The sequence below is a fragment of the Rhineura floridana genome, chromosome 13 (assembly GCF_030035675.1).
Source record: "Rhineura floridana isolate rRhiFlo1 chromosome 13, rRhiFlo1.hap2, whole genome shotgun sequence".
In the NCBI taxonomy this organism is placed as follows: Eukaryota; Metazoa; Chordata; class Lepidosauria; order Squamata; family Rhineuridae; genus Rhineura; species Rhineura floridana.
Window position 1 is genome coordinate 27,596,342 of NC_084492.1, and position 288,358 is coordinate 27,884,699.

Sequence of the window (288,358 nt, forward strand, 5' to 3'; positions counted from 1 at the left end):
TCCTTTCTTAATGGTTCTTTGACTTTACTTGTACCAGACAACACTTCAAATGGAGAACTCCTTCTAACAGAGATCTGTCCTCCGTTCAACAGAACACATGTCCACCCTGTTCAAGGCTACTAATGGTGTTGACAAAACACACATGCAAATCCAGGAGAGGGGGTCCAGTTATTAGAATTGCCTTTAGACAATACCCTGTTTGGGCCAATTCGGTCAGTTGTTTCTTACTGCCAGGAATCAGTGAGGCTAGAATAGGGTACCTTTAGGAAGACAGGATTGTCCATCTAGCTCTGTATTGTCTACACTAACTGGCAGCGGTTCTCCAAGATTTGAGAGAGGAGTCTCTTTCAGCCCTACATGGAGATGCCGGAGACTGAACCTGGGACCGTCTTCGTGAAAAGCAGATGCTCTACCACTGAGCTGTGGCCCTTCTCCAAAGACTAAAGTGTTTGCGGCTTTTTCACTTAGAAAAAAGGGAAAGAGGATATGACAGAGCAGGGATGAGGAACCTTCTGTGACTCTCCACTTGTTGTTGGACTCCAAATTCCATCAGTCCAAACCAGCATGACCGATACTCAGAGAAGACATGAGTTGGAGTCCCACAATATCTAGAGGATCTTTGCTCCTCTATGTCCCATGAGCTACCAGAATAGCAGCTTGAAGGTTTTTCCCTGCAGCGAAGTATTCTCAGGTTCTGGACTGGTGCTATTTACCCAGGCTGGTGACTGGGTCCTCCTAGACCCATTCTATTTGGTTTGAGACTTCGCATGAGCACCAGTAGTACAGTGTGTTCCTTTGCTCTGACTTCTGGGTGCATCCCTTTGGCTCCATCCTGGCTCCCCTCTGACAACCAACTAAGGTTCATGGCTAATACTACCAATGGTGACTGATGCCAATTGGGAATGATAGGGCAGAAGGCAAGGAGTCCAGAGCCAAGGACAGGCAGAGCCAACTCAATTGATCAGTTTCAGTTTCCCTCAGTTTCTCATTTGTCCTGTCTTAAATTCAATTCTCCACATTTCCACACATCTGCATTTTTTTTAAAGGCTTCATGAAATTAATCAGCATTTTAGCGCTAATTTCTCCTAATATACACGTTTTGGTATGCAATTTTGCCTAATATGCACTTTTTTTGCAAAGCATATTATTTCCCCTAATATAATGCATTTTTGTATGTTTTTACACCAACATATCCATTACCCTAGTAAATGCATTTTTGTACACATTATTTGGTTAAGGAACTGCATTGCAAAATCCGGAAAAGTGCAAATTTCAAAGGACACCTGTGTTTCAGTATGCATTGTTTCAGGAAGTGCGGATGAAGTAAGTTTGCTTTTAAATGCAAACTGAACTAAATTTCTCTCCTCCTGCACACCTCATTTCCCTGTTCTGATCCCAGACAGAACCCTGGTGTCTTTAATATGTGTGCAGAATAGAAAATCTCAACCGCTACAGTTTCATACCTCTAACTTAAATATTGTTTCATGCCCCCTCTAGTGTTTAAAACAGGATGTGCTAGTAGATCTAGTTTCCTTTGGTAAAAGAGGGCTTGAGACCAGCATCAGTCCCTGGAATAATGTAACTTCTGGGACACTGCATGTTTTTATGACAGTGACCATTTTTTAACCCACAATGCCCTGGAACTTCCGTTTGGGAAAGCTAAGATGGAGCCATAAACACAGCTACTGCCGATCTAGAGCTAGGGATGGAAAGATCTGTCGATTTCGGTTCTCTCCGTTTCTCATTTTTCCAAGCTTAAATTCAGTTCTCCACATTTCTGCAGCAATTTGCGATTTGTTTTTTTTTAAAAAATCCTCATGAAAGTTTTCCAGCATCTTAGCGCAAATTTCTCCTAATAAACACATTTTGTAGGCGGTATTGACTAATGTAGACTTCTTTTCAAGCAATTTCTTGATATATAATGCATTTTTTGTGTTATTTTCACTCATATATTAATCTTTATGCACACATTCCCCTACTGTATACATTTTGGAAAACATTGGTTGGCTGGCAAACTGCATTGCGAAATTCAAATAAGTGTGAATTTCGAAAGCTGGCTTTGTTTCAGTTTTCATGTTGTTTTAGAAACTGTGAATTTGATAGATTCATCTTGAAATGCAAACTGAATTGAATTTCTCCCCCATCCCTACCTGGAGCAGAGGAGTCCAGCTGATGTCATGTAGGAAGCTGCCTTATACTGAGTCAGACCATTGGTCCATCTACCTCAGTACTGTCTACACTGACTGGTAGCAGCTCTCCAGGATTTCAGGCAGGGTTTTCTCCCAGCCTTACCTGGAGATGACAGGGATTGAACCTGGGACCTTCTGCAGGCAAGGCTGATCCTCTGCCACTGAGCTACAGCCCTTCCCCTAGTTTAAGCCACAAAGCCCAGCGGGTGATCTTGGGCCATTCACACTCTCTCAGCCTAACCTACCTCACAGGGTTATTGTGAGGATAAAGTGGAGAGAGGGAGAAGCACATACACCACCTTGAGCTCCTTGGAGGAAATGGGGGGGCAATATAAATGCATATTTATGCATTTAATATCATATTAAATTATAATACAATATTAATGCTGTCCTGGGCTCCTACTGGGAGGGAGGGCAGGAAAATAAATAAATAAATGAAATAATAATAAAAGTTTTAAATGAGGAGGAGGATCTCCTTCAGCGCTGTCCTTCCCTGACCTGCTTGCCAAAAGCTCTTCCAGCCTGGGGGGGGGGAGGCAGGGCTTATAGCACCATGTAGGTCAGGAAGGTATCACAGGGCCTCTCTTCCCAAACTCCCATATGACCTTTCAGGGGTTGGCGCCCAGTCTCCCAGAGACTAAAGGTGTCTTTCTAATAATTGTTTATTTACAAGCAGAATCAATGAATCATAGAACAGTAGAATTGGAAGGGGCCTCTAAGGCCATCGAGTCCAACCCCCTGCTCAGTGCAGGAATCCAAGTCAAAGCAAATCCAATAGGTGGCTATCCGGCTGCCTCTTGAATGCCTCCAGTTTTGGAGGGCCCACCACCTCCCTAGGTCATTGCTTCCATTGTCGGACCATCCTAACAGTTAGGAAGTTTTTCCTGATGTTCAACAGAAATCTGGCTTCTTCCTATAACTTGAGCCCATTATTCTGTGTCCAGCACTCTGGGATGATCGAGAAGCGATCCTGAACATAAGAGGAAGCAAGAAGGTACTTAATCCAACGCAGAAGATCCTCTCCAGAGAGCAAGGTTGGGTACGCCTAAAGGGTGCGTGCACCTCTAATTCTGGCTAACTCCAACTAAAAAAAAACCAAAACAACTTTCCACTTGTTCTCTCTCTGACTCTTCCAAACAGCTGTGCTTGGGCTGCTCCAGACAAAGTTTATTAAGCATTCATCCTGATTTTCTTGCACAAAGCTTACACAGTATTAGACTTTCCTGGTCTTTATTGAGCATTCATTATAATTTGTTTACAGTGCAGCTATATAACACTGAGCATTCATCATAAGAACTTAAGAACATAAGAAGAGGCCAGTGGCCCACCTAATACAACATCCTGTTCTCTCAGTGGCTAGCCAAATGCCAACGAGAAGCCCGCAAACAGGACCTGAGTGCAACAGCACTCTCCCTTCCTATAGTTTCCAGCAACTGGTATTCAGAATCATGCTGCCTCCAACCATCCTGATTTGTATGCAAGGTGTTTATAGAGCTTTCAATTCATCATTTGACCAACCCACATTTGGTGCATTTCCTGTCACTTTTCTAACCACAAAAAAGTCAGGGGTTTTTTTCCCGAGTGGATGCGTTGTGCGAGGGCAACAGAATGCTTGAATCCACTTGAATTGCAGAAACCTACATTTCTGGTATGTGCTTTAATCCCGCTCACAGTCCAGAGGCACCCTTTTTACCCATGCATTCATTTGTCTACTCTCTTCAGGTGGAGAGGTATCACATTCTCCAAGATCAATTTGGTATCTCATTTGAAAAACAGGGAGAGATTTCCAGCTACCAGAAGACTTTCTCTGACCCAATAGATCCCATTAATGAAACATTAACAGACAATTATGGACCTAATGAATCTGACCAGCAAAGGAATAGCTGGACAACAGCCATAACAATATATTTACTTGCATAGGTCAAACCAGTGACTCCAGTCTTCTCCACATGCTTCTCTTCATGAGCCCTGTTATTTGCCGGATTCTCAAATACATGTTATAATTTTCCTGGGCCTTTTTGTTATGAAATCACAACTCTTTTGAAAAAAAGGGGGTAGGAAAGTAAATTAAAGATAAACTTTATGCAGAAAAACTTCAAATATTAGAAATGCATATTCTTCAGCATCAGTTTATGGAACAGCGCAAGAAATAAAAGGCAATCTGGTCAGATATGAGCCAAAATTGCAAATTCCAGCTAGAGTAAATCGATGTAGTTGATTCTATGTCTTGGAATGGTTTGCATCAGATTAATCTTTGCATCTAAAATCAAATTCCAGGTTAAGGCAGATGATATCACCCTCTGTCATTATTTTTTCCTGATGCCTCAACTCAGCCAGCAATTCCAGTGCAGGATGGTCCATCAGGGCAAATGGGACAGTCTCAATCTGCCAGCACCCCACCAGTCTCAATCAGCCCCCATCTGCCTGCGTACTTTCTTACATCCAGTCCAGGAGGTGGCACTGGCCTCCTCCTTATTCATTCATTCATTCAATTTATTTCCCACCCTTTCTCCCAGAAGGAGCCCAGGGTGACAAACAAAAACACTAAGAGTACTTTAAAACATCTTAAAAACAAATGAATTTAAAACCTATTAAAACAAACCATCTTTAAAAACATCTTTTGTACAAAAAAAAAACCAGCTTTAAAAACATCTTAAAAAGCAGTTCCAACACAGACACAGATTGGGATAAGGTCTCTACTTAAAAGGTTTGTTAAAACAGGAAGGACTTCAATAGGCAATGAAAAGATAGCAGAGATGGCACCTGCCTAATATTTAAGGAGACAGAATTCCAAAGTGTTGGTGCCACAACACTAAAGTTCCACTGCATATGTTGTGCGGAACGGATTTCTTGATAAGATGGCATCTGCAGGAGGCCCTCCTCTGCAGAGTGCAATGATCAACTGGATATATACGTGTTGTCCTTGTAGAATAGAGCAGGAAGGAGGAAAAGGACAAAACTAGAATTAATTGGCTGTGCCCTTCATTGGCTCTGGCTCCACCTACTATTGGTCTCCCTGCCTTCTGCCCTACAAGTCCCAATGGCCACCAACCACCACTGAGCAATTCCCTAGAAATTCTCTTGAGTGGGTAGTCTCTCCCTGATACCTTCTCAGTTCTTCTCTTAGAGAACACATAACTGTCTGGATTCTGTTTTGTTTCTGTGAGGTTCATCAGCAAATATTTCTAGCATGCAGTTATTAGGAAGTGATGTTCCTTCAACCCAAACACATGAATAAAGAATGAGAAGGAAAGCTATACAGCTTTGGAGACTGATCTTGAAACAGTAGAGCTGAAGGAGAGGGTGTGCTTATTTTGTTACCTGAAAAGAGAACTTTCTGGGTTCTTTCTTGCTGGTTGATTACCATCCACAGCCGCCAGCAGGTCTTGGCATGAATTCCACGCCCAGAGCTTAAACAACCAGCAGGCACTAATTCTCTTCCAGCTAGAGGGATAAACAGATATTCTTTCATGCCAGGAAATAAAAATGATGAAGAATTAATGGAGGGCTAAGTATAGCACAGTGGGAAGGATAGCCTGGCTGGGAGTCCAGAGTCATAGAACCATAGAATAGTAGAGTTGGAAGGGGCCTATAAGGCCATCAAATCCAACCCCCTGCTCAGTGCAGGAATCCAAATCAAAGCATTCCCGACAGATGGCTGTCCAGCTGCCTCTTGAATGCCTCCAGTGTCGGACAGCCCACTACCTCTCTAGGTAATTGGTTCCATTGTTGTATGGCTTGTCTCCTGGGTGTAAAGGGCCAGCTAAAGATCACCCCCACACTGAGTGGCTCAGGGGTTACATGCCCTGCCACCTATGCAGCCGTGGGCAAGCTGCATAGTCCCAAGGAGCCCAGTTGCCCTCAGCTGGCAGTTGCGGACAAGAAAGGGGCTGGCTTGTGCAGCTGTGGCAAGCTGAGCAGGCCCTAGCCAGCTGGGGAGGACTAGCCTCAGAGGGAGGCAATGGTAAATCCCCTCTGAATACCGGGATCGACTTGAAGGCAGTCCATTTCCATTTCAAAGTACTCATTACATGCTATGGTTGTTACTCTTATTATTTATTTATTTATTTGTTTGTTTGTTTATTTATTTATTAAATTTATTAGTCGCCCATCTGGCTGGATGTCCAGCCACTCTGGGCGACGTACAAGATAAAAACAATACATTAAAACGTTAACATTTAAAACCATAACAATAAAAACCTAACCCACCCCAAAAGCCTGCCTGAAGAGCCAGGTCTTCAAGGCCCAGCGGAAGCTCATCATAGCAGGGGCATGGTGGAGATCATTTGGGAGAGAGTTCCACAGGGTGGGGGCCACTATTGAAAAAGCCCTCTCTCTAGTCCTCACCAGTCTAGCTGTTTTAACCGGTGGGATCAAGAGAAGGTCTTCTGAGGCTGATCTTGTTGAGCGGCACCCCTGACGATGCTGGAGGCGCTCCTTCAGATAGACTGGGCTAAAACCGTATAGGGTTTTAAAGGTCAAAACCAACACCTTGAATTGGGTCCGATAAACAACCGGTAGCCAGTGCAACTCCTTCAGCACTGGAGTGATGTGATCTTGCCGGCGGCTGCCTTTAATCAGACGAGCCGCCGCATTCTGTACCAGTTGCAGCTTCCGGACCATTTTCAAGGGTAACCCCACGTAGAGTGCATTACAGTAATCTAGGCGAGAGGTGACCAGGGCATGTACTACCGGTGGGAGCAGATGGTTGGGAAGGTAGGGGCGCAGCCTCCATATCAGATGGAGTTGATACAGCGCCGCCCGGCTCACAGCCGAGACTTGAGCTTCCATGGTCAGCTGGGAGTCAAGAATGACCCCCAGGCTGCGGACCTGGTCTTTCAGGGGCAATCATACCCCATTGAGCACCAGGTCCACATCCCCCAGCCTTCCCTTGTCTCCCACAAACAGTACCTCGGTTTTGTCAGGGTTCAGCTTCAGTTTATTCCTTCCCATCCAGCCACTCACCGACTCCAGGCACTTGGACAGAGTTTCTACAGCCAACCTCGGTGCAGATTTAAATGAGAGATAGAGCTGCGTGTCATCCGCATACTGATGACATTGCAGCCCAAATCTCCTGATGATTGCCCCCAGCGGCTTTATATAGATGTTGAACAGCATCGGGGAGAGGATGGAACCCTGTGGCACCCCACAAGTGAGAGGCCAAGGATCCGAAACCTCATCCTCCAATGCCACTCTTTGGTACCTACCAGAGAGGAAGGAATGGAACCACTGCAATACAGTGCCCCCCATACCTAACCTCTCCAGGCGGTCCAAGAGGATAACGTGGTCAACGGTATCGAAAGCCGCTGAGAGATCAAGGAGGACAAGGAAGGTGCATTCGCCCCATCCCACGCCCTCCTCATATCATCTACCAAGGCGACCAGGGCTGTTTCAGTCCCATGTCCAGGCCTGAAGCCCGATTGAAATGGATCCAGATAATCCGCTTCCTCCAAGTGCGCTTGCAACTGTTTTGCCACCACCCGCTCAATCGCCTTGCCTAAGAATGGCAAATTTGAGACTGGGCGAAAGTTGTTCAGATCTTGGGAATCCATGTATTTATTTATTGCATTTATATCCCACCTTTTTCTCCAAGGAGCTCAAGGTGATGTACATGGTTCTTCCCCTCTTCGTTTAATCCCCACAACAACCCTGTGAGGTAGGTTAGGCTGAGAGGCAGTGATTGGCCCAAGGTCAGCCAGTGAGCTTCATGGTTGGGGGTGATTTGAACCCTTGTCTCCCAGGTCCTAGGCCAATATCCTAACCACTGCACCACAGCCTCACAGGCTACAATCAGAAGCAGAAGAGTAAAGAGAACACTAAAGTCTTTCCTGCCTGGCATTGGTCCACTCAAACCAACTTTTGCCAGGCCCCGCCTCCAAGAGGTCTTCTGTATCTTTAAAAGTTGTGCAGGGGGAAGGGAGAATTCCACCTTGTGGTTTTTCCCATTACAATGTTGCTAGAACACCTGCACTTGGCTAACTTTCTCTTATCCTAAAGATACGGGATCAGTCTCAGGCCATGAACCTGGCAACCCTAGTCTCCTAACAACTCTCAGCACCCTTAACAAGCTACAGTTCACAGGATTCTTTGGGGAAGCCACACCTGTTTAAAATGGCATCATAGTGCTTTAATTGTATAGTGCAGATGGACCCTTGGCCTGATCCAGCAGGGATCTTCATATGTTCTTATGTTAACAGATGTGTAGATCCACTCTGCAAATTTGCAGACTCCTTTGTAGGATTCTTTTATTAACTATATGAGATGGAACTCTGGGCAGGCTTTCCTGTCCGGAAAGCAAAGGGTTGCCCCTCTTCTTTCCTGTGTACTACAGGATCCTGCAAAGAGCTGGAAATTCAGAAGAATGTTTTGTTTGTTAATAAAAATACCTTTATGCCACAATTTCATAAAATATATCAAAGCAGTTTACAACAATGAGATAGATAGATAGATAGATAGATAGATAGATAGATAGATAGATAGATAGATAGATAGATAGATAGATAGATAGATAGATAGATAGATAGATAGATAGATAGATAGATAGATAGATATTAAAACATAAAACAATTAAAACAGATCCCCAGCTAACTATTACAGAAAGTGTTTATCTAAATTGCCTACATAAGTCTAGTGGCAAAAAAACATTTTCCGCAAATGTTTAAAGGTCAATATAGACGATGTCTGCTTATCTCTATTGGAAGAGCATTCCACAGGGCTGGGCCAACAATGTTAAAGGCTCAGTTTTGTTCAATGTCAAATGCGCCTCACCAACTTTGGGGGAAAAGGAGTGACACTCTTACAGATGACCTCACTGATTGAGCTAGGATATATGGGTTTAGATTGTTCCTAAGGTATCCTAGACCTAAGTTGGTTCAGAGATTTGCAGATTAATGTTTCCATAGGCCTAACATCCCTACAACGCACCAAAGAGCATCACTGAATCATCATGCTTAATTTCCACATCCCTGGTTCCTGACAAATTTTTCTGAATCGATTGGAACTCCCACATTTTGGAAGTGGAACAACAAATTATGCAAAAGACATGCAAATTTGGCTAAATTGCACACTTTATTCTGACTGACAAGAAGCGAATCTTTTTGGCACCAGGGTACACAGTGTGCCGATTAGCAAATGAGTGTGAAATTAGTGTGATTAGTCATTCGTCGCTTTCTTCATATTGATTTGGGAAATTACACACTTTGTCTTTTTCACTTTGGTCATTAATGTGGAGGATATTTATTTAAAATGTCTGCAAGACAATTAGCAACAAGAAAAAGAAGGGAGGGAAGGCTGCTGTGGAAGGGAGGAAGTGTTAGTTTTGTGAATGTGTCTTGCAGCAGAATGCCTGCTAGAAAGAGGAGGCAAAACCTCATAGCAAAAGGGCATTGTAATTGAGTGCTATAATAGGAAGTGAGACAAGCGTAATTGAACAAAAATGTTCACATGAAGTTAGTAGCTGTTAGCAGTGACTTGCTGCTTGTAAACAAGATTCTCCCGTGTGTGAATAGTGTCATTAAATAGGGTGGTTTTTTGAGGGTATATTCTACAACATGTCATTGACATGATACTAGTGCATTAATGGCTAATTTATCCTGAACCATCCACACACATTGTTCTGCTTTATTAGTTGTTTTGCCATGCCAGCTGTGAATGTAATTTGTTTTAAACCTTTTAATAATGTATTTTATATTATTGTGACCTGCCCTGGGACCTACTGGTAAAGGGTGTGCATAATGATAATGATAATGATGATGATGATGATGATGATAATAGCATCTTCCTCAGTGGCACTGCATTATTGCTGTCCAGAGGGGCATTTTTGCACTGTAGCACAACAGAAGTGGGACAACCCCCACCCCCCCCAGGAAAGTTTGTGGTATAAAAAGTTTCAGGATTTCAGCAGTCTTTCCTTGCTCTTCCTGGAAATGCCAAGGATTGAACCTGGGACCTTGTGCATTCAAAGTATTTGCTCTGCCACTGAGCTATGGTCCTTCACAAACATTCATAAGCAACCTTTTTCAGGGCAAGCAAACTAATGGGATATACTGAGGAGTTTATTGTGTATAAGTGTGTGTCAGTGCTTTTAAAAAATGCATACTAAATGATAGTAATGCAATCTGGTAGACATTGAGGTTTATTGAAAAAGCACAAGATTTTCTAACTTTTTCCTACTGCGCTTTCAGATAATTATTTCTATAGAAATTACATATCCAAATGACCAAGGCAGAAATAATGGAACACTCCAGATTTAAACAATCAAAAATGAGGATCTATTTGCATTGGCGTTTCCTTGCTATGCTTCCATTTTTCATCGCATAACAAGCGTATTCCTAACCACCCAAGTGAAAACTCTCATTTGGTAATATTTCCAGAATACATAATTGACCCTTGCAGATTTCAGGCTCCAGAGTAACAAGATTGGGGGAAATGCTGGAATTATATGTTTACCCAACTCACTAGAATAAAATAAAAGACTAACCCTTACTTAGTGTCGTGCGATATCCAGCTGGCTTCCTCCTGCTGTTGAGCCAACTTGATTGGGCAAATGACAAAGTTCTTTTGGCAGACATCTTTCCCGTGTGCAGTAGTTTTGATACATGCCAGTGTAATTAGTCTAAAGGTTTATTTTGATTGCAGATGCATGATGCTCAGCCACGAGGGTTCCCCCAGGTCAAGACCTTCAGTGTTCGCCATTCCCCTTAAGGGTTGCTTAGGAAGGATGTTTTCATAGACAATATAGCACAGCTAAGAATAATTAGTTGTTTGTTTAAGAATGTACCTATAGCCAACAGATATTGCTGTCAAACTTTAAAAAGCAGGGAATTTGGACAGCTACAGTGAATGCACCAGGGGAGCAGGAGACCTGACCTCGTCTCTGAGACATTGTACTGCCCTACAAATTTGCAAAAATGCAAACCCAAGTTTGGTTGCTCTTTCACAGTCCAATTCATTTCCTGTGTAGCTTGAAAGAATTGGTAACGTGCCTCTGAGCATATGGTGAGGGTAGGTTAGGTTTTATCATTTGTATGCTTATTGAGTTCAGTGGGATTTATTCCTATGCAATCATGCTTAGGATAGGTGAAACTGATCTGGGGAAGGGAAGGGAGGAGAAGGGAGGGGGAGGGAGGGGAGGAGATTGGGTGGGTGGGCACTGGGCAGAAGGACAGCCCCTTTCCTTTCCAAAACTGTTAAGCCATTTTTTGTCAGTACTGAGCAAGATGGACTAATGATTTGATTTGGTATGAGGTATTTTCCTGTTATGGCTGTGTACCAGATTTGGCCAAATCCCTAACTGAATCAGGCTGATTCAGTGTGAATAAGAGCTTTGATCAAGTTGGGTTGAGACAGACCTGTATGAGGCTGCTCGGAGCAATCCGGGGATATCTGGGCAGCATGTCGAGCAGGAGAGACAGGTGACCCCTGCAAAGATGTGCGGGGCTGTTTGCAACAGGTCTTTCAAACAGCCCTGCACTGAATTTTATTGGTGCACATATCTTCCCTGCAGAGGAACACACATGCACTGTCACACTGAGTAGGACTGGACGCCCAGTCAATCCCTCTTCCCAGGGATCTTTGGGAATTGTAGCTCTGTGGAGGGAGTAGGGGTCTCCTAACAACTTTCAGCACCCTTTACAAAGTACAGTTCCCAAGATGCTTTAGGGATAGCCATGACTCTTAAAATGGTACAATACTGCTTTAAATGTAAGGTGCAGCTGTGGCCTAACAAGGCTACTCCTCCAGACTATAAAAATGTAATTTTCAGACGCTAAAGGCATTAGTTGCTTCACATCAAGAGCAGAGCGATGAATAGGGCTGTGATAAAATTACCAAAAGCTAGCAACATCCACATAATTAGTGGATGACAGAAGCACTCAAGAAGGGAACAGTGCAAGACTGTGTGGGGTGTGGCCTGGGGAAAGGGTCCTGAGGGTCAAATAAAAAGTCCTGGAAGGCTTCATGTGGCCCCTGGGCCTGTTTCCCCACTCCTAGTTTAGTTTTCTGTGTGAACTGACCTAACAAATGTAGAAATCGCATCTTGTGAATAGCTCCATTGCTGCTTAAGATTGGCACAAACTAACGTTTATGTATAAATAACACCAATACTGGGATTGTGATATAGATATTCCTGGATGATTACATATAATTTATAAAATATATATATAATTTTCTCTATGGAGGAATCCATAGAAGAAGCCAGGCTTTTTAATGTAGCTGTGATGGCGCAACAACAGGATGTCCCATTCCCACCCTCCGCAAACAAAACAAGGACATGGAGATGGAAGAAGCCTATCTGGACATCGTGGGAAGACACTGCTACCAAGGAATCTGTTACAGCCTTCTTTGAAGGATATGGACTGTTATACAATAATGGGACTCTACTGTATATTTGTTCTCTCTCTCTCTCTCTACATATATATATTTGTTTTCTCTGATTTGAGATTTCAGCCTGTTTTATGGTATTTTGTGGTATTATTTATTGATACTGTTGTAGTTTTTATTATTATTATTATGTTCTGAATTGTTTTTATCATATTATTTTGTTCTTGCTATGGAAGCCACTCTGAGGTCACCTGGTGATGAAAAGCGGCATACAAATATACTAAATAAATAATTACTGCTGTATTTGAAAAAGTTAACATAACTTGATTTTCACATGAGTCTAAGAGGGTTTTCAGAATAAATGATGCTATGAGGGTTTTGATTCACAAGTGACACTAGCACCTTTTGATCTGGAATGTGCCACTCACTATCATTAATTCAAGAAAACACAAGAGAGATAATTGACTCACCAATCTGGTTTCACAGAGAAATTGCAGAATGTAGAGTAGATGATTTGAAGGAGAGGCAAATTTCCAATGGCAAAGCGGCTGCAAGGCTCTGGCCACCATCCAGCCCAATGTGAAGTGCCCTTAAGATCTGTTGCTTTCAGTGGGCTTTACATGCACCAGTGCACAATTTATTTGCTTTAAATCTATGGCTTATTTTCAATATATAATTTAAACATTTACAATTAAAAAAAAAGAAAATCATGTAATGTGCAGATTTTATTTATTTACACACACACACAAAATGACCGTTATAAACTACATATTCATGAAATATATAGTTTATTTGCAACAACAGCAACACACACAAAAAAACCCTCCGGAAAGAAAGGTTGTGTACTGTCCTGACATCTTGTGGATGTAGCAGATATAGCAATAATGTGAAGAACAGCATCAAAAAGTTAAGAGCAGACCAGAACAAATCCTTCTGGAGTTTTCAACTACAGAACTTCTCTGAAATGAGTTCCTTCCAACATACATATTCTAAATGCAAGACAACTTTCTCAGTATACAGAAATAATTTCCAGAAAAGAAATGATAGTTTGTCCCATGTGACTTGTTCCAGACTAGCTCAATACATTTTGGTACTTGAAAATCAAATGCCCCCTTCTCTAGAGGGTTGCCCACATGTTTGACTGGCTCTTGCTCTTATGCCTAGCAGCAGCCAGTATAAGCAGCACTGAGCTAGATGTACCAATGGTGTGACTTGGTATTAGGCACCTTCCTATGTTCCTAATTGTACAAGCAGTGACAAGAGCAAGGAGGCCTTTCCCACTAATCTCACCCTCACATTCTGGGCCAATTCCTAGAATTGCTACTTTAGCTGCAAAAGTTCACAGTTTCTCTCCCATATTTCCAGTCAACACATATTGGTGAATATGTTTTAATTCCAACAATTATTTAAATATGATTACACCCATCATGAGGCTAAACATTCTCTGTGTATTCCTGTGCATGTTTACTCAGATGTGAGCCTCACTGTGTTAACTGAGGTGCTCAGTGTTTAGGATTGCAGCCTAAAGCTGTTTTTTTTTTTTAAGTGTGGTATTGTGGTTAAACTGTTGGACTAGGAGCTGGGCAACCAGGGTTTGAATCCCACCTCAGCCATGAAGTTCACTGAGCGACCGTGAGCCAGTCACTGCCTCTCAGCTTCACCTACCTCACTGGGTTGTTGCAGGGATTAAATGAGGGGCAGAACCATGTATACCACCTTGAACTCCTTGGAGAAAAGGTGGGATATAAATTCAATAAACAAATAAAATTTGATTTATTTCTTATGTTTATATATTTATATCTTCCTCCAAGGACCTCAAGGCAGCATTAGCAAAAGGTTAGGCTGAGAGACTATGACAAGGACAGCCTGTATATTCCCATGGCTGAGTGGGAATTTGAATCTCTTCAGTTCTTGTAGGCCACTGTAAGCACACTAGCCAACAATAAACACACCTTACACCAGAAGGCAGCAGAGAGGCTATTGCATATGTTTGTTGCAATCCTAAACCCCACTGAGCTCCATGCGACTGACTTGAGTAAATAAAGCACTTTTAGGGCTGCACTGTAAATGTCGACAGCATTAAGTAAGGGAAAGGGCAGAGAGCTCAGAATGGGAGTTAGGCCACTTGCGAGAACAGGTGCTTCAGATACACAGCTCTTCCTGTTTTCATTTCAGAAACCTTGAAAACTAGGAAGAATGTTGAAACTGAGTGTTTGCTTCCAGTTTACTTTTTAATGAATGAAACTGCACTTCTACGCATGCTTACCTGGGAGTTAAGACCCACTGAAAACAGTGAGATCTACTGCCAGGTAATCGTGCATAGCATAGCGCTGCAAATAACCTTTTAGTGTTTCGATTCCAAAAGCCAAAAAACTTCAACCAAATTCGTAGCTTGCCGAGAACAAATATAGGACTGTTCTATGCTCTCCGCTGCCTGCAGGGGACAGTCGCGGGCGCCCAGCTTGCAGCGATTGGCCCTCGCCGGCTTCCGTAGCGGGGCCTGTATACAAGACGTGCGGACTTTGACCCGCGGAGAACCCTGAGCTGAGCTGCAAAGAACCGAGGGCTGTTATGGAGTCGTCTTCGTCGTCAGGCGGCAGCGCCATCCAGATCCCGAGCCGTCTGCCGCTGCTGCTGACCCCCGAGGCGGTGCTACTGCCGGGCTCCACCATGCGCACCAACGTGGACTCGCCGCGGAACCTGCAGCTCGTTCGGAGTCGGCTGCTGAAGGGCACGTCGCTCAAGAGTACCATCATCGGCGTCATCCCGGACACTCGGGACCCGGCCAGCGACCTCGACGCGCTGCCCCCGCTCCACAGGTCGGAGCCCCGCCCCCCGCTGTCAAGGCAACCGTGCAGTCCTCCTTTCCCCGCTCCCGTCACCATGTCTACTTCACCCTCCTATCGTGGCGCCCCTTTCGGTGTTGTCCTGGGAGGTGCCCTTCCTGAGCCATGGCGCCCCGCCTCTCTGTCGTCATGGGAACGGTTTCTTTTCCCCCCCCCCCCGTCGCCGCTGAACAACGCCGGCCCTTCGTTGGCATGACAACTGGTCCCACTTCTTTCCCTTACCCGTCTCTTACAGCGTGGCGCCCCTCCTCTTCGTTGCCATAGTTACTTCCCCTCGTGTTGTTGTTTCCCCCTACACACAAACACACCAGTTGTCATGGTAGCTGCCCACCCATCTAGCTCAGTACTGTCTACACTGACTGGCAGCGGTTTTCCAGGATTTCGGGCAGGGTTCTCTCTCAGCCCTACCTGGAGATGTCGTGGATTGAACTTGGGGCCTTCTGCATGCAAAGCAGGTGGTTGACCACTGAGCTACCACACTTCCCCATGGCCTTGTCCCTTTATTCCTGTGGCAACAGTTGCTCCCATTGCACTCTGTACCAATTATTATTTAACTTTTTTACTTACCATTTAACCTATTCTTATTATTCAGTTTCTTACCTGCCATTCACCAGGAGGCCCTAGGTCAGGTTCAGCAATTTAAAAATACAGTATTAAAGATAGTTCAAAACAAATTACACTCACAAGAATAGGATTAGGCCTAGTCCTCGCAGTCACAAAAGGCAACTTTCTCTTCTGTCACGACCCGCAATAGTCATAAGAACATAAGAAGAGCCTGCTGAATCAGCCAAAAAGCCCATCTAGTCCAGCATCCTGTTCTCACAGTGGCCAGCCAGTTCAGCTTCGTCAGGTGTCCATGAGTTCTAGTGTTTTGAGAGAGGGAGAAAAGCTTTTCTCTAACCACTTTCTCAATGTCATGCATAAATGTACAGTATACACTTCTATCATTTCACCTCTGACTTGCCTTTTCTCTAAACTAAAAAACCACAAATGCTGCAACTTTTCCTCATAGGAGAGTCTTTCCATCCCCTTGATCATTTTGGTTGCTCTTTTCTGAACCTTTTCCAGATCTACAATATCCGTTTTGAAGTGAGGCAACCAGAATTTACATGGTATTCCAAATGCACCACCATTGATTTATGTAACGACATTATGATATTGGCGGTTTTATTTTCAATACCTTTCCTAATGATCCCTAGCATGGAATTTACCCTTTTGTCTGTGATAATAATAACCTCCACAGTCTAATTACTTGTTACTCATTTTTTATTATTGCAAATAAGGCTGCTTTATTTTCATTTATTAATTTATTAAATTTCTATCCTGTTCCTCCCAAAGAAACTCAGGGCAGCAAACACCAAAGTGGTAAAATAATGCAGAAAAAAAAAACATTTAAAACATTGAAAGACAGTTATAAAGACATTAAGAACATCAAAAAACATGCAAATATCACTATCTTATTAGTGCCTTTAGAGGTCATGCTGTCATTCTAGGTCTCTATCTTACTAGTAAAACAAACATTTAAATTTTGCTGGCCAGCCAGCCATTTTCATCAAATACACATTCAACAGTGCTTCTTGCAGGACTTTATACAAGGCACCATCAAGCACAAAATGGGTAAGATCTTCAACTCTTCCTATCTACAAAGGCATAACTTTTATTACTATTGTTGAAAGTAACTTTTATGGGGAGTGATTAGTTGTTTAAAATGTTTGATTGCAACTTTATATAACCTTACTTTTGGGGAATGAAACAAAATGAAATAACATGGGAGATGTCTGGGGATGCTAATTACTCATGTTGCTTATCCTGGGAGTTCAAGAGATGCTTGAGCAGATTGTATTGATTTTTTTCTGATCTCGTCATTCTTCCTGTTGTGTCATGGCAAATAAGACCTGTCATCTTAATGCTTTCAGGATAGGCACGGCAGCGCTGGCAGTTCAGGTGGTTGGCAGCAACTGGCCGAAGCCGCATTATACTTTGCTGATAACAGGCCTCTGCAGATTCCAGATATTGCAGCTGGTGAAGGAGAAACCATATCCCGTTGCTGATGTTGAACAGTTGGATCGTCTGGAACAATTTACCAACAAGTCTACATCTGAAGAGGAACTGGGAGAGCTGTCGGAGCAGTTCTATAAATACGCAGTTCAGGTTAGGTGCCTTTTTCTGGGCCTTCACATCTGATCTAAAGTTTCTGTTGAGGAAATGGCCCTGGGTATCGAGTATAAAGGAAGGGCTCATAGCTCTCTGGTAGAACACATGCTTTGGGTGCCTGGTATCTCCAGTTAACAGCATCTCAGCCTCAGGTAGCAAGGAAAGACCACAGCACGAGATCCAGGAGACCTGCTGCCAGCCACAGTAGACAGGGTCAGGCTAGATGAACCAATGGTGTGATGCTGTAAAAGAAAGCGTCAACATATGCCTCCAGGGCAGGTTCAAGGTTTTTGTGTTGGTATCCTGGGGCCAGGACAGCTTAAGAACCACTTGAATCTTATATTCCAGCTCGATCCCTGAGATCATGCAGAGAAGCGCTGTTAGTTGTCCCCTGTGCTACAGAGGCCGGACCAGCCTTCACTAGAAATTGGGCATTTATGTCACCAGTCCTGTACTGTGGAACACTCTTGCAGAAGAGATTCAGCAGGCATTGCTGCTAACAAGTCGCTTTTGACTTTCAGGCATCTCCTAAAGACCTTTTTATGCTGACAGACCTTTGCAGCTGTTTTAAGTTCTATTTTTGATTAGCCAGTTACCTGAATTACATCTGTATTTTTATTTTTAACTTTTAAATTGTGTTTTATGTTTTAACATTGTACATGGCCCTGATATTATATGATATGGCAGTAAAGAAATACTTTTATAAATATATGTGTGGGAGTTTGAAAGGCTTGCCTACCTGACAAACTGCAATAGAGGATTGGGTCTCTTTATTTTACTGATCATTCTGAATTCAGCAAGGGAGCACATAAGGTAACTTCTTCCATTCGCTGTTTTAAGGATGTGGTTCATATCTGCATGCTAAAATAGCTACAGGGCTTGCTGCAAGCTACTGCTAGCCCCGAGTAAAATATGTGCATGTTTTGCAAAGAGAATGAACTCTGAGAATAATTGCATCAGAAAGACAGTCAAGTTGTGCAGCAGAAAAACCCCTACAGATCTTGAAACAGCAGTGATGACAGAGTCCTTGATGCCGATCATCCTTCCTTGTTCAGGTATATTCCTGAAGGAGCTTGCCAGAAGACAAATTGTTTTTAAACAGCTGCAATTGAGAAAAATGACTAAAAGAGTTTCAAATGGATTCCTTTTTTAGCAACCTAATGGTATCGGTTTCTAGGGCTTAAGTGATCCAAAATGATATCGATTCTGAAAAGTCACTATGCATTTTTTTTCCATGACAAAGCTGGTTGAGATGCTGGATATGTCGATCCCTGCAGTAGCTAAACTGAGACGCCTGTTAGACAATCTGCCTAGGGAAGATTTACCGGATATATTAACCTCGATCATCCGCACCAGCAACCAGGAGAAGCTTCAGGTACAGCATGCTGCCTTCGTTCAAGCTGAACAAAGAAAAGAGTGTCTTCTGTTCCAGCCAGCTATGCCTTATATCCAAATTCCACATCTGTCAAAATGGTGAAGTAACAGTATGTTGGCACAGAAGTAAATGCCTTGAGCCTTTTGCCATAAATAAAACATATATTAAACTGTCATAATGTGTAGTTTGGGGGATAAAGGTGTGTACACCTACATCCTGAAAATCATGATGTTCTTGTCATATATTTTGACATGGAGCTTCCGTTCTAATCTTACAACTTCTGCACACACACACACAAATACAAACTCACTATCTTAAAAGTGAAACAGCTGTGTACATTAAGCGTAGTGTATTCACGTTGGGGTCATGGGTTCAAATGTTGTTTGAAGTCTGGCCACTATACCTCTAGGCAGAGGTTGGAAAAGTTACTTTTTTAAACTACAACTCCCATCAGCCCCAGCCAGCATGGCCACTGGATTGGGCTGATGGGAGTTGTAGTTCAAAAAAAGTAACTTTTCCAAGCTCTGCCTCTAGGAATGGTAAATGGGCAAAGTGTATGCAGAAGGCCCCAGGTTCAATCTCCAGTTAAAGCAGGAGTGGAGAAACTGTGGCCCTCCAGATGTTGTTGGACTCTACTCCCATCAGCCCCAGCCAGCATGGCCAGAGGTCAGGGATGATAGAAGTTATAGTCTGGGAACATCTGGAAGCCCACAGCTTTTCCACCTCGATCTAGGTGAACACAAAGTGGCTAAAAGCAAATAGAGGTACAAATAAGATGATAGCAGACAGCATAAAAAAATAAAAATAAAATCAGCAGACAGGGCAGATGATCAGTTCAGCAGCCCCTTATTATGACGCAGCTCCAGTTTGTTTTCCTTGCTCCTTTATCCAAGAAAACATCCATTGAAGCATTCAAATTTCTTTCCTGCAGCTAACTGTATGTACATTTTTCTCCCATTCAGTGGTGCAGTCACATTTCAAGTACAGCCTATGTGGTTTGTGATAGTGAGTCTGGAATGGTATAGAAATAAATGGAAACTAAAGGGAAAACATGTACATCTAATATTTTGTGCTTGTTTGTTAGATTTTAGATGCTGTTGGGTTGGAGGAACGCTTCAAGATGACCATACCTTTGCTTGTTAGACAGATTGAAGGTTTGAAGCTGCTTCAGAAAACGAGAAAACCCAAACAGGATGATGACAAAAGGGTAATCTCTTTAATGTATTTATTTTTAATTAGATAGTTTGTTTTAAGGTTTGTGTATGGAAGTTGAGATAATGTTAGTGTAGTTCTTAAATGCATTTTATGATTCATTTATTATTATGTGCATGTATAGCCTGTCATTCACCTGGGTGAGTTACATACACCTTAGTACAACAAATCAAGCCCCGTAACGTTTATCTAATCACTCAGCCAACAATTTTAGCAGTTAATTTAGCAAAAATGGAAGCCCATTATTTAGTTACATTCATTTAAATTGGGGAAGGGCTATAGCTCAGTAGCAGAGCAAATGCTTTGTATGCAAAAGGTCCCCGTCAATTGCTGACATCTCCAGGTAGGGCTGGGAAGGACCCCTAATTGAAACCCTGGAGAGCAACTTCCAGTCAGTGGACATAATACTGCACTACAAAGACCCGTGGTCTGACTTGGTATAAGTCTACTACCTACATTTCTAAGGCAGCTGATGTTTTTCCTCCCCTCAGATAACGTTTAACCAACACTAGCACTAGACGCTTAGTGCAAAATGCTCATTTGTTTTACAAGTAGTTGCAACGAATAAAATAGCATTAGTATCTTTTGGGGAGGAGCAAACTCAGCTTTATTTTATATATTTAAAGAGTTTCCACCCTGTCTTTCCACCATATTAGGCTTTGAAGGCAACTAACACATTATAAAGACCTTGGCTTGGTTCCAAAGGTGCACTTCTGCTAGCAAAAAGCCTCCTCCAGTCACTGGAAGAGCTGTTTCTAATCAAGTACAAAGAAGTTGCGTGAGAAAGCCGTTTGGGCAAGGTCAGGACTTCTTGTTTCTGGCCCACTGGCATTTCTGTGCTACAGCCTGTGTCTTCCTTATTTGCCAAGTTTCACATACTGTAGCACAGCCTTCTCCTGCCTGGTACCCTTCAGATGTTTTGTACTCCACCTCCCATCAGCCCCATCCAGCATGGCTAATGGTCAGGGATGGTGGGTGCTGTAGTCCAACAACTTCTAGAAGGGAACCAGATTGGGGAAGGTTGCTGTAATGCAACCCCCAATGCATTGTAACACTGTACTAATGTTTGTGCAAGAGTTCACAGAAGAGCTCTTATGCTTTTTTTCTTATTGCTCATTGTTCTTTGGGCACAGGCCTATATAAAATGGCACAGGGGAAAAAAAGGTAAAGGTGTCCCCGCACTTGTAGTGTGAGTCATTTCCGACTCTTAGGGTGACGTCTTGCAACGTTTACTAGGCAGGCCGTATATATGGGGTGGGATTGCCAGTTCCTTCCCCGGCCTTTCTTTACCCCCCAGCATATGCCGGGTACTCATTTTACCGACCACGGATGGATGGAAGGCTGAGTGGACCTCGACCCCTTTTACCGGAGATTTGACTTCCTCCTTCCATTGGAATCAAGCTCCGGCCGTGAGCAGAGCTTTGGCTGCGTTACCGCCACTTACCACTCTGTGCCACGGAGGATCTTTGTTCTTTGGACACAGGCCTATATAAAATGACACAGAACACAAATGAAAAATAATGCCGTCTGCAACCCCAAGAACATAAAACAAGTTAGCACTCGTATGTGCTATTTAAGCTGTTGCTTATATTCCAAATTTTTATGCTTGTTATGGCTTACATCTAAGCAAATAAAATTATCACGACTATATTCCTGGGAATAAAATTAAGACTGCAATCCTATACCCACTTCACTGGGAGTAAGCCCAACTGATCTCAATGGGACTTATGTCTGAGTAGACATGTATAGGATTGTGCTGAAAGTGAAAGTTTAGCTTCTTACTTTTTGTTTCAAGATGTGGCATCTTGATACTCTGTTGATTGCACATAACCATATATGGTCGTCTCAGTCCAGCTATGGAAATTATCTTTATTTATTTATTTATTACATTTATATCCCACCTTTTATTATCACTTCTGGGAAGACTAAAGCCATGTCAAGGGATTGTTAGTTTCATATTTTTCCCCGTTTCTACTTATTCAGTATCTTTGGGCTTTTTTGTATTCATAGTTTGCTGCAATAAATCCTTTTCTCCTTCATAGACCACCCAGGTCATTGTGGACTCTGAATGGGGCTCTCCTGAATCTAGCACAAGCTGCTGAGGTCCACTGGTGGGGGTTCAGAAAGGTCTCCCTGTTGAGATCAGGCGAGCGCCAATTGCAGGGTGTTTTCACCATCAATTGAAGACTTTTCCTTCCCCCTTAATATTATTAATACAGGTCATGATGATGATTTTATTAATGGTTATTTTTTGGACTTAATATCTTTTATTATTGTGTGAACAGCTTTGCAGTTCTTTCTGCAAACGTAATGCTGTACAGAAATCTTTTTAATGAAATGAATGAATCAATCAGTTGGATAGTTGGTTGCTTACTGCAGTAGCCACAGACTCAAACAGAGAAAGCTCCTGCAGTGTCTGTAACTTTCCACTTCCCAGGTTGTAGCTATACGTCCCATTCGAAGGATCGCCCACTTTCCAGGCACTGCCGAAGACGAGGAGGAGGATGAAGACCATGATGACATTGTTATCCTTGAAAAGAAAATCCGAGCCTCCAGTATGCCTGAGCAGGCTCTAAAAGTGTGTGTAAAAGAGGTAAAGAGGTAGGTTATTTAGCTGTAAGGTTTTAAAATTGTTTTAAATTTTGAAATTTACCTTGAAGCTCCTACTTCGCTTCCCATCTATCTGCATTCTGAAAAACCACATTTTCAGTACTTATAATGCATCGACCTGCGGCCCTCCAGCTGTTTTGGACTGCAGTTTCCATCAGCCCCAGCCAGCATGGTCAGGCTCATGAAATGTGGAAGTTGTAGTCCAAAACATCTGGAGGCCACCAGGCTGGGGGAACACTCTCTAAATGGGCTGCTTGTATAAAACAAGAAATCTAAATAAAGCTCCTGGATATGGGTCTGCAGGAGCCAAGGGGTATGGATGGAAAATTAAGTTTGACGTGAGTAAAAGACTACATGGAAAATCATGAAGCCTCTTTTTTTCCTTGTTATAAGATTTCTTGAAGCCAAGAATGGACAGCAAGAGATGAGCCATCCCATAACCTTTACATGGCATCTCTTTTGATTTCAAGCATTTACTGTTAACTAGTGACAGAAGTGTTAGAGTAATATCTAATAGTTTCCGAAGAACCTTTTTTAGCTTATGGAAGGTCTCTACACCAATTATTTAAACTTCCTCTGTATAATTTTGCTTCCTGCAATACCAGAAATTGGAAAGTAGTAACACTTTGTTTATAGTTCTCCTGGTAAATATATCTTAATCCTGGTGAATGTCAGCTATCTGTTAAGTTTTTGACATATGTGCAGTGCAATCCTGTGTGTATTTATTCAGATGTTAAGCCCCGCTTTCTTTCAATGGGACTTCATCTTGGATAACTCTGCATAGAATTTCAGGCTTACAGCTCAATTCTAAGTATGTCTGGTCAGAAGTAAGTCCCAATAAGATTTACTCCCTAGTACAGAGGTGCCTAATCTTTTTGTGCACAGGCACATCTGGAAATCATAAGAATCACAAAATACTCATTTCACAGTATTTTGCACATATATGACTGCTAAATTATGCTTGAGAGAAGAGGGGAAATCGTAGGAACACAACATTATGGGGACACAGAATCATGGGATGAACAAAGTAACCATAGCTAAAAGCAGTTAGAAACTCGCAACATAAGCAGAAGTGATGCTTAGCATGCTTGCTTGAATTTTAAAATACAGAACTGATGAGCCCACACATCTTTAATAACAAATATACTAAAGTTACAGATTTCAGTTTTATCCGTCCTTCCAGGTTAAAGAAAATGCCCCCGTCAATGCCAGAATATGCCTTAACACGAAATTATTTGGAACTGATGGTGGAACTGCCATGGAGCAAAAGTACAAAAGGTAAAGGGGGTCTTATATGTTTTCATAGCCTGGAATCACAGGGTGTTTGAAAAATGCAAGGGAGGGAATATTACTGGTGTTATCAGGGTTGTAAATTCTTGTGACTTCTTCAGTACAGAAATGCTTAAGCTTTGTATTTAAACACAATATTTTAATGTGTATTTAAACATAATTAATCAACAGATCGCCTGGATATCCGTGCAGCCAGAATTCTTCTGGACAATGACCATTATGCTATGGAGAAGTTGAAGAAGAGAGTGTTGGAGTATTTGGCAGTCAGACAGCTTAAGAATAACTTGAAGGGCCCCATCCTTTGCTTTGTGGGCCCTCCTGGAGTTGGAAAAACTAGCGTGGGAAGATCCGTGGCAAAGACTTTGGGCCGAGAATTCCACCGGATTGCCCTAGGTGGAGTCTGTGACCAGTCTGACATCCGAGGACACAGGTATAAAGAGATCTTTAGTCCTCCATTGTTAACTGGTGATTTACAGCCTGCAGAAGAGTGCTCAGCTCCCCCCCTCCGCATCTTTAAGTGTTATCTTCCCAGTAGAGAAATACACACTTTGATTCATTCATTGCAACAACTTTCCACAACCTGGTGCCCTCTAAATATTTTGGAATACAACTCCCATCAGCCCCAGACAGAACCACTTTGCTGGCTGAGGCTGATAGGAGTTGTAGTCCAAAACATCTGGAGGGCACCAGGTTGAAAAAAGCTGCATTACAACATACTTTTTTTTTTTGTAATGGAGAGCAATCTCTGTAACGGGAAAAACTGCACTCTTAAGGATTAAAGGATGTCTATTCATTTACAGTGCAATCCTATGCAAGTTTACTCAGAAGGAAGTCCCACTGTGCTTGGTAGGACTTTTTCTTTAGTAAGTGTGTTTAAGACTGTAGTCTTGGGTAAGTTCTACTAAACTCAACTGAACTGACTAGATATGCTTAGGATTATGATGTAAATGTTCTTCTCATTTATAGGAACGGGGAGCAATTTTAATTTGGAGACTGAAAAGAAATCTTAAATATTTCAGGTTTTTTTTTTACATAATATACATACCGATAATCTTATACATTATCTATAGTGGGATACACAGTTGGTGGAGGCATCATTCAAAAACAGCATCTGTTCAACATATTTTATCTTTGGAAGTTATGTCTATTTTGGTATATTGCATCCCACCCTCACTGGGAGAGTTCAGTGTGCAATTGTCTGGAGTTATCGAGTTAGTGTTTAGGAGTGATGATGGTGACCAAACTGAATTCAGGATTGTATGCAAAGGTGGATGAGACAGTCACCCAAATAAAGAAATTTAGTTAAATAAGTCAAAGGGGTTTTGACTGATTGAGTGATTTAAACATGCATGTGACCAAAACGACTGTTTTGAAAAGGAAATGATCATATTTTGTTTTTAAGTTGGTGCATGTATACGTTGCAGCAGGCCCTTCATAGAACAGACGTCTCCCACCTGTGTGTGACAGTGAAGGAGGAATGCCTCTTCTACAGTGGAGGCTGGTCCATTAGGGCAAAAGGGGCACTACCCCACCAACCTCAGCCAGCCACCATCTGCTTTCCTTCCTAATTAACAATAAGTCCAGGAGGTGGCGCTTTCTGTCATGTTCCTCCTTTGTAGTCTCAGTGTTCGCCTTGTAGAACTCAGCAAGAGGATGGGGACAAAACTAGCATGAGTTGGCTCCACCTATCATTGGCTCTAGCTCCACCTACTGTTTGGGCTCCCTGCTTCCACCCCACCAGTCTCAATAGATGCCAGCCACCGCTGCTCTTCTAAGATGCTGACCTTCCATTTGCAGTTTGTAGAAATACTTATCTTTTTCTTTAAAAAATAACTTGTGTTGTCTGATTAATCGGGGATGTCTTTATTGTTTATTAAGAAGGTTACAAACCCATTTTAAAAATATAGATTTGTTCTAAAACAGACCCTCCACGTGTTGTTAGACTCCTAATTTCCATCAGCCTCTGCCAGCGTAGCCTATGGTCAGGGCTGATGAGAGTTGTAGTCCAACAACCTCAGGGCCAAAGGATTATGGAGAGCCCTGAAGAAAGCTAGGCAGGAGCAAGCTTTAGAGCAAAGTCGTAGTGGTTTGTATTAGCAGCAGTGGAATGCATGCTCTGGGTATTTGGTGAGGGCCATTAGGAAGGTCAGTCAAGAAGGACTAGCAGGAAAAGATTTGCTGCAGGAGATTTGAAGGAAAAGGAAGAATGACTGCAGCAAGTTGTGGCAACTGCCGTCCTGTGCTCTGTTGGAATGGGGCAGCCCAAATTAGTGTGTGTGGGCGGTGGGGGGAGGAGTTTAAGGCCTTGCCAAACTTACGTGGCATACTGAGATTTACGTTCATGAAAATGATCTGCAGAAACATACATCAAACTGTGTTCTTCCTGTGTAGTCATATATCTGGGGTCTGTTAGAAGAAGGTGAATTCCTGAATTTTAGTGAGGTTGGTCTCTTGGGAAATGGTGTGTTTATGTAACAGGAAAAGGCACATTTTACCAAGTGAAGGAGGAACCTTTGTCCTTCCACGCACAGACTTTCACAGCTGCACTATAGGCTCTCCTGTGTATCTTTCTAGGCAATTTTAGTTTGTGTTGCTTACCATGACCTCCCTGGCTGGCTTATTTCCATGCTTCTAAATCAAGGCCCTGGAACTTAGACTCACAGGTGATTGTAAATCAGTCTGCTTAGCTTTGTTAGCAGGTTAGCTTTGTTAGATCTTTCACAGCTTCCATTAGCTGTTATAAGCACATTAAAACAATATGTTCTTGCAACATAGTCTTTTGTTGGTACTTGAAGTCTCTGTGTTTGAGGGGGCATCACCTCTGGCACAATCTAGATATTGTGAAATGCATCAGTGTTACATACATGTCACTGTGCATGGGATGTTCTCATCCCCCATTGACCATTGATGTGGGGCTGAAGCAAGCAAACCTGGTGATAAATCTCTCAGCTGTTGATAATGCTGTGCAGAAGTGGTGATAGCATTGTTGCTATTCACAAGGGAACCACTAGAGGTTGTTAAGTGCTTGAAAATGGAAATGGACTGCCTTCAAGTCAATCCTGACTTACGGCGACCCTATGAATAGGGTTTTCATGGTAAGCGATATTCAGAGGGGGTTTACCATTGCCTTCCTCTGAGACTGAGAGGCAGTGACTGGCCCAAGGTCACCCAGTGAGCTTCATGGCTATGTGGGATTCGAACCCTGGTCTCCCAGGTTGTAGTCCAACACCTTAACCACTACACCACACTGGCTGGCTGTTAAGTGCTTAGGAACCTTAAGGAGAACATACTTCAGTGAAGAGAGCGGCTGCTTGGACTTAAGTCTTCTACTTTCAGTACACATTGCTAGCAGAGTTTGGAAGACTGAAGTCCAATAAAGAGCATCCCCCCTGGTTGTCGAAGGGCTTGTATCCCTTGGTGGGACTTCTTCTACACACACACCGCTCCATCCCTCTCTCTCTCTCTCTCTCTGTTTTGGAATTCATTGAAACCCATTTTTGAAATTCTCTTGAGTCTTAAAAGCAGCATGACAAGCAGTGTATGGGGGCATGGTGGGAGAAGACTTTGTGGTCTCACTGTATACCATGTGTCGCTCCATGGCAATCTCTGGGTTTTGACCCAGTGCTGTGACAGCACTAGAAGGCCTATCTTGTCCTGAGTGTGAAAAGCAACAAGACAAAGTGACCCCCTTTAACCCATTTTTGTTGTGTGCCCTCCTTCTGTGCAAAGCTAGCATCTAGGAGTACTCAGTCCACTCTGCTTAAAAAGCCAAAGGTTGCTAGTGACATGCCTTTGTGTTTTGTCTTAGGGAAAGGCTCATAGCTCAGGGGTTGAGCACATGTTTTCATGCAGAAGATCCAGGTTCAGTGCCTTGCATCTTCAGGTGGGAAAAGGAAACACTACCATCTGAAATCCTGGAGAATGTTTTGCAGTCAGTGTAGGTAGCACTGAACTGGGTGAATCAACAATCTGACGCCAGAATAAGACACATTCCTATGAATGTTGGGATAGGTCTCGAGAGACCCAGGTTGAAATCCCCACTCAGCTATGAAGCTCATATTGTAGCCATGGGGCAGTTGCTCTCAGCCTAGCCTACTACACAGAGTTGTTATGAAGATGAAAGGTGGGATATAAATGAAATGTTTATTCCCCCATCCATTACATGAGGACATAATGTTTCACCAGCAATGCCAGTTCAGGGCTAATGTAGCACTATATATGAATTAGTTTTTTCCACCTTTTTTAAAAAAAAAGTTGTTTTTTTTACCCAGGCCTTAAGACTTGATGATTGTTAATAATAGTTTATATTTTTAAGGTTAATAACAATTACAGTTTATAGCTCCTTGGTAACATTCCTGTTTCTAGGTCCTCATGATGCTGTTAAAGAACCCTTTCCATGATGTAGTGGTGTAGTGGTTAGACTAGCACCTGGGAGGCCAGGGTTCAAAGCACACACTCAGCCAAAAATCTGACTGGACTAACCTTGGGCCAGTCATTGACTTAACTTACCTTACAGGTGAGAATAAAATGGGAAGGGACTGAATGATGTAGGTCATCTTGAGCTCCCTGGAGGAAAAGAGGTTTATAAATATAATAAATAAATAATCTGTAGTTGCCTCTGTCCCACCCATGATGGAGCATGAGCCATTCACAGTCTATGGCAGCCTTTCCCAACCAGTGTGCCTCCAGATGTTGTTGGACCACAATTCCCATCTTTCTTGACCATTGGCAATGCTGGCTGAGGCTGATGGGAGTTGTGGTCCAACAACATCTGGAGGCACACTGGTTGGGAAAGGCTGGTCTATGTGTATGGAGAAGCCCAGGAGCTTGATTTCAGAGGAAGTGCACAGGGTCTCCAGAGACCAGGAGAGGTTTTTCTCTGTCATCACAACACTACCCAAGCTGCCCCTCTCAGCTCTTTGGAGAGTCCCCTCATTTCTTCCTGATCACAGGCACAATAGTACAGCCAACATTACACCTAGTGCCCACATGTGCAAAAACTTGCATTCCTGGTTTTAAAGAACTGCTGGCAGAGATGGGGGAGAAATTCAGTTCAGTTCACATTTAAAGGCAAACCTGCCTAATTTGTACTTTTTGAAACAATGTGTGAAGTGAAACATGGCTATCCTTCAAAATTCACACTCCTCCGGATTTTGCAGTGCAGTTCTCCAGCCGAGTCATGTGTACAAGAATGCATGTACTGGGATAAAGTGTGCATATATATTAATGAAGTTAACATACAAAAATGCATTATTATAGCAGAAATTGCTTTGTAAAAATAGCATACAAATGTGTATATTAGGAGAACACATTAAAATGGTGATGAATTTCCATGAGGATTTTTTTTAAAAAAAAAATGCACACTGATATGGAAATGTGAAGACTGGTAAAATGAGAAACCAAAATGGAGAAGTTCACCTATCCCTGGCTGCTGGCCCTTTAAATCTAAGGGTGGGTCTGGGATGCAAGGTGGTGGGGAAAGAGGATGTGACTGTCAGATCTCCAAGTTGTTGCTTGCAGGGATTCAGAAGTCCCTTACTCCTTGCAAGTAGCAAACTGTCTATTTGATTTCCAGCTGCATTCACTTCTTTGCATGCTGTTGCTTTCTCTCTCCTTCCTCTTTTGCTTAAGTCTGCTTAGATCTTTACAATGTTAACATTTTCAATGGGGTCTGTTCCTGTGTTACCCAGAGAGGAAGGCTGCACTCGAGAATTACAACAACAAAATGTGAGCTCCTTATAGCGCTGGTGTGTTTTTAAAGAGTGCCGTCTCATGTGATATTCAGATATGGGAAGCAGGGAACACCCAGAACTTGCCATGTAAAGGCAACTCACGTGCTTAGAGTTTGGTGTCCATGTGAATCCATCTGCCTTCCACTAGGGCTCCGAGGACTCACTGCTCTTTTCCATTCTGCAAATGAAGTTAGCCTCGTAGTGCAGAACCCAAACTGACACTTTCCAGCTGTCCTTTGCTTTCGTCGGGCAGCTGTTGTGTGTGTGTGAAGTTTGTTCCATTGCTTTAGAGACCAAACGTATTTGGAAAAACAGAACAGGAGACAGCTTCAGAATTTCAGCTTCATTCTTTGCATATATTGGCTTTCTTTAAAAAGAAATACTCTGGAGGCAGATTGATTCAGATGCTTTGGAAGAATGCCATTCACTTCAGGCATCTCCTTATTTGGATAGGCAAAAGTGAAATCAGCATAGGGTTAACCAAGATATATATTGATTGCACAGTGCTAGTAATAAGACTCATTGTGATTTGTCTTTCATTTTTACACGTTCTCCTTATGAGCACTAGAACAGGATGTGAATTTTGATTAAGATTCCCTTCTGCCACACTTTTAACGTGTCTGATTCGACAAATCAGATTTGTGGAAAGATTATTATTAATTACATTTTTATCCCATCCCTCCTCTAAGGAGCCCCTTTCCCAAATTTTTGTCCCCCTTCTTGAGTTGTTATCCTAGTGACAACCCTGTGAAATGATTTAAGCTGAGAGTGTGTCAGAGCAAATGTGACTGGCCCAAGGTTAACCCAGTGAGTTTCATGGCAGATTTCCCTGGTCAAGGTCCAGTCCTATACCCAGTGCATCATGCTGACTTTCCAGAAACACAGTCCAAACACAGTTCAAAGCACTTTGAAGTCCCATTTTTTCTCCTGTGGGACAAATTTAAGGGAGCAAGTTTCTTTGAAATTGCATGTACTAAAGCTGCTCTATAACTGACTGCCAATTGGCCCACTGTTCACCTCTCCTTTTCCCTATGTATCCCTTTAGTCCTACTCAACCTTCTCACAGGATCTGTGGGAGGGAGTGGGTAGGGTTGCCATCTAACAGTTCCACAAATCCAGGCTAATTTGCATATTACGCAAATTAAACATTTTAATAGTTGCATTGTCCAGTTGTTTTGTTTTTGTGCTTAATAATTACCACCAAAAACTGGGGGAAGATGTGAGGAGTCTTTTTAAAAAAAATCCATTTTCAGCTTTAAACACCTAGACTCTAGTTTCCAACACAATGGAATATTTATTTATTAAGAGGATTTATATCCTGCCCTTCCACTGTTAAAAACAGAGTTCAGGGCAGCTTACAAGCATAATAAAAACAATAAAAATACACAATATAAAAACATAATAAAAACACAAAATACAAACGAACATAAAACAAATCAGTGCAGCAGTATAACAATCCAGCATAAAACAAAAAGTCAGCAAAGCATCAATTAAAAGCACTATTATGACTGAGAGGTTGTACCAACAATTAGGAAATGTGAAATGAACACACCGCTATGACTTGTAACACTGATAGAAATGAAGATTTCAGTATTAGTTCAGTCAATCATCTTAACTAAAGAGAGTAGTGTCTGAGCATGTGAGAAGTGTCTTTAGTACACTGATTCTCACAAACCAAATCACAGAGAGGGAAAACACTGCCTTCTGTGGTATAGGCTGGAACTTGATGGAGACTTGAGTGCTGGCACCTCTTTTTTTTTTAATGCAGGGAGTTCTAGAGACCTGGCAAGCTATGCTAGCATTAGACAGGGCAGCCATTCCTATTGGGTTTAAGGGAAGGAAAGGTTAACCCCCCCTACATTGAATATCTTTCTCTATATGTATGTATATACACATATGTGTACTCACATACACACGTGTATATACATGCATACACATCCATCCATCCCTGGGGAGGAAATGAAGTAGGGTGATCTTTGGTGGGGAGATGCCTGCCAGTCATCTTGAAGAAAGATATGTATTAAAAAAATACTTTTTAGCCTTTTCTGAGTTGCTGAACGGAGGCTCTGCTGGGCAACAGAGTGAGTGAGACAGCATTCCAATGCAACTTTACTTGGGAATAAGCACTATTTAACAGGGTGGGGGCAGGGCCACAAAAAGCAAATGCTAATACCTACAGAGAGGTTTGTTTTTATATCTTGTATTTGTTCAGGGGAGGGAGCATTTGGTGGATTCAAACCCCTTTATTCCATTCTCCATGATGGCAGGCAGACACCCCCATTGCATTCACCACTTAAGACACAAACCCTCAGACACAGAAGCATTTGAAAAGGAAGCTGCTTCTCCTTGCTTATTCAACCAGAAACTCTGTGGATATGTGGCGGAGCTGCATGTGTTGAACAAGCGAGCATGTGCAGTTTCTGCATATGCAGCAGGCAGGCAGGCAGACTAACGTTCTTGATTTTCCCAGGGCAGCTGTGGTGTCCCTTGTTGGCCAAGAACAATGGAAGGTGGGCTGATTTCTCACAAAATGATTGGGCAGAAAACTGCCTCCACGTTTTACCTTGTATCTCTGGATCCACAAGGGCTAGAGACTTGTTTTTGTTAAAAATGAAAGCTGGGAATCCGGGCCACCTAATGTGTTAAGTGGGCACCAGATAGCATGGCTAGAATCTGGGTAAAACCTGGTTAACCGGGAAATATGGTAACCCTAGGAGGCGGAAACTGCCAGATGATCCAAGTTGCCTGTAGTATCCTCCTTTTCTCCCTCTCTTTGGGGGAAGGCTAGCCACTTGCACATCACCCAAAAAAGGACAAAAAAAAAGATGGAACAGGTTTGCATAAAATGTGCATGTGCTAATTTATAGGTCTAGATGTACATTTAGAAAGAATGTCTGTAATGTAGACATACAATCCACCTCACCATACTGGGGAAGACGGTGATCAGGTGACTTGTGTACCTGCTCAGTTTGCTGTCCAGGTGCTAATTTTTTATGAGCAGCTCCAAGACCTGGGTCTCCCTTGTTGGGGTTCTTTATCTTTAAATCAGACATGAAGCCAGATAGCCTTCAAACAGAGGGGTGTATTTTGTAAAATCCAGCTCATGGCCACCCTATTTCCAAGACAGATAACTTGCTGTTTTCTTATTTGTTCTCTCTTGACTAGATACAGATTTCTGGAGGGATAACCACATTTGTGGTGTTTCTAGCTGCAGCAGATCAAGTCTTTTGGCACCTTTAAAAACACCATGGGTCCAGTGGCAATTAAGACTGTACTTACAGCATGTCAGTGTTATTTGACCTCATTGTTTTCCTATTTTTCTCTCTATCCACCCAAATACAAATATACCTGCAGAGAATAGCACGTCATGCATTGGGTGGAAGCTTTTGCTGTAATTAATGTGTTTGTCTTTAAGATATGTTGCTGTTTTTGTTAGATATGGATACACTGGTGGGAGGGCATTCCTGTGCTTAGTCCTAGACAGAGCTTGGAAAAGTTACTTTTTTCAACTACAACTCCCATCAGCCCAATCCAGTGGCCATGCTGGCTGGGGCTGATGGGAGTTATAGTTCAAAAAAGTAACTTTTCCAAGCTCTGGTCCTAGATTGGTCCACCTCTACTTGCTGATCAATGGCACACAGTGTGTCTATATTACCAATTAAATGTAAATGCTGAAATAAACTTAATCTTAAGTCACAATATTTAGTGCAGCCTTTCCCAACCTGGTGCCCTCTAGATGTTTTAGACTGCAGTTTCCTTCTTCCCTGACCTTTGTCCATGCTGGCTGGGCCTGGTGCGTGTTTGAGTCATAAGAACATAAGAAGAGCTTGCTGGATCAGGCCAGTGGCCCATCTAGTCCAGCATCCTGTTCTCACAGTGGCCAACAAAATGCCTGTGAGAAACCCTCAAGCAGGACCTGAGCTCAAGAGCACTCTCCCCTCCTGCAGTTTCCAGCAGCTGGCATTCAGAAGCATACTGTCTCCAACTGTGGAGGCACAGCATTGTGGCTAGTAGTCCAACACCGTTTGGAGGGCACCATGTTTGGGGAAGGCTGATTTCAATGCATGTTCATGTTCTCATCAGCGTAAGCAAAGGCAAAAGATGAAGAACATGTCCTTGTCATGATTGTCATGTTTAATTACATAATTATCTTTTCATGTGTCACGGGCATCAGTGAAAAAACTCTTTGCAACTTGTCACTTAACGTGGGTAGAGTTTCTGTAAAACCTGCAGGATTATGTCAATAGGTGTAGCTCCACTTCCAGCTGTAGGTGGGGCTGAACCAGAACTTTCAAAGCCTTCCACCTGGATAAATCACCTTAAGAGAACTTCACTTTATTTACACCAGGGACATGGCCCTCCAGATGTTGGATGCCAGTTCCCATCAGTCCAGCAACATCTGGAGACCAAGGTTTCCCATCCCTAATCTACAGTAGCCCAAGGAAATGGACAGTTTTTAAAAGAACATCTGTTTCTTTTTTTAATCTATATTTTTAATAATATGTCCCCAATCCTGTTGCATGGAAAGTAAAGAAGGTAATACCAACATGCTGCCCTGGGCTGCTACTGGGAAGGAAGGGTGGGATATAAATCTAATAAATGAATAAATAAATAAAGTAAACATGGTATATTAAGGTTGCAGCCAGCTAAGCTTTACTCAGAGTAGACCCACTGAAATTAATGGACTGCTGTTAGTCATATCCATTAATTTCAGTGGGTATACTCTGAGTATGACTAGCATTGGATACAACCCATATTGAGTTTATGGAGTCTTAATTTATTCTGAATGTTATTTTGAAAAACCACAATAAGCAACAGCAACATACAAAACCATCAGGGTCTTTCCCACAGGGCGGTTGGCAGTAGAACGATTCTGTGATGTGGAGGAGCAGTCCATCTGGAGCAGGCGACGAGGTGGTCTTCGTTGGCCTTCCCCCTTGTAACCATAGCTTGCCATGGCATCCAAATCAGGCAAGCTACAGAGAGTTTCTCAACAAACCAGAACTGAAAGCAACAGTTGGAAGTGGGTTTCCAGTTCTGGTTTGGAGGTAAATGATAATTAACAATATCCATATTTTGCACGGTTTGGATGCCCTCGCAGATGATTATTACCACTAACCAGGAAACAGAAAGGAATTGGTGAGGAGAAGAGAATGAACCCGCAGCACATAAATAAAAGCCAAACCCCTGGTTTAGCCATAACATCTGATTCAGACCAATGTGGTGCTTTACTGTGACTGGTACCAGCATTCATGATAAGGATAATTACAGGTGTGTGTGTGTGTTATCTAGTTATGGAGATTTCTTGCAAATAAGAGTGTCATTACATCGCAGGATACTGAGTCTAATTCTGATTATTGTTCAGATCAAAGGGTTCCCCACCCCTGTGTAGAAGCCAAAATGGTAAATGATTTTGCTCTGAGCTTATAAACTTTCTCACAGTGTACTCCTTTAAATTGTCTAAATTTATTAAATACTCCTATTTATTCTGGACAGTCACTGGAGATCTTAGAGCTTGGATACAGTGTGGGTGAACAGTTTATTTTTTAGCTGGGAATAGTACCAACATAAAGATTCCAAGAAAAAGATTTTTGTGCATGTGTGGTTGTAAACAGCAACGCCTGTGCTGGACTGGCAGAAAGAAGCCTATTTCCTTACTGCTTGACATTGCCCAGGACTGAAAACTATGCAATGCTTCAAAATGTTTCCCTCCACTGGTCTGCAAACCTTTCCTGCCTTTGGGTAGGCTGCTCTGATAACACAGAATGTTGATAAACGTAACTGCTATGGGGAAAGGGTGGATTGTAGGATAACGCTATCAAATAGGGCAGCTGCTTTGAGAAACCCTCTTTCCCTTCCATTGCAGGAGGGGCAGGAGACTTTCTCATGTGATGCTGAGCTTTCCAGCAGGCAGGCACAGCAAGAGAAACTGTTAGCTGCTTTGGCTCCTACAAAAAGCTGACAAAAAAACCCTTTGGGGGGAGCTGCTGGCCCACTTTATTGGATGGGGCTGGAGGAGAAAAAAGGATGAGTATGTTGACTTGATCAGGGAGAAAGAAATGCTCTGGTTGAACAATCCATGGCTGCCTGGCCAAAGGCAGGATGGAAGGTGGTCTCCTTCACAACTCCGTTGCTGTAGTAAAAGGAGCCTGCTGGAACACTGTAGAAAAGGACAGGGCAGTGAGAGACAGTTCTTTTGACAAGGCAAGAGGGATTTAATTTTATTTCAGTATTTATTTGTTCCCGTAGGTGTATGTCACCTTTTTAGGGCAACTCCCCCCCTCCCCGGTGGCTCATATAAAACAAAACATAACATAATTCATATCACATTATCCTAATAGAAAAGTAACAGTGCCACAGATTAAAATGATATAGAGCCTAGTACACAGCATCCTAATTAAAAGCAAATGGATATAAAGCTGTTTTAAAATTCCATTGAAAAACTTGTAGAGATGGTGTATTTCCCTAGGAAGCAAGTCCCACAAGTTTGTGGCCATCATTGAAAAGCAATTTGCTGCTTTGGTATGTAGAATACCTTCTCCCCTTTCCCATGTCCTTTGACATACAGAGAAGATTTGGGGAGAGGGGGTTTGATTGTGGCCATAGATTAGTTCCAGCTAAAAGCCCAACCCAAAATATCTGGATCGCTGCAGTGTTCCTAGGTGACTGGAGGACCCACAGTGGCAAGGGAGCTGATCTTAGGAGGATGCAAGAGGCAGCACATTGAGAAGCAAGGGACTGAGGAAAGGATGTGTGAAGAAAGCATAGGAATCCAGCCTGCCCCCTTTGAATCAGCAAGGATCCATTGTATTGAAGCTTGATACTGAACCTTCACTCCAAGTGCTTGATGTTCATGCAAATGCTTTGCTGCTTAAGGGCCTTTCCCTAACCGTGTTCCATGTATCCCTTTTTAAACTTTTGATTCATAGATGCCTTGAGCATTATTTGGGCAGCAGGAGGAGAATCGCCAAAGGCATTGCAGTATCATGTAAATCCCTTGAGGGCTGTGGGACACTGGATAATTTAGAAGTGTTGAATTTGAAATAATGGACTGGGTATATAGTTTGCCACTTGCCTACTCATCTGGGGCCAGTCGCAAGGGTGCCCATCCCTTCAACTCCACCTCTCCCTCATTTTTGCTTTCCGCACACCCTATCGGCCCCTCACTACAGCCACAGAATATTCTATTCTTTTTTGTTGCTGTTGGCATTGTTCCTGTGGTTTCTTGCTAGACCAGTGGCAGCCAACGTGACGCCTTCCAAATGTTGCTGGACTTCAAGTCCCATCGCTCCTGACCATTAGTCATGCTGGCTGGGACTGATGGGGGTTGGAGTCCAACAATGTCAGAGGGCAACATGTTGGCTACCCTGAGTTAGACAAATTGAGTACAGGGCTATAATGGCTAAATCAGGGCATTGTAGCCCAAGACCCAGAATTCTGTATCCGAAAAGGAGTTTTGAAGCATCAAGGACCCAAGGAGTGGGGGGAGAGATCTCCCTGGACTATGTTAGGAAACAACCACTTGGCAGGCTAGCTGAGACTTTCTTAGATGAAGCAAAGAACAGCCAAGGAGCTGCACTTCCTCTATGCCCCATTCCTCAGAATGCTTTTTTTGCCAGCCTTCTTCAGATACACATGAAATTTCTGCGGAAATTCCCTCAGTGCAAGGCATGACCCACCATGCTTGAGCGCAAGCTTCCAAAGCAGAGTGCTGTCTTTGAAGATTAATCTCCTCCTGGGAGATAGAGCCTTGTAAGATACCTCCCTGTAGGCATATTTCAGTAGTTTAAACCAGGAGTGCAGAATCTTTTTTTTTGTTGAGAGCCACATGCATACGGGAAAACCTGTAAGGGGTTGCATGCTGGTGGTGGGTGGAGCCACATCCAAAGTGGCCAGAATTTGTTGAAACTAGGCCCAGACTGCTGCATAAGGCCAATGGCCCATCTAGCCTAGCATCCTGTTCTCACAGTGGCCAACCAGATGCATATGGGAAGCCCACAAGCAGGACCTGAGCACAAGAGCACCCTCCTCTCCTGTAGCTTCCAGTAACTGGTATTCAGAAGTTTGTATTCCAGATGTTTCTGCTCTCTAGGCTATAGCCTTTGCTTTGCCTCCAGCTCCAGTGCAGTGCTTCTGACTCTGGATTTTCACAGTTTGTTCTTCACTATATTTAGCCTGTCTACTAATCTTTGCCACCCATCGATGGCTGGAACTGCAGTTATTCCCCAGTCCTAGTCTTTGCTACTGGGTCTTTTCAGAGTTCAGCTGCAAACTTGTTAGGAGCTTTAAAGGGGTTTCCTTTCCTCAAGCTGAGCTGGCAATAAATAGCTTGATTGCCATCATTGCTTCCTTCTAACCATGCCAAGCTGGACTTCTCCCTCATTGTTTCTCTAATTTTCTAGATGCTGTCTTTAAAACAAAAAGTGTTTTAATTGCCTATATTTAGCCTCAGCTAAACCTCTATTGCAGTTGTTTTCATGTGCATGCTTCTTGTTCAAGCACATGCTTAACTTCCTTTCCGGTCTGTTCATGGCCATTTTCAGATCCTGTCATTTATCCTTCACTCTTCAGATTATACTCCCACTTCCTTCTTTAATTTAGACCTTCTGTCATCCAACCACCAGCCTGCTTTACTTTTGAGTACAAAAGACACCTGGACAATACAATAACTGACATTCAAGTGAGCATGCTTGTATGTTTAAATGGCCAGGTTATTCTGATGTTAATTTAGAAGAGCAGTTGGGAAAATATTGGGCCTCTACTTCCATGCCTGTTGTAGGGAAGCCTGATCATTTAAATTTTGCATGTCTGTTGTTGAGTGATTTTTTCCAGGATAAAGTGGAGGGCCCAGCGCTATTGCTCACAGAGCCTTGCGTTCACTTCCTGACATCTGTGATTAACAAGGATTGTGGGCAGTAAGGCTGGGAAAGATCCTGAGACCTTGAAGAGCTATTGCCAATCTAAGTGGACAATACTGGGCTGGTTGAATCAGCGGCCTGATTTTGTATGAGACATTTTTACTCATTTGATCAAACAGTTACTTCATTTTTATCAAGAGATTTAAAATGTGCAGTGTGCCCCGTGCAGCTCTGTGCTGGTTTATTTAATGGGCGTGTTCAGACAATCAAATTTTTGCTTAATAAGCTGAGACATGAATGCATCTTCTACATCTGACCCATCCACTTTGTTTGTCCTTTCAGATAAGTGTGGAAACAAGCCAAGAAGCTGCAGTAAGCCATAGTTTCCTGTTACATCGATACTGGGAAACTATGGTTAATAGCTTCCAAACAACCCAAAATATGAAACCATAGTTTAAAGTTGGCTTCCAGATCCTGGCTTCTTTGGAAGCCATTAATTCCCAAATTAGACATAATAGGACAATGCAGGCTGGTGCCTTGATTCCCAGCTTGTGCAAAAGAAGGAATGAACTGCATGCATGAAGGTGTATGAAGCTTGTTCATATTTTGACTGATTTGATCATCTGAACACAGCCAGTATCTAACTCAGCCAGTATCTAACTCAACCTTCCACAACGTGGCACCTTCCAGATGGTTTTACACTACATCTCCCATCTAATGGTCAGAGATGATGAGAGTTGTAGTCCAAAATATCTGGAGGGTAGGTTGTGGAAAGCTTTTCATTAACTGTTAGGAGTTTTAGATGACATCAGAGTACATAAAACAATTAACTTCCAGGTTTGTATCTTTGTTCTTTAGTTCTGTATTGTTTCATATTTCAATCTCTGCACTTACTCCCTACAAGGCGCACCTACGTGGGTAGCATGCCTGGACGAATCATCAATGGCTTGAAGACTGTTGGGGTTAACAATCCAGTGTTCCTGCTAGATGAGGTTGATAAACTTGCAAAGAGCCTGCAGGGGGATCCTGCTGCTGCTTTGCTTGAGGTAAGAAATGAAATGAGCTCTTTCTTTGTTGCATGCAACACACTTTTTTCCCCAAATCAGCTGTGTCATTTTTCTCATAACAGCATAGGACTTTTGGATATGGAAATGATAGTGAACTAATTAAAAAAGCTAATTCTCTTTGTGGCTGTGGATACATCGGTTGCCTTAATAATTGTGGGCTTTGATGATTAAGAGCATAAGAAGAACACTCCTGGATCTGATGAAAGGTCTGTTTAGTTCAGCATCTTGTTTTCCTCCAGTGACCAATCATACGCCTTTAAGAATTACACAATTGCACAGGGCATGGACAAGAGCCCTCTCCTGTTGTTTTGTCCCCAGAATCTGGTATTCATAAAATTATTGTATTAACAACTAGGGATTTTTGTGTTGTTGCATCAAAAACAGAACTAGTTGCTTATTTTTAATAGTATTAGCGCATGAATGTTTAACGTGAGTTTCAGAACCTGGGTAAAGGGAAACTCTGGTTAGCCCTAGCACTGTTAACGTTAGCAGTGAACTGCTTAATGACTGTGAAGAGGGGAGGAGGGTTTTCTCCAGGAAAAGTAGGGGCAGTAGGGAGAGCCACATACACTTGAGGCTGGTTTCCAATCCATTCACAAAGGCCCTATCTGCACCGTATACTTAAAGCAGTATTAAACCATTTTAAACAGTCCTGGTTTCCCCAAAGAATCCTGAGAAGTGTAGTTTGTTAAGGGTACTGAGAGTTGTTCAGAGACTCCTGTTCTCCTCACAGAGCTGCAATTCCCAGAGTTCCCTGGGAAGAGGCATTGACTGTTAAACCACTCTGGGAGCTATAACTCTGCGAGGGGAAAAGGAATCTCTTAACAACTCTCAGCATACTGAACAAACTACTTTCCCAGGATTCTTTGGTGGAAGGCATCACTGTTTAAAGCGGTATAATAATATTTTAAATGTACGGTGCAGATGGTTCCCAAGTTTAACATGAAGCCAGTTTTGCATCCACACTCACTGAGTCTGAGAATGTACAGATACTAATATGACTGATTTGCCCAGCATTTATAAAAAAAAATATTTCAGTTATGAAGATTACTGAGATGCTTTCAGCCATAGTGAGGTTGATAGCTATTTTGGGTCCTAGGGATAAGAAAACAAAAACACAAGGAGAGGCCTTGGGCAGCTGTTGGATCCTTCATCTGATTACCCTGGGACTGACTAACTGACATCCTCATAACTAGGCACTTTTATTTATAACATACATCAACAGGAAGGAAGTGGGGGAGAACAGTCCAGCTCCATTTGTAGAATAGCAAGTAATTTGCAGTAGCAATTGCTGTATGAAGGGATTAGTCTTCATATAGTATTTTTCAAGGGAGTATCGCAAAGTGCTGTGATTGCCTTGTCCTTGAATAGTGACAAAGACTCCATACACACACCATATGTTTAAAGCCCATTTAAAGTGCATAGCTTCTCCTAAGGAATCCTAGGCACTGTACTTTACTCCTCACAGAGCTACAGTTTCCAGTGCTCTTAACAAACTACTCTTCTTAGTATTCTTTGGAGGAAGTCATGGGCTTTAAATGCATAGCACGTACATAGCATAACTCTCTTGCTTTTTAGTGTGATTGACAACAAGAGAAGGTTGACTATGTATAACTTGGAATTGCTAACTAGCTAAGTCATAAAAGTTTTTCATACACACTCTCGATGTGTTTTACCCAGAGGATACCTCTTTTGGAATGAGGGAGTCCTCTGTAGATCTTTTACAGGAGATGTCCCTGGGTTAATTTATGTCAACCTAAAAGCTTTCCTGGGCAGGTTAACATGGGCCAGAGCAGACGTGGGGGAACTTGTGGCCCTCCAGGTGTTGCTGGATTACAGCTCCCATCAACATTCTGTCTGGGGCTGATGGGAGATGGAGTCTAACAACAGCAGGAGTGCTAGAAGTTCCCCATCCCTGGGCAAAGCCCTTCCCTAAGTTGTACAGGAATATTTCTCAGTAGGGAATGATCTTATATTCCAGGGTTGAAGAAATATTGTCATTTTGTAGGCACCAGCACTGAACATTTATTAGACAAGAGCTCCTGGATAAGTAGACAGCAGTGCTGCCTTGGAGTGATGTTTCAAGCTGCTGTGACAAAATTGAAAGGACTCAGGAGGATGGGAGGGGAATGATGGCACAATACTTGGGGCGTGTTACACATGAAAGCACACAAAGATTTCCTGCCCTTATACACTTGCAGGGAAGAGCCAGTTTTTCCAGTGTTTGATAATATTGGTAGTCCAGATGGTGGGACTGAGGTACATTTGTTGTTTGAGCAAAGCCGAATGTCTTCCTATTTCCAGTTATTGTCCATCAACAAGAGAACATTTGTTCTATATCTAAATAACCCCTATTGAAGGTTGGAGTAGACAGAAAAGGTCCCAAGTGTTTCTCAGTGTAAAGCCCTGATAGACAGAAATGAAACAAAGTGAACAGGTTCTTGGAGATATTTATTTATGTTGTGGAAATGAAGGTTGTGATGTTCCTGCTTATAGTGTAAATATGGTAAGTGCTGTTTATATAGAAGACATATGGTAAGTGGAGTTAAAGAGGAGGGGGGAGTACATGAGCAGTAGAATGCTGGATGATTGGCTGAGCGTTTGAATGGCTGGGAGTATAAATGGAAGAATGACAGTTGAATCTGGGTGGATGTGGGGAGTGTGGAGAAAGAGGGAGTTGGAGTTCTGATTAATAATAAGTCAAGTACAAAACAGGAATAGATGAAACCATACACTTGTGAAACATTCTAAAACTAATCTTGTTATTTCTGATATTTAATAAATACTTATTTGGTTTACCAGAGGCCTGATCCTTGGCTGGGGGATATACATACCAGAAGGGAGGGCAAGGTAATTACCAAGGCTGAACAGAAACAGTATCTAATGGTGGCAGCGGTGAAGGGAGGAATAATAACAATTCAAGTATCCAGAGCAACCCAGAGTTGTATGCATTATCTATAAAGATACAAGGGGGTTGGGAACAGCATAAGCATGCAGTCACAAAAGTAACCAGCTAGAGAGAGACTCAGGCAAAGTCCCTGGGAGTATTGGTTATAGGACGTGACTGGTGGTGCTGCCTAGCAGGGGGATCTAGTGAGATCTGTGCTAGAGCGGAGTGAGAAACCATATAAAGGACGGTCCGGACTGGTGGTATCCCTGGTGGTGCCTAGTGAAAGGCAGTAGCCACAAGCAGGTGGGAACCTGACAGAGAGAACCAGGGAAGGACGTCACAAAGGTGTTCTCTCTCTCTCTCTCTCTCTCTCTCTCTCTCTCTCTTATACATACATCTATCTATCTAATCTATTTTATCTATCTATCTATCTATCTATCTCTGATCCCAACTTATGGCGACCCTATGAATAGGGTTTTCGTGGTAAGCAGTATTCAGAGGTGGTTTACCATTGCCTTTCTCTGAGGCTGAGAGGCAGTGACCGGCCCAAGGTCACCCAGTAAGCTTCATGGCTGTATGGGGATTCGAACCCTGGTCTCCCAGGTCGTAGTCCAACACCTTAACCACTACACTACACTGGCTCTCTGTAATTAAATTACATATATATATGCAACCTGCAATCAGCCCAAATAACAGAAACAAGACGTGTGCTGTGCTGATCTTGTTTTAGCAGGGAGGAAGCAACAATATTAAGACAGTTAATTTACCAAATTTTTCCAAGCTAGACAGGAAGTGGATTGGACTGTGAAAGACCAACTCAAATTGTATTTGCAGTTTTACAAATTTGTAAAGCAGTACAATAGCTCAGGTCTCCGGCTCCCCCGGTGCATTCACTATAGCTGCCCAGTCTCCCTGCTTTTTAAAATTCGATAGGAATATCTGTTGGTTATAGGTGCGTTCTTAAACCGCAGGGGGTTTTTTTTGTCTATTAATGAATTTCTCTGCTTTTTAATCCAGGAGGTAAGAAATGGGATCCTGTGCAAGTTTGCTGAGAATGTACTGATCATTTGCATGCTTATTGAGTTCAGTGGGATTTACTCTCATGCAATCATGCTTAGGTGAAACTGACCGTGAGGGAGGAGGGGGAGGGGGAGAGGAGAGGAAGGAGGAGGGGGGAGGGGGAGAGGAAGGAGGAGGGGAGAGGGAGAGAAGAGAGGAAGGAGGAGGCAGGAGGGGGAGGGGATAGGAGGGAGGAGGGAGGGAGGGCAGGTTTCATCATTTGCATGCTTGTTGAGTTCAGTGGGATTTACTCCTGTGCCATCATAGATAGATGAAGCTGACTTGGGGCAGGGGCCGGGTAGGGAAAAGGAAGGGGGTGGAGGAGGGAGAAAAGGAGATTGGGTGAGGGATGGGGTGGCACTGGGCAGATGGAAAAACCCTTTCCTTTCCAAAAGGAAAACATTGTTAACAGTATCATTATTTTTCAGGGTTTCCCCCACCTTTTTATTCTACAGCAGATATATGTAGTCTCTCACCCAAATTTAAACTAAAGCTGTTCCTAGCTACATCCACACCAGACCTTTATTCCACTTTAAACAGTCCTGCCTTCCCCCAAAGAATCCTGGGAAGTGTAGTTTGTGAAGGGTTCTGAGAATTGCTAGGAGATGCCCTGTTCCCCTCACAGAGCTACAGTCCTCAGAAGAGTGGCTGACTGTTAAACCACTCTGGCCACTGGAGCTCTGTCAGGGGAATAGGAGTCTCCTAACAACACTCAGCACCCTTCACAAATTACACTTCCTAGGATTCTTTGGGGGAAACCATGACTGGATTTTTTTCTCTTGTTTTACACTTTGAACGCTCTATTCTCTCTGACTGTTTTCACTATGAAATCCTAGAGGCATGTTAAGCAAGCATTTCTAAGTTCAGGACTATAAATGTTGCAAGGTTTTGTTTTGAAATGAGCTTCCTGGAAGCAGCAGAATGGCATGGGGTGGGTATTTTCAATTTAACATGGTGGAATGTAAAAAATCCATGCTGGCTATACTGTCATGGCTGTATAGTAAGAGTATCAGCACCAGGCTCACCTACATCTGGAAGGCATTCCACAATCGGAATGCCCCCACAGAAAGGACCCACTCTTTTGTATATATATAATGTACGTCTCCTGAAGATGGAACATAGAGGAGGCTTTGAATACAAAGAGACTCTCTGTTTACCCTTATTATGTATGTTCTTCTTTTTGATTGGTGCCTTTGATAATTATTTTACTCTTTAATTTGTGCCAGGTGTGGTAGAGAGGGATTTTTTAAAACACTTGTGTCCTGTACTATCAATGTAACCTCCAAGGCTACTAACAACAACTTCATTAAAAACAATTGGTTTAAACACAAACAGTACCCAGACTGCCCAACCCCTCCTTACTTGCCCAGACTGCATAAGACAAACCATGCTGCAAATGCACAAATATCATAGAGAGAAAGCAATGCATTTTTGCCCTCCAAGCCAAAAGGCCTAACAAAATAATGTTGTTTTACTGAGTATTAGAGCGTAATCAAAGAAGGCTAATCTAGGCATCTTGAGGCAATTACTACCACAGCCTGGGGCCCCAGTGGAGGTGGCCCTGGCCAATATATCCACCAGCCACAGGTCTGTCAGTGCCAGAATGCAAAGCAGGTCCTCTGCTGAGGATTTGAGTGATATGAGGACATGCAGAGGATAAGCAATGGCAACAGATGTCTGCTGAGGAGTGAGCTGGCTGTCGCCTTCCTTCAACAGACGGAGTACCTGTTTTCAGTGATGAGCCTTCTCAGTCTACCTGTTGAAATCCAAGTGCCATTTTCATAATTAATCCCCTGCACCACCATCACCCTGACTAATCACTGGGGAACGTAACAAGCCCTTTCTGTTAAGCAGGTGGTAGAAATTGCTTGTAGCTTTATCTGAGTTTCAAAACGGGTCAGTGGTGGCAAAAAAAAACCCCTTCACTTAGTAGAAGCTTCTGCACTATTTTAGATTCACATGGGGTTAAAGGTTCATCTCTCTTTCTCTAGCTTCTCTCTCCTTCAGATTTTTTTAAGTTATAGTAACGAAAGCTAAGTGAGATGGCTTTCTATTCTTGACAAATGTTCAAACTCTCTGTATGTATGTGTGATATATAATTTTAATTAGCAGCACTCCTCTGGGCCCATAATTCAAGCCGCTAAGCAAAAGGGATGTGTTCATGCCATAATGGAAAGGATAAATTATCCTGACAGCAGCATGCAATTGCTTAGGCATTGCGGAGGTCCCATCATGTGTTACATGAGAACTTTTCATGTCAAAGCAGCATTGATAATTTATCATGCACCAGGCAAAGAGCTCTAGAATTCAAGGGAGGTGGAAGAAAGGCATTCGATGAATGTGATGTTAGCAGCAGGTGTGTGGATCACAGAATACTATGTAGATGGAGTTAAGATAACTAAGGAAGGGGAGTTGCACTGTGTTTATAAACCTAGGATGCCTCAGATGATCAAGGTTTATTTAAGGAGAGCTTCACTGTATGATTATGGCTATATTCTCACTGATAAAATGTGCATACAGGGCAAGTTCACACATTTCCTGTTCAGGGATCCTATAAACTTGAGTATGTAGTAGATGAATTCTTCCCACCATCTGTATGAGGTGACATGATGTGAGCTGGGATATTTGTGTGTGTGTGTTCAGTTTGTATCGCCTTCCACCACCATCACCAGTGTGCACTGGGAACATTGCTAGCATTGCACATAACCTTGCATGCACTAAGGATCTCTGGCAGACTGTCCCTGAGTAAAATCTTTTGTATGATCTTTGCAATCTGTTCCCCTTTCTGGGCTGCACTTGTATCTCTGCCCCACTTATTGTTAAATAGCCCTGGCTAGGCTTCCGATTGTTGTAAGACTGGACTACAGGATTGGGATCCTTTCTGCAGGCCTTAGAATAGGGCAGATGGAACTGTTTGGGGCATTGTTCCCTCTCTACTTATATGTAAAGATAAATCCCTTTTGTGTGATGTACACTACACCATGCTTCTCTCTTACTCTGGAGCAACTGCATTACTTTCAGCTGCTGTTGCTTTGTTGCAAGGCTGGCTCTCAGTCCCAGAGGAAACAGGCAGGACTAAGGTCTCATCGTATCACTGGGTTCCCTTAGCATGATCCTGTCCTTAATCCAGTCTCAGTGCAACACAACTTAAAACTGAGGCCCTAGTCTTGCGTGGTCACTTAAAAAATAATCACTTTTACAATTTTCCACATTATAATTATTTATTTTATTTTATTATTTGATTTATATCCCGCCCTTCCTCCCAGCAGGAGCCCAGGGCGGCAATTATGCATGACATTGTTTTTTCTGCACTGGATTTGCAGACACAGTAGGATTTCTTGTGATACAAATGCACTGTCATCTCTTCAGTATTGTAAAATTGGACTATGCAAGCACCTAGCTAAATGAATCAGGTTTGCACATGCAAGTGACTTCTTATTTTTAACAGTAATAAGCTAAAATGAGGTTTCTTTTGAATGTTTATCTGAATATGCAGCCCAGTATATACAACATGCCCCGACTCAAGAGTTGTGCAACATGCTCCAAGGCATACAGAAATGAGTGAGTCTTCATTTTGGTGAAATGAAGGGCGCTTAGCTTCAGACATGCTGGAACTCCTCTTCAGTAGAGCCACACCCACTAATTACATTTTTTTTCTCATCACGTTAATTACAGAATTTTCTTTTCTGTGGATTGCATGCCTGTTTTGAATGCTGACCCTCCTCCTTCAAGTCAAAACTTCATTTGGGAATTTAATCAATACCGCATGCTTCTTTCTGGCTTTTTAAGAAACAAATATCATTGGGAGACATTTAAAAGATAACTGCTGCTATGTACTTCCATAAAATCATTTTGTTTCCTTCTCTCAGCAGTGTTCTACTAGTTTCTCTGTGCTATATTAGTTGGGTTTTTGTCTGCGGCTTTAGCCGATCTTCTGGCAGCAACTAGGGAAAGCAAAAGAAAGCTTGGAAATTATTTGGAAGCGCATTTTGCAAAGACTCAAACCAGTGAGAGCCAACAGTGTCTTGATAATACATTTAACATTTGATGTCACTGGTGGTTTGCTTCTGAATACCAGTTGCTGGAACCCACAGAAGAGAGTGCTGTTGCATTTAGATCTTGCTTGTGGGCATTCCATAGGCATCTGGTTGGGAAAACAGGAGGTTGGACTAGATGGGCCACTGGCCTGATCCAGCAAACTCTTCTTATGTTCTTAAGGTTTCAAGTTTCCTATGTTCCACCTGTTAATTGGCATATCCAACTTAGATGAGCATAAGTAGTTATAAAAACGTGTGCCATGATGTTTTGTCTTGGTATCTCAAAGCCTGGATTCTTAGTGCAGTTCTCTATGTTACCCACAATGAGACTGTAGATTGTGGTGGTAGGATTCTGGATGGTATCAGCTTGGACTACAGGGGTGTGCATGTTAGGAGGGGGGATTGTTAATATTTTTGCATGTTCGTCCATGGGAAAAAACTCCTGTGTGGTCAGCTCATATCACAGGAATATAAGAAGAACCCCATTGGATCAGGCCAAATCCTCTCTAGTCCAGCATACTGTTCCCATAGTGGCCTACCAGATGCCTCTGGCAGACCCATAAGCAGGATACGAGCACAATAACGCTCTCCCTTTCATGTTCCCTAGGAACTGGTATTAACAGGCATGGTGCCTCTGATACTGGATACTGATATAGTCATCATGGTTAGTAGCCATGGATCAGAGAAAGAGAGTTATGCTAAAGCTTCCTCTCTGATGTGTGACTTTACTGCATGTAGGGATTATATAATGTGGGGAAGCCTTTGAAAACATAAACCCTCCTCCCATCTGCATTCTGAAGCGGTTGAGAATTCTACCACCTCCTTCTTCTGAAAACTACTTAAATTATATTATTGATGTTTTCAAAAGGTTTTTAAACAAAGGGCCCATTTTAACTAAACTTCCCCAGTTCCGCATTCTCACCAACATACCCATCTACCTGCCCAGCCCTGAGCTTATTCCCTCCAAGCAGAAAGGATAGGAGAGAGAGGGGAAAGAGAGCGAAGAAAAATTGGAGTAGAAAAGAGAAGAGCAAGCTTGGCTTGCCTAACGTGGATGGTGAACGCAGGACTGTATCACCAGGTTGCAACAGTGTCAAGACTCAACTGTACGTTGCATTTCAAAGACTTTAATTAATATCCCATTACTCAAGTGACCATGACAATTTTTGCTTGGTGGCTGTTTGACAGAGTAATAAGCACAGGACAGGTGCTTGATGTGTAAATGTTTATATCAGTGGCACTTGCTCATCTTGTAATGGATGGTAAGTTCCCCTGCTGTTTCCTTCTTGATAGCTTCAGCAGAGATCCCTGCTCACAACCACTCAGCTGGAATAACAGCTAGTGACTGACTTTTTACCTCCTAGCTGGGTACAGCCAAAGAAGCTTCTTGCATACAGCACTGTCCAATTTGCTTCTCATCCTAGATCTTCACATGCACCTGTTTAAGATTTTTTTTATCTTTAGAAAGCATAATTGACTTTGGTCTTCAGAGCATTGCTTACTCCTTACTCCCCTCATTTGGGTTTTGACCTCACTCATAACATTAAGTGGGGATACACTTGATAAAGCAGCTCTACCAACCAACCAACCAACCACAAATGCAATATAGTTTTGACTCTGCCTTCTCAGTGATTTTCCTCCTGCCCTCTACTGTTAGATGATGATATGAGGTGTCCAGCTAAGTCATGTATGGGGAACCTTTGGACCTTCCAATGTTGCTGAACTACAACTCCCCATCAACCCCAGCAAGCATGGCCAATGCCAAGGGATGATGGGAGTTGTGGTTCAGCAACATCTGAAGGGTCAAAGGTTCTCCACACCTAAGTCTAACTCAGAGTAGACCTATTGAAATTAATGGACATGGCTCACTTAGGTAGATTGATTTGAGTGAGTCTACTCTGAGTAGGACTTAATCGTATATAAACTAAAGGGTCTGCTCTTAGTAGCATTGGCTATAACCCAATTAATATTAGATCCAGAGGTTATGATAATATTTTGCAATTACTTATAATACCTATTAGATCCAGAGGTTATGATAATATTTTGCATTTATGAAGCACTCTGCAGGTGTTCAAAACGCTTCACGCATATCGCCCATTTAAATGGAGATGTCGGACATTAAACTCTATGACCTACATGCAAAGCTTATGATCTATTAATCTGTGACTGATCTATGGACTCTCCCCGAGTCATTCTTCTCCCTAGGGAATGTTGGGAATTGTAGTTCGGGGTGGGGATTATGGATTTTACCAGAGAAGTGTTCACATCCTTATGAAACTGGAATTTTGGGGAATTTGGTAAGGTGGAGTCCAGGCAGTTAAACTCAGGGAGAATTTGGATAAATATATTGTACCGTCATTCTCTTCTTTTCTTCTCCTCTTCCCTCACCCTGATCTTTTAGGGGAAGAAAAAAAATGAGAAGCAGGTTATGATGCTTCTGGTGTGACCCACTTGTGGATCCCACCAACCCACCCCTTGAAGGCCAAACCTTTAAGGAATGCAGCTTTTCAAAAATCTGGTTTGCCACCAACTGTCCTCTAAAATATAACTGCATTTCTGTGTTAATGTTTCTGCAGGAGAATTTAACTGCATGTTTAGCTGTAACTACAGTCATATTTTTTGACAGGAATTAAACTTGCAAGATAACCCCTTTTTTATATATAATCTGCTTTTTAAGGTCTTGGATCCTGAGCAGAACCACAGCTTCACGGATCATTACTTAAATGTAGCGTTTGACTTATCCCAAGTCCTTTTCATAGCTACAGCCAACACTACCGCCACCATCCCACCTGCTTTGTTGGACAGAATGGAGATCATTCAGGTTCCAGGTAATGCAGAACTAACTGGAGGTGAGGGAATAACCATTGCTTGTAAGAATACAAAAATGGCCTTACTACAACAGAAACGGGGTTGTGTCCAGTGTTAGCTCTACTCAGAGTAAATCTGTTGATATTAATGGGTCATATTCTATGTTAGTCCTATCAGAATGGACCCACTGAAGTTAATTGACATGATTAACTGAGGTTCATTAATAAAATTTTTATCACCTATACATCCTCATCTGTAAGGCAGGATGTATCAGTGATTCCTACCTTCCATTCGTTGGCATTGTCTGCTGTACACGTATATCATAGACAGGGCAACTGCAGTACCTTCTCCCATCTCTCCCTCTTTCAAACAGGCTCAAGCGGCATTCCCTTTAAAATGTCACTTCTGATCAGAGTTCATTCCTAGTTATTCTAAATGACCTGTCTTGTTTCGAAGGATACACACAAGAAGAGAAGACAGAAATTGCACATCGGCACTTGATTCTGAAGCAGCTTGAACAGCACGGACTGACTCCTCAGCAGCTTCAGATTCCCCAAGAAGCAACCGTGGCAATCATCACCCGGTGAACATTTTTGCTATTTGCTACGTTTAATTTCTGTCCCACGTTCTTGTAGCTGCCAAGGAAATCAATATTTTTTTATATTATAAACACTTTATTGCATTGAAAGAATGGCAGGGGATGTTCTTTAAGGGGAATGATAATTGTCATGAGGTATCAAAGCATCAAGGGCTATGTGAAGTCCATGGTCCAGGGCAAGAGAAGGATTTTGCACCTTGAGCATCTTTTTTTAGAGCAGAGTTTATAAACCTGATGGAAGGGCCTGTCTCTTTTCCAATTAATACAAAGTTCTAGTCCTTAAGGTTGACAAACCAAGTTTGAAAGTTTGCTAACCAGTGCCAGGAGAAGTCACAGAAGCTGTGTTGGAAAGAGGATGGCTGAAATAGGATTTACAGGGTTTGTGGGCAGAATTTCAGTGCCCTGCATTGTTGTTTGTCCCTCCCCATGACCAAGAGAAGCAGAACTCAGTGCAGAATTCTGAAAGGGCATGTAAAAGATGATATCAGGTGGGAAAAGGGATGACAGGAGGTACTTTTGGCGTTCTTTCCACCCTTACCTGTCGTCTCAGTCCTTCCGTGGTTCCAGGACATCCGGACGAGCAAAGGACGCCCACTCCAGCCGCCCATTCTGGAACAGACAGTGCAATCAACCTAGGGCACAACAACATTTTCCCAATCGCTCGGGTTTTGGTTCCCAGTCGCAGGGCAATACGCATCAGTTCTGATGCCAGCATTCCGCCAGTGGGGGGCCGTCTTTTCATGGCACAGAATCCAACCAGCCCTGGCCAAATGTCAGTAGATTTCCTGTATAATAATGGGGACAAAGCCAAATGCAGCTGGAATGTAATACTTAATGTAATCATATAATGATATGAGATTGGCCTCTGAGTTAAAGCAGTGGTGGCTGAAGCCTTTTCAGTCATGGCACCCCTATTTGTGGAATTCCATGGTGCCAGCTTTGATTTCTTGTTTTGTTTGGTGCCTGATGTAATCCCTATTTTTATTTGACTAGGCCTGTTAGGTTTTTTTTGGGGGGGGGGAGGAGGGAGGTATATTGTTGGAATTTTACATGCTGTATTGGTGACTGTTTTTATATTTATATAATGCTGGGTTGGAGGATGAGCAGGTGGGAGCCAAGGATAGACAATCCCTATCTTCCTAAGTCCCGCAGGATATGTGGGGGCAGCGTAGAAGTAAGGATGGAGTGGTGTGTTTCCTCTCTCTTTTTTTCCCTTTGCCAGTTTTTCTTTTCTTCTTCTTAGGGTTAGGATTGGAAACAATGGGAAAGGAAATGTATCCACCAGCTGTTGTACATTTCCCCTTGTTTGTGGGACATGTTGGAGGAATGTGAATCCTATAGATACTTTGCCTCCTCCTGATCTGCCCCCTGCACACACCCTCTTTGCCTGTACCAATGCTGGAGCTCTGATGATGAAGGCAAGAGCTGCAGAGATTTCCAAAGCGGGAGGGAGAGGCCTTACAGGGCCGGAGCCTCCTCTCTGAGGACGGACCCCTCTCTCCACCCTCAGATCGGAAATATCTCAGTCCCAGGGGCTGTAAGATTGCTGCCTTATTGTATTCTATTTTTTCTGTAAGCTGCTCTGAGAACGTCAGCTGACGAGCAGCTAATAAATCAATTAAACACTACTTTCCTAATTGAGCAGTCAGCTAAAAACAATTATGTGAGGATCGTGTTAGAAATACTCTGAAGCTAATGCATACAGTTTTGGAGTTTTAAAAATGCGAAGAAGTTGCTCAGCTTGGGGTTTTGGAAAGGGAAAGGAGATTCCAGAAAGATGGGGCAAAATTGTTCATTGACCCAGGGGGCAAATAAAAGGGGAGAAAGATTGAACAATCATGGTTAGCCTGAAAGGCAGCAGAAGCAAAGAGTTTAGAGCTGCTTGTCGGTTTCGGGCATGTTATTCCACTATATTCAAGATGTTTCTTTCTCTTCTAAGAATATTCCAAATTTGTTTTTGATTCAGAAAGAGATTTTTCTCATGCTTCAATTTGGGGATTGCCTCTTTGTCTCCATTTCTGCATAGACCCAGTCCATCTTTCTTGCTTCCCTGGGCAGACCCTGAGACATGGATTCATTGCTGCAGGGATGGGGAATGTGTTGTGGCCCTCCAGATGTTTACTGTACTACAACTCCCATCCTTCCTGGTCATTGGCCATGCTGGCTTTGGTTGATGGGAGCTGGGAGTCCAACAACATCTGGAGGGCCACAGGTTCCATGTCCCTGCATTATGGCTTCATTATACCCTCTGCATATAACTTTTTGCATGTTAAAATCATTCACTGAAATCCACCCCCCAAACATAGAGTTGTAGTGAACAGTGCCCATAGGGAGATCCAGAATCACGCCTATTTAGACACATGCTGAAAGGGCAATCTTGGCTGCTTCTTTGTGCTAGATATACCCGGGAGGCAGGAGTCCGCTCCTTGGATCGCAGATTTGGAGCCATTTGCCGAGCAGTTGCTGTGAAAGTGGCAGAAGGCCAGCACAAGGAGACAAAGCCAGATCACCCTGAAGTGACAGAAGGAGGAGGTTTGTGTGCCTTTTCTTTCCTTCTGCCAGTCACAAGCCCTTGCCAGCTCTCTGGCTTGGAAGGTTGCCCAAGGAGAGGGGAGCCACTGGCATTTTTTTTAGTTTTTAGATTTGCATATGTTTAGTCCTTCACCAAAATAAATATGCAGGTCCCCCCCTCCCCGTTTCTGGCATTAATTCATAATGAGTGACAGAATTATCTGCACTGCATCGTTTGGAAAAAGGAAATCTTAGCTTGTGATTGAGAGATGGAAGTCAACTATTTTATTTTTTTTTCTTTTGTTGTATTGTTGTTTTTGTTGTTTGACTTTGTTTTGTTTGTCTTTTGAAAAATTTGAATAAAAATTATTAAAAAAAAGAGAGAGATGGATTAGCTGCTCAGCCCACATTTTGAACTGTGTAGCCATTAATTATTTGGGTCCGACGTACTTGAGGAGCTGCCACCTTCCTGTATCCCCTTCTGTTCCCCCTTAGCAATAACTACCCAAAGAGCACATAAAGAGAGTTCCCTACAATTATTCCTTTTACCTGAATACCTTACAAAGACTGAGCAGTCATCCTATGCTGCTTGGGTGATGCTGAAGTTTGGAGAACACATGGGAAGGGACAGATAATGATGTGGATAAACCAGCATTGCCTAGTCCCTCCAGCATGATTAATAAGGTTCCAGTATTACCGAAGTTGCAACCATGCTATTCCAGTAATGCAAGAAGTAGCCCTGAGTCTTCTCAACAGAGCAATGTGGCCAAATATTTGCCTGTTACAGTAGCACAAAAAATAATCTCTCCACAGAATAGGAGAAAGGGAACCTTTTTTTTCATTCCGAGGGTCGCGTTCCTTCTGGGCAACCTTCTGGAGGCCACATTCCAGTGGTGGGTGGGGCTAGAGGCAAAAGTGGGTGGAGCAGTGAATGTCAATGTTGTCTTTGTACAGTAGGCTGTATATACTCTCACACCCCTCTCTATCCCTCATACATGCAAGCAAAAGGCATTATTAGAGTTCAAAGACAAATTAAAAACAGCCATGCAAAAACTCTTGAGGAGGTGAAGCAAGGCCAGTGAGGGGTGTGGCCTTGGGACAGGAGGTAAAGGGAGGAGGTATGACCTGTGGAGGTCCCGAGGGCCAGAAACAAAGGCCAGGAGGGCTACAATTGGCCCCTGGGCCTGAGATTCCTCACCCCTGCCATAAGAGTAATGAAAGCAACAAGAAGTGATGAGTAACAGTTGATATTTACCTGTGGGTCCATTCTCTCCAGCTGTTACAAGCTTCTATTTGGAAATTCTTTAAAAGCTTGCCTAAAAGCACCTTTATCAAGAATCAGTCCATTAGCATTACAGTCAGACATGCATGCCATAAACATCCTGCATGACAAACATAATCTGGGAGTGAAGTCTTGCTGATTATTCAGGTACTTCTCATAGGGTGGCAGATGTGATCAGTTTGCACGAGGACCTAGGTTTCTTGTCGGGATGAGAGCAAGAAGACATTACGGAATGCTATTCACCGTTCTACCTACCATGTGGTGGTCTGAAGGAACGTTTTTACAGGGATCTGTGCAATGCAGGAGAAACTTAAGCCCTTGAACTTTTACCTCATTTCCAGGTTTATTTAATTGTATGTGTGTGTGTGCGTGGGCAGAGCTTTCATTGGCAGAAGAGTTGTTGTTACAGTGATTGCCAGCTATGGAGCTTGTGCCAATTTCTTTTTTCAGATCTAAGAACCAGGGAGACACAGATTTCCATACAAGCCTTTCAGATTTATTCTGGGGTCCCCTCCCCTGGGTAGCCCTCAGTTTATTTTTTGGTGTGTGTGTGTGGGGGGGTGTTATTTAATCATTAGAGATAAATTTGAATTGTTCATATACCTTATTTGAAAAGATCATGTCTTCTTGATATATCATGTGGCATGTGAGCTCAGAAGTTGACACCTTGCCTGGGCCAGAAAGCACTGCTGTTACTCAAGAAAGAGTGTAGCTGACATCCAAATTCATTGTAAAATCACTTTACTAGGGGTTGCTGCCCGTATGTGCCTAGAGTTCAGTGCCTGTGGCCATGTGACACCAAGAAGGCATTTGAGAGTATCTAGGCCAGGCTTCAAAGATCAACACAACTAATTCCACATGACCAAAAATGCTTTGGATCTGCATCTGTCTTTTCTGAATGGCAAATCTCTTTCTGGAATAAAGTTTCAAAAAGCAGCTTGCAATGGGGGTGGGCAGGAAAAAAACAAAAAATTGCCCACGCAGGCACAAGGCTTTGGATGCGTTTAAAATGTTTAATTTTAGAATTTGGCAGTCCATATTGCTGTTCTGGGCTGCTTCAAGAGAGTGATGCTGATTTTCAAAGTTGTTCTATATGCTGGAGCTCCTGCAGCAGGAGCTTCACTACACACACCACTGTCTTGCCTTTAGCATTCTGAACACTGAAATGAAGCACCTGCTGATCTGGAGCTGTTTGTGTGCATTGGAGCCTTGGAGAATAGCAGGTCACCGTTTGTGGTCATGCTTGGTTTTCCTCTTTCGTTCTTTCTTTCTTTCTTTCTTTCTTTCTTTCTTTCTTTCTTTCTTTCTTTCTTTCTTTCTTTCTTTTTAAATTTTATTTTATTTCAGTAAAGAAGTTACCAAAAAAAGAAAAGAAATCCATGCTAAGAACAGTTAAATAAATATTGCAATTATTCAAATCTTCCTTCCCCAGCCCCTGAAAAAAATTCAAAATAAAACAGGATGGCATTTCACATAGCAATATAGCTAAGTACAAATAAAAAGAAACAGCATCAACACGTTCCTGCAAACCTATGTGAGAAGGAGGCATTTCCATTTTCACAACAATTCCACCCAGCAATACATCTTTGTCTTATCACAGAGCCTGAGAAATGCCCCGTCATTCCTGTTGTGAGTCTGTGCTCTCTAATGTAAATCACAAACATGTTTCATACTGCATAATAGTCCAGTGTGTTTTTTTTAATTTTTATTGAAGTTTTCAATACATACATCAATAATCAGCACACAGCAGACGTCACTCTGTACAAAGAGAGAGCTTTAAAAATGTTGATGATGTTCTCTTTGCCAATCTCAATTTGAACATCAGTTTCTCAGCCATTGCCGTATTCCAGAGGCTGTCAATCCAGTTTTCCATTGTTGAACCATCAGCCTGTTTCCAATTCTTTGCAATCTCCATCCTGTTACCAGAATGCCTGAATCTGATACTAGGCCTTGTGGTCCAGGGCTACACTTGCAGGCCTAGCTCTGATAAGCCTCATTCAACGCAGCTGTATTTCTCCCCTTGTAAAATAGACTTGGGTTGGGATCAAGGCTCTGTGGTAGACCATATGCTTTACAGGCAAGAAGTCCCATGTTCAATCTCCACTTAAAAAGATCAAGTAGCAGATAATGGGAAGAACGTCCCACCTGAGATCCACTACCAGTCAGCACAGTAGGCGATACTGAGCAAGATGCACAAATAGTCTGACCTGAGATAAGGCAACAAAACCTATGCAAAACTCTTATTGCCAAACCTTCTTTGCGCTTCTTGTCAAACCTTTTTAGGGAAGGGCCATAGCTTGGGTAGAACATCTGCTTTGCATGCAGGAAGTCCTAGGTTCAATCCACAGCACCTCCACATAGGGTTGGGAGATTCTGCCTGAACCCTTGAGAGCTGCTACCAGTCCATGTAGACAGTACAGAACTAGATGGACCAATAGTCTGACTCAGTGTCCCTGCCAGGGATGCCAGCTCTTTCTTTGGAAATGTTAGCTGAGACTGATGGGGGCTATAGTCCAAAACATTTGGAGGGTACGAGTTTGGGAAGGCTGCCATAGAAAGATCCCCAAGGGTCAGTCCTCCTAGCACTCCAGGAGAGAGGCAGGAAATCTCAAGGATTTTTAATCTTGGCAGCCATGTCAAATTTAACAGAATTGCCCACATGCTTTTCTGTAACATAAGTCAAAGGCTGTCGCTTGATTGAAGAAATCCTAGTCAGTAATCAAATGTGTTTTAACCGATTAATCAATTAAATCTGCATAATTTTGCATATAAAGCAATAGTTTTGAAGAAAAAAGCATACTTGCTTTCAAATATAAGTTACAGATGAATGTCATCGTAGAAAAAGGCATCCTCTCCCAGGTGAGAATGAGAAAGTGCCTCTTCACCTTCTGTGACTCTTAAAATGCTTATGTTAAACATTATTAACCATCTTTAAAATCATTACCCTTTTTTAAAAACACTGCCTCATTGCAGCTGCCTCTTTAGTTAATTTCCAATATTCTGAATGGATTAATTGCTCAGGTTTATCCAGTTTTGTTCTGTTTTTAACTAGTTGGAAATTTTATTGAATGTTGTTATTTGTACCTTTTTTGTTTTTATGTAAACCATGTAGAGATTGTTATAGTGTTTTTGTTTTTAATTAACTAATTAATCCCACCAGTTAATTTCTTTAAAACTTGCAGCCCTAGAGAAGATTAAAAGGCACAAACACTTTAAAACTGGAGAGTGGGAAATCTGCATGTAGTGCTGGCAATCAGTTTATGTAACAGCCCTGAAGTCTCACTGACTAGTTTTAGTTGTCTGTGTTTTTACTAGGGGAAGGGCCGTAGTTCAGTGCCAGCACATCTGCTTTGCCTCTAGAGGGTCTCACGTTCAAGCCTTGGCATTTCTAGGTACGGCTGGGAGAGACCCGTGCCTCAAACCCTGGAGAGCTACTGCGAGTCAGTGGAGACAACAATACTGGATCAATGGCCAGATACATTATGAGGCAGCTTCCTATATTCCTAGAAGCATTTGAAAGCTCTTCCCTTCACATGATGCAGTGACTTGTGCACTATTAAATGCAGAACAAAAGGGAGGCTGTCTTCAGCATTCCAGCTAATCAGGAGAAAAAGTTATTTACAGTGTTAAAATTAGAGCTGGAAATTGCTGCCAGCTAGGAAAGGAATAGCAAGCTGAGTGCTTCCAAATAGATGTAAAACTCCAGTTTGTGAACGGGTTCCCCCCACCACCACCATTTGGAGGAAACCCAGAAATGCTAAGCTGTGAACAGTTGTCTTTGTGTGGCCTAAACTGACAGCAGGCAAAACAGTGCAAAATAAAAGGCAGCCAGACAAACAGGGAGAGGGCTTGACATTTGGCCTGCGCTGGCATTTAAATGGTACTGCCGTAGACAAAAAAGGAGGGGGTTATTTTGTAAAAAATAAGAGGAGGAGGAAGGGGGCAAATGCTCTGCAAGCTGCAATTGAACAGGGCAATAATGAACGGAGTTGTCTTGGGAAATGTGGTGCAGGCCTGCCCAGCTTCAAGCCACCTAGTTGAAATGTGGCCTGCCAGCCATGTATGGTGGCTTGTCAGGTCCTTGGCAACCTTACCATTTCTTCAGTGCTGGCCAGCCTAGGAGCCAAGCCAGGAGGTTTATCAAGCCCCCAATGGTCTGTCCTATGTAGGTGGTGGTAAGCATGCAGCTTGAGCCACAAGTCGCAGGGGCCTCAATGTCATGGTTTCTGTAGAGTAGAAGACTCAAAATATCATCCTACCAAGCCTTCTGTATTTGAGCCAAAACAAAGGATAGTTGATTTCTCATGCAGTGCCTGTTCTTTTCCCTTGCCCCAAGGCAAATGGGAAAGGAGGAGAGAAGGTAGGGAGATTGGACAAATGGCATACGTTAAGTCGGGATTCTTTTTCAGCCCGAGAGCCACATTCCCTTCTAGGCAACCCTCCAGGGGCCACATGCCAGAGGTGGGCAGAACCACAAGCAAAACTGGACAGAGCCACAATTGTAAAGTTTACCTCTGTGCATTATGCTAGTTTCTATGCACACTCCTCTCTGTCCTCCATCAATCCAAGCAAGCAAGAGGCATGATCAGAGCTCAAGGACCCATTCCAGGCAGGCAATAACACTCCAGGAGGGTGTGGAGCAAGGCCACTGCAGGATGTGACCTGGGGAGGGTGTGTGGCCTGGGAGGAGTCCCAAGGGCCACATAGAGATGCCTGGAGGGCCACATTTGGCCTCCGGGCCTGAGATCCCCCACCTCTGTTTTGTTGTTGTGCAGAACTCCGAGCATCAAAAGCAGTTTGCTGCCGATGGCCGAGGCAAATTATCACTCCTCCTCTTGTTGCCAGATGATATGAGTTTGGCACCATACTTAACAACACACTGCTTTATACTTGGGTTTGTTAAGTGTGGTCAAGCTCAGGTCTGTTCCAGCTAAAGCATGTGGAGCTTTATGGGAAGAGTATAAATCCAAGGATCTCAAAAGTTTTATGAAATTCATTTGCTTGCATAGCAAGCATGTGGCTTTCGAACACCTGGGTTTTTAACAAAAAGTAGCCAGTCTGTTAACTTTTTTTATTTTTGGCCCCTTCCCCTTCTAAAGAGCACAAAGTTCAACCTCAGCCAATCTCTCTGCAGGAACATTAATGAAAATCTTATGAGATCGAATCCCAAGGTGATATGGCTGCAGGCAGCTGTAATCTTTGAATAAAGTTGCACTGTGGGTAACACACTTAAAGGAATGTTAGCAAAAATGTAGCACTTGGACTGGGCCCCAGTCTCTGGCACTTTCTCTTTTCTGCTCCCTACATCTTTTTTTCTTCTTATAAAGCAGGAGTGGTGAATTTGTGGCCCTCCAGATGATGTTGGATCCAACTCCCATCAGCCTAGACAGCAAGGGCAACTATCAGGGATGTTGAGAGTTGAAGTACCACGTCATCTGGAGGGCCACAAGTTCATCCCCCCCCCCGTTAAATAGGTCAACGTCTACTGGCGTAAACCACTAGAAAGTTCTCCTGTGCAAGACCCACTGAAATGAAGGGGAGCTGGATAAGAGTGGGACTTCCCAGTGAATGGTGTCCAGTTCATTCTATGAAAAGGAGTAACATTTACAGCAGAGGTAGCCAACCTGGTGCCCTCCATATGTTGTTGGGTTACAGCTCCCTAACCCTTGGCCATGCTGGCTGGGGCTGATGGGAACTGGAGTGCAATAACTTCAGGAGGGAACCAGGTTGACTTCCCATGTTCTACCTGCACACTGTCTTCAGTTTGCTGCCCAAGCCTATGCTTGTGTGTTTGAAAGTCAGTCCCACTGTGTTCTGAGATTATGGGAGTTGAAGTCCAACAATATTTGGAAGGCTGTACATTCCCCATCCCTGCTATAAGATATCACATCCAGGTCTTTCTCATGGACAGACCCATATTCAGGACCAAATTTAATCTGATGAACATTTTAAGATAATATTTTTCCTTCACCAGAATTGTGAAGTTTTGTTGTCCTTCTTTTGTAATTTAAAAAGTAAATGAAAAAAACTGCCTGTTCTGTAGGCAAACGATTTTTATGTACCCTGCTTGGTTTTGCAGCAGGCATGTATGTTTGTGTAATAAATGCCAATCTAATTATTTGGTGCTTCAGCCCAGTCCATGTTCTATTTGTAAATATAATGAGCTAAGAGAGCCTGTTTTTATTTGAAGCAGAAACCACAATGCTACTTATAAGAACATAAGAGCCTGCTGGATCAGGCCAGTGGCCCATCTAGTCCAGCATCCTGTTCTCACAGTGGCCAACCAGGTGCCTGGGGGAAGCCCGCAAGCAGGACCCGAGTGCAAGAACACTCTCCCCTCCTGAGGCTTCCGGCAACTGGTTTTCAGAAGCATGCTGCCTCTGACTAGGGTGGCAGAGCACAGCCATCATGGCTAGTAGCCATTGATAGCCCTGTCGTCCATGAATTTGTCTAATCTTCTTTTAAAGCCATCCAGGTTGGTGGCCATTACTGCATCTTGTGGGAGCAAATTCCATAGTTTAACTATACGCTGAGTAAAGAAGTACTTCCTTTTGTCTGTCCTGAATCTTCCAGCATTCAGTTTCTTTGAATGTCCACGAGTTCTAGTATTATGAGAGAGGGAGAAGAACTTTTCTCTATCCACTTTCTCAATGCCATGCATAATTTTATACACTTCTATCATGTCTCCTCTGACCTGCCTTTTCTCTAAACTAAAAAGCCCCAAATGCTGCAACCTTTCCTCGTAAGGGAGTCGCTCCATCCCCTTGATCATTCTGGTTGCCCTCTTCTGAACCTTTTCCAACTCCATAATATCCTTTTTGAGATGAGGCGACCAGAACTGTACACAGTATTCCAAATGCGGCCGCACCATAGATTTATACAACGGCATTATGATATCGGCTGTTTTATTTTCAATACCTTTCCTAATTATCGCTAGCATGGAATTTGCCTTTTTCACAGCCGCCGCACACTGGGTCAACATTTTCATCGTGCTGTCCACTACAACCCCGAGGTCTCTCTCCTGGTCAGTCACCGCCAGTTCAGACCCCATGAGCGTATATGTGAAATTAAGATTTTTTGCTCCAATATGCATAATTTTACACTTGTTTATATTGAATTGCATTTGCCATTTTCCCGCCCATTCACTCAGTTTGGAGAGGTCTTTTTGGAGCTCTTCGCAATCCCTTTTTGTTTTAACAACCCTGAACAATTTAGTGTCGTCAGCAAACTTGGCCACTTCACTGCTCACTCCTAATTCTAGGTCATTAATGAACAAGTTGAAAAGTACAGGTCCCCATACCGATCCTTGAGGGACTCCACTTTCTACAGCCCTCCATTGGGAGAACTGTCCGTTTAGTCCTACTCTCTGCTTTCTGCTTCTCAACCAATTCCTTATCCACAAGAGGACCTCTCCTCTGATTCCATGACTGCTAAGCTTCCTCAGAAGTCTTTGGTGAGGTACCTTGTCAAACGCTTTTTGAAAGTCGAAGTACACTATGTCCACTGGATCACCTCTATCTATATGCTTGTTGACACTCTCAAAGAATTCTAATAGGTTACTGAGACAGGACTTTCCCGTGCAGAAGCCATGCTGGCTCTGCTTCAGCAAGGCTTGTTCTATGTGCTTAGTTAATCTAGCTTTAATAATACTTTCTACCGGTTTTCCAGGGACAGAAGTTAAGCTAACTGGCCTGTAATTTCCGGGATCCCCTCTGGATCCCTTTTTGAAGATTGGCGTTACATTTGCCACTTTCCAGTCCTCAGGCACGGAGGAGGACCCGAGGGACAAGTTATATATTTTAGTTAGCAGATCAGCAATTTCACATCTGAGTTCTTTGAGAACTCTTGGGTGGATGCTATCCGGTCCCAGTGATTTGTCAGTTTTTATATTGTCCATTAAGCCTAGAACGTCCTCTCTCATTACCACTATTTGTCTCAGTTCCTCAGAATCCCTTCCTGCAAATGTTAGTTCAGGTTCAGGGATCTGCCCTATATCTTCCACTGTGAAGACAGATGCAAAGAATTCATTTAGCTTTTCTGCAATCTCCTTATCGTTCTTTAGTACACCTTTGACTCCCTTATCATCCAAGGGTCCAATCGCCTCCCTAGATGGTCTCCTGCTTTGAATGTATTTATAGAATTTTTTGTTGTTGGTTTTTATGTTCTTAGCAATGTGCTCCTCAAATTCTTTTTTAGCATCCCTTATTGTCTTCTTGCATTTCTTTTGCCAGAGTTTGTGTTCCTTTTTATTTTCTTCATTCGGACAAGACTTCCATTTTCTGAAGGAAGACTTTTTGCCTCTAAGAGCTTCCTTGACTTTGCTCGTTAACCATGCTGGCATCTTCTTGGCCCTGGCGGTACCTTTTCTGATCTGCGGTATGCACTCCAGTTGAGCTTCTAACATAGTGTTTTTAAACAACTTCCAGGCATTTTCGAGTGATGTGACCCTCTGGACTTTGTTTTTCAGCTTTCTTTTTACCAATCCCCTCATTTTTGTGAAGTTTCCTCTTTTGAAGTCAAATGTGACCGTGTTGGATTTTCGTGGCAATTGGCCAGTTACATGTATGTTTAATTTAATAGCACTGTGGTCACTGCTCCCAATCGGTTCAACAACACTTACATCATGCACCAGGTCCCGGTCCCCACTGAGGATTAAGTCCAGGGTTGCCGTCCCTCTGGTCGGTTCCATGACCAACTGGTCTAGGGAATAGTCATTTAGAATATCTAGAAGCTTTGCTTCTTTGTCATGACTGGAACACATATGCGGCCAGTCTATGTCTGGGTAGTTGAAGTCACCCATTACTACCACATTTCCTAGTTTGGATGCTTCCTCAATTTCATATCTCATCTCAAGGTCTCCCTGAGCATTTTGATGAGGGGGACGATAGATCGTTCCCAGTATTAAGTCCCTCCTGGGGCATGGTATCACCACCCACAACGATTCTGTGGAGGAGTCCGCCTCTTTTGGGGTTTCGAGCTTGCTGGATTCAATGCCTTCTTTCACGTATAGAGCGACTCCGCCACCAATACGTCCTGCCCTGTCCTTCCGATATAGTTTATATCCAGGGATAACCGTATCCCACTGGTTTTCTCCATTCCACCAGGTCTCGGTTATGCTCACTATATCAATGCTCTCCTCTAAGACTCCAGTTCTCCCATCTTGGTTCGGAGGCTCCTAGCATTAGCGTACAGGCATTTGTAAGCAGTGTCTCTCTTCAAGTGTCTTTGGCACTTGTGGTTTGGCCTGTGGTAATTTTGCTCTTCTGAATTTATATCCTGTGCCCCTGCTCTCACAATGCCTACTTCTAGGCCTACCCCTTTTAAAATTTCATAATTGCACAACTTTGATATACTAAGTTGCAAATTCTGTGATACATCAGATTTTGGGCGGCAAGACAGGTGGGGGGAGAGTTGAATTAATTTCTGCTGAAAAACAGGACAGTGTTTGTCACTGCAACATATTATAAAACAGGCCTTGCTAAGTGGGTTATCAGAGTATAAAACAAAGAGAAACTTGTTTTCTCAATAGGGCAGATGCCCTTCAGAAATGCAGGACAGATTCATTTACAAGTCTCTCATGTTTCCCACTGCTGTCTGCAGAGTGAGCAACTTGAGGTTGTATACAATTTAAGTTCTACTCAGAGTAGATCCATTGAAATTAATGATCCTAACATGTCCATTAACTTTGATGGGTCTACTCTAAGTAGGACTAACATTGGATACTTCTCTAAGTCACCACTCAAATATGGAGAGTTTCCTGTATGGTTTTTATTTAAGTCTTCCAGTAAAAAGCTAGAATGCATTCTTGAGATGTTACATATGTGTCACTTTCCTAGCTTGCATACTTTTGCTCCTCATATCTTTCACTGATGAAAAGAGGGACATAGTTGTAGCATACCTATTGTCATACCAAGGATCATCATGCAAAGCTTTCCCCCTGTGCCAGTACCCATTGCTGAAGACTCATTTCGGTGGGATGTATTGTAAGGATGTGGAACCTGTGGTCCTCCAAATGTTGTCAAGACTCCAACTCTCATTATCCCTAACAGTTGGCCATGTAGCACCTGGAGGTCCACAGGTTCCCCACTCCTGCTGTTTAAAAACTTCAGATGCTGCCTTGTCCTGTGGGTCTTGTTCATCAAGCTCATTATTGTCTGCACCAGGGAAAGCCAATGTGGTGCCTTCTATATGTTGTTGAACTGCAACTTCCATCATCCCTGGCCCATGTTTGTTTGGGGCTGATGGGAGTTGGAGTCCAAGAATATCTAGAGGGCCCCATGTTGGCTAATCTGGTCTACACTGATTGACAGCAACTATTCATCCTATGCAACCCTACCTGGCAATGTTAGGGATTGATTCGGGGAGCCTTTACATGCAAAGTAATCTTCTTGCAGACGTGTTTCCGACTGTTAGCAACCAAGTCGCTACTTTTGCCCTGCTCTCTCTTAAACTTAGAAAGAAATACTTAAGTTCTTAGTTGTAGCACTGGTTTTAGCTTGTTGTAATCCTTTTCTCCTATATTTAATGTTTTTCATTATCTTATTGTATAATTTTATTTTGTTGTTTGAATGTTGTTGTATTTCATAGTATGTTATTGTATGTTTATGTTATGACTTGTGGTTACAACATTAAACTTTACTTACTTACATGCAAAATAACTTGCACAAACACTTAGCTGCATCCTTCTCCCATATGGCCTTCCTCATAGATTTATAGCCTCTTCTTCATTGATTTAAAAATGAAGGTGTTTTGTTATTTTGGTTAAGTTATCATAGAACAGGGGTGGGACACTTGTGACACTTCCCTTCCCCCCTCCCTCCATGTTGCTGGACTACCAACTTGCATCGGTCCAGCCAGCATGGACAGTGATCAGGGATGATGGGGGTTGGTCCAGTGACATCTTGAGGGCCAAATGTTCTCCACCTGTGTTCTAGAAAAACATTAAATCTCCTACCGTGTGTTATCTACAGCTCAAAGCATACCTCAGGGAGAGACTATAGCTCAGAGGTAGCACACATATTTTGCATACCGAAGGTCCCATGGTCAATATCTGATATCTCCAGTTAGAGGATCAGGCAGCAAGTGATGTGAAAGACCTCTGCCTCAAACCCTGGAGAGCCACTGGTGGTCACGGTAGATGATAATAGACTCAATGAGACCAGCAATCTGACTTGATATAAAGCAGCTTCCTATGTTCGTTTGCACTTCAGCAGCTGCAGCGCATGCTGCACAGGGTTATGCACGTGTATTTAGGTGCATGCACCTTTGAGAGAAGTTGCATCCTCCCTACATCATGGATTGAACTGATAGGAAAGGATAGTTGCAATAATTCTGTTGAACAATATAGTATTAACGTTTCCAAGGGGGGTAGCTGCAGTTCCTGTGTTAAATTATGTAACTGATCTTTAAGGTAAGAGAAGGTCCCTGAGTGGTTGTCCATTCAGTTGTGGAGCTCGTCAAGATTCTCTCTTGAAGTTGCCAGCAGATGCTTCTCATGATCATATCTGTAAAATGACCTTTTTTCTTATTTTAAGAGTGTAGAGAGCATATTGCAGAAGATGCAAAACCTGATTCCATCAGTGACACAGCTGACTTGGCTCTACCACCTGAAATGCCAATTTTAATTGATTTAGATGCCTTGAAAGACATCCTTGGGCCACCAATGTATGAACTGGAGGTAATTATTATTTTTATTTTATTTTTTGCTCTTTTCTTTTTTGTAGTTTGTACATGAGTTGTTTGATGTTTTTGGTTTTATTTTTAGAAAAGCTGGGTTGGGAACGGACTCCTGGGTGGGTGGATGGTACTTCCCCCACCCCCGCTTTTGCATCTTTAAATTCAGATTTGTTTAGAGATAATACATTTACTTGACTATTTGAGCACCACACCGCTTAAACCAGGGATGGAGAACTTGTAGCCCCCTAGATATTGTTGGGCTCCTAGCTTCCTTCAACCCCAGCCACCATGAGCAATGATCATGTTTGTTGAGGTCCAATAACATCTGCACAGCCACAGGTTCCCCATCTCTATTTTTAAGCTATGGTGGTAGACACAGACAGAGACTATTGACCTGATCAGACTAGTTTGCTGCAGATGACAATACAGCTATACTGAGCAGGTTTGCAATAAGACCTGGCTTGAATGATGCTGCGCCAGTTCTGTTCCTTTTCTAGCAAAAAGTGGCCTGCAGTCTTGCTGTTGGTTCTTGCGTCTGTTTGAAAACACTAACTTCTGTCCTATATCAGGGTGTGTTTTTATTTTTTTTAATACACAAGTATCCTCGATCCTCCAGTGGTTTATTGTACATAATTCACATTCTAGCACTCTGAAGGATAATTTAGCAAAACGATCCAAGTGGCCCAGGGCTATTTCCCAATTGTCCCATGTTTGCTAGTTCTTCCATTGTCAGCAATGTACCATTTCATGGTGGACCATGGTTCTAAAGGGTAGCCTTGTTCAGGCACTTGTATCTTTTCCCCCTGGATATTGGCAAGAGAGAGAGTCTAGTATTGCCAATTCTTGAGCCACAGGGCTTTTTTCAGCTCAACGGCCACATTCCCTCATCGGCAAACTTCTAGGGGCTGCATGCCAGTAGTGAGTGGGGTCATAAGCAAAAGTGGGCAGATCAACAGATGCCACTCCTACCATTTTGCAGTAGGCTGCATTCCAGACACATACAAGTCAGAGGTTTTTATCTGCCCCCTCATCTCTCCATCCTGGGGGAAGGGCTGTAGCTCATTGGCAGAGTATTTGCTTTGCATGCAGAAGGTGCCAGGTTTAATCCCCAACATCTGCAGGTAAGGCTAGGAAAGATTCCCTGCCTGAAACCTTGCAGAGCCACTGCCTGACAGTGTAGCCAATACTGAACTAGATGGACCAATGGTCTGACTCAGGATAAGGCAGATTCCTATGTTCCTCCATGAGCACAAACAAGAGATATTCTCACAGTTTAGGACACAGTCCAGCTAGGCAAAAACACTCCAGGAGGGCACAGATCAGGACTAGTGAAAAGTGGAAGGGGGTGTGACCTAGGGAGGGTTGCATAGGCCAGACAGAGAGGCCTGGAGGGCAGTATTTTGGCCCACCCCTGCCACGGGCTCAGAATCTAAGCTCTTTCAAAAGCTTCTTGACTGCATCCAGACTGAATCAGAAGTTATTGAGCTCTGCTCAAGGCCGAGAGGAAGGAACCCCTCTTTTGTAGTAACTTTACTGATATTTATGCATGATGAATAGCAATAGCTCCTGCTGAAGTGTGGGTCTTCTAAGGCCAGAGAAAAATAATGGCCTGGGGACAAAATGTCAAACTTCCAGTGGCTGTAAGTGCACTCTGAACCAGTGGAGAATTTATTCATGAGATTTTGTAATCCGCTCCATGCAGTGACTGAGATTACTGGATCACAGTCTGTTATAAGAAGGGGGCTTTGGCATGCTTGAAAAAGTTTTTTCTTCTTCTTAGCTGCCGTTGCCCTTCTCTCTGCAGCGAAGAACGCTGAGCTTCCTTCTCTGTGAAAAAATTCCAGATTGGTTCCATTTGTTTTTCTTTTCTGCAGCCTGCAGCGGGCCTCTCACTCCCCTTTCTCCCTAGCTCTGAGAGCTTCACCTTTAACCTTCAATAACTAGTTGGAAATCAAGACCCTGCAAAGGCAATTCGCATGTCAGCACTTGGCTCAAGGAGACCCAACAAAGAGAAATGGAAAACTTAACATAATTGAATTGATTGGCCCTTCCGGAAGGGAAAGGTCATTTTCAAATGAAATATTTTTTAAAATAAATAAATTAGTACTATAATCTTATAAGCAAGAGTGCTTTGAGAAGAATCGATTTAGGTCAGCTGTTCTAAAGACACTGCTTGCTTTAGAATCGAAACCTCTTTGCAGGGAGTCAGAAGATAGCACATTCCAGACAGATACATGTCACTTGCTGGAATTTAGAAATATGATCCTGACGATAGCCTGAGTGTGTATATCGAAAGCACCCTTCTGCCTCTCCAAGAGAGATGGTACAATGTTCACCGAGGATGATTAAGGCATGATGGCTTCCTGAAATGTGAAACTCCTTTGTGTGTGTAGGAATGCTTTTGTTTTATACCCAGTAGTCTGACTCTTCTCACATCTATCTCTGCTGTCCCATATGGCTGCTGTTGCCCCAGCCCCAACTATGTTTCCTTTATGATACTGGGCATGCATACTGGGTTGCAAACTAGGAGCAACCATGGCGGTTGTTAAATACTTGCTCTTTAAGCAAGATGAGTTGCAAGCTACCATTTCAGTCATCTGTCCAGCAGCTGTGTGCGTTTTAGTCAGAGTTAAGCACTTCTGAGTCCCCTTTACTTTCATGGGAGAAAAGATGTGTACCTGCTTAACTCTCCATTTAAGTCAGGAAGACTGAAAGGTCCTTAACTTTGGCTAGATCATGGCTTGTGTGAAGGTGTAATAGAGGACATTTTGAAAGCATCTTGCTTTAGAGCAATTGAAGCTCATTATGTAAGAGATGACCTTTCCGTACTCGAAAAAACTGAAGAACAAGGTAGATCTCAGTTGCCCCACTAGGAAAAATGAAAAGTTCCATCTTTGCCAACTTCAAAAAGCTTTCACTCACTTTGGCTGTTTGTTATTACAGAAAACACTACTCTGTTCTCTGCTCTGTGAAACCATTTTAAGCTCTCTTTCTCCCCCACCCCCAGTCTTAGGAAACTTTCCTCAGAATGTGTGTTTGCAGCTCCACCCTTTCAGAAAGCTGCTGTTGATGGTTTCAGTCTTTAGTGTCCTCAGCTTGGCATAGGAAGAAAAATATAGTTGGAAAATATTAACATGTGTAAACATCCCTTTTTGTTTTTTTTTAATGGCTTGCTTTGTCATACTGATCATTCTGCAAAAACGCCCTGTGCCCAGTATTAAACACATCAGCTGAAGTCATTTGTAAGAGTCCCGCCTGTAATCCTCTTAGAAAAAGGAATGTTCCTAGAAGCTTGCCCTGAATGCCTGTGAACTGGGACTATTTATGACAGATCATCAGCGACTCTTGTTCGTAATAGCCTGAGTATGCCATCTCCATTGGCTACCTATTTGTTTCTGGGCTCAATTCAAGATGAGCCTAGGATCAGGATACCTTAAGAACCACTTGGCCATGGGGCTAAACTCAATTGCGAAGACTTTTGTGTCCTGCCTTGTAGAGATACAGCAGGTGGGCACAAGAGAGAGATAACCTTCTCCATTGTAACATGTGGATCATCAGTGCCCTCTGCTAAGAAAACTCACTAGAGTAACTAAAATATTTTTGTTCCTGCAGGCTTTAAATCTTTGATGACTGCCATGTCAAGTAAATCATATTTCCTAAGCTCTGTTCTTTACATTTTATGTAATGTATTATGCTATAGTTTGATTTGCCGTTTTAATTTTCTTAGTCTTTTTGGCTGGGACATATAGAAGTACAGGAATACCCCGCTATACAGACCTTCACTTTACGGACACTCGCGAGTACGGACATACTTGCAGTAGCACCATTCCCGTTTATGTACTTCGCTTCGCAAGAACGGACACAACCTTTGGTTGTGGCCTGTTCTTTCAGTGGGGGGTGGAAAGAGACAAGACCGCCCGACCACGAATCAGCTGGGAGGCGCGATCGTGATCAGCTGAGAGGCGCGGCAGTGCAGCAGCAGAGGCTTTAGCGTGGGGCTTTGAGGCCCTGCGTGAAGGAGAGGTGGCACAGTGGCGGCGCAAGTGAAAAAAGGTAGTGCTTCACTTTAAGTACATTTTCAGTTTACATACTCTCTCTGGACCCATTGCATACGTTAATGCGGGGTATTCCTGTACAGGCTCATTTTTCCAATGAAGGACTTGAGACCCACAGGAAAAGTAAATGGGGTGGAGCCAGAGCCAAAAGTAAGCCGAGTTTGCAGCATTGTGGGATTGTATAAATCTCCCTCTCCGCCACCCCATCCCTTCTCTACAGGCATCTGCATGTGCCCGCACACACTGACACACAGGAAGAGGAATGCTTTGATTTGGATCCCTGCATTGAGCAGGGGGTTGGACTTGATGGCCTTTTAGGCCCCTTCCAACTCTACTATTCTATGAATTGCAAAGGGGCAATCCAAAGAGCAAAAGGGTGCCTGCAGCATCCACAGAGTGAAATGATGCTAAGAGGCACATGCAGCTCTTCAGCCACAAGTTTCCCACTCCAGGCCAAGAGGATACAGCAAGTTCTAAATCTAACTTAGCGGGGCAGCTTAAGTTATTGGTTTTCACCTGGCAAGTTAGAATCCACAAATGTGTCACACCCTGAGTTAAGGTAGGTCACACCAATGACACCATCCTCAATTTTTTGTTTGTTGGGTTTTTTAAGAGGACAGCCAGAGGAAGTACCAATATATGAGAAGGAACTTCATGTTAAATTATAAGGAAGGCAAAATTTTGGGCAGCTGCTTCCCCCCCCCCAAACATGTATGACACCTTGCACTTGGCAGCACTCCATGATTTGCTAGATACCTATTTAAGTACAGGAGAATTTTTCTCCTTTGTATGTGTGGTCACTGTAGATGCAGAAGTAAAAAAGTTAAGACATACTTCCAAAAAACTGAAACAGGATCCCATGTTGTTGCATGTTAGAATTAAAGGCAAGACTGTAAAGGATGAAAGCAGAAAGTTTAAAACACTTCTGATAATTAGCAGAGAAACAGTGTAGCTAACTTTTATATGCAAGTTCTTGTCAACTGTTAGCATTTCTTTAACAAATATATTTGTGGCAAATGAGTTTTCTGGAGTGAGTTTGTTAGTTACAAATAGTTGAAATCAATCTGTCACCCACCTCTGCTGTAAAACTAGAAAGGACATTCATTGGTGTATTAGGTCATTTCTATAGCTGTCTTGCAACTTTCTGTTGGAGAGCAATTAAATATGGTGGCATTTAGAATGGTATCAGGGCCTGAGATCATACTGCTTAAGCTTCATTCTGGAATCCAGTTATGCTCATGGGGGCTGCATATGGGTAACTGTTCTACATTTTTAATTCTTTATAATGGTAATTCCAAGAGGTGTGTTATTACTGCCATATAAGAGAAAACAGATTAGTCACCTTTTGCCCAAGATTTACTTCCTTGAAAACAATGGAGTGGAGAGGTGAACATGAGCCCAATAGATTCATTTTTCTAGGCTAGTAGAAGGCAATGTTATGTCCTTCAGAAGTTGTGGATTACAGTTTCCATCATCCCTTGCCATTGGCCATACTAGGAGGGGAGACCACTTACCAATTTTAGCCCCTAGCCCACCCTGTGGACCAGGGTATTTTAGAAACCCATTCTGGGTTTCTTAATCAGGTTCTTAGAAGGCCTAGTTCAAGCTGACAATATTGTTTGGGAGCCTTATTTTTTGTTGAAACTATGTTGTGAGCAGTTCTCTTCAGTAGAAATCTTGTCTTTCTTTCAGGTGTCTGAGCGACTGAATCAACCAGGCGTAGCAATAGGCTTGGCTTGGACTCCTTTAGGAGGGGAGATCATGTTTGTAGAAGCCAGCCGCATGGATGGGGAAGGCCAGCTCACTCTGACTGGGCAGCTGGGCGATGTCATGAAGGAGTCAGCACATCTTGCCATCAGCTGGCTGCGCAGCAATGCAAAGAAATACCTATTGACAAATGGTACGTAGGAAGGGACAAGTGGAAAGAACTCATGCATATGTAAAATGTGTTTTGAACATCTCTGAGTTTTGCTGCCTGTCTAGGACTGCAGAGATTGAGGCCACTGAGCACCTGGCAGCCATAATACATTTTTGGTGGGATGCATTTAGCTTCACAAGTTACAAAAGAAGACTGTTACTTGCGTGGTAGTGCATGTGCTTTGCATGGAAAAGGTCCCAAGAGCCATCCTTAGAGTTCTTGTAAATGAGTCCCCAAACAGTGCCAGCCTGCTAAAAGTTTATTAGCTGGCTTTTACTCCTAAGACAGGCTGGTGGAGAAGAGAGAAGAATCTGTCCCAGCTCTTCTTATAAGTTAAAAAAATGCTTATAATTAGCAGGCTAGAAACACAGTAATCATCTCTGTTTTATTAGATTTAAACATTTATATACTACTGTCTCAGATAACCCAAACTGACTTAAAACAAATTTCTCTTTTGGACAAGTGCTTAAAGAGCACTTGGAATTGATTTGGTACTGTATATTTTGACCATGCTGTCTGCTTGCATTAGTTTGAGATTTGGTCTTCTTGCTGCAATAATTGTTTTAATGGTTTTTTAAGTTTAAACTCCAATTCTCAAGGAATACATAAACTGAAAAGCAGATTGAAACATTTCCAAATAACAACCATATAATTATTAAATGGCCAGATGAAAATTCCATGTTTGAAAACAATGCAACCATAAAAACAGCAAAGCATTGTGTTTGAAGGACTACTTCAGGGTGAATGTTCTAAACCTTGGTTACTTAGATTGCTTTTTACAAAAGGCTGAGGATGCCTTTTCCCCCCTCTAGGTTCTTTTTTTAAAATAAAAGTATTCTAAGCCTCAGTCCCTCATCTGTAATATGGGGATAATACTTGGGACATCAAAATGTAGGAAGCTGCCTTATACCAAGTCAGAATACTGGTCCATCTAACTCGTCTACACTGACTGGCAGCAACTCTCCAGGGATTCAGACAAGGGACATTTCCACCCCTACCTAGAGATGCCAGGGACTGAACCCAGGACCTTCTGCTTGCAAAGCAGATGTTCTACTACTGAGTTATAGTCCTGACAAAGCTTTTGTGAAGAAACCTAAGATAACTCAGGAAGCACTCTAACAATGCCAAAGGTGTTTATCCAATTGTGGCTTAGCCCAAAGCTTAGCAGAAAGTGCTTCCACATTCACCATGCCCACCCCCCTTTCTGTAGCCCTCTATCATATCTCACACTAAGTGTCCCCAACTCTCAGGAACAGTTAATTTGATGGGTGAGGGCTTAGGCAGGTGGGTAGGATTGGCAAAAATTGTGTGTCTCACTTTGCACAAGCAGAAGTGCCTATGGCAACACCACCACTGGTTACAACCCTATTTTTATCATCCCCTTGAAGAAATCTTAGGGTTGCATTCAAGTGCTATTGAGAGACCATCCAGTGAAATAAATGAACCTTAAGTTAGTTATGTCCATTAACTTTAGTGAGTCTACTGTTAGTAGGACTAGTACTAAATACCACCCCTAATCTATTAAGTAACTTCTTCTAACTGCATATATTTTCACATGTAATAAAACAAATAGTTTTGAAAGAAAACATCCTTTTACTGTCAGCATGATACACTATCACTCAAGCAGCATTCCTTCCTTTCACATACATGGAAGGCAGGACCTCTTCTGAGATGTCCCTTGTCAGCTGTAGTTCTTATATACACTTATAATAAAAACTGACTTTTTAAAAAACGAATCTGTCGTCCAGTTAAGTTGGGCCACCTTTTAAATCAAATTGACGAATTAATTTTGCTGCCCTATAAGAGTGTTTGTATTGCCATTACGTTTGTTCATTTGGGAAGGTGTTTCCAGATTAAGAAGTGCAGTGGTGTATTGATGCAGGTGTTTTCTGCCTCCCCCCACTACAAATCTCCTTTCAAATGCATTGCTGCCAAATGGAACAAGCATTAAGAATGCAAGTCCTCCAGTGGTTGGTTTGTTTTTCCCAAAGAACAAAGACCAGAAGCACACAGGTTTGAATTTTCCACACTGATCCCGGCCCCCCCTCTTTCTTAAAGCTTCTGGAAGTTTTGATCTCCTTGACAACACAGACATCCATCTGCACTTCCCAGCTGGAGCTGTCACAAAAGATGGACCATCTGCTGGTGTTACCATAGTAACCTGCCTTGCCTCACTGTTCAGTGGGCGGCTCGTGCGTTCAGATGTAGCCATGACTGGAGAAATTACGCTAAGAGGCCTTGTTCTTCCAGTAAGTATTGTTTGGAGATAATGATATTGTTGAGCCTCTCTCTCTCAGTCCCCCCCCCTCAAAACACACACTCTTCAATGCTAACTGCAATTATATCTTTAGTCTAGCCACATACCAGACTGCTATGGTTGTCTTCCAGTACAGTTAGTACAGTCCTACAACATAAACAGGTAACATACTTACTTTTTAAAATCTGCACTACGTTAGTAATCTGCCAGGCGTGACATTTGCAAGAGAACAGAAGAGCAGATAATAGTAATTTCTTCCAGCGGGTAGGGTTAATTTTGTCAGATGCTGCCTAATTGGAAACTGGCTGCATCATTACTTTGTTCCCAGGGGAACTGTTAAAAAGGAATTCTTTTACCAGATTCAACCAGTTTTACTTTATTTCACTTTTGTTTTGATGACAGCAAGGAATACCCCAGATCTTTTTATTAAACACTATTGTCAAAAATTTGAATTACAAACATCTAAACATCCTTAATTTAGCCCAACAGCCACCCCTTTGTGTGGCACCTGATATGTGGATAGTAGGGCTTTAATAATTTGGCAGGTCACCTTGTGCAGCCTAAATATTTGATACCTAAAGCTTGTGAAAAGCTTAGTGTCTTGCTATAGTTTGAACTGCCTGCTTTGCAGGTTCTCCCATGGTGAGACCAGTATTTCTCACCCCAAATCCTTTACAGTCAGGCCAGTTCCAAATCAGTCTTCATTGTAGCATTCACTCCAATCCAGCATAATAACAATTCTGAATGGTGCCTTGGGAGAGGGATGTAGCTGTGGTAGAGCACATGGTTTGCATTCAAAAGGTTCCAGGTTCCATGCTTGGCATCTCTTTGTAAAAAGATCAGGTAGCAGGGAATGGAGAAGACTCTTTGTCTGTGACCTTAGAGACCCACTGCTAGTCAGAGCAGATACTGCTGACCTATATGGACAAATAGTCTGACCTGGACTAAGGCAGCTTCTTGTGTTCCTAAATGAATGAACAAAGTGCTACTGTTACCTGTTAATAACAGGGAATGTCTGGCATAATATTACTGCTTTACCAGGGGGCCTTTGCTAGAACAAAAGTTTATAACACAAACATTTGAAATGTAGTTAATGTATTGTCGGGTTGCTACAAAAAAACTCAGTTTGCCCAGGCCACGGTGATTTGAAGTACTGTCTGGAATGTGAATAGTGTTGGTTGACATCACCAACAGCAAGCAAGCAAGCATTCTGTGTGGTATGGCAAGGCACCATTCAGCCTGCAAAGAGCAAGTTTGCACTGCACCAGAAACTGACTAATCTCAAGACAAGGTCTGAATTAGTCTCTTGTCAGTTTCAAGTCCTTATTCAGCCAAATGAGACCTTTCCAGGATTGGTCATTGACCTGAAACTGACAGGGCTTTTCTTCCCCTTTTTACCTTGAGGTTGGTTTCAGGTCTTATGCAAATTCTGTATTTGCAGACAAGTGTTGTCATTTTATGTGCTGGGGTCAAAATGGTGTGGGTGAACCAATATGGCTAACTCTCCCCACACACACCCACAAAAAGAACACACATGACAGCTACACGTGCCTTGTTTTGTGTAGTTCAACAAACAATTCCTTCACATTAAAGGTAGTCCCACTGGCTAATAGGCCCAGGGCATGGTCTGAAGGTGCACACAGCACAGCAATTATTCTGGAGCAAAACAGCTCTGGCTCTGTTCATTGCCTGGGTAGCCTCCCACCCAGGACACCCTTGTAGGCTGTCTTGAGTTTAATGATGGAAGTAGAATATAAATTTAATGAAACAACATGTACTCCAGTCTTACATGCATTTTGAGCCCACACAAACACACCAATTAAGTAGATTAATATGAAATTTTCTGGGAATGAGATGAAAAATGGGCATGGAGAGTAAGATAGGAGGTGGCAGGAAAACAATGTGATGTAATTACAGCATCAGACTAGGACAGCGTTTCCCAACTAGTGGGTCACCAGATGTTGTTGGACCACAATCCCCATCTTTCCTGACCATTGGCAATGCTGGCTGAGGCTGATGGAAGTTGTGGTCCAACAACATCTGGTGGCCCACTAGTTGGGAAAGGCTGGACTAGGATGAGGGGGGTAGATTTAAACTGTGCTGAACTTAAGAGGAAGGATGGGATAAAAATGTAATAAAAATATTAGTAATGATTAGGCATTAATAAAGAATCAGATCCTTGCCGAGTCCCATGTACCCCTCATATACTTGGTCTCCTTTCCACCCATCAACCATTGCAGCCAAGACGACTAGCAACTTACTTTGAAAACAAAAGCAAAGAAACTCATGAGGGCCAGGTTCTGGGAATGCCTAGCTGCAGCACAGTTCTAAGCAGCTTACCAATCAAGAACAATTTTTCAGCGAAGCCAAGTATAGACAGGTTGGCATGAGCTCTTCTGCTGCTGTCACTAGTGAAGTTTTAAGGAACAAAAGTAGCGGTTATTTTTGTATCTGTACCACACTAGTACCCAAAGGCGATAACTTCTTGGTGACTGTTACACTTCCCCTTCTAAGCTGGAAGTATAGCTGGAAAGTTTCCAGCGCCTCGCTGGTGAAAAATTAACAGACCAAGGATGAGAAAATGATTTATACGTAGTGGAGTAACAACCAAACACTTTACTTGTTCTCCCCAAAGCATCCCATTTAATCTCCCTGTGCTTCCCCCCCTCCCTCATTTCATTCTGTATTGAACAGGTTGGAGGAATTAAGGACAAAGTCCTAGCAGCACACCGAGCTGGACTGAAGAGAATTATCATTCCTCAAAGGAATGAAAAGGATCTTGAAGAGATTGCAGCTAATGTACGGCAGGATCTGAATTTTGTGATGACAAGCTGCCTGGATGAAGTTCTTAATGCAGCTTTTGATGGGGGATTTTCAGCAAAGACAAGACTTGATCACTTCAACAGTAAACTTTAAACAGATTGACTGGGCTTGCCCAAGGAGCAGGCTGCAAAAACGTGAGTGTGTGTAAGAGGGGACAACACTGGAACATACATTAGAATTTGAAAGAGAAAGGGCTATTTTTCACTAGGACTATTGCAACCCTGCTGGCCATTCTTACTGGCCTTTTTGTGCATTAGCAGGGAGACAGGTTTGATTGCTAAGCTCTTAATTATTGTTATTCCCCTGTGCATTATGGGGTAGTGTGATACAGGAGCAGAATATCCAGTCACAAGAGCCTTCATGAAATCCGTCCATTAATTTAATGAAGTCTGATTTACATGACCACCACCACCCTCCCCCAAAGAGCCTGACAGGAATGTTCAGATTTTACCCTCCTTTAATATCATAGCTGTAGTTAAATTGCCTACAATTGATGCCAAGCTACAGTATTGTTCACTTCGGTTTTTTATCCTAAACATGTGCACGCAAATGTTTGAGTTTTTTAACCTAAACATGTGTATACAAGTGAACTAATTATGGTCATGTACACGTGCTTGAGGGATTGTCTCGAGTCTCCCCCCCCTTAAAGCAGCAGATTGGTGATTTACAAGGGGTGAGGCACAAGAGACTCTGCAACTGGATCTGGCTGAGAACTTCTTGTGCAGAAGGGAATGTTACATAAGGAGGTGGGGAACCCATGCCCTCCAGATATTAACTACACCTTCCCTCACCAGTGGGCATGCTGGCTGGGGCTAATGGGAGTTGCAGTCCTGTAACGTTTGGAGGGCCAGAGGATCCCCACCTCTGCTTTGGACAGCGACTGCATAGAATTTAATCTCCTTCCGCTGCTGCTCCTTTTAACTGCTTTAAATTAATGAGGTGATTTATTTAAGATGGTGGAGGAAGAGGCAAAACTTTTCTGGACAATAGATCTGGCTAATTTGTTATAGTGCTGTTAAAATACTGTTTAATCTCAAACTTAATTTTGTTTATTGTAAAAGACTTTAATACCTGAAGAGTTGTAAATGTTGAGATGAGATGCAGAATAAAAAAAAACTGATGGCACACAACAGCCAAGTTTCCTTTCACGGTGGGCTGAAGGTCTTCATAGCCCTGACGACGTTTCCTACAAGCAGTGCATAGAAGGAATGAAGAACCATATCTGCACTGGTTATAGCCAGGGGAATAAGTATACAAAGATGAAAAAAGGAAAAATAATTATCCATGGATATCCTTGAAGTATTTTAAGATGCTAGCTGGTTCACAGAGGGATGTTTGAACTGAGGGACATAACAACTGAATGTGTATTCATGTATGTGAGATGTGACACACAGAAGAGAATGAAACCTTTTAGGATGTTCAGTAAGTAGCCAGTGATCACCTAGGGGAGCCTTCCAGCTGGTGTTGGATTAAAACTCCCACCAGTCCCAGGCAGCATGGCCAATGGCTAAAGATGATGGGAGTCAGAGTCCAAAAAAATACCCTGGCACTATATTGGCTGCTATGGTACTTTCAGAGCAGATTCATTCATTTTCACAAGAGATTCCATTTTTGTGAGATACACCTTGGGTCTTTTAAATAGTACAGTTGGCCTTGTAAAGTCTGCCTAAATCATGCTGATTTGTTGTTTCAGGGCTGGGGACCCTGTGCTCCAGAAGTTGCTGGACTACAACTCCCAGGATCCCTGACCTTGATGGCTGGAGCCCTACACCATCTGGAGGGCCACAGGTTCTCCGCCCCTGGGTTGTTTGAAAGAACCCTGTTTCACACAGAGGCACACCCATTGACCTCTGTGTTAGTTACTTTTAAGTAACTTTAAAGGTTATACAGCTGTAAGTTCTACACACGCTTGCAGCATTCTGTTTTATATAAGAGGTTCTAGTAACTGCCCATAAGTGTAACATGGCATGAATAAAAAGCAGTGATTAGATGTCATATGATACATTCAAGATAGGACTGGCCCTGCTCTAGGGAATGTAGGTTGGACATATGAGAGAGCTGCATCCTTCACAGGGTTCATTATGCAGGTGCAAGTTTGGCTAATGAGGACTCTATGCACAGCACTGTACATGACTAACCTACAAAACCATACAGCAGGTACGGAAGGGGCAGTCTTTCCTACCAGTCAATGCATGAAAGGACAAACAGCTTTGCAGCAACCCCCTCTCTGGCTGCAGGTACCTTTATCTGAGTAACAACTGAATATAGAAGTAGCACTACTTTGTATTACTTGTTTATGAAGTTACAGGTGTAATTAGTGTTTAGTGGAATTTTGTTTTACCAACATGCGAGACTAGGCATGAATTTCAGATACTCAGTATGCTCTATGGATCATTTTCCACTACCTTTTATTTATTGCTCTTTCAGCTGTTCCTGCCCTGCCCCCATCTTCCCCCACACCAACCAGACAAGTCTATTCTGGTCACGAATAGTACAGGGCTTCTAAAGTCGTAGCCTCATCACACCAGGAGGTGTGATCATCATAAAATTTAACCAATGTAAGATTGCAAGCGATACTAGTGGAGGCAGTTTGCCTAAACAATGTTTGACACGCCCACTATTTTGTCTGTACACTGATACTTATGGAAAGATGCTCCAAGTTGCAAAGTATATGTATTTAAGCAGGTCAACTGCAATTTACTTTTGTTCACTCTCAAAATAAGCTTTTGGAATCTCCACCCTCACCCCCACCTACAGGGAAGCCTAAAATTTGGCTCATATATTTAGTACTATTCTTTTAAAATGTTTTCAAAGCCACTTGAAAATTTTCACTAAGGCTGCATTCCTTTGCATTTACTTGGAAGTAAGCCCCACTGAATGCTGTGAGACTTGCTTCTGCAGACACACATAAGATCAGGCTGCAGATTTATCATGAAGCCAACTCAAAATAATTAATTATTCCAGTGCAGCAATTCTCACTATGGGTTTCACTTAATAGATTTCCACCACTTAGAATGAGTAATTTCTTCATATTATAATGCAATTGAGTCCTGCAAACAAAACAATGGATATTTTAGAACTCTTAGTAAATCTTCGCTCACTAACCTTTTACTCTGAAAGTATCAACAAACATACAGAGGTGGTCCAGTCAACTTGTATACATAGGATTGTATCCAACTCAAGAGTAGACCCATTGAAATTAATGAACCTAAATTAGCCATGTCCATTACTTTCAATTGGCCTACTCTAAGTAAGTATGGATCAGTAATTTGTTAAGAAACAAGAAACAAAAAGAAGGAATAAATGGACAGTTCTAATGGAAAGACGTAAAAGGTGGAGTCCTCCTTGAATCGGTATCGGGATCTGTACTTTTTAACTTGCTCATTTATTTGATTGATAAGAATATTTATAAACCACCAAATCAACATTGTGGTGTGCAGTAAAATTAAATCATCATAAAATTGTAAGATATAGAAAAAATGACCTAAACTGAATCAAATTCTCTAAAAATGGTTGGTGAAACATTTTCAACAGACAACAAAATATTGAAATAGTAGGTGCCTGTCTAATTTCAATAGGAAGGGTTACAAGTACTGGTACCATGATGCTAAAGAAAGCCTTAGTTCACATAGAGATTAACTGGGACATTTAGGAGGACTTTTCCTGATGAGCACAGTTATCTGGTTGGTGAAGGGACAAGGCAAGCTATGATATTCTACTTCCACTGTCAGAGGCAGTATGCTGAGAAACTCCAGTCCTCCTTGCAGGCTTCCCATAGGTATCTGGTGATGACTGTAAGGATGCTGGACTTATAGGCCTTTTGGTCTGATCCAACAAGGCTGTCCTTATGTTCTTACACAGTGCATCCTCACCTTCTAACAAGCGTGCTTTGTTCAAGATTCTGGACAGCCATGCTTTAAATACTTAAAGATGTTTCGTACTCAAGCAAGTCCCCACTCATAACCTCATTTTCTTTTCCAGCTGACAATCAATGTTTTATGGCTACTGATCATACTCCATTATCATCACGCTGGATTTTGTTGGTGGGCTACCCTTTTGGGGGGGGTGTACCTCTGCAAATGCTACCCTCATGTTTCTCAGCAGCCCCTTTTTAGCTCCAATACTGTCAGCAATCATTACCGGAGTTCACTATTAGAGAGACTGATTTATTATTATTTATGGATTTATACCATGCCGTTTTGAAAATATCCTGACAAAGTGGCCTGCAAATGCAAACACAGTAAAAAAACAAACAAAATACAAATATTAGAAACAGCACAGCTAGAAATGTAAAAAGGAGCCAGTACAAACAATATGAAAGGTCTTTTAGAGTTAAAAGAACAGAGAGAGGGAGCTTACAGAGGTTCCCAGTGGAAGAAATTCAATACCGAAGCTGCCACTGCAGAAAAGGCGTCTCTCATACTTTTCAAACAAGTCCAGTTTAAACGGAGAGATGGCTCGAGATAATGATGCTCAGGAGAAGGTTCATATAGGTCAGGGATTCCCAAAGTGGTCTGCAAGCTTCATTCAGGTTGTCTGCAGCTTGTTTGTAAAAATGCAAATAAAAATTATACAGCATCTACCACAGTGCATTTCAACTGCTACAACAGACAGAAAAATCATTAGGTAGTCCCCCAAGACCCTCAGCAATTTTCAAGTGGTCCACGGGGAATGCTACTTGGGAACCACTGTTATAGGTGAAGGCCATCCTCTTCGTAAATATTTTTTTTCCAAACTGAGAACTCAAGCCCTAACAGGGGGAGGAATTTTTAATCTTCCTAGTTGCATTTTGTCCTCAGGCAGGGTCACAGAATATTACATTCCCTGTGGGATATAAATGTTGTTCCTGGTGTTTCCTCTGCCCCTTGTTTTCTGTTTAGTTTTATTATTCTTGAATCCTGCTTGATTTGTGTTTGTCCGTGGAGACTCTTCCTTAGTTCAAACAGAGATTCCACAGCTAATCTTCTCCCTCCTCCACTCTGGCAGAGAAAGCTTTGTGGGAACTCGTGTCCTCTGACCCACACTCCTGAGCAACACAACCTTTTGTCCTCCTGCTAGCCAGTGTGGAGGCACTTGATGAGAAAATCCTGCCTGCACCCTTGCCTCTCCTGGAATGGGAAGCTACACCGCTTGAAGTTCCATAATAGGAAGTGACTGGCCAAGGCAGGAAATGTAACAGATCTGGGAGGGGGAATAAACTTCCCTTTTAAAACAGCTTGGTAAGCTCTTCTTCCACATCATTGGACCACGATTCAACATAAGTTGATGGGAACAGCCGAGACACTACCCTTCCCATCTATGCCAAGTCGAAGGCACAGTAAAGTGAACCTGAACCAGAAGGAAAGTGTTCCCCAATGAATAGGTAGATGGCTGGTTATATGGCTAGAGAATGTTTTGTTGTCTCTTCCGCCTCAGCCTGACCCTGACCCTAGCTTGGCTGCTAAGAAGCAGTTGGCCTGCAAACATGTAAATTCAAAAGATAGCCCGGGGGGGGGGATTTCAGCCAAGGAAGATTTCAACGGGCCATGCCCCCCCAAATAAACTCCATATGTTCAACTAGGGAAGCTGCTCCAAAATACTATTCCAAAATGGAAGAACAAACAAACACACACACATCTACCTCTTCCTCACTGGCTAATGGAGATGAGCTGAAATTCTGTTCCATCAGGCTGAGATGCCATAGTACTGTTTCCACTCTGTTCTTCCAAGGTGTGTGCAGGCAGTGATTGTAGGGGGCTCAAGAATAGTAAGCAACCAAGTAAACACTTCCTTTTTTAAAAAGACAGCCTAGTTGTATCCAAGTGACTGGCAATCAGTGCTCTGCAAGGACCAAACAAAGAAAAAAAAAGGCAACACTTTCCCTCCTATTATTGCATGAATACATGAGCTGAGGGCATCCAAGGATGGGACATAGGCACTGCCCTCAGCACTGTTCTGCAGAACAAAATCACTGCTCTGGACTAACCTGCTTCTTTTCACTCTCTTATTACATGTCATACCAACATAAGCTCCTACGAAACCTCACACCCTCATGCTAATATTTCATTTCCATACTCCATTCCTGAATTTAGCCCAGCAAGTAAAAGCAGCAAAGGAGATTCAAACCGGTCTGACTTGCACATCAAAAGCCAGGATGTTAAGTGTAGTGTATGAACAAAGGATCTGAGAGTTGTTTATCTCTTTTGTTCTCTCACTTGTTTGACTTTCTGAACATGACGTTTTCAACCCTACACACACCATTACTAGGAAGTAAGCTTTACTGAATACAGTAGGATCAGTAGGCAGTCTATTTCCTTCATAAAAAGGGGCACAGGAGGACAACCTGGATCTGATTGCACTGCATTAAGCCTTAAAAAAAAGGGCAGCAACACTAATGCCTCACTCTTTGAAACAACCATTTTTTAAAACCTGGTAAAGAAATCTGCCTCTGATACTGCACTGGTGGCTATCACTTCAAGCTGCATGGGAGCGAGAAATAGCATGACAGCAACAGCAAAAACTTTTTATTTCATGAAACTGTAAGACATTCATCTTGGACAATTTACAAAGGAATTTCAAAAAATATTTCTGTGCATGTCAGCTAGATTTGCTTTCCAAGTAGGCTATATGGATCTTTCTTTTAAAAAATCTATCTGAGACCTTGTGGAAAGGTGCTGGATAATCAAAAAATACACTAGCAGCATAAACAAACTTGGAACAGCTTCATCATGCCTCAGGGCATGATTTGAAGGCACATGATGCAGCCCACTTTTTTAAGTCAAGCAGGTTTGGTCAGTGCCTACTCCATGTCCATCACCTTGAGTTTCATCATGGAAGGCAAATGGGATACAAATATGATAAAAACATAAGTGCCCCCATATATAATACTACCATGGGGGTTGTTAAATACTCTGAAAATACTTGTAACTCAAATAGCAAATAAAATAGAGTACAACAGTTCAGCACCTAAAACCAGCTCAAGTGACTGCGCTATACGGTCCAAGGTGCCCCCCAAAACCATTTGCAATGCTACAGAGAATAACTACTCACAATCCTTAGATCACCCACAGCTGCGAGTTACTATGCTGTAACAAAATGACCAAGATTCCCCTAGAGACATGCCCTTGGACTGATTCAAAGGAGTATCTTATAATAATAATTCTTGTTCAGCTTCATGCCTTTCTTAAATAAAAGGAGGAAAGTGTGGAAAACATTCAAAACTAAGCTTCAGAGTGAAATGAGCCAAAACAAGTCATTTCTGCAAACCTTTTTTATGCAAATACATTGATTGTTTGCATGCACATTACACCTTAGGAACATCACCACTGGATCAGGCTGAATGCCCAGCATTCTTCTCACAGTGACCAACCAGATGCCCGTGGGAAGCCCGTAAACAGGACCTGGATGCAACAGCACTCTCCCCACTTGTGATTCTCAGCAACTGGTATTCAGAGACATACTGCCTCCAACAGTGGAGGTAAAACATTTGTAGCTAGCATTAAACAACAGACTTAATGGCAAATTTACCTTAATGCAGCTGCTAATTTCATGCCTGCTTTGAAGTCAAAACGCATTAGTAGTCCAGTCAATATCCTGTTAAGGCAAATTGTAATCTACTGAATTCAAGATTACAACTGTTTACATATATCATAGCAGCTTTAAAAAAATTGGCATGATCAGCCTTGTATTTAAGCACTTACTTGCTTGATAGGCATAGACAACCGAGGAATTGCATGCAGACAAGTGATTGGGTTGGAGGGACAGACAGCGTCATCCCTCCTCTACATGCAGTAAACAGTGGGCTGCCAGAGGAAGGAAACCCCCTCCTCCAGAAATGGAGCAGGTTGCTGCAGAGTCAGAGCTCTATGTTCCTCCTCTGCCAGCTTGTGGCAGGCCAGGAACATTTTTTTGAGGGGGGGGCATGCTAGTAACTCCTGTGGGCTTACTGTTCCATCCACAGCTCATACCGTGTATTAGAACTCTTTCCTCCCAGTTCCATACCTGAATTGTGCTGAAGCATGCCTTGCAGTTCCTGGTAAAATGAAGCTGTTTTGTGCCTCACTTATCTGCCTCCAGTAGCCTGCCACTTCTTAGATTCCCCTTCCCTCCGCACCGTGCCACTCCTGTTCTTGAACAGAAAGAATCATTCCCATTCTTGCCTTGATCCCTCTCCCTGCCCCTTTAGAGCTTTAAAAGAACATACCTTGTCTGCTATTTTAAAAAGCCTTACACATAACTTTAATCTTTCACAAGCAAGTTCTCTTCACTTTGAATAATCTTGAAAACATGCACAGAGTTCATTTGTGTAATCCGCACAAAAATTAACAGAGCTTGATAAAGATTTCCTTAATAAAACAAAAGAACATCCAAAAGAAATTTCACATTGGCCTACATTTCTGGGAAGGAGACGTAGCTCTCCCAACCAGTAATGTCCCAAATCGAGGTCAGATAAAGCAGACAGGCATTCAAAGAGTGACCACCACAGCAGCAATAGGAGCTCTTCTAGGCCCTAGAACTGTCATTGGTCCTCTTGTGCAAGAACAGGCAGCATGCTTGGACAAAAGGATAAGAAACTCTGAGCAATGTTCCATTCCAGTCAAGCTTCCATTCAATTAAGGCTAAATAAATAAATAACTTGAAGAGTTTTCAGTTTGCCAGGAGTTCTTTTAATGACAGAATTTTAAAAAGACCAAAAAACAGCTTATTTCAACTGCCTCATTTAAACAAATGGTCTGTAATTTATAGTTACAAATACTGTATAGACAATGCCTTCTTGTACTGCACAACCAATAAATACAAGAATGACTTCAACATGTCTAAAGGTCTCTAAATTCCTTTGAAAATGTGCCTGAACTTCCACTTTTTAAATTAGAACATTCTCAAACAAATCTGCAGTTATGTTGGAACTCAAAATACAATGGCATCTACAATTTAAAAGAAGCCGTTTTAGGAATTTGTCCAATGTTGTCTCTTTAGACACCATTGTGATCACAAAAATAGTTGAATGAACAACAGTATCATTGAATGGACTACTGGAAAGAGACAAAAGGCTTCAATCCTGTGCAGAGTTACTCCGGTTTAAGTTCCATATAGGTCCACAAGACTTATCTGTACTCCATAACCAGTGGCAGGATTGCACCACCCCCCAAAATGATACCAGACATACAGAAGTATACACTTTACCATAAGCAATTATGAGTATCAAAAGATGACACCTGTAATTAATTTCAAAGTCAAAAAGAAGAAAAACCTGCATTACAGAAAAGAAAGAAGTCATTTATTTAATGAAAAACTAGAAGTTAATAAAAATTAGCAAATACACAGAAAATTTACACAGGAACAGCAGCAATACTATGTAGTGACTTACGCAGGAGAAGGGGAGAAGGAACAGAGATAAGTTGCGGCCAGACACCAGACCGCCTTGCATGGCTTGTCAGTCAAAGGAAAAAAATACAAATTAAACACAAAACAGTATCCTTTTCAAACGTACAATCAATCTACAAACAAGTTTAGAATTATTTTACAACACATTTCATAGAATCAATTCTTAATACAAAAGGATGCCCATTTTGGGTAGAATATATATATATATATATATATATATATTCAGTGGTTTACTGCTGCCTTATTTTAAATATATTAGTGTTATTACATGCAACTGTTTCCTGTACTTTAACAGCCTTCCCATTAATTTACCTTCATATGTGCTAACCTCTCCCTACCAAATTGTTCACATCTGGCAGTCAAAGATGTTTACCTTCCTTCTATGAAACTGAATGCAATGGGTTGTTTGTTTGTTCTTAGACACTGGCCTGCAAACATCAGATCATGGTTTCAACACATTGAAATCGTTACGTTAATGCCTAAATTGCCGTTCTCTGCAAAAAGCTGTGCAATGCTGGTGTCGAAGACTAGACAGTCACTATTCATAATGGCAGTTGCAATACCTTCGTGAATTGATCGAGGAGTGGCTTCCCAAGTCAATCGCCGCCTATGACCATTTAGCTCAAGTCGGTAAGCAAAATTTTCAGCTTGCTTCCGTGTTCCTATCAGCTGCACAATTGCAAAGAATTGCTGGTGACCATCATATTTCTCCTGTTTCTCCAATACTAACATGAAGTGAAAACCAAAACAAGACTGCATCATAACCCAGTCAACAGCACCAGGAAGGTTAATGTCTGTAGCAAGGAAAACTATATCTTCTCCTTGTAGCGTTGTTATTGACTTATGTTGGTGCATGAGATGAGGCATGACAGCATCCAGAGAGCCTTGCCATTTACAAGAAGCACCAGGGCATGGGCACGAATAAGGCCTGAATTCACAAAGCTCTTCATGGTCTGCTTTTTCAGTGTGGGGCAAAGTTATCTCACAGCCAGAGGAGGCATATTTACAAGGAAACAGTACAGAGTTGGCAACCTTTTCCATAGCCAAATTACGAATAGAACCCAGTGGGCCTCGGCAGGTTGGACAGCATGTGAGCTTGGGACGACAGTTGCTACAAACAAGATGGCCGCTTTGGCACTGCAGAATTGGTGGCAGTACATAGTCAAAACACACAGGACATTCAAAGAGGCTAGCCAAGTCATTGTTGGAAGCGGTGGTGCCAGTCAATGCAGGCACCCTCTGTGATGGTGTACACTTGGAGGTACCCGTAGGAAGTGCTGTAGCCGTTTGACGACTCATTTCTGTAAGAAAACAAAACAAAATAAGCATTTTTGAAAAGCCCCTTCTTACAATAAAAAACCCTCAAGCGTACTTTTTTTTTGGGGGGGGGAGAGAACATGACACATTAAGAAATGTAAGAATGATCTACTCCAACACAGCCTGTAGGTCCATCTAGTCTAGCATCTATTTCACACAGCAGTCAACCAGATGCTTCTAGAAAGCTAATAAGCAGACTAACAGTTCCACTTAGCTATCATGGCTAAAAGCTGAAAAGAGACAAATCCTCCATTAAATTGTCCATTCCTTTTTAAAAGCCATCTAAAAGTCTGGGTCAAATGCAAAGATCACTGAACACTAAAGTCGGGATTATTGAGACCATGGTATTCCTGATCTCTGTCTATGGATGTGAAAGTTGGACAGTGAAAAAAGTGGGTAAGAGAAAAATCAACTCATTTGAAATGTGGTATAGCAGGAAAGCTTTGCGCATACCATGGATTGCGAAAAAGACAAATAATTGGGTGTTAAAATAAATTAAACCAGAACTATCACTAGAAGCTAAATGATGAAACTGAGGTTATCATACTTTGGACACATAATGAGAAGGCATGATTCACCAGAAAAGACAATAATGCTGGGGAAAACAGAAGGGAGAAGAAAAAGAGGAAGGCCAAACAAGAGATGGGTTGATTCCATAAAGGAAGCCACAGACCTGAACTTACAATATCTGAACAGGGTGGTTCACGACAGATGCTATTGGAGGTGGCTGATTCACAGGGTCGCTGTAAGTCATAATCGACTTGAAGGCACAAGAAGAAGAGTCTGGGGTGGTAAGAATGTATTGCTAAGACCAACAGGTTTTTGTTTGAATTGGAATCAATAAATAATACACTGCAATAAGCATCTGAACCAAAGGTATTTTTCAAGAATTGTTACTGAGGAAATCGATAGGATGCTTCTAAACGGAATGCTCCTTAATTAGACGATCTAATAAGTTGGTTAGGGTAACTGAGTTTTAATCCAATTTTTTAAAAGCTGGTGGTCGCCACATCTTGTGGCAGTGAATTCTATACATTAATTAGGTGTCGTGTGAAGAAGTGTTTTCTTTTGTCTGTCCTGAAATTAATTTTCACTAGGTAACCCAATAAATACAAAATGTTATCACATTTAACAGTGCCTGAAAACAGAACCTGATGTGATCTGCATTAAAAACATAAAAGCCACCACCCAGCTCATGCTTATGCTTGCTTCTAGTTCTCACTGGAAGCAATGGAAGTTTAGCATGTTTAACTGTGCCTGGACTGCAGCCAAAGTAGCTACAAAGTTTAAACAGGGATATTTTAAAAAGTACTGTATAGCAGCTAGTCATAGTAGCACCGAAATTCAGGTAGTGATTTTGTATGGAGAAACAGTGGTCATGATCTGCTTGAGTGAGTAGTGCCCGTGTACAAAAATGCTTCTGAACTCAAATGCCAAGAGGGCTTCTTTGCATATAGTTTCCACCAAAGCTATGATTGCAGCCACACCCTAGAGAGCATATAAACACAGAGCTGCAGCCATAATCCTTCTGTCACAATTATTGCAAGCAAAATCAGTGACCGCAAGATTGACTTGATCAAAATTGGCTTGTTTTACTGCATATTTTTACCCCACATAGAGAAACCCTGAAGCATGTGACAATGGTCAGCTGCTAGTGATTTCAGAGATGAGGTGATGCTTTCTCCCATCTCAAAATCAGAGCAACTGATAAACACAAGGGCTTATCTAGGGTAGTTTTTTATGCTGCTCAGGAAATCTGCTGCTTGATACATTCAAAACACTTGCTCAATACACTCTTGGCAGTCATTAGCCATTTTGCTAATGCAGTGCAAAAATCACTAAGCTAAGCAGTTGCATCACAAGGAAAAAGAATGACAGAAGCCCTCATGTATGTGTTAACACATACTATGCATAACAAAAAGATAGGACACCAATATCTTGATAAAACAAGTGGAGCAAAACATCAATATTTTGTACTATTCACACATCAAGCAATGTAATGGCTGACATTTGGTTTTTCATATTAGTCAAAGTATTTTCACAAAGTATCTCCTTTGCCATCTGGCTACTTTGTGTATGTATGTGTGTATGTTGTTGCAACACTATTAAATACCTAAGAGACTATAACTAACCTCAGTAATCTGCTAAAAGGCTCACCTGTAACCAAGAAGCGTATGATACAGTTTTAGTGAACTTAAAATTAGAACTGCAAGTTTTTAAGTCTATTTGGTATGGATAAGTGTGCAGCAGATTCTTTCAAGAATCCAAGGCTGCATCTAAAAACACTAGGGAGTAAACAATTCCCACTAAACATAATGGAACTTACTTCTGAGCATACATGCATATAGGCACAGATACAAATGCTTACAAAAGTAGGGATAGCAGGCATCATCTTGGAAGAGGAATTCCTCCTTTCTCACATGGGAAGGTGCTTGCTGTGATGTGTATACACCTCAGCATCATTTATTTGTATATAGATTTAATCAACAGATTAAAATCTATGGCCAAACAGCTCAAAATCTTTAAATCATGTGACAACCCACACTCGTAGACAATCTAATGTAGGAAGAATCACACATTTATTTTGGCACCCTGTAACTATCATTACAATCATCCCTAAAAGTTGAACACCAGAACAGGCAAGCTCAACTACCTCACACAATTCAGTACACATTAGAACTTGCACAATCAACCCTGAACAACTATTTAGAAGTATCCATATTTCCTCAACCTCGTTTGCTGCCCTGGGCTCCTGCTGGGAGGAAGGACGGGATATAAATCAAATAATAAATAAATAATAAACCTGTTATCAAATGAATCTGCAATGCAATAAATACACAGAATCATAGAATAGTAGAGTTGGAAGGAGCCCATAAGGCCATCAAGTCCAACCCCCTGCTCAATGCAGGAATCCAAATCAAAGGATTTTATTTGGCTGTCCAGCTGCCTCTTGAATGCCTCCAGTGTCAGAGAGCCCCACTACCTCTCTAGGTAATTGGTTCCATTGTCATATGGCTCTAACAGGAAGTTTTTCCTGATGTCCAGTCAAAATCTGGCTTCCTGCAACTTGAGCCCATTATTCCGTGTCCTACACTCTGGGACGATCGAGAAGAGATCCCAGCCCTCCTCTGTGTGACAACCTTTCATATACTTGAAGAGTGCCATCATATCTCCCCTCAGTCTTCTCTTCTCCAGGCTAAACATGCCCAGTGCTTTCAGTCACTCCTCATAGGGCTTGGTTTCCAGTACCCTGATCATCCTTATTGCCCTCCTCTGAACCTGTTCGTTTGTCTGCATCCTTCTTGAAACGTGGAGACCAGAACTGGACACAGTATTCAAGATGAGGCCTAACCAGTGCTGAATAGGGGGTAATTAATACTTCACAGAATTTGGAAAACTATACTTCTGTTAATGTAGCCTAATATAGCATTTGCCTTTTTTGCGGCCACATCACACTGTCGGCTCATATTCAGCTTGTGATCAAAGACAATTCCAAGATCCTTCTCACATATCATATTGGTGAGCAACGTATTCCCCATCTTATAACTGTGCATTTAGTTTCTTTTTCCTAAGTGTAGAACTTTGCATTTATCCCTGTTGAATTGCATTTTGTTGTTTTCAGCCCAATGCTCCAGCCTATCAAGGCCCCTGTGAATTTTGTTTGTCTTCCACAGTATTAGCTGTGCCCCCCCAATTTTGTATCATCTGCAAATTTGATAAGCATGCTCTGTACCTCCTCATCCAAGTCGTTAATAAAAATGTTGAAGAGCACTGGGCCCAGGACCAAGCCTTGTGGTACCCCACTCGTTACTTCCGCCCAGTTTGAGAAGGAACCATTGATAAGCACTCTGAGTACGATTCTGGAGCCAACTGTGGATCCACCTGATAGTTGTTCCATCCAGCCTACATTTAAGCTAGTTTGCTAATCAGAGTATCATGGGACACTTTGTCAAACGTTTTGCTGAAGTAGAGATATATTATGTCCACAGCATTCTCACAGTCTACAAGGGAGGTTGCCTGATCAAAAAATGAGGTAAGATTAGTTTGGCAGGATTTGTTCTTCATAAATCCATGTTGGCTCCTAGTAATCACTGCATTGTTTTCAAGATGCTTACAGATTGACTGCTTTATAATCTGCTCCAGAGTTTTTCCAGAGATTTATGTTAAACTGACTGGTCTGTAGTTCCCTGGATCCTCCTTTTTCCCCTTTTTGAAGACAGGGACAACATTAGCCCTCCTCCAGTCATCCGGCACTTCACCAGTCCTCCACGGTTTCACAAAGGTAATAGACAGCGGTTCTGAGAGTTCTTCAGCCAGTTCCTTCAATACTCTAGAATGCAGTTTAATCCTGCCCCTTCTACTTCATGTTTCCTGGGAGGGTCGTAGACCCTTTTTTGGGAGAAGACTGAGCCAAAGTAGGAACTGAGCACTTCTGCCTTTTCTTTGTCATCTGTTAGCATTTTGCCATCCTCATTCAGTAGCAGTGCCCCCATTTCTTTTCTCAGTCTTTTCCTATGAAAGTACCTGAAGAAAGCTTTTTTGTTGCATTTAGCATCCCTCGCTAACCTCTTTCTACTTCCTGTATGTGTCCTTTTTTGTTTTCAGGTCATCTCTTTTTTGTGAAGCCACATTGGCTTCTTCTGCTGTTTTCCCTTTTTTTCCTTGTTGGAATTGCTTGTCATTGCGCTTTTAGAATTTCCTTTTTTAGAAACTCCCACCCATCTCATACTCCTTTTCTCATTAGGGTCGCTTGCCATGGAACCGTACTTACAATTGTTTTCTGTTTATTAAAACCAGCTTTTCCTGAAGTCCAAGGTGCATGTATGGCTACTCTTTGCTTTTGCTTCTGTTAAAAACAAGAATTCAAGTATGGTGTGGTCACTTTCCCCCAGAGTTCCCATATCTGCCACTTCATCCACCAAATCATCTCTATTGCTTAGAATCAAGTCCAGGATAGCTGATCTTCTGGTTGCTTCCTCCACTTTCTGTAGGAGAAAGTCATCTCCAACACAAGTCAGAAATTTCTTGGAGGGGCCGTGTTTGGCAGAATTTGTCTCCCAACAGATATCGGGATAATTGAAGTCCCCCATTACTACTACATCATGCCTCCTTGAAACATTGGCAGTTTGCTTTTCAAAAGTTACATTCTCGTCTTCTCCTTGATTGGGTGGTCGGTAGTAGACTCCAAGCACCACATCCCTTTTATTACTTGCCACATTAATTTTAATCCAGATTCTCTCGGTGGAGCTACCAAGCTCATCTTCCTGTATTTCTGTGCAGTGATATATATTTTTAACATATAGTGTGACTCCATCTACCTTTTTATTCATTCTGTTCTTTTTGAACAAGTTATATCCTTCAACTGCTGTATTCCGGTCATGGGAGTCATCCCACCAAGTTTCAGTTATACCTATCAAGTCGTAATTACCCTCCTGTATTAAGAGTTCAAGTTCGTCCTGCTTATTTCCCATGCTCCGCGCATTAGTATACAGACATCGAAGACCATGTGATTTATGGCTTGACTTCCTTACTACATTTTTCTGAGGACTGTTACTGGGACCTATTACAGCCGATCTCTCTGTTCCTGTTAGTGTGCACAAGCCTTCATCAGTCGTTACCACCAAGTTTACGTCTCCCTCCCCCTTAGGATTCAGTGTAAAGACCTCCTGATGAACTTCTCCATGCTGTGGCCAAACATATCCTTCCCAGTTCTTGTGAGATGCAACCCATCACTTGCCAGCAGTCCATCTTCCAGGAAGCATAGCCCATGGTCCCAGAATCCAAATCTCTCACGTCGGCACCACTTTCGTAGCCATTCATTCACACAGAGTATTTTTCTTTCCCTTTCTACTCCTAAGTACTGGAAGGATGGATGAAAAAACTATCTGGGCCCCAAAGACCTTAAGTTTCCTTGCCAAAGCTTCAAAGTCTGATGTGATTTCTTCATAGCTCCGTTTGGCAGTATCATTTGTTACCACATGGATGAGGAGAAAGGGATACCTGTCGGTGGGCTTGATGAGTGATGGCAACCCTTCCGTCACGTCTCTAATCCGTCCTCCTGGTAGACAGCATACCTGGCAAGTCCATGAATCTTCTCTGCATACTTGGGTTTTGATCCCACAAAGTAGGGAGTCTCCCACTACTAGTACTCTTCTCTTCTTGTGGGGCGTGGTTTCATTGCCCCTGCTTGATTGAGCTTCAGCCTCTTGCTCATTGTCGCACGGGATCTCCTGTAATTCTTCCACCACAGGCTTTCCTCCAGTCTCATCCTCGAGTGATTGAAAGTGGTTCCATAGTTCCACTGGTGAAGGGTGTCTTCTAGCTCTTCTGTTCCTGTCACCCTTTCCCATGGAGTTTCCTCCACTTCACTGTTCCTCTCTAAAGCAGTCTTCTCTTCTGCTACCACATGCTCTAGCTCTTCCATCTCCACTTCTCTTTGCTGCTGTTGTTCCAGCGTTCTGTCTACGAATTCTCTTATAGTCCTCAGTGTGGCCAGGCCTCTCACTTTTTCTTCCAACAGTGCCAAAAGCTTGCACTTGTTGCACATGTACACCATGTTGTTCTCAGACAAGAAAACAAACATGGTACACACCTTGCAGGTCACAACCACTGGAGTATCCTTCCCATTCATACTCTCTTCTACCTTTTGTTTCTTTCTAACTACTTGTTTACATCCACCAATAAACAGCAAGCTGTCCCAACTATTCAATTGGCCCTATCAGAACCTTCAGTTATACAAAAACTTTTACTTTTTGAAGGTGTGAGAAAACAACTAGTTTAGTGTGGACTAATTCCCACAATGTTTTAACATGACCACAATTCCAGCATCTAACAAGGATTCAGACGCTGCTTATACTGACAGACTGTTTTTAGACTGCATGGGAGATGCTTGGATTACTCTGGATGGGGATACACTCCCTCTGAAGGCGCAAATGCGTAACTTGGGGTACGTCTAGATCTATTAATGTTGTTTGAGGCATAAGTGGCCACAGTGATGCAAAGCATCTTCCATCAGTTTCTGCTTTCCCCTATGCGGACAAGGATAGCTCAACCTCTGTTGTTCACATTCTGGTGACCTCTAGATTAGATTACTGTAATGCATTATACATGAGGCTGGCTTTGAAGACAGTTCAGAAACGGCAGCCAGTACAGAATTGCAAGATGGTCTGAGCATAACACACCAATTTTGGCACAACTGCACTGACTACCAATTTGTTTCCAGGCTCAATTTAAAGTTCTGGTTTTGACCTATAAACCCTTATGCAGCCCAGGACCACCTCCCTCCACATTAACCAACCTGAATCAGATGGTTCATGACAGGTGCTATTGGAGGTTGCTGATTCATAGGGTCACCAAAAGTCGTAATCGACTTGTAGGCACATAACAACAACAATCCTCAGAAAATAATCAGAGTTCACTGTATGTCAGTTCAGAGTGTGGCATCTGGGTGGCCCTTAGCAGAACAGTACACACATGTATATATGTGTGTCTGTGTGTTATATTGCATATATTAGTACACAAAGTTTACAAGCTTTTGTTTGCAGTTACTCTGAATATTGTCCCATCTCTCATTTTTGGCACGGTTTTGCTGGAAGATATGGGGCCTTGTTCAGTGAAGACTGAGGTCAACACCATAATTCTCTGGTCACTAGGCAAGGTCCAATTTAAACTCTACTGACATTACAAAGTGTGCTTTGTAAACTTAATCTCTATCTTAGTTAATATAAGAATATTTCTCTTCCCTTCTTACGTGTATTATAAGAGGTCTGTAAGCCCTGAAGAAAACTCAATTACAAGCTTTGTCATATTTTTTTTAAAAAAATAGAACCTTGAAACTTAAGCTTCAAATTATCTCTTTAAGCACTACCAAATGTACTGCAATTCAATCAATAGAGCTTGTCCAAGTGTCTTCTTTGTTCTCTTACCACCAGATAACCAACAATTATGTCCTAGCACATTGGAACTTAATCCACCTTCTACAGTTTCTTCTTGGAATACCTATGCCTAAGTGATCACTTCTCAAGATCAAAAAGCTTGATTTTATTTTTTTTAAACCCACTTAATGGCCCGAAAAGATATTAACTTTACCTATTGTTTAACTAGAGCTGTGGTCACAAGAGTAGCTTATTATTGGTTGACTGCCAGAGTTAGTCCCATCACTGTAGGGTTCACTGTAGATAATTTGGTGTTATTTCTGATTTAGTTGTAATCATCCCTGTGAGTCCAGAATTAAAGGGACCATAGCAGTTGCAAGTTTAAGCTACTGCCCAATACCCAAATAGTCTTGACTTTTCCAAGTGTAGATACTTTCTTACCTCCTTTTGCATTACAAGAGCTTGCAGAGTAGCCACAACATTTTTATGGTGTGAAGTACTGAGCAACTACAAGAAAATTTGGGAGAGGGAAGGAGTAATTAAACGGCAATAGAACTATGTATAAAGATGCTCCTGAAGAGAAGTAGCTAGTCCTGATGTCACCAAGGGAACACAACCAGATGCTGAAGGAAGTAGTTATACTTTTTTGTAGCTATCTGTGAAGTTCATTCCCCCTCCCTGCTATTCTACAACAAGTGCACTAGGTTGTTGTTTTCAAAAGAAAAAAGTAGAATAACTATTTTTATTTTATGCATGCCATCAGCACCAGCTTGGAACAAGTATAGCCCTGACTCATGACAAGGTACCAGCTGTGGGCTTGGGTTCAAATAAGTAAAATTAAACTTATTTTACTTAGTCACCATCTGCTTTATAAATACAGGAGAAACAGTGCAAGAGGGGAAAAATAGATTCAAGCTGATGTTCATTATGTCTTTATCTTTTAAGCCATATTCATTATTCTGCTATATTAATTCCCAAGACAAAGTAAAAATTACCAGTGTTCACACTAACAAATCAAAAGATGGAGATACAACCAAGGTCATTTTCACCCACAGAAACCTTTATGCAAACATTCAGGAGCAACACGGATCAATATCAACTGGACATATATGCAACAGCCTGTTATTCAGGGTGCTGGGGTTGAAAGTTGCTCTCTGTGCAACAAAGAAAATCCAGGATGTCTAGTGAGTCACAACTCTCAAGAAGGTTTTGCAAACCTCATCAAAACACAACCTACAGGGTGTGGGTAAGTGTCCTGTCTCACCATCATGGCTGGTCAGATCCTGCCCAATTCATAAACACTCTCAAACATTCATATTTTAAGTGCATGTGTTCTCTGACTGCACCAACATTTCATGTCCTGATACTCACAGTACAAAAACGCTGGCCAGAATCAAAAAGAACATGAGAAGCCCAGCTATCTTGTTCCTTCCCACTCACTCCAAAATTCTGTTGTGCAAAAAGAATGCCTGAAATGAAGAATCTATTGTGCCTTGGCACTAACAAAAATTCAGGCAGTAGACAAAGAAACTAAAATCTCCCTACCTTTCCCCCCTCCAAAATATTTTTATCATGCTAAGTAAACAGAAGCATTTTAAAGCTGCATCAATACTTGGTAGGGGTTCAAGATGCAAAATGCATTCAGAGTCAGAGCTTCAAATCCAAATCAGAGCATCAGCTTTATAATAAATTCCAGGATGGTAATGTGTGCTTGGTAATACAAGGAGTGCAAGCACCTGCATGGATTAACTTATGGACACCCGGTGGTGGGTGGCTGGCTGCTTGGGGTTTTTTGGGGGGACGACATTACATTCCAAACATGTAGCAAATGGTAAAGAGAAATAAAACATGGGCAAAAAACTTATTCCAAAAAGTTATGTAAGATTGCAAGGTCAGCTACCATACTCATCAACTGAAAAACGACCTAAAGGTTTGGCAGGGTATCGGAAACGCAAAGAAAATTGGCCCCTCGAGAAATTCCAAGCAACTGCAGACTCTGACAAACCTCTGAGGCGCAGCGCTTAAAAATGCTGGTTTAAGAATTGCTACCTTTTCTTTTGCTGGTTTTATTTCCTGGCAGGCATGTATCGAGGACTCCTTTCCATGCATATAAAAAACTGAAGGCGGATTTCCCCGTCATGAGGAGTAGAGCAGCTCATTGCGTTTCTCCATAGAAACAAAAACAATCCACAACAGAGGCACCTCCTGGAAACGCCAAAGCCGGCGCGAAAACAATACCCAGAAGGGGGCACAAATCCAGGCGAGGCCAGCAGCGCCCTGAACAAGGGAAGGGCGTTGCTTTAAGTAAAGTTTCCGAAGTAATCCAAAGTGCAAGAAGTGCGAGGGAAAAGAAGCTGAAGATCTGGCCTATCACCAGTTAGATCCGCTTTTGATTAGGAAACCTCCCTAAAATGGGCACCCGAATTTCCACCACCACGCCACCTCTTGTTCTTGCGAGATCTCCGGAGCCCCCGCGAGTCTCAACTGGAGACAAGTGCGCTCAAGCCCAAGAGGGAAGCGCGCAGGCAAATCCAAAAGGAGAAGTCGCAACTCCCAATTCAGTGCTGTGCCTCGTGTGGCAAAGCCTTTGGTCGTCGAAAAGAAACCGGAGCTAGCTCTACTCCAGCTCCTAACGCCAGAGAGAGCGAGGAGGCGGTGTCCCGCCTCGGCCCAAGGAGGAAAGGCGACTGGGCGGGCAGATCAGACTCACATGATCACTCGGACTCCGCAGGCAACCAGCTAACGCAAGCATCCATCAAAGCAGAGACTGCTTAGCGCAGCAAAGGAAACGCCGGGAGAAGGGTTGGGCCCTTCCCCCAACCCCGCTACAACCGCCACAAACGGACCGGCCTGTCCACAGCTCGCTTAGAGGACGCTCTGGAGGCGGGATGCAAACGACCGCCAGCTCACCCCCCCCCCGCCTTCCCCCAGCGATTAAATTGTCTCCAAAAGCCGCTGACAGAGTTCAATTACTGTCCTTCCCGCACAGCAGGATTAATATGGAGCAAAATCCGAGAGAGCAAGTCAAACTTGTAGCAGCAAACTTGACAGGCTGCTAACCAGAGTCAAAACTATGGTCTTGAACCATCTAACTGTAGCCAAATATTTAAATGTCACTTAGAGCTTCCCTTTTAACTTTAAGAATGTTGGTACTTTACTGGATTAACTAGATGACTGGTATTTTAGAACAAAGGAATCTGACATACCAAATCAGACTACTGGTCTACCTAGCTCAACATCATCTGTACGCTGCTTGGCAGCACTCTCTAGCTTCATGCAGGAATCTTTCCCAGCCCTGCTTGGATGCCAAGAACGGAACCCTGGACATTTTGCATGCAAAGCATGTGCTCTGCCACCGAACTGAGGACCTTCCCCTAAAAGGTCTTTATATAGACACACCCAGGGTTTTTAAAAAAAACTGAGATAGGAGGAGAAGGAAACTCCACTGAGATTTTACAGACACCAAAGGAGGAATGAGCCTAGTCTAAACTGAGGAACTTGTACCAACATAATTCCAGAGTCTGGCCTTAACTCAAATACTGTACCAAGGGAAGGGAGGAGGGTGCCAGCTGTCTGGAGATATACACTGTACACTCTAGTCAATAAAGGAGGGCAATTTCCATACACAAAATGCCACAGATAGTACTGACTATAGCACTATACAGCAACAACACATGGAGGAAACAACTCCAGGTCCGCATGGCTATACCCCTCACTGGTTAAACCATTTGAGGAATTTCGATCATTAAATAATAAGAAAATGGACAACAGCTAACATGTTGATTGTCTTGCAAGCAAACTGGAGCTCAAGTAGAGCATGGTGAGGATTCAAGGGGCTGGAAGCACATCTCTGACTGGCATCTTCAGGTCTTGTTACAAATTGCTAAAGAGCACTTTACACAGTTTAATGGGGGCTGAGGGCTCCCAGCAACTAGCTAATGACCAGGAAAATCACCCCACTCCTTTTAGGCAACAGAGCCTTAAGTGCCATTTCCTTCTTCAGGTCTCCCCGTTTCTCGGTGTCCGGCTAGCTGCAAAATTGTGCTCCTATTTCCTGTTCTGATCTATTTTGGGTCATGTAAAAAGCTTTTCCAATGACTGTGTGTAGAAAATGGTAACCAAAATGATCAGGGAACTGGAATAGCTCTCTCACAAGGAAATTTTATGTTTGGGGGTATTTAGCTTAGGAAAAAGTGAGGGGGGGGGCTATGTTAGAGGTGTATAAAATGGTGCATGTTGTGGAGAAAATGGACAGAGGTGTTTTTCTCTCTTGCTCATAACCCAACCCAGGGCCATCCAATGAAGCTGAATGCTGGAAAATTCAGGACAAAAGGAAGTACTTCTTCACACAGCACTAAGTTAAACTATGGAATTCCTTTCCATACAATCTGGTGATCGCCACTGACTTAAGGTTTGTTCAGACCCTTTGGCACAAAGTGTTCTACTCACGTTCAAACATGAATAACAGCCTCCTACAGGTCCTGCAGCACAACACAAGGAAGGTCGAGGACTGAGCACCCAGTCCAACATCTTGTTATCCTAGGGCCACACACATAGGGGCAGTGGAGGTGGATCCTGCATGTGCACTTCTGCCCCCCACTCACAAATAGTGTTTGTGCATTCAGACATGTAACGGGCAATAAGGCTATCACTTGCTATTAGTCATGAAGGTTATACGCTACCTTCAGGATCAGAGACAGCATGCCTCTGAATATCAGTTGTTGGAGAACATGAGGAGTGGACTGCTGCCCTCATGCCCCCCTTTTGGCCAGTAAGGATAACAAGATGTTGGACTAGATAGTCTCATCCAGCAGGACTCTACTTATGCTGAGGTTTCTTCCAAAGACACTTTACTCTTCAATATCCTACTCAGTTCTCTCACATCGTCTGTCTTCTTGGACTTTCCAGAGGTGCTTCAAATGGACATACGTGGAACTCACACATGTTGATTTCAATAAAATGAAGTCAAAACGTGGCAGTTATTTGCTCTTAAGGTGGAACACAGGCTTTTGCGGATTGTAGGTGGAAAGTTTATTCTGATCATATTTTTCTGTACATCTGAAATGTTACCGGATACTTAATTCTTAAATGTCAAAATAGATTTACCACTGATATCAGGAGTTAAGTTGAGAAAACAAAATATTGTAAGCAATATGATTATAGCAGTTAAGGCATCAATCACAAAAAAGTGGAAGTCCATGAAAAAACCCTCTAAGAGTAGCTTCAGAAAGCAAGAAAATTTTTAAGGAATAAGGTTACTGAAATTATACAGAGATCTGAAAATATGTTTTGAGTCTTTCTACTCAAAATAGGCACCTTTTCACTCTCTCTTATTTGAGTAGTGTAGAAAGCGAAGTATTGAGTTTATTATAGATTTAGGCTGCAATCCGAACCACATCTACTCAGTACGTCATATTGAATTCAATGAAGCTTACTTCCAGATAGTTGGGGATATGATTGCAGACTAACAGAGCAATCCAACTCAGAGAGGCCGGCTGGAGTGGAGCTGGTGGAAGGGTCTGTCACATCCAACTGCCCTTCAGGAGCCACTCAGAGGGCAGGATGCTAGCTATGCTGGCAGGATGCAGCGGCAGGAAATGAAATGCATGTTTCCATCTACCATCCCTTTTCCCAGTGTATTGGTTGTCAGGACAGCGGGCCACAGGACCAAGCCAAACAAGCTCAAGATGTGGCGTTAACTCCCCCTCCCCTTAGTTCCACTCCTGACACACTCCCGGAATGCCCCCTTTTCAGGCCTTCCACCAGCTCCACTTGTGCCAGTCTCGGCTCAGCCCTGCCTGCGCTCAGGTGGCAGGAGAGCTCCCTGGCCATGCCAGATGGTGCCGGAGCTTCTGGCAGCAGAGTCTGGTGGCACTAACGCCCTTCTTCCTCCGCCATAGCTACACTGCATCCAGCAGCCCTTCAGCTTGGCATATCTAGGAGATGGATTGCACCCTTAATATATATAATTCTTTTTGTATGTTAATTCAATATTTTGTATCAAAGAACTCAATATTTATAGTCACAGCCCTTTAATTAGGATTTTTTTTGTTCCCTTATTCTTTTAGGATAATTTTAAATTTTGTCTATTTGTATTATTCACTTCTTATTGTTGTGCTTTAAAATTGATAAAACAATTTAAGAAGTGAACCAAGGGTGCACAGCCACAGTTCACTTCCTTAACTCCATAATGAAACACAACGTAGCAAGTTCAAAACTAAAATGGAACCAGGAAATGCAAGTATCCACCCACTCACACACACTAGCAATTCTTTTTGCAATTATTTACACAAACACACATAAACATATGCATGCTTAAATTGAAGTTAAACCAATATTCTAGAGTTAGTCAAAATTTATTCTTTTTTAACAATTACAAGAGTACTGGAGAAAATAAATAATGAATGTTTGCCAAAATAGTAATGATTTCTTTTTAATCCATGTACTTCACAGAAGTCTGCATAATAAGTAGACCAAGACAGGTCTGAATGACTACAATGGTATGGATTGTTGCAACTCTTAAATTTTAATGCGTGTCTCATTTAAGATTATATATCCTACCAATTTTCCTTTCAAAACACTAACTTACTAATGTGCTAATGAATCACTTTACTTTAGTTATTTTGAACTGCACAAACAGAAAGATTCAGTGGAGATAATTAAGGGTTTTCTTGAACTCCTATCAGTCAGGAAACCTCACAGCAAGTTTCAGCTTTCAGTACATGTATGAAATCAAAAAGGGAAGTTATAATAAAGTTAATGATACCATAAAATTCAAATATATAGGCTATATTATCCCTTTAAAATGCTAGCAAGATCCTGAAATCATCCCTCGCTCCCATTTCATATTTCACAGGTACATATAATAATTTATAATTAATTGCGGTGATCTTTAAGAAGCCACCTTTTATTTTTAAAATTATTTATGAAGTTGCTGGAACAGAATTCCAAGGACTTAAAAGACCTTTTTGCATTTACAATGAACTGCATGCACACACATTAAAACTTCTGACCCCATTTCCTTCCCATCAGCATCTCCACACTTTGTTTATTATTTATTTATTTATAAAATTATTTGTATACCTCTATTTCATTAAAAACACCAAAGCAGTTTATAACATGTTTTAAACAACCACCAGCACAGAATTTAAAAAAAACATTAAAAAAACAATAAAAACAAAGGTCACTTGCTGTGAAAAAAGTGTGTTCTTAATGACCTACATAAGCATGGTGAAACCGAAAGGCTTAGAAATTAAAACAGAAGGTGCCTGGCTGAATCTCTGTTGGCAGAGCATTCCAGAGAACTGGGCCGATGACACTGAAGGCTCCATTTCGTGTTGATGTTCAATGAGCCTCACCAACTTGGGCGACAACCAGAGCCGCTCCTGCAGAAGATCTCAGTGATCAAGCTGGGATGTAAGGGTTCAAGTGGTCCCTAAGTTACCCTGGACCTATGTTGTTAAGGGCCTTGTAAATTAATACTGCTGGTTTGGCAGCAGATGGGCAGCTAGTGCAGATGCTTTAAAAGTGATGTCACATGTTGTCAGCTGTATGCTCCCTTCAGCATTCTGGCCACCAGATGTTGTACCAGCTGCAGCTTCTGAACCAGGGCCAAGGGCAGCCCCACTTCGAGTGCAATGCAGTAAACCAGCCTCGAGGTTATCAATGCATGGACTACAGAAGTCAGACTATCCCTATTCAGGAATGGCTGTAGCTGATGATCCAGACAAAGCTGGTAAAAGGCACTCCTAGCCACAGAGTATACTTGGACTTATTGTGTTAAGGGGTTATTGCTGAAGTTCCCCAAAATTTGAAGGCAGCTCATATTGCATCATAAGTGCCTGCTTCCACTGCATGCACACATCTAACCAAGCAGTCCTTTGGACCGGGGCCAGGCTCTGCAAAGATTAATACATAGCAAGGCTAGTTCCTATATCAAGCACAAGCAGTGAAGGCAAGCATCAACTTCTATTCTTATATTTTAATAAAGTAAGTATACCTGTGCCAGTAGTTGAAAAAATACCCCAAAACCCAAGATCATCAAGGGTCTTTTAAATCCCTAGAAGTAGCAATTTGGGATTTAAAGACCACCCTTTTATATAAGCCAAAGGGAGTGGGGAAACAGAACAAAATAAGCACCATTATCCCACCCCTGGGGAAATGACAAATCAGTGCCAGGGCAGGACACACTATTCCTTCTGTGATTTATCTGTCACAACACTGATGCTGCACTTTCTCCCTCTGGAATGTAGCAGCATTCTGCCCATGTGGGGCTTAGGCAAGGGCAACATTTTCAAGCCCTCCCTATACAAAGTAGAAAATAAGCCTGATGCAATTAATGAGCATTGCACAGTAGCTGTAGCAGTGCTTGCAAAACTGTACCCATTGTGAAAAGTGTCTTCAAATACCAACAGATTGCTAGCAATCAATAGCACAGAAGTGTCCAATCTTATTGAAAAGCATGCGATAAATATATGTCCGGGGTATAAGACAGACTACTCTACCATACACTGCAAAACATATTCAGATACCAGAACCCTGTTTGGTTTTACCTCTAATCTCCTGAGTCAGAGGTACACGTAGTTGCGCAGATGCAGGCAGGAGCTCAGGTCTAGCTACAGTATAGAGTCAGGACTTTGGTGGGGGCTCTTCTCTTGTCTATGAGTTGCACACACCTCAAAAGCACATCTGCTCATGTAAGGTGGGGCACCTAATTTTCACCAACCCCTTCTACCCACTTGAGCCCACCCACACCCTGAAAAAAATGCTTCCAAGGCCTGGGAGACCCTCTCAAACAGGCAATATGACATAGATGACAGTTATAGCTGCTGCTGGTGGGAGGTTAGAGAAAATTGGGATGCATGAGAAGCACCACCTTCCACTAAAGAAAAGGCATGACTGGATATAACTTTACAGTATCAAGCATGTGCCTGCTTTGTTTATCATCAATGATGTCAATTTTCACCAATTTGTTCATAGAAGTCTACAGTTTTAATAAAAAATAATACTCTGGTTAATAAAAAATACTTTGAGAAACCTTAATTTAAAATGTAAAATACTTATTTCAGTTTTTAATATAACATTTGTGATGCCTTTCACAATTCCCAAGATGTATCTTAAAAGTCTATTATGATACACTTCAATGTTTAAGATGTGATAAGGGCCCCATATACTTATACAATTTTATGGGCATGCTACTTTAAAAAAGCTAGATTTACGTTAAATGCAACATGAAGTTCTCGTTACTTGGACTGCAAGTGGTTTACACACTAGACTAATAGCACTAATTTAGTGGCTTACATGATGCAAGAAGTATTTACTTTGCCTTGCATCACATCAAGATTGATAAACAAACTGACTTAACAGATAATAGAGAGCATAGGGACTCGGTTCAAAGAGATAGTGGTGACTTCTAAAGTCCTAAACAACTTGGGCCCACCATGCATCACAACATTTAAGATCAACAGGAAACACTTAGGTATACCATCTATGCATCAAGCCAGAAACATAACAGCTGGCAGAAAAGCATTCTCCAAGAATTTAGAACTCTTCCCACCCTGACACTTTGTTTTTTATTTATTTATAAATGTATTTATATATTGCTCTCTCAAAAACATCAGGGCAGTATTCAGCAATATAAAAACATAAAAACCATTAAAAGCAGCACAGAGCGATCATTAAAATTACTAGCTACTCAAGAAAAGTTTACATAACAGTATAGGCCTGTCAACATAAAAAAATTCAAGAGATGCCTGAGCCCAAGTGTTTTCTGGTGTTAAGACACTGGGATACAATATTTAACATGCAAGTTACCAGTCCCAACTCCTTATTTGGATAAGATATATTGTCCAATACACAGCATTCACCAATACAACAATTATAACTTAATTTTCCCTGTGGCATTCATTTCCTTCAAGAAATTATGAAAAACAGTGCAAGAAACATGTGTCAATACTCTCGTTAGCTGAATCCGTCAATGAAACTATCTGTCCTTGGGTATGATGGTTAACATCAGAAATTAACTTAAGTCAGGACTAAAATTCCTGTATTTCAAGTACCTGGTTGCTCAGCTGCCTAAAAATTACCTTTTTTTAAAAAAAACCCTGTGTAAGTAGTGCCATGAAACCTAATACTGCTCATCAAAAATATGACACTGGAGAATTTTTAATTCTACCACACCATCCCAGCTCATCAGTCTAACAGTTTGATTGCTCCAGTGGGATTCCAGGTTTTCCCATTTTAAGCTACATAAGGAGTGATTGGGACATACACCAAACAAAACAACAACAACAAAACACAAGAGAAAATATGTAACACAACACCCCAGTGTTCCCAAGAAAAGACGCAAGGCTAGTTAGGCAAAATTAATAAAAAGTAAGTCCTCTAGAGGGACTTGTATAAAACATATTTAATTTTGAACTAAAAGAGCTACTTAGTGTATCTGTAGTTAGACAGAATGTGCTCCTAGAATCCATTGATTCAACCATAACAAAGGATGCTGCTGTTTTCCTAAAAGTGATCAGGACCCAACTAGTTCTGCCCAAAGGATCATTTGGATGTTTGCTTTTCAAACACCAGTCACCTTGTGCCACATGGCAAGGCTTTAAAAAAAACTGAGAGAAGTTTAAAGCTTGTGATATGACATGGCTAGAGGTCCGCTGTGGGGGGGGAAAGGGCAAAAATTGCACTGGACATATGCATACCCTTGGGAACACACTTAAACTAGCTCTTTGGATCTCAAATGACTGAGAAATAGAGCAGAGAGAGCACTGTGTGGAGAGCAATAAGCTGAAAACATCTCAGGGTGCCTCTCTCCAGGAGCCTGATGAATTTTCTACTTGTTCGAGTGCTTATGTCATCTGCAGTCACCTATGTTCCACTTGTATTATCTGTAAATATATCAAATATTACGGAAAACACCAGACATTTACAGTGATCCCTCCTTCCCAAAGTAAAGCAAGCCCAGGTAAGTGTTGACCCTGGAGTTTGTCTTCTCATCACATGGGGAACATGCAGCAATAATAATGTACCATATGCTTACTTTTCTGACCTAATATTGTGGTAATCATAGTATTCATGTAGTTCAGACAGAGATACTATGATTACCACAATATTAGGTCAGAAAAGTAAGTATATGGTACATTATTATTGTGATGAGAAGACAAACTCCAGGGGCAACACTTACCATTTGAGTGAATGCTGGTTGTCAGTTTGATCCCAGTTAAATACAGTTTTGTAACTAATCCTGTAATAAAACCTAATTAAAGACAGTTTTTTAGGTTATATTATTATGACCACCTTATGCTATGCTAGTTTTGTTCTTGATTAGTACAACTAATTTAGTAGAATCAGCTTATCTGTAATTTAATTTTATTTAAACACTTGTACAATCAATCTCATTTCTAAGCACATTTTTTTAGTATATGAAAAATGGGGAGGACTGCAGTTATCCTGCCCTAAGCTTGTGAACTGAGTTTTTTTGTAACCAACTGAAATACTTTAGACTGCAAAGGCTCCACTATTGCCACAAGTAATTGTAGTATGGCATTTGTAATTTAGAAAATAAGATTTTTATTTCTAGCACATTTACTCTTAGCACCACTTCACATACTGGCATGATACTGCAATAAATTTGTATTTCTTTATATAATGATTATTTCCACACATGAAAGGAGCAATGTGTTAAACAGTCTTCTTTAAACCAATTAAGAATGGCAAACACGCAGTCACACAAAAAGAAGCCCTTTAAATCTTTGGAAGGCACACACAAGCCCTTGTTTATCATCCAATCATATCTATCTTTCTGTAGCTTCTTTCTTTTATACTATATTTAGGAATTCACTATCTATTTCATCAAGATTACCTCACAAATCAAGTGATACCTGTACAGGACTAGTAGTGAGAGCCCCAGGTTCAAATCTTACCTCTGACATGAGAAGAAAAAGTGGCCTTAGACAAACCACTAACTCTTTGCTTTAGACCCTCATTACACAGCATGGGGATAGTAATACTGAACTATCTTTCAATGCTGTTGTAAGAATTATCACAATAATGTGTGAGGAGTTTTGAACACATGAAATGCATTATATAAATGTTTAGTATAATTTAGCTACTTCACAGAAAGTCTGCTTATACACAGGTGGTCCAATGCTTCATGCTTTCCCTACTGTTATTTAACTTCATGAACCAAATGATCATGCAAGGTTGATATCAGAATACTGAAACAAAATTCCATACTCAAATAGCCAATGACTTCAAAGTAGCTTAGTTAAAAGTAAGCACACAGTATTTATACAGAGAACAAGAAGAACTAGGTCATGGCACAAAGGCACAAAAACACAAACAGTGCAGAACTTTAAAAACACAAAGAGTGAGATATGGCATTATGCAATTGTATGCTTCTGCATATGATGAAATCAAATCATACAATAATAGTAGTAACAACACTAACATCATCTGGAAAAGTATCATCTTCCTCTGTATACAGCTAATTTCATTTAACAGATAGTCTACATGAGTCCCAATACATGGACAATTTCCATTATGCTTGTATAGCTGTGCATATGAAATTGAAAGTGGCAACATGGGTTGCGTATTTCCTCATTCTAAACTTCATCACTTGCACACACTTTCCACAAGTCCACCTTGCCCTAATTTACCAAGTTTCCACAGTGCAAAACCAGCCCTGAAAGGTTACCCTCTCTTATACTAGACAAGTTCAGGAACTGCTTCTGCAGTACAAAACACATACTCAACATGAAAAGCACTTTCCATATTTTACCCAGTCCCTTCACTCTACACAGGTTAAGTAATAACATATCATTATGTACATAAAATAATGCATAGTGATGCACTATAGCACGGAAAGAAAGCAGAGCCAAACAAGCAGAGACATATCACAAAGTAGAAGTTGGGAGGAGGAAGAGAAGTACACAACAGACAGATCAACTGTGATGCAGAAACAGGAAGAGGAAGACTGGACTGTCCCTACCTTTTAAGATCTCTGGTGAGTCAAATTGGTAAGGAGGGTGAAAGTATAAAGTTCAGCAAATACTACAACTAGGCCTACAATCCTGTGCATACTTAGGACCTGAAAGAAAGCACCACTGAGCATAATGGGACTACTTTTAGTACATACACATCGGATTGCACTGTCTGGCTACAATCCTCATCACACATACTAGAGAGTAAGGCATACAGAACATAATGGGACTTACTTCTCTGTAAACACTTGCACAATAGATCTTGTAGTTTTACTAGAAAAGAGAGATTATCAGCTTCCCTCCCACTTCTCTTTGATCTCAGGTATTGCTCAGATAGGTGATACCAAACTTCTTGGGATCAGGGGGAAGAGGTGTTACCAGCTCCCAATAAGTCTTGAGAACAAAGAGAAAGAAAAATGTATATATAGAGAAAAAGGCAAGACAGAAAAACCAACTTAACCCTTCCCAGCCAAGTTCATTATTTAAGGCTGCAATCCAATACATGTCTACTCAGATGTAAGTTTCATTGGGTTAAATGGAACTTTTGTTCTTTTGTTGATTTTGACTTATGGTGACCCTATGAATCAGTGACCTCCAAGAGCATCTGCCATGAACCACCCTGTTCAGATCTTGTAAATTCAGATCTGTGGCTTCCTTTATGGAATCAATCCAGCTCTTGTTTGGCCTTCCTCTTCTTCTACTCCCTTCTGTTTTTCCAGCATTATAGTCTTCTCATTATGTGTCCAAAGTATGACAACCTCAGTTTCATCATTTAGCTTCTAGTGATAGTTCTGGTTTAATTTGTTCTAACACCCAATTATTTTTCTTAAGGCTGCAGTCCAAAACATACTTAGTAGGAGAAGACTACCATATATCTCTTTATTTCTTGTTTTCTGCCCGCTAAAGAACCAGTGTGCTCAGATTAGGGCTACAGACCAAACCCAGTAACTACTGGATTTTATATTTTCAAACACACAAAAAAAGACAAACCACCACCATTGTTTCCTTTATCCCACGTAGCCTCCTGAGTGCACGCTGCAATCTTGTCTGGTGCCAAGCAAGGCTTATCCAACCGCATCTATCTAATCTCCTCCTGCATTCCACATTAAAGACTGTTACAAACAGGAGACAAGTTTGGGGCAACAAACATCACCCTACCCAAATTATCTCCTTTCCCACCCCTATCACTTATTTCTTTTTAACATCCACCTTGGTGAGGAGAGCTAGAGAACCTGAAAGGGTGCACATGGCTTTGTGTGACCTTGAGTCAGATAATAACAGCAGCAGCATTACTACACAGTGACTGTCCTGCTGGGGGTGTATGCGTGTGCTGCTGCTGCTGATAGCAGCATTCCTACACTGTGGCTGTTGGTCTTACTCAGGAGTAAAATATAACATTATTAATAACAGCATTATTGTACTGTGGCTGTCGGTCTTACTAGGAAGTAATTAATAGTAGCTGCATTACTACACAGTGCCTGTCGGTCTTACTCGAGAGGAAATAATAGCAGCCTTACTATACTGGTGCTGTCGGTCCTACTTGGGAGAAAATATTATTAACAGCAACAACAACGCTAGCAGCATTACTGCATTCTGGCTGTCGGTCTTACTCGGGAGTAAGCAGCACTTTTGAAGGCAGCGGGTCTTCCTCCTGAGAAAACCGCGCCGCGCGGTCCCGTCCCTTCGCCTTTTTGAGCGAGCGAGCGGGCCCCGCACCCCGTGAGGTGAAGGGACGAGCGTGCACAAGGATTGGGGTTATGACGCCACGCTGCCGCCAGCGCTGAGGCCAGTCTCGCCTTCGGCAAGCCCTTAAGAACACAAAAGGCACCCAAGGCCAGGCCAGGCCGGCCAGCCCCGTCTCCAATCACAAAGGGAAGGCGGAGCGGGGCTTGCGCGCGGCGGGGTCTCACATCCACCGAGCAAGCGGCACAGCCGGCCGGCCTTTCTCTCCCTTCCTCCCTTTAAAGCCGCAGGCCTCTCGACCCAGGGCCCTCCTCCAGTTCCCTACAGCAGCTCCTCAGGCGTCGTTAGGCCGCGATGAGGCCTGCTTTGCCGACTCGGGCGCGAGGAGAGAGACACCGCGCAAGCAAGCAAGCGGGGGCACATTCATCCACTCATTTGCCTCACCTGTAGGCGCTGGGCTGGGCGGCGAGCCGCGGCTTGGCTCCCACCCCGGATGGACCGCGAGAACCGTGCGGGTGGGTTAACGTGGGGGTGGGGGGGAGAAGAAAAATAAAAAGAGAAGGACGAGGGGGGGGAAGAAGCAGGCGGGCGAGCAGGCGGGCACTTCTTGGCTGGTCGACGGTTGAGCGCGTGAATGACACACATACAAAAATAATAACAACAGGGAGAACGGGCCGGGGGGAGAGGAGAGGAGAGGAGAGGGGAGGGGTTAAAAAAGGGTCCCCGCGCTCGCTCCTTCCCTCTACCACAACCAGCGTTGTTGCCGCCGGCCCGGGAGGGAGAGAGGGAGCGCGCACGCGCGCCCAGCTCTCCAGCGACTGCGCGCGCGCGCTGCCGCCACGAGCAGCAGCCCTGGAGTCTTCTCGGTCTCCGCGCACGCGCAGCCGGCCTCGCCTGACAGGGAGCGACGGAGGGAGGGAAGAGGGCGGTTTGTGGCTCCTCCTCAGCTCTGGGATCACCTCAGCTTTGGCTAAACCGAGACAGATTTTTCCTTCTGTTCGTTCTCTCTCTCTCTCTCTTACACACATACACACACACACACGCGGGGAGGGGAGGACCAGGCTGACTTCATCCTGCATATTTGAAATGCTCTGCAAGGGGATCAAAGCAGGGGGGTAAATGCCTCGCCGGACTCGTGCTCTTTGCAAATATGCAGTTGCGTAAGAAGAGCCTGGCTGCTAGATCAGGCCAAAGGCCCATCTGGTCCCTCATCCTGGTCTCGCAATGGCCAACCAGTTGCCTACGGGAAGCCCGCCAGGAGGACTTGAGCGCAACAGTATTTTCCCCACTTGTGATTTCCAGCGACTGGTATCGAGAGGCATGCATTCAGGTGTCCTTTTTGCCTTTTGAACAGTCCGGACAGATTAAAGGTGCTGGAGATCTTTTTCCTATTCTAACCTTTAAAAAAAAATAAAAATCAATATGTGAAGAAAATGGAAGGTGAAACGTGGAGTTACTAAGCATCTAACATACGCCTCTGATTCAATGAAAAATATTTTTGTGTGTGTGAAGGGTATGTGTTTGTCTGGCCCTGCCCACTACTAGAACGTGCCCCCCCAACAACTTTCAACCAGAACAATGTGGCCCTCAGCCTAAAAAAATCTCTACCCCTGATTTAAATGTTAGTTTCACCAAAATGAAATCATATCCTTAAAGCACACACACACAATTATTTCCCATTGAATCGGAGGCATATGTTAAAGTCTTGATGTGAAGGATAGACATAATGAGCCACTGCATATGCCAGGATGGTAGTGTTGCCACTGTGTGCATTTGCCATGAAACATGAGCTTTAACTCTACTTGAAGAGGCTTTCTTTTGTACTGTATCTTATCCATGTGCCTTCCATATTATCCAGGGGGGCCACCATGCTTCTGTAACATCTAGCCTTGTTCACACTCGAAAGTCCTCTGGATGGATCAGGTCACTTTGAGTTCAGTTGCATCGAGGGAGGGCTGTAGCTCACTGGTAGAGCATCTACTTTGCAGGCAGAAGGTCCCAGGTTCAATTCCCAGTATCTGTAAATAGGGCTGGGAGAGACCTCAGTCTAAAACTGTGGTGACCAGCTGACAGCCAGTGTAAACAATACTGAGCTAGATGGACCAATGTTCTCACTCAGTATATGACAGCTTCCTAAGTTCCTAATATCTGACCATGCACGGCTGCATTGACAGGTGTTGCTTCCTGAGTAAAATTTGCACAAATGCAAAAGGTAAAAATGGCATACTGCATCTGTGTAAACCAGTGCCAAGTTGCAGCACCCATGGTTGCACTAGGTCAGATGTTACTTTCTCCATACTTTCCCCACAAGGATGCTTGTGGGGGGACGGGACGGACAGGAATGGGGAAACTGCAGCTCTGTGGATGTGTAGGACTCCCAATGCCCATCAGCCCCAGTCAGCATGGTCAAGAGTTCTAGATCTCCAATGTCTGGAAGACCACAGGTTCTCCATCCCTGGCTTAGAATGTCTGAACAAAGCCTCTGTAAAGGCTCCTTCCTTACATAGACCTTATTGGAATTTGTAAGCTGCTTTGGAAGCCTTTTTCCAGCTGAAGAGCGGCTACATAAAAATGCTTAAAATATATAAAATAGATCAGTGGCTGTACTGCTGCAAAAGAAGTCTCTGTGCCAGCACTGTACTTGAAAGCCACTGGCACTGGCACTGAGACTTTCTAGAGGATTAGCCTCAATCTAGTATTAGCTATATTGAACATTAGCATCAATAAATATAACAAATAATATTAATAAATAAATGATATTGAGCATTAGCATCATTAAAGAAATCCATCTTTTAGTGTGGTAACTCTTATGCTCTGGAACGCCTTGCCTATTGACATTAAGTGGGTACCATTGCTGTCCTCTTTTTGATGCTTTCTAAAAACTTACTTGTTTAGGCAAGCTTACACAGACATATAAAGATAACTTGTATTTTAATCTGAAATTTTAGCTTGTGATATAGTTTTAACTGTTGCTATTTATATTCTGATTTTTTAAAAACATTTACTTTTATTGACAATTTTAATGTATATTTTATATTCTTCCTGAACTGCTTAGAGGTTTTTATTTACAATTAAGGGGTATACAAATTCTATTAATAAAGCAAGTAAATAAATAATATGTGGGGTGGATCCTAACTTGTCATGGTGTGTGAATGGCAGCCAGGAACATAAAGTCTGAAAATGGGACAAGCCATACATGCAGCAGAATAGAGAGAATGTTGAATTTCTACCTTCCTAGGGTTGAATTAATCTGATACTTAGGACTGGAGTAGTGGGATTTTTTTTAGTGGCAGACAGGCATCATTGGAGACAGCATTTCCTTAGAGATAGGGTGTTCTGGATGGGGTGGCGCAGAGTGCTTCCCATCAACTTTGGCTGTTGGCTCAGCTGCAAGCCTATCTGCACAGGGATAACCTAGCTTTTGCTGTCTACGCTCTGGTAATCTCTAGGTTAGATTACTGCATTGTATTGTACGTAGGGCTGCCTTTGAAGACAGTTTGGAAACTGCAGCTAGTGCAGAACTCAATAGCCAGATGGTTGACTGGAGGTAGGAGGTCACACAGACTGCACTGGCTGCCAGTTAGTTTCTGGGCTCAATTCAAAGTGCTGCTTTTGTCCTATAAAGCCGTATGTGGCTCAGAACCCCAATACTGTGGGAACCGCCTCTCCCCATAAGAATCTACCTGGACCCTGCGGTCATCATCTGAGGCCCTTCTTTATGTGCTCCATCTGAGGAAGGTACAGAGGATAGCAACATTAGATTGGGCCTTTTCAGTGGTGTCTCCCTGGATGTGGAATGCACTCCCCAGAGAAGTCTGCCTGGCACCATCTCTATCAATCTTTGAGGCCAGGTGAAGATATTTTTATTCACCCAAGAATTTTGCTCCTAACTAATATTCATATTTTAGTTGGGTGGGGCAGAATGTGTCCTTTTTATGCTATTGTTGGATGAGCACTTTGCGTGAAAAATGTGTTTGGTTGTGTCTTTTTAAATCTCTGTTGTATTTTAAATATTATATTAGATGCTTTTAAACTTTGTTAAGTTGCTTTGAGTCAAACCTTTTGTAGTAAGTGACAAATAAATAAAATCATCATCATCCTCTCTTGGGGGGCGGTCTGCCAGTTGAGGGTGAAGTCAGAGCTAGCAGTGGTGGTATAATGCAGGGGTGGGGACTCTCACCCCATGGGCCAGATGCAGCCCTTCGAGTCTCTTTATTTATTTATTACATTTATATACCACCCCATAGCCGAAGCTCTCTGGGCGGTTTACAGCAATAAAAAACATTAAAAACAAATATACAAATTTTAAAACACAAAAAATAATTTAAACACAATTTAAAAAAATTTAAAAAACAATTGAAAAACACATGCTAAAATGTCTGGGACAAGAGGAAAGTCTTGACCTGGTGCCGAAAAGATAACAGTTTTGGCGCCAGGAGCACCTCATCAAAAAGAGCATTCCACAATTTGGGGGCCACCACTGAGAAGGCCCTCTCCCTTGTTGCCAGCCTCTGAGCTTCCCTCAGAGTAGTAGGCACCTGGAGGTGCACCTTGGATGTTGAGCGTAGTGTACAGGTCGGTTCATGTCGGGAGAGGCATTCCATCAGGTATTGTGGTCCTAAGCCATGTAAGGCTTTATAGGTTAAAACCAGCACCTTGAATCGAGCACCTTCATCTGGCCCTTGGGACTCTTCCCACACCATACCGCCTCCCCAGCCCTACTTCACATCTTCCTTGAGTGTTTTTGCCTGGCTAGAATGTGTCCTTGAACTCTTATAATGCCTTTTGCTTGCCTGGATGAAGGATAGAGAGAGATGTGTAGAAATTGGCCTACTGTACAAAGGTAAAATTTACATTTGTTATCCCACCCACTTTTGCATCTGGTTCCACCTACCAATGGCATGTTACCAGAATGTTGGCAGGCTGACTATGAGCCTATAAGCCTGAGAGACACTCCACCCCAACATGGCCTATATGATTTTTAAAATGACTTCAGTTTGGTTCATTTTACAAAGATACTGCTTGAGACATGATGGAAAAAGCAGCTGAAAGAGTTATGTCCGTCATTTCAACTGAGAGGATGATGCCAGTCATATGCACAGGACATGACTTTTGGCAATCCAATCAATGCAATCCCAAAAATAATTGTAAAAGTTTGGCCTTCAAGAGAGGAGCCCATTGTTCAGACCTTATCAAGCTAGCTAAAAGATGAATGCCACCACTTGTCTTCACAAAAGAAAAGCCCATCACCCTGACCATACAGGTTTGGGGGTTCTGGGTTCTGGTTGCCCAGTTCCACTATGAAATCACCTGCTGAATTGCTGTTCCGGGTTCTTTCTTCACTGTCTCTGGACCCCTGCCTGCTGGAACAGAGGTCCCTGCTTGCTGAAGCTGCTTCAAAAGCTCTTTTCAAGGCTCCACTACTTTTCCTGCTTTGCTCTGGACCTTTGCTAGCCAAAGCAGATCCAAGAAGCCATTTCAGGACCCCTGCCTGCTGCATCTGCTGTTTCCCTGCGTGACCCAGGAGTCTCAATGCGCTCCAGTTCAATTTCTAGATTGCCCATCAGGGCTGGGAAAGGTATATCTTGCTCTCTATCCGGTTCTGGAGGTCCTTTCCCTACAAATTGTAGCCTGCACATCTGCTCCCTTTGCTTGTGTTTGACTATGTGTGTGTGTGACTTTCAGAAGCTATTTTCTGGTCCTCCCTGGCAGCTGCACATGACTGAGGCCTAGTCTGCAAAGTGAACCCAGAGAGAGGGCAGGCTAGTGTGCCTTCCTCAGTTGTGCTGAACTCAACTCCCCGACCTCATCTCCTCTTATGCCTTGTGTGCTTGCTCCGTCGTGTGTGTGTGTGTTGAGAGTGTATATGAGTTCAGTTATGATTAGGCTTATTTAGCTACTATTGTTACTGAATCCCCACTAATGTCCATAGATATGTACTGTTACTGAGCTGTTCCCCATTGAAGTGTTAAATGTGTATATTTTGATTCTGTATGTATATGCTCAATAAATATCTCCATGTTTAAGATCTGTATGAATGTAAGTTACTGGGTAAATCTGCCAAGACGCACTACTGCCAATGTCGAAAGATCCTAATTCACAAGACTTGTAGAATATGTGAATGTGAAACACGTGTCTACAGAGGCCTTGCTAACAACGAGGAAATGAAGCTCTCAATCTGAAAAATGTTCCCTACCCTTGGTATAATGAAACACCTTCCCAAGGGAGATCTGTCAAGGGCGGCCCTTCGTCCTTTACCAGTAGGCAGTGAAAACTCTTCTATTGCAGCCAGTGTTTGGCTGTCATGCAGCACAAATCCTCTGCATGTTTTCTTGGAAGCAAATCCCACTCTGTTCAGTTCTGCCTACCCCAGGTGACCATGAAGAGGATTGCAGCCTTAATGGGCTGTGTGAAGTGCTGTGCTTTTCTGCCATCTATATGTTCCTATATTTTATACTGCTGTCTTGGCTTAATATTTCTGATATGATTTATTGCTCTTTTAACAATTTTGTTAGTCACTTTGATCATCTTTTAGATGGAAAAGTGGGATATAAATGACAGGCAATAAACAAACAATAGACACAATTCCTTCTTTCCGTCTTGTTCCTCAGTTCCTTTTCTTATTCCAACCCATTATTCTTTCATCCCATCAGTTTATCCAAATGATCATGTTAGAAATCTGGGTTTTATGCACAAAATCCTTCTCTCCTGCTGGTTGCAATACAAACAGCCTGTTTGTTTAGCATATCTGATTTGCATATTCATAATTGGCCTAAACTCTGCACTTCCCCCAAACCTCCTACATTGCTGCTGTCCCCTCTTTCAGCTATTGCTTGGTAGTCACCCTGTAATATGGCTTTGGGCAGTGAGTGTAAAACGAGGAGAAATATTTACAAAATTAGACAATGTTTTAAATGTCTCTGCTTGAGACCAATTGTAAAACCTTTTATCGGGAGAGTACAACACTTCAGAAATTGGCAAGAAACGAAGGCCAAATGAATGAACCTCTTTCCAACTGTGACTGAGATTTGGCAGACTTGACTGGAGGTTCCTCACTCTGTTTGAGGCTGAGAAGTGTTGGGAAACTGGGCAAAGATGCTCCCAATAAATGATGAAATAGAGCCTTCATGATGGAAAGTAATACCTTCCCCTGGGCTGGGCTTGGAAGGGCAGGGCAGACATTAATGCTCTTAATCCTCCCTGTCAGTTGTGTTAAGTATCTTTTTACACGTCGCTGAGTTATCATGGCTGAGATTCTCTCTAGTTTCATTTGACTGAGTTCCATATTCCGAAAGACCATCTTTCAGGACCCCCAGAAGTGTTTTTGAAGGTAAGGCAGTGTGGGCCTCAAGTCAGTCCAATTAAATTAAATTAAAAATGAAATTCAGAAAGGATCCTGAAAAGATACAGTTTAAAATTATTACAGAATGATCAGACAAAGATCTAGAAAAGCACCAACACATTTAAGAGGATGCCCGCATTTGCTAATGGGCAGAATCATGGAAGTTATTAGAGCAGGAAGACACCCTTCAGAAAATGCTCAGATCAGGAGAATGAAAAAAGAACACAAATCTACATAAGCAGACAATGCAATTAGACAATATAATGCAAAAATATAAAAAACTATTAGGCTAAGAATAAATATTTAAATACATTACAGGCAGGAAACTAGCTAGGGAGGTGACTGGACCATTGGATGACAAGGTATGCTAAAGGAGAATAAGATGATTACAGAAAAGCTGAATGCTTTGCATGTGTCTTCACTACAGAAAATGCAGGTGTATATATTCAACTGACTTATTTAGGAAGGGAGTCTGAAGAACTGAGTCAAGTAGTGGTGACAAGAAATGAAGTTCTAGGGCTAGGCCTTCTCGGCAAATTAAAGATTAACACATCACTAGGTCCCAATGGTATCCACCTTAGAGTTCCTAAAGAATTCGGATGTGAATTTGGCGGTCTTGAACAAAAATATGTAACATCCCTAAGATTGGTTTCTGTAGCAGAGGACTAAAAAGCAGCCAATGTAACACCCCTTCTTTATATAAAAAAGGGATCAATTTAGTAGGGATCCAGAAAAGTACACAACAGATTAATGTTTATTTCCAGTAAATTGGTGGAAAATATTAATAAAGATCAAGTATACACAGGACTGATGAAAGTTCAAGAGGAAAGCACAAAAGCAGGACTACAGCTGAATGTCAAAAAGACCAAAGTAATGACAACAGAAGATTTATGCAACTTTACAGTTGACAATGAGGACATTGAACTTGTCAAGGGTTATCAATATCTCGGCACAGTCATTAACCAAAATGGAGACAATAGTCAAGAAATCAGAAGAAGTCTAGAACTGGGGAGGGCAGCTGTGAGAGAACTAGAAAAGGTCCTCAAATGTAAAGATGTATCACTGAACACTAAAGTCAGGATAATTCAGACCATGGTATTTCCGATCTCTATGTATGGATGTGAAAGTTGGACAGTGAAAAAAAGCAGATAAGAGAAAAATGAACTCATTTGAAATGTGGTGTTGGAGAAGAGCTTTGTAGATGCCATGGACGCGAAAAAGACAAATAATTGGGTGTTAGAACAAATTAAACCAGAACTATCACTAGAAGCTAAAATGATGTAACTGAGGTTATCATACTTTGGACACATAATGAGAAGACATGATTCATTAGAAAAGATAATGTTGAGAAAAACAGAAGGGAGTAGAAAAAGAGGAAGTCCAAACAAGAGATGGATTGATTCCATAAAGGAAGTCACAGACCTGAACTTACAAGATCTGAACAGGGTGGTTCATGACAGATACTCTTGGAGGTCACTCATTCATAGGGTCGCCATAAATCGACGTTGACTGGGAGGCACATAACAACAACAATACACAGGACACGTCTTTTGGAAGAAGAATCAGCATGGTTTCTTCAACAGTAGCTCCAGTCTCAACCTTTTAGGATATTAATAAGCATGGAGGTAATCCAGTATCCATTGTATACTTGAACTTCCAAGAAGCGTTTGACAAAGTCCTACACCAAAGGCACCTGGGTACCCTTAACAGTCATAAGATAAAAAGGACAGGTCCTCTTATGGACCAGTAACTAGTTAAAGAGCAAGAAGCAAAGGGGGAAGGAACCCAGGTGTATGTATTATCCTAATGTGGCTAGTTCTACAGGGCAGTGAGGACATTGTGAAAAAGACGTTGTGTGTGTTGCACATTTGAGGGCCAAGGAAGCATAATGTCCATTGAGAGGAATGCCTACCAAAAAAATGTTTCATTCAAGGAAGGCAACCTCCGTGTGTAACTCTGATGCCTCACAGTGTTTCTTTTGCCTTTACTGCAGGGATACAGAACCTTTTGCAGTCCAAGGGCTGCATTCCCTGATCTACAACCTCCCAAGCACTACACGCCTGCAGTGTGTGGGGCCACAAGCAAAAATGAGCAGAGAGATAGCTGTGACCCTGTCCTTTGTACAGTAGGCTATATTCCAGCCATTCAAAAATCAGAGGTTTTTATGCACATACACCCCTAGACACAAGCTTTTCCATCCACACTTCTCTCAACTGTGAGGGCCTTTTCAGTTGTGGCTCCCTGTCTGTGGAATGCTGTCTCCAGCAATGTCTGCCTGGCACCTTCACTGACATCTTTGTGGCACCAAGTAAAGACTTACCTTTTCCCCCTTGGCATTTGATTGACTGAGATGGTGTTGTTTTGTTATGAATGTGCTGCCAAGCTTGCTGTGGCTGTTGTGGGGGTTCTTTATTCTGCTTATTTGGTATTATATATTTCTGTTTTATGTTTTTAATATATTGTGAGTCACTTGGAGATCTTTGGGTAAGAGATGACTAAGTCTAATAAATCATCATCATCATCTAGCCAAGCAAGAAGCATTAGCATATTTCAGGGGCACATTCCAGCCAGACAACGTACTTAAGTATGTGTATTGAGGAGTGTAGCCTGGGGAGAGTCCCAAGGGCCTGATGGAGAGCCTTAGGGGGCCCCATTCCACCCCTGGGCCTGTGGAGAGTCATGTGGGTCTGATAGAGAGTCTCAGAGGGCTGAATGCTGACCCTGGGCCTGAGGTCCCCTACTCCTACTTTACTGCTATATAGCAAACCTTGGAGCCCACAAGTTTCTTTTTAGTTGGTGAAGTCACCATAATAATATTATTCCCCGTCTCCTGTGATGCATTTGGACAGGGCTGTCTGGGATTATGTTAGCCATCCAATTTGGTATGGTAATATTGAGCTTTGCCAGTGGTGTGTCCCTTATTCTCTTTATTAAAACCACTCCCTGCTAAGGTAGCTGTGTTGTTACGTTACCTTGTCCTCAGAGAGTTGGTTCTGCGACCGGCATCCTCCTTAGAAAATAGGGGAAATGCTTTCTTCGTTTCTAGCCAAAGCGCTCTAAATTTCATCTACGCCAGGTTAAATATAGGCCCTAAAGTAAACACAAAATTAAATACAAAAATCCTTTAACCTCTTCTGTTTGAAATAAATCTCAGGCCTTTTCCCCAGCTGCCGCCACCACCACTGTCATCGTCGTCTTCTTAAAAAACTCTTAGGGAAGATGATACATTTATAGCTCTTCCTGGAAGAAAATTTATCACTCAACAGCGGCATAAAGATATCCTCTTCCAAAGTATTTTGATGTGTGTGTGTGAGGGTACACACATGTCAGGGAATGACATGACAACAGTGTGCAATGAGGCAGTCAACCAAAATCCTTTTGTAAGCTCAGTCCGTGCTTTTGATGGATCCTGCTGAAAAGTGAATTTTCTCTGTCAACAAGCTAAAGCTGGTGCATTGTCCGGACAGCTGCACAGAGTAAAATAAACATCCATTTCAATAATGTATGGAATAAATCCTTCTCGAGCTGGCCTGGAGGGGATAAACGGACGCATTAAACAGCATACCCTCAAGCCAGGGGTGGGGCATGCACTTTTCCTGCCAGCCAGCTCTGGAAACCACTGATTACACTGTGGAGAGATAAGATGCTTTAAATGCATGCCACGCAGCACCCAGCTCTGTTGCTCCAGTACCGCTGCACCTTGTTGTGTCTGTGAACCAAACTCCCTGGCCAAGTGTATGACAGCCTTCTACTTCCCATGCTGGGGAGGCTCATTATGCATTCTGGATAATGGACTGTAGGGCAACTGAGGTCAGTGGCTCAAAGATGTGCAGGGACCTATGGGCACCACCGCTTATGCATTACCACCACCACCACCACCATCCAAATAGGAAACACATCAAAAGAAAGGAGGACATACATTTGCATCAAATGGACATTTAGAAATAATTACTGATATTCAAATAGAAATATAATACATCTCACCATAGTGACAAAGACTTTGACTAGGTAGGCTGTGAGCCTTCTCAGTTTGCTGTCCAGGTGCTAATTGTTCTTGGTCAACTTCAAGGCCCCTGATCTCTCTTTTTAGGGTTCTTTCATCTTTAAACTAGACAGGGATTGGGGTGCCCTCTAAACAAAGAACTGTTCTCCTACACCCCTGTAAACAGCATACTATGCTTTGTAAAACAGGGTATGTGGATACCCTAGAACACTGTTCTTCAACCTTGGGTCCTCAGATGTTGTTGGACTACAACTCCTGTCATCCCTGGCTGTCGGCTAAGCTGGCTGGGGTTGATGGGAACTGTAGTCCCACAACATCTGGGAACTCAAAGTTGAAGGACAGTGCCCTAGAAAATGTTCGGTATTATAAAAATACACACAGAAATAGGAACTAATTTGGTTGGTCCTATTTCTTAGCAGAGTTGTAAAAACACAAGCAGCAGAATGAGAATATAAACCAGCCCACCTTCCCTGGGTTGAAATAACAACGGGCACAATCCTTTAGGAAAAGAAAAGAATGTTTACTCACAACCTCTTCACCTGTTCAGAAGAAGATAGGCTCTAACTTAGAAGAAAGAAAAATATAGAAGTCTCAGTCCATCTTGGTGGTTTAGTATTGATGCTCTTAGAGAGAGCATCTGTGCCATGCAGCCTCTCTCAATGGTAGGAAGATCAGCAATGGAGAATATTCAAAAATTCCCCAGGACAAAGGAGGAGGAAGTCAGGTAACTAAACCCCACCCATTAGGAAGTTATAGCATGATAAACAGGTAGATGGGATATTTCCCAAATATCCCTTAAAGTGACCATGCAATATTTGCCTATTCCAACAGAAAATGCCCTCAGTGGGCCCCCTTCCTCCTCAGCACCGTCACCGGCCGCTGCCTGTTCACTTGTCCTTTCCAGTTTGGCCAGATCTACACCACTGCCTAGTGGGAGAGAGCAAGGCACATGGAGGACACCGTAGTGCCAGGAGACTCCTAGGTCAACAGTGGGCCCTCTGCAGGGGTTTGAGCCTTAATATGTTCCCAGTTATGTGGCACTGGACCCGATTACATTTTTCTGGTATAACTTTGACTGCTCAGTAAAGGATAGCTGTTGCAAAACAAACGAATGCAACAAAGAAAGTAGAGCCCGCAGCAATGTTTAATGAGGCAGTCAGGGCAGTAACCCTTCTGACAAGGATATTACCAGTATGTCCTTGTTTCCTCGGTGAGTCGTTAGAGGTTTTGCACTTCCAGGATGGGAAGTCAATCAGTTTTAATACCCATCCGCTCAGATGCAATTCTTCAGCTGCCATCTCGACAGGAAGATCTTTCAGCTTGAGTTTTCAAGTAGCCTCTGTCAACACAACATTCCCTTTTCATCATCTTTCTGATTATTACAGAACCTCCATTTGGAAACCCCCCTGGAACAGCAAAGCCTGGAGATGATGGATGTCGGATTCTATACTCTTGCCTAAAGATCTTTGAACCTAATGGACAAATTTAATTGGTTCCCGACTCTGAATCTCCCAACTGGAAATGAAGAAAAAGAAAAACACCCCTCAACATTCTTACCTGTAATTGAATGTCTTCAGTTTTGTGGGCAGACTCCTCAATTCTCTCTGGAGTAACTCTGGGACAACAAAGGTAATAAAGCTCAACATTGAAGTGGCTGTAAATTAAGTTCCACCATTACTGCACGATTTGTCTTTTCTTTATCTTTCACAGCCCACTTGTTAATGAGATGCCCCGCAGTGGGAAAAGGGGGAGGGGGGGAGGAAAGGGAATCAGAGAAAATTTTTAATGAATTAAGGGCTAAGAAGGAATGAAACTGGAAAGTAAAATGCCATCAGGCCACAGCTTTGCTCTATTAGCCTTTGGTATGGAGAATTTCTACCAGTTAATTCCAGTTGAAAGATTCATGAGAAGGCATTTTTACTGGTTTGGGAGAACAACAATGATGCAAGAAGCTATATCGAATAAAGCAACCTTTCCCAACCTGGTGCCTTCCAGATGTTTTGGACTACAACTCCCATCAGCTGACTGGGGCTGATGGGAGTTGTACAGAGGGGGCTCGTGTCCATTGGGACTAGTAGGGTGTAAAGCAGGACACCAACAGCAGGTGAAGCCAGAGGCAATGACAGACACAACCACAGCCAATGATAACCAGAACCAGCCCCCAGATTCTCCAAACACATCCATACCATACATTTAAACAGCAGTGGCTGGCTGGGCAGCACAGGTGGGGCTGTGTTGCCCTTCCAGCTCCCCAACACTGTCCATCACTGCCACTTAACGAGAGGAGGGGAGGGACAAAGTGCAGGGAGCTCAGCAAGGCATGGCGTGCAGTAATGTCCGGTGCCCCTTCTGCTGCACTCTGCACCATGTTGAATTCCCCATGGCTCACCCACTTGGCACTGCCAGCCACTACTGCATTTAAAGTGCATGGCTTCCCCCAAGGAATCATGGGGACTGTAGTTTGCCCCTCACAGAGCACCCTTAACAAACCACAATTCCCAGGAATCCTTGGAGGAAGCCATGTGCTTTAAATGTATGGTGTGGATATAACCTATTTCCAGTTTTGTCCCCATCTCCCTCCTTGCTGAATTCTATGAGGGCAGCACTGAGACTGAGAAGGAAAAAGCTGACAGCCAGGGCCACCCTCTAGATTGGTTGTAAGGCAGGCGGATAGAGGCTGGCTGAACGTAGACCAAGCTTGGTGGGACAGTGTTCCATTCGTCCTATTGGACAAGCCTCACCTAGCCTTGCAGTCCTACTTACTTGAAGAAGTGTTTCTTTCTATTGTCCATGCCTTTAAATCAGCAAGAGAGGCAGACACCCCACCTTTAGGTGATGTACATTTTGTGGTCACAGGGAGAGGGCCTTCTCCACAACATTCCCCTAGCTATGGAACTCTGTTCCCTCTGAGGCCCACCTGGCATCAACTCTATGGACTTGTTTCAGTGCCAGGTCAAAACCTAGTTATTCACTCAGGCATTTATTTGCTAAGTTTGTTGCCTAATACTGTGATCTGCTGGTTGTTTTAAGAGTTGTGCCGGTTATTTATTGTTTTATGTGTGCTATCTAATAAAATGAATTGTTGTTTTAAATGAAATTATTGTTATTTAGACTTGTTTGTTGCTTGTTACCCAAAGGTCTCCAGGTGACTTACAACATATAACTACATTATGCCATAAAACAATACAGCCCCCATAATTATGTAGTCCATCCTGAGTCCCAAGTCGTATAGAGAACGTTAAAAATATTTTAATAAATAAAATATCTGGGGGGCACTAGGTTGGGGAAGGTTCAGCCCATGGCGGCAAACAACAAGTGATAAAACACTAGAAAAACACTTGGAATCAAATAACAAAAATGAAGTAGGAGAAGAGAACAAGGAATGATTGATCCGTCTCTTCCGTTCTGAAAAGTCGCTTGATTCTCACTACTTTCTCACTAGGAAAGGCTGATTCCATATACCAGGAATGGGAGATCTTTGGCTTGGAGGCCTAATTAAGCCTGGTGCAGATCCCAATTTGGCCTGCAAGGCCATTTTCCCTAAGCCATGTCCAGCTGCTCCATGCCTGCAATTCTAAGTGACACCAGGTGAGGATGCAATTCCAAAGGAACGACTGGGAGCCTAAAGGAAGGCTTAGAGTCCCAGCCTTTCCCAACCGGTGTGCCTCCAGATGTTGTTGGACCACAACTCCCATCAGTCTCAGCCATTGGCAATGCTGGCTGAGGCTGATGGAAGTTGTGGTCCAACAACATCTGGAGGCACACTGGTTGGGAAAGGCTGGCTTAGACTGTGGACCCTCTTCCATTCTCCTGAATCCTTCAATTTCTTACTTGCTTTGTTTTGAATATTTAAGAGGGTGTAGTTGTTACCATCAAGTTTTCGGACTTGTCTTGTCTTTGCTCCTTTCAGTAGCTGAGGGTTTTCAGGTTGGAATTTGAAGCACTGAGGATAAAACAGGCCTTGCATATGCTACTAATGAGATGGCATTGCCAGCTTTTTTATTGGCCTTGTTCCCGAACAATAAAAACAGACCGTAGGTCAGAGACAGAACTCATGCTTTGCAATGCAGAAGGCCTCAGGTTCAATCCCATGTGTTTCCAGAGCAGCCTAGGCAACAAGAATCCTGTCTGAACTCCTGGAGAGTGGGAAACTGGTGGGCTCCGACACCCATCAGCCCCAGCTAGCATGGCCAATGGTCAAGGATGATAGGAGCTATTGTCAGATAACATCTGGAGAGACACAGGTTTCCCCATCCCTGGTGCAGACAATACCAAGCATGTTGGACCAACTTTCTGAGTCAGTAAAAGGCAGATTCCTACATTCCTGCACCTTTGACAGTACCCTGAAATGCAGATATATTAAGCAAGTGAAGTTTTTTTTTTTTTGCAGAACTTCATTTCCATACCAGGCAAAGCTTCACCTGCTAAATTTCTCCTTTCTGGGCAGTTGTTAAAGGGCACAGGACAGGAGCCAGTTTAGTAAAGGAAAGTTGCCAATCCCACCATCAGGTTAGTAGAGGAACAATGAAGTGAAAGCTTAGAAGCTCTTGTGACAGATACTAGAACAGTGGTGGTTAACCTTTTTTGGGTCATGGAGAATCTGATGAAATCTATGGACCCCCATAAATAAATACATTTTATTTTAAGGGCCGTATTGTTGTTATGCCTGGTTCACAGACCCTCCGAAGCCCATGCATGAGGCCATAGACCACAGTACTAAGAATCTCTGTACTAGAATGACATACAACAGGGTTGGGGGGAATGTTTTCTAACCCAAGGGCCACGTTTCCTCATGGGGAACCTTCTGGGGGCCACATGTCAGTGGTGGGCATGGCCAGAGGCAAATATTTGCAGAGCAACAGATGGCACCCTCACCTTTGTGCAGTAGGCTCTGTTGCAGCCATGCAAAAGTCAGAGGTTTCTATACACACCTGTCTCCATCCAGACATTGTCACAGTTCAACAACACCTTTCAACCATGCAAGGGCGCAGAACAAGACCATGAGAGGTATGCGTGGGGCGATAAGGTGTAGCCCTGGGAGGGTCCCAAGAGTCAGACAGAGGTGTCTGGAGGGCCACATTTGGCCTCCAGACCTAAGGCTCCCCTCCCTGACATACATAAGAAAACAGGGATAGGGAATCTGTGACTGTCCGGATGTTTTTGGACTCCAACTCTCTAAGCCCCCAACATCATGGCTATTGGTCAGGGATGCTGAGAGTTGTAATCCAACAAGACCTGGAGTGCCACAAGTTCCCAATCTCTGGTATGAATGATTAAAAAATGAAAAGAAATCAGAGACCTCAACCTTTTGGGGCCTGGGGGTACATGTGGAAACCTAAGAAATTGTCATGGGCACCAGAAAATACCCATTTCACAGAATATGCTCAGGACCTCCCAGCAAAAAACAAACACACACCAGGCAGAATATCTACACACATGACAGAACAAACAGAACACGCACAAAAAGCAGGCACTCCCCCTCCCCTCCAAAAAACAGGGAACCTCCTCCAACCAAACCAAAACACCACCATTTTAAAAATATGGATGGGGCAGGCGGACATGCAGGCAACAAGGAGGGGTGTCGGGTGCCACATGGGGACCCCAAGTTTAAATGCTGCTATACAATAATACATTTTATAAACAGTTTGAGTTCTTTGTAGGGGTAGATGAGTACAAACAATCTTCCGGCAAAGTTTTGGAGCGACTACTAGTCAGCATGGATATCTACCATCCAATCACTGATTCGTAGTTGGACATGTGATTCCTGAATACACGGACTGTACAATGGCATGGATCTGACCATCTGGAGTAGGGATGGGGGAGAAATTGGACTCAGTTTATATCCAAAGGCAAAGTTACATAATTTGCACTTTCCTGAACAATACACAAACCGACACACAGCCATCGTTCACGTTGTTCACTTTGCACTTCTCCAAATTTTGTAGTGCAGTTCTCCAGCCAAGAAATGTGTACAACAATGCATATACTGGGGTAAAGTGTGCGTAAAAATAACATACAAAAAGCATTGTATTAGGGAAACCTTCTTTGCAAAAATTGCATGCAAATACGCATATATTAGAGAAATTCACAGAAAAAATATTAATTATATATATATAAACCAAGATGGTAGCAGGGGTGTCAGCCCCTTAGAGAAGCCTCCGCCAGCATCTTGGTTGATGGCAGGTGTGCACACATAGCAGACACAGCATTCATGGCAATAGAGGTACATGGGACGTGCAGACGGGCATTGTGGGCCCGCACGGTCTGTATGGGGGGCCCTGGGAGCTCCCTCCCTTTGCGATCTGTGGCAGGATCGGGAGTCGGCAGTGTTGCAGATTGCAGAACAGGAGTGCTACCCCCCCACACTTTAAGGATGGACCCTTCAGGGGCCATTCTGGGCTGCAGGGGGCCTCAGTCAGGGCCCAACCTGGACGTCCTCTGGTGCCAGCCGTGTGTATGTGGGTACATGTGTGTACTTTCAATTGGTAAAAAGAGAAACCAAAATTGACATTCACCCATCCCTAATCTGGAGTAACTTCCAAAGTGTAGGTAAGTATCTTTACTTTTAATCTTTAGTGTTCCAGAAAAAGACTAGTATTAAAACTAGGGCAGTTGCAGCATAAAAGTTTGCTGCTATTTGCTGCAGTCAGAAACTTTCATCTAGACCACCAAGCTTGCTGGGGGGGGGGGAGGGAGAGGCAAAAATCCACTATATTTATAGTTCCAGATTTAAGAGGCAAGTAATTGCTATGTCTGAGATTGACTTAAGAAATGCCTGAAGCATGACAGATGATAAACAATTATGTGTCTGTGTGTTTTAAGTGACAGCACAAAATTCTAAATTTGAACTGCCAGGTAGGAAGATCTGGCATGGACTTTAAATGATGCCATATCTCACATTTATGAGCAGGCTTTCAATAGAAAAAAAGAGCCCTTCTTGTGTCTGCAGCCAATAGTAAACAAGTTAATGTAGCACTTTGGGAATGCAATGTGGACAATATGGCTCTTTCTTGAAGGCAGATGAGAAGTAATTGCCAGCCATGATTTAGGAATAGAGGAAGCCGCCTTATATTGAGTCAGAATGTTGGTCGATCTGCTTCAGAATTTACTTCAGCCACTGCCGTTGACTCTGCTGGGCTTCCGACAGACATCGTTTCCAGTCTTACCTAGAGATGTTGGGGACTGAACCTTGGATCTTCTACCTGCAAAGCATATGCTCTACTGGTGAGCTATTCCCCCTAGGGCAAGGGCCATAGCTCAGTGGCAGAGCATCTGCCTTGCATGCACAAGGTCCCAGGTTCAATCCCTGGCATCTCCAGGTAGAAATGGGAAAGGCTCCTTGTATGAGTCAGAACTGCTGCTGGTCAGTGTAGACAATACTGAACTATATGGACCAACAGCCTGATCCAGAATAAGGCAGCTTCCTATGCTGCCTTATACTGCGAATGGCCATCCATCCATCCAGCTCAATATTCTCTATGCTTAACAGCAGGGATTCTCCCGAGTTTCAGATAGGAGTTTTCCCCAGCCCTACCTAGAGATAAGAGGGACTGAACCTTGGACCTTCTGCATGCAACGCATGAGCTGTATCCCTGAGCTACAGCCCTTCTCCCTAGAATATTTAGGAGTGTAAAGAGCTGCCTTTCTATTGGTCAGCATACTTTCCTGTCACTTTCCTAACTTCAAACAGTCTGGCTTTTTTTAAAAAATGGATTTGTTCTGCTAGGGTGGCAGAGCCTTTCAATCCACTCTAATTGTTCAAACCTAAATTTTTGGTATGTGCTTGAATCCCTCCCACAAAATACTGACAGTCTGGAAGCGATCAGCATCTCTTCTCTGGCCTCCATCTCTATCTGCCCTGTTCTTATGAATGGTTACCATGATGAGACGTCAGTAACGTTTTTGATCACATTGGTTTCCCCAAAAATCTTGAGGACGACGATGCTGGTATGACAAGTACCTCCAGCATGGATTGCCAACCTATGGCAGAGATGCAACAAGATGAAGGAAGGATGGTCCCAGGCTATGGTGTAAAGGCACGGAAGGGCAGCTCCCTGGGTCAGGACTGGTCAGTGCCTGGATGGGAGACCGCCTGGGAACCATATGGAAGCCGCCTTGGGTTTCTATCATGAAAAGGAAGGTGGGGTATAAATGTAATAAATAAAAATAAGGATGGAATCCTGTAGTGTCAACAGATTGGCATCATCACCTATTTTGGTCTCGACCACATTTGATTACAGAAATATTGATTGATTAACAGAGAAATCCTATGGGATGGAGTCAGAGTTACTGCCACTTCCTAAGTCTTTGCTGGCTCAAAATGCCCAGGAGAGAGGTGCAAAGCAGCCACATCCACACCAGACATTTATTCTACTTTAAACAGTCATAGCATCCCACAATGAATCCTGGGATGTGTAGTTTGTGAAAGGTGCTGAGAGGAGACTCCTATTCCTCTGACAGAGCTCCAGTGGCCAGAGTGGTTTAATAATCAGCCCCTCTCCCCAGAGAATTCTGGGAACTCTTGCTCTGTGAGGGAAATAGGAGTCTCCTAACAACTCTCAGCTCCCTTGACAAACTACACTACCCAGGATTCTTTGGGGGAAGCCATGACTGTTTAAAATGGAATAAATGTGGTAGAGTGCATGCTTTGCTTCAGTCGTCAGCATTTCCCTATAGGGGTGGAAAAGACTCCTGTCTGAATCCCTGGAGAGCCACTTCGAGTCAGTAGGTACAATTCTGAGCTTGATGGATCAGTGGACTGACTCATTTATAAAGCAGCTTCCTATGTTCCTAAAGCAGAGCAAAAACAAACAAACAGAGTCAAGAGGAGTCTGAAGCTCTGGAGAGCCACTAAAAACCTGGGGCAGGCCCTGTTCACCCATAAGTACAAGGGCCAGCCATAGGAGAGCAGGTACCATGCTTGCAATCTTATGTATGAATTCGGTTTTGGATTAAGAGGGCTTGGCTAATTGGTTTGCTGGTTTGTATAATCCTTTTACACATGGAATCCCATTCTGCCCTTTTCAGAGGAAGGCTGAGAAATGGTTACACTCTACTGACTTTCAGAATCAGCACAATTGAGACTAATTGGACTGCTGCAGACTCATTGACCCCAGATTCTTGGCAGTCTCCATGAAAGGGAGATGGAGGAAGCTATTGGCAAGCTACTCAACAGCTTTTGCTTGGAGTCCTTTGGCTGTGCCTCAGATATAATCTGTAGCCTAAATTCACTTGCTTTTTAAAAAAAATCCTTTGTTCTTCCTTATCCAGCTCTGAGCCTCCTTAACTACCCAGAATCCCTTCCCAGTGTTATACGAACGTATGAGAAGCTGATTTATACCGAATCAGGGCATTAGTTCATCTAGCTTGGTATTGTCTACCCTAACTGTGAATTTCTAGGGTTTCACACAGGGGTCTATCTCCTACCTGGAGATTGAATCACTGAGCTACAACCTTTACCCTTCTTCTTGATTTGGTCATACTAGAGGTAGATCTGATCAGCTATGGCTAACAGCCATTGATAGCCCTATCCATTAATTTATCTATTCCTCTTTTAAAACCATCCAAGTTGGTGGCCATCGCTACATCTTTCGAAAGCAAATCCCATAGCTTAACTACGGACTGTGTGAAGAAGTACTACTCCTTGATCTCTGGAACTATCATGCAAAATCTGATTATGATATCTTAAGAAGTGTCCAAATGCATAGAGAACAGACAAACAACTTTCCAAAATATATAGTAGATGTTCACCTGCCTTCTCTGAGGGGTGAGATGTTCCAGAGGTGCAGGGCTTATTCAGGTTTGGTGTTCTTTGAAAGAGGGTCACTGGAGATTAATTGGTGTTTTGTAATGTTTGTCTTTATTTACAAATGTATAGATTGGGCATAGGTGGTAGCATACAGCTTAAACACTCCATGTGACAGCCAAAAAGTCCACTGCATCCACATCAGATCCCGCTAGAGACAGCCAATACCCCCAAATGGTGTTAGCTCAAAGCAGGGATGGGAAACCTGTGGCCCTTCAGACGTTGCTGGACTACAACTCCCATCCCCTCTAATCATTGATCATGCTGGCTGGGGCTGATGGAACTTGGAGTCAAGCAACATCTGGAGGGCCACAGGCTCCCCCTCCCTAACTTACAAAGCTCATATCTCTCCCTCTCTGTGTGTGCCTTTCTGGAGCCTGTGTTTGCATAAAGAGGACCTCCTTGCTTTGTCCCCATGACTAGGGGAATCGGGACGAGTCATCCATCACCCAGCCTTCTTGGGCCATGTTAGCTCCCATGGAAACACATTTTGCCCCATTATTAATGCTCTTTTGTCAAGTCCAGCATTACCTCAAGGCAACTCACACTGATAAGCCCCACTCACAGAAATCTGATAGGAAATCCATAGCCAGCAATCACACTGTATATTAAAACCATATTTCTTCAGGCAAAACCCCTGATACTGTTCACATGTTGATTTCTTTGTGAAAGTAATTGCCTTTCAGGTTACCTTTGCTACTTGTTAATATAGATTCTACTTAAATGCGATGGCAGCAGCCTCCCATCGGGATGAGTGACATCTGTCTGTTTCACTGTCTCTCAGTTTGTTTTTCCAGTCTGAAGTTCAGTTCTCCACATTTCCACATCAGTTTGGGATTTGTTTTTGTTTTTTAAAAAACCCACATGAAAATTCATCTGCATTTTAGTGCACATTTCTCCTAATACACACATTTTCATACGCAGTTTTGCCTAACAGAGGCATGGTTGCAAAGCAAAGTTCCTTAATGTAATGCATGGTACATTATGTTCACTACTATATGCATGCTTTACGCCAGTGTTTGCATTTTTGTACACGTTGCTTGGCTGGAGAACTGTATTGCAAAATTTGGAGAAGTACAAATTTAGAAGGATGGTTGTGCCGCAGTTTCCATATTGTCTCGGAAAGTGCAAATTGAGAAGGTTTGCCTTTAAAGGAGAACTGAATTGAATGTCTCCCCCATCCCTTCACTCCAGCTATTCCACCCAAGTGCCCTCCGCCATTGTTATCAGAGCTTGGAAAAGTTACTTTTTTGAACTACAACTCCCATCAGCCCAATCCAGTGGCCATGCTGGCTGGGGCTGATGGGAGTTGTAGTTCAAAAAAGTAACTTTTCCAAGCTTAAGATAGAGCTACATGAGGTCTGTCTTATGCCTCCTAAAGTAACCTGCTGCCTTCAGGCGAGATAGAGGATGCAGTCTTATTGCCAGATCCAGCTCCCAGCCTGGTCAGCTTCTGGTCATGGAATGGGAGAGGAGAGGAGGGAAAAGCTTCATCTTGTCCTCCACCTCAAGCAACAAAATACCTTGGCCTGGCCTTGCACATGTCACCACTAATTATGCACTGAATATCTTAGCCAAACTGCGTTGGGAGCCAAATCACATCGTGCGGTAATATCGGGTGGTATTCAGCGCTGGTCCTGCTCAGAGTAGATCCACTGAAGTGAATGGACATAACCAATCTATGCTCATTAATTTCAAAGGGTCTACCCTGAGTAGGACTTAGTTGGATTCAACCTATTATGATTATTTAAAATTTCAAACCCACCCTTCACTCGGATCCCAGGTCAGGTTACAACAATGTGAAAAGACAGTATTAAGATCAGTTAAAACAATATGCAGTGAGATGAACAGGGTGTCCTACAGTACGGTACAGTATGGACTGCCTTCAAATCGATCCCGACTTATGGCGACCCTATGAATAGGGTTTTCATGGTAAGAGGTATTCAGAGGGGGTTTACCATTGCCTTCCTCTGAGGCTGAGAGGCAGTGGCTGGCCCAAGGTCACCCAGTCAGCTTCATGGCTGTGTGGGATTCGAACCCTGGCCTCCTAGGTCATTGTCTAGGACCTTAATCACTGCACCACACTGGGTGTCCTAAATATATGGGTATACAGCATTTGTATGTTAGCAGCTGATGAAGGCGGAAGCTGAAACATTTTGTTAATACAATAAAAACCTCTGTTTTGTTAATCACAATTACGTTCATATATTTTTATGTGATTAACGGAATCCTTAAAGGGATCCAGAGCAAGCTTGAGTGAAGTTCTGTTTGTTGCTTTCAAAGCTGTCTATCTTTATGCCAAAGCAACTCGCATCCAATGAGGATCCAATCTTCTTCATTCAAGTTCTCCATCATGCACAACAACCGCCCAAGGTACGCAATGTTTTTACAAGAGAAGATTACAAAATGCCAACTTACTATAGAGCATCTTAATCCATAACAGTGATAGAGATGCCAGCAGATCCAGCAGCACTGACCAAAAGGGAGAACTTTTGGATATACTCTCTGGACACATTGGCACCACATGGCCTGAACCTGGAGGACAGTACCACCACTACTTAGCTTCTGCAAATGAAGCCCCTCTGAGCATTCCCTCCTCGAAGCTCTATAACTGCCACCTTGGTAACAGCATTTGTATGTTAGCAGCTGATGAAGGCGGAAGCTGAAACGTTTTGTTAATATAATAAAAACCTCTGTTTGGTTAATCACAATTACGTTTATATATATATTTTAGGTGATTAACGGAATCCTTATAGGGATCCAGAGCAAGCTTGAGTGGGGTTCTGTTTGTTGCTTTCAAAACTGTCATATATGTGTGTGTGTATATATATGTGTGTGTGTGTGTGTGTGTGTGTATAAGACAGTTTTGAAAGCAACAAACAGAACTTCACTCAGCGTACTATGAAAGCGATACAGTGAAGGTGTCAAACAGATCTCTGTGGGGAGGGAACTCCACAGCTTAGGAGCTGCCACACAGAAATCCTTCCCCCAGGCTACCACCACCCCTTGCATTTCTAAGGGTGGCGGACCTATCAAGAGAGCCCCCTCTACCGATCTTAACATTCAAGTGGGTCTGTAGGGAAGGAGGCAGTCTTCTGGATATTTGGGGCTGGGTAGGGCTTGAAACACTAATGCGAGCACCTTTAAGTGAGCCTGGAAATGAACTGACAACCAATGCAGTTGTTTGAAAACAGGAGTTATGTGAGTTCTAGTTGGAAACCCAGCCAGCAATCACACTGTATGTGGAAGGGGGCATTCCCATTAAAAAACAAAAACAAAAGACCTTTTTCTGAATTAAGGCTGTGTACCCACCCATTTGTAGCACAAACATGTAGTCTCTCTCGGTTCTGAGTTGTTCATGCTCTTCCTCAACATGCTGCTTTCAGTCTAGATTGATTGTTGATCCTGCTGTCCAGACAAGTGGGCATGGTTATATGATATGTGTTTGAAAACCCACCCCTTGCGATCTCGGTGTATGCCGACCCACAGTGTCACTGGGTAAGTGTGGAATCGATACACCCCCAATTGCTGGGAACACCTACATCTTACATTTTATTTGTAAGCCACCCTGAGTTCCAGTTTTGGAAAAAGGGCGGGGTAAAAATAAAGATTCATTCATTCATTCATCTGTTTTCAACTGGACACACAGCAGGGTAATGCAGAATCAATCAGGAATGACCTTTTGTTTTCAGAATGAAACCAGTTTGTCAAGAAGGGCTTTTCAGGGCAAAATATAAGCAATAGGTCAAGATTGTGTGTGGACTAGGTAGAAAAAATGAGAACTCAGTCTCCATTGATTCTAGAATAAAATGTTGTATGTACACAGCAATAGAAAACAAAGTGTCAGGATGAGGTCTAGCTTAGCTTCCTCCCTGACACCCTAGTTTGCTCTGTTAAGGATATTTTTCTCCCTCAAAAACCAAATAATTATTATTGCATATATACCTGACGAATTCTGTGCTAACAGAATCCTAGCTCTGACAAAAGTTTAATTTCCTTGTTTTCCCTAAGACACTTTATGCTTAGACAGGTGGAGACAGGAGAATGCCTTAAATAAATCTCAGCAGAGCTAAATTGATAATAATTTTGTATTGAAAGAATAACGCAAATGGAGCAATCTACTCACCAGGCACCTACGAGAGTATCTTGGCAAAATGCCAGCTTTTGACTCACAAATGTTCCTTGGCTAAATTGGATCCAGATGTTTACATGGCATAAAAGATTAACAAACATCTCCCAGGGGTAGCCAACAGTTACTGAGATAGTAAATTAATAAAATGAAGCAAAAAATAATAATCATTAGGGTGACAATTCAGTCTTTAGCCAAACATCAACGTTGGTTTATTTATTTTAATAAAAGAAGGTTGTATTATTCTAATTTAATTAATTACAGCCACTTAAAAGCAATGTTTGCCTAGGTTATTACTGAAAGATTATGCAGGATAACATTTAGGAAAGCAACTCTCAACTTGTTTGTTTAAGTGATTAAAATAGTACTGCTTCTTTCTTTCTTTCTTTCTTTCTTTCTTTCTTTCTTTCTTTCTTTCTTTCTTTCTTTCTTTCTTTCTTTCTTTCTTTCTTTCTTTCTTTCTTTCTTTCTTTCTTTCTTTCTTTCTTTCTTTCTTTCACTAAGAAACAGGGCTGAATTAACCATTCTGTTAAGTACACTACAGAGATGAGCCCATGTGGAACATATGGTTCCTGGCATGGTTAGTGAGGTGTCCTGTTGCAAAGTCTGTTCCTATCCTATTCTCCTAAGCAAGGTTCAGAAAATAGTGATGACCATGATGGATGGGTATGCTCTGGCAGGAGAAAGGTGAAAAATCTGAGGTTCATTGCCTCATCTGCCCCACATTTGTTGAGAAACAGAAGCCTGAAATAAAGGTGGAAGAGGAAACAGAAATACAATACATCTCAGCATAGAGGGGTAAACTGTCACCAGGTGAACTGTGTCCCTGGTCAGTCTCTGTCCAGGTGGTCACTGTAGATGGACAACTTCAAGGCCTCTGCACTCCCTTCTTAGGGTTCTCTATCTTTAAAACCAGACTTGAGCCTGAAGCCCTTCAAATAGAGGAACCCTTCTAAAAAGAGGAATGAGAGCCTTTCAGACAGAGGGCTGCCCTCTGTGAGTAGGACACATGGTCACCCAACTCCCTCCTCGTTGAGATCTAGCATAGAAAATCCTTTTGATGGTCACACCATCCATCAAGCTGATTGGTATGGCTGAGTGGGCATTGTCTCTACTGGCTCTTAATCTATGGGATGAGCTGCCCGCTAAAGTGAGTCAGACTTGGGAGCTTGGCTTTTCAAACCAGCTGTAAATGTCTTGCCTATTCATTCATTTCTTTATTTAGCAACACTTGGATACTGCTTGATTGTAAATAGAACCTCTAAGCGGTTAACAAAAAACAAAAACTAACATTAAAATGGCCAATAAAAGATAACGTTAAAAAGAGGCATTAAAAAATATTAAAACATAATATAATTAAAATCAACAATACGCTCAAAAGAGGTTACAAACAAACATCAGCTTCTGTATGTCTGGAAAGGCTTGCCTGAACAAAAATGTTTTTTAGCAGGCACTGAAAGTTCAATTCTTTTTCAAGACAGGTCTTATGTGGTTAAATGCAACTTTTTGATTGCACTGGGTTTTTAATCAGCTGAAGAATAGGTTATTTATTTATTTACTTCCAATACATTGGTGTCCCACTTTTCTATATAAATATATTCAAAGTAGATAAACCTGGTTTATTTATTAGTTTTTAATAGGTTTTATACAACACTAGGATGAACAAGAACATAAACTTTTCCATGTATGAGTTTCTTTGACTCTTTCTGGATCTGGATTTGTTAGGCACTGGGGAACATTTTGGGACAAGCCGGGCTTGTACAAAAGGGACGGGCTCCACTTGAACCAGAATGGAACCAGACTGCTGGCACTTAAAATTAAAAAGGTAGCAGAGCAGCTTTTAAACTGACTGAGGGGGGAAACCCGACAGGAGCTGAGAAAGATCTGGTTCGGAATAAACCTCCCCCCTGGGATAAAAACCAAAGAAATGATGAAATTTTAAAAGGGGTAGGCCTAGAAGAAGGCATTGTGAGAGCAGGGGCGCAGCATATAAATTCAGAAGAGCAAAATTACCACAGGCCTAACCACAAGTGCCAAAGACACTTGAAGAGAGACACTGCTTACAAGTGCCTGTACGCTAATGCTAGGAGCCTCCGAACCAAGATGGGAGAACTGGAGTGCTTGGTCTTAGAGGAGAGCATTGATATAGTGAGCATAACGGAGACCTGGTGGAATGGAGAAAACCAGTGGGATACGGTTATCCCTGGATATAAACTATATCGGAAGGACAGGGCAGGACGTATTGGTGGCGGAGTCGCTCTATACGTGAAAGAAGGCATTGAATCCAGCAAGCTCGAAACCCCAAAAGAGGCAGACTCCTCCACAGAATCGTTGTGGGTGGTGATACCGTGCCCCAGGAGGGACTTAATACTGGGAACGATCTATCGTCCCCCTGATCAAAATGCTCAGGGAGACCTTGAGATGAGATATGAAATTGAGGAAGCATCCAAACTAGGAAATGTGGTAGTAATGGGTGACTTCAACTACCCGGACATAGACTGGCTGCATATGTGTTCCAGTCATGACAAAGAAGCAAAGTTTCTAGATATTCTAAATGACTATTCCCTAGATCAGTTGGTCATGGAACCGACCAGAGGGATGGCAACCCTGGACTTAATCCTCAGTGGGGACTGGGACCTGGTGTGAGATGTAAGTGTTGTTGAACCGATTGGGAGCAGTGACCACAGTGCTATTAAATTAAACATACATGTAACTGGCCAATTGCCAAGAAAATCCAACACGGTCACATTTGACTTCCAAAGAGGAAACTTCACAAAAATGAGGGGATTAGTAAAAAGAAAGCTGAAAAACAAAGTCCAGAGGGTCACATCACTCGAAAATGCTTGGAAGTTGTTTAAAAACACTATATTAGAAGCTCAACTGGAGTGCATACCGCAGATCAGAAAAGGTACCGCCAGGGCCAAGAAGATGCCAGCATGGTTAACGAGCAAAGTCAAGGAAGCTCTTAGAGGCAAAAAGTCTTCCTTCAGAAAATGGAAGTCTTGTCCGAATGAAGAAAATAAAAAAGAACACAAACTCTGGCAAAAGAAATGCAAGAAGACAATAAGGGATGCTAAAAAAGAATTTGAGGAGCACATTGCTAAGAACATAAAAACCAACAACAACAAATTCTATAAATACATTCAAAGCAGGAGACCATCTAAGGAGACAATTGGACCCTTGGATGATAAGGGAGTCAAAGGTGTACTAAAGAACGATAAGGAGATTGCAGAGAAGCTAAATGAATTCTTTGCATCTGTCTTCACTGTGGAAGATATAGGGCAGATCCCTGAACCTGAACTAACATTTGCAGGAAGGGATTCTGAGGAACTAAGACAAATAGTGGTAACGAGAGAGGAAGTTCTAAGCTTAATGGACAATATAAAAACTGACAAATCACTGGGCCCGGATGGCATCCACCCGAGAGTTCTCAAAGAACTCAAAGGTGAAATTGCTGATCTGCTAACTAAAATATGTAACTTGTCCCTTGGGTCCTCCTCCGTGCCTGAGGACTGGAAAGTGGCAAATGTAACGCCAATCTTCAAAAAGGGATCCAGAGGGGATCCCGGAAATTACAGGCCAGTTAGCTTAACTTCTGTCCCTGGAAAACTGGTAGAAAGTATTATTAAAGCTAGATTAACTAAGCACATAGAAGAACAAGCCTTGCTAAAGCAGAGCCAGCATGGCTTCTGCACGGGAAAGTCCTGTCTCAGTAACCTATTAGAATTCTTTGAGAGTGTCAACAAGCATATAGATAGAGGTGATCCAGTGGACATAGTGTACTTAGACTTTCAAAAAGCGTTTGACAAGGTACCTCACCAAAGGCTTCTGAGGAAGCTTAGCAGTAATGGAATAAGAGGAGAGGTCCTCTTGTGGATAAGGAATTGGTTAAGAAGCAGAAAGCAGAGAGTAGGAATAAACGGACAGTTCTCCCAATGGAGGGCTGTAGAAAGTGGAGTCCCTCAAGGATCGGTATTGGGACCTGTACTTTTCAACTTGTTCATTAATGACCTAGAATTAGGAGTGAGCAGTGAAGTGGCCAAGTTTGCTGATGACACTAAATTGTTCAGGGTTGTTAAAACAAAAAGGGATTGCGAAGAACTCCAAAAAGACCTCTCCAAACTGAGTGAATGGGCGGAAAAATGGCAAATGCAATTCAATATAAACAAGTGTAAAATTATGCATATTGGAGCAAAAAATCTGAATTTCACATATACGCTCATGGGGTCTGAACTGGCGGTGACCGACCAGGAGAGAGACCTCGGGGTTGTAGTGGACAGCACGATGAAAATGTCGACCCAGTGTGCGGCAGCTGTGAAAAAGGCAAATTCCATGCTAGCAATAATTAGGAAAGGTATTGAAAATAAAACAGCCGATATCATAATGCCGTTGTATAAATCTATGGTGCGGCCGCATTTGGAATACTGTGTACAGTTCTGGTCGCCTCATCTCAAAAAGGATATTATAGAGTTGGAAAAGGTTCAGAAGAGGGCAACCAGAATGATCAAGGGGATGGAGCGACTCCCTTACGAGGAAAGGTTGCAGCATTTGGGGCTTTTTAGTTTAGAGAAAAGGCGGGTCAGAGGAGACATGATAGAAGTGTATAAAATTATGCATGGCATTGAGAAAGTGGATAGAGAAAAGTTCTTCTCCCTCTCTCATAATACTAGAACTCGTGGACATTCAAAGAAGCTGAATGTTGGAAGATTCAGGACAGACAAAAGGAAGTACTTCTTTACTCAGCGCATAGTTAAACTATGGAATTTGCTCCCACAAGATGCAGTAACGGCCACCAGCTTGGATGGCTTTAAAAGAAGATTAGACAAATTCATGGACGACAGGGCTATCAATGGCTACTAGCCATGATGGCTGTGCTCTGCCACCCTAGTCAGAGGCAGCATGCTTCTGAAAACCAGTTGCCGGAAGCCTCAGGAGGGGAGAGTGTTCTTGCACTCGGGTCCTGCTTGCGGGCTTCCCCCAGGCACCTGGTTGGCCACTGAGAGAACAGGATGCTGGACTAGATGGGCCACTGGCCTGATCCAGCAGGCTGTTCTTATGTTCTTATGTTCTTATCATATTTTCTGGTTTTCGTTCTTGTTCTCAGCCTTGGGAATCATTGCACCAAAAGGCGGATTATAAATCTTCTAAAACAAACCAACAATTGCCCCCCAACCCAACCCAAAGAAACGTTTAAAATACTGTATCCTTATGTATCCAGAAATTTCTCCAAAATATCTGACATAAAAGCAAAAAAAGAAAAAGAATAAAACAAATCTTCATGATATTAAATGTGAAATGTAAATAAAAATAACAATTCTATTCACCATTGTACTAATGAGCAGTTGCTAATTCTGCAACCAAATCAGGATTGTGTGTACTTATTAGTAGCTTACCAGAATCTTAAGCCGCATGTGCATTATACATTTAAAGCAGTATTATACAACTTTAAACAGTCATGACTTCCCCCAAAAAATGCTGGCAACTAGTTTGTTATGGGTGCTGAGAATTGTTAGAAGACCCCTGTTCCTCTCACAGAGTTGCAATTCTCCGGGTGGTTTAATGATCAATCCCTCATCCCAGGAAACTTGAAATTGTAGCTCTGTGAGGGAACGAGGGTCTCCTACCAACTCTCAGCACCTGTAACAAACTACAGTTCCCAGGATTCTGTGAGGAACCTATAACTGTTTGAAGTGGTATGATACTGCTTTAAATGTATAATGCAGATGGGGTCTTGGTCTGTTCTTTGGATGTTGCCTGGGTAAGACTGTGATGGCTTTCCCTAGGCCTTGTAGATCCACCTGCAGTGTGTGTGTTCTTAATTCTTACGCTTATATGATATGGATGTGAACTTTACTCACTTCTATGGCCTATAGAAACTGTGGTCTGCAGAGGTGTAGACATCCAGGGTCTCAGGGGGGTCTTAGACCCCTTACTTTTGGGGGAGCAGGGTCCCTATGTATCCAGCATCCTACAAGCCAATCAGCATGAAAGGGGGTTTTTAGCCACTGAGCAGTGTCTTCTAACGTGTTTCCTTGTCCTTTTCCGCTGATTAGAGCCAATCAGAAGGAAAGGAAAGGAGTCAGCCACTGAGAAGAGTCTTTTCAGTAGCTAACACTCTCATGCTGATTGGGCTCCTAGGGATGTTGTGGGAGAAGTCATTAACAAGGATCTCATTCTCAAACCAGCAGCAAAAAAATGGGGAGGGGGGAGGTGTGGCTGTGACTATCATGAAAGGACCCTGCACTTCTGAATTTGCTACTACAGTACTGGTGGTCTGTGGACCATTGGTGGTCTGCAAACTCCATTCAGATGACTCACGGAATAGTCACTTGCTAATTGGCACTTGCTAATTGTTTGCTGCTATTACCATAACTAGCCTATTGGTAGAGATGGAAGGATCTGTTCATTTTGGTTTTCTCAGTTTCTCAGTTTTCCAATCTTAAATTCAGTTCTCTACATTTCCAGTGTGGTGTAGTGGTTAAGGCAACCTTTCCCAACCAGTGTGCCTCCAGATGTTGTTGCACCACAACTCCCATCAGCCTCAGCAAGCATTGCCAATGGTCAGGAAAGATGGGAATTGTGGTCCAACAACATCTGGAGGCACACTGGTTGGGAAAGGCTGGGTTAAGGTGTTGGACTATGACCTGGGAGACCAGGGTTCGAATCCCCACACAGCCATGAAGCTCACTGGGTGACCTTGGGCCAGTCACTGCCTCTCAGCCTCATGAAAACCCTATTCACAGGGTTGCCATGAGTCGGAATCGACTTGAAGGCCGTACACACACACACATTTCCACAGCAATTTGTGAATCTGTTTTTTAAAAATACTCACCAGCATTTTAGTGCTTAATTTTAGTAATAGTGTTATTTTACTAATAGACACAGTATTGAAAGCTATTTCCCTAATATAATGAATTTTTGTATGTTGTTTTTCAATAATAAATGTGTTTGTATACACATTTTCTCCTAATATATGCATTTTGCACTTATTGTTTGGTTGACGAACTGCACTGCTAAATTCGGATAAGTGCTCATTTCAAAGGGTAGCTGTGCTTTGGTTTTCATATTAGTTTGAGAAGTATGAATTACATCATTTCTCATTAAAATGCAAACAAAAATTATTTTTTCCTCCATCCCTAGTCCTATCGTTCATGCTTTTGGTTTCAAGCCCTCTCAGCTAGTTTCCTCTTGTTAGTCTGCAAACCTGTCATCTTGTGGTTGCAAAACAAATTAGCAAGAAGATAATTTTTTGGGATTGGCTGCCAAAGCAAAAACACAATAGCTCTATCCAGCATTCTGCAAGTTCATTTGCAAAAGACTTTGCCTTCATCAGTTGACCTCTGTGTTGTTGTTTAATTCATCTGATAAAGGCAAAATTCAGAATCTAACCATTTAAAAAACTATTCCTAATTAACTGGGTTATCTATGCACTCTTTGTTATCTTGACATTTCCCATGATTACATGGCCTGCAACAAAGCAGATCCCAGAAATAGAAATTTCCATTTTACTTTCTTCTGTGCTACGCAGGAATATCTTGGCATTGGTTCATAATACATTAGCTTCTAAGTAATGCAATAACAGAGCTGTCTATCTGGCCCCAGCTAGGGCTATTTCTGAAGCTTATTTGATTTTCTCTTAAGCAATATTTGAAATATAAAATCATGCATCTTACCACCGATAAGCAGATAATCTGCTTGGACAACCAACTTTTAACCTTGTTAAGAATGCCTTGCATCTAAACCTCAGGTTCTCAGATTCACTGACCCTCCCTAGATTGTGGGGGCAACCGCCAGAGTCACTGAGGGCTGTGAGAGATGAGACCATCTCTCCACTGATGTTCTGCAGTGCCACTAATGAGCCAGGAATACATACAGGAACACCTGGCAGGGAGAGGTGATGGAACACAACGGGTCTCCCAACACCGGCATTGCTGCGGCTTACCTGGAGGGGCGAGGCAGCAGGGAAGTTGATGTTGTGTGGACACACCAGAAGGAGCACCAGACTGATCTGTCTAGCTCGGTATTGTCTACACCTGGGGTATCCAACATGATGGCCCCCAGACAGGGCCGGCTCTAGGCATGCGGGGGCCCTTGGGCATCAGCTTGCCCTGGCCCCCCGGTGAGTGTGTGGGTGTGTATGCGTGCGAGTATGCGTGGCCCCCACACACGCCTCCACCTGTCTAGTCTTTACCATTGCCCTTAATGAAGATGGTGGCCACGGTTTCCCTAAGGGGAATAAAGCCTCCGCCGCCATCTTTGTTGATGGCACATGTGCGTGCTACACGCGCACATCTCTGCCATCAACTAAGATGGTGGTAGCGGCTTCAGTACCTTAGGGGAGCTGCAGCCGCCATCTTCATTAAAGGCAATGCTAAAAAGCCGGCTGACAGGTAAGTGGGGGGCGTGGGGGGCGCGGATCACGGAAGGGGAGCGGAGGGGGCTCCTGTAGCTCTGGGGCCCTTGGGCCAGTGTCCAACCTGGCCACCCTTTAGAACCGGCCCTGCGCCCAGATATTATGGACTATAACTCCTATCAACCCAGGCAGCATGGGGGCCAATGGCCAGGGATGATGGGAACTGCAGTCCAGCAACATCAAGAGGGATCATGTTGGCTGCCACTGGTCTAAACTGACTGGCTGCAGCTCTCAAGGGTTTCAGACGGGGATTTCTCCAGACCTAGCTGGAGATGCTGGGAATTGAACCTTGGACATTGTGGTTTAAAACAAACGTTTCTTAGTTAATGAAATATTGTCTAAAAACTGACCAGTTTTTTTTTAAATCACAGGATCTGTTTCATAGTTGCAGGATTCTTTGAAAGTGAAACAAAGCACTAGCAAAGTCTTTTTCCCAGCTGCATGGGAGAAGGAGAGCAGAGGAGAGGGGAGAACGTGCAAGCCTGAGGCTTTGCTAGCTCATGCCAAACCATGGCTTGGTGTTACATGTGAACCAGCCCACTGTAGATAGCTTGTGTGATACCACAGATAGCCATGGGTAAAAAGGCCTGGCTGTTGCCTCGATCACCAGTTCCTGCTGCATTTAAACTTCCCAGTGTGGTGAAGTTAAGCAAAAGGATAGCGTTAAACTCTACCAGACCTTAATTAGTTTTTATCTCTTGTTTGGGCATCCTAGCCACTGACAGGTGCATTTCAAATTAGACCTCAGACAATCCAAGCTATAGGTCTGAAGCAAAATTGATAATGTTGATAATGTCATCCTGCAAACTTAGAAATGTAGGAAACTCCCTATAGGCCAAGTGGTGTTTGTTCACTGCACCGGAGGGCAGCAGACTAGCTTAGGGGGCGTAAGTCAAGCCATGTGAGACATAAAGCTCTGTCTACTCCCCACCCCTCAGCATCTGCTGTTTGAGGCACTTGCCTGATGGTAGAGCTTTGCTCTCTGGGAAGCGTTTCATATATGAAAATCACACACTCTGCCACTGAACTCAGCAAAGGGCTTTAATGAAACAATTTAAATGAAAATGACAGAACCATGTTACAGTAACAACAGTTCCAAAGGCAGAAGAGTATTTATTTGCCTCTTGATAGTATCATTGTTCAAGTGTGTGTGTGTGTGTGTGTATGTGTGTTTCTAGGAGGGAATTTTCGTCTTAAGAAAGATCTTGGTGAGCCAACAAAGGAAAGGCTTCATGCCATGTTATGTAAGGGAAATATTCCCATAGAAGCAGCCGAGGGCCCCATCGCATAGATTGCATAACAAGTTATGAAAAAGAGCCAACCCTCCTCTCTGATGCGATGGCAGAATATTGGTTGGGCGTTTTGACAGCAACCGCTGGCGTTTCTCTTTGGTCGGTTTTGGAGTAAACAAGGCTTTCAAGTGCCCGCTGTTACTTTACACATGCCAGATGTATGCGGTTGGATCATTTCCCTCTTTCCAATTTCACAGGCTAAATCAGAAAATTAGTAAAATACATGCTTGTAATGATGATAATAAAAAAAAGTGGAGCAGGGGTAAGAAAGCATGTAAAGCGGCAGGCATCTTGGGCACAGTCCACAACATCATGGCTTTAACACTTAAGGCAGGGGCTGGGAAGCTCAGGCACCAGGACCAAATGTGACCCCTCTGCCTCTCTGCCTGCCCCTTGGACTCTTCCCAGGCCACAGGCCACTCTCCCCCCGGGAGAGTGTCACATCTGTCACCAGCCCACCTTTGCACCCTCCTTGAGCGGTTGTACCTGGCTGACAGGTGCCCTTGAACTCTCATCATGCCTCTTGCTCCCCTGGATGGAGGACAGAGTGTAGACATTGCTCTGCTGTACAAAGGAACACTTAAACAGAATACAGGGTTTGTACCTGGAAAAGAAGAACCATTTCTTTGCTTGATATTTAGATACTGTCCAATTAACCAAATTGTGAACTTGGGTGCTTAGCAGTTAAAAAAAATCAATAAAAATAAAACAATCAACTAAAAACTAGACCAACCTTGTAAAAATGAGCATAAAATAATCTTGGCGCAGCATAAAATAACTCTAAACCAGCAATAAAGCCCCAGGGAGGAGAGTCACATTATTCAAAACACTAAAATGCAGAGCAACTTCATTTTAAAAACACTATTCAACCATCACAGTGTACAGTAGTAATTGAACAAAGTATTAGAAGTGCCCAGAAATTTTTTTTAAAAAAGTGCCCTGGGTCTATTCCTGTGCATCTAACAACTGCTTCATGCACCATTTTCTGGTTTCTCAACCAAAATCTTGTACCTCAATGAAAAGGTACAAACTTTGGCACAAACGCTCTAGACCAGGGACCAGCAGACATCAGGCTTGCAGGATCTACTTGTTAGTCTGTCTGTTTTTGTTTGCTTTTTACTAGAACCCCCACCAGCCAGAGTCAGGTGCAAAACAATGGCCTTGTTGGGCAATCCGACATTATGAGCGAATGAACAGGGTGCCTCTGAGCACATCCTTAGCCCAGGAATCTAGTCCAGCATCCTGTTTCCCACAGTAGCCAACCGGATGCCTCTGGGAAACCCACAGGCAGGTCACAAGGGACAGAACTATGCCTTTGCCGTTGCTCCCCAAGCCACTGGTATATTTAGAGGTATACTGCCCCGAACCTAGCGGTTTCATGAGCCCTTACTAGACCCATCCTCTAGGAACTTTTGCAACCTCCCCTTTAAAGCCACCTAAGCTACTGGCCATCACCAAAGCTTGTGATAGCAAACAAACTAATTACACACTGTGGGAAGAAGCCCTTTCTTCTGTCTGTCCTGTCCTATTTGCTATGGGCGGTTTAAAAATGAAACAAATAAATAAAAAATAAATAGTCCATGTCACTGATGACCCTGAGATCTGGAATGAGAGTTGGAGAAAAACAGCTCTATATCCACACACCATGCATCATTGGATAAACCGCTATCATATCTCCTCTTTGTTCTCTCCAGCTACATCCCCCTGCCCCTGGCCCTAAACTAACAGTTGCAAGTAGCTTTAGAGTAGAATTTGGAAACAAGGAAGCATTTTAAAATAATAATAATAGCAATAAAACCTCAATACAAAAGGCCTTGTTTTTTGACCCAAATGATTTGAAACAAACATTGATCGTATTTTAACAGCTTGAAGGTTAGGTGTATAAGGACTGAGAAGCTGCATTGCATGCGCTCCAGCACCTGGCACACAGAGGCATTTGCTGGGGCGCATGCACCCCAGCAGGGCCCACCATGGATAATGCCTTGCCTGCCCTCCCAAGCGCCAGCTGCCACTTGACCCCTAGTGGCTGCGCTGCTACAGCTGCCGCAAGCCTCCCCTTCATGCTTACATCTGTGGGCTTACCTGAGGGCAGGGCTATAACGGAGCCAAGATCTAAGTGACCACTTGGCTCCCCAGCCCATTATAATGCTGCCACCATGTGAGGGGAGGCTGAAGCCCGTGGCTGCAGCAGCACCACAGCCAGGCACCAGAGTAGTGGCAGGCACTGGGAGGGGGGATTCAAAACTGAAGGGGCACAGGTGTAGTCTGGCCAGGCTCTCCTTCCCCGCCCCCAAGAAAAATCTTGACCTGGGCCTGATGATCTTCTGGATCCTAATGCTTTAAAATAAGAAGAAACCAGCATTCTCAAGGTTCTAGCTCCACCTGCTGGTAGTAGGTCACATCTATTTTTTTACAAGGATTTCCAAAACGGGCTTTGCTTCTTCATCTAGGGATAGAAAGAACTATCAATTTATGTTCTCTCAGTTTCTCATTTTTCCAGTCTTAAATTCAGTTCTCCACATTTCTGCAGTAATTTGTGGATTTTTTTAAAAAAAATCCTCCATTTTAGTGCAAAATTCTCCTTATAAACACATTTTTGTAGGCAGTTTTGATTGCACATTTTTGCCAAGCCATACTTATCATATAAAGCATTTTTTCATGTTATTTTCACTCAGATATTCATTTTGTGCACACGTTCCTTTAATAATGTGCATTTTTGTAAATATTGGTTGGCTGGCAAACGGCATCATAAAATCCGAGTAAGTGTGAATTTCGAGGGATGGCTTTGTTTCTGTTCTCAAAAAGCACAAATGTGATAGATTCGGTGTGATATGCGAACTGAATTGACATTCTTGACCATCCCCTAGCTTCATCTAACACAGAGATGGGGAACCTCAGGCCCTCCAGGCCTTTCTAAATGGCCCTCATGGTTCTACTCAGGCTACACACCCTCCCAAGTCACATCCCCTCTCAGCCCTGCTTCACACCTTTCATTGAGGGTTTTTTGCTTGATTGGAATGTCCCGTTGAACACAGATGGTGCCTCTTGCTTGTTTGGACAGAGAGGGTACATGTGCACGAAGAAACTAGCCTACTGTACAAAGGTAACATTCAGTTATTTCTCTGCCTGTTTTTGCTTCAGCACTGGCATGCCCCTCCCCCCCCAGGGGAAGGTTGCTCAGAAGCGAAAGCAGCCCTCAGGCAGAATAGGGTTCCCCACCCCGATCTAACACAACAACCTGCAGGATTTGATCTCGGTCCCCCACTTTGTTCTGGAAGAAATATCACACCTCAAGATAGCCTGTGCCATGCATTTAATCCCAGTTTTGAAGGAATTACGAAAAGGGCTGCAACATTTAATCAATGGGAGCAGGTTATTTATTATGATGATGTATTGAGTACATTCACATCCCACCTTTCTTGCACCATGGAGTTCTACAGGTAGATGGGTTACCAGCGAGGTCTCCGATCCAGGCACTGACCAGATCCAGGCCTGCTTAGCTTCCACAAATTGGTGGCAATATGTGCCTTCAGACCATGCTTTGGGAGCTGCTTGGCTGTCAAATGATGCCATTTAAAAACATTTTAAAAGAAAGGAAGCCGGGTCATGGACCCAAGGTAGGCCCTGCTGGGGTACTCGGGCTCCCATGAGAACATAGAAAGAAACCAGCTAGATCAGGCCAAAGGCTGATCTAGTCCAGCATCCTGTTCTCACAGTGGCCAACTAGACACCTATGGGAAGGCTGCATGGAGAACCTGAGTGCAACAGCACTCTCCCCGCTCATGTTTGATTAGTACACAGCCATCACGAGTCATGACCAGTAGCCATTGATAGGTTTATCATCCATGCATTTGTCAAATCCACATTTAACGCCATCCAAGTTGGCAGCAGTCACTGCCTCTTGTGGGAGCAAATTCCTTCGTTTAACTATGGGATGTGTGGAGTACTTTCTTTTGTTTGTCCTGAATCTTCCAACATTCAGCTTCATTAAAGGTAAAGGTGTCCCTGCACTTATAGTGCGAGTCATTTCCGACTCTTAGGGTGACATCTTGCGACGTTTACAAGGCAGACCATATATATGGGGTGGGATTACCAGTTCCTTCCCTGGCCTTTCTTTACCCCCCAGCATATGCCGGGTACTCATTTTACCGACCACGGATGGATGGAAGGCTGAGTGGACCTCGACCCCTTTGACCGGAGATTCGACTTCCTCCTTCCGTTGGAATCGAACTCTGGCCGTGAGCAGAGCTTCGGCTGCGTTACCGCCGCTTACCACTCTGCGTCATTAGATGCCCCTGAGTTCTAGTTTTATGAGGAAACTTTCCTCTGTCTCTTTTCTCCATGTTGTGTGTATTTATACACCTCTTTTCTCCCGTGATATGCCAGGTTCTGCACAGATGGGGATGGATGAATCAATCTGTCAATTTTGGTTGCTTCATTTTCTCGTTTTTCCAACCATAGGTTTGGTTTACGCCCATTTCCCCCATCAATTTGTGTATTTTTCTTTTTTAAAGAAATCTTTGTGAAAACTTGCATGTATTTTTGTGTGCATTTCTCGTAACAAATGCATTTTTATGTGCACTTTTGCTTAATATTCCACAGGCAATTTCCCCTAGTACAATGCACTTTTGTACACTGTTTTCACTAATATATGCATTTTGGGGGCACACTTTTACGTTGGAGAACTGCATCACAAAATTTGGAGAAATATGCATTTCTAAGGACAGCTGTGTTTTGCTTCACTTTTTGGTGTGAATTAGGCAGAAGACAATGAATTTCTCTCCCATCCCTATGTGCTGGCACCATTTCTAAGCTGCTGCCACTGCCACCTTCTAGCCTCCGGACTCTTCTCCTAATTGACTTGTTTGCCAGAAGGTCCAAATCAAACTTCAACCATTCAGTCAATCAATCAACCACATAGGTATCCTATGGCAAAAGTTGACTGGAATGCCCATCTCATGAAAAGAACCATTTTATTGAAAGATGTGTGTTCCTAGAGATAGGAACAGCACAAAGGGGAAAGGGCACAGCTCAGTGATAGAGCACCTGTTTTGCGTGCAGAAGGTCCCTGGCTCAATCCCTGGTGTTTCCAGGTAGGTCTAGGAAAGACTCTAGACTAAAATCCCAGAGAGTTGCTGCTAGTCCATATGGACAATACTGACCTAGATGGACCAATGTTCAGTATAAGACAGCGTTCTATACTCCTAAGGCAGAGCAAGAAAAGAGTGGAATCCAGAACCAATGTGCCAAGATTGGGCTTTTTGGGAAGAATTAGATAGCAGTTTCACTTACATGAGAAAATGATCTGCTATTTATTTACTGACTTGCTGCATTTTTATCTTGCTTTCAGGCACCTATTGTCTCCCAAAGGAGTTTATATTAAAAGAGAGACTGGCCCTGCCTTCTGGCTTACAAACTAAATGGAAGGGGAGTAGAGGGAAAAGATAGAGGGGGAATCAGGCTTTCAAAGCCAGAACAAAGTGCTCAGCTATAAGCATTTATAGCTGATCTTTCCTTAGGAATATAGAAAGCTGCCTTATGCAAAGTCAGACCATTGGTTCATCTAGCTCAGTAACGTCTACACTGACTTGCAGCAGCTCTTCAGGTTTTCAGGCAGAAGTCCTTCCTAACCCTACCTGAAAACACCAGGGTTTGAACCTGGGATCTTTGTTTTTATTTATTTATTTAATTTGTATCCCGCCCTTCCTCCCAGCTGGAGCCCAGGGCGGCAAACAAGGCACTAAAAACACTTTAAAACATCGTAAAAACAAATCTTAAAACACATTAAGACAAAACAGCATTAAAACATTTAAAAAACTTTTAAAAAGGGTTAAAAACATTATTAAAAAACATATTAAGCAATTCTGACACAGACTGGGATAGCTCTCAACTTAAAAGGCTTGTTGAAAAAGAAAAGTCTTCAAAAGGCGCCGAAAAGATAGCAGAGATGGCGCCTGCCTAATATTCAAAACATGTGCTGTACGACTAGGCTATGGCCCTTCTCTCCAGCCCATGGGATCTATATTGTAAAAATCCACCACCGGCTACTCTACCTCCCCCAATCCTCAGTAATCTTATATTACTATTGTGGGACACACTCTTTCACTCTAATTATTGGTCTGAGGCTCCATTAGCAACTAAAGCTTTTAGTCTTGCTGTTCATTCATGGTTGTGCAGATGTCATTTTTCCCCTCCCATAACATCACCCCACCTTATAACTGGATTACCCGCTAAAACAACCCTGGAGTAAGGGAATCAATGACAATTGTTGTTTCTAATTGATGGCACATCACTGTAAGAGACCATGCATGATGCAATGGATGAAGCATGGCCATTTAGAAGCATGGCATGCCGCCCTGGGCTCCTACTGGAAGGGCAGGATATAAATCTATAATAAATAAGTAATTCTATCACTGTGCCAAGATTCTTAGGAGCATATAAAATGTAGGAGTCTGATGAGGAAGAGGACACACAACATAAACACTAGACCCAAATGACAGCATTCCCAGGCAACACTGGTTTTGTAGCCCTGGTTTCCAGCAGCTTCAGCTGCAAACCAATTAAGTCAGAGTGCTTGGAACAAAGCCAGTTGAGTAAATTAGTTTAACCAAAGCCCTGGACTTAAGCCGCTTTGTAAGTCACCTTGTTCAAGATCCACAGAATGCAGCTCTTCCTTGTTGGAAAATGCCAGGCCAAGTTTTCAGAAGATGGCACAACACTGCATGAATGTGAAATACACGTAGAAGGGGAAATTCAAAGTAGATCCTAGGTTCTCATTAAGCTGACCTGTCTGCATTCACTTCGCTAATTGTTTGGCCCTCACAGCTCTTCCCTTTCTCTTAACGTACCTTTGAGATGAACTCAAGAGCACACTCCCAACATTGTACTTCCCCCCCTTCTTCCTCTTCGTCATGATTTTGTAGCAATCTTTGTTGAAATGGTTTCATGAGATGTTTCCTGTTGATTTGTTCACTCAAGTATTTCAACCATTTTCACTGACAGGATCTCGAGTGGATGATGGACTAGGATGTTGAAGCCAAGTGTCATGGCCCTGGGGAGGGGAGGAAGGCCCCCAATTTGCTTTCTAGCCTTGACACATTCCCTGGCCCCATCTCACCTGATGCTCAGTGATGCATGAGAACAGGTGCACACACACCTCTGCAAGCACGGGACACTGGTCCCATCTGCACTACACATTTAAAGCAATATCATACCACTTTCAACAGCCATGGCTCCCCCCCCAAAAAAACCACACTGGGAACTGTAGTTTGTTAAGGGTGCCTACAGTTGTTAGGAGACCCTTTTCCCCTCACAGAGCTACAGTTCCCAGAGTGGTTTAACAATCGATCCCTCTTCTTGGGGAACATTTAGGCTGATGGGATTTGCACTCTCCAACATCTGTAGGGCACTCTGTAGGGGTAGACTGTACTAAAATGTTCACTATAGCACTGGGCAGGGCACTGTAGGCAATTAAAATAGAAGCCACCCTGCCTTGGTCAGAGCAGTGCCACCGCTGTCTGATAAACATTTCCTCCATGGAGAGCCAACACAGGCCCACACGTTCAGGGACCCCTCAAGCCTGTGACAGGTCTTGCATAGAATCTGGGAAAATATTCATTGAGAAATCATACAGATATTCTCTCATCCATTTAATCTTTTGCTAAATTCAGGTGCTAGGCCTACAGCACGCCCACCAAAAGGTTCAAAGGGCTATTTTGCTGGCATTATTTGCAGACTAGAGATGGGCAAAGACCATAGTTCACTGGCACACTTCCAGTGGACTGGTTACCATTAGCACTTGCTAGGATTCTGGCAAAGAATGGTGGATTTTGTAGCCTAATGAAACACAGCACTTTGGTTCTTAAACAAAGGCACACCAGATCACTAATTAATCCTTAGGCAGGGGCAGCCAATGTGGTATGCCCCAGCTACTGTTAGACTACAGCTCCCATCATTACTGACCATTCGTATGAAGGCACAGGCAGCCACTGTCTTGCTGAAGTCAAGCAGGCCTGGGGCCTGATCAGTGCCTGGACGGGTGACTGCCTAAGAACCACAAATACACATTAGGTTCCATGATAGAAGAAAGGCTGGATATAAATGAAAGAGAAAAAAACCCTGCTTTAAGATATACTGAATATATATATAGCAAATGAAGCCCCTCTGAGCATTCCATCCTCAAAGCTCTATAATGCCACCTTGGTAACAGCATTTGTATGTTAGCAGCTGATGAAGGCAGAAGCTGAAACGTTTTGTTAATACAATAAAAACCTCTGTTTGGTTAATCACAATTACGTTCATATATATTTTTAGGTGATTAACAGAATCCTTATAGGGATCCAGAGCAAGCTTGAGTGAAGTTCTGTTTGTTGCTTTCAAAACTGTCTTTTTATTTATTTATATATATATATATATATATATATATATATATATATATATATATATATATATATATATATATATATATAAAAAAAAAATACACACACACTCTTAATTGGTAAATTAAAAGCATCAATAGGAGTATGCCAGTTCTAGTAAACAAAGTCAGCCCATCCCTGCTTTAAACAGCCTCTGTTGACAGCTCACCCTTTAATGACTTTATTTCATGGACCATTAAGGATTGGCTCCTGTATTTCACCATTGGCTGCAGCTTCTTAATTAACTGACTCAATAGCTGCCACACACTCCACAGAATCTCCATACGGAAGCTGTTGCATACACCCATCAGGAAATTCCAAGAGACATTTCTGCAGTCTAACATATTCAGCATGGCTGTTTTTGCAAATTCTTTTTGTTCAGTGGAGGGTGGGTAAATAAACAGAAGCAGCTGGTAGGCATGTCTGTGGTTAAACAGACTGGTTTATCACTCTTTAAAGCGGAGGGGAATTCCTACAAAGCCAAAACACTTGTCAAGTAGCTTGCTCTACAACAGTTGGCGTGCTGTACGTGACACTAAAAGTGTGTGTGTGTGTGGAACACAATGAAACTGCCCCCTTGACAATTGCTCATGCTGTCTTCCTTTTGCGCCATTTCTTTTAATAACTCAGCTTACCAGTGCAAGACAAGCGCTGGCACCACCCCAAATTTACGTTGTTCCTCGCCTCTCTAAATCTAATATGGTTACAGTGCTATGTGCACAATTAATGTTACCGCTATACCAAAGATGTCCTTTGATGGCAGATTCTCCAAGCCTGCTGTAAATGCACTGTTTAAAAAGGTCATTTTTCAATGACAGCCTATTCTAAGATGGTTGTACATGTGTCTTCCTTTCCCCCTTATCCAGCTGCAAGCCCAATGATATACACTCCCAGGTTAAGCCAAAGGTGTGCTTGCGTAGAATACCCCAAACACTCTAATCAGTGATACCATGTGGTCCCAAATCCTGCAAGGCAACTGACACACTTTGGAGCTTCATGAAGGGGGAAGGAGGGCTTAGTTTGAGCACATCCATGTTCAACAACTTTCTATAGGTACAGATGGCTCTATGACTACTCTGTTGAAATAAAGTGGTAATGTTATAAAGCAACTTGCTTTTGTTTCCCACTGAAAGAAGTTGGGAAGCAAATAAATTTCTTTCCAATGTTTCTTCAAAACTGAGAAACAATACATAATGTAATAAAAGTTGGCATGTTGAATCAGACTAAAGAAAGGGTACTCGGGAGGCTGGCAAAATTCTAACACATTCTACATGAGTATTCTCCAAAAACCTCCACTGGGGCAGCTACCTCCACTGACCCGTGTTTGGATGGTGTAACATCACAGAAGTCCAGCCGATAGAAACCAGGGCTTGGATGAAATAGCACTTCCATAACCAGGATGTATGAAATGGTCATATTGCCCACTGACAAATCACCACCACCTATTAAATCAGGCAATTTTAACCCAAGAATGTGAACTCAAGAAAGGAAATAAAGCCCATTAATCACATGTAATCTTCAAGAAACCTGAAGTGTGAATTCTCCAGTTCTTTCCTGAATAACTTGAGGCACCTTCTGTAAACAATTTCAAGCCAATCAGAAATAAACACTTGTTTTCTTTCAAAAAATGCATCAGTACAAATCTGTAAAAGCAACATAACTTAGATGGACTAAAAAAAGGGTATCAGGAAATCCTTTGAATACTCACACTTTTTTTTATACAAAAGGATTAAGTTTTGACTATTCACAGATGGCCTGACACCAGCTCATATGCATCTTTACATTAACAATCCAAACTGCAGAATCAAACGCACTGCCGTTTTGTCTTGTCAGCCTAAATCAAGCACCATAGCCGACAAGGCATTCAGGTCTCTCATGTGGGGATGTTGGGCAAGTATTTCCTCAATCTTCTCCCTCTGCTCTGAGGTAGGGAATATTTTTTTCAAGGCTTCTTTTAAGCGGATTGTTTCTGCAGCAGATCTTGGATGCGGGGGGAGGGCTGAGTTGGCCTGAGGTGCTGGCGGAAACATAGTCAAGGCAGGTACGAGACCAGGCAATGGGCTCTTTGGTAACTGTCCACTGCTATCATGCTGCATCAGGTAATGTGATGTCCCAAAAGGAGGAAGACCTCCACTTGCAAGGCCGTACGGGGGTGGAACACGTCTGGAGAACAAAGAAACAACATCCAGCATTAAGAGCCTTCCAACTGTGAAAGCAAGAGAACAACACTCCCGCACATTTCTATGGGCTCAAAAAAGAGGATGCTCTAAAATCCTCTGCATGGAGTGGGGCCCACATTCAATCTTTATAAATAGCTGACTAGGTTTTATAGTCTTGCTAGCCTTTTGGCATTAGGTGGCATCCAACATTAATCATACTCAGGGCAGACACACTAACTCACTTCGACCCATTAGTTTCACTGGGTCTACTTCAAGTAGTTGGATACAACCCAATCTATTTTCATGTTTCCCATTTACAATTTAGCACTTTTGCATTCTCTCTTTCATTTAACATAAGCAGTTAATAAAACTTTGCAAACATTTCTTGAACTATTATGTCACAACATTACTCACACTTCACATCAGGCTTATATTTACAACAGGACCTCAAATCAGGGGAAACTACATTTACAAGTTACACTCTTATTAATCTGGGCACAATATATCATTGGTTGGTGGGCTGCAAAGAGAAAAAGAACCTGGCATTCAAGTTTTAGCAGCTAAGAAAGCTCCAGGTTATTTATTTCATTTCTAGCCTGCCCTTCTCCATATCTTGATCCTAAGATAAATCTCTCCTCCGTAAGGGAAACAGTAGAATATATGTATATTTTAACTAATTAATTCAATTACAACCACATATAAAGAACGTTTGAACAATCACAAGAAACAGAAATGCTACAGTTGTCACTTTAAGGTTCAAACTCATTGTCTAAAAAACCAAGTGGATTCCCCCCCCCTTCTTTTAAAGGGCTGTGGTCTAGGTAATAATTTATCTTCCTTTCAGTAGAAATCAACACTGATTTGGCATTTCAGGTTGTCTCTTTCCAAATTTCATTCATTTTTTAATGATGGTGGTGAGGTGAGAGGCACGCATCTAACCGTAATTCAAATATTCCTCAGCATCTGATGGACTTCTGGAGTTTTACAAGTCACCCAAGCAATGACAGAATTTTCTACCCTTGAACCTCCATAAAATTGACACAGTTCAGATCTGGCCTTGCTTTATTTGTGTATTCAGCATTTTATGCAAGTCATTTTTGCCCAACCTTTAAACATGGAGCATAGTAAAGCCTTACATGATAAAGGTCAAAGAGCTGAGCCCCTCCCAGGTGGGGACTGAATAATTAATATAGCACTTCCCATGGTGCCCACTGCAATCAAGCAGCTGATCTTCCATCGTTTGACATAACAGACCAGCTCTTCACAAAAGCTGCATCACAGCTCCAATTGTTGCATGTTCAATGATGCCATGTCACCCACCACTTTTATGTGGTAGCCACCACATGGTAACCTCAGAGGATGTTACCAAGACGCTTGCCTTGCTTATCTCAGTGTTACGATCCAATGTTATACAAACATACTTGCTGTCACCACACAGAGACAGCTGTGGTAACGGAAGATAAACAATTCCTCCTGCAAAGCCACTGCTTCTTCCGATCTAAGGTCTCGTTTGGTGTGATCTACATCTCATGACCTTTTCAGTCACGCAAAGGCTTTTTTGCTTCATCCGGGGCAACTGTTTTCTCTTTAAGTCCCAAACAGCAGTCTACCTGAAACAGGTTTCCTCTTGGAGGAAACGTTCTATTCCTGGTCCATTTCGTCCCAGAGGATCGTCAGGAACCATGAAGAAGTCTCCAACAAAAGTGTATGGGAGCAGCCTGCAGTACCAAAAGAGGTGGTGGTGAAAAGTAGTAGTAAGAAAAATAACTCTTAGATTTATAGTGTGTAAAAGACTACAGGTGTTCTAATTTGCCTCCCTCTACTCCGTGCTGGATCCATGAATTTGGGGGCCCTCTGGCAAGACACCATCAACACAAGAAGTTGTCCTATACCCACAATGAGACCACAGGTTCATCTAGCCCTTCTGTCCTTACTCCAGTCTGGTGTCCTCCGGATCTTTTGAATACAAATCCCATTAGCCCCAACCAGCATGATTTTTATTCATTCACTGATTTAGAAATGTTTTGTAATTGTATTTTCATATTTTGCATGTTCGTTGTAAGCTTGCTGTGGAAAGACGGCATATAAATACAAATCAATCAATCCAATTTGTATCCCACCATTCCTCTCAAAGGAGCCCAGGATGGCTAATATCAAAATGTAAAGACAGTACAATTGAAGAGAAGATAAAACATATTTAAAACAATTAAAACCATCTAACACATTTAAAAACAATTATGAATCATCTAAAGACATTTTAAAAAAATTAAAAATCACCTAAAAACATTTTAAAACAATTAACATACCCTCACAGTTACTAATTTCAGTATCTATCAGCTATCAAAATGCCTGGGTAAACAGAAATGTCTTTAAAATTTTCCTGAAAGTCAGCAGTGAGGGAGACAGCACCTCACCAGGGATGGCATTCCACAAACAGAGAACCACCACTATGAAGGCCATGTCAGAGGCCAACGCTAACTGAGCAGCAGCTACAGGCGGCACCACCAACAGGACCTCCCTGCCAACTGAAGGGTATGAGATGGCTGATATTGGGGAAGTCGCTCCTTAAGATACTTGGGTCCCAAGCCATTTAGGGCTCTGTAGGGCCAACACTAGCACCTTGAATTTAGTTCCGTACCTCACTGGCATGAGGGATAGTGGGAGGTGTAGTCTAACGACATTCGGAGGGCACAAGGTCAGAGAAGGCTGCTCTACTCTTACTGGCAGTGATTCTCCAGGATCTTGGGCAGAAGTCTTTACCAGCTATTGTATCAAAGATCCCTTTAACCGGAGAGAGACACTGGGGATGGAATCTGGGATCTTCTGCATGCAACACACATGCTCTGCAGCATTTGTGGGCAGCACAAACTCAGTGAGAACAATCCAGCCTCGCAAAAACCCACTGGAGTTCTTATCCTAGGTGCTGGTCAATTCAAGCATCCACTTTTTTTGGTTTAGCCCTTTCCCAATCACCTGTTCCATGTGTATTAGAAAGAAATATGGCAATGGTGCTTTTCACAGTCATCTCAGAATCCCTGAGATGTCTAAGGTAGTGATTTCAACAGGAGTCCACCTCTGAGATCCTGTTCAGTAGTGACGGACAAGCTCCCCTCAGCTCTATCTGGCTCAATAATTTAAGAGCTCCCTTAGTTTAAAATGCTGGTGAATGTGGTCCAATTGTATTGTGCCACCAAGTGATTTAAGTTCCAGCCATGGCGGGATCCCAGCTGCCCCAAACCAAAAACACACTCGGAAACAAGAGGATATAGAGCTGGACGGGCAACAAAAACCACCTCCACGTGCCTGCGGGCTTCTAGATGTTGATGGACTACAACTCCCATCATCCTTGATCACTGGTCATTACAGGGACTAATGGGAGTTGGAATTCTGGAGTTTAATAACAGCTGGAAGGTTAAAGGTTCCCCTGCTCTAATAAAATCAAGAGATCACCTAAATTAAGCAATTAAGACACAATGATGTATCAATTCCCCTGTCCCAATATTTTAACCAATCACTAGTCGACCTGCTCTTTACAAATTTTTGTAACCAAAAGCAGCATTACCTCTTTTGAATAATCTCCCTCCAGGATGTGGACTCATCCACAAATTCTCTGAGGTTATCATTGGTAACAATAACTCCTCCAGTTTTTTCAGCGAGATGTAGCAAAAACCTACAACAACATTTGTCAAGAGAATCAGTATTCTTGCCCTGAATAAACCTGAACTGACGCCTGCTCAAGGAGTAGCTTCTGGTCAGCAAGGCAGCCATAGGATACAGTCTAAAAGATGTTGGGTAAATCTTGGTTATGTGACCCACTGGAAGTCACATACAGGAAGTGGCTGCAATGCCACCAATGGCTGATGATGATTCAGCCATCTTACTAAAGCTAAGCAGGTCTGGGTCTAGTCAGTACTGGGATGAGAGACTGCCTGGCAACCTCATGAATGTTGCCTGAGTTTCATGACAAAAGGAAGGTAGGGTGTAAATGTACTCAGTATCATCATCACCATCATCATCTTAATACAGTGCAGCAGACCATATTTTGTGTTGGGATTACCTAAACCTAAACAGGCCAGCATACAAAAGAACCACACACAAAGTTTGGGTCTTATTTATTTCCTGGTCCTATCCGCAGTAGGTCTTGGGATCCTGGTCCTTACATTGATACCAATTAGGAAACATTAGGCTATAGGTTAATAATTAAATTCATTGTTAATCCTTAAATTAGGCAAAATAAGGAATTTTGTTTCAGAAAAGGTTCTTAAATATGTCAAATGCAACATGCATGAAATTAATTAAAAACCTTTTTCATAACTTGGAATTGAACCCATCGGTCTCACTGCCCAATGCCATGCTCATCGCTCTGTCTACAGAACAACAGGGTAGGTCAGCACCAGACCATTTGCTATGGCATTGGACTGAATCCGATGTGCATGGACACAATGTTCAACACTTCGGCCAGGTCTGTGTATGCTGGAGAATGAGATAACAGAATCCTGAGATAGTCAAGTGGAATAGGGAAGGGAAGTTTATTTATTTATTTCATTTATAAACCGCCCATAGCGAGTGGCTCTCTGGGCGGTGTACAAAAAGGTTAAAATACAGAATATCACAATAAAATCAACTACCAACAGTAAACATAAGCAGTAAACAAAAAAAAATAAAAGATTTAAAGTTATAACATTAAACACTTAAAATGCCTGGGAGCATAGCCAGGTCTTAACTTGGCGTCGAAAAGATAGAAGCGTCAGCGCCAGGCGTACTTCTTCGGGGAGGCTGTTCCACAGTTCGGGGGCCACTACAGAAAAGGCCCTAGATCGAGTAACTGTCCTCCGGGCTTCCCGATGGGTTGGTACCTGGAGGAGGGCCTTAGATGCTGAGCGAAGTGACCGGGTTGGTTCATAGCGGGAGAGGCGTTCCACAAGATATTGCGGTCCCACACCGTGTAAGGCTTTATAGGTCAAAACCAGCACCTTGAATCTGGTTGGAGAAGTTCAATCCCTGATACCTCCAGGAATAAATAATTCAGGTAGCAGGCAATGCAAAAGTTTTTTGAAGACCCACTGTCAGTTAGAGTAGACAGTCCTGGCTAGATGGACAAATATTCTGACTTGGTATAAGGCAGTTTCTGATGAGTTTCAAGTGGGGAGTGTCATATATCAATGCTACCCCATCTACCTGCAAGAGTGGAAAAAACCTTAACACATGCAGGAGAAAGGTATTATCCAGACCACTCTACTGGGCTGGGTTTCTACTTGTTGGGACATTTCTTAAATTTTATTTTGGTGAAAGGGAGTGTTTGAAAATGTGATTTGCTGTCTGTTATCTTAAGGGGCACAGCTTATTCTATCAGCTCATTTTGTTGTATGCGTAGACCCAAGACATCCGTGATTTGCAGATGACGAAAGCGACACTACTAAAAAGCAGCACTTTTGAGAGAAGATTCGCCAAGCACCCTGTCCAGAAATCCAGTTCTTTAGCCTAAAACATGGCTCTGCCATGTAGAATTGTGAGCAAGATCTTATTATGTGGAAGAAACTTGTTCTTATCAATAGAGATATGATCTCATGCTGCAGCACCTGTGTTACCCAGTGAGAGCGGTGCTCAAGGCCACAAGCTGGAGTCTGCTAATTTGGAGGTCTAGTTTGCTGTCAGAAAGCACATAGGCCATGGCACAAGAAAATCCTAGGAAGTTCCATAAAAGGAGCCTCCTGTTTACCCTTAGGCCTTATATTATTCGCTATGCTCTTCCCTGTTAAGAGTTATCCTTGTTTTTTGTTCTGGTGCCTCACGCCTTCCCTAACGCCTGCTGCCATCTTAGTGATGTGTTCTTCTGTTCCTGGTAGGGTCAATGCTACTAAGCTCTGCTGGCATGTGTTAAGAGTTAGGAATAGTTAGCCTTTTTTGTTTTATCTTCTTTTATACATCTGAATTATATCCTTACTATTAATGGGGTTTTATATCTCTAAGTTTTACGGGTGTTCTGGGTTCTTTTATGAGGCTGCTTTTACTAAACCTACGTCATATTTACTGGTGTGTGTTCTTTCAGGTAAACCTTGGTATTAAGTCCAGCGGTCATCTGCTACTGAGTAACCAGCGTGCCTGGCTGGAGTATGTCCTTGAATTCTGATCATGCTTCTTGTTTGTCTGGATGGGAGGACAGAGAGGGGTGCAAGAGTGGGTGCAGAAACCAGCCTACTGTACAAAGGTAAAATCTACTTTTTGCTTCTCGCCCTCTCCACCACTGGCATGTGGTCCTTGGAAAGAAGCCCAGATCTGAATGTGGCCCTCAGGATGAAAAAGGTTCCCCACTCCTGGCATATATAACGCTTCACACATGCGTTAAGTCTTAATGGCAACACAGAATGCAGTGTTAGCAGGACAAGACAGCTGGCTATACAGTTGCCCTGCTCACTGAACGAACTAGGAGTCACAGAAATGTTGATCAGGTACACAGACTCTTTTTACCTGTCATCATGAGATGCAATCCTGGCTCCAAATACAACCCTTGCAGGAGTGAGGGCCAAAATACCAACATCCTGGAGCTGGGTTAAGAAGTGTTGTTCTATTAAAAAGGAAAAAAAAGAGTAAACAGAAGAGAACTGTTTAGAAAAATGTATTTCTGTGCAGGATTTTATTTTGGTGGAAAATTAACAAACGGACTACTGCAATATACTATTACACTAAGTGAGTCAGAGCTTTCAAAGCACTTCCAATATAGTAATTCTTACAAAGGCCAGTATTGTCATCCCTCTGCCAGAGATGTGAAGAAGGGGGAAGAGAAAGAGGGTAGGCTGAAAGAATAGCAAGCCCTTGGCTCTCCCCACTAAAATGGCACAGCCCCATCCATTTATTTGCACAACCCCACCGAGGGTCCAATTTCTTGGTCATGCATGGATAGAATAGAATGTTGGGAAAGTGCAGCATATTAAATATAAAACTACACAAATCAAAATTGACATTCCTAGCAGTATCATTTTGTATACGCAGATGCAATGTTAGGGAAGTGAATTATAACAAACCAAAGTAAGTGCAATCCCGTTAGGTCTTTTACCTGTGATATTAGGATCTCTCCTCGTTCGCCACTGTGGGACAAACACAGTGATCTTTCTGTGGCCACATTTCCAAAAGTAATCAACAGCAATTGCAATTCCCCGACAGGAGAAGAACTTCTGTAGACCATGGCTACAGGAAAAAGAGAAAGGAACAGTAATGTTTGCTAATTTTCATATATTTACAAGCAACCAACAGCTGAACAAACAAGATGAAAATGCATGTAAAGATAACAGCTTGATAGTATGTACAAATCAGTGGTGCAATCCACCAGCAGTACTCCCCGAGTGTACAAACCACAATCATCCTTATACAAGTTTCCTAGGCAGCAGATTTATGCCAGAGACAGGCAAGCTTTTGGAGGTCTGCAGCAGTTTCTATTATTTACTTTTGAAATTCAGATTGCTCTCTTTCAGAGTGCTTTTAGTGGAGCTACATTCTTATCACAAGCCACCTAGAGCTTCTGAAATCAGGAAAGGCAGAGCCAGTTAATTATATCCTAGACTTTCTATAGGCATTACAGCTGTGAAGGGGCAACACGAGCAGAGAAATCCTTTAGCCTGACCTCCATCACTACATGTTGTGTGCCTGCTTCTCCATGTTCGGCTGTAGCTCTTGCAGTAGGGAGCTTTTCCTACTCGTGGAGGCTTTCCACGCAATTAATGACAACTCTCCAGGGTTCTTGATCGTGCAGGAAGCCTCCGTAAGTAGAAAAGACTCCCTGCTGCATGGAAGCTATATGGAGAAGCTGGAAAGAGCCATGCAATGCTGCCTTTTCTACTTGTGTTGCCACTTCAGAGTTTTTCTACTCTCTCCCCTCCCCTCCCCCAATCTTTCACTTTCAAAGCTATTCCCTTATTTGTCCTATCACTGCTCACTTGTGGCATAGGCACATTGATGCTTATGTAACCAGTCATGTTTGCACAGGAACTCCCTTGGCAAAGCTAATTCTATGTTATGCCATTTAGTGCTACAAAAACAACGGAAGATTGATTTTGTCTTGTACTGTCTTCACTGTAAGGCTTTTTAAGGAGGGCTTTCACTGGTTCATCGGTGTCCATTTCCATCACCCTATTGACTTCTCTTATATTCAGAATGACACACTGAAACTGAACAACTTACTGCAGTAGCACTGCTGCTCCCCCCTCCCCTGAGGCAGCCAGTTTTGGCCCCATGAAGAAAATAATTCCCCTCCCACAGGGCCAAATAGCAGCTGCAGGGATTGATCTGGAGGTGGGAAAGTGACAAAGCTCATTCCCCCTCCCCCCCAAAGCACCAATCTTTCATTAGATATTGCAGCCTGAGCAGCAGCTTTAGTTAAAAAAAGAAAATGCTGGAGGAAAAATCTACACATGACCAATATCATCTGTAGCTTGAGCCTTAAGAGTCAATCGCTACATTTCAAGAGCTCTGGGAAGTTTGTAATTTTTTGTTTTAAATGCACAGTCGCATCGTTGCAACAGAAGAGGGAGTGCAAGCTTAGTGCTGGTTTATTTTGTTCCTCCCCGTTTCTAAGTGCATGACTCTTTGGAGTAATTCTATTTATTTAGGCTCCCTTCCTGGTATACCTTGGGGCCTTACGTTAGTCATCACCTATCCTCTCACCCTTTCCCCTCACAGCGCTCTACAAAGGTGCAGATAGACTGAGGAAAAGAAGCTTGCATGAGGCCAAATCAAGAAGTCAAGATATGGAAACATAAAAGTAACATAGATCCCATGCTGAAGATTGAGTGGGCTGTGGATCTGGGAAGGCTGAATGAAGAAGGCCCTTATGCCAAACTAAGGTTGCACCCACACCATACATTTAAAGCACACGACTTCCTCCAAAGAATCCTGGGAACTGTAGTTTATCTCTCACAGAGCTACAATTCTCATCAATCTTATACAGTTCCCAGGATTCATGGGGGGGGGGGAGAGAAATCATGTACTTTAAATGTATGGTGTATACAGCTTAATTCTGTGTAGTGTAACTCTAAAGACAGAGATGCTCTGATGTGCACTATTCAGCAGCATTTATAAACTGTCTCGCTAGACAACTCCAAGTACAACATATGTAATTCATTTCTTTTACTTTCTCTTTCCCCCCTTGAACACTAAAAAACAACCTTGGACTACTTGTTCAGAGAAAATTGCCAAACCATGAACCAGCGCACACTTGGGCTATGTGTGAAATGATGTGACTAAAGGCTACCATGATCCCAAATGACAATCCATAGAAGAGGCTGCCTTCAGAAACCCTACTCTGGGAATGTCTTCTTACAAATCAACCTTCCACTGTGAAGGGTAGTTTCACCACATTTCTGTACTGGATGTGACAGAATGAGCCTATTGCTCACAGTACAGAGAGACAACAGAAATATCTGAGAAGGCTGCCCTCTGTTTCTCTGCAAGCGTTGCTACTCGGGTTAGGAAATCAGGCAAGATTGGACAGGGTATGAAAGTCATGGATGCAGTTAAGTTTTTAAGGATTCAAAATTGAGGGCTGTGTCCAATGGAGGTCTACTTAGGGTAGACCTTTGAAATTAATGGACCTAAGTTAGTCATGCCCATTAACTCCAATGGGTCTACTCCAAGCACATCATAGAGGGTTGTATTCAATCTGCAACACAGAATTTTAATCACAACTTTTTGGGACAACTTTTCACATATCCCCAGTTTAGACCCTATCCCTCCACATTCTCGGCAGGCTAAGTAGACCATAAGGACAAGCAATGCTTAGTTAGACCAAATGCCAATCAAGCTGCCACCCAGGGCTCCTACTGGAAGGAAGGGTGGGATATAAATCAAATGATAAGTAAATCAAATAGTAAATAAATAAAATAAGTTTAGATTTCTGTTGCCTGCAGTGGCCAACATTTATGTAACTTTAAAGTTGACAATGAGGACACTGAACTCGTCAAAGATTATCAATACCTTCGCACAGTCATTAACCAAAATGGAGACAATAGTCAAGAAATCAGAAGAAGGCTAGGACTGGGGAGGGCAGCTATGAGAGAACTAGAAAAGGTCCTCAAATGCAAAGATGTATCACTGAACAGGAAAGTCAGGATCATTCAGACCATGGTATTCCCGATCTCTATGTATGGATGTGAAAGCTGGGCAGTGAAAAAAGCAGATGAGAGAAAAATCAACTCATTTAAAATGTGGTGTTGGAGGAGAGCTTTGTGCATACCATGGACTGTGAAAAAGACAAATAATTGGGTGTTAGAACAAATTAAACCAGAACTGTCACTAGAAGCTAAAATGATGAAACTGAGGTTATCATACTTTGGACACATCATGAGAAGACATGATTCACTAGAAAAGACAATAATGCTGGGAAAAAGAGAAGGGAGTAGAAAAAGAGGAAGGCCAAAACAAGAAATGGATTGATTCCATAAAGGAAGCCACATAACTGAACAGGGTGGTTCATGACCGATGCTCTTGGAGGTCACTGATTCATAGGGTCACTGTAAGTCTTAATCGACTTGAAGGCACATAACAACAAGCAGTGGGCAACCAGATGCTCTGAGGAGTCCACAGGATATGGAGGCAACGGTGCTCCCCAGCAACTGATAATCAGTGACATATTGCCTCTGAACCTGATATCATTATCTTATATATTAATAGGAAACTATCTGCCAAGTGTGGATCTTTATGTAGCCAAAATGGCATGACCCACACACAAGAGACTGGACAGACTTGGAGGAACCCCAACAGTTGCAGAAGTACAAAAAAGTTTTATTTTCTCTGAAGGGGAGAACCTCAAGAACAATTCAATGAGGAATTAGCATTATCAGTGACCACAGAATGCTGACTGACTGTTGAGAGGGGAAAAGGAGAAAACAGGAGAGATGGAATGGAATATCCCAGAAGATGGCACAGCATGCTGGCTGACTCTATACTGCAACTTTTTGTTGCTGATCCTATTTGTCATGACTAGTAGCCACTGACTTCTCTGTAGCCTGTTAATCCTAGATGCAGGAGGGGTCCATCTTATGAGTGTTTTCCCTTTGAACATGCATATGAGAGGGATGACAACTTAGCAGAAATTGGAAGTGTACATAATCACCTCAAAATACAAGTAGTTTATTTTAGAAAAATAAATCATGAACTGAAGGCAGAGGCAAGAACCACACCACAGCTTCGCATGATTTGCACTTTGCATGATATATACCTTTTCGTTATCATTGCAAAAGTCTCAAAATGCCCAATGAAGGGCGAACACTGCCTTTAACAAGTTCACAAAACATGATGCATTATTATTACACTAAGCTTCAACTATTTGCATAGCTTTCCCCATTACTCCCAGTCTGGGGGAAATATGGAATTTAAGATGAATCATAATTGTGACTTTCATTTTACATCACTATCTTCTAAGCGTTCTGAAGAACAGGGAAATAGGTCACGTCAGCATCTTTTTAATATAATTTCCCCACCAAGAAATGACAATTCATTTGGAGATTCAGTGATTTCTCAGTTGTGCATTTCCTCCACCTATGAATTAATGGCTGCCCGCTCCCTGTGCCATCACCATTTAAAATGCCTCCCACCTCATCCCATATAGTTTTAAAAAAGTATGCAGAGGCCCTGTAGCCTTAGCAACATGCGCTTGAAGGTGTGCTGGCTACATGATTTAGTCGAAGAGTATGTTCTTTGACTGAAACTCCCCTCAGCCCCAGCCAGTATGACTAATGGTCAGGAAGTATGGGAGTTGGAGTCCAACAACATGTGGACAGCACCACATTGCCTATCTCTGATTTAGTCCTTTAATTTCTTTGGATCTTGGCTTTGGTGGTGAGAATATGCCATCAATGATTCCGTGCCATACTGACAAATATACACTTACCAGTATGCTCCTGGACACCATTTATGGTGATGGCCTTGATCTATGAAGGATATCAGAAAGGGTAACAGGGACATTGCTGTAGAGGACCCCGGCCCTTCAGGGATACCCCAGTTCCTGTCTGAATATTCATATTTTAACAATAGGGTGTATCTGACTAATACATACTCTGAGGAGACCCATTAAAATCAATGGACAAGCAGTCATTATTAACTTAGTTCACTGATATCATAGGGTCTAGTCCAAGTATGACTTAGGTTGCAATCTAAATCCTGGCCACAAGCCAGCAGAGCTTTATAGAGGGGCAGGGCTGCTGCAACATCCCCTGCCAGGCAGCTAAGATGCAAAGTATGGAGCTGGGGGGGGCACACACACACAGAGAATGATTGCCATAGCAACCAGGTCTGAGGCTATCACACAATGGTAGGAGAAGTAGCTTGAGCTTGAGCTTCAACAGATCCTGGGTTGGCTTAACCCTCCCTGCCTCCGGAATGCCCCAATTAGGAACCTCTCACTAGAGGGGATTCCACTAGTGGAACGTCCACCCAGCGGGGTGATGCTTGCTCCATGCACAGCAGCCAGCAGGAGGGCAGAGGGACCCCTCTGCCTAAGCCCCACATCCCTCCCTTCCTGGTGTAAAGGGGGTTTGGATTGCTCTATTAGTCAGTTACAACCCTATGTTTCCTTTCCGCCGTTCTTCCCAAAGGAGCCCAGGGCAGCAAATATAACCGATTAACAAGAAGAAGGGTCAGTCCTACTTATTCAGTGCCAATCTTACTTAAAGTAGACCCACTGAAGTTAATAGACATGACTAGCTTAGGTTCATTAATTTCACTGGGTCTACTCTGAATAAGATTTAGGTGAAGACAACCCTTTCATTTCATTGTTTGGGAAAGCACCTTTGGGAGGGAGGATCTGGAACAAAAAATGACTGAATACGTGAGAAGGTGCTTAATTTCCCTCCCTCATACTACTTCTCCTCCCTCCTGAGTTCCAAGCATGTGCTTCCTCTCCACATGAATCTCTGGAAGAAAGAAACAATTTGGAAGCAATTTGGAATAGAAAGTACCAACAGGATTAAGCACGTACACACAGAATTTCTCTGCTCCAACCTTCCCTTCCTTAGGAAACGCAGGGATCAGGGTTTGTTTTTTTACACGTAAATTCATGCAACATATAGTTTCACCCTGATGCCGTGGCCTTGAGATGTCATTGGCATCTAGTAAGGGCACAGTGCACTCTTGTGACAACTTCCTTCTGAAATTATCAATCTGGAGGTAAAAGGACTAAGAGGCATTCTCAAGAAGTAGTCCAGACTTTTTTCCTCTGTCACGCGGCTTTTTGGGGCCCAGTTAGTGATTAGATCTGACCTATCTTAAGAAGCTCATTGGTTCTGAATTTTGGAATTAAAGTTTTGCTCATTTTAGCGCTATAATTTTATTGAAAGCTGATGATGTAGGGATCCTATGCACAAAAAAAGGTATCACTCAGGTATCATTTCCTTGTGCAAATACAATTAAAAGAAACAGGCTTGCTCAACAGTGTATGGGTATTCTTTTGCAACTTTTATTTGTTTCAACAGGAAGTGGACTGGGTCCAAAGTTGGAGCAATTGTTGTAATGCCTTTTTATGTATCTAGAGACGGTTCCACAATATTAATATTATTTACATTCTGTGTAGGTAAGCAAATCCTGACTGGTACCACTGACAAACTGACCTGCAGGGTCCTGTTCTAAAGCCAATTTTAGAAAGGGGTGGTGATACAGCAGAAAAGTATCACTCCTACTGGGAGGAAGAGCAGGATATAAATCTAAATAAATAAAAGTAGATTCTGTGAATGTTTTAAGCCAACACTGCAATGTTTAGAGCAATAAGCAATTCTAACTGTGTCCTGATTAGTTAGACAGCAGGTTCTGTATATATCCCTGTAATTCAGGATAATACGGTAGTCCATGAAAGCTTATACCATAATAAATTTGTTAGTCTTTAAGGTGCCACAAGACTTCTTGCTGTTTTTAAAATACATATTATTGAACACAGGTACTTATAAGAATTGCCAATAGTCAGCACCACCTCAAAAGTAATGTTCCCACCTTTTCCTTTCATAAAATGGAATGTCTCAAAGATGGTGACTATGATACATGCATGCATCACCTAAAAAGCACACTTTGTGTTTCATAATTGTTTTCACTAGCCAATAGAAATTTAATCAATTAAGAAAAACCCATCTGATTAATATGCCTTTAATTGGGCAACAACCCTAGTCTGTTACGCTAGAGGAAGAAGCAAATGTGTTCATGATGTTGCTTTGCTTATCTGTTGTCTTGTTTAATAGTGTTTGGGGGAGTTATTAGTTTTATTTCATGTCTTTTGTATACGGCCTTAACATCTATATAAAATCTGCACAATAGATGAGAGGAAAACAAGCTCCATACCACTGAAAAGGTTGTTGCAGTATGGCATGTGCTGAAGTGCAGACGAAGCATTGTCTCCCTCTCATGTAGTACTAGAACTCAAGGTCACAAAAAGCAAGCAACTGACAGATCCAGTAGTTCAAGGTGAAACAGCCCTGAGTTGGAAGGTTCCAGGAGTAGCAGGGCTGGCTACAAAGGGCATTTACCAGGGCCCCAAGAGTAGTAGAGGGCCCACTATCTCAGCAGCACAGCAATCCTCACTTTGAACAGAGCACCCAGAAAGGTGAGAGGCACCATGAAGTCATTTTTTGTTTGTGCATCCTGCCTCTTCGAGTCTAACAGTGTTAGTCACCCCCCTCCCTCAAGTTTAACAACTGCCAACAGAAGTTGCCTTTACTGAGATCCCCCCAAATCTTGAAGCCAGCACTGTAGAGCAGGTCTCTCAAATGTAAACCAGCCCTTATTGTTTGGGGCCTTATTTAACATGTGAAGAACATATTTTGTTTTTCCCAGACATGACTGCAATCCCAGATAATCCTTCCTCTTTCTGCTTTTCATGAATATCTAGATAAACAGGCTTGCAATTGATTTACCCTACAACTAGATCCTACCCTTCCTACAAGGAACTCTTGAGGTAGGTTAGGTTGAGAGACAGTGATTTGGCACAGACCACTCAGAGCTTCATAAAAACTAACCTGTACCACAGATATAATAGATCCCGTGAAGCATAGCAGCAAAGTGTGCAGTCTGCTTGCTTGGAAATCCCCAGCACAAGTCTCTCCTCAAAAGGCCTCAGCAACCTTCTCTCTCACCTGAGCTGTGACTAATAAAATCATGACTTTCCTTGTAAGGTTGCTGTAAGGATGACTAAGATAACATACCTTGAACACTCTAAACCAGCCTTTCCCAACCAGTGTGCCTCCTGATGTTGTTGGACCACAACTCCCATCAGCCTCAGCCAGCACTGCCAATGGCTGAAGCTGATGGGAGTTGTGGTCCAACAACATCTGGAGGCACACCGGTCAGGAAAGGCTGCTCTAAATCATTATATAACTATCACTTGTAGGAGTGGGAAATTTGAACCTGTAGTATCCCTCACCAAAGCTTAAACATGCACCACAATGGCCATGAAAAGAGCAAGATCAAAACAGGGTAAGGAAATGGCAAAGGGCAAATAATTCAAGCAGAAAGCATCATGAAGGTAACAGTTAAAGTGCATTTCTTAAGGCTGAGCCAGAGCTACCTTGCTCAGAAATCAAAAGGGATATTCCAGACTGGGGCATGCACATGCTGAGGGACCTTTTGATTACATTTATAATTCATTTATGTTAAGAAATTCATTTCTGGCCATTACATCGGCCACCCTTCATCTAACTATTGGGACAGAAGCCCAAGGTTTTGTTGTTATTGTTGTTTTCATTAGATCTCTGGATATTATTCATTGCAACAGAACATTCAAAATGGCCAACATATCAAAGGAAGCAAGAACAGAGACTGATCTAAGTTTCATCTCCCTCTCACCAGGAAAAGCTATGCTGGTCCTGGCAAAACTGTTCCCATCTCCCTACCGGCTCTAAATGCATATATTTTTTGTAATTTCCCCACCCCTCTTCCCCATCCGGTTTCACTCTGAAATGCTTTAGAAATCTAAACGGCATCCATACTCACGCAATTGCAATATTGCTGCCATCTATGACTATGTACTTTAAGTGTGCTCTCCCTGGCTCATTTTTCAATTCCAGCTTGTATGGCGTTTTCAAAGATTCTAAAAACCTCTGAACTCCAGTGACTGAAGGGTCGGCATGATGACTGCATGACCCTCCTGTTCTTCTTTCTGAATGAGGAGTAGTTCCTTGTGGAGGAATTACAGGCTCTACGAGCTGATTTGGTTTCTGGGATGGGATCAGCTTGGCCCCAAGCTGCAAAGGATTACTACAGCGTCCCTGTTGAGCATGCTTCACAGATGTGTGTTCGGCACTTGCTTGAAGAACCACAGTTTCTTTCTGAACTGGTGGGCATGGCGTCTCTGAGCCACCTCTTGCTACCAAGCTGGGCGCTTTCGGTTTCCTGTCTTTTGCTACCCTCTGTACATTATCACAAGAACTCACATGACCATCACTTTCTATATCATTTGTTTGGGGAATACGAGACTGTTCAGAGTTTTTAGTTGAGTGTACTTTACTGCAGCATTTGAATTGTGGATTTTTGCTGCCAGAAACAGGAGTCTTATTTTCACTGTCTAATACATGCACTTTGCCTTCAACCTTGCCCTGTGCTCGTGGAACAGGGGCCATGTTTTGTTTTGCATTTTTGGGTGGCTCTAATTTGTGGTCCAGGACTTGCTGGCCTTTGTGGCTACAACTACCTTTATCTTTCTCTGCCCAAGTTCCAATAGCCGAAGGTATATCAGCAACATGGTCTTCCTCTTCAGGGTCCTTCTTGCTCTCTTTTTCAATTTCTTCCAAAAGCAGTAGCGGCTCGGCTAGCTGCCCAAGGTCTCGAATCACCTTCTCTACAATCTTTTGCGAGTAGCCCATACTTTTGAAAAAGTTCACCAAAATCTTATACTCCATTTCCTCACTTATCTCGTCGCCTTCTTTAGTGTACAGGCTCGGATCGTCTGACTCGTGGCTTGCATCAGTGACCAGATCAACCAACACTATGTCATCAGTAGCACTGCACGCCGTCTGCTTGGTCTCCCGATTGTTTTCTAAAGAAAACTGTTTCTTTGGTAGCCTCTCCTCAGCATCTGATGATCTCCTTTTACATGACTGCCTCTCTTTGCCTGTGGGTGCCTCTAGCGAACTCAGACCATTTATAGGTAAAAAATGTCTTTCTGGAGCATCAGGGAAGACAGTGTCCATTTGCTTTGCCAACTCAGTGACTGGAGTACCGGCATTGTTTCTTGCCTCCTCCTGACCTGTTCTGTAGTCGCTGTTTATCGCAGACCATTTCTGCATTTCATTTGGAAAAAGTTCCAGCGTCCCGTCAAAATTGGGAAGATCTGTGTTTTTACCTTCTGCTCTCCTGTTTTCATTCTGTGCAAGGTTGAGCAGTTCTCTCTTCAGCAAGCTTGGTAAGATCAGCAAGTCCATTGTATATTTATCAGCATGGGCTTCAACGAGATGTCTGAAGCGCTTCTTCACTTCTGACTCTCTGCCACTGAACAGACTTGTGTTGTTTTTGAAGAGACTCACAAACTGCTGAACATGACTTCTAGCCATGACGACAGGTTCAGCACCACCCTTAATATTCAGAGTCCCCATTTCCACAACAGTGATATCGGCACAGGTTCCCTGAATAAGGCAATTCAAGAAAAGGTTCTGGGCTCCTACAAAAATACAGTGCATGTCTTTGGGATAATACTCCCTCTCTTCCAATTCAGGTTCACACAGACCTTTAATATACTCCTACAAAAAAAATAAAAATAAAAAGGAAAGAAAAATTAGAGCAAATGACAATTTATAATTTAGGTATCTAGACTCAACACAATTTACTTTCTCCATCCTATGAGAAGCACACATTCAGAGCCAAGCTGTCAATATGATCACAAACTCACAAGGATTTGAAGGTAACCTAATATATTGGCGTCACTGGCAGCCATCACCGGGTCACATACATATGTAGTATCATCGTTCTCTTTTATTTCTTCTTATGTTTTAAAGAGAAAGGGAAAGCAGACAGATCTTCAGAAACCGAAAGTGTGTTCTGTTCGAATGTTACCTTCATCACATTGGTTAGGAACAAGCCAGCTTGAATTAGCTTCTACAGATAGAAGAGTGCAGCCTTGGTTCATGCAGAGCTGTCTGACTCAAATATAAGGGAGGGACAAACACCTTACCTGCCAGACTCTTTGTCAATACCCATTGTTTTTCACAATTTCACCAAAATATCCATTACACCTCAGTTAGGCATTAAAATTGGAAGGAAAAATAAAACTAAAAATGGTTCCTGCTGCTTTGACAAGATACCTCTTCTCAAACATCAACATTAACGAAAGGGATCACAGGTATCACTGCTTGTTTTATATACTTCATTAACTATATGCCTAACTGGCATGAGGGAAGAACATGGTAGGATACAGTCTCTTCTCATCTGCCACCAAGCAATCATTACTTTAAAAAAATGGGCAAAACAATTCTTTCCAGCCGACCTTCCAAAAGACAACAATCAAGGGCTGCACACGTCTATTGCCTTATACTGTTAGGTAATATCTCCAGCAGCAGAATTTAGTGTGGGGGTGACAGCCAGTCAGGGATGGAAGTTCAGGTGGCTGAAGGAAAACAAATGGAATAGGAGAAAACTGGATTCAAATCCAGGTCTCCTCCTGAAGCCCTCTCTGTGATAAGGGGGACTTTGTCATTTGGCTTCTGAAACGATTATGTGGGCGGAGAGGGGATGGTGTGGAGAGAGGGGGACTGAACTCAAAGGATTCACTTCCTCTAAACCCAGTAATAAGCCTATCCACCAACAGATTAATTTTCACAGGCTCCTAACTTGCACGCACCCAATGCCCTGCTGTGGCATGCAACAGCAGCCTTGTGTGAGCCTTCTCCTTTGTCTATTAATGCATCAGCTTCCTTGCCCTGAAGATGGTTTTCACATTTTTGTGAAATGATGTGGGCATGCCTCAGGCTATAGATCGAGTTCTTAAAAGGGCCTTTATGCCTGTCAATCCTGAAGTGCCTCCAGCAAATAGAAAAAGCTTAGAAAAGCAGAAACAGTTAAACAGCAGCGATGCTGCTGCCAAGTGTACAATTCTGTCACAGATTTAAGAAGAAAAACATTGCACAATAAACCAGCTGGGGCCTGGTGAGTAAGAATCCAATACTGGCACACTGAACCATCAATTATTTCCTACCTCTTTTTGTTCTGCACAGAGCTAGTGCTTGGTCCTCAGAACATGAACTATTTCCCCTGACCTTTGAAATCTGTGCTCCAGTTCTCTGGAGAGTACAGAGAAACGCGGTAGCACAGCCTTTGCCAACCTAGTATCCCCAGACATTTTAAGACTACAATTCCCATCAGCCTAAGCCAGCAAGAGACCTGCCCAGCACTCAGACCTGCCCTGCCCCTGTGCTTGCAAATTTTCAAGCTTTAGGATAGGCTATTTATTAACATTAATAATGGAAGCAATACCAATTGCAATATTCTGGTTTTACTCCTAAAAAAAAATAGCATGGAAGATTTTAGTAACAAGGCCACAATTGGGCAACTCCTTTAGAGTAAAATGGAGCTCCCCCGTGTTAGCTATTCTTGTGCCTACATTCAAGAGGATATTAAAGCAGAAGACCCAGAGTTTTATTGGAAAATAAAGTGCCCATGGTCCCAGGCTATGGTCTGAAGGCACATAAGTCCAGCTCCCTGCTGAAGCTAAGCAGGGTCAGGACTGGTCAGTGCCTGGATGGGAGACTACCTGGGAGCCATATGCAAGCCGCCTTGGGTTTCAATCATGAAAAGAAAGGCGGATATAAATAAATAAATAAATGTGCTGTTGTAAGGTTGCATTGCCATAATGCATTATACAAGTAAATGTCTTTGACAATTGCCTGTTCTGAAATTTCATTTGGCACAGAACACTGTGGTGAGGTTAAGCAGGGCCCACCAAATCAACTACAATATGCTAGTGCAACGAGATCTTTCACTCACTTCCAATTCAATGTGGGGTATAGTTCAAAAAGCTGGTTTTAAAATACAAAGGCTTAAACAATCAAGGTATCCAAAGGACAGTCTCCTTGCATGAACTTGCCAATAGTTTTAAGAACTTAAGTTTTTCCCCTGAATGTTCTGGTGACCCTGGGTTCAGATATGAGGTAGGTGTGTGTGACAGGGAAGAGAGACTTTTTGTGTGTGCGCTGATACCCCATTTACAGAATACCCTGTAAATAACCTCCCTAAGTTGTGCCAACCTATCTGAATTGCTCTTAGAACAGAAAGCAAAAGCCAGTAAGACTGTCATGGCCATCTTCACTAGCGGCTGTTTCACCATCTCCTACCTTCACAGATGCCATTATGACCAACTGCCCTGCGACCAAGAGAAGGAGCAGCAACCAGCAAGACAAACTGTCACCATAACCACCTCTTCAAACATGCTCTTTAAAGAGCACACACAGTTTTTACTGTTTTAAAAAAAGATGTCATTGGTCTTATTGACCCTGTTTTGGGACTGCCAACATGGCACTTGTGGGCAACATGCATCCTTGTGGTGCCCCTAAAATCTCAATGGCTCTCTCCCTGGACTTGCTGCTCCCTTTATCATGAGGTAGAAAGGGTGGTTACTTTTCCCCCTTTTAAAGCCCAAAAAGGTGAAAGAGGAAATAGGGTGCGCAATGTTCGCTCTCTCTCTCATTTCCTCTTTTAACTCTATGTGCTTTTCAAGGCTCAGATCACCTGAGCAGCTGAACAGAAAGGGGAGGAACTGAGAGGATAAGAGGGAAAGAGGAAGGGAATGACCGGAGGGAGGTGGGGAGTGGAGTGTTGCAGAATCCAACAGGGAGGGAGAGAAAGGGGGGAGAGAGAGAATGATAAGGCAATGCCAGAAAGTTAGAAGGACAATGTGGACTGAGAGATAAAGAAAATGAACAGAGAGATCCAGTAAAACAGTTCCTCTTGGAATTGCATAATTCCCCCCCCCAGATCCCCCCACATCAAATCACAGGTCTTGCTGACAGAACCACATGCAGTTGTTTCCGGTTCTGCCATGGTGCAAAATCATGGATCCAAGACACAGAACCTTATGGACCCTCAATATTTTTGCAAGGGATCTTCTCAAACCACAGGTCACCTCTGTGTTCACAGATATATGTTGTTGGTTTTGTCGTCATCCAGCTTAAAAAAAAAATGAAGATCCATGTTTCTGTGGTGCTGGCAAGCAGCAAAGCTGGGATTTTTACTGTGAAGTCCATCAGTGTAAGCTTTAATTTGATAGTGAGGATGTGCACAACACAACTATGCTCATCAGGAAGCCATTATTGACTGCAGCTACAATGCTCTTGTGGCATGCTTGGGTTTGCTTCTGCCTACTGTGTGAAAGGGCCCTTTCCTGAAGATCCAAGCAAATCTTTTGCTCATCTATAGAATGAGTTTGGTTTTGAACTCAAACTTGCCAAATCTGCAAAAAAAGGACAAGCCTTTCAGACACACTGAATATTTTTAGAGAGTAATGCAAGTGTCATGCTGGGAATTTTGAAAGAAGTTGCATGTGACTAAAAATATATCCTGTGTAAAACTTATTTGTGGTCTAGCCAAGTCATTACTTTGTAGTGGCTGATCATCTTTCCTGTTTCCCATTCTAGTGACATTACAGCAGCTCACAATGAAACAGAATTGTTTAACTTTGTGGAAGCAAACAGTTCCTACACTTTCGTCCAGGACTGGAAAAAATACTTCCAAATCCCAAGAACCAACAGTTTTATGAGGATTATAAATTCAAACTTCTAAATAGCAACATCAGGGCTAGGAATCAAAGTACTAGTTAGGTGAGTCCAGCTGGAGCTCCCTCCCCCTCTTCCACACACACACAAATTTGAACACCTGTAAGCACACAATGCTAAGCCACAAACCGTTTTTAATCTTCCCTAACACCAGGAGAGAAAATACATCCCTCGCTTTTTGGGGGTGGGGGTGGTTTTGCATGCAGTCTGAAACCCTAGAAAGCCACTGCATTCAGTGTAGAACAGCCTTCATCAACCTGGAACCCTCTAGATGTTTTGGACTCCAACTCCCACAATCCCTGACTAACAGAAGCTGTTGTCCAAAACATCTGGAAGGCACCAGATTGGGGAAGAGTGTTGCAGACAGTATTCAGCTAGATGGACCAACATTCAAACTCAATATAAGGCAGCTTCCTTTATGCCTACGCTGAGCAGCAGTCAGGGGAGAAAGCTGCTGTTTTGAGAAATACAAATTCCAAGTCTCTGGGCACATGCAACCGTTTCTGTAGTTCCTCGGATCCCAAACGCTTAGGCTTATAGGCAAGCCAGAGGTCTGACAGTTGTCAAATCCTGATTACAAAGCAAACGTCAATGGCTTTTTTGGGGGGGGGAAAGGAGGAAAAAAGGAGTGGAAGGTATATTTTATACCCAAAAATATACACTTCCCCTATTGCTAGTAGCCTTAGGTCAACTCCCCCAAGAGGTTATCTCCAAACAAGAGTATAGTTGCATGGGCGGAAGGGAGTTTACGTGTCTGACAGAGAAGCAAGTCACACCAGTGTGGATGTCTGGCCAAGTTCACCACACATATACAGCAGGAAGTGGCTTCTCTATAATATTGCGGAGTTATTTAGGGAGGAAGAAATGCATAAATATCTGCCTCTACTATACAAGCACATATCTTTCCCTACACACAAGTACAGTTCCATTTAAGGAAGATCCTTCTTTAGTTCAAGAAATAAATTATTATACCATGCTTAAATACATATTTTAGAAGAATTTTGCAAACAAAAAGGATGGGCTGCCCAAATTTCAAGCCACCCAGGCAATCAGCCTGGCAACAGCTCTGAAGTTTCACCCGCTTCCTTCCCCTTCCTCATTTTGGGCATTGTGAGCAGGCAGTCCTGTCTTTTCTTCATGGGGCAGCACCATTCCTACAACCCACAAATTGCTGCTAACAAGGTTCCACAGCTAATTGGTAGCTGCTGGTCCCATGTTTTTGGAAATTCATTATGAGCCAGGATTTGTCAAAATCCAAATGACTATGCAATACTGCTTAAGGGCACCACTGTCCAGGCCTTGTGCTGCTCTCCTTCCATCTGCCATCCTCACATGCTCACCTGTGTGTAAGTGGCACTTTAAGTACTTACTGACCAACCACCAACTGAGGCTTCTGTCATACTGCATTTTTTAGAAATCTCTTCCTCCTCCTCTCCCTCCATACAGTAAACTCAAATATTTGTGTAACTGGAGAGTACAAACAGATATCAAGAAATGGAAACACCTCAAATACCCAGCTGAGTGAAAGTTAGTCTTGCGAGTATTAACTTGTCATAAGCCTTGAAGGAAAAAGGCCTGGTTGAGCTAACCTTATACTTCTAAATCTTAAACGCCTAAAAAAGCGTGGCAGAGGAGTATAATCTTTTGCCGATTTTCTAAGGCTTCAGTACAGAAGGCTTGGCATACTTCCCCTGAAATGGCTTCCATCACAGCAACCCTTAATTCAGACAGCAAGGGCACCCGAATCTGTTTTCAAGATTGAATTATATGTTAAAATTTGATGAGATACTGCCGAGGGAGTCTCATAACCCACCCTGTCCCAAAAGGGTTTCCCCCCCAAAATGTTATATATGTGTGTTCTATTATTTGTGAGTGTGTGTGTTTGTGTGCATACATGCATATGTATACAGACAGACAGACCTGAACATATACGTGGGCACTACATGAAAGCAAGTGAATGACCAAACAGAGATTAGTTTGTTAAACCTATCCCCATTTGCTCATGCACTTTGTTTCATATACTGTAATTTAGTATCATGGTATCCCTCTAGGATCCAGGGCTTACTTGTTAACAGTGCTTTTTGGTTGTTTTTAAGCTATGATATAACGCAAAATATGTTACATTATATGTATATGTACTGTGCATACATTTTACACACAGCACAGCAAGACTATAACTATTGGTCAAAATGGCCAAGTGCAATTTCCAGGTTCTGAGACCATATACCTCTAATTTTTTTCCAGAACACCTTTGATTCATGCCCCTAGCCCCCATCCCTTATTGAAACTAAGCCAAAGTACATGAAATCGACATAATAACATTCTTCCTCTGTCCTCTGTTTCCCTGTGTATATATCAGATTCTAAGCCTCCTTGGGGTAGGAGTCTATCATACTCATTTTTTAAAAAAAGAACCATGTACGTAATTATTATTATTAAATTTTATTTATACCCCACCTTTCGGCCAAAGGCCCTCAAGGCGGCTTACAAAGAAAAATAAACACAGGTGTAGAAATACAATAAAAACAATACAATTTACAAAAATTAAATTAAATAACATGGTGCTGTAACAATTAACATCCCGCACCACCTACCACTTGCTGGGGAGCAACAATAAGGGGAGGGCTGCTGCCTTCATGTATGTGTAGAAGGGGCATAGCTCAGTGGTACAGCATCTGCTTTGCATGCAAAAGGTCCCAGGTTCAATCTCCAGGTAGGAATAGGAGGAATTCCTGTCTGAAACCTTGGAGAGCTTCAGACAGTCGCCGTAGACAATACTGAGCTAGGTGGACCAACAGTTAGACTCTGTATAAGGGTAGAGGCATACTTACTGTTGTGCCAGTTCCAGTGTGCCTCCAACTCTGTTTTCTGAAAATGGGGTCACATGACACTGGTCAAACCCTGTCCCTTTCTAAAATAAATCTTGGTGAGACCAGCTCAAATGTGTGTGTGTGTGTGTTTTTAAAAAAATCCGTTTCAAACAGATTTTGCAACTGATTGGCAGATCAACCCTTTACCCCTCCAGGTGAGGCCAATGGAAACGCTTTGCTGTAGGCAACTAGAGTGTTCGCAGCTAAGGCAGCTTTCTATATTCCTAGGTCCTGCTTGTAGGTTTTTGAAAGGCATTTGGTTGGGCATAGGAGGCCAGAACATAAGAACATAAGAAGAGCCTGCTGGATCAGGCCAGTGGCCCATCTAGTCCAGCATCCTGTTCTCACAGTGGCCAACCAGGTGCCTGGGGGAAGCCCGCAAGCAGGACCCGACTGCAAGAACACTCTCCCCTCCTGAGGCTTCCGGCAACTGGTTTTCAGAAGCATGCTGCCTCTGACTAGGGTGGCACAGCACAGCCATCATGGCTAGTAGCCATTGATAGCCTTGTCCTCCATGAATTTGTCTAATCTTCTTTTAAAGCCATCCAAGCTGGTGGCCATTACTGCATCTTGTGGGAGCAAATTCCATAGTTTAACTATGCGCTGAGTAAAGAAGTACTTCCTTTTGTCTGTCCTGAATCTTCCAACATTGATGAAACTGAGGCTATCATGAAAAGACAGGATTCAATAGAAAAGACAACAATACTAGGGAAAACAAAAGCGAGTAGAAAAAGAGGAAGACCAAACAATTGGATTGACTCCATAAAGGAAGCCACAGACCTGAACTTACAAGATCTGAACAGGGTGGTTCAGGACAGATGCTCTTGTAGGTCACTGATTCATAGGGTTGCCATAAGTCGTAATCGACTTGAAGGCATATACACATACAGAAGGAAGCAGGATTCACAGGCATTAGTCTTATCAAGCAGAGCTTCTATTTCACATCCAATATACCTGTGGCTCACCATACGTTGTTGGTCTCCAACTCTCATCAGTCCAGCCAGCACAGCCAATGGTCAGGGACTGTGGCCGCTGTAATCCAGCATCTAGAGGGCAACAGACTGCCCACCCCTACTGTATACAAGCACACAAACTGAGTAAACTGCCTTATACCGAGTCAGACCTTTAGTCCATCTGGTTCAGTGTTGCCGACGCTGACTGGCAGCAGCTCTCCAGGGTTTCAGGCAAGGGTCTTTCCCAGCCCTGCCTGGAGAAGCCAGGGATCGAGACCTAGGGCCTTCTGCGTGCAAGGCAGATGATCCTACGGCCCTCCTCCTGCATACCCAGAGATATCCTTGCAGTATTAGAGAGGAGCCTTCCAAGTACCCCCTCGGCTGCCTGCCTGCCTACTACGTACCTTGGCGCTGCGCACGTCCGCCCGCTCGCCCCGAAGACTCAGCCAGATCCTGCGCGCGGGGGCGGCTGGCTCCTGCCCGAGTTCCAGGGCCGCCCAGCCGCCGCTGTTCAGCGACCCCAAGACGGCCATGCGCACCCGAAAGAGGCGCTCGATGTAGGCGCGACTCCGCTCCAGGAAACCGTTTTTCTCCTCCGGCACTGTGAACTCGTCCAGCACCGGCTCGGCCCCGCCTCCGCTACGACCCTCCGACGGCGACGTTGAGGCGGCGGGGGTGATGGTAGTCGTACTAAAGGCCGCCATTACAGCGGCCCGGGGCTCCCCGCGCAGCGGCGAGAGGAGTTGGAGAAGTAACAGCAGCGGGACCAGCGCTGGCGGCGGTCGCCACTGCCGCTTCCCATTTCTTCGGACTCGGCAGGAGTCACGAAAACAAACCGCCGGGGAAACTCCCCCTCCGCCACCCTTCCCCACACCCCGGAAGGGCTAATGCCTCATCGCTATGCAACGGTTACGTCACCATGAGGCGCCAATGCGCCGCACAGAGGGGGGCGGCGCGGGTTTGCTACTCATTGCTCTGCCATGGCAAAAGTCCGGGATTGGGGGAGGAAGGGAAAGAGCGGCTGCATCGCTTTGCCCATACGCACAGCCTCCGGCCGCCATTTTAAGTAAGGGCGCAGTGGGTCTTGGGAGAGCTAGAATCTTGTGCCGTGTTTGAAGTAGACACCGCTGTTTTGGACATTTTGTGGGTTTTGTAAAGGATTAATCTAATATTGTCCAATTGTTTCTCCTCTGTCTTCTACCACACGCTAGCCTTGCCAGATATCTACCGTGCATTTATTTTTTAATTTTATTTATTATTTCTGTTTATCAGCCACCTCGTGTGAATTCTGGTGTAGGTGGCTTACAATACTTTAAATAAAAGTAGTTTTAAAGACATAGACATAGCAATAATACAAATACACACTGAAAGCCAAAACAGCTTGAAGTAATAAAACAATGCCAAACACAGTACATTTTAAGGTCATCTGTAGTTTAAGAATGCAAAAAAGATTAACAGCATAACAAGAACCATGCTGGGTCAGACCAAAGGCCTGTCTAGTCCAGCATCTTGTTTCTTGACCCACCGTGATCAGTCAGATGCCTTGGGAAGCCCACAAGGAGGACAATACCTCTTCCACTGTTGCTGCTCAGCCACTGGGATCCAGAGGGATGCAGTCGGGGTCTGTGAAGGTAGCATACCACCATCATGACTAGAAGCCAGTGATGGCCTTTATCATTCATCCTTTTGTTTAATCCCCTTCTAAAGCCATCTTAAATTGTGACCATTCTGTGACAGCAAATCCCATAGTCTGAAAGTCCACCAGGTGAAGCCTGTGGGCAGGGACTGTCTTGTGTGTTGTTGATCTTAAGTAAGCCACTTTGGGGCTCCATTGGCTTGGGTGTGGAGGAAGTTTTGTGTGGCCATGTTCTTTCTCTCTGAGTACGGGTGCGTCTGACATTTTCTGACATACCACAACCTTGTCATGAATGATACTTTTTAAAAATTCCAAATGAGTCCACAAGGCCCCACAAGTTAGGAATCTGGTTTATGGCACAATATATTCTAGATATACTGATATGGGGCTCCACACAAGTGTTGGTAATATAAACGTATCATTTAAAATGGGTTATATACAGATACATGGTAATGCAGGCCTGCAGCAGGAGAGTGCTTCCACACTAGGCATTTAGTGTGCAATTGCCATGCTGTGTTCACACACTTTTTACAGGGCACCCATAGAACGCCATCATTTAATCATTGTCATCATGTCAGGTCCACTGGCCTCCAAACTCCCCCATTCTTGTCTTCCATGTAGGGATATGGGAGAAATTCAATTCAGTTCACATTTAAAGCTGAATCTATCAAAGTTGCCCTTTATGCAACAATAAGAACCGAAACACTTATGCGAATATTGCAATGCAGTAGTCCAATCAAAGAATGTTTACAAAAATGAATATATATCTGAGAAACGTGTAAAATGAATATAATAGTGAAAATAATACACAAAATGCATTTTATTAGGAGAAATTGCTTGCAAAAATGTGTACCTCAGTGAGAACAGAAGAAAAAGTCTGTTTATTAGGAGAAATTTGCATTAAAATTAAGGGGGAAAATCACAATTTGCTGCAGAACTGAATTTAAGACTGGGAAAATGAGAAAGGCAGAGAATTGAAATTGATAGATCTTTTCATCTGTACTTCCCTGTGAGGTAAGGTGCTTCCTGATGGGTAGTTCTTGGCACTACCCAATCATTATTTGCCTATTGTAAGCTCGAAGCAGAATTACACACTAACTGAGGTTTTCTATGGCTGTAAACACACTAGTTACTGGATCAAAGCATTTTCATTAGCCAAACCTTGAGGGGGAATGGGTTTATCTGCCGATCAGTTGCAATATCTCTTAGAAGAGAATTTTTTTTAAAAAAGACACTCAAGCTGCTCGTACCGGATTTCACAGGAAAAACAGGCAGGGTTTGAGGGCTCGTCCAAATTGACTTTGATAATCCATGTTTTCCATATGTGCTTTGTCATCTGACAGTCCCCACTAGCCTGTCTGCTCATTCTTTGCCAATATAAAAACGCTTTTTTTGTGCCTGCACACGCAGCGAGGAGGACCCATACTTCTCGCTTTTTCCCAGCTCCACTCCTGATTGGTTCACTTTTCCCGGGCTTCTTCCCCCGGACATTCGCGCACATGCGCAAAAGTGATTGGATGGGAATGACGGAAGGGGTGTGGGGAAATGGCCAAGGACCACCCATGAACTGCCTACATCGCCAAAATCCGGGGTATTGCATCCTAGTGCTATGTTGAAGCGGGTGATTCCCGGTTTAAAAAAAGGAAATCGCATTTTTTGCAATACTGCAGATGCGGATTTAAACACTATAACATCTGCAAAAACGGGCAACATCGTATGGACCATGGAAAATTAATGAAGACACAAAGTGATCATATCGCTCATTTACAGTCGTTTGGACGAGTAGTGAGTAGCATTGTGTGCCCCGGTTTTCAAAAGAGAGAGGTAGAGACGCACTGGAACCAGCCGAACAATCAGTGTTGTTCTACCCTATGTGTACATCCCAGTATGTTCAGTCCACAGAAGTGGGTGTAACATAGCTGTTGTGGTGGAAAAGGAATCAATGGGCAGTATTCAACTAAATAAAAATGCTAGCGGAAGTATTACTGCTAATACAACAGGATTCCTCCCCTCTCCTCCCCTGTGCACTATCCCCAGATCTGCTTCAGAGGGTTGGAGGCACTCCCGGAACAGATGGGAGAGGAGGAGAAGGGGACAGTATTCTGTTGCACAAGGAAAAATCTTTGTGCTGACAGAACTTTTGCCTAAGCGCTATGTTGAATACAATCCAATATGTTTGTTTATTCTGCAAATTTCAAACCGATGCCTTCTTCCACACACAGATTCTAGAGGAGTATACATTAAAAAATCCAAGTATCAATACATTTATTAAAATGATTAAAAAAATCAAAATGACATAATGCAATCTGAGAAAATAAATTCCAAAGCTATTCAGCCAACTAAAAGAACAGTAAAAACACCTGGGCAAATAAAAGCAACCTTACCAGGCAGTAAAAGGAGGACAACGTTGGCATCAGTGAGTTAGGAAATCAGACAGGAGGAGAAAGCCAGTGACACAGAAGAAAGGCACAGAACACACCCTCAACCAGAAGTGACTCATTACACATGAGGAAAGAGTTAGTGCAGGAGAGTTGCAGGGTAGGACAAAGCATGTTTATTTTGTATAAGGAAAGACTCCAGTTTTATACAGCTGCAGACCCTTCATGAGCAGCAAATGCTTTTTGAAACAGTGTGCATCTCTAAAGGTCTTAATACACAGGAAGGTTGTTATGGGAAGAGGTGCTCCATCGGATATTTGGGTTGCAAGCTGTTTAGGTCAGGGATGCGGAACCATTTTCAGCCCAGGGGCCACATTGCCTTCTACACAATCTTCTGGGGGCCACCACACACCAGGGGTGGGTGGGACCAGAGGCAAACATGGGCGGAACTATGAATGTGAATGTTACCTTTGTACAGTAGGCCAGTTTCTGCACACACCCCTCTCTGTCCTCCATCCAGACAAGTGAGATACATTATCAGAGTTCAAGGACATATTCAAGGAAAAACACTCAACGAGGGTACAAAGAAGGGCCAGTGAGGGATGTGGGCTGGGGAGAATCCCAAAGGCTAGACAGAGAAATTTGGAGGGCCATCTTTGGCCCCGTAAGCCTGAGATTCCCCAACTCTGGTTTAGGTTGTAAAATTAAGCACCAGCACTTTGAACTGGACTCAGAAATGAATAGTCAGTCAATGCAATTCCTTCAGAATACTTGCACTATGGTTCCATCAGATAAATACTGTAGCCAAAACTGCATGCCAGAATTATTGGCATGCATTCTACTTCTGTCTACACAATCCTTTGCTTCTTCAGTAATGTACATTTGATTGTAAATATGCAGATACAAAGCACCACCCTTATTTCTTGATCTGTTTACAGTACATGAGACTGTGCCTTTTTTTTTTTTTTTACCATAACCACACACTTCCTTGATGGATATCTTGAGTTATTGGTGCCATCAACTGGTTGGATGGAGCTAGTGCAACTTTCAGCAGTAAAATTAATACAGACTATTGTTTATAAAAAACGGGTGCTTTTTTGTATGAGGGTGATTTCAGGCAGAGGCTTAACATGGTGAACCAGTAGTTCAGATATCACAGATGGGTCGTTGGCGACAGGTTTTTGTTAATTTATTGGATTTTTCCTAGAAAGGGTAAATCCAGATTAAATGGGAGGAAAATACGAGCTGGCATTTTGATGCCAGTGACACCACATGGATGCTGTGAAACTACAATAAACACTAGGGATGGATGAGAAATTTGATTCAGTTCGCATTCCATGCCGAATCTATCAAAGGTGATGGCAGGGGTTGCACTAGATTAGAGATGCGGAACCTGCGACTCTCCAGATTTCATTGGATTCAAACTCCCATCAGCCCCGACCAGCATGGCCAATGGTGACGGATGACGGGACCTGTATTCTAGCAACATTTAGAGGACCACAGCTTCCCCATATCTAGACCATATGAACTCCAAGGTCCCCTTCCAACACTTCAGTTATTCTAAGCCTCATTGAAATGAACAGCAATTGTGCAAGAGCATTGTCAGTGCTTTTGTGCAACTCCTGTTCACCCAGATGGTGTGGTGTGCGAGCCAGTGGTGGTGTAGTGGCTAGAGTGCTGGACTGTGTTCTGGGACACAAGGGTTCAAATCCCCACTTAGCCATAAAGCTCACTGGGTGACTTTAGACCGGTCACCATCTCCCAGCTTAACCTACTTCACAGGTATTGGAGTTTAGTATATATAGCAGCAGAGTGCAGAAATGAACAGTGTGGTAAGACTGTTGGTCGAAAGATTAAAGAAACTTAAGGTTTATTAGTCCTGGGAGTAATGCCATTACTCCTGACATTATGGAGTCATGTGGTTAACCCTTGCTTATACTATGTAACTAACAAGAAGAAGGAAGTAAAGCCTGAGAAAAATAACCTACATATTAAGTGGCTGTGTGTGTGTTATGTGCCTTCATTACGACTTATGGCGACCCTATGAATCAGCGACCTCCAGTACCATCTGTTGTAAACCACGCTGTTCAGATCTTGTAAGTTCAGGTCTGTGGGTTCCTTTATGGAATCAATCCATCTCTTGTTTGGCCTTCCTCTTTTTCTACTCCCTTCTGTTTTTCCCAGCATTATTGTCTTTTCTAGTGAATCCTGTCTTCTCATGATGTGTCCAAAGTATGATAACCTCAGCAAGGGAAGAATAGGTTGCCTTTCTTTCTATTGCCCCCTGCCCCAGTTCGGGTTTCTTGTTGCAAGGGCTGGTGCTTTAGTCCCAACAACAGAGTTGTTGTTAAGAGTAGCGTAGTGGCAAATTCAGAAGTGCAGGGTCCCCGTATGATAGTCACAGCCATGCCCCCCTCGGCTCTTTTATTGCTGTTGGGTTGAGAATGAGATCCTTGTTAATGCCATCTCCCACAACCACAGACATTCCTAGGACCCAGCATGAAAGGGCAGAGTGTTAGCTACTGAAAAGAGTGTGGCTGACTCACCTCCTTTCACTCTGATTGGCTCCAATCAGCAGGAATGGACTAGGAAGCATGTCAGAAGACTCTTCTCAGTGGTTAACACACTACCCTTTCACGCTGATTGGCTCGTAGGATGCTGGAGACATAGGGACCCTTCTGGGACCCGGCTTCCAAAAAAGTAAGAGGTCTAAGACCCTCCCCGAGACCCCAGACAACTACACCCCTGGTTGTAAGGATAAAATGGGGCAGGAGAAGAAGCATGTATGCTGCCACCTTGACTCCAGGGAGGAAAGGAGAATCTAAATATAATAAATATATCCATAAATTTCAAGTGAGCTTGCACAGGAAAAAAGTCTTGCAGCTGGAGTAGTGGGATGGTGCTGCAGACCTGTTCTCTCAACACCAGTGTTGCTCCCATTTAGCTGAATGCTGGGGGGGGGGTGTAAGGCAGGGGGAGAAATTTGATCCAGTTTGCATTTCAAGCTAAATCTATCAGATCCGCGTTTTCCGAAACAATATGAGACCCAAGACACAGCCATCCTTCACAATTTTGCACATTCGAATGTTGCAATGCAGTTCTCCAGCCAAACCACGTTTACAAAAACACATATGATAGGGGAAAGCATGCGTAAAAATGAAGACATGAGTGAAAATGACATGCAAAGTGCTTTCTGTTGGGAAAAATTGCTTGCAAAAAGGTCTACTTTAGTCAAACCTGCATACACAAGTGTGCTTATTAGAGGAAATGAACACTGAAATGCTGAATAATTTTCATGAGGATTTCTTTCTTTTTTTTAAAAAAAGCAAATTGCTGCAGAACTGAATTTAACATTGGAAAAATGAGAAACGGCGAGAACTGAAACCGACAGCTCCTTACATCCCTAGCAGGGGGTGGGGTAGGGCGGTGGCCACATTGGGGCTGTGCAGGAACAACACTGAAGCATAAGAACAGAAGAAGAGCCTGCTGGGTCGGGCCAGTGGCCCATCTAGTCCAGCATCCTGTTCTCACAGTGGCCAGCCAGATGCCCATGGGAAGCCTGCAAGCAGGACCTGAGAGCAACAGCGCTCTCCCCACTTGCGGTTCCCAGCAACTGGCATTCAGATGCACACTGCCTCCAATAGTGGAGGTAAAACGTAGACATCTTGGCAAGTGGCCATTGATGGCCTTATCCATGAATTATCTAACTCTCTTTAAAAGCCAAACGTTGGCGGCCATCACTGCCTCTTAGGGGAGCAAGTTCCACAGTTTAACTATGCCCTGTGAAAAGAAGTACTTTCTTTTGTCTGTCCTGAATCCTCCAACATTCAGCTTCATTGGATGTCTAGGAGTTCTACTGTTATGAGAGAGCGAGAGAGCACTGGATAGGCTCCATAGACATGCCCACAAAGCCCCAGCCTCACTGCCAATCTGATCTGAAACCATCCAGGTGAATGGCAGTGATACCAGTGTCAGAAAGGTGGCTCTGTAGCACCGTGCAACCATGCCACCTGCTCCTGCCTACTGCCTGAGCCTTACAGATCTGTTCAGTGTCCTCCACTCTGCCACATTTAATGGAACCCCATGATCACCAAAGGTAGTTACTTCCCTTTGCCTGGGGGTAGAACTACCTCTGTTTCTACCCCATTGCTAATGAAGTATTCTAACAACGTAGAAAGTATAAAAGTTTTAAATGAGAGAATCAAAACATTTCCCAGTTAGAGTCTCAGTGGCCATAGAAGCTGGGTATTTGCAATTTTAATTAATGGGCTCGACGTTTGTTTGTGAGGCCCACATTTTACATGTTTGCTGGGATTCCTTAATTAGTTCCAAAAACCTGCAGGTGTTTCTGGCATGGGTTTGTTTGGCTGCCAGAGATTCAAGCAGAGATCTGTGCGTGTTGAACATATCAATATTTTGTTGTATGATAATGAGTCATATTCAACTTCCCCATGCTTTCGGGTTTGTGTTTGGAGTGAAAACGTTCTGACTTTCGAACAGAACGAACACACAAAAGGGGGAATAGCTGCCATTAGAAGACAGAGAGAGTGAGCATGTTAAACACTGTTCAGGCACGAGCAAGAATGACAACTTACGTTGCCATTGTAAATCAGATGTCTTTTAGGAATTGTTGCCCCAAATACAGCTGAAACGTTGCATGCAAAATGTATTGGAATCTTAATTGCTGCATTCCAAACAAGATTAAAAGAGTGTTACATGGTTCAGAAACTCTGCCAGAAAAGGAAATAGCCGTGGATGTGGTGATGGTAGAGGGGATGTTGGCTAGGATTCAAAGAGATATTTTGACTCCTGCAAGGGACTTGAGCAAGCCAGTAGAATTTTTTATTCCACCCACCTTTTGAACAGCTAACGCCCTCCCCGACTTACTACCCATTGCTTTTCAAACTTCCTTCTGTAAAAATAAAATAAACACAGTTTGCCAGATGCCTTTTTTTTTGGGGGGGGAAGGAGAAAAAACCCCAACCAAGTCTAAACAGGAGCAGGCAGAAGGTAAATCAGGAACTACTGGTAGAGGACAATCAATCAATCAATCCCTAGCATCACTTGGTGTGGCTGGCAAGGCCATATTTGCACCTGAATAATGAATCAAATTGGAATGACGGAGTGGATCCAAAACAGATCAGGCTGCTTCCAAACCTTACAGGTACAAGGTGAATCTTGTGGTTGTTGCATGCCCCTAGTATACAGTCATCATGACATTAGCCATTGATAGCCTATTCTCCATGAATGTATCTAATGCCATTTTAAAGCTGTCCAAGTTGGTGGCCATAAGGACGTCACGTGGATGTGAATGCCACATTTTAACTATGTCCTTCCTTTTGTCTGTCCTGAATCTCCCGCCATTCAGTTTCACTGGATCACAAGTGAGGAGAGTGCTGCTGCGGTCAGATCCTGCTTTGGACCTCTTATTGGCATCTGGTTGGCCACTGTGAGAAAAGAATGCTGAACTAGATGGATCATTGTCCTGATCCAGCAGTACTTTTTTATGTTCTCACCTTGGGCTCTAGTATTATCAGAGAGGGATAAAACCTTCACTTTATCCCCAGCAGACATCATCTTCCTCAAACTCTATCATGCCCTGTCTTAGGTCACATCCACACCATACATGGAGAGCACATGGCTTCTCCCAAAGAATCCTGGGAACTGTAGTTTGTTAAGGGTGCTGGGAATTGTTGCTCTGTGAGGAGCAAACTACAGTTCCCAGGATTCTTTGGAGGAAACCATGTGCGTTACATGTATGGTGTGGATGGATGACCCCAATCATCTTTCCCCCCCTAAACTCAATAGATTCAAACATTGTAACTTTTCCTTGTAGAGAAGGTAAGAACACAGGAAGCTGCCTTATACAGGCAGACTATTGATCCTTGTAGCTTAGTATTGTCTACACTGACTGGCAGTGACTCTCCAGGGTTTCAGGCAGGGGGCATTCCCAGCCCTACCTGGAGTTTCTGGGGAATAACCTGGGATCTTCTGCATGAAAAACAGATGCTCTAGCAGTAAGCTATGGCCCTTCCCCTAATTGGATTCATAATGGTTGACATAATCACATTGTTCACACTATAATAAGCAACATTCCTGTAATTGAGGTAGGAAGTCACAACATCCGGAGTTCTGAAATTACAAATGCTCTATCTAAATCCCATGTCAGCTGGCGAGCATGCAAACCTTTCAAAGCATTTCAGAAAAGCAAGCAACCTCTGCTTCAGGTATTCTAGCTTTAGATAGCTTTGCAAAATCACTTTTTTTTAAGGAGAGGAGAATATACAGACCCTCTTTGGAACTGATTGCGATAATAAATACAGGCAAATTAGAAAATGGCTTGGGTGTTTTGATGCGAGGATTTTCCATTTTTAAAAAGACCCACCAAACTGATAGTGTGTAAACATAAAACACCAGTAGGGGGCATCCTTTCACTTTTGTAATCCTTTGGAGACACTATTATGCCTGCAAACTGAATTTCCTTTTTGTTTATGGCATTAATTCTAAGGTTAAGGTTGGCCTGCGGTGAGCAATAATAAGTTTAACCTTTGACTTTATACAATAAGACGTAATTTATCATTTCTTGACTCTTTTGTAAGTGCGTTGCTACCCTCAACTCCACTTAAGATAAATAAAGGGACTCTAGCATGTAATATTTGGAAGGGAGTGTCTATATATGCAAAACAAAATCTAGATCAAGAAGAAAGTTAAGGATGAATAAATATTGTAAGATCTCCAAACATTCTGTTTGCTACAAAAATGAAACAATTCTCTAGATCTTTTTTTAAAAAATATATTGTTGAATTATAGGCCTTTCTCCTAGAATGTCAACTGAGCAGACATTAAAATAAACATTCGATCTATGGGAAGATTGTATGTTGTCAGAAAGATGATCAACTAGAAATGACACAATTGGCATCTTAATGATTTTTGAAAATAATTATCCTCATTTGGATGTTTGCACTGGATCTAGAAATGAAAAGGGATTTAAATATCTTGCATTTGGACAAGATTTATATCTACTCCAGTTATGAAGTCTTTATACAGAAGTCAATGGGTTACAAATGTATGGCCACTGAAGAGGAGTTTATATTGAAATGCGTCGGGCTGATTAATTTCAGGACCACTCACTTTAAATTGGCATTTGGCCTATAAGAACAGAGGAGTGCATTTCTTAATATTTGCTTGTAGTGTATATTTATGTTGTGGAATATTTAAAAATATTGTCATGCTTGTAAACACATAACTTAGAATTTTACTTCAATTTTGTTTTTTGAAGTTGTATTCTGTTAAGGAGAATGGAACTTTTATTTATGTATTAATTTTGGCTAGCTGGCAGAAAAGGCAAAGGACAATAATAGATTTCTGTTTTTTTATCTTAATTTTAAAAAGAGTGGTGCACTTTAGATGAATGTTTATTTATATTTGTATCCTACTTTTCCTACAAGAAGCTCAAGGCGGTATACATAGCTCCCTGCTCCTACCTGTCTTCACAACAACCTTTGAAGCAGGATAGGCTGAGAGACAGTGATTGGCCCAAAGTCACCCAACAAGCCTAATGGATGGGTGAAGATTTGAATTTGTGTCTCTTCTATCCTAGTCCAACACTCTAACCACTACACTACACTGTCTTTTTGCCCTGGGCTCTGCCACTCTGTCCTGCAACCACCAAGAAAAAGAAAAGTGCTCTATTTGCTGGCGCCACCCCCAGAACTGCTACAAGCTACACCTCAAGTGAAGGCAAAACCACAGTGCTGCCACTGAAAATGGCAGTTCCAACTCTAGCGTCTCCCTAACGTGTAATTCAATTTACCTTGAGCCTTGGTGCCATTTTGCAGGAGGTTTTCCCAACCCTGTCAATGAAGTGAAATGGATTTGCAGTAGGGTTGCCGGGTTCAGGGCCTGAGACTGATCCTGTATCTTAGCCAAGTGCAGGTGTTCTGGCAACCCTGTAATGGGAAAAACCACAAGGTGGAATTCTCCCTCCCCCCTGCACAACTTTTAAAGATACAGAAAACCTGTTGGAGGCTGGGCCTGGCAATCAAGAGGTCTTCTGTATCTTTAAAAGTTGTGCAGGGAGAAAGGAGAATTTCACCTTGTGTTTTTTCCCATTACAGTGTTGCAAGAACACCTGCACTTGGCTGACTTTCTCTTCTCCTAAAGATACAGGATCAGTCTCAGGCCCTGAACCTGGCAACCCTAATTTGCAGGATCAAATGCTACCCCAAATTAACCCCCGCAAGGAACTCCTTGTGTATAGAGAATGAGATTGTAGGGCAAAGGATTCTAAACTAGCTTTCTCCATTGTGTGTGTAGGAAATTGTGTATGCATGAGAGCATTCAGGCTGGTGACTCCCAACCTGTAGTCTGAAATAGTACAACCTAGGAAGAGTTTACAACTATATGACCAGCTCTTTGCGTAGATCAGACCTTACTGTAACTATCTGCTCCTGGTTGTCCATCCAAACAACTATTTCTGAGTTTTGGGGGCAGAGTGTTCTGCCTTTTGGAGCATCATCACAGAGGAAGCCCTCTCCCACATTGCCCAAAGACAATGACACATGCAAGAGTGTTGCAACAGCTGATATTAAAGGACAGGCAAATTTGTTCTCTCTTTCCAGTCCTAATTTTGTTCTTCTCTGTTTCGGCTATTGTCACTTCTGTATAGGGACGCCCCATTGGATCAGAGATGGAAAAGGGAATCACTTTTGCTCACTTTAGAACTACTTCGTAAACTAATAGCAATCTCAGTTCTCTAAGTGCCATTCCATATTTATTTATTTTATTTATAAATATATTCGTATACTGCTATTTCATTTCAAAACATCAAAGTGGTTTACAAGTTTTTTAAAAAACACACCGAAAAACACCATACTGTAAAAACCATTACAAATACAGCAAAAACGAAGTTCAACTCTTGCAAGAGGACATCTTCATTGCCTGCATATGTATGGTGGAACAGAAACATTTTCAGCTGGCAATTAAAAGTTAAAGCAGAAGGTGCCTGCTGAATCTCTGTTGGCAGAGATATGTCGCCAAAACGGCACCGCCCAAATGCAAGAGGGAGGTGTTGACAGGCCGAAGGGGACCTCAGAGTTTGCAGAAGTACATAAAATTCTTAGGGGGAAAACACACCAACTCCCCCCCCCCCAGTATGGATTGGACATGCTTAGCAGACATGGAATGCTGACTGACCTTGAGGGGGATGGGAAACTGGGAGGGAGGATGGAATGGAGTGGTTGGATACTTGAACAGGAAGCACTGCACACTGCAACATTTTGTTGCAGGCTCCACTTATAAGGTTGTATCCAGTATTAGTCATACTCAGAGTAGACCTATTGAAATTAATAGGCATGGCTAACTTAGGCCTATTTATTCAGTGGGTCTATTCTGAGTCAAAGTTAGTAGGATACAACCCATAATAAATATTGATTGCAGACAGGTAATGCAATTTCCTTCAGCCTCAATAATACCTGCACTATTTCCCGCCACATTTTCTTTTGTGCAAATTGTTTTCAGCTTTAAGTCTCTCTCTCTCTCTCTTTAGGAAGAAATTATATCTCTTGGGAGTAGGGGGAGGAAATGGAGCACCAGTCAGTACAGAATGGTCAGGCCATTTTGTTACATGCAGCCATTATGTTAGATGCAGACTAATGCAAACTACTGGCAGTATATACCGGAACAAATCTTGCAAAAATTTGACTTCCTTAATGGGATTTTTCAGGGGGAAAACCCCCTCCCAACTTGGTTTATTGGCCATTTCCTTTTTAAGTGTTTCAACTCTCAGCTGCCAGAGACAGGATACTGGGCTAAAAGAGTCATTGGTCTGACTTATTACGGCAGTTCTTAAGTCCTTATAGGATCAAACTTTCATGCAAAGAATTGAAAGCAAAAGGCTAGGATGGGGAGCCTCCGGGCTATAGGCCGAATTTGGTGCGGCACAGGTTCCAGTTTGGCAACTGAAACTATTTCGCTCAAACGACACCCACCCACCCAACCCCTAACATCCTGGAAGGGACTTGTAAAGAGCCAAGCAATCCCTTGCCCCTTTGCAAAGAGCTCTGTTCAGCACTTTGATATGCTGGTGATGAGCTGATTGTTGGTGCTTCAATACACTGTGCAGGGCTCTTTGCAAGACCTGCAGGGTACTTTGAAGTCCCAACCAGTGGAGGCTGGTGGCGCCAATGTCAATGAGGCAGTGAATCCACTCCGGGTTTTAGTCCAAACTTTCAAGGGCCTCTCCAAGGTGCTGAACCTAGTTTGGGAATAGGCTTCAGCACCTTGGACAGCTGCTTGAAAGTTCAGACTAAAACCCAGAGCAGATTCACTGCTCCACTAACATCGGAGCCACCAGGCTCCACTGGTCTCAAGTATCATGGGGACTTCAGAGCACACAACCAACCTGATGTCATTGTGATGCCAGGCAATGGACAAGTAGGTGGCCCTGCCTACCTGTCAAGTTTGGTCCATTAGGGGTAGAGGAAATAAAGACCTGGCCCCCTGGCCACCCGTACGGTAGCTAATTTTGAGCCTGGCTTGAGAGATGATTGCTCTTGTGTTTATTTATTTTTTTCCCTCTGATGTTCTGTATTAAATTGGCCGCCAGCTATAGTACGAACTCCATGTTAACAGTTAGTTCTGCCTTTTTAAAAATGATCCTCTTCATCCCCCCAATTAAAGTGATTACCTCCAGTAGTGTAGTGCAAATTCAAAAGTGCAGGGTTCCTTTATGACAGTGACAGCCAAGCCTCCTTCACAGCCACGCCCACTTCTAAGATTATGCAACCTTCTAGGAGCATGAAAGGGGAGTGTTTTGACTTCTGAGAAGAGCCTTATCAGTGGCTGACTCAGCAGGAAAGGACAATGGAAGCATGCTAGAAGACTCTTCTCAAAGGCCAAAACATTCCCCTTTCCTGCTGATTGGCTCATAGGATGCTAGAGACACAGGGACTCTGCTAGGACTGGCTCTCAGGAAAGTAAGGGGTCTAAGATCCCCTGATATCCTGGACGACTACACCCTTGCTCACATCTTTACTAACATGCAGGCCCGTTGTCAGCACTTATTTCAGATCAGAGGTCTCTTGGATGCTGGGTTGTGTGTTTTAATTAACTGAGTAGTAAGAGTGAATGATTGTTGAGGAAGTGTGCGTGGTGGGGTGTGAGTGAATGGGATAATGTTTAGCCTCCTTATTTAACTTATAATTGTTTTATTTTTTATTTTTAATGTTATTATATGACTTGGTAGGGTCAGCTTTTAATAGCCCAGGCATTGCAATTGCCATGGTTTGTGCTGTAACAGTGACTTTCTATTATGCCTGTTGCTGTAGTTGTTCCTTGGAGGGGCGGTGTCCTAGAGGTAGAGAATCTGCTTTGCATGCAGAAGGTCCCAGATTCAATCCCTGGCATTTCCAGGTAGGTCTGGGAGAGACCCCTGTCTGAAATCCTTGACTGAGCCACTACCAGTCAGCACAGACAGTACTGAGCTGCATCCGATTCAGTATAAGGCAGCTTCCTATGATTTTTTGTGTGCCGCTTGGAGATTTGCCTAAATGGAAATCATCACAGAAATGCAATATATCAAATCCATGGCATTCTTGGACATCTTCTGGGGCTCTGCTATAGCCCACCACTGATGCCTCCCCTTGTCATTCTGGTCAAAACTGGGCAGCTGGCTCTGGAAGGCATCTTTTTTTAAAACAATTAAACTTCCCACAATGCCTCTGATGTACCATAGCATCAATCTGCTGCATTTGAAATTAAAATGAAAGCTCCTAGATCCAGCTGCCCTGCTCTGATTTGAGCCTCCATTGCCAGATATGTTCTCTTGGAGTGTCTTGCCACTTTGCCAAGAGAACCCACAACCTTAGAGCTGACTTTCTTCCTTTCTTCCTTTCTTTTCCCCTTAAATTGCCATGTGTCCAAAGGACAGTTAGGCATTTTAAGCCGCACTGAGATCATTCGGGGGCAATTGTGACTCAAAGGCTGTCATAAGAGTTGGGAAGATTCTGATCGTCTGTGTCTAATGATACTGCTAGTTTCTCTGTCCTTCTTTGGGGAAGGGCTGAAGCTCAGTACATGGTAGAGCCCATGCTTTGCCTGCAAAAGGTGTCGGGTAAAAATCCCTGGCATCTCTAGGTAGGGCTGGGAAGGTCCCCTACCTTAAAGCCTGGAGGGTTGCTGTCAGGTCAGTGTCAACAATACTGAAGTAGACAGAACAATGGTCTGGCTTCCTAAGCCAAATAGGTGTGGCTGGAGGGCCACCTATAAAAAGTGGAGGAAGGGGGAGTTTGAGGACGATGAAAAAGCCGTAGCTCATCAGTAGGGCATCTGCTTTGCATGCAGAAGGTCCAAGTTTCAATCTCCAGCATCTCCAGGTAGGAATGGAAAAGACTCCTGTCTGAAAACCTGGAAAGCTGCTCCCGGTTTGTGTTGACATTACTGAGCCAGATGGACTGATGGTCTGACTAGGGAGAAGGCAGGTTCTGATGTTCCTGCTTTCTTGCCTAGTTGGCTCTATGATTTTTTTTAAAAAGTATTTTTAAAATCCCCTATTTGCCAGAAACACAGCCCGTCTCATTTTCAGGTGTCAATAGAGCAGACAGCATATGGCAGTGCCATGAATAAATTATTCAGAGGCTCACACCTAAAACAAAAGCAGTGTTGGCTCTTGTGTGTGTTTGTGTGTATGCTTTTTTAAAAAGCTGACATTTTACATTTATATTGAGGCTAATATCGCCTTGATACACACGATGAAGAAGTAGACTGATCTGAATGAATTATTAACTTGCAGCAATTACCGTTTCTCGAGATATCCTGAAATTGCCAGATTGGCTGGTGGGCGGATAGCATTAGATAGAGCATGTGTATATTATAGCCACAAGATTGAACTTGTATCCGTATCTGTCACTTTGGGAAGCAGCCCAATCTGCTTAGGAGCTGCTCCAGGTCAACTAGTTATTCAGGACCAAATCAGATGTGTTAGAAAGAAAGCTTTGTTCCGCCTTTCCCATTCACTATAATGGGCAAATCTAAAAATAGCTACAACTTTTTTCCCCTTTTTCATAGAAGTAAGTGAAATTTGCAGGCATAGGAGCCTGAGTCGACAAAGCAACTCGGAACTTCAGGGTGTCCCTCATTCAACTCGGGATAGCCTTGTTAAAGGTGCACTCTGGCATGTGAAAACTTACCCCTGTTCGCTTGTAATTTGGGAAGAACACAGAACCAAAACACACCCTTAGTAGAAATCTGGGATGAAATGATCTGTGCATTTCAGTTCTCACTGTTTCTACTTTTTTTCTAATCTTAAATTCAGTTCTCCACATTTCTGCAGCAATGTGCCATTTTTTTAAAAAAAAACTCATGAAAATTATTCAGCATTTAGTGCAAATTTCTCCTAATAAATATATTTTTGTATGCAGTTTGACTAATGTACACATTTTTGCAAGTAATTTATCCTCGTAATGCATTTTTGTATGTTGTTTTCACCAATATATTCATTTTGTGCACATTTTTCTCTAATATATGAATTTTTGTAAGTTTTGCTTGGTTGAAGAACTGCATCACAAAATTCGGGTAAGTGCAAATTTTGAAGGACTGCTGTATTTGGTTCTCATTGCTTTGGAAAGTGTAAATTTGATAAATTTGACTTTAAATGTGATCTGAATCAAATTTCTCCCCCATTCCCAGTGTATACTAAGGTCAGTTTACTCATCTCATATCTCTGTGTAATATTCCTACTCAAATTAAACCACTTAGAAACATGACTATCTTCACTCCATTGAATTCAGTGGGTTGCCTTGAGCATGACTTAGATACAACTAGGAGAACCATAATGGATGAAAAGCAGTAAATATATACTGCAATAACAATAATTCTCTAAACCTTATCTGGGGTCTTCCTTTCATTAAAGGCAATTTTCTCTTTTGTCTGCACATCTGAGGAGCCCCTCAGGCTGCAGTAGGTGTCCTGAATTTGTTTTTTTCACCTTCCAGTTTTTACAGAACAAATTGGTTAATCACTAATCTTGCCATCCATAGCCTGTTATTTTAATAAAATGCCCCATCCCCAAACAGATGGCTTCAAAGACTTGTTCGCTGCACCATCCCCCAAAATGGAAAATTATATTTAGAATACCCCCTCCCCCAACTGTGGGGATGTTCTAACCTTTCAGATGTCTGCAGTATCCATCATTCAAATGCTAAATTTCCACAAGTCAAGTGTACCACATGTGAAAGGGATGGGCATGGACAGAATGATAAAAATACACTTCTCCACATGCTTCCAAGGATTTGACATTCGGAAGAACAATGCAAAAACACAGCTGCTGTGTGAGCCTTTTAAGGATGAAATATGGCGGGATCCTCCTATTTTTTCGATGCTTCTAAAAATGAGATGTCAGGATGCCAGTGTGGCACACCAGGTGTGATCTCACCAGCTTGCCAGGAGTGTGATTTGCTCCTCACAATGTCGGTGGTGGAAAAACTGACTGCTGCTTTCCCCAGTTATATAGATGTATGAGAACTGAATGACACAGAACAGCCTCTCCAAGTTGTTCTGCATATCAGCTTAGCCATTTTTTTTATTTCAAGGACAGGCAATCTATACAATGCACAAAGCAGCACAATATTCCCATGTGCTTTAAGAGATGCATCAATATACTTTCTGTTTGTATTCTAGGGGAGGTATGGAGGGGCTACTGACACTCTGTTTTCTGTGCTTCATAATTCCATGTGTAGTTAAGGCGTACTCCCATTGCACAGGTGGGAAAAGAGTTATTAAAGACAATTAGAAGGAGCTGTCATCCTTCACTTCTGCAGCTCAACCATGTAGGATTATATCTGAGACCACCCATATTTCTAACAAGGGGTGTAGTCGTCTGGGGTCTTGGAGAGGGGTCTTAGACCTCTTTCTTTTTTGGGAGCAGGGTCCATATGTCTCCAGCATCCTATGAGCCAATCAGCATGAAAAGAGAGTGTGTTAGCCACTGAGAAGAGTCTTCTAACATGCTTCCTTATCCTTTCCTGCTGATTAGAACCAATCAGAGTGAAAGAAGACTCTTCTCATTAGTTAACACTCTCCCCTTTCATGAGAAGGGGTGTGTCTGTGTGTGTCTGTGTGTGTGTGTTGAGGTTTCAGAATAAGCAAGCAACTGATGAAACAGCCTATAGTCATGAGTTCAAAAAATAGTGAAACAGTAGCCCTATTCATGTATTACAAAAAAACGATGGGGGCTTAAACTGGGGAGGAGAACATGCCCACTAGGCATAAGAGTGAAATTTGATTCAGCTCACAATTTATAGGCTAACCTACCTAATTTGCGCTTTTCAAAACAATACCCCAACCAAAATGCAGCCATCCTTGGAAATTTGCACCTCTCTGAATGTTGCAATGCATTTCTCTAGCTACTAAAGCATATGCAAATGCATATACTAGGGTAAAGTGTGCGTAAACATGCATATATTGGTGAAAATAGACAAAATGCATCATGTAAGGAAAATTGTTCTGCAAAAATGTGTGTATTAGGCAAAATTGCAGTCAAAGGTGCACATATTAGGAAGAATTTGCACTAAAACCCTGTGTAAATTTTCAGGAGGATTTCTGTTTGTTTTTTAAATTGCAAACTGATATGGAAATGTGGAGAACTGAACTTGAGAGGGGGGAAATGAAAAATGGAGAGAAAGTGACATTGACAGATTTGCCTGCTCCTTGCTTCCACTGGTTGTACCCTCAGCCTTCCCACCTTGACTGAAAGGAGCTTGTGAGAACGGCTGAATGCATTTACAAGCTTTCCCATGAACAGGATCCCTCCATTATCAGGGTTTCCCAGTTTCAAGAGGGTTTGTGAGTGTGTTCAACTGAACACGCTTACAGGTCCCCTTCTGACCTTGCCCCTCAGAAGGAGCGGGCATGCATGGCAGGCGTGGAGATATTGAGGACAGGAGCACAGTGCATGCTCCCCTCCCTTTCCCCATTTAAAATACAAGGGCTAATGTATCCCTAGAAGTGGCACTAGGTAACCAAGAAACACTCACCATTCTACATAATACATTTATATAGTTGTACAGGGCCACCCACTTCTACAACATATACTAACTAAAAGCCACAACTGACATTTTAGATACCTAATACAGAATCAGCCCATTGATCTGTCTAGCTTAACACTGTATTGTCAACTGGCAGTTCTCAGAAGAGGGTCCCCCCCATGGGAATGCTTCTAATTAGTGACATGGATGTGATTTGGACAAACCCCAAGGCAAAATGCCTTGGAGGATTTGGGGGCTTGTCAGAAGCGAAGTGGGATCTCTACAAGGCAGCACTAATCAAAGTGGGGATGTCTGAGGTGCTGCGTAGCCTTGGTGATCTGCACATTTAAAAAAATGCTGCAGCAAGTGTGCTGAAAACAAAAGTGATGTCACATAACTCCTGGATGGGTTGATGGGGGAAGGGGCAGCAAACACCAGAGTGGGAAGAGGGTAGAGGGATATCTTCATCATAATCAGAGGAAATAATTTTACCTAGGAAACAAATCCCTTTTAGTTCTTCCTACCCCAAAATCAACTTTAACTAATCAACTAGAACAAAAGCCCCTGGACCTATTTGCAATTTGGCAGGCTTCTTACCTAGGGGAACTCCTCTTACATCTGCAATTTTCAAACCAGTTTATAAAACACCTCCTTTCTTACCCACCCAACAGAAAAATCACAGTGAACATCTTTCTGACATTTGGCAGGATTCATACCCTCAGAAGGGGTGATCTTGCTTGCAAATTTCACCCAGTTCTACCAAAAACATAATAAAAGCTACAGATATTTCCTTTAAAAAAATTTAAAATTAAAAGTACCCAGCACAAAAGCCCTTGCTGGGTCTATTTGCCTGTACTTTGGCAGGTTTTATCCACTTTGGAGAACTCTAAACAGAGCATTTTCTCCTCTCTGCACAGGAAGAAGTTTGGATTCTACCAAACTTTGTTGAGCTAAAAATCCTCCATGGAATTCAAACCACTTCCTCAGAAGTGGGCCTCCTTGGCTTCACTAAGGAGTTCCTGATGGGGAACTCTCTAGCATAGCCAAACACTGCAGGGCTCCCTGTCAGGAACTCTCTAGTGCAGCCAATCACAGCAGGGCTCCCTATCAGCTGATTTGGCACTGACAGGGAGCTCTGCTCACAAAGGAATAATCAAGAGCTCAGTTTAAGGTCCCAATTGTTCCTTTGTGGCTGCATCCATACCTGCCCCGCACCTGACACCACATTTGACATCAGGTGTGGGGCTGGTGGCCGGGGTTTGTGGGAAACTGCCTTGAGGGCCAAAGTGGGACTTGTGCCGGGCCCAATTAGTCCTGCACGTTCTCCATTAGAACTCAAACTTCCTCTTGCCCATCTCTGTTCTGCACCATAGCTTAACAGAGGCCACAGCTGAGGGATAGTGGATACTGCCAAATACAATAATGTAGAAGACTCCAGGATGCAGAGATGGGAGAGTAGGGATGAAAGAATTTCTCTGTTCCTTTGCTTTCTCTAGTGGCTTTGTCATGTCCTGCATTTTGATCCTGGCCCCCATCTGCACCATGCATTTACACCACTATTTAAATAGCTATGGCTTCCCCAAGGAATCCTGGGAATTGTGGTTTATTAAGGGTGCTGAGACTTGCTAGGAGACCCCTATTACCCTCAGAGAGCTGCAATTTCCAGAGTGGTTTAAACAATCAATCCCTCTTCCCAGGGAACTCTGGGTACTGTAGCTCTCTGAGGGGAAGAGGAGTCTCCTCACAACTCCCAGCACCCTTAATAAACTGCACTTCCCAGGATTCTTGTGGGAAGCCACAACTGTTGAAAGTGGTGTAAGTGCTTTAAATATATGGTGCAGATGCAGCCTAGGTAGAGGAATTTCCAAAATTAATTCTTGGAGCATGTACAAATTGTTTGTTTGTTTGTTTTAGCTTTCCATTCATTTGTACCTTTCATCGTATCTGGCATAAGAGTGTCTAATGTATCTAATGTTGTATGTAACATAAAGTGGAACCCAGCCAGATCAAAATGCAAGGTACGGCAAAGCTAAGTTTACCCAAGTGTATGGCTTGTGGGCTGCGGTTGACAACTGGCTCTGACTTCAAGATGTCATTTTGCATCTGGTTCTGCCCCCTAGACTTTATACCTGGCTCTGATTGGTGGACCTCAGGGTTCTAGTAAACAAGCAAAGATTACTTCTAGCAAGTCTTCCAACAAGGCTTTTAAACAGAGACCTTTCCCAGTCTGCATTTGTAGTGGAATTGTTTTTAGATGTTGTAATTGTTTTATTGTTTGTGTGTTTGCTGCCCTAGGCTCCTTTTGGGAGGAAGGATGGGATATAAATATGATAATGATAATGATAATTAGATCTCTCAAGCCAGAATTGTATTGATGCTTGGTGTAGAATTTGGACCACACTGGTTGAAATTTCATGGTGTTTTTTTTTAAGTGCAGGGTATACATGCTGATTAGGGATGGAAGAATTTGTTAATTTTGGTTCCCTCAGCATTTCATTTCCCATTCTTACATTCAGTTCTCCACATTTCTGTGGCAATTTGTGTTTTTTTAAAAAAAATCCTCATGAAAAGTCTTCAGCATTTTAGTGTGAATTTCTACAAATAAACACAAGCTTGTATGTAGTTTTGACTAATGCACACATTTTTGCAAGCAATTTCTCCTAAAATAATGCATTTTTGTATGTTATTTTCACTAATATATTCATTTTTGAAAGAGCCAGTGTGGTGTACTGGTTATAGTGTTGGACTAGGACCTGGGAGACCAGGGCTCGACTCCCCACACACCCATGAAGCTCACTGGATGACCTTGGGCCAGTCACTGCCTCTCAGCTTCAGAGGAAGGCAATGGTAAACCCACCTCTGAATACCGCTTACCATGAAAACCCTATTCATAGGGTTGCCATAAGTTGGAACTGACGTGAAGGCAGTCTATTTCATTTTCATATTCATTTTTATACCCATTTACACATGCATTTTTGTTAACACTGCTTGGTTGGAAAACGCCATCACAAAATTCAGATATGTGCGAATCTTGGCTGTGCATCAGGTCTCATATTGTTTTGAAAAGTGCAAATCTGATAAATTTGACTTTATATGCAAATGATATTTGATTTCTCTCTGTCACTAACACTGATTATTCTCTCATCTTACAAATGAAAAAGAACAGGGCTGTGGTTTGAAGCAAGAGGACTAAAACGTTTTCTTCCCACCCACCGGTAAAGGTGGACAGTAGAGAACATGTGTGAGGGGAAATCCAAAAATTCACCCATGTAATCTATGTTCATATTATTGCCAGTTCCACAATTTCAAGCACTTATAGTGGCACATCTTTGTTTATTTTTTCCTGGCTTAATTAAGCTCTCCGTGGGGGGTGAAACTGGGAAATGCTAAGAATACACACACACAAACACTTTTTCTGCCAAGCTGGTTTCCTCTGAATTTGCTTAGATCTGTCTTTATTTACTTTCGAAAGGACAAAGGCCATGAGTGTGTGGGAGCCTCAATCGCAGCGATCAAAAGGCAAGAGCTGACATCTCTAGCTGGTTAAGGAAAGGGATGGAGGAGATTCACCAGGGATACAGGAGAGTGCAAGATGCAACTGTCAGATATTGATTGGATGGTAAACAGATGCTGCTTCCTGGCATCCTACAAAGCTGCTCGTGGGTGTGACTTTCCAAAAGGATGCTTTGCTAAATATGACTTGTGTTTTCATAAATAGTTGAAGAGTGTGGCTTGTTCTGGAGTAAAGAGAGGAGGGCAGGCCTTCCCGCTAATGTGACAGAAAGAGGAAAAGGGCAGATTTGCATGTTCAGCTATGTATTCCTTTAAGTTGAAACATAACACATGCACACACATTATAGGAATATAAGAGAACCATCAGTGGTGTGATGTTAGGGATTGACAGAAAGATTCAACTACCTACTTTGGGATACATTCAATATTAATCTGGGGAAACACCCCAACCTATTTTAGCATCATTCCTTTGCTTGCTTTTTAACAATCCCACAGAATACTTATGAGAATATTGTCAGCAAAGGTCAAACAATTACCCTCTTTGAAGATAAAAGATGAATCGGTGCTTTTGGCATGCATACCCATGGTACAGTCCAGTCCTCTTTTCAGGAGTGGATGGCGTAGCTGGGTGGTGCTGCTAACCTGACCTCTGGTCAATCATGTTGCTGCTGCTTACTGGGAGGGGGAGGGGCAAGGCGATGGCATGGTTGGTACAGTCAAACAGGGGAGGGAGGCAGTAAAGATGGAGGGGAAGAGGAAACAAGTTTCTCAGGAATGCCAAGGTCAGTCAAAATGAAGTGAAGAGGGTTTTTTTGTTATCAAACAGGAACTGTTTATTGAAGCCCAACATGTTTTGGGTATGAATTAGGGTTGCCAGGTTCAGGGCCTGAGACTGATCCTGTATCTTTAGGAGAAGAGAAAGTCAGCCAAGTGCAAGTGTTCTTGCAACCCTGTAATGGGAAAAACCAGCAGGTAGAATTCTCCTTCCCCCCTGCACAACTTTTAAAGATACAGAAGACCACTTGGAGGCTGGGCCTGGCAACCAAGAGGTCTTTTGTATCTTTAACGTAGTGCAGGGGGAAGAAAGAATTCCACCTGGTGGTTTTTCCCATTACAGGGTTGCAAGAACACCTGCACTTGGCTGACTTTCTCTTCTCCAAAAGGTACAGGATCAGTCTCAGGGATTGAACCTGGCAACCCTAGTACCAACATATGCACATAGTGCTCTTCCACACAAGAGCATAAATGTCTCCCATATGAGGGGGATCATGTGCCAATCAGGATCCCCTTTCATGTGGGGAAGTTGTGTGCATATAGGTCAGTATGCATTGGAGAGTCCCTTCCCACATGTGCCAAATGTGACAACAACAGCATATGAGAGACCTCTGAGTGCACAGGTTGTAGGGCTAGTGCGAAGGGGACATTGGATGAACCTACCTTTAGTACAGAAGCATCCTTAGGTGTTATATGAATTTTTTTACACCATATGCCAGAATGTGGCCCTCTGGACCTCTCTATGTGGCCCATAGAGTTTTCCTCAGACCACACACCCCTTGCCCCAGGCCAAACCACTCACTAGCACTGCTTTGCACCCCAAAGGTTGCATCCAATGTTAGTTCTATTAAGAGTAGACCCACTGAAGTGAGTAGACATGACTGACTTGGATTCATCAATTTAGAACTGAGTGGGATATAACCTCAAGTCTTTTTGCTTGGCTGGAACGTGCCCTTGAACCCGGATCATGCTTCTTGCTTGCCTGGATGCAGAACAGAGAGGGGTATGTGAGTGTGTATAAAAACTACCCTACTGTACCAAGGTAAAATTTGCATTTGTTTCTCCACCTACTTTTGGCTGTGGCTCCGCCCACTGCTGGCATGCAGCCCTTGAAAGGTTGTCCAGAAGAGAATACAGCCCTTGGTCTGAAAAAGGTTCCCCATCCTTGTCATGTGCTGACTCTTGATGTTCTGAATCTACCCTCAAAGTAAAGGGATCCTCTGTCAGTGTTTTATGAAGTTACCCTGACTTCTACTGAATCAGACCATTGGTCCATCAACCCAAGAACTTCCTTACTGGCTCTGGCTCTGGCTCTCTCACAGATCTTTCCCACTTCTGCTGATCCTTTTAACTGGAGGCGCCAGGGACTGAACCTAAGACAAGGCATGTCCTCTGAGGTTGAGCTTTGGATCTTTTAAGGGCGGTAAACCTTTATTTATTTATTACCAAACAAAGAGCTTTTTGCTTGTTAAAAAAATAAAATAAATAGGAATCACCATAAATAGGAGGGGGGAATAAATAAATCTTCTTTTGCTTCTGTTGCTTTATATTTAGATTACAGTAGCCGGGAGCTAATTAGCCTTACTTGCCGTTTTCTTTCAGGCTAATTAGGAAGAAAAGTGAATATAAAGAAAGCTGCAGCTATTTCCAGCTTGGGGCAGGGACAGGGGGAGAGAGAACATTTTTCTGCATTAACAGCCCCTTTGGAGGATATTATCTCCATAATGACTATAAGGCCCCTTTCTGTTTGGAGAGGATACAGTTCTGCTGGCTTGAGCCTCAATCAGGCCCCGTTGAAGCCAAAAACATGCTTGGGCCTAGCCACTTTCATGGTAGCCAGATGAAGCCACCTGACACACTGTTAAATTATGCAGCGATTGGCAGCCTTTACATTTTAATTAGGGCGCTGCCATAGAATGGCACTCTCCCACTCCTCATGTGCTGGGCTAGGGGGAAAAATGCTGAAAGGTTGTCCGTATTAATTGGTTGTTTGGAAATACTGAGCAAGACATCGCTATGAAGACACTTAGCTTCCTTAGTAACATGTTCGGGGGTCTTTTTGTTGTTGTTGATGTGGCTAATTAGTGCAAATAATTTAAAAGCTGCACATCAATCCATAGCTCCTGCTGTTTGCTATACATATTGCCGTTTCATTAACGGATCTCAAGTGCTCCTGTTATGGGGTGACATAATGTCAGTGATTGGTCATGTTTGTAATTCTCTCTCCCCCCCAAAAAACACCACTGCCAAATCATAAAGAGTGCCATGCTCATCATTTCTCCTGCATTTTCCCCTGACCATTTTCCATCAATCCACAAGAAAGAAATTACAATTACAAAATGTTCAAAGGGGAGAGAAAATGTTGATGAGACTGTCATGGATGGGGTGCAGGGTTTTTATTGTTGTCCTCACCCTACTTTTGAGATGGCTGAGGGGTGTTTGTGAGTGTACTTTCATTCTACAGATCATCCCTCCAGTAGCCTGTGCTCTGCAACTTTCTCAGGGGCCCATGGTTCAGTTAAAGCCCAGGGAAAGACATAATGAGACAACTCATAACATAAGAAGAGCCTCCTGGATTAGCCCATCTAGTCCAGCATCTTGTCCTCACAGTGGCCAACCAGATGCCCATGGGAAGCCCCCAAGCTGGACCTGAGTGCAACAACACTCTTCCCTCCTGCAGTATCTAGCAACTGGTATTCAGGAACTTCGACGTTAGAGGTAGAACATAGCCACCAGGGTTAGTAGCCATTGACAGCCTTAGTGTGCACATATTTGTCTAATCCTCTTTTAAAGCCATCCAAGTTGGTGGTCTTCCCTGCCTCTTGCAGGGCTGAATTCCATCATTTAATTATGTCCTGTGTGAATAAGTAATGTCTTTAGTCCTTCCTGAACCTTCCAGCTTCACTGGATGTCCATAAGTTCTAGTGTTAGAGGGAGAAAAAAAAATTCTCTGTCCACTTTCTCCACACCATGCATAATTGTATGCACTTCTATCATGTCGCTTCTTACTCCTCTCATGGAGTAAGCTTCATGGGGCTTTTTCAGTGCAGGATTGGGTTTAGGAGGCACTATATTACAGTGATTCCAGTCCTTCTTGGAGGGTTGTACCCAACAGGTGATGCTGGAGGACTTTTGCTGGCTCTGTAGTCATTTGCTTCTGGGGTTCTACAGGGGTCTAATTTTATCCCCCATGATAATTAGCATTTACATGAAACCTCTGGAAGACATCATCTAAGAGTTTGGGCTGCAGTTTCATCAGTATGCTGAGGGCCCAACGCTGTGCTGTTTCATTCCCATATCCCAGGGCATTAATAATAAAGGTCTTACAGATGGTCACCTACCTTACTGACCTAGGGACTGGGCATACCAGGAGAGCATCTACAGCAGATCTTAGGGAGTAGGCAGGGTGCTATGGGCCCAGGCAGTCCAATAAATCATTTGTTATAGCTACTGCACAGGTCACCCGTGCATTTCTGGGCCCAGCACTAAGGGCTGATTTTGACCTTTAAAGCCCTAAATTTCATCTATGTATTTGATCAGATCTATGTGCCACTCAATCAGCAATAGCCTCTAAGCTGTTTAACTGTCCTTTCCTGGGTGTAAGCCCCATTGAACTCAGTGGGATTTCCTTGAGTAGACATGCATAGGATTAAGCTGTCAGTCCTTTACCTTGCTTTTAAACTAAGCTGCTCTACTAGTTTACCATATTGTTTTATTGATATTTACTGTTTATTGTTTCTTATAGCTGTAATAAGCAACAGTGCACTTTAGGTAATTTTAGACTTTTGGATGCAGTGGTCTCTATCTCCACCTGCATCACCCCTGGCCCTCTTTAGATAGCATTACTTCATTTCAAATAGTCTGGGTGATATGTAGTGTTGGGAAATTAGGTCTTACCAATGAACCCAAAGCCTGATCTGGGAAGGAAGCACCTTGAATGCTTGGGATTTGTGGGCCTGGGAAGTATCTTGGGAAAGATGGATTGAACTGGGAAGTATCTTGGGAAACTGTATAATTTTGGGAATAAATGGGAAAAGGGTGTGTGATGAATTAGAGTTAGCAAACAATACAGATGAAATTTCAATAGATTCAGAACCAGACTATGAAACCTCAGATGGTGATAGTGACTGGTAAGGCTCCTTTTCATGAACTATCCGCTTATTATTCTATTAGAGAAAGCCACAACATTGGAGCATTAAAACAGGTTACTCCTCTTCAGATTAACTGGCCTATGAAAACAAATTGGGGTAAAATTAGGGAAATAAGATTGGGAACTTTAAAAAACAAAACTGGGGGAAATTGGTGAGTAGCCCCAGTTTTGAAGTTGGCTAATTATGATGTCTGTTTTCTTCTTAATCTGGCAAAATGACCCCAAAGGAAACCTCACTGTGAGCTCAGCCACCTCTGGCAATAATACCACTGATAATGAATATTGTTGATAATGACTTGATCTGTCTTTTTGTCTTGCAGGTCAAGCAGTGATAGCAAGAGCCTGGGGACACAAATAAAATAGAATGGCGGGTCAGTTCTAACTGTTTTGCCTACTCTAACACTTCCTGAATTGTGATCAGAGAATACCCAAGGTTGTATTGGTGCTCTTAATGTGAATTTCCCTACTCCCATCAGCAATAGCTTGGTTATTGCACTGTAAATTGAACAATCTTGGGGCTTGTGCTGTGTGACCCATCTCTCTTGTTATTTCCCCTCTCATTTTTCTGTACTCTACAGGGAAGAGCCACCCTAATATGGAGTGGGATATTTAACTAACAAGTCTGTTTGTGTTTTCAAGAGAAGGGCAGAAAAAATTCCAGGTGGTGGAAAACACTCCAAAAAACAGCTGTTTTGTGTTGCATGGCTGTGAGCTTTGAGGACAAATGTTATCCTGAAGGCAAGCATATGGGAAACAAAAAACCCACTCCCATAAATGCTCGGACACGATACCAAGACCCGGACACCAAGATGGCATGTAGATTTCTGATGGTGCTAAGTAACACAATATGGTTACAACAACACAAAGATTCCTTCCAGCTGTATGGAAATACAGGCATGTGGTGAAACAAGGCCAATCTCAACAAGGGACATTTTGCTATTCTTCAACGGACCCCAAGGTATCCTGCAACCCATCGTTTGAGGAGATGTCTCAAGGCAGCAATACTATTCAAAAGGAAGCTTGCAATGTTTTATTGCTTCCTACAGTTACTCGGGGGGAGGGGGTTGATTCTGGTTGTTTTTTCTAACATTCTTTCACTACCAATAAAGCACCAAGGCTGGTGCCTGCTTTCTGGTTTGCTTCAAATTGCTGCATTTGCAGGGCAAGTCCCATCTGCCCCAAGGCACCTGTGGACAACGCCTATAGAAGAGTGGCATGATATGTGTCCATTGAATGAAGATTCCATTCAATGGCCAACAGAGGGAGTGACACAAATTGAAGTATATTTGCTGTATATTTTCTCCTTCAAACAATGCCTGAACTCCTCTATGCACTTACATATTCATGCCATTTATTGTTAATACTGTTATTGGAATATTTTTATATGCTTCTGCACTGCTATGCATTTGCTATAAATATTATTCTGTCATTGCATTCACAATTGTAATTGTATCTTTAAAATACATATAAGAAATGCCCTTAGTATTGAAAATGTCAGAAACACAGTGTTTGAGTTAAAGCCAGGAATGTTTATAACTTTCTTCATCTTGTTTGCAAAACAAAGTACAGTGTCTGTTGCATTGCTTCTATGTACTACGGAACCAGCTAGTTACCCAAGGCCACCGATGACAGAGTGGTATATCTTATAATAACATGTAGAGAATGTGTGGGTGTGAATGAATTTCTCTTTCTAGGGCTTATGGCTGAAACTGGAGGCTTGGAGGCACTGAAGGTTATCAAGATGACTACAGTTGGGGGTGTCTGGAATACATCAAACATAAACAAAAGTTATAATTCTAATGTAAGTCTGAGTATCCTAAAGGAGTTCTTGTGACCAGCACCCTTGATAGGCACCAAGTTGGTATGAGAAAGAGGAGATGCTGTTCTGAGGACACAGATGTGCCAAGAGACTGACATCATGATTGATGGGTGAGATATCAAGGCTCAGTGAAGATATCAGAAGAACATCAAAACATTATCTGACTATAAAGACACCCCAGCTTCACCAGAAGGTTTGAGAAACTTTCTACCACAGCCTACCCCTGACTAAGAAGGGGGTATTTGCTACTGGTTGGTAGTTGTCGCAAACCAGTGGGTCCAGGGTAGGCTTTTTCAGGAGTGGTAAAATCACTGCCTCTTTCAGGATGGCTGGAACCACTTCCTCCCACAACGATGCATTGACCATACCCTGGATCCACTTGGTCAAATCCCCTCGGCAAACTTTAATAAGCCAAGAAGGGCAAGGGTCGAGAGGACACATTGCTGGCCCCACTGTCACAAACACCTTGTCCATGTTATCATGCTGCATCAACTGAAGCCTTTCTCAAGAAGCTGCAGCAGACATTGCACTGGACATCTCACTGGGGACTACAGTAGATATGGATGGGGCATCAAGATTGCTATGGAGGCGAGCAACTTTACCCTCAAAGTGCCTTGCAGACAATTTATAGTGGGCCTCTGAAGGGTCTAGAACTCCATTTCCTGGAGTTAATGTCAACATACCCTGACAATACAGAAAAGCTCCATTGGACGGCTACTTGAGGATGCGATGGTGGCAGAGAAGTGGGTCTTTGCCGCCCTCACTGCCACACAGTAGGCATGATTATGATGTTTTATGTGTGCCCGATCAGCCTCACAGGATGGCTTTCACCATGTGTGTTCTAGCTGTTGTCCAGCCTGTTTCATTGCCCTTAGCTCACTGGTGTACCAAGGTGCAAACTGGGCTCCACAATGCCGGAGAGGATGCTCGGATGCAACCATGTCAAGAGCCCGATGCGACTCACTGTTCCACAGCATGACAAGGGCTTCAACAGGGACACCTGTTCTATTTACTAGGAACTTCCCCAGGGCATTCAGGAATCCTATTGATTCCATTAGTCTCTGGGGACAGACCATCTTAATCTGTCCACCACCCCTGTAAGGGAGGATCAGAGCCTTAAGTCTAAACTTCACCAAGAAGTGTCTGACCATGACAGTGGGGTAACATCCACCCCTCCATCTCCAGATCACCCCTTCCTCCATCTGGAGAAAAAAACCAAGTCGAGGGTGTTCCCTCTCCTATGCATTGGGCCAGTGACAACTTGAGACAGCTCCACAGTCATCATTGAGGCCATGAAGTCTGAGCCAGAACACTAGAGGCAGCCTCAGCATGGACATTGAAATCACCCAGGACTATTACTCTTATGGTTCTCCTTACTCTGATTATGTTTCTGAGCTCATGCCATGTTGGGGTGGAGTGGGGGAAAGGGGATTCATTTTCTTAATGGTGTAGCCTTCTGGCTGTTGCTAAGGAGCTAGACTTTTATGGGGTGTTCAGAAGCTTTACTTCTGATTTGGATACTGTATTGGTTTTTCTATTTGGTATCATGAAAATTTAATAAAAATATTTCAAAAGAAAAGAAAAGAAACTCAACGTGGGGAAAAATTCCAACCTAACTCACCCCAATCTCAGTGGTCACAAGATTATTGCCCCCCCTCTCTCTGTGTGCGTGTATGTGTGTGTGTGTGTGTGTGTGCGTGTGTGTGTGTGTGTGTATGAAAAGCTGAGTGACAGGGAAATGGAATGTAGTTTTCTGGAAGAAGGGCTTGGCTGCCTGGCTAGCTGGAACCCTGAACAGAAACACTCCATGTTGCAACGTTTTGTTGCAGGTCCCACATGTATTCAAATTCAACATCTATATAGTCATCTTCAGGCATTGGATAAAGGAGTCTGCATCCCAGGAATCCTCATACTGCAGTTAGCCTCAGCGCCATGGAACATCTTGCCTTTCTGATTCACATACAAGACCTTTCAGAATGCTCACTATTAATAACCATTTGTGACCCTCTTTTTGTTATGTCAGCACTGAAAAGAGCTCTGTTTATTTTTGCACTTAAGATCTCTCAATGATTAATTCATGAACCGAACCACAAAGTATACCAAGGTCTCCCCATTTAATGAAAACCTATCCTTTGGTGCTTGCTGCCTGTTTTTAACGTTTTGTGTCAAAGCTATCTGTCTTGTTTAAAGGAGAGAAAAAAAGAATTAGACTGCTCTTTCCTCTGGAATCTTGATAACATTTTGACAAGTAAACAAGTTAATTTGCATCTAGCCAGCCAGCTAGAAAAAGATTCCATTTTTCTTCCCTGCTCTGTGATTATTCCAAAGGCAGGCATCCAGACTTGTTTGAACGACATCCACATGCTATGAGGGCATCAAATTCTCTCTTTCTTCATCATTTCATTTGATGAATAAGGACTCAACCTTGGTTCTTCCCTCTGCTCTCTGCTATACTGTCATTAGAAAGAGAAAGGACTGTTTATTAGGGGTGTTTGGGGCATAATATGGGTAGAATGCTGGATTTGGATATGGGAGGTTCAAATCAGAATCATAGAATAGTAAAGCTGGAAGGGGACTATAACGCCATCGAATCCAACCCCCTGCTCAATGCAGGAATCCATGGAACAGTAAAGATCTTTGGTTGCCTTTGAGCTCTCTGTGTCAGTTAGGGATGGGATCCATTGGCCAGTACCAGTTCAAAAGCATTCCATTGACCTATAAGGCTGGTATCGATTCAAGTTCATTCTTTGTCCACAAGCCACTGCTTTTACCAATCTGGATTTTTTCTCTGAAAAAATATTGATAATAATATAAATATATTTAAAGGAAATATTGATAAATTGAAGTAAACATTCATACAAATATTTATATTCATATCAATATCGTAGATGCATTTCTTTTTTAAAAAAAATGAAATCTGCAACCATAGCAAATAAGAAAATTAATGGAAAATTCGGTCCCAAATCTGAATTGACGGGAATTCTAGCATATCCCTGGTGCCAGTCCAACTTCACCAGGTTGTTGTCAGGGCAAAATGAGATAAGAACACACCATGTTCCTTACTTTATTTTATTTTTTTTAAATATATTTATATTCATCCCTCTCACAAGACATCAAGGCAGCGTGTAGCAACGTAAAAAAATACTTCAAAAGCAGTAGAGAACCATAATTAAAATGACTGGCTACTCAAGAAAACTCAAAACAACTGCATAGGCCTGTCGGCATAAAAATGTCTTCAAGAGAAGCCCGGAAGTCAAAAGGGAGGATGCATACTGAATCTCTGCTAGAAGAGTGTTCCACAGCATGGGACCGGTGACATGAAATGCCTGACTATTGATGAGACCCTGCCAGACTTCTCCAGTGAGAAGGGGAAGTATCTGAGTTATGCTGAGAGACCTGTCCTTCCTGAATTTATGTGATCCCCTTTTAAAAGGGATCTAAGCTAGTGGCCATCACCTTATGTTTTGTCAACAACATCTATAAGCTCAGAGCCTCTGTGGTATAGTTGTTAGAGTGTCAGATTGGATTTGGGGGAGATTCAGATTCAAATACCAACCTAGCCATGAAGCTCACTGGGTGCCCTTCAGCAAGGCACTATCCTTCAGCTCAACATACCTCGAAGGCTTTTTGGGAGGATAAAATAAGGGTGGATGGGTGTGGGAATTGAGCCACTCTTTGGAAGAAAGGTGGAATGAGCATATTAACAAATAGATACTTGAACATGGAATTAATAACCCACGTGGACCTCATATTACACGCAGAAATACTGTCTTTTGTCTGTCTTGAAAGTATTACCAATGAATTTTGTTGGGTGAACCCCAGTTTCAAAGGTTATGAAGGAAAGAATTCTCTCTACCCGCTTCTCAGTGCAGTTCTTCTGCACAGAAATGAGAATTACCATTAAGGATCATCGTGAAGAATTTGCCATTCTGAACTGCAGTTCCCTCAAGTGGTAGCTTTACATTTATCACTTGAACTGCTCCATGTTGCCCTGTTTGGAATAAAACCCAAAGAGAATTTGTTTTGGGGAGCAATTATTCAGCTTAGACAATAGCCTTAGGGTTAGGGGTAGCCAGCGTGATGCCCTTCAGATGTTGCTGGACTACAGCTCTCATCATCCCTGACCATTGGCCATGGTGGCTGGGGCTGATGGAAATTGGGGTCCAACAACTTCTGGAGAGCACCAGGTTGCGCCCCCCCAAATGCTTATTAAGTACAATTTCTGAACTAGCATTCAGAGTGGAATGGTAAAAACACACACACCAAAAAACCTTTCCCAGTCATATTTGGTCTTCTGGTTTTCATCCTCAATAGCAATTTGTACTCAATAAATGCAAAAATCCTCATGCGTCCTTGATTTACATTAATGGCATTAATGGCTGAGCATCACCTTTGTTTCAAAGAGATGAAATGAGCCTTGAAGAAGACTTACATTTTTAAGCAGCTGAGCTTTGGCATATATGCGCAGAGCCTGACCACACACTCGTTGAGACAAAAGCTTTGTGCAAGGAGAAGGAACATGGCTAGATGTTGCTGGCATGAGATAAGCAAGCTGCAAGCTGGGAATGTAGTTTGTTTATGAACTATTGTTCATCGGCCTCACATCTAACACCATAAGAGGCTGCCTTGAATCTCCTGTCCTTGAATTCTTGGCATTTCCTAGATAACCCCCTTCTCCCCCTTTCCACTGGGATTGTATTTCTCAGCACTACCAGAGCTATGCACTAAGCTTCTTATTCTCTTCAGACCCGCATTGAGACAATTGCTCCAGCAAGTTTCAAATTTCAAGCCTAAGGATAAGCATCCTGTTTTCCAGATTCCCATAAATCTGGCAATTGATATGGAATGCTGCTCCCACTCTTTAATGAGGGCAAATTTGCCACGCCCTTCTTTTGGGAGAAGACTTGGGTTGGCCTGGGAGGGCCTTGGAGATCTCATGGGCTGGAGTGCCCAATAGGAAATGTTTTAAAACAAACAAACATACACATATTAAAATGAGATTTTGCATCATTTTGTTTGCAAGGAATGCTGAATACCAGATATAAACAATATCTGCATCTCTCAGTAATGGACGTTCTCCAGAGTGTGTCCTTTGGAGCACAAAGAAGTGCCCTCAAGTGATATGAGGTCTTTGGAAATGATAGGAAGCAGTCATTTGTGTTAGTAAGGGAATACCATTAAATTAGAATCTATCAGCCTTGGGTCACCACCCCGAGGGGCCACGAACAGGGAACGGATCTCTTTTCTATGAAGAAACATTGAAGTAACTGGGTGTGTATAACCTGGAGAAGAGATGACTGAGGAGGGACATAGTGGCACTCCTAAGAACATGAGGAGAGCCCTGCTAGATCATAACAAAGTCCAATCTAGTCCAGCAACCTATTCTCACAATGGCCACCCAGATGTCTATGCGAAGCCTGCAAGCAAGACCTGGGTGCAACAGCACTTTCCCCACTTGTGTTTCCTACCAATTGATATTGAGAAGCATACTACCTTCAACAGCGGAGATAGAGCATACCCATTGTGGCTAGTACCTATTGATAACCTTATCCTTCATGGATTTGTCTGATTTGATCCTAAATAGAGATGGAAAGATCTGCCAATTTCGTTTCTCATTTTTCCAATCTTAAATTCTGTTCTCCACACTTCTGCAGCAATTTGTGATTTTTTAAAAATCCTAATGACAATTCTCCAGCATATTAGTACAAATTTATCCTAATAAACACATTTTACAGATTGTACAGATACTAAAATTTCATGTGCCTTATTCAAAGTAAAACAAAACGTTTTAAAAAATCAGCATGCCCAAGCCTTTGGATTCACCTAAGATAGCTTTTTGGAACCTAGCTTCCAGGAAATTGCCAGCACCCCCCCCCCCATTCTCTGGAGATCAATGCTAAATGCAGTATTATAATTTTCTAGTTAAACTTTCAAATTATTATTATTTCAACTGCATGTTGGTGCTGTGTTTCCTAGAATGACTGAAGTAGGAATTCAGCTCTGGCTACTTCCAAACACAACTTCTACAATCTAGTGTTCTTGTCATCTCCAAATAGAATTTTATGTTCTGAAAAGAAGTTACCTTCTGCCTGATGATGTGAATGAACTAAGATGTATCTTGACTGGAGGACCGGAATCTCCACAGGCATGAAAAGGAATTTCATTAACTGAGTTGTGCAAAATTGCAACAAGAAAGCCTTCGGTCCACCCCTCCTAAGCCTTGCCTCCTTGCTTGAAGAATATTATAGATTGTTAAAAGGCCAGGCCCCTAGCGTGAAGAGGGATGCTTTTTGTCCTCTTGGTTGCCTTTTGCCTGCTGCACTTCCTAAGCAGGCTGATGGGGATGAAATTCAGTTTGAATTTTAATGTGGACCTACCTGATCTGCACTTTCTGAAACCAAACCACAGGTAATCTTTCAAATTCTCTGAATAGGGTGATACAGTTCTCCAAGCAAGTAGTATGTACAAAAATGCATAGGTTAGTAAAAATAACTCAAAATTAGTAAAGTTTGAACTTAGTAAACTTAGTAAAAATAACAAAATATTTGGGGAAATTGCTTGCAAAGAGGTGTACATCAGGCAACATTTCATACAAAAATGTGTACGTAAGGCCAAATTTGCACTAAAATGTTGATGAATTTTCACAAGCACTTTTTTTTAGAAAAAAACACAAAAATACAGAAATATGGAGATGAAGACTAGAAAAATAAAAAATGGAGTCAAATTGAGAGCTAGTGTGGTGCAGTGGATAGAGTGTCAGATTGAGACTTGGGAGACCAGGGTTCAAGTCCCTCCTCATCAGTGAATCTCACTGGGTGACTTGGGCCAGTCACTGTCTCTCAGCCTAAGCTACCTCATAAATTGTTGTGAGGATAAAATGGAGAGGCAGGAGAACCATGTTTGTCTGCCACCTTGAGCTTCTTGGAGGAAATGTGGGATATTAATGTAATAAGAAATAAAATAAATAAACGAATGAGCAATGGGGAGAAATCAAACCTGACAACCATCCCTCGCAGGCACATTAGTGAGGAATGTGCTCTACTTCTGGGGTTGAGGGTCCTGGGTCTGGTCCTCTGGCTTCCACTCCCACTTCCTCCTGCCCACCAGCTCCAGGCTCAGCATGCTGAAGCAGGCCAGTTCCCCAGACCGTGGAACAGCTGCCTGGCTTTGCTCTGTGCTTCCTCTGGCTTTGCACTTGGAGCCAGGGCCATGACACTGGGGAAATGAAGCCTACAGAATGACAATGGGGATAGGTGAGAGGTTTATTAAATTTATATATCACTTCTCACTGTAAAAAAAATCTCAAAGTTATTTACATCCATAAAAACATAAGAAGAGCACTGCTAGATCAGGCCTCTGGGAAGCCCACGCAGAGCCTGAGCGCAAGAGCACTCTCCTCTCCTGCTGTTTCCAGCAACTGATATTCAGAAACATCCTTTCTTTGACCATGACATCAGAGCCTAGCCATCATAGCTGAAATAATGCAAACACATAATCATGCTAAAAACATGCAAATATCCAGTCATTGGTGTTGCTCAAATGCCCTCTTTGCCTGGCACCAAAAAACAATGACAAAGTTGGCACCAGGTGGGCCTCCCTGGAAGCAGCATTCTGAAGATGTGGAGTCACTACAGAACAGACCCATTCTGTCATCACCACCCTCCAGACCTCCCTCGGATCAACTTGCACTAATAAATTTCAATCAGGTGTCGCCCAAAGGTCAAAATATGGACCAAATAGGGAGAGTGATTTGCTAGGGAGAAAGAGTGACTGCCCTTGGTATGTAAGAGCAATTGGAGGGTTTTCCAAGTATGAGAGAGCATGTATCTTGGGATCCAAATATCTGCAAAAATGTCTTATTCCACTCTTCTTCAACCTTGGGTCCCCAGATGTTGTTGGACTACAATTCCCATCAACTCCAGCTAGCTTAGTCAATGGCCAAGGATGACGGGAGTTGTAGCCCAACAACATCTGGGGACCCAAGTTTGAAGAACCATGCCTTATTCCCTATCAGCCTGCCCATGGTGTAAAATCAGAAGATGAGACCATCCTTGAGATCCCTTTTCAGTATGAGGTATACGGTGCGGGGTCCCAGGAAACAGCCTTTTAAGTGGTGGCTCCTCATGTGTGGAACTCCCTCCCTACTGAGCTGTGTCTGGTCCCACCTCTCTATATTTTTAGGTGGTTAGTTGACTCACCTTTTCCCGTGGGTGTTCAGAGGAGGAGACCACATTGCTGCTATTAGTAACTGTTCTTTCGTGATTGGTTAGGTGTTTTAAAGGATTGTGGATTTTTATGGATTTTTATCAATTTGCTTGTAAATCACCTTGTGACTTGTGCAAAGCGCAATATAGAAATCATCTAAACAAATAAATATCCATACTCCAGTACTGGGGACTGCTGTTACCACCTTACTGCATGGTATTCTGTTACAACTTCCCTACATTCATTTCAGAGTAGCAAAGGCATACAGCACTTCCTAAAATAGCTACCAACATAAAGAAATTGATGTGAAGCAAGTACTGTACCAGTTGTATTTATGAGCAAACCAAGATTTTGCTTGGATAGGTATTTCCACTTGTTTTTCAATCTATCTTTGTATTTTTCTATGCCATGTTTTTGAAAATGAGAATGCACATCCTCTCCTTCCCTGTCTATACACAAAAGCATATTTGCTTTGGTGCTTTGATGGCTAGGACAAATGTACATGTTTTAAAATACAATTTTGGTGTTGATCTAAAATGTGATGAATTCTAAACAGGTTACATCCCCCTCCCCCAAAAAGGGCCTAAATATTCTATTCAGGAGATTAACAATAATCTTGCTTTTGCTCTTATTATCTTGGATTTGATTGATAAACTGGCCGTAATTATTTCCATTTTAAAATATATATTAAAATACATTTACAGCTATTGTCAATAATGGCCTCACCATATCCATTTGAGGCCATCTTCCTCTCATAATACAAGAACCAGGGTCATTCAATAAAGCTGAATAGTGAAAGACACAGAACAGACAAAAGGAATTCACTACCACAAGATGTGGTGGTGGCCACCAGCCTTGAAAGCCTTAAATGCCAATTAGACAAATTCATGAAGGAAATCCTAACAGTGGCTACTAGTCATGATGGCTGTGACTACCTCCAGGTTCAGGGGGAGCATGCCACTGGGAAATAACAGAGGAAGAGGGCTATTCACCAGGCCCGGCTTGCGGGCTTCAAATAGGCATGGAATTGTTGGCATTAGGCCGTACTGCCAAAGGATGTTTTCATCAGGTCTGGAAAGTTACAAGCATGTGTTTTGAGAAGCAGTCTTATCTGCCATGTCTGGCCTGAGAGAGCAGACTTGAAGGTCAGACAGGTTGTCATGGTAACGGGAGATAACAGCTGGGAAAGTTGTAACAGCCAGTTGTTGGTTCATCTGTTCTTCTGCTTTATGCCTCTGATCTGTGAGGCTGCCCTTCTGCACCATGCCTCTGAACTGAGAGGCTGTCTTTACTTTTGCTTTTGGAGAGAGATGTGCTGTAGAGCTAGAGAGGGGGGGAACTGCTGAAAAGCCTTAATGTCTTAATAAAGACTCTTACATGATTTAAATGCTCTGAAGAAGTTTCTTGCTCAACTTAACTCCAACGTAATGTATGCTGTTTCACGCAACAACGCACACACGCCAACAGGGGTTATGGGCCCAGATCCACAGCGCATTACACGGGAGTAAGTTGCTGGTCTGAACGGCAGACGGAGTTCCAGAGAGGGCAGCTTGATTGATTGAACCAGACGGAGGTGAGCAACATGGCTGTAAACCTGTCTGGGGGAGGCTTGCCGCTGGAATGACTTAATGAAAAGAATTATGGCAGCTGGAAGCCGAGGATGCGGGCTTTGCTAGTAAAAGAAGATTTATGGGAAGCTATTGAAGGTACACCCCCTGCACCCCTTACAGCAGCTTGGACTAGGAACGATGAGCGAGCTCAAGCTTTTATACTTCTGGCTCTATCAGACTCTCAACTGCTACACGTGAGGGATGTTACAAACGCCAAACAGATGTGGGACCGGTTGGAAGGCATTCATGTGCAACAGACTGCGGGATCTAGATTGTGTTTGGCATGGAAGCTTTATCAAATGCACTTCACGGGTGAGTGTGACATGTGTGAGCATCTCACGGAATTCAGACGTCTGTTTGCTGAGCTGACAGACCGAGGCGTCGAACACTCTGAACTTCAGAAGACCTATCTGATCCTGGCTTCACTTGATGGGACTTGGAATAATATGGTAATGGCTTTCGAAGCCATGCCTGACGGAGGTTTGAACGTTGCGTTTATTGAGGAAAAGCTGACCCAAGAATGGCAGCGGAGACAGGAGGCGAAAAGAGCCGAGTCGATGGAAGCTGTCAGGAGGCAAGAGGTGAAAAATGCCGTGCCGAAGGATAATAAACAGGAGCAGCTGCAGAGGCTGAAGGCTTGTTTTGTTTGCGGAGATCGACGGCATCTCCAGCGGGATTGTCCAGTCAAGCGAAACTGCAGGGACGGAGGCTTGAAGCAAGGCAGTGTGAACTTTGTTTGTAAACAGAAGTCTCAAGATTTAGGTTCTATTAACTGGATTCTTGACAGTGGAGCAAGCCATATATTAATTAAAGACAGACATTTGTTTTACGCTTCAGAAGAAGTGAAAGACTTTGTTTTACTTGCTGATGGATCGCGTAAGAACGTGGAAGCTCGTGCTCTGGTGAAATTTGACAAGCTGGGAATAATGTCAGATTGTTTATTTGTTCCTGAATTGGCTCATAATATTTTGTCAGTGAGCAAACTGGTGAGTTGTAATTATTCAATTTTGTTTCACAAAGACCAATGTTTTATAATGAGGGGAGATCAAGTGTGCATGCAGGGAAGCCTTAATGATTCACAGTTTGTAATAAAGAGCAGTCAAGCAGGGTGTGCTGTGTTAAATGCTGAGGCACAGGTACATCAGGGCTGCGTTCATGAATGGCATCAAAGGCTGGGGCATGCAAACCTTGACACGATAAAGAAAACCCCTTTGCACAGTGAAAACATGCGTTTAAGAGACTGTGGACAGATAATGGATTGTGATTCTTGTAATCAAGCTAAAATGACTATTGCACCAATAAACCGGGAGGCTGAGAGAACCACAACAGCTCCCTACCAGCTAGTTCATGTTGATTTATCAGGGCCAATAAATGCTTCACGAGGAGGTGCGAAATTCTTCATGGTACTGGTAGATGATTTTTCAAGATTTTGTCATGTTTTTCTGTTAAAGCATAAAAGTGAAGCTGAACAGAAGCTGAAACTGTTCATTAAGAGAATCGAAACTCAACATGACGTCACTGTGAAAGCGATTCACTCAGATCAAGGTGGGGAATTTACGAGCAAAGCGTTAAGTGACTTTCTGGAGAGTAAGGGAATAAACCAGAATTTCACTGCTCCATTTAGCCCGTTTTCCAATGGAACTGCTGAGAGAAAAAATAGGGTGCTTGGGGAAGCAATGAGAGCCATGCTGATGGATTGTAGTTTAGGGAATTCTTTCTGGGCAGAAGCAATTCTTTATGCGAATTACATTCACAACAGGGTGTTACACAGTGCTATTGGAATGTCTCCTTATGAGAAACTTACTGGCAGAAAGCCTAAAATAGAACACATTCAAAAATTCGGGGCAAGGTGCTGGATCCACATTCCACAGGGAAAAAGGGGGGGCAAGCTTGCGCCCAGAGCACAGCAAGGTTTTGTTTTGGGATTTCAGAATGCATATTACAGAGTTTGGTGTCCAGAAACACAGCAGTTACTTCTGAGCAGAAGCATTAAAGTCTCAGAGAAGCCTTGGGATCAAAGGCAGACAGTTATTCTTACAGGAACAGGTGGCACACAAACACGAACACCATCACAGACATTTAAGCCAGATTTTGACATTAAAGTGGAAGGTACACAAATTCCTCTCAGAGATGCTTTGAATGAGCTCATTTGTGCAAAACGCAGATCAAAGAAACGAAAAGCTGAGGAAATGGAAGATCCTGGGCACGCGGTGCCAAGCACAAGCACAAGTACAAGCACAAATGGGGGGGCAGAGAGAGTCGAAGCTCTGGTTCCTTTAAGACGCTCTACAAGAGCGAATTTAGGCAAACCGCCTGACAGATTTACCGTGGGATTAATAACAAGTCCTGGAATGAATAAAGTTGTAGACATGGATCCTGATACACTTTATTTGACATGTGTTCAACCAAAGTTTGAGTGAATAAAGTTTTGAACTGTACTGAGATGTAATTTTGAACTGTACTGAACTGAACTGAAAATGTATGATGTAATGTACTGAAATGTATTGCAAGATGTATTGTAGAAATGTATTATTGTTGTAATGGATTTACAGACATGATGAAAAAGGGGGACTGTTGGCATTAGGCCGTACTGCCAAAGGATGTTTTCATCAGGTCTGGAAAGTTACAAGCATGTGTTTTGAGAAGCAGTCTTATCTGCCATGTCTGGCCTGAGAGAGCAGACTTGAAGGTCAGACAGGTTGTCATGGTAACAGGAGATAACAGCTGGGAAAGTTGTAACAGCCAGTTGTTGGTTCTTCTGTTCTTCTGCTTTATGCCTCTGATCTGTGAGGCTGCCCTTCTGCACCATGCCTCTGAACTGAGAGGCTGTCTTTACTTTTGCTTTTGGAGAGAGATGTGCTGTAGAGCTAGAGGGGGGGGGAACTGCTGAAAAGCCTTAATGTCTTAATAAAGACTCTTACATGATTTAAATGCTCTGAAGAAGTTTCTTGCTCAACTTAACTCCAACGTAATGTATGCTGTTTCATGCAACAACGCACACACGCCAACAGGAATTGGCCACTCTGCCTGGAAACAGGATCCTAACGAGATATGACTTTGATCTGATCCAGGGCTCTTCATATGTTCTTAAATGGATGGAACCTTGAAGGATGTACCTACATATCCAATAGGTCAACAAAAGGCAGCATCCATGAAGTAGTTCCACTAGAGCAAGGATTTCCATTTGCGCAACAGAACTTCCCCTCCAGCTCCTCAACCCCATGCCCTTCCCAAATGTACTCCAGAGGGCTGGGGGAACTGCCAGAACAGATTTAGGGGGGCATGGGTGATGTCCTGGCTCCCAACCAGAGAAGCAGACTCAGGACTTGGAGACTGGATTTTTCTGCACGAAGCTTTATTCCAGAAGTCAGTGCAGGAACACAGCATCAAACTCCAGCTTGAATCAGGATACAGAACTGTAGCAAACTAAGCATGTCTTAGGATAAAACACAGGAACCGACTAGGCATATCGCAGGAACATACTAAGTACAAGGAGGCAACAGAACATACAAAGTACATGGAGGCAACAACGGAGGAGCTGTCGCAACAAATCTAAACAGGCTACGCTACACCTTTATATCAGAGAGGCAGTGGGCACTTCTAAGGGTTAATTCTGGCTTTGTCTCACAACTGCTGAAAGGCAGGGGCTTTTTCTAGTAGAACAATATTTACCTCATTACAAGCAGAGCTTGGAAAAGTTACTTTTTTGAACTACAACTCCCATCAGCCCCAGCCAGCATGGTGCTGGATGGGGCTGATGGGAGTTGTAGTTCAAAAAAGTAACTTTTCCAAGCTCTGATTACAAGTATCTTTTCTCCAGCCTTATTGATCTTGGATATATGGTTATCTCTAGCTCTGACAAGTTGCTTGCACTATGCTGTCTCTGGCAGAATCCTGGCAGTTTGTTATTTGTTCAACAGCTAGGTCTGAACTGGGTGCCAATGAAGACTCTTCAAAGGTGGTTCAGGCAAAGGGACTTTTCTGGGTTTTCCCAGCAATTGTAAGAACATAAGAAAATAAGAACATAAGAAGAGCCTGCTGGATCAGGCCAGTGGCCCATCTAGTCCAGCATCCTGTTCTCACAGTGGCCAACCAGGTGCCTGGGGGAAGCCCGCAAGCAGGACCCGACTGCAAGAACACTCTCCCCTCCTGAGGCTTCCGGCAACTGGTTTTCAGAAGCATGCTGCCTCTGACTAGGGTGGCAGAGCACAGCCATCATGGCTAGTAGCCATTGATAGCCCTGTCCTCCATGAATTTCTCTAATCTTCTTTTAAAGCCATCCAAGCTGGTGGCCATTACTGCATCTTGTGGGAGCAAATTCCATAGTTTAACTATGCGCTGAGTAAAGAAGTACTTCCTTTTGTCTGTCCTGAATCTTCCAACATTCAGCTCCTTTGAATGTCCACGAGTTCTAGTATTATGAGAGAGGGAGAAGAACTTTTCTCTATCCACTTTCTCAATGCCATGCATAATTTTATACACTTCTATCATGTCTCCTCTGACCCGCCTTTTCTCTAAACTAAAAAGCCCCAAATGCTGCAACCTTTCCTCGTAAGGGAGTCGCTCCATCCCCTTGATCATTCTGGTTGCCCTCTTCTGAACCTTTTCCAACTCTATAATATCCTCTTTGAGATGAGGCGACCAGAACTGTACACAGTATTCCAAATGTGGCCGCACCATAGATTTATACAACGGCATTATGATATCGGCTGTTTTATTTTCAATACCTTTCCTAATTATTGCTAGCATGGAATTTGCCTTTTTCACAGCTGCCGCACACTGGGTCGACATTTTCATCGTGCTGTCCACTACAACCCCGAGGTCTCTCTCCTGGTCGGTCACCGCCAGTTCAGACCCCATGAGCGTATATGTGAAATTCAGATTTTTTGCTCCAATATGCATAATTTTACACTTGTTTATATTGAATTGCATTTGCCATTTTTCCGCCCATTCACTCAGTTTGGAGAGGTCTTTTTGGAGCTCTTCGCAATCCCTTGTTGTTTTAACAACCCTGAACAATTTAGTGTCATCAGCAAACTTGGCCACTTCACTGCTCACTCCTAATTCTAGGTCATTAATGAACAAGTTGAAAAGTACAGGTCCCAATACCGATCCTTGAGGGACTCCACTTTCTACAGCCCTCCATTGGGAGAACTGTCCGTTTATTCCTACTCTCTGCTTTCTGCTTCTTAACCAATTCCTTATCCACAAGAGGACCTCTCCTCTTATTCCATGACTGCTAAGCTTCCTCAGAAGCCTTTGGTGAGGTACCTTGTCAAACGCTTTTTGAAAGTCTAAGTACACTATGTCCACTGGATCACCTCTATCTATATGCTTGTTGACACTCTCAAAGAATTCTAATAGGTTACTGAGACAGGACTTTCCCTTGCAGAAGCCATGCTGGCTCTGCTTCAGCAAGGCTTGTTCTTCTATGTGCTTAGTTAATCTAGCTTTAATAATACTTTCTACCAGTTTTCCAGGGACAGAAGTTAAGCTAACTGGCCTGTAATTTCCGGGATCCCCTCTGGATTCCTTTTTGAAGATTGGAGTTACATTTGCCACTTTCCAGTCCTCAGGCACGGAGGAGGACCCAAGGGACAAGTTACATATTTTAGTTAGCAGATCAGCAATTTCACCTTTGAGTTCTTTGAGAACTCTCAGGTGGATGCCATCCGGGCCCGGTGATTTCTCAGTTTTTATATTGTCCATTAAGCTTAGAACTTCCTCTCTCGTTACCACTATTTGTCTCAGTTCCTCAGAATCCCTTCCTGCAAATGTTAGTTCAGGTTCAGGGATCTGCCCTATATCTTCCACTGTGAAGACAGATGCAAAGAATTCATTTAGCTTCTCTGCAATCTCCTTATCGTTCTTTAGTACACCTTTGACTCCCTTATCATCCAAGGGTCCAATTGTCTCCCTAGATGGTCTCCTGCTTTGAATGTATTTATAGAATTTGTTGTTGTTGGTTTTTATGTTCTTAGCAATGTGCTCCTCAAATTCTTTTTTAGCATCCCTTATTGTCTTCTTGCATTTCTTTTGCCAGAGTTTGTGTTCTTTTTTATTTTCTTCATTCGGACAAGACTTCCATTTTCTGAAGGAAGACTTTTTGCCTCTAAGAGCTTCCTTGACTTTGCTCGTTAACCATGCTGGCATCTTCTTGGCCCTGGCGGTACCTTTTCTGATCTGCGGTATGCACTCCAGTTGAGCTTCTAATATAGTGTTTTTAAACAACTTCCAAGCATTTTCGAGTGATGTGACCCTCTGGACTTTGTTTTTCAGCTTTCTTTTTACCAATCCCCTCATTTTTGTGAAGTTTCCTCTTTTTCTGTATTTGCAGAATAGAGGCTTCTGGAGGCATTTCCTCTGTGTCTTCTTCATTCCTTTCATCAATACTGGCATCCCCCTCCCCAACATCTGTACCCCACTCTTCATCCTCCCTATCTTGCCAAAATTTCTCCTTGGGGCCCATAACAGGTGACATGAAGGGAGAGGAGAGGAAATTGCATTGCACAGCCAAAAGTTCTTTGCGCTAGTGGTATTACTTCATTGGATCTGTTTATTAGGAAAAAATTCACACTAAAAATGCTAAAGAATTTTTATGAGGATTTTTTTTTAAAAAAACCCCACAAATTGCTGCAGATATGTGGAGAACTGAATTTAAGATTGGAAAAATGAGAGACAGAGAACTGAAAGTGACAGATCCTTCCATTTCCTCAAGCTTTTGATGAAACCTGATTAGCAACAGGCCAGCAGCAAGGCATAGAAACTGATTGACTCCCTTTGCAGAGGCCCCAGTGAGGCCTTGAGAGGAGAACAGTTGTGATAGAGGAAGGAGGATGGCATTGGAGCTAAGCAGAAAGAATGGAAGATTTGGGTTTGAAGTAGAAGTTAGTGCTTGCTTTTCTGCCTGCATGTTCTGAACAAGCAGAGGAGACCAAATCTGGGATTTGGGGGTTAGTGTTTTTAGAACAGCTGGCTTTCAATCTCAATGGCTCTCGTCACTTAGGACTTTTATTCATTTATGTTTTTGTTGCAAAAACCAAAGGGCAAAAATGGAACGCTGAACCTTATTTTGTTCAGGCAAAGAGCCATTCTGCTTGGGTAGAATCTTTATAACTTTGGGGAAATCTGAGACCCTTGCTTTATTGGGGGATCTCTCAGGTTTCAGCATAAATGATTTTCACCCATGTAGAGGATCAAACCTCTGTCAGATTCCACTACCAGTCGGATTGACTTCTTTACGTGAAACAGATGGGGTGCCATCTTGTCCTTGGGATCAGGTAGTAAAATGTTTGGGGCTACCCCCTGACTCAGAGTATTGTTGTCCTGCCGCTGCCAGGTAAGGCACACCAAGAGAGAAGGGACCCCATCAGAGGTCACTTGGCTTACACAAATCTGGAACTGGCCCCGCAGGAAAAGTTGCTCAAAATTCTCATGAATGAATAAATGAACACAGCCAGAGGAGGCTGGTGCACAATAATAACAACAACAACAATAATATCCCACGCTTCCTCCCAGTAGGAGCCCAGGGTAAGTGGGGCACAGCTCCACTCAGGGGTGGCTGGGGCCCATTGGGACTTGTGGGAAGTCAACAATAAGCAGAGCCAACTAATTGTCATTTTGTCCCCAGCCTTCTCTGCGGTGAGTTCTGCAACAGCAAACATGAACCCAAGGAGGAGGACGAGGAGGAGGAGGACAGCCAGCTGCCCGCCTGGCCTGGCTGTAAGTAAGTAGGCAGTCAGATGGGGGCTGGCTGAGGGCAGACTGAGTGTGGCGGGGCAGTGCCTTGTTTGCCCTAATGGACAAGCCTCTACTGGCTGCACAAACCTTCATCTGCTCTCAGCTAACCCACACCTGCCTGCCTTCATATTTATAACCAGTCCAGGGGGCAGCATGACCTGTCAGCTTCCTCCTCCTTTGTCTCAGTGTTGCCTATGAAGAACTCAAGAGGGAGGAGGATGGGAGCAAAGCTAGAATTAGTTGGGTCTGCCCATTGTTGGCTCTGGCACCACCTACTGTTGGGCTCCCTTCCTTCTGTCCTACCATCAGCCACCATTGAACACAACATTGCATTTGGGAGTGAGGAACACTCTCTTTCCTCAAGCGTTTGGTGGGTAAATTGATTGGCTGTATTTGCAGGTGTTTTTCCTTGGTCCCGCAGTGGCCTGTCAGCTGTTGGACTGTCTAATTGTGGCTTTTAGTGTCCTTATTTTGTAATGGCATGCGCTCCTACTTTATCTGCTGTTTCATGTTCTTTATTACATGGATGTGGTTATGATACTTTGTTAAGCTGCCTTGAATGCCAAATAAGACAGAACTAGCATATTCTTTTCTTTTAAATAAAAAACCTTCATAAATACTAGTTTATTCTCACAACAACACAGCAAAGTGGGTCAGGCAGAGAGACAGTGACTGGCTTAAGGCCATGGCTGAACTAGGATTTGAAGCCAGGTCTCACCTGTATATATATATTGCACAAAGGGAAAAAAGCACACTTACGGTTAGAAAAAATGGCGGCTAATTTGATCTCAGTGTTCCATGGGGATTTTTTAATTGGATCATTGAAGCAATGCTTTTAAAATGAAACCAATTTAGCCTTTACGTCTTGCTCTCTCCCTTCCATACACACCCCGAAAGTCGTGTGAAGAGAAAGAGAGAGGGGAAATTTTTTTTTTTTGCTTTCTCCAAGCGTATCACTGCCATGGCAATGAAACTGTTTGGTGTGTCTGTGCGCTCCTGTTTTGTGGCACTGTGTGAAACAAAGATGCTATAAAAGGAAAATGACACCTTTTCCAGAAGTGATAATGGTAGTAACAATCGAGGGTCAGAGTACGCTACAGCAGTCTTTAGCTAAATCACCAATTAGGAATGCTTGATTTAGCAGTTGTTATACCCTTGTTAGAGAAAAGAAAAGCAGGAGAAAGATTTTCTACTCGCACTTACGGCTTTAGACTTCATAATGTTCTTTTCATTCCTGTATATCTTTTTCCTGAAAAGAAAAATACTACCTTGTGCCTTAGACTGAACTTTCAAGGAAACCTGAAGATGTTGCCAATCTCTCCCGTTCCCAAGAAAGAAAGATAAGGGGAAAACAACTGCCTGATTTATCTGGAACTAATAATATTTAAGTATTTGTATACCACCCCCTCGCAAGCCATCAGGGAGGCGTACAGCAACATAAAAGCATTTAAAAGCAATACAAAATATCCATTACAATGACCGGCTGCTCAAGACACTTTTTAAACAGCTGTATAGACTGGCTGGCACAAATAAGTCTTCAAGAGATGCCTGAGACGAGCCCAGGGGTGTAGTCATCCAGGGTCTCAGGGGGGTCTTAGACACTTTACTTTTTTGGGAGCAGGGTCCCAGCAGGTTTACTGTGTCTCCAGCATCCTGTGAGACAATCAGCATGGAAGGGGAGTGTGTTAGCCTCTGAGAAGGGTCTTCTTATTTATTTATTATTTATTTTATTTTATTATACTTGTATACCGCCCCATAGCCGAAGCTCTCTGGGCGGTTTACAGTAACAAAAAACATTAAAACAAATACAATTTAAAACAGATCTTATAAAAACAATTTAAAACACAATTTAAAAATTTAAACAGTATAAAACACATGCTAAAATGCCTTGGAGAAGAGGAAAGTCTTGACCTGGCACCGAAAAGATAACAGTGTTGGCGTCAGGCGCACCTCGTCATCGGGATCATTCCATAATTTGGGGGCCACCACTGAGAAGGCCCTCTGCCTTGTTGCCATCCTCCGAGCTTCCCTTGGAGTAGGCACCCGGAGGAGGGCCTTTCTTGCTTTCTTACATGCTTTCTTGTCCTTTCCTGCTGATTGGAGCCAATCAGAGTGAAAGGAGGTGAGTCAGCGCTGAGAAGATTCTTCTCAGTAGCTAACACTCTCCCCTTTGATGCTTATTGGCTGCTAGGGATGTCTGTTGTTGTGGGAGAAGGCATTAATAAGGATCTCCTCAACTCAGCAGCAAAACAAGGGAGAGAGGGCATGGCTGTGACTAACATGAAGGGACTCTGCACTTCTGAAGTTGCCACTACACTACTGGATGATTCAAAAGTGAGGATGCCTGCCGAATCTCTGCTGGAAGAGTGTTTCACAGCATGGAACTGGCAACACTAAATACCTGATGTCTGGTTGAGATCGAGTTTCTGTAATGTGTGGAACAACTAACAACTCCTCCAGATGATCTCAGTGATCCGGCTGGGATATAAGAGCTCAGGCAACATTGACAACAATACTTAACATTGGTATAGCACTTCCAAGTGTGCAAAGTACTCTGTGTGCAATATTTGTAATGCTAACAACAACCCTCACAGATAAGTCATCGTTATTATCACCCATGCTATAGTGGGGGGGGGGGAGACTGAGGCAGAGGAAGAGAGTGACTTACCTAAGACCAATTACTAGATTCATGGCAAGAAAGTTTCACACCAGGGACTTCCTGATTTGTAGCAGAGGACACATCCACATCCAGGCCCGGCACCAATGGTTGGCCAGGTCGGGCACTGGTCAAGGGCCCAGGACTTCTGAGTTTCTCCTGGACAGCAGGGCTGCTGTTTAGGGCTATAAGCTTTAGCTGAGAATTGCATGCACCGCACTCATTGGTGCAGAGCCCCATCCATCATGAGATGTACGTGTATGGATGTCAGCTTCCACATGTGTATAACTGCTAGTAGCTAGATGGGTCAGATCCTGGGTTCTCCCAAACCCAGCAGGCTTCTTTGATAGGTGGGTGGGCCTACACCCCTTTGTCAATCACCTGACACCACTATGATGTCGGGTGTCCAGTTTCCCTTTGTGGTATGGCAAGCCACACTATGAAACAAAAGCCAAGCCAAGAGAGGCTTGATCAGGCAGTGGCCCCAAGCCTATTTTCTCTAGGGAATAGGCTGTGCACCTGAGTTTCCCATGGGGAACTTGGCTGTGCGGCTGATCCAGTGGGCTTGGATACGGGGTGGCTTCAAGCCCACCGGCGTTTTCTGTGCCCTTCCTTGGGCAGGAGTCAGCTGTGCTACTCAGTAGCTCAGTGGATCCCAGCAGGCTTGTTGTCACTGTCAATCAGCTGATTAGTGGTGAGAGCAAGCCTCCCTTGCCAAAGCATACTTTGGAGAACACTTTAAGGCTCCTAGTTGCAGTCTGGCAGCTGCTTCTCAACCTGACCCACGCCTAGTGCCATATATGACATCTGGTGTGGGGCAGGTGGGCATGGTTTGGCCCTTGCCAGGCCTAATTAGGACTGTGTGCTGGAGATTCCCTCCCTCCCAGCTAGAGTCTAGCTGGACAAGGATGTTTGTATATGTCTCCACAGTGTTGCAGCCATCATTCCTTCTATTTCTGAAGTTCAGAGGCGAGTGCCAATTCCAATGTAGCCAAATCAGCATCATCTGTGCATAAGAGGAGGTATTGGTGGGCTTGGTGCAATCCCAAGGTTTGCAGAAGTACAAAAAAAAATAGGGGAAAAAAGCCAGGAGGGAACCCCCAAAACAGCAGAGTGAAGACTGAGCTTGCTCAATTATCACAGAACACTGGTTGAGCGTTGGGGGTGATGGTGGAACACAGGAAACTGCCTTCACCTGAGTCAGACCATTGGTCCATCTAGCTCAGTATTGCCTACACTGAGTGGCAGTGGCTCTCCAAGGTTTCAGGCGGGAGTCTCTCCCAGACTTACCTGGAGATGCCAGAGACTGAACTTGGGACCATCTGCTTGCAGATGCCCTACCACTGAGCTATGGCCCTTCCTCATACAGGGACGTGGAATGCTTCCTTATACTGTGTCAGATCATTAGTCCATGTCACTCAGTATTGTCTGCACTGACTGGCAGCAGTTCTCAGGGGTTTCAGGGAGGAGTCTCTCCTAGCTCTACTTGGAGATTCTGGGGACTGAACTTGGGACCTTCTGCATGCTACGCAGATGCTCTGCCACTGAGCTATGGCCCTTCCCCCCAAATTGGATGGGAGGGGGAATGGGATGTTTTGCAGAAGAGAGCACAGCTGACTGATAGGAACCCTAAAGCGGAGTATTCTGCACCGCAACGTTTTGATGCCAGTCCCATTTGTTATACCTAAATAACCCCCCAAACAGGTCCACCTCACTTTGTGATCTGTAAAATGGAACGAATCATGATAAACCACTGGATGAACGAGAAACGCTTGGCACAAAAAGCTTCTGAAATCATTCATGCACCAATAGGGTGAAGCGAAATGCCTGCAAAGAACCTGCACATAAAGGCATTGTGGATGCGTATTTCTTTCCTTCATGTCCATGTTTCATTTCGAGAGTGTAGTGGAGCTCAACATTGCAACCATATTGAAAAATCCTCCGAAAACAGGTTTGTATCGCCCTCCTCCTCTTTTTATGAGGAAAAAAAGTCTCCTATTATATCACTGGCCTTGAGATGCTTTTCTATGCGCTCTTGTGAGGTCATTTATAGTGATAAAGCTTCGGGGTCATCAGGAGAGAGAGAGAGAGAGAGACACACACAGAGAGATCTTCCAGTAAAATGAAATGCTTTGTTAGAGAGTCCTTGCATTGAAAGATGTGGGTAGTGTCTTGAAAATTCAAATTCCGTGGCCACTTATTCATCCTCATGTCAGAATTAACCATCAGTGGTTAAGGGAGGAGGGGGAGGCATGTCTCATTGTCTTTGTGTACAAGCTGCAAAAGGTTATCGAGAACAAAGTCGCCTCTCCTGCATTATTTCCTCTCTTCTCTCCAGCTCATGAAAAGTACCAGCTCGTATAAAAACTGCATTTTTTACTGACTTGGGTTTGGTTAAAAGAAGAGAGAGAAAACATGGCTAACTAACATGTGGCCGATAAAAACTTGTTTTTATTGTCTCAAGCTGCAGTTAATTATACTGCAGCTATTTAGATGGTTCACTTCATGTTAATCCAATTATAATTTTTTAAAGAGCGACTTATTAAAATACCGTTCCCTTTCCAGCACAGCTGCCCTGCAGCAGGATACACTCCTTCCATTACTGCAGGAGCTTTGCTTGTCTAAAAAAGCAGCTCAGCTGCAACTTTAACCTGTCACTGCTTTGCCCTTATTCCTTTCATGGAATTGCTGGATATCCATCTCATGAAGGAAATCTTTCTTCATGGCAGTACAGAGTTGCCTGGGGAAAAAAGAGATGAAATGTAGAGAGCTGGCTGTGATTTGGAAGGCCCGGATTCAAGTCTCACACACGATGAACTCAGTGGGCTGTATTCAACAAAGTTCTACTCAGAGCAGATCCATGGAAATTAATGAATCTAAGGATGTAATCCAATACATGTCTGTTAGATCGCCTGGAGAGTATGGGATTGGGAGGCACAGTCTTACAGTGGTTCCACTCCTTTCTCTCTGATAGGCACCAACAGGTAGCATTGGGTGATGAGGTTTCAGACCCTTGGCCTCTCAATTGCGGTGTGCCACAGGGCTCTATCCTCTCACCCATGCTATTTAAAATCTATGTAAAGCCGCTGGGAGAGATCATCAGGAGATTTGGGCTGCAGTGTCACCAATATGCGGATGACACTCAGCTCTATCTCTCATTTAAATCTTCACCGGAGAAGGCTGTGGAGACCATGTCCAAGTGCCTGGAATCTGTGAGTGGATGGATGGGCAGGAACAGGCTGAAGCTGAACCCTGATAAGACCGAGGTACTACTTGTGGGAGACAAGGGAGGGTTAGGAGATGTTGACCTGGTGTTTGATGGAGTGAAGTTGCCCCTACAGGACCAGGTCCGCAGCCTCGGGGTTGTTCTTGATTCCAAGCTGTCCATGGAGACTCAGATTTTGGCTGTGAGCCGGGCAGCTTGGTATCAATTACACCTTATACGTAGGCTGCAACCCTAACTCCCTGTTCAACAGCTCCCACTTGTGGTACATGCCCTGGTCACCTCTCGATTGGACTACTGTAATGCGCTCTACGTGGGGTTACCCTTGAAAACGACCCGGAAATTACAACTTGTACAGAATGCAGCGGCGCGCTTACTTACCAACAGCCGCCGAGACCACATTACGCCAGTATTATTTGATCTACACTGGCTGCCGGTTATTTTCCGGGCCCGATTCAAGGTGTTGGTATTAACCTTTAAAACCCTATACGGTTTCGGCCCAGCTTACCTGAAAGAGCGCCTCCACCGCCACCAATTATGCCGCCCAACTAGATCAGCCACTCAAGGCCTTCTCGCAATCCCGCCAACCAAAACAGCTAGGTTGGTGGGTACTAGGGAGAGAGCCTTTTCTGTGGTGGCCCCCACTCTCTGGAACTCCCTCCCATGTGACCTTCGACATGCTCCTTCCCTAGAGGTATTCCGCAAGGCCCTGAAGACGTGGCTTTTCCAGCAGGCCTTTGAGGTCCTTGGGAAGGGTAAATCTTTATGGTCTTTATGATTTTACCATCTATCATATGCTGCTAATATAAGTGCTTTTATATGTCTTGTTGTATTTAATATTGTTGTATTGTTGTATTTTATCTCATTTTAATGTACGTCGCCTAGAGTGGCTAATTGCCAGATAGGCGACAAACAAATTAAATATTATTATTATTATTATTACTCAGACATAAGCTCCATTGGGTTCAATGGGACTTACTCCCAGGTAAGTGTGTATTGGATTGAAGCCTTAGTTTGGATTGGAAGTCATTTCCATTAACTTCAGTGGATCTACTCTGAGTAGGACTAGCATTGAAAAAATAGAAATGGACTGCCTTCAGGTCAATCCCAACTTATGGTGACCCTATGAATAGGGTTTTCATGGTAAGCAGTATTCAGAGGTGGTTTTACCATTGCCTTCCTCTGAGGCTGAGAGGCAGTGACTGGCCCAAGGTCACCCAGTGAGCTTCATGGCTGTGTGGGGATTCGAACCCTGGTCTCCCAGGTCATAGTCCAACACTCTAACCACTACACCACACTGGCTCTCTAGCATCGAATACCACCTTTGTTATGTATGGGTATTATGTATTTGGGACGAGTGAATCTCAATTTGTTTCTCTCAACTTCTGGGTTTTTTTTTCTAATCGTAAATTCAGTTCTCCACATTTCTACATCATTTTGTGTTTTTTTTTTAAAAAAAAGAAAACTCATGAAAATTCATCCGTGAATTTCTCCTAATATACACATGGTTATGTGCAATTTTGCCTGAAATACACATATTTGCCTCCCTGGGCTCCTGCTGGGAGGAAGGGAGGGATATAAAACAAATAATAAATAAATAAATATTTGCAAAGCAGTTTCCTTTAATATGATGCATTTTTGTATGTTATTTTCTCTAATACATACATTTTATGTACACTTTACCCCAGTATATGCATTTTTGTACACACTCCTTGGCTGAAAAAGTGCACAGCACGATTTGGAGACGTGAGAATTCTGAAGGATGGCTATGTTTCGGTTTGCATCTTGTCTCAAAAAGTGTGAATTAGGTAGGTTCCCGTTTAAATGTGAATCAAATTTCCCCCCGATCCCTTGGCCTTATGACAACTATCTTCCCTCAGTCCACATCCATGGGCATTGGGATATTATTAGTATTAATACAGTGCTCAAAGATTAACAAAGACGGCCCATGTCCACAGGCTACCAACCCAAGACATCTATTGCAAAAGGTAGAAGGGATTGGGAGGGAATACGGGAACAAGCCAATCTAGACACAATCGTTTATTTTATATTTATAAAAGTATTGATATACAATACTGTCCTCTTGCAAAGCATACAGCAATGTAAAAACAGTTGAAAACAATAATTAAAATGAACGACTAGTTAAGAGACATAAAAAAAGTCTTCAAGAGATGCCTGAAAGTCAAAAGCGAGGATTTTTCATCTAATGCCCAGGTGGACAATGACAGCTCTGGGTGAGGAGGAGCCAAATGGCAATTAGCCAATGGAGTCCTCGGTGCTATCTCACCCATCTAAGAACCCATCTTACAGGACCACTGTTAGAAAGCATTGTTTCCAGTTGTGGCTAGGGATGGAAAGATCTGTCTATGTCAGTTCTCTCATTTTCTCATTCTTCCATTCTTAAATTCAGTTCTCTCACATTTCTTCAGCAAATTTTGTTATTTTTTTTTAAAAAATCCTCATGAAAATTCATCAGCATTTTAGTGCAATTTTCTCCTAATAGACATGTTTTTGTATAGTTTTTGACTAATGTACACATCTTTGCAAGCAATTTCTCTTCAAAATGCATTTTTGTATGTTATTTTCACTAATATATTCATTTTTATCACATTTCCCCCTAATATATGCATTTCTATAAACATTGTTTGGTTGCAGAACTGCATCATAAAATTTGGCTAAGTGTGAATTTCGAAGGATAGCTGTGTTTTGGTTCTCTTACTGTTTTGGCAACTGTGAATGTGATAAATTTGGCTTTAAATGCAAACGGAATTGAATCCTCCCCACCCCTAGCTATGGCTCTGCACTAGCACAGGGGTGGCTAATGGTTTTGGCCCGACTATCCCATCACCACCTTCCAGCACCTCCATGGATCATATGCCAGTGGTGTTTGGCTTGTGATTCTGTTTTATTTTACTAATTTATTAGTAGCACTGATTCTATTAGATTCTCTTTTTTTAACCAGCTTTACTGTAAGTTGCCTGGAGGCTTTGGCATATGACCACAAAGAATTTTAATACATAAATCTTCTTCTTCTTCTTCTTCTTCTTCTTTGAGACATTCCCTTCTGAGTGAGAGAAGGAGTGATGCCTCTTAAGATGGGACATGCAATCCTATACATGTTTACCTGGGAGTAAGGCCATTGAATGCAATGGAGCTTATTTATTTGTTTATAGCTTATCTATATATCACCTATTACAGTCTGACTCAAGGTAATGTCCCAGTTAAAATGATAATAAAACTAAAAAACAAGAATATAAATAATATGCAGCTGATAACTCCAGTTTGCGTATTTTCCCCCCAAAAGTCCTCATGAAAATTTATCTGCATTTTTGTTCAAATTTCTCCTGATACACACGTCTGTATGTTATTTTGCCTTCTAGGAGGAGGGGTGGGATATACATTTAATTAATGAATAAATCATAAATAATATTCACATTTTTGCAAAGCTATTTCCCTTAATGTAATGCATTTTTGCAGGTTATTTTCACTAATATGTGTGTTTTTCTAAAAACCTTGGACTGGAGAACCACATAGCGAAATTCAGAGAACTGCAAAATTTAAAAGAGGGCTGTGTTTTGGTTTGCATGTTGTTTCGGAAAGCACAGATTTAGTAGGTTCGCCTTTAAATGTGAACAGGATTGAATTTCTTCCCCATCCCTAGTGACAATGATACTTAATTCAGGAAATTGTTTTCCAGAACAAACGAACCAGTAAACCCATTGTTTTTAAATGCTAGGATTTTAAAGTGTGTGGGGGGAAGAGGTGGTGAATGCATGTCTTTTCTTTCCCCCCTAGCATTACTGCCATCACATAAGCTCATCTTGTCTCCCGTGGTCTTCAAAAGACTGCCTTAGCCAGGCTGGTTGAGCACATCTTTGATCCATAAACAAACGCATTGGGCATGGTCTTTGATGAACTTTTGGCGATTTAAACACTCTCCGTTAATTACCTCTCCTTTTATCTGCTGCGCAGTAAAGATGGACTGCTGCTTCCCTAAATCAAGAAAATGTGACTGAAGGCCTCCTGATCCAATTGTTCTCATTTAGACCAAGTCCTCAGAAACACAGCAATAAAATATTATTGTGGCTCGAGCTGACATGAAACACCATTGTCGTCAATCAAACACACACACACACACAAAGAAAAGAAAAGAAAGACAAAGAACCCCTTGCAAGTGTGAGAATCAATATATAACACAAGCATGGAGTCTGCAGTCACCTAATCATCAATTGCACATGTTTCGCAGGGACTTTTTGCCTCCCTCCCTCCCCTCCTCTCTTAAAACACTTGTCATTCTGCTATCTGCTGAGATTTAGCAGCTGCGGAGATGAATGGATCAATACTGCCCAACAGGGCAGCCACTGAAAGGCGCCATTTCTTTCGGTCTAACCCAAGGACTAAAACAACATAGTCAGGCCGCCATGTCTGATTTAGCTATTCAATGTTTTTTTTAAAAAAGTGTGATATGATCATGCCATATTTGGCCTCTTCTCCCGCTGATATGATTATGCACACTGCATCGAGTGGTTACGATGGTGTTGCTTGATGGGCTTCCATGGGTTTTGCCAAAGACCCTGGTATATAAAGCTCATTCGGAGCAGTGAGGCAGGTTTAATGGGCAAGTTGGATGAAGTACAAGGCCAGCTGGTATCTGCTGCTGCCTCTAAATACAGTAATGTGTATCAATCACTTGGTGTGGGACTTTTTTGTCTGTGTGTCTGAAGCTTCCATCCAATAAAAACATGTTCACTGTGTTTTAAAGAAGCAGCCTTTTAAAAAAAATAAAGAAGGAAAAAAAGAGCATGATGTTAATGTAGCTTTATTAAAACAGTATTTAAGGGGAGGAAAGTAGCTGCAATCATTAGGAACTGATGCACAACAGCACATCAATAAAAACAAAGAAAGGTTATTCATGACTTCACACCTGCCTGTTTTAATGGGTGAACAATTTGCCATACTCTATTTCCAAAGAAGACTAGCCTGATTTGATCTGCCCTGCTCATGAACCAGTTTGGATCATGCATAGGGATGGAAAGATCTGTCCATTTTGGTTCTCTCAGTTTCTCATTTTTCCAATCTTGAATTCAGTTCTCTACATTTCTGCAGCAACTGACGGATTTTTGCAATCAATTTCTCCTAGTATAATGCATTTTATATGTTATTTTCACTAATTATTTCCCTTTACCTATGTGTTTTTGCAAACGTCGTTTGGTTGGAGAACTGCACTGCAAAATTCGGATAAGTGTGCATTTTGAAGGATGGCTGTGTACTGGGCTTCATATTGTTGAGGAAAATGTACATGTGATAGATTCAGCTTTAAATGAGAACTGATTCAAAATTCTTTCCCATCCCTAATTCATGAAGCCTATCCAGAATCTTCACACCTGTGGATCCCTTTAGAAGGCAGTCTGAGGGCGGCAACGCTAACTTGGTCTCTTCCTTTTACATTTTTTTAAAAGGTAACCCAGCCTCCTGGAGTGGCTAGCGCATGAGGGTCCTTGCTGCTGTGCACTTTGTATCAAACTGTTGGCCTCCATGGCGCAGAGTGGTAAGCGTCGGTAATGCAGCCGAAGCTCTGCTCATGGCCGGAGTTCGATTCCAACGGAAGGAGGAAGTCGAATCTCTGGTAAAAGGGGTCGAGGTCCACTCAGCCTTCCATCCATCTGTGGTCGGTAAAATGAGTACCTGGCATATGCTGGGGGGTAAAGAAAGGCTGGGGAAGGAACTGGCAATCCCACCCCATATATACGGTTTGCCTAGTAGACGTCGCAAGACGTCACCCTAAGAGTCGGAAATGGCTCTCACTATAAGTGCAGGGACACCTTTACCTTTTATTGGCCCCCTGGGAGCAACAGGACTTCATGAACCCACATGAATCTGCCTAGACCCTGCAATGGCCATCAGAGGACTTTCTCCATGTGCCTCCTCTGAAGGTGCCAAGAGTGGCAAGGAGGGAATGGGCGCTTTCATTTATGGAATGCTCTCCCCAGTGAAACATGCCTGATGCCAACATTGCCAGCTCTTAGGCACCAGGCTGAGATGTTCCTGTTTGCCCAGGATTTTGATGTTCAGCTTAGATCATACTTTGTTGTTATATGCCTTCAAGTCAATTGCGACTTATGGCGACCCTATGAATCTTTTATATATATATATTCATAGGGTTTTCATGGTAAGAGGTATCAGAGGTGGTTTACCCTTGCCTTCCTCTAAGCCTATGGCACCCGGTATTCCCAGGCAGTCTCCCATCCAAGTACTAACCAGGCCTGACCCTGCTTAGCTTCCAAGATCAGATGAGATTGGGTGTGTTCACTATGGTATGATTAATGGCCTGTCTGGTTTTGGTGGGATGAAGTAGATTCATCCTCTTTTTTTCTTATTGGATGAACACTTGTAGGAATTTTTGTGCTATTGTATTTTTCTCATGTGTTTGGTTTTAAATGATTGACAAGCTGTTAGGTATTTTATATTTGTAAGTTGCCCTGAAACTTTTTAAAAAGAAAGTGGTGAATAAATGCAATTACTACTAAGTGCTGTCACTCTCAGGGGAAAATTGTATAGAAAAACATGGTTGCCCTCACTCCAGGTGTCTGGATTATCTTTTTAAAAAGTGTTTTGTTTTGTTTTACTTTTTAACAAATGTTGTATTTGTGTCTCCCTAAACAATCTGAATGGAAATAGGGCAGGATAGATTTCATCCTGCTCCCAGCTGGACCTTAATGGATCCATCCATCCTTAGGTATATGTTGCAGACTACTTTATCTGCACAAATCATGCCATTTGAAATACATGCATATTTCCATTTTGGTCTCATGTAAACCACAGAAGGAGAAACTAGGGAGATGTTCCTGTCATGGTCATACCCACAAAAAAGTGTATGCACTTACTGAGAGTAAGGAAGAGGAAGCTGATGGGCTGGTTGGACTGGTTGGAAGTAAGAAGGCCGGCAGGTGGGGGCTGGCTGAAGACAAACTGAGCTTGGCGGGGCAGTGACCCATTTGCCCTAATAGACCAGCCTCCACTGGCCTTTCTGGAACTGGAAAAATGGACAGTGCTCCATGCCATTGGTTCAGTTATCTTAGAATTGTCTACCCTGGCTGGAGGCACCTCTCTAGCAGGTTCCTTCAACTGGAGATGCCAGGGACTGTATCTGAGACACTGTCCATGCAAAACACATATTCTTACTAGGGATGGAAAGATCTCTCGGTTCTCTCAGATTCTCATTTTTCCAATGTTAAATTCAGTTCTCTACATTTCTACAGCCATCTGTGAATCTTTTTTTTTAAAAATCCTCATGAAAGTTCTCCACCATTTTAGTGTGAATTTCTCCAGATAAACACATTTTCATAGGCAGTTTTGACAAAGGTACACATTTTTGCAAGCTATCTCTCATTATTTCATGCCTTTTTGTGTATTATTTTCACTCACGTATTCATTTTTATGCACACTTTCCCCTAATATATGCATTTTTGTACGTAGTTGGCGAACTGCCTCCCCATATTCTAATAAATGTGAATTTTGAAGGATGGCTGAGTTTTGGTTGTCATATTGTTTTGGAAATTGCAAATTTGATAAATTCTGCTTGAAATGCAAACTGAATTGAAATTCTCACCTATCCCTAATTCTTACCACTAAGCTATGGCTCACCAGCTTAATTCCATCCATCCAGACCCAGATATATTAAATATATGTGTAATGTTTTTAAAAAAGATGTACCAGTTTTAGATAGGTGCCCCACTAAGATCAGTGGTGACATCTCCAAAGCTATTCCAGGGTCTTTATAGGATCCATCTATGTTGAAATAACAGCCAGGGTCTTACCTTCACAAGTGGCAAGCACAAGTGAAACTTTGAGGTTCCATTCTTAATACCTTGTGTTTAAATGTGTTATATTTACATATTTATGCACAACAGAGGAAGCGGACCTTTAGTATGGTGGCACCGACACTTTGGAATTCCCTCCCCGTAAATATTAGACAGGCATAATCTCTGTTACCTTTTTGGTGCCTATTGAAGATCTTCCTCTTTCAACAAGCCTTTTAAGTAGAGGCCTTATCCCAGTCTGCGTCTGTGTTGCAATTGCTTTTTAAAGTTGTTTTTCAAAGATGTTTTTAAGATGTTTTGTTTTAATGCTTTAAAGTCTTTTGTTTTTCAGATGTTTTAAATTGCTTTTAATGTTTTTGTTTGCTATCCTGAGATTCTTCTTGGAGAAAGAGAGGGGTATAAATAAAATAAAATAAAAAATATTTCAAGAGAGAGAGAGAGAGAGAGAGGAGCATCTACTGTTATGAGACATTTGTAATCTTTAGGTGCCTTAGGAAAAAAGAAGTATGGAATCTCAGCCTGCTCTTTCTTAATTTTATGCACATGTTCATACTTACAGGATTTGCTTTGGTGGATATATTTTGCTAAGCTGAAAAGTGGAAACTTTTTGGACATTTTAGACTTGGGGAGCTATAGGAATTATCCTTGGAAATCAGTATTAATTGATGTGATGAACTGCAGCTTCTCTTAATTAGGCAGTCTAATGTAGAATGATAGAGCTGGAAGGGATTTCAAAGGCAGGTGGGGCTGGACCATAAGGGCAAAGGGGGAGCTGCTCCACCAACCTCAGTCTGCTCTAAGCCAGCCCCCACCTGCTTGCCTCCTTACTTAATACCAATCAGGGAGTGGCTCTGCCTGTCATTGGCTCTGGCTCCACCTACTGTTGGTCTCCCTGTCTTCCACCCCCCCATCCCAATAGGCACTAGCCACTATTGCTCAAAGGTCATCTAGTCCAACCCCCTGATGATCAGGATATCCCCTACTACAGCACCATGATAGGTGACCGTCTAGCTTCTGTTTAAAAATCTCTAAAGGTAAGACTGCTACCTTCCCAGGAATTCTGTTGCATTGCTACACAGCTCATACCATCAAGAAGTTCTTCCTAACATTTAGCAGAAATCTCTTTTCTGGTAATTGAACCTGCTGGTTCTGGTCCAACCAACTGGAGGAAGAGAAAACAAATTTGCTGTATCCTGCATGTGATAGCCTTCAAATATTTGAAGATGTCTACTTTTATATGGAATATACATTTTTATCCGTTAGATTTGTCTAATCTCTTTGTGTCCGGAGTGGCTCACAGCTAGGGATAGGTGAATCTGTCAATTTTGGTTTCTCTCAGTTTCTCATTTTTCCAATCTTAAGTTTAGTTCTCCATTTGTCTACATCCATTAGGGCTTTTTTGTTTTGTTTATGAAAACTCACTAGCATTTTAGTGTGAGTTTCTCCTACTATGCATATATTTGTTTGCAATTTTCCCTACTATGCATATATTTTGCATATTTTTCCCTAATACAATGCATCTTTGTATGTTATTTTCACTAATATATGCATTTTAATGCACGCTTTACCTCAGTATATGCATTTTTGTACATGTTGCTTGGCTGGAGAACTGCGCTGCAAGATTTGGATTCAAATTCAGAAGACAGAGGCCCCCATCCATGATTGTAGAGGATGTAGGTCCAGAAGACAGTGAAGCATCCATGTCTGGTTCCAGAGGAGGTAGCCCCAGAGAACAGCAAGACACCCATCCCTGGTCCTAGTGGAGGTAGCTCCATTGGAATGTGAGGCCTCCATCCCTAGTTCCAGAGGAGGTAGCTATGTGTCCTCTTCCTTGGACTTTTCCTTGAACAAATGTAGCCCAAGACTACCTACCTGTACCACCCTGCCAAGCCCAGAGGCCACCGGAGATCTTCCAGTGCTGTCAGAATGCTATACCTATGAGGACACAGCCCTTTTAATTGCTTAGTGGGCTCCTTCCAAGAAGGTGGACATTGCCATGTACATACTGTGACCATATCCAGCTTGAATGGCTCGCTCTGCCAAACCTTTTCCCCTCTGAAACAGCACAAGACAGGCTTGCAATATCAGAATGTGACAGAAAAACAATACAGGCCTTGTGGTTCCTCTCAAACAGAAACTGCTGTGACAGCGGGGATGTCTTTATTGCATTAAGAAATTGAACTGCACTTATGTAGTTATTTATGACAGTGCTTCCATAGTTTGTCTGGGATAACCTATCCGATGTTCATCTAAGGCGAGGATTGCAGCCCTATTGCTATCTCTGCGGATTGGCTAGTTGTGTGTGTGTTTGGGTTTAAGGTAGGTGGGTGGGGAAATGCTTCTGTAAACGGAATGGATGGGGGGGGAACGAACCCTTCCCAAACTACAATTGCTTGTTCTCTTCTTGTTTGTTGTGGCTCAGCTGTTATCTGTCAAAAGGAATGTCAGCCTTACAGCCACAAGCAACATTCTTTCTGACATTATTGTCTAAGGCCCAACCTGCAAATTTCACAGAACAAGGCAGTGGGGGTGCTGCCAGACGGTACTCTTTCAAATGGTAGGGTATTATCAAGGCTGTAGGCATCAGTCTGGAGTGATCCAGGAAGTCAGGAACTAGGAGCCATGGGAGAAGCCAGGAACTCAGGACCAAACAGTGAGTCAGGACTGAACTAGGAGGCAGGAAGAAGAAAGGGGAACTCAAGACTAGGGATGTGAGAAAGCATTGGTTCCTGTTCCACCCTGTGTCTGTCACATGCAGCGCTGCTTCTGTTCCACTGCAGTTCGTCTTTTGCAAAAAAAGTTATTTGTCTTGCTGTCTGCTGTGGCAAAACTTATTATGTGAATTACGTTGTCATACCACCCCATTCATTTCAATGCAAAGGAAACACAACACAAATGGGGGAGTGGAATCAATTACATATCATTTGCAGACTGAAAGCAACAATAGAGAATATGGATTGTATTTGCTGGATTGATTTCTGTTCCGAGCAGTTTCTGTTTCTGTTCTTGTTGGAATTCCCTGCTGTCCGTACTCAAGACTTGAAGAACAATAATATTCCTGGTGTGCTTTGATTTGCTTCTTTAGTCTGAGTTCTGGCTTTTGTCCTTGGCCTCTGATTCCCCTCTGCTAGATGTCTATGGTGGAGCTCTAACATTTAAATGGGGGGAGGCAGACTGGTGTATGGTTAGAGTGTAGGACCTGGGAGACCAGGGTTCAAATCCCCACTCTGGCATGAAGCTCACTGGGTGGCCTTGGGTCAGTCACTGCCTCTCAGCTGGACCTCTCTTAACAGGGCTGCTGTGAGAATAAAAGGGAGGGAGAACCATGTACAACACCTTGAGCTCCTTGGAGGAAAGGTGGGGTATCAAATAAATAAATAAATAAATATTCAAATATACATCCTTCTATGCAATCTGAGAAGATCCTCCGTGGCGCAGAGTGGTAAGCGGCGGTAACGCAGCCGAAGCTCTGCTCACGGCCGGAGTTCGATTCCAACGAAAGGAGGAAGTCGAATCTCCGGTAAAAGGGGTCAAGGTCCACTCAGCTTTCCATCCATCCGTGGTCGGTAAAATGAGTACCCGGCATATGCTGGGGGGTAAAGAAAGGCCAGGGACGGAACTGGCAATCCCACCCCATATATACGGTCTGCCTAGTAAATGTCGCAAGACGTCACCCTAAGAGTCGGAAACGACTCGCACTACAAGTGCGGGGACACCTTTACCTTTATGCAATCTGATGTGGTGCAATCCAACATTTGACTGGTGCAGTCTGTGTAGAACACAGGTGGGCAATCTGCAACCTCATTTTACCATCACCTGAAGCTGCCTCATTCTTCAGTCCCATTAGAGTGCCTTCCTTCCTATTCAATATTATTGGCTTTTTATTATTGTGCTTATAGTATTAATTTATGAATCGCCTTTCACACAAGTTTCAAGATGATTAGCCATCAATTTTAAAGTGTAGCTTCAGAACAATTGAAAGGGGCAGTATTTTATTTGATAAAAATAAATTGATGTGTGCATGTGTGTGTTTTACTTTCCCCCCTTAATTTTATGATTTGGGGAAAATAAGGTCCCACACACACAGCTGCCTGGAAACAAACTGGTAGGCCTCAGCTCTCTGTGTGTATATACATAGCACATTAAAGTCAGAAAGGAATTGCTTTCATTTGCCATCAACCAAGTTGGCGGCGGAGGCTTCCCTAAGGGGCTTATGCCTCCGCCATCATCTTGGTTGATGGCAGGCATGCACACCACACTATGCACACACACATGCCTGCCATCAACCAAGAGGGCGGCAGGGGCATCAGCCCCTTAGGGAAGCCTCCGCCGCCAACTTGGTTGATGGCAGGTATGCACATGCAGTGTGCACAGCATTCACCACAATGGGAGAGGTAGGTGGGGTGCGAGGGCGGGTGTTGCGGGCCCACACGGTCTGTTTGGGGGGGGGTTCCTGGAAGCTTTCTCTCTGGGATCTGCAGTAGGGTCAGGAGCTGATACTGCTGTGGATACTGCTGAGGGTAAAAAACCCCTCAAATTCAACGAGCATCAGCGGAGATGGGTGGCTCTGATGTCACTGGGACAGGGAATCCACTCCAGGTCTTAGTCTGAACTTTACCATTTTGGACAGCTCCTTGAAAGTGTGGACTAAAAACCAAAGAGGATTCACTGCCCCACTGACATTGGAGCCACCAGTCTCCACTGATCAGCATCAACCTGAAGACAGAAATCGAGAGAAATATTAAGAATTAAGATATATATTTTTTAAACAAATCAGTATTTCATTTTCAGATCAAGCCTACAATCCTGCTGTGCCAAGGATTGCCTTCCCCCACATGTAATATCTACTAAGACCTTAAGATCATTTTCAGAGGCTCATCTCCAGGTGCTTCTGGCCAGAAAAAGGCATGGTGCTGGTGACTGGGAAATGGGCCTTTTTCAGTGGTGGCACCCAAGCTATGGAATGCTCAGAGCTTGGAAAAGTTATTTTTTTAAACTACAACTCCCATCAGCCCCAGCCAGCATGGCCACTGGATTGGGCTGATGGGAGTTGTAGTTCAAAAAGTAACTTTTCCAAACTCTGGGAATGCTTTACCCAGAGTGGGTCATCTGGTGCATACTTTGGAGTCATTTGGCCCCATTGTCTAAAGGTACATGATACCACTATCTTGCTGAAGCACAGAAGGTCCAGATCTGGTTAGTGTTTGGAGAGGTGACCACCTTGGAAACACATATGTGCCACCTTGGGTTCTTTGATGGAAGAAAAGCTGGGTATAAAATGCAAGAAAATGAACAAATACATAAAATCATTTTGATACCAAGCAAACACCTTTTCATTTTCCCAGGCCTTTCAAGATCTCTTAAATCTTTGGAAGCTTTTACATTCTGTTGAGATCTCCTGCTTTATTATAATATTATGGCTGCTTGTATTTTAACATTTTATTGATACCATAAGGTATGCTACCTGAATATTTTTATTATATAAATATGGTAAGTGAATTAAGTAAATAAAATTCCAGGGCATACATTAGCAAAAGGTCATTGCATTGTTATACACCCTTGGTTAGAGGTGTTTCTCTGCAGTTCTAATCATTTGAATTTCTCCTAGGATTTTGGAATTTTGAACAACCTGGTCTTTTCCTCAAAGTTAAGGGAGTTCATTTGGTGATTCCCCATAGGTTCATTTCTGTCCCCTCCCTTTCTATTATGATTGGGTTGTTTCTATCATTAGTCATTCTCAGAGTAGACCCACTAAAATTAATGGACTGAAGTTACTGAAGTCCATTGATTTCAATGGATTGTAACCAATGTTAGTTCTACTCAGAGAAAACCCACTGAAATTAATGAACACAACTAACTGTGGCCCATTAATTTCATAGGAGATAATCCATTATTTCTGTTTTATTTCCAGGGGTGGCCCAAGACATTTTGCTGCCTGAGGCAAAAGAAGGTGGCATCCCATTCCATCTACAGAAGCTCATCAGATGGGCAGTTGTGTTTTACTTCAACACTGGTAATGGGACAGTATCTTCCACCGCAAAAGAGGGCATTAGACTAGCTTAGGAGGTGCAGGACAGGCCACATGGCACACAGAGAGCTCCATCACCCAACATCTTGCTGTTTCCCCCCAGATCTATTGCCTGCAGCAGTTCCCTCACTGTCCCTAATGGTAGGCTGGGCCCCATTATTTTCATTTCTTGGCCTTTTCGCTAAGATCAAGTATTGATTTCTAACCATCTGTTCATTAGATCATGAACCCAGGAAAAGTTACAGTATAAAATATCAGTGTAGCCAGAGAAGGTTACAATGTAAAATATCAATTCCATTTAACCACTCCCCACCTACATAAAATCAATAAAATCAGAAATTAGCAATATACTACGCAACAAGAGGACTCACAAGGTGGACGATCACTCAATTACAGAGGGGCATCATGTCAAATCCCCCTATAAGCCTGAGTGAAGACAGACATTTTTAACCAATGCCAAAATCTTTGTCAGTCATACCTTGAAGGGTAGAGAGTAATGCACAAGCACTGTTTGATGCACCTTTTTCATTCTGTAGAAACACCACCACACTGTTTTTTGTCTCAGTGTTTGACCAATGTGCATTGGCCATATAGAGTGGGAAATAAAGGTGCCAATGAAATGGAGGAAGTGAAATCTGCAGTAAGAACATAAGAACATAAGAAGAGCCTGCTGGATCAGGCCAGTGGCCCATCTAGTCCAGCATCCTGTTCTCACAGTGGCCAACCAGGTGCCTGGGGGAAGCCCACAAGCAGGACCCGACTGCAAGAACACTCTCCCCTCCTGAGGCTTCCGGCAACTGGTTTTCAGAAGCATGCTGCCTCTGACTAGGGTGGCAGAGCACAGCCATCACGGCTAGTAGCCATTGATAGCCCTGTCCTCCATGAATTTCTCTAATCTTCTTTTAAAGCCATCCAAGCTGGCGGCCATTACTGCATCTTGTGGGAGCAAATTCCATAGTTTAACTATGCGCTGAGTAAAGAAGTACTTCCTTTTGTCTGTCCTGAATCTTCCAACATTCAGCTTCTTTGAATGTCCACGAGTTCTAGTATTATGAGAGAGGGAGAACTTTTCTCTATCCACTTTCTCAATGCCATGCATAATTTTATACACTTCTATCATGTCTCCTCTGACCCGCCTTTTCTCTAAACTAAAAAGCCCCAAATGCTGCAACCTTTCCTCATAAGGGAGTCGCTCCATCCCCTTGATCATTCTGGTTGCCCTCTTCTGAACCTTTTCCAACTCTAGAATATCCTTTTTGAGATGAGGCGACCAGAACTGTACACAGTATTCCAAATGCGGCCACACCATAGATTTATACAACGGCATTATGATATTGGCTGTTTTATTTTCAATACCTTTCCTAATTATCGCTAGCATGGAATTTGCCTTTTTCACAGCTGCCGCACACTGGGTCGACATTTTCATCGTGCTGTCCACTACAACCCCGAGGTCTCTCTCCTGGTCGGTCACCGCCAGTTCAGACCCCATGAGCGTATATGTGAAATTAAGATTTTTTGCTCCAATATGCATAATTTTACACTTGTTTATATAGAATTGCATTTGCCATTTTTCCGCCCATTCACTCAGTTTGGAGAGGTCTTTCTGCAGCTCTTCGCAATCCCTTTTTGTTTTAACAACCCTGAACAATTTAGTGTCGTCAGCAAACTTGGCCACTTCACTGCTCACTCCTAATTCTAGGTCATTAATGAACAAGTTGAAAAGTACAGGTCCCAATACCGATCCTTGAGGAACTCCACTTTCTACAGCCCTCCATTGGGAGAACTGTCCGTTTATTCCTACTCTCTGCTTTCTGCTTCTTAACCAATTCCTTATCCACAAGAGGACCTCTCCTCTTATTCCATGACTGCTAAGCTTCCTCAGAAGTCTTTGGTGAGGTACCTTGTCAAATGCTTTTTGAAAGTCTAAGTACACTATGTCCACTGGATCACCTCTATCTATATGCTTGTTGACACTCTCAAAGAATTCTAATAGGTTACTGAGACAGGACTTTCCCTTGCAGAAGCCATGCTGGCTCTGCTTCAGCAAGGCTTGTTCTTCTATGTGCTTAGTTAATCTAGCTTTAATAATACTTTCTACCAGTTTTCCAGGGACAGAAGTTAAGCTAACTGGCCTGTAATTTCCGGGATCCCCTCTGGATCACTTTTTGAATATTGGCGTTACATTTGCCACTTTTCAGTCCTCAGGCACGGAGGAGGACCCAAGGGACAAGTTACATATTTTAGTTAGCAGATCAGCAATTTCACATTTGAGTTCTTTTTTTTTTTTTTTTCAATAATTTTTATTCAGATTTTCATAAAGCATACAAGACAAAATCATAAAACATTCAAAGACAAAAAACAAAATCAAAAATAGTTAAACAAAAAGAAAAAAAGAAAAAAAAAAAACAAAAATAAAAAATAAAGAGTAAAATATTGACTTCCCATTTGTCAAAGATCAAATCAGTTATAAGTCTATAATATATAACAATCCTGTCTCTTAAGTCATATTATAAAATCACTTTCCTCCAGTAGTTATCTTACTTAATCATCAAATCTCATAAACATTACTTTATTCTTTCCACAAAAAGTCAAAGAGAGGTTTCAATTCTTTAAGAAATATATCTATCAATTTTTTTTTCCAGATAAGCATATCGATTAATCCATCTCATTACTAATTATGATAATCTTATTGTCATAACCATAGTCAAAATAAACATTTCAATTAATCCATCACATCAGAATCTGTTAGGTTCAGTAATTTCAGTAGCCATTGTTCTATTATCCCTATTAGTTCCATTTTCCATCTTCCATCTTCAGTAGTCTTGTTAAGTCCAGTAATTTCAGTATCCAATCTTCCATTATCAGTATTCCATAATAATCTTGCTGTCAAAGCCATAGTCATATAGTAAGAGTCTGATGGGAATTACCTCTATCCCAAATATTTTCTTGCCATCCATTCTGAATAGGTTGCTGAAATACTGCTGTAAAATCATATCTCTGTTCTTTTTTTCAAAATACACTGGGTCATCTCTTGAAAGTTTTTCCATTGTCACATGGCTGCAGTTAATTCCATAGATTTTCTCTATATTGGGCTCCATCACATCATTCCAGTCCAGAAGATTATCCATGCCATTGATAACTTTATCTCTAGAATCTTCATTAATTTCTTCAGAGATAACATTGAGTTCCAAACAATAGATTTTATTTCTAAAGTCCATAGACTCCAAATCTTGTTCCTGTTCCACGTTTGTTCCAATCTCCGGGATCTCCTCTCTCACAGGGACCCCTGTTCCAGTCTCCAGGGTCTCCTCTCTCACAGGGACCCCTGTTCCAGTCTCCAGGGTCTCCTCTCTCACAAGGACCCCTATGTCTTTAATCTCCTGTGTCTCCAAACAATAGATTTTGTTTCTAAAGTCCATAGACTCCAAATCTTTTTCCTGTTCCACGTTTGTTCCAATCTCCGGGGTCTCCTCTCTCACAGGGACCCCTTCCAGGGTCACCTCTCTCACAGGGACCCCTATATCTTTAATCTCCTGCTTCATTTTACTCAATTCAATTTTCAGCTCCTTACAACCCTGTCGCAGGTTTTGTTTCGTTATCTCAATCTCATCCATTATTTTCTGAAACATAGTTATTTCCAGCTTCTCAGCCACTTTCTTAATTGCCATTTTAAAAGAAAAATATAGGAAAACCACTTCTTATTTCAGCAACAATTGGGTTAATACTCCAAACTTGGTGACATCACAGTATAAACAGAGCAGACAGCCTTATCTCTCCATGCTTAAGTAAACAAAATGCAGTTCCCAGGATCGAAACAATTAATGGCGGTCGTCAGAAAACAGATTCGTCAAAATAAAATAGACCAAAAAGAGAGTAGTCTCAGACAATATAATATTCTTCAAAATAAAAATCTGGAATAGAAATCCCTCTTCTGTGTATATCTTTAGAATGCAAATCCAGGACAGCTTTTTGCAACAAAAACAGAGATAAGCTATTAATTAGTGAGTAGCAGAGAGAAGTTATGGCTCCCCAGTGAGATGTCAAAAACCGATCAATCTGGCAAATCTCTTTTAAACAGCAACAATTTAAGTCAAGTAAGAGAAAAATATAGAAAGAAGGGTGCTTGCCTGTTAGTGCGTTCTCTCTTAGAAGATAAGATGAACGTTCGCTTTTCCAGATAGAGCTTGTTGTTAAAAATCCGTCCCACCTTCGTCGGCTGGACCTCGTCCCATAAATTAATGAGATCTGGTCGTCCCAACAAAAATAGGCTTTGAGGTTAATCTCTTCGTTTCTCCCTACCCGGGAGAAGTTTAATCAGTCAAAAAAAGAAAAAATCTGACTGATATATCTGAATAAGCTTCTTTTGAGGCAGGAGCCCGTCTCAAAAGCAGGCACAGGCTAAGTCACCCTTCCCGGAAGTCCACATTTGAGTTCTTTGAGAACTCTCAGGTGGATGCCATCCGGGCCCGGTGATTTGTCAGTTTTTATATTGTCCATTAAGCCTAGAACGCCCTCTCTCGTTACCACTGTTTGTCTCAGTTCCTCAGAATCCCTTCCTGCAAATGTTAGTTGAGGTTCAGGGATCTGCCCTATATCTTCCACTGTGAAGACAGATGCAAAGAATTCATTTAGCTTCTCTGCAATCTCCTTATCGTTCTTTAGTACATCTTTGACTCCCTTATCATCCAAGGGTCCAATCGCCTCCCTAGATGGTCTCCTGCTTTGAATGTATTTATAGAATTTTTTGTTGTTGGTTTTTATGTTCTTAGCAATGTGCTCCTCAAATTCTTTTTTAGCATCCCTTATTGTCTTCTTGCATTTCTTTTGCCAGAGTTTGTGTTCTTTTTTATTTTCTTCATTCGGACAAGACTTCCATTTTCTGCAAGAAGACTTTTTGCCTCTAAGAGCTTCCTTGACTTTGCTCGTTAACCATGCTGGCATCTTCTTGGCCCTGGCGGTACCTTTTCTGATCTGCGGTATGCACTCCAGTTGAGCTTCTAATATAGTGTTTTTAAACAACTTCCAAGCATTTTTGAGTGATGTGACCCTCTGGACTTTGTTTTTCAGCTTTCTTTTTACCAATCCCTTCATTTTTGTGAAGTTTCCTCTTTTGAAGTCAAATGTGACCGTGTTGGATTTTCTTGGCAATTGGCCATTTACATGTATGTTTAATTTAATAGCACTGTGGTCACTGCTCCCAATCGGTTCAACAACACTTACATCTCGCACCAGGTCCCGGTCCCCACTGAGGATTAAGTCCAGGGTTGCCATCCCTCTGGTCGGTTCCATGACCAACTGGTCTAGGGAATAGTCATTTAGAATATCTAGAAACTTTGCTTCTTTGTCATGACTGGAACACATATGCGGCCAGTCTATGTCCGGGTAGTTGAAGTCCCATTACTACCACATTTCCTAGTTTGGAAGCTTCCTCAATTTCATATCTCATCTCAAGGTCTCCCTGAGCATTTTGATCAGGGGGACGATAGATCGTTCCCAGTATTAAGTCCCTCCTGGGGCATGGTATCACCACCCACAACGATTCTGTGGAGGAGTCTGCCTCTTTTGGGGTTTCGAGCTTGCTGGATTCAATGCCTTCTTTCACGTATAGAGTGACTCCGCCACCAATACGTCCTGCCCTGTCCTTCCGATATAGTTTATATCCAGGGATAACCGTATCCCACTGGTTTTCTCCATTCCACCAGGTCTCCGTTATGCTCACTATATCAATGCTCTCCTCTAAGACCAAGCACTCCAGTTCTCCCATCTTGGTTCGGAGGCTCCTAGCATTAGCGTACAGGCACTTGTAAGCAGTGTCTCTCTTCAAGTGTCTTTGGCACTTGTGGCTTGGCCTGTGGTAATTTTGCTCTTCTGAATTTATATGCTGCGCCCCTGCTCTCACAATGCCTTCTTCTAGGCCTACCCCTTTTAAAATTTCATCATTTCTTTTGGTTTTTATCCCGAACCGGATCTTTCTCAGCTCCTGTCGGGTTTCCCCCCTCAGTCAGTTTAAAAGCTGCTCTGCTACCTTTTTAATTTTAAGTGCCAGCAGTCTGGTTCCATTCTGGTTCAAGTGGAGCCCGTCCCTTTTGTACAGGCCCGGCTGTCCCAAAATGTTCCCCAGTGCCTAACAAATCCAAACCCTTCCACCCGACACCATCGTCTCATCCACGCATTGAGACTGCGAAGCTGGGCCTGTCTGGCTGGTCCTGCGCGTGGAACCGGTAGCATTTCAGAGAAAGCCACCTTGGAGGTCCTGGCTTTCAGCATCCTACCTAGCAACCTAAATTTTGCTTCCAGGACCTCACGGCTGCATTTCCCCATGTCGTTGGTGCCAACGTGCACCACGACCACTGACTCCTCCCCAGCACTGTCTACCAAACTATCTAAACGACAGGCGATATCCGCAACCTTCGCACCAGGCAGGCAAAACACCTTGCCCATCACATAGACCCCACTGTCTATGTTCCTAATGATCAAATCACCCACTACAAGGATACTTCCACCCCCTGGAGATATATCCTCGGCACAAGAGGATAGCTGCTCATCCCCCAAGGAATGGGTCCCTTCTAAGGGATTGTTTCCCTCTTCCTCAGCTGGATGCTCTCCTTCCCCGAGACCATCGTTCTCCATGATAGCAGGAGAGCTATCATCGTTGGAGTGGGACACAGCTATAACGTCCCTGAAGGCCTCCTCCACACACCTCTCTGCCTCTCTCAGCTTTTCCAGGTCTGCCACCTTGGCCTCAAGGAAATGAAGTCGTTCCCGGAGAGCCAGGAGCTCATTGCACCGAGAGCACACCCACGACTTCTGTCCAACAGGCAGATAGTCGTACATGCTGCAGGCAGTGCAAAACACTGGAAAGCCCCCTGCTGGCTTCTTACCTGCATAGTTTTGTTTAATCTGCACATGTCCCAGTTCTAAATGTAGGAAGAGTTTTGCTGGATCAGGCTATGCTAGTATAGCATTCTGTTTCCAACAGTGGCCAACCAGGGCCAATGGGAAACCCACAAACAGGACACATGGGTGATAGCCTTCTCCCACTGTTGTTCTCCAGTAACTGATATTCTGAGGTACATTACTGCCTCTGATCCCAGAGGTTGCATGTAGCCATAATGTAATCCATGAAAGTTTCTATCATAATAAATTTGTTAGTCTTTATGGGCAGGTCCACACCATACATTTAAAGTACATCCAATGCACATTTAAAGCACATGATTTCTCCAAAGAATCATGGGAAGTGGGAAGCTTCAGCTGGTAAGACAGCTCAGCCATTTCTGGACCAGGATAACCTGACCATTGTTGTCCATGCACTGATAAGCTCTGGCTGGATTACTGTAATGCGCTCTATGTAGGGCTGTCGTTGAGATTGGTCTGGAAGCTGCAGCTGGTGCAAAATGTGGCTGCGAGACTGCTCACTGGGGCAGGGTATTGCCAACACATAACCCTGCTGCTGAAAGAATTGCATTGGCTGCCCATTAGCTACTGGGCTAAGTTCAAGGTTCTGGTTTTGGTGTACAAAGTCCTATGCAGCTTGGGACCAGGATACCTGAAAGATTGTCTTACCCCTTATATACCCAGTTGATCACTACACTCTGCAGATGAGGCATCCTACAGATACCATCTTATCAGGAGGTCTGTTCTGCACAAGATAGGAAGCGGACCTTTAGTGTAGTGGCACCGAAACGTTGGTTTTCCCTCCCCTTAAATATTAGACAGGCTCCATCAATGTTGTCTTTTCAGCTCCTACTGAAGACCTTCCTCTCTCAACAAGACTTTTAAATAGAGACCTTATCCCAGTCTGCGTCTGTGTTGGAATTGCTTTTTAAAGATGTTTTTAAAGCTTTTTTAAAAACCTGTTTTTACAGATTTTTGTTTTAATATATTTTAAAGTTTGTTTTTATGATGTTTTAAAGTGTTTTTAGTGTTTTTGTTTGCCACCATGGGCTACTACTGGGAGGAAGGGTGGGATATAAATAAATAAATAAATAGTTTATCAAGGGTGCTGGGAATTTGTGAGGGGAAAACTATAGTTCTTTGGGGGGAGTCGTGCTTTAAATGCATTGGATGTGCTTTAAATGCATGGTGCGGATCTGCCCTAAGGTTCCACAAAACTCTGTTTTTGCTGCAACTAACATGGCTACTACTGTAGAAATTGTCCTTATATTGACAGCGACTAACTACATAGCTGGGGATTATTATTATTATTATTATGTTGTTGTTGTTGTTGTTATGATGATCCGGCTCTTAATCACCTGGGTTTGTTAATTGCATTTGTTATTTTCAAAGACTAAATCAACATGCTGCTAAAAAATAAAAACAAAGAAAGGAGATGAAACCTTTTAGGGGCACAGGAAGCTGCCATGTACTGAGTCAGTCCATTGGTCCATCTAGCTCAGTATTGTTCACACTGGCTGACAGCATCTCTCCAGTGTTTCTCCCAGTCCTACCTGGAAATTCCAGGGATTGAATCTGGAATCTTCTGCTTTCAAGGCAGATGCTCTGCCACTGAGCTATGGCTCTCCCTGGCCAACGAGATCTCCTGGTTGAGCATCATGTTGTCTGTTGGAGCCCCAACCATCTCTGGAACCCAGTATCTATCTGTGGATCACTTTGCAGGGTCTGCATTATAAAGACTCTTTTGAAAGTTACAGCAAAATAACGCAAGTCAAGAGTGTCCTGTGTTATGAAATGGTGAGAGAAGGGAATAACCTCAGCAGTCTATATTGTCTTCAATTGCTTTTTCTTCCACAAATACACTTCCAAATTATAGTCAGACAAATTGCCTTATAAGGCTGTTTTGTTGAAAGGGGTGGTGGTGAAAAAGACACAAATAACACACTAAGGAATTTCCTTCCCTTTTCTGTTTTAATGGGCTGTTTTAGAGCACTGTACAGTATCTCCACCGTTGCTTTCATCTGTCATTCTGCTTAAGCAATCGCTCTTTAGGCCTTGATTAACCTTGCTCTGGGCAATCCCATCGCTTTCGGATAGTATGAAGAAGGCGAAAGCAGTCAGGCTTACACAACAAAACCTTTAAGGGGACTGCTCAGTCTTACTTAGTGTAGTTGAGGCAGATAATGTTTTTTCCCTTTTACAGAAGCAATGATCACCAGCTCAGGTTGTCCTAATATTTGCTGGAGATGTCATGCAGTTAAAGAATGATTAACCAAATCAGTGATGGTGGATGGCACAATGTGCGTAACTGTTTACTTGGATATGGAAATGCACCATAGCATGGTACTGAAAGGGGTAACATTCATTGTAACTGAAAATGGAGTGCATTTTCAGCATTGTGGGTGTGAGTGTGTGAGGGGTGGGGTGCATGCAAATATTGTTCATTATGAACTGTGCTGGTCTCAGATACAAAGTGGAATCTTGAAAATGGACTGGCCTTGGATGGGTGATAACTAGGGATGGGTGAATCTGTCAAGTTTGGTTTCACTCAGTTTCCCATTTTTCCACTCAAGTTTAGTTCTCCATATTTCCACACCAGTTTGTGATTTTTTTTTTTTAAAAAATACTCATGAAAATTCAGCAGGAGGTCAGTGCAATTTTGCTCTACAGTAAACACATTTCTGTATATCATTCTGCCAAACATACACATACAGTATTTGCAAAGCAATTTCCCCAATGTAATGCATTTTATGTCATTTTCATTATGCACACACTTTACCCTGGTATTTGCATTTTTGAAGGCATTATGTGGCTGGAGAAGTGCATTGCGAAATTCAGAGAAGTATGAATTTCAAAGGATGGCTGTGTTTCACTTTGCATATTGCTTCGAACAGTGCAAATGAGGTAGGTTGGCCTTTAAATGTGAACTGAACGGAATTTCTCCCACCTCCCTAGTGGCAATGTTGCTGATGTTCTTTGATTCAGATGCTATTTGTCTAAGGGCTAAACTACAGGTGCCATGGGGCATCTCAAAGCAGGACCTCTTGCATGATAAAAAGAAATAAATTCAGCTGTATAGTAGTGATGAGTGAGTCTGTTCGATCCGCCCACCTCAGCTTCCAATTTTTTCAATCTCAAGTTCAGCTCACCCTATTTCTGCATCAGTTTGCAGTTTTGTTTTAGAGTCTGCACACAAATTCTTACTCATTTTCATGTGCATTTCTTCTAATACAAGCATGTTTGCTAGCCATTTCCACAATATACTTCATTCTTGGACATTTTTTTAAAAAGGAATGAATATACACATGTTTGTGCACACAGTGTTTGCTCCGAGGGCTGCATTTCAAAATTAGAAGTACACATTTCAAAGGATAGCTTTGTTTCAGTTTGTGCGAGTGTGAATTAGGTGTGTTCGCCTTTAAATCCAAACCTCATGTGTGTAGTAATTTGGGTTGGGATCATGGTGCAGAAGGAGGAGGGATCTTCTGCTTTGCTCTTTTTAATTGCTGCAGGTCAGAGCTACTGATATGCCTGGGAAGTGCTTGTATGTGGAAATTAGAGCTGTCACACAATTAAGGACATTAGTTTTACCAGCTTAAACAAGTGAGTTTGAGTAAATTTATTAAACCTATATAAGCATATGAAAATGTTCCTAAGAGGAAAATAATGCTTTTTAAAAAAACTTTTAGGTTAAGCTTGCATATGTCAGAGCAGACACTACTTTGGAAGAGATGTTTCTCAATCTCTTTCAGATGGGAGCGAATCCTTTTTCTAATCCAGCATTTGTCATCTGTTGTTATAAGGACACTCTTATAAATAAATGAAGGGCACCATTTCAGTTGATCAACACATTGGAAACGAGTGAGGAAGAGCCACAGCTCAGTGGTAAAGGGCATCCTTTGCATACAACGGGTTCCCAGGTCCAATCCCCGGCACCTCCAGGTAGGAAAGACCCACTCTCTGAAACCCCTGAGAACTGCTGCCAGTCAGTGTAGATAATACTGAGTGAGATGCGTCAATGAACTGACTCAGCCTAAGGCAGCTTCTTATGTTCCTGTGAAAATCTCAACTTTTTAGGACTAAACATTACAGCCTTTATTAAAACAGTTGGAAGATCAGTTTGCTACAAAATGGTTGTGGTTTTTTTAGCTTTTGCCCCCTGTGGTTTTGGTTTCTACCTTCTGCAAAATGAGCACAAAGGGTTTCCAGGGAAGGATGGAGCCTCTGTTTTTGTCGCTTTCCCCAGTTCAAGAAGACTAGAGCTTGGAGCTCTAAGGGAGCTGTTGCTTCAGTAGTGAAGAAACCCAGACTGACAGTTTGTGTAGGATATGGAGTATCCACTCCATCCTGGCTCTCAGCCAGGCCCTGATCTGGGCAGGTGCTTACACTTGTTCTCTCCCCTTCCCTCAGTAGCCTTGCAGACAGCTAGCTGGGCACTTCATCAGCAATAAAATTTGCCTTTGTACAGTAGGCTAGTTTCTGTATATGCTCACACGCTCCTCCCTGTCCAGACAAGCAAGAAGCATTATCAAAGTTCGAGGACGCAGCCCAGCCAGGCACAAACCCTCAAGAAGGCTATCAATCAAACCTGGTGACGGTTGTAGCTTCAGGAGAGTCCCAGAGGGCCAGAAAGGGAGGCCTAGAGGGCCACATTTGGTCTGCAAGCCTGAGGTTCCCCCAACCTGGTTTAACGGAACTGCAGACAACCCTCCCCCAAAATATCCGAGCAGACAAATAAGTGGAAACACTTCAGTGTCTTTTGCATAGCGGGGCTCTCAAAGCGCAAAGCAACATCTTCAAAAACAACACTTTTCATCTGTGGCACCTGCCATCCTATATCTCCAGCGCCTTCTTCTTGAAAATGCCTCTTCACTGGAAAAGAAGGAAAGGTCAGCAGCCTCCCATTGTTTGACGATATTGTGGATTTCCTGAGATTGGCAACCGGCAGCACGTTGCAGGGGAGAGATGTGCCAGGATGGGCGACAGGCTTGCATAGATCAGCATTTCATTACCAAAACAGCAAATGACAACGCTTTTATTGCCCAGGTTTTTTTTAGGTCAAGGTGGAAGGCTTGGAAGATAAGGATGCTGTTGAGGCTGAGATGGGGAAGCTGCTGATAGCGAGGAAAGAACTCGATCATATTCCTTCGGTTTCACTTTGGGCTGTTTTCCAAAAGCAGGGGTGGGGAACCTCAGGGGTATAGTCATCCAGGGGCTCGGGGGGGCCTTACACCCCTTACCTTTTTGGGAACAGGGTCCTAGCAAGGATTCTATGTCACCAATATCCTATGAGCTAATTGGCATGAAAGGAGAGTGTGTTAGCCACTGAGCAGGGTCTTCTAATACGCTTCCTTGTCCTTTCCTGCTGACTGGAGCCGATCAGAGTGAAAGGAGGTTAGTCAGCCACTGAGAAGACTCTTTTAAGAAGCTAACACACACACCCTTTCACGCTTATTGTCTTCTAGGTACTTCTGTTGTTGTGGGAGAAGACATTAACGAGGATCTCATTCTCAACCCAGCAGCAAAAAAAAAAAGGGAGGTATGTGGCTGTGACTATAATGAAGGGACCCTGCACTTCTGAAGTTGCCACTACACTACTGGAGTAGTACTGGGGGACTTTTTTTCACCCCGAGGGCCTCATGCCCTTCTAGGCAAGCTTCTGGGGGCCACATGCCAGCAGGAGGTGGGGCCAGAGACTAAGCGAGCAGGGCAATGAATGTAAAATTGACCTTTATAGTACATACCCCCGATCCTCCATTCAGGTAAGAAAGAGACCTTATCAGAGTTCAAGGACACATTCTAACCAGGCCGAAAGAAACCTCACGGAGGGTGCAAAGCAAGGGCAGTGAGGGGTGTGGCCTGGGAGAGTCCCGAGGGCCAGACAGAGAGGTCTGGAGGGCCACATTCAGCCTCCAGGCCTGAGTTCCCCACACCTGCCCCGAAGTCAGCAGCAGAATGCTCCTTCAATGCAATCTGCAAGAATTTGCATATGAAAAACCATACTGGGGGGAGGGAATAACCCCTCTGCTTTCTTCAACAAAGCATGGACTTGACGCACCTTCTTAGAAAAGGCATTAGGTCCTGTATGAGAGTAAAAGGATATGATTCTTCTGAGATGTTGCCGGCCACCCACAGGGTTTGTTACTTCTTGGTTTAAAAAATAATTTTAAAAGTTGCTCCCTGCTGAATTGATCTTGTCAGTGGATCAAAAGGGTTATTTTTATTGATTAATAGAATAATGGCCCAAATGTTGAATGAGCAGGAGTTATTTTATTTATTTATTTAATTTATTATTTGATTTATATCCCGCCCTTCCTCCCAGCAGGAGCCCAGGGCAGCAAACAGAAACGCTAAAAACACTTTAAAACATCACAAAAAGACCTTAAAATACATTAAAACAAAACAACGTTAAAAACATTTTAAAAGAAAGCTTTAAAAACATCTTTTAAAAAAGGGTTAAATATATTATTAAAGAAAACATATTAAAAGCAATTCTAACACAGACGCAGACTGGGATTTTACTAATCACTTCAAGGAAAATTTCTGTTTTAAGCTTGAATTTATTTTAACTTGTCCTCCCCCTCCTCCCTCAGCCTCTGTCTCACACACATTATGTTAGGGAGTTTTGTGATTAAATGGCCTACAAATCTTTCTAAACAGATGAACAAAGCAACAAGCTCAGAATAAGAGAAGACTGGCCATTTTTAAATTGGGGATCCTGCTGTGGGCAAAATATGACTATCTGTGCGGTCAGTTTGTAGCCAACTAAAATAGGAACATAGGAAGCTGCCCTTATACCGAGTCAGACCAGTGGTCTATCTAGCTCAGTACTGTCTACACTGACTGGCAGAGGCTCTCCAGGGTTTCAGGCAGAATCTTTCCTAGTTCTACCTGGAGATCCTGGGGATTGAACCCGGGACCTTCTGCATGCAAGGCAGATGCTCTACCACTGAGCTACGGCCCTTCTCCGTAGTAACATATATTGTTTCTCCATTTACTCTACCCTCTCCCATCTCTTTTCTCTCCCCTTGACAATGGGCCAGGACTTATCCTCTTGTCCTCTGTAAAGTGGCACACACATAGATGGTGCTATGCCATTGTTGTAGTCACCTTAAAGCATTAAGACTGCTATCCTAAGCACACCTACCTGAGAGTAAGCTCTATTGGACATCAGAGTCAATATGCCTAGGACTATTAGCATCCATAGGACTGTTAGCATAGACTGTATATACAATGTTCTTTGTCCACTAGGACAAGGGGAAGGGCCATACCTCAGTGGTAGAGCATTTGCTTCTCATGCAAACTCTGGCATCTCCAGGTAGAGCTGGGAGGGAATCTTGCCTGAAACTCTGGAGAGCTGCTGCCGGCTCAGTGTAGGCAATATTGATCTAGATGGACCAATGGTAAAAGGCAGCTTCCTATGTCCATAAGGCCTCTTGCGCTAGTGGATGGGCGAGTTTTAATGTAGCCCAACAGAGGAATCCAAGGCAACAGTGCATTGGTCCATCCAATGCACCATGGTCCCAGGCTATGGTCTGAAGGCACATAAGTCCAGCTCCCTGCTGAAGCTAAGCAGGGTCAGGACTGGTCAGTGCCTGGATGGGAGACCACCTGGGAGCCATATGCAAGCCGCCTTGGGTTTCTATCATGAAAAGAAAGGTGGGGTATAAATGAAATAACTAACTAAATAACTAACTAACTAACTAAATAAATAAAATGTCACAGGGTTTTACCCCTGTGCCAGGGTGACTGCCAGTTAGCAGTTAGTTCAGGAATCCCAATTAGGCCATTAAGAACACCAAGAGGTAAGCAGTCTAGTAGCATTTATAGCTGAGCATAAACATAGAAATAATTATGAAATACGTCATGTTCCTTGACAGCAATATGTAGAAGATCCCCCGGGAGCAGTTGTCTGCCGCTCTATCATCCACACCCTAGGTAGAGCTTTAGCTGTGTAGGGTGATGCCTCTTCCTCTCCTTCTAGTCACTCCTGGGGGCCTCTGCCACTATGCTGCTTTGGTGGTCTGATCCCTGCCATCTCCATGTCTATGTCTCTTCCCAACTGTCTCCTTCTCCATCTGTGCAACAGGCCACTGGATATAGGCTGCAGTTCAATAAACACTTACCTGGGAGTAAGTCCCACAGACCCCAGTGGAGTTTCGTTCTCAGTAGGCATGTATTGGATTGCACTGTTATTCTACCTTAAAGGAATCATCAGGCGTGTGCATGCTAGGCTCCTGCTAGTCTGGTGCACAGCAGACATACCCAGGCTTGTCCTCCCTATGCACAATGATACCATAGAAAAAGAATGTGACCCCTTGTTAGAGAGAGTTTGTAGCTTTCTATTGCATACTCAGCTTTCCTCCATTTAACTAAGTCCATCCCTTTATGCAGCATGAACGGGCTTCAATATTACAAGATACCCCATAGACCCTAAATATAGCATTTGAGAGGTGATCTGTGAATGTCACCTACACCTCTTTGGCTAGCCAACGCTCTCTGGCAATACAAATAGTTGAGTCGCTGGAAACTCAGTGTGCAACAGATTGCGCAATCTATTGCACGACAAAGTTACCAACTTATCCGTCTTTTGCACAGCAACACTCTGCTGGTACACCGGCAGAACAAGTATATTGCTAAGTGACTTTAACTTAGCACTGTGTTGGATACAACACAATGTGTCCTTTCGGAGGGAATATAACTCTACCGCTTTTCTCTATTTTATGTCAGTGGTTCCGAAACTCCCCCTCCCCAGACCACTTGAAAATTGCTGAGGGTCTTAGTGGAGCACTTAATGATTTTTCCACCTGTTGCAGCAATTGTAACACACTGTGCTAGATGCTATATGATTTTTAATTGCTTCTTCTTCTATATATATATGAGAGCCAGTGTGGTGTAGTGGTTAAGGTGCTGGACTATGACCTGGGAGACCAGGGTTCGAATCCCCACCCAGCCATGAAGCTCACTGGGTGACCTTGGGCCAGTCACTGCCTCTCAGCCTCAGAGGAAGGCAACGGTAAACCCCCTCTGAATACCCCTTACCATGAAAACCCTCTTCATAGGGTCGCCCATAAGTCGGAATCAACTTGAAAGCAGTCCATTTCCATTTTTTTCATATATATGATATTTTATTGCCTTACAGTTTGAGTGTAATATAAGGCATAAAAGCAGCAATAGAATACAATTAAGACCAATATGAATACGTAATGTGATGGAGGTGCCATCTCCCATCTTTAGCCACAACTCTACAGAGATGCCGCGGACCACCTAAATGAAGTTTGTGGTCCACTGGTGGCCCGTGGTCCAGTTTGGGAGCTGCTGTTTTATTTAATTACATTTCCATCCCAACTTTCCTTCAAGGAACTCAAAAGAACATACATGGATCTGTCTTCAGCCCCTATCTCATCCTCACACAGCAGCCCAGTGAGGTAGGGTTTGTCAGAGAGAAAGGATGTGTGTGAGAGACACTGAGACCCAAGACTACCTGGTGAGCTTTATGGACCAGTGGGATTTGAACCTCTGGTCTCCCTAGCACTCTCACCACCACCCCACACTGGATCCTTCCCTGGCTTTCTGCTGGATCGCTGTAAAAAGATCTGCTCACAGTCTGAGACCGTCACTCTGCCCTAGGTTCAGGACAGGCAAAAGGAAGCACTTCTTCACACAGTGCATGGTTAGGCTGCAGGACTTGCTCCCACAAGTTGTAGCGGAGCAATTCTGACAGAAATGGAGATAGGAGTGGAAATTGACCATGTTCATTTATTCATCCCATGTCTGGAACAGAAATCGATCCACCGAATACAGTCGGTATTTGCTATTGTTATTGAGTTCAGTCCACAAACAGTATGCAACGGATTACGTCTCCCCTCCATTTGCATTGTTTTTTCCTTTGCCTTGAAATGAATGGAGTGGAATAACATCAGGGCAATGTAATTTATGTAATTTACCAGTTACATCATGTAAGTTACATTATTTTGTCACAGCAGAGAGTGAGAATAACTATGTCGGTTTTGGTAGAAGATGAATTGCAGTGGAATGGAAACAGTGCTGCATGCAACAAATAGAGGGCAGAATGGGAAATAATGCCTTCTTACATCCTTGGTGATGCCCACCAGCTTGGATGGCTTTAAACGAGGATAAAACAAATTCATGGAGACAAGGCTCCCAATGGCTACTAGCCACAATGGCTATGTTCTACTTCCACTGTCAGAAGCAGTATGGGTCTGACAAGTGGGAATGCCATTCCTACCTTCAGTGAGGGCTCTTTTTTCTCCACCCCTCCTTTTTCAAGGAAGACTTGGGTGCTTTGGCCTGAGGGAGAAGGGAGGTCACGTGTGCCCCTGAATCCTATGAGGCATGGGCTTGGAGCAAGGCTTATAAGTTGCTCTGCCCCCAGCTCTTCCTCTTCCTCTTTTCGCGGTGCCCTTCCTCCCGCCCTTTCAGTATGAGCTCAGCTAGTCACTGCTTAGGGGCTGAGTAGGATTTTCTTGGCGGGGAGGTGTGTTTATCCTCCCCTTTGGTTGCCTGCTCCCCTGCTTTACTGCATGGCTTAATTCAATTGGCTTTTGGAATGGCAGGGCTGCTGTCGGTTGGCATAGAGTTTGGGAAGGTGAGGAGGTTGGAGGGTTAGCATGAGGTATACTGATGCAGTTATGGGATTAGGGGCACCCTTTGGGAACTCCCGGTGCTTTATGCCTAGGCTGCCCCTGGTGGGTGCCCCTGCGGCCTATCTTGCACATTCTGCTGAGTGCGGGTGTGGCGAGGCCTGGATACGCAGGGTGGGTGACCACCCAAGGCTCGCCTAGCAAGGAGAGATGGATTTATCCACATCTTTGGCTGGGGGCCTCAGCCTATGGCTGTTGACATGCCCAGGAGTCTGGGGGAGATGCTTCCCCACCAGAGGTAGATTGAACTTCACCTGCCCGAACAGGTTTTAATTCGGTTAATTTGGTTGATTTGGTCTGCAGGTTCTCCAAATGTCATGTTATATTTTAATAAATATAACATTTTCCCAATACCTGTTTGTTGAGTCTTTCTTGGTGGTACGGGGCCAATCACCAGTGGGGATATTACTGCTGTGCTCATATCCTGCTTGCAGGCTTCCCATAGGCTTCTAGTTGGCCATTGTGAGAACTCAATTAAATGGGTCTTTGCCCTGATCCAGCAGGGCTCTTCTTACGTTATGTTCCCCTTTGATCAGACTGACTTTTAGCCTAAATAAAAAAAAATATGTTGAGTTCAAAGAACAATATTGTGCTTGATAATTATATCTCTTGTTTTCCTTTTTTTTAAAAAAAGGCCAAGAAAAAGCAGAGTCTCTCTCTGCAAGACAACTTAGGTTGTCACCGAGCTCCCAGATAACAAGCATATATTGTTCAGGGGAAAAAAAATTATGGTTTTATCTACTTGTACTGTTCAATAAAACATTAGTATCTCAGCATTTTTATTTAACAATAGGCAACCTTAGGCCAGTAATTATGCAACAATTATAATAATAAAAAAACCCTGTCCCCTGCTGCTCACCTAGAAACAGGAATATATTAAACTGGGACTACCGTCGGAAAAAAGGCAAGCCACAAACGATGCTCATTTTTAATGCCCCTGCAGTGCACCATGGGAAACTAATAATTCACCACCTAATTAGTATCCCTTCTGCCACTGTTGGCACGGGGACAGACAAAGAGGTATCCGGTTCATTACAAACTTGCCTGGGTAATCTTTAAACGTCTTTCTTCTCTGCAGGTTGAATGCATGGATCAGGGGCAAATAGGATGCTCAATTAAAGAAGCTTTGCTCAGGTTGCTGGTCTGATCGTGCATTCTTAGCCCTAATGAGTATGCTAGGGAGAGACTGGGGAGGGGGAGAGATCTAAGTGCACTGTTTCTTCTTCTTGGCTATGTGATAAGTATTGCTTATTGTCCTTCATTAACTTCTGTGGTTCCCAGAAAGAAAGAAAGAAAGAAAGAAAGAAAGAAAGAAAGAAAGAAAGAAAGAAAGAAAGAAAGAAAGAAAGAAAGAAAGAAAGAAAGAAAGAAAGAAAGAAAGAAAGAAAGAAAGAAAGAAAGAAATTATGGAATTCACTTTACAAGAGGCAGTGATGGCCACCAGCTTGGATGGGCTTAAAAGAGGATTAGATAAATTCATGGAGAATAAGGCTATCAGTGGCTACTAGCAGGCCTGGTGCTAGCAGATGGTCTGGTTGGGCACTGGCTGAGGGTCCCTGGCACTGAGAAGGGGCCCCTGCTGCTGGGGCTGGGTGGGTGTAGTTCCCATTCCATGATCCACGCTAGCATTGGGTCACGGAGCATGTGTCCCGTGACCTGATGCTGACAGGATCACAGAGTGGCAACCACCTTCCTAGGACCCCCTGCCACTAGCACGCCCCAACTTGGGTGATGGTAGGGTTGTAAGCGCAATGTGCTGATACGTGACACAGCCAGAGTGCCACCACCAGCAAGGGCCCACAGGAGGCTGGTGCCAGCCCTGGCTACTAGCCATGCTTGCTATGCACTGCCTCCATAGTCGGAGGCAGTATGCATCTGAATACCAGTTGCTGGAAAGCGCTAGAGGGGAGAGTGCTCTTGCACTCAGGTCCTGCTTGTGGGCTTTCCCATAGACATCTGGTTGGCCACTGTGAGAACAGGATGCTGGACTAGATGGGCCATTGGCCTGATATAGCAGGCTCTTATTATGTTCTTATGGAAAAAACAAAACAAAGGAAGCCTAAGGTGCCACAGGGAAGGGACAGAGCATTTGGTAAATGATATAGACGGTACCCAGCAGAAAGAAAAGGAAATGGGCCCTTTTGATCCATTACATTTGAATTGCAGCCTGGTGCCCTTCAGATGTTCTGGACCACAACTCCCACCAGCCCTTCAATGGTCAAGGCTGATGGGAGTTGTAGTAGTCCAACAACATCTGGAGTACACCAGGTTGGGGGAAAGGTACTTTTTGAGCAGCATTCTTGGGGTCATTCTGTTCAGTCCTTATGACAACTCTGTAAAGCAGGAGTGGGGAACTTCAGGGCCCTCTAAACTAGTCAGTGTGGCCCTTGGAGCATAGTCCTAGGCTATGCTCCCTTTCCCCAGGCCACACTGCTCACTGGCTCTGCATCACATCCTGGCTGTTTTTGCCTGGCTAGAATGCGTGTGTTCTTGATCTCTGATCATGCTTCCTGCTTCCCCGGGTGGAAGACAGAGAAGGTGTGTGTAGAAACTAGCCTGCCGCACAAAGGTAAAGTTTATATTTGTTGCTCTGCCCACTTCCGCCTCTGGCTCCGCCCACCACTGGCATATGCCCTTGGAAGGTTGCCCAGAAGGGGATGTGGCTCTTGGGATGAAAGAGTTTTTCCACCCCTGCTGTAAAGGAGAAAGAGAAGTCTAATGCTATTTAAAGAGTGTAGGTATTTGTCCCACACCATCCTCCTGTCTCAAGTGCTTCACCTAACTATGCATCAGCATATGAGACCATGTTGGCTGTAAGACCCTCTCCCTGCTTGCTGGCCTCTTTCCACCTGGCCTGGAAGAGTGGAGCCTTGATTGACTGCAGCTGTAAAAGGTATCACTACCTGAAGATGCCAGAGACCACCTTGACTGTGGGGTGATGTTTAGGGGCTTCTATTTGGGTAAAAGTTTAATTTCTGATGGTCGGTTTTTTGTTTTGCTGTTATTGGGATTATGCTTCTGCATTTTATTGTTGGATTTTATTAGGAATTATAAGGATGTATCAATTTATTGTATGTTTTTAATGATGTTTTTGGTAACTTATTGACCATTTGAATTTATTTCTTACAGTGAGTTGTGTAACTTTTTTTTCTGTTCATGTTGTGAGCCGCCTGTGCATAAATTGTTATGGAAAGGCGGCATACAAATAAACAGTGATGATGATGATATGACTGTTAGAAATGACATCATCAATGGGCACCATCAAATTGGACTGATTTGGAAACAGCCTCACTGGCTGGTGGGCCAAATCTGGATGGCAGGATGGAGGCACCTCACTCCTGCTCTCTGAAGTACAGCATCTGGCTGATGCTAGATAGTGGCACAAAACTTTTAAAAAAATAAGGTTAAAGGAAGCACATTGTTCGGGCCACCTTCCCCAACCCCATGCTACAAACTGAACAAAATTTCTCATGTCCCTCCACAATTCTGGGGTGCAATTTCTTTTCATTACCCCATTAATGACCAGAATAAGTTGGCCGAAAATATTAATTCAGCTTTAGTATTTATGCCTATTCTCCACTGAAATCACATTAACAGCAGCATGTTCCTGGCTAAAAAGAATTCCAGAGGGAAATGGTGCTGATTAAAAAGTTATGTCCCTTCCTCCCCCCCCCCTTCTTGCTATGAATAGCAGCCAGTGGTGGAATTATGGTGACAATCAATGGACCAGAATTCAGAATTGTCTATAAAGAAATTTGTATTGATTCCATACTCATTACACACGGCTGTTTTGACCATTTTACATTATTTAATTTCCAGCTCTAACTCTTGTAGAATGATGAGTTTTGCACAAATTAATCATCTAGATCAAATTAGCATTGATTGTGTTTTGAATCCAGAGAAACCCTTCCTAAATTTCTCTATAGTCTTTGATTATGATGAAAGATAAAAAGTTAATAGTGTGTGTCATTCCTGTAGACATGAAAAGTTTTCCTCCCTGCCCCCCCCATTCCATGCGGGTAACCACAGTTCAGCTTGCATGGATTTATTCAACAACTGTGATGAATTGGATTTATCTTAATTTTACCATGAATAGACTAGACTCTTGGCCGTTGGCACTCTTTTGTTCTACTGTGTAATGCTCAGTGCATCCCTAATGCTTGTTAAGCCTGATAGCTGATTGTGGCTTTCTACTTAATAATAAATAGTTAATAATAATAATGAAAATGATGGTGGTGATATAGCAGTAACATCTAAGGCCAGGTGTGGGGAACCTTTGGCCCTCCAGATGTCATTGAATTACAGCTCCCATCATCCTTGGCCATTGGCCATGTTTGCTGGGCTGACGGGAGTTGTAGTTTAGTAACATCTGGAGGAACAAACATTTCCTACACCTGTCTTAGGCAGCTGCTCCCATCTGTTGTGCCATATTTCCATGCCTTTCCTCTCAAACATTGTTCCTTTGTCTTCAAATCTTCACTTTGCCTAATCTATTCTGCCCATTATTATGATCAAGTTACTTTGTTGTCTACATAGGTTTCCTTTTGCTTCTAATTTTTTTAAATAAAATTCAAACATTGACTTCCAAACCATTGCCATACTCTTCCTCCTCTGTTTCTCTATTCTTTCACTCTCACTCCTCTAGAAACCCCCCCCCATATCCCAACAAAGCCAAATTTCTCTTAATACTCCTTGCCATGGGGACTGTTTTTTCGGGTTCCTTCTGTTGGGGCAGCCTTCCCCAACCTGGCATCCTCCAGATGTTTTCTGCTACAGTTCCCATCAACCTTGGCCAATGGCTATGCTGGCTGGGGCTAAAGGAAGTTGGTGTTGGTGTTTTTACTCAGATATCTGGTTTTTTACATTCCAAAACTATTCTCCTCCTTCTGCATTTGTATTTACTTATCTGATTTACTGCAATCATATCTTTCTTTTCTTCCTCGTGGAACTTGAAGCAATGGATCATCTTCAACTAAGCCCTGCTCAGAGTAGATCCACTGAAATGAATGACCCTAAGTTAGCCATGTGCATTCATTTCAATGGACCAACTCTGAGTAGGAAAAGCATTGGATTAGGGATGGGCAAGAAATTCAATTCAGTTCGCATTTTAAGCCAAATCTATTAAATCTGCACTTTCCAAAATAGTATAGGAACTGAATCACAGCCATCCATCCTTCTAAATTCACATTTATTTGAATTTTGCAATGCAGTTTGCCAACCAATGTTTACAAAAATGCCTATGTTAGAGGAAGATGTTCATAAAAATGCATATATGAGTGAAAATAAAATATACAAATGTATTAGATAATGAGAAATGGCTTGCAAAAATGTATATATTAGTCAAAACAACCTACAAAAATGGTTTATTAGGAGAAATTCACACTAAAATGCTGGAGAATTTTCATGAGGATTTTTTTAAAAAAAATGCTGCAGCAATGTGCAGAACTGAATTTAAGACTGGAAAAATGAGAAACTGAGAGAACTGAAATTGGCAGATCTTTCCATCCCTACATTGGATGCAACCCAAAGTATCTACAGAGGTGCCCAGGTGGTCTGCCATCCACATACAGTCCAGACTTGGACCTGCTTAGGTTCAGTAAGGTGGCTGCATCATCTACCCTCAGACCATGCTTCTCCTGCACTATAGGTACTCCTGAGTTATAATCATATTATTATTGTTATTGCTATATTTCTACCATACTCTTCCTCTCCAAGGAACACAGGGCAGCAAACACCAAATTGGTAAAACAATGCTATTAAAAATAAAACAAAAACATATTTAAAACAACTAAAAACAGAATGATTTAAAAATTCTTCCTGAAAGTTAATAATGAGGGAGGGAGACACATCCTGCCAGGGAGGGCATTCCACATGTGATTTGACGTGCAATGTGTGTGTTCACCTCCCCTTTTCTGAAATGTGCCTGTGCCCACATCCTGTGTACTGCCTCCTTGCCATTGTGACACACTGGGCGCATTCTTTTCTGGTACATCTTTTTGCATCTTTGTTCAATTGCACTACCATGTACTTTATGTCCTGCTTTCACCTAGACACCCATCCATTATTTCATTCAGCTGAAATTGTGCCAAGAAAAGTTATTTTCTAACCACACACAGAGAAATAAAAGACCACCAGCATCTAAACTGACACCCACACAATTACATAAAAGCCAAGGAAGCATTCATTTAAGGCCCACTCGTCTGCTCTCCTTAATACCTCCTTCAATTGAAATGACCAGTCCAACTTGTCAGGCTGTGTCCATCACACAAAAATCACCCACACTATGAACCACAGACACTCATGCAGCACATGTACGCATTATCTTTTGAACTGTTACCCTTGACACAAGAAGTGAAATGTAGCTGCAAAATTTACAGACAAAAGTTCACCTTTCTGTCTGAAATGTTATTCTAAAAAAACTTTTTAATGCAACTTGTTTATTTATTCACATGTTGGATCTGTACTATAGTGTGCAATATGTCACTATTCATTAGTGCTGTGACAAAAATTTCACTCACATTTTTTTGTCCTTTCTGTGTCAATTAACGAGAAAAGAATTTCCATTAGAAAATTATCAAAGGGGAGAGAAAAGTTTGGTGTAATTCTCATGCATCAGGTGTGAGGTTTTTGTTGCCCTTCCCTAACTTTCTTACAAGGTGCTGGAGGGGTGATTGTCTTTCCTTTCATTCTACAAATCATCTCTCAGTGATCTGCATTCTGCAGGCTACCAGGTGACTATGCTCCCTGAAAACCCTATAAAATTGTTGCCCATATTTTCCAGTAAGTCTAGGAAAGCAGGGAGGCTGTCAATTATGCTCCTGACAGCTCTTCATCATTATTTTTAAAAGTGGTATTTTTACTTTTCAATAAAACAGCTAGATGTATATATAATACACACACACACGCATATATCTTCACATACACACACACACATAGATAGAAAGTCAGACACATAGATAATATCTATCCATCTGTCTATCTCATATGTATGTTTGTATGTATAATATTGTATGTATGTGTATGTGTGTGTGTATATATATATATATATATATATATATATATATATATATATAATGTATGTATGTATATACACATACATGCACATACATACATATGATAGATACACACATACATACATATGAGATATATATTTATATCTATCTATCTATCTAATCTGTATGTATGTATGTATATATTGATTTGGTAGGGAGCTCTCCTCCGACTTCAACTGAATGGCACTGACAACTTTTCAAGTTACCATCAGATGTCATAAGGTTGTCAGATGATTGGCAGATGGCCTCCTACCCATCATGGTGGTCCATGGGGGGACCTGCTTGAATAACGTGGCTAGGATATTGTAGAGCTGGAAAATGTTCAGAAACGAACAAACAAAACGATCAAACGGATGAAGTATCTCCCCTATGAGGAAAGGTTGCAGCATTTGGGTCTTTTTAGATTAGAGAAAAGGTGCATCAGAGGTGAAAAGGTAGGTGTGTATAAAACATTCATGTTACATTTCTCTGTCAAAACTCTAGAACTCATGGACATCCAATGAAGCTGAATGTTGGAAGATTTAGGACAGACAAAAGAAACCACTTCTTTACACAGCACATAGGGAACTCGAGAATTCGTTGCCACAAGAGGTAGTGGTAGCCAGCAACTTGGAAGGATTTAAAAGAGGATTAGACAAATTCATGGAGGAAAAGGCTCCTAGTCATGATGGCTGTGCTCTGCCTCTATAGGCAGAGGCAATATGCTTCCAAATACCAGTTTCTAGAAACTACAGGAGGGGAGAGTGCTCTCTGCACTCAGGTCCTGCTTGCAGGTTTCCCATGCGGAACTGTGAGAACAGGATGCTGGACTAGATGGGCTTTTTGGCTGATTCAGAAGGCTCTTATGTTCTTTTGGCCTTCTTGCACTTCAGTGCATTTCTGTATCTACAGTTTGTATATATAGTCTGTATCTATAGCTGTATCTTCAGCCCTGACTTCTAGCATGCTTCTTGATGATGCCTCTTGGTTGCCCTCTGGGCCTTTCTCATTCTTTGTCTTGATTACTAGTCTTGCCCTCATGACTTCTGGTTCCTAGCTCCTGGCTCATCTCACATTGCTGCCCCTAATCTACCCATGACACACCATGTATAGTGCTGTCCAGGCAAAGTCCAAGCTCCATCAGGAAGCCTTGATGGTCAGTACAGGCAAAAGTGGACAGAGTCATTCTAGAACCTAATAATCCTCCAGCACCCATGGAACACCTATAGTTTTGATAGCTCAGCACATGGAGCACCAGTACAAGGAACCGTGGGTTTCTGTTTCTCGTGATGGCAGCTTCCAATGTACTGTATGGAAGCAGAGTGCCCCATGCAATTGTAGTTTGTACTTGTTCTGTTTGGGGTTCACAGGGGTGGTGGTGGAAGGAATAAATGGAATCTCTTCCAGTCAGGACCTGGCAATTTAGTTCAAGACCCTGGACAGCTCCAACTGGGCTTTGCTGGCTGGGCTATAGAAGGTGTTGTCTCAGCAAAGGGCTTGAGGCATCTGAAGGCTAAAAAGGCTGGTTGTAACTTCTTTCCCAGTGACCTCCACCTTCCAGTAGAACTGGTTGCAAACCTTAAAGGACCCATAATAGTTTATGTAATGGCATCCTTCTGTGTGGCTATGCAGCAGAAAAAGTTACAGAGGAGTCACTAGAAGCTAAAATGATGAAACTGAAGTTATCGTACTTTGGACACATAATGAGAAGAAATGATTCACTAGAAAAGACAATAATGCTGGAAAAAACAGAAGGGAGTAGAAAAAGAGGAAGGCCAAACAAGAGATGGATTGATTCCATAAAGGAAGCCACAGACCTGAACTTACAAGATCTGAACAGGGTGGTTTATAACAGATGCTATTGGAGGTGGCTGATTCACAGGGTCGCTGTAAGTCGTAATTGACTTGAGGGCACATAACACACACACAATCCCTGTAGTTTGAGGATGATGTGGGGGTGTAGATGGAAGTTCGGAGAGCTCCCCCAACTGAGTGGGGACACCTGTGGTTTGTCTAAAGCTGAATCATCCTCAAGACAGCACGTGAACCTGGATGCAGGGAACATGACATGTTATGCCCAACAGCATAGCTATACAGTCTGTATACATGAGTTTTTCATAACTTGAAATAATTTCCTGCTCCTTATCCCTCTAGGCTTACCTTCAAGATAATATTACACCTGTTATGGCCCGTTTGCACTGGTTGCCGATTTGTTTCCGGGCCAGATTCAAGGTGCTGGTATTGACCTATAAAGCCTTACACGGTGTGGGCCCGCAATATCTGATGGAACGCCTCTCCCGCTATGAACCTACCCGTACACTTCGTTCAACATCTAAGGCCCTCCTCCGAGTACCGTCTCACCGAGAGGCTCGGAGGGTAATGACAAGATCTAGGGCCTTTTCGGTGGTGGCCCCCGAATTGTAGAACAGTCTCCCCGAGGAGGTACGCCTGGCGCCTACGCTGCTATCCTTTCGGCGCCAGGCTAAAACCTTCCTATTCTCCCAGGCATTTTAATATATTTCTATGTATTTTACTGTTTTAATGTTTTAGCTATGCTAATATCATTTAGTGTTATTATGGATTTGTATTTTTATCTGTGATGTGATTTTGTTCATTTATTGTATTATTGTATGTTGTACACCGCCCAGGGAGCCATTGGCTATGGGCGGTTTATAAATGAAATTAAATAAATAAATAAATAAAATAAAATATCTTCCTTTCTGCTTTTTTTCCAGTCAAACTTCCTGCACCTTGCTATGTATGCTGGGCATAGTTGAGCCCTAGGTATGATACATTGTTGCAGCCTCCTTAGAGTTATTGGCTGCACAACAATGAAACACGAAGCCGTGTGATCAAGATGCACATCACACCTGGAGAAAGATCCTTGGTGACTTTTCCATGCTGAATTTACACTTTGCAATTAACAGCTCTGTGCTTGCATATTTCTTTCCAAAGCTTCACTAATTGTCAGGGAGTAACTAGAGAAGATATAAGATGGAAGCACTGATTAGAACTGCAGACAGCAGCAAGTGGATCAATAGAGGCAACTGTTTTGAGCACCTTTTGTGCTTCTGGATTAAAGAAGATACTTTGTTTGGGCTTTTCTGCTGTCTACTTGTCAGCACTGGGCTGAGGTGCGAACACTGACATGCTTAGGAGCAGAGGGGAGGGGGAGAGAGATAGGGAGAGAGAGAGAGAGAGAGAGAGCTGTCCTCCAGTGTCTGAGCTGAGAAGTGTATCCAAAGTGGAGCCAGAATGAAGATGTAGGCAGGCAGCGGGCAGAGTGATAAGCGAACTGATTGGGAAAGTGGCACACTGGGAAGGGAGCAGGCTGACCAGCAGAAGCTGCCCACAGAAAAGGTTATTGGGCCAACACAAGGCTGGTGTCCAGCTGATGCTCAGGCAAAGGAGTGTCCTGTCCTGGAAACATTTACAGCAAGGTCAGAAAAAAAATGGCCTACAGGGGTGAGAAAATGGCAAGATCATATGATAGCAGGGAGGGGACCAGGATGAGTGGGGGAGGATCTGGCTGATCACCTGGAACAGGGCCAAGAGGCCACATATGCAAGACCAGAGTGTGTCTACTGACAAGTTCAAGATCCAGAAGCAGGAGGAACTGATGGTATCATGTTATTCCGATGCCAGGGCCCATGGAGAAAGAGGCAAGGCTGGCCAGAAGTTGCAGGACCATGGATAGCTCCAAATGCACAACTTGTTCCAACAAAGGATGGAAGCAGACTGAGGTCTTTTGCCTTTGCCTCTAAACTACCACTTTGAGGCTCCAGCCCCTGTTGGAGAACTTCAAAGAGTCAACCCTCTGCCATAAAGATGGGATCTCCACCTCTGTTCCATAGCATCCCTCCTGGTGCACTCCCTGTACCGCTGGATTGGTGATGTGTGATGGGAATCATCTGGTTCCTCAGACTCAGGGGATGCTCAGGGCTCTGGCCCTATAGGCCCTGGTGTTCCAGGAAGTCCTTCTGGGGCTTCTGTTCATCAGCTTCAGGTGAAGTGGACTTCTCATCCCCAACAGTCCACTCAGAGTCCTGAACTTGATCTGGCTCCTCAGCTGGTGTCTCTGCACCCTCTTCTTCTGTGTCTGGACTGCTACTAGATTCAGGAGTCATGACAAATGGGTTATATGGTTGGTTGGGGGGAAAGGAGCCTCAAATGCAGTCCTGGGGAACATTTTACAGCCTGAGGATCAATTCCCTTCTGTGCAGCCTTACTGGGACCATATGCCAGTGCTGGGTGGGGCCAGAGTTAAGAATGAACAGAGCAACAAATGTGATTTTTTACCATTCACACCCTCACACACCTTTCTATATCCTCCGTCAATGCAAACAAGCGACATTATCAGAATGTAAAGACATATTCCAGCTAAGTAAAGACACTTGAAGAGAATGAGAAGCAGGGCTAGTAGGTGTGAGTGGCCTGGGGAGAATCGGAAGAGCCAGACAGATAGGATTGAAGGCTGCATTTGACCCTCGTGCCTTTGGGTACCCACCCATGTTCAAATGACTCAGCACAAGGGGCACCAGAGCCCCAGCCAGGATGTGCCTGGCTGGAGTCCTGTATGATCTTAATACCCAAATGAATGGGGGTTGGAGAGATATCTTGCCAGGTATGCAGACCTGGAGTTTTCTACTTGGAAAAGATGTGTATGTGCTCATTTTCACTTAGAAGGCAATTGCAATGAGCAAAACCAGCTTAAACCACAAAGGAAGGGGCTGGAAATGGGAAAATAGGTTGAAGAACTAAAGGGGCTGTGCTCTGTTCACCCCACAGCCTCCTCTCCTCCTTGCTGCAGTTCTCTGGATCAGAAGAGAAGGAAGTAATGCTGGCTAAAAAAAAAGGAAGAAAATAAGAAACTGGGTTGGCAGAAAAGACAGTTTTTCAGAGACAGGTAAGTGCCAAAGGAAACTAGTGATCTCTGGGATGTGAATCCCAAGAACAGGCCCTTCATGTGCGCTTCGAAAGGTGAGATGGAGCCAGGAGGTGGGTTAGAGTTGTAATTTCCTGCTCACTGTGTAGGCTTCTGATTCTTGGCATTTCAGGACAACTCATGCACTGCTTCCTTCTATGTCCTGACATGTCCTTCGGCGGGAGGTATCCGGATGATGCAATCGGATATACTAGTAACAATCTCAGGGCCCCTCTAGACGACCTATTTATTGAGCATTCACCCTGATTTGCTTCCACAAAGCTTAGGTGGAGGTTAGACAATATCTGGCCCTTTCCAGATCAATGGCCAGGAAAGGGAAGGGCTGGCAGTGAGGATTTGGGATGGAAAGATCTGCCAATTTTGTTTCTCTTGGCTTCTCATTTTCCAGTCTTAAATTCAGTTCTCCATATTCCTGCTTGTGATTTTTTTTTAAAAAAAACCTCATGACATTTCTTCAGCATGTTAGTGCCAATTGCTCCCAATAAAGACATTTTTGTATGCAGTTTTGACTACGGCATACATTTTTGCAAGCGCTTTCTCCAAATATAATGCATTTTTATATGTACTTATCACAAATAGATTCACTTTTATGCACACTTTCTCCTAATATATACATTTTTGTAAATATTGTTTGGTTGCAGAACTGCATTGCAAAATTCAGATAAATGTGAATTTCAAGGGTTGGCTATGTTTCTGTTCTCATATTGTTTCGGAAAGTGCACATTTGATAAATTCGGCTTTAAATGCCAACAAAATCAAATTTCTCCCCCATTCGTTGTTCAAACTCTTCTGGAGTTGTGATGTGTACCTGCAGGGACTGTATGATAGGATTCGTGGAAAAAGCTGGAATCTGGGGAGGGATCACTATTAAGAGAGATGGTGCCATGCCAGTGTTGATGGAGACAATTCCAGATACAAAGGGCAAGAAGGGAGAAGTTTTTTGAAGAAGCAAGAGACCTTCAAAAGCAGCTGAGGACTGTAGAGATGGATGAGCAAAGGTCACAGGCAGGGATATATTGGGATATAACAGCAAAGAGGTAAGAAAAAGGCAAGTCCATCAAATGCCTTGAAGGCAAGGACGGTTCTGTTTCGGTCCTCATATTGTTTTGGAAAGTGTGAACTTGATAGATTCAGCTTCAAATGCACACTAAACCAAATATCTTCCCCATTCCTAGTGAGGATATAAACCTCTCAGTTGCTACTGATTTCTCTCTTGCTGGGATAACAGGTCAGTGCCAATGCCTGGTATTGGTTGCAGATGAGTAGAGACTGTGCAGCTATTTAGATCGGGGGAGGAGCTTTTTCAGCCCAAGGGCCACCTTCCCATTTGAGCAACCTTCTGGGGGCCACATGCCAGAGGTAGGTGGAGCCAAAGGCAAAAGTGGGCAGAGCAATCGATGTGAATTTTACTTTTGCATAGTAGGTGAGTTCCTTCATCACTCATCCCCCTCTCCTTTCATCCAGGCACACAAGAAGCACTGCCGCCCTGGGCTCCTTCTGGGAGGAAGGGTGGGATAGAAATGTTATTGTTGTTAGTGTTTAAGGACACATTCAACCAAGCAAAAATACTCAAGGAGGTTGTGAAGAAGGGCTGGTCAGGGATGTGGCTCAGGAGGGGGCGTGGCTTGGGGAGAGTCCTGAGGGCCAAATTGGGGGGCCTGGGGGCCACATTAGCCCCCAGGCCTGAGGTTCCCCTTTCCTGGTTTAGATAGATGGAGGAGTATTCAAATATGCAACCCCTCAATCTGAACGACCTTGTCCAGGGAAAACTGCACAACGCAATTTCTCTCTTGATAATGATTTCAGCTCTTGCGTTTGGGGTCATCTAGCCTGGCAAAGAACTGGAGTCTCTCTACCAGCATTTCTCAGATTTCTGAATCAACTGGAGACATGCTTGACTCTTACACCTAGATAAGTTTTCTTGGAGGTTCCCACCAGTGGGCAGTAGGTTTTCCGCTCAAAGCAAATACCAGTTCTGGAGGAAAGATCTACCCCAGGGACATTGCTCGTAAAGAAAGGATTAAATCCCCTCTCAGTGCCTCTCAGTTGTGAGCCCCTTCATTATGAGCCCCACCAGCTGATGCAGTTTGTATTTTAAAAAAACAAACAACTGTGCAGGTTAGATGCAAAGATATGTTCAAGAGTAGTTTGGCCCTTAGAGTGGAAAATAATAAGAATTACCCACAAAGGACCTTGAGTTTTTAGGGAATCACTGTTCTCCACATACCTCCAAACGGTGAGGTGTCCAACTCAGAGCAGTGAGTCACACAGAGGGGCAATGGTCAGACTCTTTCACAGACATGTCATTTTAACTTATTTATTTATTACATTTTTATTCCATCCTTCTTCAAGGAGTTCAGGTCAGCATGCATTGTCCTCCCCGCCGCCACCATTTTATCTTCATGCCAATCCTGCCAAGTGGGTTAGGCTAAAAGAGAGTGACCAGTTCCAAGGTCACCCAGTGCAGTGGGCTTCATGGCTGAGTGGTGATTTGAACCTGCAGTCTCCGTGAGCCTAGTCCCGAAAGTCTAACATTTGTTTAAACGATTCATTCATCCCTTCTTTGTGACATGCTAGCAAATGCAGAACTCTAGCGTGCCTTGGCTCACAGTTTGTGAATGGCAACCCTATTCTAACGGAGTCTTCATAATGGTAGAAAAAATACAAAATGGCTCACACAAAAAAGCTTCTACAAAACTGCATCCAGTTACCGTTTTCGACTTTATTCCATTTTAATGTTCAGGAAAAGAATGACACTGAAAGCATTGTGCAGACAATACAATAAATTAAGTGTAAAAGACATTGAACCTTAAAAAAACATGTTTGTGGGTAATTGGCAAATTGGAGATCTACGCAAGGAAAGCAATTTTTATTAACCACTGGTAGTTTTGCCAGTGGGCATATTTCTGACTGCTGAGCGCTTTACATATGCATAAATTATTCAGCCTAAATGAGTTACACCCTCTTTTTTACCATACCAAACTCCAAGCTACGCCACAGATCAGGGAGCAGCAGCTGCATGAATGACTTTAGAAAAAGAGTCGCCTGTATTCGTAGATTTGATTTTGCAAAGCAGAACTCGCTGTCATCTGGGTCGAGTGAGAAAAGTGCTGCAGCTGTAAAATTCAAAGCGAGGAAATGTTAAGAAATTAATCTTTGTTTATTGGAGGCAGTGATCGAAAGAGTTCCAGTTTGCAGATTTAGGCTGGTATGTAACAATCACTTATACATCTTGGTGGGTTTTACAGTGGAGCGTGCGCCGTGATACCATGCTTGTGTGGTATTGGTCACCAAAGTAGACAAGAATCCAAAAAACTTGTTTCATTATCAAACAAAATGGACAAAACTGTATAAGGATAGATAGGTGGTAATAACAATTATTTAGACCAGGGGAACTTTTTTTTTTTTTTTTAGCTCAAGGGCCGTACTCCTTTCTGGGCAATCTTCTGGGGGCCACTTGCCAGTGGTGGGTGGGTCCAGAGGCAAAAATGGGCAGAGCAATAAGTGTGAACTAGGGTTGCCAGGTTCAGGGCCTGAGACTGATCCTGTGTCTTTAGGAGAAGAGAAAGTCAGCCAAGTGCAGGTGTTCTTGCAACCCTGTAATGGGAAAACACACACACACACACACGGTGCCCAGTTGTCATTGGTGCCTAAAATTTGGTCCTGGTCCTTGAATTGCCAAAGAGGACAGAAAGCAGGTTTCTCCATGTATGACTCTCTGTGCCTACTTCAAAGAAGGTTGCCTTAGACCAGGTCACAGATCATTTGTCCATCTAGCTCATATTGCTAGCTCTGACTGGCAGCAGCAGCCCTCTAGGTCTTTTTCATCAGCTGGTATCATTCATTGGCAATCACTCATGGCCGAGTAAGATTGTCTTCCAGGGTAAGATCTTTAACAGTGGGTCCATAAGGGATTGTGGAGGCCTCCCACAGTGAGGACATAGGTTTCCAGATGGAAGATGATCATGATGAGGATTTGCTTGACGTGCCTTCCGCTTAGCTCGTTTGTCCCTTTCGCCCTGTATTCGTGCTTCTTCAAAGTCCATAGCACCTTTGATAATGGCTGACCTCCAATTGGGATGCTCATGGGCCAGGGCTTCCCAATTCTTGATGTTCATGTTACATTTTTTTAGATTAGCTTTGAGAACATCTTTAAACCTCTTTTGCTGTCCACCGATATTCTGTTTTCCATCCTTAAGTTGGGAGTAAAGTAGCTGCTTTGGAAGACGGTGATCCGGCATTCGAACAACATGGCTGGTCCAGTGAAGTTGATGTTGGAGGATCATTGTTTCAACACTGGTGGTCTTTGCTGTGTTAGGAAAGGAGGCATAAATGCCTTATGCGGTAAATATGACCCCGTGGGAAACACAGATAAATGTATAAATGGCAATTGTTTTTGCTTCACGTGTTAACTCTGTGATTTCTTTTTTGGCATTCCTGCATTTTAAAATCATAATAGGATTGTGGCCTCACTTCAAAATATAGTATGCCCGCTCTGCTGTGTTTGGGGCCCTCCTGCTTGTTCTGCTGATGGGTACTGAACTTCTGCCCCTAAGTCCGACTCCTGATGGCACCACTGATGGGAATGTGAAATATATGGAAGGCAACTGGTCTGCCAATGGCTATCAGCCGAGATGGTTAAAATAAATATGCCACTGAAGACCAGTTGAGAGCCAGTGTGGTGTAGTGGTTAAGGTATTGGAGTATGACCTGGGAGACCAGGGTTTGGATCTCCAAGCAGCCATGAAGCTCATTGGGCCAGTCACTGCCTCTCAGCCTCAGAGGAAGGCAATGGTAAACCACCTCTGAATACCGAAATATAATGAGAAGACATGATTCATTAGAAAAGACAATAATGTTGGGAAAACAGAAGGGAGTGAAGAAAGAGGACGACCAAACAAGAGATGGATTGATTCCATAAAGGAAGCCACAGACCTGAACTTACAAGATCTGAACAGGGTGGTTCAGGACAGATGCTCTTGGAGGTCACTGATTCATAGGGTCACCATAATTTGTAATCGACTTGAAGGCACAACAAAGTGTGGTGTAGTGGTTAAGGTGCTGGACTATGACCTGGGAGACCAGGGTTCAAATCCCCACACAGCCATGAAGCTCACTGGGTAACCTTGGGCCAGTCACTGCCTCTCAGCCTCAGAGGGAGGCAATGGTAAACCCCCTCTGAATACCACTTACCACGAAAACCCTATTCATAGGGTCGCCGTAAGTCAGGATCAACTTGAAGGCAGTCCATTTCATTTTCAAAGACCAGTGACTATCACGCAACACCAGGTGTTGCCATCATGCTCTGACGGAGGACTTCCCTTGCAGAATCTGCCAGGACACTGTGCAAAACCAGAATGCTTGCCAAGGTAGACTCTGGTCTGATTTAGGGGAAGGGCTATAGCTCAGCAGGAGAACATCTGCTCTACATGCAGAAGGTCCCAGGTTCAATCCTTGGGATCTCCCAGTAGGGCTGGAAGGGAACCCTGCCGGAAACCCCGCAGAGCTGTCCCACTGCCAGTCTGCACAGCCTGCAGAATCCCTGACATCGCCAGGTAGGGCTGGGGAAGCCTCCCTGCCTGAAACCTTGGAAAGCCCCTGCCACGTCAGTGTAGATAATGCTGTGCTAGATGGACCCTTGGTCTGACTCGTTAAAAGGGCAGTTTCCCGATCATTTGTTTTTATGAGTCAATGGCCGTCAGTTCTGCGGTGCCCATTTGGAGCGGGGTGCTTTGTTTTGTTTGAACGGTGAGCTTAACTGCGTTGGGCAGGACGGGATCCTTCTTGCAATGCCACCATCTCAGGAAGTGACAAATGCAGCAGGAGCTGCAGGATCAGCATGCTCCTCACACTTTGTTCAAGCAGATCTAATGAGCGTTCTTGGCAAGACAGAAAGCCCAGTGGGCGCCGGGTTGGCATGACGCTTCTTCTATCTCGTTCTCGTCTGCCTTTTAGGATTGTTTCCCCCCCTCCCATCCCCCCTGCCTCAGCTTGTTTTATATTAAGCAGCAAGCAGCCTGTGATGGAGAGGCACTGGGCGAGGGCTGGAGCGGGAGGGCCGGCCAATAATTCATGCTTATTAAAGAGTCATCCTCCTGCCGCAGTCTCTTGCCCTTGCACCTCATTCTCCATCATAACGAATCAGAGAAAACACCCAAAGGACTAAAGCCAAGGTCTGTCTCCAAAAAAAGCAGAGGGACAAGAAGAATAAATGTTAAGTGCTTCCTGCTTGCTTCATGAAGCTGAACCTTCTCACACAGGGTGGCCTGCGTGGAGAATGGCAATGACAGCAAGCAAGTTTCTAGACCTCAGTGATGAACAGAAGAATTGTTCCAAAAGTCTTGAGACCTGCGGGCATTTATCTGGAACAGCCAAACCCCACCTTCCAGGGTATTTGCATCACTCAGGACAGCTTACGAGAATAAAACAAAACAGCTCCTTAAAAGAAATACAAACAAGACAACACTAGAAACAGGCTCAACAGATACAGAAAGTTCCAGAAAGATGGGAATGGCCATAGGTCAGTGGGAGGGCACATGCTTTGCATGCAGAACACCCCAGGTTTGACCCCTGGCATCTCCAGGTAAGGCCAGGAAGGACTCCTGCCTGAAATCCTGGAGAGTTGCTGCCAGTCCATGTAGACAATACTGAGCTCGATGGACCAATGGTCTGACTCAATATAAGGCACTTTCTTATGTTCCTATGATGCTCCATCGCATAGAAATCATGCCTCAGCCACAGACTGGACACAGAGAAGGGCCTCTCCAACAGATTTCAGTAGTGGGCTGGTATAGGTTCCATGCACAATTCAGAACCCTGGAAAATCAGGGTTCTGCATCATGTATCGAAACAGCATAAGTAGAAAATGCTCCCCTGCTGCAGAAGTTATCCCTTCTGCTTGTGGAGGGTGATGGGGAAGGTGATGGTGTAGTGAAGTTAATGCACTTGTCAGTGCACATTACGGAATGAGAAATGAGGCAAAATGAAATTAACAGATTCATCCATTCCTAATTAGTTCATAAATCTTCTCTGGCCATGTCTGTATTAATCTGTGGATTAAAAGAAAATCTGCAAAAATGCCATTTAAATACATATTTTTGAAAGCGTTTCCTCATGCTACACACAAAATTTGTAAATGGATTTCCTCTCAACACACACATTTCTAAGCATATTTTATCTTGAAATGTGCATCTTAATGTACATTTTGTTGAGCCAAGAACTGCATTGCCATATTTGGAAAACTGCAAAATCTGAAGGGTTACTGCATTCAATTCTCCACATTCGTCTGGGAGCTGCAGTCCACATCAGTTTTTATTGGAATCTGCAAAGATCAAAGTCTTCAAGCATCCCGACTCACAGCTCATTGTGCAAAGTGACACCATGGAAAAGCATGGGTGTACCTTAACCCCTTCATTTCCACATTTGAGGCCATGGGAACACTTGGAGGATTCTGGGGTGAGCTGGTTGGACAAATGGGAGATGCTCCAAGCCTGATGCTCAGGATGTCACAGGAGGTAAGGATAGGTGACAAAGCAGAGATGTAGTCAACAGCCTGGCAGTGGACTATGATCACATTCACACTATACATTTAAAGCACTCTTATGCTACTTTAATAGTCATGGGAATGACTCAAATACTTTGTTAAGGGTGCTTCAAGTTGTTAGGAAACCCCTCACAGAGCTACAGTTCCCAGCACCCATAACAAACTACAGTTTCCAGGATTCTTTGGGGGAAGCTATGACTGTTACTGTAGTATAAGAGTGCTTTAAATGTATGGAGTGGATGATACCTATAACTGAGGGCTAAAGTCAGGGCTGAGATAACCAGAGTGGAATTTCTAGAAGGAATAAGGCAGCTTCCCTGCTGTCTGAGGTGTGGTGGATGGTTACTGGAGAGAGGGTCTTTTCAGTGGTGGTGCCCCCAGCATGGAATGTTTTTCCCCAGATGCTCACCAAGTGCCTCCACTATGAAGGATAATGCTATCAGTGGTTACTAGCCATGATGGCTGGCTTTATCCCCACTGTCGAAGGCAGTCTGCCTCTGAATGGCTGAATAGTTGCTGGGAAACCCAAGTTGGGAGAAGGCTGTTGCACACATGTCCTGCTTGTCAGCTTCCTATAGGCATCTGATTGGCCACTGTGAGAACAGGAAGCTGGACTAAATGGGCCTTTGGCCTAATCCAGAAGGGATCCCCATATGTTCTTAGACCTAGGAAGAAAAGACATGTGCTTGGGCAAGATTCATGCTCACGCTTCAATTCTGCAATAATTTGACTGATCTCTATCCTGCATACAGGAAGAGATATACAATGTTCTATTTACAGCTGGGATGGAGGACCAGTGACTCTCCAGATGTTGTTGGACTACAACTCATACCATCCCTTAGGACATTGACCATGTTGGCTGGAGCTGATGGGTGTTGGAGTCCAACAACAACTGAAATACATCCCAGGTGCGTATAGGACTGCAGGCTAAAGTGCCTGTAAATGCTGACTATGGTTGTTATTATTGTGGTTATTTTATTAGCGATCACAGTGTCAAAAGAGAAGGCTTTTATGTCTGCTTTTATCAAAGCACACAGCAAATAGCAAAAGAAGGGAAGCCAATATTTGTGTGATTCACACACACCTGCAAAAACACCCAGAATATGCAGAACATCAAGAAACCATGCTTGATTAATCCTTCAGTTAGATATTTGGGAGAATATCACTGTATTCAGCGTCCTTCATGCCTGTCAGCCAAATGAATGATTGGCCTAAAATAGACGAGCAGGAGCGGCAAGTAATTTTTTGGAGGGCTATAACACTGTCCAGAGTACTTGAAGCCCTGTTAAATATTTAAAAAGTGAAACATCGTTAGACTGTAAATTCCTTTGTTTTGGTTACCAATATAGAGTCTTGCTATTCCCTCATTAATCCCCAACTATTATGTCTGTCCAGGCTATATCCTGGGGTGTTTTTAGCTGGGGCTGGAGCAAGGGGGGGAGGAGATTCAATTGACAAATGCATCTAGTTCTTAGTTTTAAGTGGAAGACTGGAAACCTTTGAACAGAGGTGGGGAACCTCAGACCTAGTGGCTGAATGTAGCTCTGCAGACCTCTCTGTCCTTTAGAACTCTCCCCAGGCCACACCCCTTCCAAGGCCACACCCCTCTCTGGCCCTGCTCCACCCCCCTCATTGAGTGATTAGAATGTGTCCTTGAACTATAATAATGCCTCTTGGTTGCCTGGATGGAGAATAGAGTGATGATCTGAGTAGGGATACAAAGATCTGTCCGTTTTGGTTCTCCCAGTTTTTAATTTTTCTGATCTTAAATTCAGCTCTGTAGCAATTTGCAGTTTCTTTTTCTTTTCTTCTC

At 42.9% G+C, this 288,358-nt stretch overlaps 3 protein-coding genes, 2 long non-coding RNA genes and 1 pseudogene across 9 annotated transcripts; 1 reads left to right on the top strand and 5 right to left on the bottom strand.

Moving 5' to 3' along the window:
• Positions 1-14,912: 14,912 nt before the first annotated feature.
• LONP2 (lon peptidase 2, peroxisomal) lies at positions 14,913-86,276 on the top strand. 2 transcript variants are annotated; one of them, XM_061594491.1, is made up of 16 exons: positions 14,913-15,328; positions 17,272-17,506; positions 18,753-18,884; positions 19,969-20,091; positions 22,534-22,697; positions 23,890-23,984; positions 24,168-24,426; positions 39,491-39,632; positions 50,317-50,467; positions 50,904-51,030; positions 53,444-53,577; positions 66,373-66,515; positions 72,262-72,469; positions 74,546-74,736; positions 77,439-77,701; positions 79,261-86,276. In XM_061594491.1, exons 1-15 carry the CDS (start codon positions 15,081-15,083, stop codon positions 77,658-77,660), a joined length of 2,574 nt encoding a protein of 857 aa, XP_061450475.1. In that variant the 5' UTR covers positions 14,913-15,080; the 3' UTR covers positions 77,661-77,701; positions 79,261-86,276. The 2 variants fall into 2 exon arrangements, with proteins under 2 accessions (XP_061450475.1, XP_061450474.1); XM_061594490.1 differs by lacking the exon at positions 79,261-86,276 and having other exon boundaries at positions 14,916-15,328; positions 77,439-78,710.
• On the bottom strand, positions 46,881-55,115 carry LOC133369317 (uncharacterized). The gene is made up of 3 exons (XR_009758869.1): positions 54,812-55,115; positions 51,584-51,830; positions 46,881-47,546 (listed from the first exon to the last, which is right to left on the bottom strand). It is a non-coding gene; the product is annotated as an uncharacterized LOC133369317 (long non-coding RNA).
• SIAH1 (siah E3 ubiquitin protein ligase 1) lies at positions 86,190-111,631 on the bottom strand. Of its 4 annotated transcripts, XM_061594494.1 has the most exons (3): positions 111,232-111,631; positions 109,339-109,497; positions 86,190-88,231 (listed from the first exon to the last, which is right to left on the bottom strand). In XM_061594494.1, exon 3 carries the CDS (start codon positions 88,227-88,229, stop codon positions 87,381-87,383), a length of 849 nt encoding a protein of 282 aa, XP_061450478.1. In that variant the 5' UTR covers positions 88,230-88,231; positions 109,339-109,497; positions 111,232-111,631; the 3' UTR covers positions 86,190-87,380. The 4 variants fall into 4 exon arrangements, with proteins under 4 accessions (XP_061450478.1, XP_061450477.1, XP_061450479.1 ...); XM_061594493.1 differs by lacking the exon at positions 109,339-109,497 and having other exon boundaries at positions 111,232-111,630; XM_061594495.1 differs by lacking the exons at positions 109,339-109,497; positions 111,232-111,631 and adding an exon at positions 110,715-110,994.
• A 25,015-nt stretch (positions 111,632-136,646) lies between these two features.
• LOC133368954 (uncharacterized) lies at positions 136,647-148,018 on the bottom strand. The gene is made up of 3 exons (XR_009758798.1): positions 147,854-148,018; positions 146,258-146,375; positions 136,647-136,810 (listed from the first exon to the last, which is right to left on the bottom strand). It is a non-coding gene; the product is annotated as an uncharacterized LOC133368954 (long non-coding RNA).
• A 6,237-nt stretch (positions 148,019-154,255) lies between these two features.
• N4BP1 (NEDD4 binding protein 1) lies at positions 154,256-182,897 on the bottom strand. The gene is made up of 7 exons (XM_061593964.1): positions 182,299-182,897; positions 172,308-174,049; positions 163,402-163,532; positions 162,816-162,912; positions 159,910-160,017; positions 157,958-158,065; positions 154,256-156,351 (listed from the first exon to the last, which is right to left on the bottom strand). The coding sequence occupies exons 1-7, from the start codon at positions 182,596-182,598 to the stop codon at positions 156,018-156,020; spliced, it is 2,820 nt and encodes a 939-aa protein (XP_061449948.1). The 5' UTR covers positions 182,599-182,897; the 3' UTR covers positions 154,256-156,017.
• Positions 182,898-241,829: 58,932 nt separating this feature from the next.
• LOC133369515 (5S ribosomal RNA) lies at positions 241,830-241,948 on the bottom strand (annotated as a pseudogene).
• Positions 241,949-288,358: the final 46,410 nt, after the last annotated feature.

What these genes read in the sequence shown, in the direction of transcription:
- LONP2 (XM_061594491.1), top strand. Translation starts at nt 15,081, where the DNA reads ATGGAGTCGTCTTCGTCGTCAGGCGGCAGCGCCATCCAGATCCCGAGC. An exon ending in ACCGTGGCAATCATCACCCG is followed by an intron (nt 51,031 to 53,443) that starts GTGAACATTTTT and finishes TCTTTGTGCTAG; the next exon opens with ATATACCCGGGAGGCAGGAG. An exon ending in GAAATACCTATTGACAAATG is followed by an intron (nt 72,470 to 74,545) that starts GTACGTAGGAAG and finishes TCTTTCTTAAAG; the next exon opens with CTTCTGGAAGTTTTGATCTC.
- SIAH1 (XM_061594492.1), bottom strand. Translation starts at nt 98,261, where the DNA reads ATGACGGGGAAATCCGCCTTCAGTTTTTTATATGCATGGAAAGGAGTC. An exon ending in TAAAACCAGCAAAAGAAAAG is followed by an intron (nt 88,232 to 98,170) that starts GTAGCAATTCTT and finishes GTTTTCTTACAG; the next exon opens with AAATGAGTCGTCAAACGGCT.
- N4BP1 (XM_061593964.1), bottom strand. Translation starts at nt 182,598, where the DNA reads ATGGCGGCCTTTAGTACGACTACCATCACCCCCGCCGCCTCAACGTCG. An exon ending in GGCAGCAATATTGCAATTGC is followed by an intron (nt 163,533 to 172,307) that starts GTGAGTATGGAT and finishes TTTTTCCTGTAG; the next exon opens with CCATGGTCTACAGAAGTTCT. An exon ending in ATTGCATCTCATGATGACAG is followed by an intron (nt 160,018 to 162,815) that starts GTAAAAAGAGTC and finishes ATGTTGTTGTAG; the next exon opens with GTTTTTGCTACATCTCGCTG.